Genomic DNA, 287500 nt, shown 5'->3' with positions numbered 1-287500 from the left:
CGGTGGCGAGGAAAAACTCCCTCAGACGACATGAGGAAGAAACCTCGAGAGGAACCAGACTCAAAAGGGAACCCATCCTCATTTGGGCAACAACAGACAGCATGACTATAACATTAACAGTTTTAACATGAAGACAGTTTTGTTGATGTTATAAACTCTTCATTGATGGAAACTTGAGTGCAAAACTGTTCATGACAACTGCAGTCCTAAAGTTAGCAAGTCAACTGCAGGGTCGGGTCGCAGCTCCTTAACACGGATTTTTTTCCACCATCGTCCTTTTCGCAAAAGGGTAGTTCAACAAAGATCTCACCGAGTTTGGTGGAAGCTGCCCCTCAACTGTCGTCGTCGCCATCATCTTTCTGACTGCCTGACTGACCTGAGACCTCAAGTGTATCACTATAGCAATCCAAAACTTTCCCACGTTTTCTGTAGCAGCGCCCCAAAACTATTAAATTCGGTGATGCCGATTGGCCAAGTATTTATTATTTTTTTCCCTAGCAACCCGCTGCACTTCTGGGGCGCTTTGACGAGCGCCCAAGAAGAGAAATGATACGGGTCTGTCGGTGGAAATTCACTGTTGAATATGAGTCAGTTGGTGGAAATGTTATTTTTCCTGTCCACATCTGGGAGGGTGGCACCCTAGCGCCCCCTATGGGCCAGCCGCCACTGAGACACACACAAACAAACGGCCATCACGGGCGAGGTAATAAAGAAGGGTGCTCTTCGCCGGGCATCGCTTCCGTGCTAGAGAGGAACCGATATGTCCCCTCCTGTTGTGGAGCCTGAGTCACCGACCACTAAAGTCAAGAAAACTCACCTTCCCTGCGTCTATATCGAAGGACACTGGGATCGATGCAGTGACCTGCCAAACGCAACGGCTGATTGAGACGTGGGGCGTCTCGGCCAAGGCTGAAGGATGCATAGATCGTATAATATATTAAGTAAATATTAGGGCTATCAGTCAATTAAAATATTTAATCGTGATTAATCACATTATTGTCCACAGTCATACCTGCCAACCTGTACGCATCTTGCATAGCCACTACGAATTTTTACCTCATTGTACGACTGTACGTTTTCACGTTAAAAAGTACACATATCGTCTGAACTCGCATTTCAGTCAAGTTCTCGCTGAAGTTGATACCGCTGATATGTGAGAAAACTCAAAGCCAGAATGGAACGCTTTGCCCAATCCCCCCGACCCTCTTCACCCCCTCCCCTTCCCCCTTCGCGTCTCTGACTTGAGTGCAGCGGTGCAGCCAGAGGTGGCTAGAGAGAGTCGGGGATTGTATTAATCTAATGTGGTGTTATTTATTTTGAAAGAGTGGCTCTGGTTTAATTTCATTTCATTTGCACATGTATTTAATGTTTGTTGTGCTTTTCAAAACGGAAGGAAGTTCCCAAGAGCCATCAATAACAATTTCCCAAAGTCTATCAATAGGAATGTTTTACAAAACTGGACTATGTTCCCAAGGTCAATCAATAAAACTGGACTGAAAGTGTGTTTTTGGTCTGCTGGTTGTGGTCTGTGGGGGCGCATGCGCGCCGGGTTGGGGTGAGGTTGACGTGGGGGGGGGGGGGGGGGGGGGGTACTCATGAAATTGTAAAATTGTACTCATAAAATTTTTTTCAAGGTTGGCAGGTATGCACAGTTAACTCTCAGGCCCACTTTACACGGGGACGGTCTGAAACAAAAACGCAAAAGTCCGTTTTCGTTCTCGCTTTTTTCCGCGTCTACACGACCGTTTTCAAGGAGGAAATCTGCGTCTATACGGTGACGCATAAATGTGTGGAATTCAATTGGATGTGCATGCCAGGCGGCTGGGTGGTGCTGTGAAAGACCTCCGCCATGTCTGCACGCATGCGCAACGTCTTCCGTCTTGTCTGATCTGCGCCGCGAAAACTTTGACTACTCTGGCTATGGTAAGTAAGTAAAAAAAGTAAGAGCATGCTGTACCCGCCTCTGTTCATTAACGGTATGTGTGCAGATTCGGTATAGATGTTCGAAGGACTCCTGGACGTTTATTAAAGCTGCCAGAGCAGCTTGAAGGTCTGTTGGATCGATGGAATCAGACATGCTCTTACTTTTTTACTTACTTTCTTACTTCCCGGGCTGGCATGTACAGCAGGCTTTCGTCTAAACGGGGGAGCAGGGGTGCTGCGCCCTCTTAAGGCCTCTGTATGCTCGTGCGACAAGGCTTTCGCAGATAGCTTTTCGCAGACAGTTGTAATTTATTGTTGAGCGGGGATAATAGGCGTGCGCGATGTTATTCACTGGCACAACGCAAGGGGGCGCGAAGTCGTTAGGAGTAGTTAGTGGGTGTGGTTAGTGGAGTGTTTATCCTCCGGTTACTTATAATGACTAGAACTGGAGTCGTATAGATGTACGTACTTCCTCACTTTCTCGATCAACCGCTCTTCGTGCTGCTCCATCTTCGCTCGTGTTTTTAAAAATGGCGGTCGTGAAAACAAAACAAACCGGGAAAGTAGGGAAGCGGAAGTGCGTGTACAGCGGATGTAGAGTGGACCAATCAGAGCCCTCTTGTCTGCGGCGCTGTCTGCGAGGCTTCTGCGGTGGTCACAATTTTTGGGAGGCGCGCACAGAGCGTCTGCGAAGGTGGAGGGGTTAAGGCCTCTGCATGCTCTTGCGACAAGGCTTTCGCAGATAGCTTTTTGCAGACAGTTGTAATTTCTTGTTGAGCGGGGGAATAGGCGTGCGCGATGTTATTCACCGGCACAACGCAAGGGGGTGCGAAATCGCTAGGAGTAGTTGGTGGGTGTGGTTAGTGGAGTGTTTATCCTCCGGTTACTTAATGACTAGAACTGGAGTTGTATAGATGGCCGTACTTCCTCAATCAACCGCTTTTCGTGCTGCTCCATCTTCGCTCGTGTTTTTAAAAATGCCGGTCGTGAAAACAAAACAAACCGTGAAAGTAGGGAAGTGGAAGTGCGTGTACAGCGGATGTAGAGTGGACCAATCAGAGCCCTCTTGTATGCGATGCTGTCTGCGAGGCTTCTGCGGTGGTCACAATTTTTGGGAGGTGCGCGCAGAGCGTCTGCGAAGGTGGGGGGGGGGGGCTACGCAGACACTGTCTGCGACGCTATCTGCGAGGACTGGGTTGTCAGCATAAATTGGCCTTTACTCTCGGCGTGCGCCCCCTTACCGACTCCGTGAAAACATCCCAGCAACTCCACGTGACAATGTGCCTGATCATCAGATACGTTAGGCCAAAAAAAAAAAAAGTGTGTTTCCGGTAACATGAAATACTAAAATAAGGTCGGTAGGTAGGAAAGGTTTTTTTTTTTTTTTTTTTTTTTTTTTTTTTTTCCCCCCCCTCTTTTTCTCCCCTTAATTTTTGTTTTTTTTTTTTAATTTTGTTCGAAAAAATTAACACGAGTAAACATCTTACAAAATAGTATTTTGGCACAGAATCCTTTATACCACACATCATAATAAAATAAGTGTTTTAAATCTTTAAACGAATAACAAAATATCGCGAGAGTTCGAGTTATGATCTACGGAAGCGATATTTCATGATATTTTCATGTAATAACGTGAAAACACCTTATCAAGAAATAACGTGAAAATAACGTCCTAGGCTAGGCTACTTCCATTAAAAGCAGACGGCCTAGCCGAGCCTACTGTAGAACTTGGGTCGAGCAAAAACATGGCTGAATCCTGAATGACTCCTATTTGTATAAATAGGGGACTACATAGGCGGCAAAATGTAGTGTTTTTCCCTGCCATGGAAGCGCACTTGTATACTGAAAAGGAAGCAATTTGCATTACAGCCTTGAATGAGGATTCAAACTGGCGGCTCGGCTCAGTTTATGCAGGAGGGCTGATAGAAGTGGCGAAACATTTTACTTTTTATCGTTTCTTTCACAACTTGAATGCGTTGAAACAAAAAATTGACAAACCAACGCCGCTTACACTAAAATATCGAGGGAAATTTGTAATAAAAACTTTACGGTCGGCAATTTCGACGCGGAAATTCTCGATCGGTCGGGTTACCGGAAACGCACTTTTTTTTTTTTTTTTTTTTTTTATTTGGCCTTATAATTGCTCCAAAAATATTCCAATCATAGTAGATACACCGCCAGACGGTGCAAAAACAATCCGAATTGGCGTTTTCCAGACTGAGGCGCCATGTTGTTTAGTTGTTTACTTGTCGCGGCTGCTCTCGCGAGATTTGACATGGGTTACATACAAGGTCAGCTGACTTGTAGAGCGAGATTTCTCGAGACTGAATGACCTTTCACCCACCGGCGCGGGAGCTTTTGACAGAAGTAGTTTGCGAGTTGTTTTTGTTGACACTTGGGCATTTAAAGATGTCATCCCATGGCACGAAACGGAAGAAAGCCAAAGACTGTCCGGGGCAGAAGAAGACTACTTCTTTCTTTTTCAATGTTGACAGACAATTTGTTACAATTTCCCTCTCAGATAGCCTCAGAATGTCCCACTGTAGCCTCAATTTTTCAAAGGCTTCGCACGGCAGGGGGACAACCGGCACCATCCCCCCCCCCCCCCCGTTTCGCTCCCTCGCCATGGTGAGCGCCCTCATACTAAATTTTTCCAGAAAAAACCCTGTACAGTATATGACATATGTATGACGTAAACGCGTACCCGACGTGAGCAGATCCGAGCAGAGTTTCGCGTATTGGGTAGTTTAGACGGATATGCAACGGGGGCTGTTTTTAACTTATCCACTCTGGAAGGCGTTTTCAATTTTTTCCGTTTTTCAGCCTCGGAAACGCCGTCCCCGTGTAGACGAAAGGCACTTCTGATAAAATATTTGGTCGTTTTTACCCGACAGCGTCCTCGTGTAAACGGGCCCTCAGTTAATCACACTTTTTTCCTCTCTCTTCTAAATGTACCTTTTTAAAGGAATATTTTTCATGTTTTTGTGAAGTGGGCGTGGACAAATAGACTTGCTTTATGTAAAGGTCTGTGCTCCGGTCAGGAAAGATGAGGCCACACACAGCAAAAATAATTTTGTGAGTATTTTATTCCCCCAAGCAGCGTTAACTTGATAATTTTGAGGGTTTCGCACAATTCAGTGTCAACAAAACAATGCAGATGAGCAGCAATGTTCTTTTTGGAGAGCAGTGGCTTTCTCCTTGCAACCCTGCCATGCACACCATTGTCCTTCAGTGTTCTCCTGATGATGGACTCATGAACATTAACATTAGCCAATGTGAGAGAGGCCTTCAGTTGCTTAGAAGTTACCCTGGGGTCCTTTGTGACTTCGCTGACTATTACACGCCTTGCTCTTGGAGTGATCGTTCTTGGTCGACCACTCCTGGGGAGGGTAACAATGGTCTTGAATTTCCTCCATTTGTACACAATCTGTCTGACTGTGGATTGGTGGAGTCCAAACTCTTTAGAGATGGTTTTGTAACCTTTTCCAGCCTGATGAGCATCAACAACGCTTTTTCTGAGGTCCTCAGAAATCTCCTTTGTTCATGCCATGATACACTTCCACACACATGTGTTGTGAAGATCAGACTTTGATAGATCCCTGTTCTTTAAATAAAACAGGGTGCCCACTCACACCTGATTGTCATCCCATTGATTGAAAACACCCGACTCTAATTTCACCTTCAAATTAACTGCTAATCCTAGAGGTTCACATACTTTTGCCACTCACAGATATGTAATATTGGATCATTTTCCTCAATAAATAAATGACCAAGTGTAATCGTTTTGTCTCATTTGTATGACTGGGTTCTCTTTACTTTTAGGACTTGTGTGAAAATCTGATGTTTTAGGTCATATTTATGCAGAAATATAGAAATTTCTAAAGGGTTCACAAACTTTCAAGCACCACTGTCAGTGGATTTTGTACATCAGTGCACTTTATCACGACTTGCACCAACTTACTACATCGCTCACCTGAGTGTAGTCCTGGGTCTGGCTTTAAACTGCAACCGGTGGGGAGTCTCCGGGAGAGTGGAGTTACCCCTTAATCGCCATGGCTCCCAGGTCTGTTCTGACCCGGAGTGGCAGCACCTGCCTGGGTTCCAGCTATGGGTTAAACAGTACATCACCAATAAGGCGCCGGCAGCAGGGTGCGCTCTGGTGCAGTGTGGGAGATGAACCCAGCAGGGTCAATGGCATGCAGAAGAGCTGCTGAAATGGCCAACGGATGGCATCGCTCACTCAGCAAGTCAATCGTCACTTGGCATCAGGTCTGGAGGTCCAGAAAGACGACACGATTGGGGCACGACATGGTTTGTCTTACCTTACTGTGCAAGGCGCTTCGTTAGGAGAGAATAGTATACGAGAGCTCGTTCCGTGGCGGCTGTTTATGCTGCACATCCTAACGAAGCAGTCCTCACTCACTCACGCTACATCACTTCCTGATTTCCCAATAATGGAGGAGGGGTATAGAACATGCATACGTTAATTGCTTGTCGAAAAAAAAAAAAAAAACTCGTGGTGTTAAAAGGAATGTGTTGTGTTAACTTTTTGACGACCGTGCTGTGTGTGAAGTAATATTTTCAGAAGACCCATGGAAAAGTTTTATCAGAATAGAAAATACTTTTTTTTTTTCTTATTTTATATTTATTAGAGAAAGGAATTAACTATTTTTGTGTTTTCAAAATACTGTAATTTCACTCAGGGCAGCACACAAACTCCATCAGTGGTAGTGATTTCGTAGGAGAATAAACAGCACGGAAACACTTCAGATCAAATCACTTGACCTTTATTGGTTTTAAATATTGCGGCAAAGATGCCGAGTGGTATGTTTAATACTGTAAAACTGCATACTACTGGGAGAACACTAATATTTTTGACATGACTGCTTTCTTGAATAACTTTTTTTTTTTTTAAATCTCGTCTTTCTCAGCCTCTTATCCTGGTGCTGCTGGACATCCCTGCCATGCTGCCCGTGCTGGATGGTGTGGTCATGGAGCTGCAGGATTGCGCGCTCCCACTTCTGAAGGGTAAACCGCACACATCCACGCAAAAAAACAAAAAACAAAAACGCACCCTTCATTAATACACACTGAGGAAGCCAGATCACAAATCTGAAAATAATTTATCACTGCTTAATTTTTTTTTTTTTTATACAAAACAGGGTTCTCCACGGATTGAAAATGTAGGGGGGTGGGGGTCAATCGGATGACCTTGAAACAAATTTGCATACGTTTCCATTAGGCCTGACGGCAAACAATCGATTAATCGTTGGTCGACCAAAAAATTATTAGCCGACCAAAATTCCATTGGTCGATTGGTCGCAGGGAAAAAAGCGGCGTCTTGTCGAAGGGCTTTTAATTTGACGGGCATGATAAAGGAAGTCGTGACACTAATTTACTGTTGGTGATTTTTTTTTTTTTAACACGGGCAGACAGCATGTCTGGAAGGAGCTCTAAAATATGGGATCATTTCGAAAAGAACAAAGATGACCCAAAGAGGGTTACGTGCAGAATTTGCAAAAAAAACATTCGCCTTTCATTCTTCCACGACGAACATGCTTTACCACCTCAACCATGTAAGTAGCCTACTAGCCTAGCTAGCCTACCCCTTGCAACCTGAAGTTTGATTGCAATACGTAGGCCTACTGGTTACTGGCTACTGGTAAAGCTAAATTATCCAGCTCACTGTTTTACAGTCTCTCTACAGGCGCATCCGCTTTATTGCGATGAGCCAGCCTCCTCCACGGCATCCTCATCATGTTCAGAGTTCGTCAGTCTTTCTGATTATTTTTGTGACACATTCAAACATTTTGTTAGTTACACATCCCTGTACGTCCCCTATTTCAGGCAATCAGACAACATAACCATTTTAAAATGCCTGCATGGCTGAAAATTGCATGAAGGTTACCCCCGCCGTTAGTGGTAAATGCGCATTGATACGGCAGCCCGGCATTACAGGTAAAGCCTCACAGATGTGTATCCCGGTAAAAATGGGCAGGGTTTTTTTTGGGGGGGGGGGCGATTAGTCGGAGTGAATGCACGACCACTGGTCGACCAAGAAAATCCTTGGTCGGGGACAGCCCTAATTTCCATATGTCATTTGCGTAAACTACTCTCAAATAGTAATCATTTAGAATAGAGGAATCAATTGGACTGGTACAAAACGCATCATACATCAAACAGGGATGAGAGTTTTCCGCTTTTTGGCGGAATTCCGCTTTTTTTCAGTCAAAATGGCCCTTTTTTATATTGTTGCAAATCCGTTGAGAAAATTTTAGGGAGGTAGAGTATAGGGATGTTAACCGATGACCGTTTGACCGGTGGTTGACCGAATCAACGTCAACCGGTTAAATTTTTTTTTTTTTTTTTTGGTTGTCGGTTAAAAAAAAAATCAATTGTTTTGAAGCTGCCGATTTTGGAGCATGCCATGCGGTGTAAGGACGACAGCTGACGAATCAGAAACACCCATTCAGTCATGTCCCGCCCTCCCGCCCCAGTTAAAGACAGCTAACAAATCAGAAACACCCATTCAGGCCCTGTCTACACGGCAACGGATTCAAGTAAATCCGATACAATTGTTTATCGTTTAGGCCTGGTGTCCACACGGCACCGGCGTTTTGGGTGCCCCAAAACGCAATCTTTTGAGAACGGGTTCCAGAGTGGAAAGATCTGGCAACGTTGCCATTGCGAAGTCGTCTGGATGAGTAGAACGGATTTGTTTACGATGACGTCACAACCACATGACTGTGAGTGCTTCACTCCGGGTAGAAGTGTAACGAACTCGATGCGAGTTGTCAACAAATCCTATAACTTGGTTCATGAAACGCGCTTACAAAATAATTTCACTGTGAATATTTATTGTGTAATGGTGCAAAGTGAGAGAGAGAGAGTTAGGGCAGAGTCAATCCCGCCAGCAAAAATAGGGGAAAAAAGGAGTGATCTCACCTCTTCAGATGTTGGTTTAAGTCCTACAATACATTCCTCAAAAAGGGCGTAAAAGAACAAATTAATCCATCAACGTGTAGCATTCAATTTATTCCGGACCATTAAAGACGCCGCCTTCCGCGTAGAATCGTACGTCATCCTCACCGCCATATTGGATGGGTCAAAGCGGAGAATAAAGATGCCTCATTCACGTGCTGCGTTTAACTGTACCAACAGGTTTACCGTCCAAACGAGATCACATGGGATTCCCTTTCACAGGTGAGACTGGAAAAATACTTTTCATTGTATTTGGTCATTATAATGTAATTTTACGAACAGATTTTTCTGACTTTGTGGCGAATATGAAGTCTCACGCATAATAGTTTATGCGCATGCGTCCTTCTATTGTTCTGGTGTCTCCGAAGGGACCGTCTTACAGTGCCCCTAGAGGTGTGGCATGTGTATTGCATCGTTTTCAGCAAGCGTTGCGTTGCCGTATGGACCTGATATTTTACTGATCGTTGCCCATGTGGACACGATATTTTTTTAAATAACATCTCGTTGCCGTTGTCGTGTGGATGTAGCCTCAGTCATGTCCTGCCCTCCCGCCCCAGTTCAAGACAGCTGACAAATCAGAAACACCCATTCGGTCATGTCCCGCCCCAGTTGAACACAGCTACCACTCGGCGAAAGAAAAAAGTGTAGACACAGGCTTTTGAGCTTACATATTACTATTCTGTTTTTTGTTTTAATTATTATTAGAAGGCACATTGAGTTTAGTCCTGCCTTGGCCAGTGCATTCTGAAAGTATGAGTTAGACAGGGAGCAAAAGAAAGCAAGGCTGGAGCATGTGAAAAATCAAGAGGAGTTAGCTAAAAAGATGGAGAGGACCAACAAGCTTTTAGCTCTTGCTAAAAAGCTCAAAATAAAGAAGAAATAAATTTTCTGCACCATGAAACTGTAAATAGTTGTATATGCAGTATTGTAAATAAACACTTTATAGAACCAAAGGAAAAATGTATTCATAAATCATATAAACCATTATTTAATATAGCAGTGAATGTGCTACCTTAGTTTGGATTTCGAGCAGCAAATTTGAAGTATCATGTTGGTGCTCACCTGGAATGTATATGAAAAATTTATCACAAAAGGCCCATGTCAGTGTTTCCTTTACATAGGTGTACTTGATCTTTCTCAAATGAAAGTTTAAGTAATGTATGTACTTGAAAGAGAGTTCTACTTTTGTATAAGTGTCAATTTCGTAAGCAAACAGGGTATGGTATTTCAACAACATTTGTAAAATTTTGATGATGAAATAAATGGTTTTTAGGGTAAAAAATCTCTAAAATCCATGAGCCCAGACCCCCGGCTAATTTTTCAGATTTTTTCATCACAAGCCACTCTCATCCCTGATCAAACATTACACACTTACACATCATATTCAGACACATTGTTTGAAATGGAACTGGAAAAAATATTTTATTTAGCAAACTACAAAAAAACAGAAAAGTTTTTGTATTAACTATGTTCACACTGCTCCACAAAAGCTGACATTGTTTGAAATGGAAATGTAATTGCAGGCACCACTGGAAAAATTTTTTTATATATATATAAATATAAATTTTTTTTATTTTTTTTATTTTTATTTTTTTTTTAGAGAGTAAAGTACATTGAAAAGATGTTGTTTTAACTATATTCGCACTGCTCCATACACTGCCGACAATAACCATCAGTTATCTCAAACTTGGTATTGATTCACACATGTTATTTATAAAGGCGTGTTATCTCCCGGCGCAAGAACAGTGTGTCAAAAACGCCGAAGTGTGAAACGCTTTTCTTAGACTATAATCGTCAGACTGACTAAACTAATTGCTGGTAAATGAGTTTCACACTCTGGTGTTGTCGGTACTCCAACAGAGAAAGGCTATCTGTCACAAAGAAAACAAAGGGACGTCTCTTCCTTTTGTAAAGGGGCGGCAGAAATTAAACGGGGGTGGGAATCACAGAAAGGGAGGCGGCCCGCACCTCTAAAACGCCTCGTGGAGAACCCTGCAAAAGCATTACTCCTAAATAGTGTTATTCTTTTTACACACACACACACGGTGCACTGTGGATTAGGGTTGGTTCAATGCCAGAATTTTGGGTTTGGTTCAATACGGTACCTGGCATGGTAGAACAGTAATGGTACTAGTTTGGTACAGATAAATAAAGTAAGTTGTGGTGTTTTTTTAAAGTGCGTATCACGGGTAAATTCAGGAGCAAGATCAATGTAATTCTCCTATTTTATATTAAACTTTGGTCAAATATCTGTCACATTTTGTGCAATTTTATTTTTTTTTTAAACCTTGCGCAATACCAGAAAAATTCAGTCGAAATCAAGCCATTTGAGGCGAATTGGTCCGCCTCTGAAAAAACTTGGCATTTGAATTTCCCGGGAAACATTGGTTTTCGTGATGTCACGTGCGGGACGCCTCCTTCTGAATCCTATGCCAGCACTGGTTTGTTTGAGAAAACGACCTGGTGGTTTTCTGCAAAATTTTCAACGTTATGGCGTAATTATTAAAATGGTTAACAGATGTATCGTAGGAGGGTGTAGCAACACCAATCTTGATGGGATTAGTACTCATCGTTTCCCAAAAGACCAGACAACGAGAGAGAAATGGGAGCGCTTTGTGCGAGTCACCCGGAAAAATTGGCTACAGACTACAGCATTATTTGCGGTGCTCACCGAGGACCAAGCAGAGCCGAGAAAAAGACCAAGAAAATCGGCAATTCACAAGTTGACTGTTGCCAGGTTAATAATTCTGACATCTCATTATATTCTTCATCCAAAGGTGAAGTAAACATGTGCTCAGATGACAATTCCATATTTCAATGCAAAATCGCTAGCTGCTAAACTTGGTCTACACAGGCTGTGCACTGAAACCGTGCAAGCTCGCGCAGCCTGCTGGCGCTTCTGCAGGTGACGTCACGAATCTGGCTCCAGACCTCCCTTGGGGTTTTTCCAGACGCGTTTTGCTGTTTTGTTTTGTTTTGTTTCTGCTGTAGATAGATGGCCTTGTGCAAAATTTACCCTTCTGGATGAGTGTGTAAAGGGACATAGTTTCATATTTTAAAAAAAAAAACAAAATTGTTCCAGGATATGCACTTTAAGCATGGAGTTAAACGATTGAAAACGCTGACTTCCTGCTTCTGTCTGTGAGTGACTGGTGCAGAATGAAGGACTTATAAGTAGCTAATTTTCCAAGTGTCTGACTCTGGTTATTTCTACAGTCTTGGGGGGGGGGGGTTCTTTCCTTCTTTCTTTCCAATTCATGAATTTATTAACAAGAGTAGACTGCTAAGTAGGCTAAGGCTCCAGCCACGCTAATAAGTTTTTGTTTTAAAACTAAAATGATCTCCGACCAGAGGAGCCTTTTTAGCTTTGTATCAGAAACCGTCTCCTCCCACACCGACACGCCGGAAAACGCAGCTCACATGACCATTCATGTACACTGGGCATGTGCATACCGGTATAAACACCGGATACTGTTTGTTTTTTCTGCTTGGAAAGGGTCACGTGATGAATCGGGGAAGGACGCGTCGTGACGGACTCTGAAAGGCACGTTTCGGAGTGTAGTGGGGAAAAAGTAGTAAACGCAGTCATGTTAACGACCAAAATTTGTGAAGTGATAATGCCGTGCCGTACCGTTTGATTCGTCAAATTTATGACAACCTTCTGCTCCTCCAGCTGATTGAATCTGCCCTCTAAACACCACTGTGAGTGGCTTCGAAAAGCAGTTACGCTACAAGTAAATGAGCCCAAGTACAACCCAGATTCCAAAAAAGTTGGGACAAAGTACAATTTGTAAATGAAAACGGAATGCAATAATTTACAAATCTCAGAAACTGATATTGTATTCACAATAGAACATAGACAACATATCAAATGTTGAAAGTGAGACATTTTGAAATTTCATGCCAAATATTGGCTCATTTGAAATTTCATGACAGCAACACATCTCAAAAAAGTTGGGACGGGGGCAATAAGAGGCTGGAAAAGTTAAAGGTACAAAAAAGGAACAGCTGGAGGACCAAATTGCAACTCATTAGGTCAATTGGCAATAGGTCATTAACATGACTGGGTATAAAAAGAGCATCTTGGAGTGGCAGCGGCTCTCAGAAGTAAAGATGGGAAGAGGATCACCAATCCCCCTAATTCTGCGCCGACAAATAGTGGAGCAATATCAGAAAGGAGTTCGACAGTGTAAAATTGCAGAGTTTGAACATATCATCATCTACAGTGCATAATATCATCAAAAGATTCAGAGAATCTGGAAGAATCTCTGTGCGTAAGGGTCAAGGTCGGAAAACCATACTGGGTGCCCGTGATCTTCGGGCCCTTAGACGGCACTGCATCACATACAGGCATGCTTCTGTATTGGAAATCACAAAACGGGCTCAGGAATATTTCCAGAGAACATTGTCTGTGAACACAATTCACCGTGCCATCCGCCATTGCCAGCTAAAACTCTATAGTTCAAAGAAGAAGCCGTATCTAAACATGATCCAGAAGCGCAGACGTCTTCTCTGGGCCAAGGCTCATTTAAAATGGACTGTGGCAAAGTGGAAAACTGTTCTGTGGTTAGACGAATCAAAATTTGAAGTTCTTTATGGAAATCAGGGACGCCGTGTCATTCGGACTAAAGAGGAGAAGGACGACCCGAGTTGTTATCGGCGCTCAGTTCAGAAGCCTGCATCTCTGATGGTATGGGGTTGCATTAGTGCGCGTGGCATGGGCAGCTTACACATCTGGAAAGACACCATCAATGCCGAAAGGTATATCCAGGTTCTAGAGCAACATATGCTCCCATCCAGACGACGTCTCTTTCAGGGAAGACCTTGCATTTTCCAACATGACAATGCCAAACCACATACTGCATCAATTACAGCATCATGGCTGCGTAGAAGAAGGGTCCGGGTACTGAACTGGCCAGCCTGCAGTCCAGATCTTTCACCCATAGAAAACATTTGGCGCATCATAAAACGGAAGAGACGACAAAAAAGACCTAAGACAGTTGAGCAACTAGAATCCTACATTAGACAAGAATGGGTTAACATTCCTATCCCTAAACTTGAGCAACTTGTCTCCTCAGTCCCCAGACGTTTACAGACTGTTGTAAAGAGAAAAGCGGATGTCTCACAGTGGTAAACATGGCCTTGTCCCAACTTTTTTGAGATGTGTTGTTGTCATGAAATTTTAAAATCACCTAATTTTTCTCTTTAAATGATACATTTTCTCAGTTTAAACATTTGATATGTCATCTATGTTCTATTCTGAATAAAATATGGAATTTTGAAGCTTCCACGTCATTGCATTCCGTTTTTATTTACAATTTGTACTTTTGTCCCAACTTTTTTGGAATCAGGGTTGTAAAATGACTCAAGGTGCAAACAGTTTGTCTGCTCTGCTGTTGTGAAAGTACAGAAACCACACATCTAACTCCCTGCACCCTCACCTCAAAGTGTTCACGAGCTCAAGCAGACTTCCTGTTATCTGTGCTAATCACAAAAAGACATCATGGTGCTAAAAACAGACTTGTGTCTCCACTTTGAAGATGCTTTCCTGCTCAAACACCATGCCGAGTGTGACTGGAAACAGTGTGTAGAGTAAAAAGTGTAGATCTAAATGGATAATCCACACTCTAGTCAGCTACTCTAAACTGATCAATGATGAGCGAGGTCCTGTTGATCGGACTTGGCGTCTTGCAAAAGTATTCATCGCCCTTGATGTTTTGTCACATTACAAGCTGGCATAGATATCCCCACCCAAAAAGAGTCAATACTTTGTCGAGCCACCTTTTGCTGTAATTCCAGCTGCAAGTCTCTTGGGGTATGTCTTTGTTAGCTTAGCACATCTAGCCACTGGGATATTTGCCAATTCCTCAAGGCAAAACTGCTCCAACTCCAAGTTAGATGGGTTGCATTGGTGGACAGCAATCTTCAAGTTATGCTACAGATTTCTCAATTGGATTGAGGTCTGGGCTTTGATTAGGCCATTCCAAGATATTTTAAATGTTTCCATTTAAAGCACTCCAGTGTAGCTTTAGCGGTATGTTTTGGGTCATTGTCCTGCTGGAACGCGAGCTTTCGTCCCAGTCTCAAACCTCTGGCCGACTCAAACAGGTTTTCCTCCAGAATTGCCCTGTATTTAGTGCCATCCATCTTTCCTTCAGTCCTGACCAGCTTTCCTGTCCCTGCAGATGAAAAATATCCACACAACATAATGCTGCCACCACCATGCTTCACTGTAGGAATGGTGTTCTCAGGGTGTTGGGTTTGACACACATGGCATTTCCCATGATGGCCAGAAAGATCAATTTTGGTCTCATTTGACCAGAGAATCTTCTCCCATGTGTTTGGGGAGTCTGCCACATGCTGTTGGACAAACTCCAAACGTGTTTTCTTTAAGCAATGGCTTTTTTTTTTCGGCCACTCTTCCATAAAGCCCCGCTCTGTGGAGTGTACAGCTTAAAGTGGTCCTATGGACATATCCTCCCGTCTCCGCTGTGGGTCTTTGCAGCTCCTTCAGTGTTTTTGTTGCATCTCTGATTAATGCCCCCCTCGCCCGGTCTGTGAGTTTTGGTGGGTGGCCTTCTCTTGTTAGGTTTGTAGTGGTGCCATATACTTTCCATTTTGCTGTAATTGATTTAATGGCGCTCCCTGGGATATTCAAAATTTGGGGTATTTATTTATTTTTATAACCCAACCCTGATCTATACTTCTCCACAACTTTGTCTCTGACCTGTTTGGAGTGCTCCTTGGTTTTCGTGTTGCAGAGTCCAGGTCCTTCCAGAACACTTTGATTTATACAGACGTCATGTGACAGATCATGTGACACTTTGATTCCACACAGGTGGATCTTAATCAACTAATTATGTGGCTTATGAAGTGAATTGGTTTGACCAGCTCTTATTTAGGGGTTTCATACGAAAGGGGGTGAATACTTACAAGGGCAAATACAGCCCCAGTTACATACCGTATAACGGCGCCCAAATTACAGGCTTGTCAAAAGGCCCAACAAAGAACATACGAAAATTGCCCAAATTAGAAGAAAATATCCTGTTTCATAAGGGTGGAGAACTCAAAATATTTTTAAATTATTGTTAAATGTCATTTTTTGGCATACAGTGGTGCTTGAAAGTTTGTGAACCCTTTAGAATTTTCTATATATCTGCATAAATATGACCTAAAACATCATTAGATTTTCACACAAGTCCTAAAAGTAGATAAAGAGAACCCAGTTAAACAAATGAGACAAAAATATTATACTTGGTCATTTATTTATTGAGGAAAATGATCCAATATTACACATCTGTGAGTGGCAAAAGTATGTGAAACTCTAGGATTAGCAGTTAATTTGAAGGTGAAATTAGAGTCAGGTGTTTTCAATCAATGGGATGACAATCAGGTGTGAGTGGGCACCCTGTTTTATTTAAAGAACAGGGATCTATCAAAGTCTGATCTTCACAACACATGTTTGTGGAAGTGTATCATGGCATGAACAAAGGAGATTTCTGAGGACCTCAGAAAAAGCGTTGTTGATGCTCATCAGGCTGGAAAAGGTTACAAAACCATCTCTAAAGAGTTTGGACACCACCAATCCACAGTCAGACAGATTGTGTACAAATGGAGGAAATTCAAGACTATTGTTACCCTCCCCAGGAGTGGTCGACCAACAAAGATCACTCCAAGAGCAAGGCGTATAATCGTTGGCAAGGTCACAAAGGACCGCAGGGTAACTTTTCTAAGCAACTGAAGGCCTCTCTCACATTGGCTAATGTTCATGAGTCCACCATCAGGAGAACACTGAACAACAATGGTGTGCATGGCAGGGTGTGCAAGGAGAAAGCTACTGCTCTCCAAAAAGAACATTGCTGCTCATCTGCAGTTTGCTAAAGATCACATGGACAATCCAGAAGGCTATTAGAAAAATGTTTTGTGGACGCATGAGACCAAAATAGAACTTTTTGGTTTAAATGAGAAGCTTTATGTTTGGAGAAAGGAAAACACTACATTCCAGCATAAGAACCTTATCCCATCTGTGAAACATGGTGGTGGTAGTATCGTGGTTTGGGCCTGTTTTGCTGCATCTGGGCCAGGACAGCTTGCCATCATTGATGGAACAATGAATTCTGAATTATACCAGCGAATTCTAAAGGAAAATGTCAGGACATTTGTCCATGAACTGAATCTCAAGAGAAGGTGGGTCATGCAGCAGGACAACGACCCTAAGCACACAAGTCGTTCTAGCAAAGAATGGTTAAAGAAGAATAAAGTTAATGTTTTGGAATGGCCAAGTCAAAGTCCTGACCTTAATCCAATCGAAATGTTGTGGAAGGACCCGAAGCGAGCAGCTCATACGAGGAAACCCACCAACATCCCAGAGTTGAAGCTGTTCTGTACGGAGGAATGGGCTAAAATTCCTCCAAGCCGGTGTGCAGGACTGATCAACAGTTACCGCAAACGTTTAGTTGCAGTTATTGCTGCACAAGGGGGTCACACCAGATACTGAAAGCAAAGGTTCACATACTTTTGCCACTTACAGATATGTAATATTGGATCATTTTCCTCAATAAATAAATGACCAAGTATAATATTTTTGTCTCATTTGTTTAACTGGGTTCTCTTTATCTACTTTTAGGACTTGTGTGAAAATCCGATGATGTTTTAGGTCATATTTATGCAGAAATATAGAAAATTCTAAAGGGTTCACAAACTTTCAAGTACCACTGTATATATTTCAATTTGTTGTTCAGTCGCTTCATAACATGAAGTGAACATGAAATGCGTCTAGCGATTACCGTAAACCGTGTCTGAGTCTCTGACGTCTGAATGTCGTAAAATATACTTCCTTTGTTTATGTTGTGAAATTCTCAACGATTCATGATAACACGTGGCTGTCGGTTTGTGATACTGTTGATAGTATAGATTGACAAGTGGTCGTCATGCCGGGTCATGGTAGACCTAAGACAACTGGTAAATCACATAAGAACAGCAGTTGATATATTCATGGAAAACACACAATCGATGGCATTATTAAGTCTCCAGGCGGGGGAATGGGGAGGTTTATCACACGACAGAACAGTCAGAAGACATCAGACGATATTGTTGACAAGGTCGAGGTCGTTGACTTGTCGTCTGCAGCAGCTGCCTTACAGTTGCCGGGTACGCTATGGGTTTTTATTACATATTTTATGTAAGACTTTTATGTAATCTGCTTTGTACCAGCTTATTTTTAAACTTGAGTGAAAATTATTTTTATCCCATTTATGCCCAAATTAATTTGTACCAAATTATATTGGAAGTTGAATTGAAATAGATGTGCGCCCAAATAGATGCTGTGATCATAATTAGGCTTACAAAATATTTTTATCTTTATTTATTCAGAATGTTGGAGAAAACTTTTGACTTTTTAGATACAGCACTACTTTATACTTGCACATGATTATGTAATTTCTATTATTTTTATTGCTTGATATATTTATAACTGGTTAAAAAAATTACGAAAAATGATACGTCAAAATTTTTCGGCACGCTACGCGCGAAAATAGTAAAAAAAAAAAATTTAGGCTCGCTACGGTGCCCAAATTAAAAACCTGTCTTTGCCCCTGACTTATGCACACTCCAGATTTCTATTTTTTCATCTTAATTATTGTTTGTGTCACAATAAAAACAATGTGCAACTTTTAAAGCGGTAAATCAAATGGTGCTAACCCTCCAAAGATCCATTTTAATTCCAGCTTGTAATGCGACAAAACAGGACAAACTCCAAGGGGGATGAATACTTTTTGCAAGGCACTGTATGTCTGGTACTTCAGAGGTGTTTGGAAGCTATGTCTGTAGACATCCTGAGCTCTAACATGTTGTGTGTGTGTGTGTGTGTGTGTGTGTGTGTGTGATGTAGAGGTCATCCCTACAGATAAAGAGGAAGTGGCGTTTAAGGACCTGGATGCTGCCATTCTGGTGGGCTCCATGCCCAGGAAGGAGGGAATGGAGAGGAAAGACCTACTCAAGGCCAACGTGGCCATCTTTAAGTCTCAGGGCGCAGCGCTGGACAAGTACGCCAAGAAGACAGTCAAGGTGATGATCTAGATTTCTGATCTCACGTTCGTTGCGATTAAAGAACATCTAAATGAACTTGGTATGAAGCAGATTTAACCATGAAGGAAAGGAAAATTAGTTTTACTTCCTGTTTTTGGTCCAATTTAAGCTGTGTGTTGAGCACGTTTTATTCATGGTTGTTGCTTTAGACGTCTCGTAAAGTTATACATATGAGTTTTATATAATTATTGTTCAGTCTACACTGCTTGATGCAATAAGCAGGTTCTGAATTCGTAGATTAGAGCGAATGCATATTTAACAATTATTCAATGAAATCGAGTCGTACATGAGCTATAAGCCGCGTACGATGAGAGTGAGTGGAATAACTGTTTTATTCTATCCACATTCACTGGATTTTGAGAAACGGATCTTTTTTTTTTTTTCTTGCAGATTTGATAAACTTTTTATACGAAACGTCCGACAAAATTGTTTCCGCTTCGGCGGACGACTTAACTTATCGATGGCTGCACAAGCTGGTTTTAGTGTTGTTTTTGTAGAAAGTGACGTCTTGCTGTTGTGCCAAGGTACAGAATAGCTTTAGGCTTTTTTTTTTTTTTAATAAATTATTCCTTGGATATTTCAGTTCTGTAATGTTCAAACTTCTTTGAGGTTTTGAACCAGGACAAATGAGCTGATTCCTGATTACTTGGTGTCTCAGATCACGTGACACCGTTCCACAATTATCGACACCTTTGTCCACAGTTCTTGACATCGTTCCACAATTATCGGCACCCAGATGATGATTTATTAAAAATCTACATAGCGGTATTAACTTAACACAGTTTTTATTTAAAATTTGTTTTACATAGACTTATATTTACTACAAAGTGGGTTTGGTTTTGTTTGTTTGTTTTTATATATAAATATATGGATGTCCGTGCTGACGTGAATGAGGAAGTAATTCTAATGTTTGTAAACAAATGAACTGATAACGTTTAACCTGGGTCAGAAGATCTTTTTGGCTACGTTCACACTGCAGGCTGAAGTGACTCAAATCCGATCTTTTCGCCCATATGTGACCTGTATCCGATCTTTTATTGACAATATGAACGACACAGATCCGATTTTTTCAAATCCGACCCAGGCCGTTTGGATATGTGGTGCTAATTCCGATTCCTATCCGCTCTTTTCATATGCGACTTCAGTCTGAACCGCCAGGTCGCATTCATCCGACTTACACGTCATCAACAAGCCACAAACATCACTATTCTGCGCTGAAGTAGGCGGCGGGTCTCTCAAAAAAGTTACAACAACATGGCGCATAATCACGGGCGCAGATAGAGGGTGGGACGGGGGGGACTCGTCCCACCCAGATTTAAATTCACCTCGTTTGGTCCCCCCCACTTATAGGGAGGAAAAAACGTCTATGCTGTCTTTCTTTGCATAAGGCAAACCTCACGGAAAAATCAAAAGACTAATTACCATTCGGTTTATTGAGGTGCACAGCAGTGTATACATAGTTGCAACAACTCACATAAAACAAAACAAAGACTGATATTCGGTTGGTTGAGCTGCGCAGACTGCACAGGTTGTGAGCTCAAACTTGGTTGCTATGGTTACTAACAACAAGTTTGACAGGCATATCGGGGTTGGGGTTGGTTTGCTGGCAGCTTTGTCCCCCCCCAGTTTTTTGTCCCCCCCAGTTCAAAAAACGTATCTGCGCCCCTGCGCATGACATCAGTGCGAGGGACGCTTCGGGCTGTGAAGGTTCTGAATCTTCTCAATGGAAGGACGCAGAGTTTAGGGAGCTGATTTCCATTTGGGGGGATACAGCTATTCAAGCTAGATTGGATGGGTCATACCGCAACCGGGCGGTTTTACTTCCGTAAACACTGGCCATGCTCACTGCGTGTGACGTCGTCGTATCCTGCAATGCGCATGCGGAACACTTTTAGGTCGCTTTTCGTTCATACTGAGGATCACATACAAGTCACATATATTTGTTAATGTGAATGACCTCACAAAAAAATCGGATTTCACAAAAAAATCGGAATCGAGCATTAAGCCTTGCAGTGTGAACGTAGCGTTTGTTCCACTTTTAAGTATTTTCATAGATCACATTTTATTAATCATTCGTCGTTTGAATTAATTTCTAGTTTTGTCGTTTACCAATAAATGTCAACAGGCAATTGATATTGTAACCGTATGAAATTCCAGGTCGAAGGTCGCATGTCAGTCCTCAAATCAAAATATAAAATGTCTACTGATACTGGAATGTGGTAGATATTTACAAAAAAAGGAAAAAAAATTCTGAATGGAACAGAAAAATCTAAATATTTCAAGATTTTTTTTTTTTTTAAATATGTTCGGAATTTAATTCTGTTTATCGCAATCGGGTTCCAAATACTCTATAAACATTCCATTCTGTTATGAATCAGGAAAAAAAACTATTATAAATCGCAGCAGTTTATTTATACACTTCAACAATGTTACACAAAGATGGATCCATAACAGTTGTAAATGTCCCTTAATTCTACAGGGCGCTGATGATGGTGGACGCTGGTGAAAGTGATCACGATTATCGTGACTTCTCAAATGCGCGTTTAGATACAAAATGGCGACTATCAAACGAAAGGGTAAGAAACACAGTAGGTTTGGACGAGGAGGTCATGAAATATCGGTGAATTTGAGGAGTAAAAACATGTCCATGATTTTTCCAACGTGCTTACCTGTGGTGGTGACATCCAGGTTTTCATCAAATTCCTGATCGTGCTCCAAAAAAAAAAATCATCTCTGGTAATGGCACGGTGGTGTAGTGGTTAGCGCTGTCGCCTCACAGCAAGAAGGTCCGGGTTCGAGCCCCGTGGCCGGCGAGGGCCTTTCTGTGCGGAGTTTGCATGTTCTCCCCGTGTCCGCGTGGGTTTCCTCCGGGTGCTCCGGTTTCCCCCACAGTCCAAAGACATGCAGGTTAGGTTAACTGGTGACTCTAAATTGACCGTAGGTGTGAATGTGAGTGTGAATGGTTGTCTGTGTCTATGTGTCAGCCCTGTGATGACCTGGCGACTTGTCCAGGGTGTACCCTGCCTTTCGCCCGTAGTCAGCTGGGATAGGCTCCAGCTTGCCTGCGACCCTGTAGAAGGATAAAGCGGCTAGAGATAATGAGATGAGATCTCGGGTAACAAGCCGTGTCCTCCGACAGCAAGATCAAAGGGTGAGGCGGGGCTTTAGGTTGATTTTATTAACCAATAACTGTTGGAAGTGAAACTCACCTTTTGTAAAAACTAATATATATATATATATGTGTGTGAGAGAGAGATAGATATAATTTTTTTTATTGGTCAATCTGAAAAGGTGTCGATAAATGTTGCTCCTTTTGTTGTTCTGTAGGTTCTTGTGGTGGGAAACCCAGCCAACACCAACTGCTTGATTGCGGCGAAGTCGGCTCCCTCCATTCCCAAAGAGAACTTCTCCTGCCTGACTCGCCTGGATCATAACCGCGCCAGCTCTCAGGTCAGAACAAACGCGCGCACGCACACAAGCATGCGGTTACAGCCATCTTGTTTGGTAAGGGAGGGTTATATACGGAAAGCAGAGAGACCTGAAACTGAATTTATATTTTCAAAGGCTTTATGATGGAGTCTACAGTACCAGTCAAAAGTTTGTACACCCCCACTCTACTCCTTCATAGGGTTTTCTGTTTTTGCAATGTTCTACGTTGTAGAACAAAACTGAAGACATCAAAACTGTAAAACATCTATGGACTTGTGTAGTAAGCACAAATATTTTATACATGTGTTATTTACCAGCTGGGAGGTCCGTATTGTGAAATACCGTGACCGAGGTCAGTATTCAAGGCCGAGGTCACAGTATTTCACCATACAGACCGACCTTAAGCTGGTAAATAACATTTTATTTTTTTTCTTTACCAAATTCTAACAGAAAACGAGAGCGCCCGAAAGGGAAAACTGAGCCGAGCCGCCATTTTGGATCCTCATTCACGGCTGTAATGGAAATTGCTTCCTCCTCGGTATACAAGTGCACTTCCATGGCAGGAAAAAACTACATTTTGCCGCCTATGTAGTCCCCTATTTATACAAATAGGAGTCATTCAGGATTCAGCCATGTTTTAGCATATTTTGCATTAGCAACAGTTACAGATTTTTAGCTTTCTCCTGAAATTTATTTTAATTTTTTTTTCTTCCTCAGGGTAGTAAAACTCGCTTTCACTGTGAACACTGTCGTTATCGCTATCCATGCTGTAAAATTAATGCTGTTCTCCTGAGAAATGCTGGCAAAAATGTACAAGATTTTTGATCATCTTATAAATACATCTAATTTTAAAAAAAGATAAATGTTGACAAATTCTACTGTTTGTTGTTGTGAACGAGCAAGTCGCCAGAGGTCTGTAGCTGGGGTCCGTACCGTAGGATACGGACCCGCTCGCCAGCCAATCAAAGCACAGGATTTGATGGAAACCGCACCGCGAAAAAAATAAATATGTTTTTATTTGAGATTCTTCACAGTATCGAGCGTTTACCAGGGATGAAAGTCTTCCGGAAATCTGGATATTTGACGAAACTCTTGAAAATCTCCGGTTTTCCGAATGGAGAAATTTATTTTTCGCGTTCCTAGACGCGGCATAATGCTTCACATCGTCCTTGCATGGGCGCGGTCCTTAAATAGCCCAAACATAGTTCATTGACTAAAGACAGGTGTTCTTTGTTAATGGCACGCATGCCAGAGCTCGTTAGGCGCGCGTGCCCAAGGCACGCCTTCAGGTGCACGTGCTAAGGCGTGCAGGACTGACACCATTCTGCGCAAGCGCAACACAATCGCACTAGAAAGCATGTTCAAGCTGCCAGTGTAGCTGCAGTCTTTTTAGTTGTGAATTACGAGTATTTCATCTTGTGTTAATAATTGGCCATGTCAAAACAAGCAAAACTTTCCGCCTTCTTTCGATGTGAAGAGAGGTAAGCAATTTATTTATTTATTTATGTATTTATTTATTTTTTCCATCAAAGTTGCATTTTGTGGTTTCGAAGCTAAGTTTTAGTGCCGTTTCTAGAACACAACATCAAGAAAATGTGGAAGAAACAGCAATAATGGAAGAGCCGGTTTCTAAGCTGCCTAAAACTAGCAATGGTAATTTATTTTTTGTTACATAATGCACTCAGGCTGCCAGTCAGTGTGTGACACACACACACACACACACCCTACACCCCTGATTTACATGAGAAATTTGGTATTCGTTGGTGTGGTTTTTTTTTTTTTAAATTTACAGACAATACGAACTAATATAAACAAAATCTGAATTGTAAATGTTTAGTTCACTTTAGCATCTGCAAACGCACAACTCTACTAAAAGATTGATAAACGAGGCTCAGTGTCCCCAACATTGAAACCTGAAAGCTTTAGAAACTCTAATGCCGCTTTTCCACTACAAACGCGGCTGAGTCGGGCTGAGCCGTGCCGTGCTGAGTTGGGCTGAGTCGAGCTGAGCGGGGCTATTGAAGTTGCATTTCGACTACCACCGTGCTGGCTGGAAGTGGGTGGACACATTGGGTGGAGTTAGCGAAAGTGGGTGGACGTCACGTGATGTCGTTAAGCAGCGCAAACAGTGACATCAGTGAGCTTTTAAGCGGTAGTCTCACGACCCGGATAGTAAACAATAAACATGGAGGACATGGAGTCGTTAGTGTTGCTGGTCTTGATGCTGTGGCTTGTTGTCACCGACAACGCCAACAGATACTGGCAAGAGCGTATAGATGAGGCGAGGCGCATAAGGCTTCATAATTCCCGTAATTCGTAATTCTCCTTCTTCTGGGTTTACAGTGTTTACAGATCCCAGCGTGCTCGCGGGGCGTGTGTGGGCATGTGAGGACACTCCTCCTCACCAATCAGTGCACAGGGGAGTGTCTGCTCACGCCCCTAGCCTCACTCGGCTCGCTTTGGCTCGCTTCAGCCCCACTCCAAAACCGTGCGAGTTTTGGGGGCTGAGCAGGGCTGAAGCGAGCCGAGTCGTGCTGTTCTTTGGTAGTCGAAACGCGAGCCGTGTCGGGCTGAAGTGAGCTGAAAAAGGGTAGTGGAAAAGGGCCATAACAGACCTTTACTTTTTAACAGTACTGTTTGGGGATTTTGCTGAGTTTACCTTCAACTGTCTTTTTTTTTTTTTTTTTTTTTTTTTCCCTTCCCAAAGTAATGAACTGTGTCGCCAGGAAAATCACCGTGCTTTCCAAATGCGCTCCTGAAAATTACTCATTAACTAGGGGAATTAAATTTGATATTTTTGACGTTTGCTTAATAGTCAACAAGGCTAACCGGATGCTTGGCTTTCTAAAAAGATCCTGTCCCTTGCTGATGGAAATTCAAGTGAGGAGGACTTTATATTTGTTGCTCATCAAGTCACAGCTCTGTTACGCGTCTGAAGTATGGTCCCCTGCTAGTGTCAACCTTAGAGAGAGTCCAACGACGTGCAACGCGCTGGATACTACAACAGCGTATTGGGGATGCTACTGTACTTAGACAGACTCAGAAGCCTGGACTTGCTTCCTCTGACTTATGATAGGGAGATTAGAGACTTAGTCTTTGTATATAAATGCATTAATGGTCAAACAGATTTGAACATAAACCTCTACGTGTCTTTTGTAACTTATGACCGGTCTAGGGCCCAAAATCCGAAATTAATTTTAAAACCTGCACACTGCAGAACTTCAACTTCTCAGGCCTCATTCTTCAATAGAATTGTTAAACCATGGAACTATGTAGGTAAATATTTTTCCCCAGATAAATTCCGTAGCCTCCCTGTTTTCAGATCATCCCTGTTAGAGCTGTACTTTGAATTACTGACGACCACCTATAATAGGGACTTTTCATGTACTCGGTCTGTGTACCGTGACTGTGGTTGCCACAAATCAATTTAGTCTAATTTTAATTGTATGATTTCTCTCTTTTATACATTCGGGGAAACGCCTTGCATGGGTCGCCCGTTCGCATTCTCCCCTTTGGGCTGACTTACTTTATTTTTATGTTTATTTCTTTTTTTATGTTTATTTTGTAACAGTCCAATAAAGTTGGTAAAATAAAATGTTAATCATTAACGTACATGAAAGAAAAAGGCTTAAAAGTTATAACTTGTTTGGGGGCGTCATGGCTCAGGTGGATAAGGCGCCATACCATAAATCCGGGGACCCGGGTTCGATTCCGGCCCAAGGTCATTTCCCGATCTCTCCCCGTCTCTCTCTCCCGCTCATTTCCTGTCTCTACACTGTCCTATCCAATAAAGGTGAAAAAAGCCTAAAAAAAAATCTTGGAAAAAAAAAAACAAGTTATAACTTGTTTTAGTGAAAATAAGTACAACCCCGATTCCAAAAAAGTTGGGACAAAGTACAAATTGTAAATAAAAATGGAATGCAATAATTTACAAATCTCAAAAACTGATATTGTATTCACAATAGAACATAGACAACATATCAAATGTCGAAAGTGAGACATTTTGAAATTTCATGCCAAATATTGGCTCATTTGAAATTTCATGACAGCAACACATCTCAACAAAGTTGGGACAGGGGCAGTAAGAGGCTGGAAAAGTTAAAGGTACAAAAAAGGAACAGCTGGAGGACCAAATTGCAACTCATTAGGTCAATTGGCAATAGGTCATTAACATGACTGGGTATAAAAAGAGCATCTTGGAGTGGCAGCGGCTCTCAGAAGTAAAGATGGGAAGAGGATCACCAATCCCCCTAATTCTGCGCCGACAAATAGTGGAGCAATATCAGAAAGGAGTTCGACAGTGTAAAATTGCAAAGAGTTTGAACATATCATCATCTACAGTGCATAATATCATCAAAAGATTCAGAGAATCTGGAAGAATCTCTGTGCGTAAGGGTCAAGGCTGGAAAACCATACCGGGTGCCCGTGATCTTCGGGCCCTTAGACGGCACTGCATCACATATAGGCATGCTTCTGTATTGGAAATCACAAAATGGGCTCAGGAATATTTCCAGAGAACATTATCTGTGAACACAATTCACCGTGCCATCCGCCGTTGCCAGCTAAAACTCTATAGTTCAAAGAAGAAGCCGTATCTAAACATGATCCAGAAGCGCAGACGTCTTCTCTGAACCAAGGCTCATTTAAAATGGACTGTGGCAAAGTGGAAAACTGTTCTGTGGTCAGACGAATCAAAATTTGAAGTTCTTTATGGAAATCAGGGACGCCGTGTCATCTGGACTAAAGAGGAGAAGGACGACCCAAGTTGTTATCGGCGCTCAGTTCAGAAGCCTGCATCTCTGATGGTATGGGGTTGCATTAGTGCGTGTGGCATGGGCAGCTTACACATCTGGAAAGACACCATCAATGCTGAAAGGTATATCCAGGTTCTAGAGCAACATATGCTCCCATCCAGACGACGTGTCTTTCAGGGAAGACCTTGCATTTTCCAACATGACAATGCCAAACCACATACTGCATCAATTACAGCATCATGGCTGCGTAGAAGAAGGGTCCGGGTACTGAACTGGCCAGCCTGCAGTCCAGATCTTTCACCCATAGAAAACATTTGGCGCATCATAAAACGGAAGATACGACAAAAAAGACCTAAGACAGTTGAGCAACTAGAATCCTACATTAGACAAGAATGGGTTAACATTCCTCTCCCTAAACTTGAGCAACTTGTCTCCTCAGTCCCCAGACGTTTACAGACTGTTGTAAAGAGAAAAGGGGATGTCTCACAGTGGTAAACATGGCCTTGTCCCAACTTTTTTGAGATGTGTTGTTGTCATGAAATTTAAAATCCCCTAATTTTTCTCTTTAAATGATACGTTTTCTCAGTTTAAACATTTGATATGTCATCTATGTTCTATTCTGAATAAAATATGGAATTTTGAAACTTCCACATCATTGCATTCTGTTTTTATTTACAATTTGTACTTTGTCCCAACTTTTTTGGAATCGGGGTTGTACTAGAATGCAGAGTTTTGTACGGAAGCCACGAGAGGCCCTTCATATTTATTTATTTTTTTTTATTTTTTTTAATTCACCTTATCCCGAGATAACGACATTATTAATTCAGGATCTCGAGAGAACAACACAACTAATTCGAGATCTCGAGAAAACAAAACCGTTATTCCAAGATAACGACATAATTAATTCAGGATGTCGAGAAAACAGCACAACTAATTCAAGATCTCGAGAAAACAAAGCAATTATTCCGTGATCTCGAGAAAACAAGACAATTATTTCATGATCTTGAGAAAACAGCTGAGATTTCTAGCAGAGCTGCACCCCCCTGTGGGTCAGACAACGAAGACTTATAAATTGGTGGACATGTACCTGAATGAACCATTTCTCAGCTGTTTACTCGATCATGAAATAATTTTGTTTTCTCGAGATCATGGAATAATGGTTTTGTTTTCTCGAGATCTCGAATTAGTTGTGTTGTTTTCTCGAGATCCTGAATTAATTGTCGTTATCTCGGGATAACAAGGTGAATAAAAGAAAAAAAGGATTATATGAAGGGCCTCTCTTGGCTTCCGTAGTTTTGCATGTTATGTTAAAATATTTTCGGGGGACGTTGCACCCCCACCAAAAAAAAATCATCTTAACTGAACTTTTGAAAGTCAACCTTTTTTTTTCTTTTTTTTTTCTTCCCCCTTTGCTCCACTTTCATCTCTAGTTTACCTTGATGACCCTTTACACACACTATTGCCATCATCTTAACCAGCTTCATGAGGTAGTCACCTGGAATGCTTTTTTTTTCAGTTAACAGATGTGCCTCGTCAAAAGGTAATTTGTGCAGTTTCTTGCTGGAACACCCCTGCAGCTCAGGAAATGGGAGACGGTGCACTTTATTTAAGTCTAATTTTCAATTATATTTTTGCCCTCTGTGCCTTAGACACGGCGCAGGTTGCTCCGCTTTCACGTCCTCTCTGTGCTGGCTGCTCTGTCTGAAAGAGATGCCCAAATAAATTGCTGGTAATCAATCACACGCAAGTGAAACTCCTCACGTGTTACCTGCCGGTTCTACCTGATCGTCTGTGAAGGTTCTCAGTCATTGTCAACCGTAGGTGCTAAAGAAAGTAACTGGACTTGCTTGAAATCCTTGAAGACGTTTCACCTCTAATCCGAAAGGCTTCTTCAGTTCTGTCTGACTAGTGGGGAGTTGCAGGTATTTATCCTCCAGTGGACCAAAAGCAACCCTAAGGGGAGTCGTTTTGACGCTCTGTCATCCTGTAGGTGTTGGGGTCACTGGAGGCCGGGTGTGAACGGTGTTGGCAGCCTAGAGGGTCATTGGGTCGTTGAAGTCAGCAGAGTCTTGGTGTGGATGTGTGTTCGGTTTTCTGGGAAGTGTGCCAAGGACCGCATTGTATGTGGCTGATGAGCGGTGTCTCGGACCACCTCGTCTGTTCAGTGATGGTTTAAGTTGGTTTCTTTTACTTCTCTTTCAAACCACCAGGCTTCTCTGGCTTGAATGCGTACGTTGCAGTCCTGAAACAAGTGTCCTTTGTTGAGATGAAGATGGACTGCAGAGTCCTGGCCTGAGGAACTAGCTCTCCTGTGTTGAGCCATGCGCTCGTGAAGCGGTTGTTTGTTTCGTTTCCCCTGCAATGTATGCATTCTAGCCAGAGGAGACCGGTGGTTTAAAATGCTAAAAGAAGCCATCTTTGTCAACCTGGAACGACAGTCACTGAACAGACGAGGTGGTCTGAGACCTCGCTCATCAGCCACCTACAATGCAGTCCTCGGTACACTTCACAGAAAACTGAATACACATCCACACCAAGACTCCGCTGACTTCAATGACCCGCATGATGGCCGAGAGAGCCAACGACCCTCTAGGCTTCTAATACCATTCACATCCAGCCTCCAGTGGCCCTACAGGATGACCTGAGGGCGTCCTCTTAGGCTACATCCACACGACAACGGCAACGAGATTTAAAAAAATATATATATATATCGCGTCCACATGGGCAACGGATCAGTAAAATATCAGGTACATATGGCAACACAACGCTTGCTGAAAACGATGCAATACACATGCCACACCTCTAGGGGCGCTGTAAGACGGTCCCTTTGGAGACACCAGAACAATAGAAGTAAGGACGCATGCGCATAAACTATTATGCGTGAGACTTCATATTAGCCACAAAGTCAGAAAAATCTGTTGGTAAAATTAAGTTATAATGACCAAATACAATGAAAAGTATTTTTCCAGTCTCACCTGTGAAAGGTAATCCCATGTGATCTCGTTTGGACAGTAAACCTGTTAGTACAGTTAAACGCAGCACATGAATGAGGCATCTTTATTCTCCGCTTTGACCCATCCAATATGGCGGCGAGGATGACGTATGATTCTACGCGGAAGGCGGCGTCTTTAATGGTCCGGAATAAATTGAATGCTACACGTTGATGGATTAATTTGTTCTTCTATGCCCTTTTTGAGGAATGTATTGTAGGACTTAAACCAACATCTGAAGAGGTGAGATCGCTCCTTTTTTTCCCTATTTTTGCTGGCGGGATTGACTCTGCTCTAAGGGCTATTCTCATTCTCTCTCTCTCTCTCTCTCTCTCTCTCTCTCTCTCTCTCTCTCTCACTTTGCACCATTACACAATAAATATTCACAGAGAAAATATGTTGTAAGCGCGTTTCATGAACCAAGTTATGGGATTTGTTGACAACTCGCATCGAGTTCGTTACACTTCTACCCGGTGTGAAGCACTCAGTCATGTGGTTGTGACATCATCGTAAACAAATCCGTTCTACTCATCCAGACAACTTTGCAACGGCAACGTTGCCAGATCTTTCCACTCTGGAACCCGTTCTCAAAAGATTGCGTTTTGGGGCACCCAAAACGCCGGTGCCGTGTGGACGCCAGGCCGAAACGATAAACAATTGTATCAGATTCACCTGAATCCGTTGCCGTGTGGACAGGGCCTGAGACCTCGCTCATCAGCCACCTACAATGCAGTCCTTGGTACACTTCACAGAAAACTGAATACACATCCACACCAAGACTCCGCTGACTTCGATGACCCGCATGATGGCCAAGAGAGCCAACAACCCTCTAGGCTTCTAATACCATTCACACTCAGCCTCCAGTGACCCTACGGGATGACCTGAGAGCGTCACTGACTCCTCTTAGGGTTGCTTTTGATCCACTGGAGGATGAATACCTGGAACTCTCCATGAGTTGGACAGAACTGATGAGCGGTGAAACGTCTTCAAGGATTTCAAGCAAGTCCAGTTGCCTCCTTTAGCATCTATGGTTCTACTTGATTCCTTTGCCGCTCACAGCCGACGCTCGATCCCACCCCTCTGGCATGAGGGGTAATTCGCTGCCGCCTGTGCCTTCGGCCTGTGGACCGTCTTGAACTTGAAGAGCTGTAGAGACAGATATCAATGAGTGATCCGCACGTTGGCATCCCTCATCCAGTGGGGCTACTGGAGTGGGGCGTGGTCAACTAAGTAAAGAGAAACATGACATGACCTTAATTAGTAAAAATAAAGAAATTTAGTTAGGTGTGTCCTAACTTTTGACTGGTACTGTATATTGATGCAAGGATTCCTTCCAGAAAATGGTTTCAGCTGAATAAAAATCCAATTAAGAAGACCTCCCGAATAGAACAAATATATACAGCTTGTCCATTTCCGAACTTCTCAAGCACATCCTGAAGACGAATAGCAATCGCTCACTCCTACGGTTTCCATGAAGTAACGATCGCTATAAATCTCCGCCATCTACAAACTGTAACGTGTCTCGAAATGTCTTCAGCATCTAGAAGTTAAAGTACACAAAACGTAAATGAAATTTGTTTGCTTTTAATTTTTGAAATCTTTGTTTCAACGTATTTATTTTAATTTCCTTTGTCCTTTTATTTTATGTAAAGCACTTTGAGTCCAAATGAAAAGTGCTACCTAAAGATTTGTTGTTGCGTAGATGGACTGTAGATCAGTAATTGCTGTGCTCTGTATATCTTATTGTTGTAATTAGTCAGTCTCCGATAAGCCCGAGTGCTAATCCGGACTGAGCGTCTCTCTGTAACAGGGTAATAAGATTTTGCGCACGAGCTGATCCCAGATTAACTCGAAGTGGTTTGATGCATGTCAAGTCTTTTTTGCATCATCTGAGAGGAACTTTTAAAGCCACAACATAGTAAAGGAAAACTAGGTTTGACTCGTCTTTTGCTGCAATCGGATCCGTGTACGAAGATTGCAAATAATAGTAGCGTGGGAGAGAAACTGAGGTACTGATTTGTGCGTTTTATAGGCAAATAGTCTAAATACGGGCGGCACGGTGGTGTAGTGGTTAGTGCTGTCGCCTCACAGCAAGAAGGTCCAGGTTCGAGCCCCGTGGCCGGCGAGGGCCTTTCTGTGCGGAGTTTGCATGTTCTCCCCGTGTCCGCGTGGGTTTCCTCCGGGTGCTCCGGTTTCCCCCACAGTCCAAAGACATGCAGGTTAGGTTAACTGGTGACTCTAAATTGAGCGTAGGTGTGAATGTGAGTGTGAATGGTTGTCTATGTGTCAGCCCTGTGATGACCTGGCGACTTGTCCAGGGTGTACTCCGCCTTTCGCACGTAGTCAGCTGGGATAGACTCCAGCTTGCCTGCGACCCTGTAGAACAGGATAAAGCGGCTAGAGATAATGAGATGAGATGAGTCTAAATACGCAGGTGATTGTATAGAGAATCGTACGCACTGACTGGTTGAGAAATTTGGATTATTTCTCGATAATCACGTTGCGTGACTCGGCAAAATGGCGGCCAATCACGTCGTCACTGTACGCGAGGGCAAATTACAAATGATGAAGGAGAATGCTGCTCCTCAAAGCAGTAAAGATGCTCCGGAGTTTGGTCTAAAACCATTCAAAGGGAAGGTAGCGTCGTTGATTTATTTTATTGATTTCAAAACAAAGGATTTTGTGACTCTGCGTAGATAAGTGAGAAATCTGTGCCACGCCTTATCACATTTACATGCCACTTAATTTTTTTTTTTTAAATAATCGCATGTGTACTTGTACTAAAACAATTATCCACCTCCTGCTTGGTGAATATCGACCTCGACTTCATCTCCGTTATTATTCGCGTCACCTTCCGCGACTAATTGTTAAATAATCAACGACAGGGTGTTGTAATTTCCCAGATGGGAAGCAGAGGCACGATTTCCACCCAGATTTTGATTATTTTCCAATAACAGCAAGTCATGAAGTGTGTGTGTGTGTGGGGTGGGGGGGGGGTGTTTAAATTCCTCTTGTACTGTATACCACAGCTGGTTTTATTAAAATGTGTCTCTTTTTAATGAAAAGTATGTTACGGTAGTTATAACAAGTCGCTTCTTCACCGGTCTCTTCCCCTCCATGATGTTAATCAGAAGTTTAGCTTGTCATGTTACCCAGAAACCAAAAAAGATAAAGGCCTATGAAAAATTCCCAGTGTCAGGAAAGGAAAGAAGAAGAAGCTGTTATTTATGTCACATGCACACTCGAGCACAGTAAAATTCGTCCTCTGTATTTAACCCATTTGAAGCGATGAGTACACATACATACCCACCCAGAGCAGTGGGCAGCTATGCTACAGGCTGCCCCATGTTAACCTAAGTGCATGTCTTTGGACTGTGGAGGAAGCCCACACAGAAAGGCTCCCATCAGCCACTGGGCTCGAACCAGAACCTTCTTACTCTGAGATGACCGTTCTAACCACTACGCCACCGTGCTGCCCAAGGAATAGCTGTGAGTCAGTTAACGGTGGCGACAGTGTGTCATGATGGCTATTTACTTTGTAGGAGACTTTATTAATTTTTTTTTTTTTTTAAAGAAACAACTAATAGTAATGAAGTCAGTATTGTGTGTGCGTGCGTGTATGGATATTTAGTTTTCCCAGCGAACATCTTGAACAGCTAAAACTGGATTTGTCTCGGTGTTGAATTATAAATTCTTTTTTATTTTGAGATTGAGAATCCAGCTAATCGAGAAACACTTTTAAATACAATTGCTAGCTCCTGTTCAGTCGTCCTAAGCTGCAGTTCTTGATTTTGTCCTGTAGGTGGCGATGCGCTGTGGTGTTTCAGCCAGCAACGTGAAGAACGTGATTATCTGGGGAAACCACTCGTCCACCCAGTACCCTGATGTCCACCACTGCACGGTCCAAGTCGGGGGGAAAGACGTGGCCGCGTTCGACGCCGTGAAGGACGACAGCTGGCTGAAAGGAGATTTCATCTCTGTGAGTTTATACACAGTATTAACAACCGAGTGCTGAGGTCATCAAATGTACTGAATATCTAATGAGATACACTACATGGGCTGGTCTATTGTGCGTTTAGCAAGTTAGGGGTTTTATTTTAGTAGTTTCCATTGCTGTTGATCACACGTCTCCGTGCGCGATGATACATGATTAGTATCGACTTTATACTGCAGATGTTCATCTCGTACTTGGACACGGGGTTGGTACTAGTAGTCCTAGATTGCTGATTCTGGCTGTTTTATTTGTAAATGTTCAAAAGACTTGGAGTTTAAAAAAATAATAATAATGGGGCAAAGATCATGTATGGTAGAGGATAGAAACATAAAATGGTGTCGATTTCAGGATGATTTTTCTAACCTTGTAATACATTTTGACTTGGATTGTGACGTGGAAGTCCATAACTCAGAAGTCACCAAAAATTTGAGCCCTTTGGGGTCGAGAGCTTCTGCAGAGCGTCGCTGAATGAGTAGTTCATGTATTTAGATAAATATATTCGAGTTATCATACAAGCATGATAAACATAGTGACACACTTTATGCTTTCCTGTGTGCCCACTGCCAAATATTATAGCTTTTAAATGACCTAAATTAGAAGAAACTTAAAACGTTGTCACTTTCCTCGGTCACACCGGACTCGGAGCGCTGAGCGCCCACTTACGCATTCATAAAACTGTTCACGTGGTAATGGCATGATTATCGCTTTTTCGGTTTCTCGTTCACAGTGTAACAGTAAACAGGATTAAAATCTGTCAGACACAGTTTAGGCTATTTGGACGTAAAACTTGTTGAGATGGCACACAGATCACGGATTTGAATGAAAATGAAGAAAATCCAAGACCAAATGTTTTTGTTTACAACCCCAATTCCAAAAAAGTTGAGACAAAGTACAAATTGTAAATAAAAACGGAATGCAATGATGTGGAAGTTTCAGAATTCCATATTTTATTCAGAATAGAACATAGATGACATATCAAATGTTTAAACTGAGAAAATGTATCATTTCAAGAGAAAAATTAGGTGATTTTTACATTTCATGACAACACATCTCAAAAAAGTTGGGACAAGGCCATGTTTCCCACTGTGAGACATCCCCAATTTTCTCTTTACAACAGTCTGTAAACGTCTGGGGACTGAGGAGACAAGTTGCTCAAGTTTAGGGATGGGAATGTTAACCCATTCTTGTCTAATGTAGGATTCTAGTTGCTCAACTGTCTTAGGTCTTTTTTGTCGTATCTTCCGTTTTATGATGCGCCAAATGTTTTCTGTGGGTGAAAGATCTGGACTGCAGGCTGGCCAGTTCAGTACCCAGACCCTTCTTCTACGCAGCCATGATGCTGTAATTGATGCAGTATGTGGTTTGGCATTGTCATGTTGGAAAATGCAAGGTCTTCCCTGAAAGAGACGTCGTCTGGATGGGAGCATATGTTGCTCTAGAACCTGGATATACCTTTCAGCATTGATGGTGTCTTTCCAGATGTGTAAGCTGCCCATGCCACGCGCACTAATGCAACCCCATACCATCAGAGATGCAGGCTTCTGAACTGAGCGCTGATGATAACTCTGGTCGTCCTTCTCCTCTTTAGTCCGAATGACACGGCGTCCCTGATTTCCATAAAGAACTTCAAATTTTGATTCGTCTGACCACAGAACAGTTTTCCACTTTGCCACAGTCCATTTTAAATGAGCCTTGGCCCAGAGAAGACGTCTGCGCTTCTGGATCGTGTTTAGATACGGCTTCTTCTTTGAACTATAGAGTTTTAGCTGGCAACGGCGGATGGCACGGTGAATTGTGTTCACAGATAATGTTCTCTGGAAATATTCCTGAGCCCATTTTGTGATTTCCAATACAGAAGCATGCCTGTATGTGATGCAGTGCCGTCTAAGGGCCCGAAGATCACGGGCACCCAGTATGGTTTTCCGGCCTTGACCCTTACGCACAGAGATTCTTCCAGATTCTCTGAATCTTTTGATGATATTATGCACTGTAGATGATGATATGTTCAAACGCTTTGCAATTTTACACTGTCGAACTCCTTTCTGATATTGCTCCACTATTTGTCGGTGCAGAATTATGGGGATTGGTGATCCTCTTCCCATCTTTACTTCTGAGAGCCGCTGCCACTCCAAGATGCTCTTTTTATACCCAGTCATGTTAATGACCTATTGCCAATTGACCTAATGAGTTGCAGTTTAATCCTCCAGCTGTTCCTTTTTTGTACCTTTAACTTTTCCAGCCTCTTATTGCCCCTGTCCCAACTTTTTTGAGATGTGTTGCTGTCATGAAATTTCAAATGAGCCAATATTTGGCATGAAATTTCAAAACGTCTCACTTTCGACATTTGATATGTTGTCTATGTTCTATTGTGAATACAAGATCAGTTTTTGAGATTTGTAAATTATTGCATTCCGTTTTTATTTACAATTTGTACTTTGTCCCAACTTTTTTGGAATCGGGGTTGTATTTTTTTTTTTTTTTTTTTTTTTTTTGGGCACAAAATGACTAAAGTTCTAGATTGTGGTTATTGGCTATTTAATTCATAAAAGACTCTGAACATTAAAAAAAAGAGCAAATGAGCACAAAAGAGCCCCCACCCCTAGCCTGGGCCCCCCCATCCTAAGTGTGACGCAACACGAGGGCCTGTTGCGAGCTTAGTCTGGCAAGGCAAGCTATCTCCAGCTCTTCCAAGCTCCCGAAAAATCGGGAGCCAATCAACTTTGAGCATCTCCACCGGCCCTGGGTAGAGGCGTGTTCAAGGCAGTGACGTAGTAGAACTGCGACCGGAAGCCATAGGTTGTTTACAGAATCTATGCCGGAAGCGCTTCATTCACTAGAAACATGACGAACATGGAGCAGCGGCAAGCCTTTGACACAGCGGTAGATGCTGTATTGAAAGCATTCAACGGGAAGTTCTCATTGAAAACGGAGCAAAGAGCAGCCCTGGAGGTATTTATCTTCTTCCTGTTACTCAAGCAGTTTCCGTCGCGTCACATACGTCAGAGGAAAGAGTGATGTGATTGGTTTAAGCTTCGTCACAGCCTTTTCTGGCTTCGACCAGTAGCAAACTGAGGCATTTCAGGGAGGCGGGTCAACCACGCCTTTGGGAAACGGTTGGGCTTAATATCTTTGCCAGACCAATGCTCGCAGAGCTTTGAAGTTGCGTTAGCCAGACTACCCCACTCCCTCTTTATAAATTGGTGGTTTGTTTGCAATTTCCATATAATAAATAAGGGGACATGAACTCTTATTTTTGGAACAACATTGTACATCAGACATTTCAATTTGAGTAGCTTCATCCAGGGATCACTTTTTTTTTTTTTTTTTTTTTAATTGAATAAAATCAGCTGTTCTTAAACCTTTGAAGTTGAACTTGACAAATATTGTATGGGAATATTCATATTTTAATATGTATATTGGATATGAATGTCAGTAGTAGACGGCTGTCTTTTTAAATATATGTTATTTACCAGCTGGGAGGTCCGTATCGTGAAATACCGTGACCGAGGTCTTGAAAGTACTGACTGAAGCCCTCTGGGCCGAGGTCAGTATTCAAGGGAAAACCGAGCTGCCATTTTGAATCCTCATTCACGGCTGTAATGCAAATGGCTTCCTCCTCGGGATACAAGTGCACTTCCATGGCAGGAAAAAAAAACTAAATTTTGCCGCCTATGTCGTCCCCGATTTATACAAAATTGAGTCATTCAGGATTCAGCCATGTTTTTGCTTGGCGTTAGCAACAGTTAGAGGTTTTTAGCTTTCTCCTGAAATGTTCTCTTTTATTTCTTCTTCCTCAGGGTAGTAAAACTCGCTTTCGCTGTGAACACTGTCGTTATTGCTATCCATGCTGTAAAATTAATGCTATTCTCCTGAGAAATGCTGGCAAAGATGTATAATATTTTTGATAATCTTATGAATAAATGTTATTTAAAAAAAAAAAGATAAATGTTGACAAATTCTACTATGTTGTGAACAAGTGAGTCGCCAGAGGTCTATAACTGGGGTCCATACCGTAGGATACAGACCCGCTTGCCAGCCAATCAGAGTGCAGGATTTGATGGAAACCGCAACGTGAAAAATGTATTATATTAATCCGTGTAATATTGCAGTCGTAATTGTGTGTAAACAGTGTGAAGTGTGGGGTTTGTTTTTGTTTTTTTAAATATATAAACACCACCACAAGATGGTGCCTCTTGCTTAGCCATGGACTCGTTTCCTAACGGGGGAATATCTGTCAGTCTACCAGCTTCTCATAGCAGATGCTCAGATGATGGATTCTGAGTTCTACCTGCTGCATTACACTACCAGGAAATACAAACCTAAGTGGAATTGGACCAAGGGAAGTCACTGTCAGTCTGAAATGAAGTAATGTGCGCGCAACCCAAAATGGTCCATTTTCCAGGTGGAAATTTCGCCTTCAAAATGTCCATGAGGTTCCAGCTCCGTCTAAAGTGTTTGGGGGTTTTTTTGGACCAGAATGACGCTAGTTTTACTCTGGATTTGCAAACAGCAAAGCTGGAACTGTCGTTGATGCAAGATGGTCAGTCGTAGAATGTGTTTTTATTCTTCTGGACATGGAAACCAGGAGTGAATCAGTCAGTACGTGGACAGTGAGTGGACGCTGTCGAGTGCTGACTCGTTTCCGGTTCTGGACAGTAATTTTAAAACAAGTCTCTGTCTCAAGTCCTCCAGAACCAGCCTCAGTCCAACACGGTCGTGGATGATGTTAAAAGTGGTAAATGTATCCTGGAGGGGCGCTATTGAGGTGACTTGATTGATAGTTACGGGATCAGCCTGCGAAAACGGTGCAAAATATCATGCGCTTTTCAACACCATTCCTACGCATTCTGTAAACCGAGCATCTGGGACAAAAATCCTGTGGCGCAACACCCACAGCATTTTAAGATATTTATGGTCATAGTTCGTGGATGGATGGATTGATTTGATTTAAACTTGATGTATAACCGGGCGGCACGGTGGTGTAGTGGTTAGCACTGTCGCCTCACAGCAAGAAGGTCCGGGTTCGAGCCCCATGGCCGGCGATGGCCTTTCTGTGTGGAGTTTGCATGTTCTCCCCGTGTCCGCGTGGGTTTCCTCCGGGTGCTCCGGTTTCCCCCACAGTCCAAAGACATGCAGGTTAGGTTAACTGGTGACTCTAAATTGGCCGTAGGTGTGAATGTGAGTGTGAATGGTTGTCTGTGTCTATGTGTCAGCCCTGTGATGACCTGGCGACTTGTCCAGGGTGTACCCCGCCTTTCGCCCGTAGTCAGCTGGGATAGGCTCCAGCTTGCCTGCGACCCTGTAGAACAGGATAAAGCGGCTACAGATAATGAGATGAGATGTATAACCCTAAGGGAAGTAATGACTAATCTGTACAGGAAGTAGGACTAATTACCGGACATCAGGGCTTCGGACTGGTCCGAGGAGCACAATAGCCCCCAAGCATAACTAGGTCATCACTTGTTTACCGCAGTGCATTGTGGGGGATAGCCAGGGTCAGTAGTTGAGTGATGTATCACGGATGTCGGATTAATTTTATGCGAGAGGAGCGATTTTTGTCGTGAAAGACGATGAAATTGGTGATTTAAAGAGGTGGGTAACAAGTCGAGGATTTACAGCGGGAAAATCCTAATCCAAATCAAGCTTGGTGAGAAGGTAAGAGTCTAGACCGAGTCTACCACACTGTACTACATCATCAAATCTCAATGTCTTATTTCTGAGGACGTGTATCGCACCAAGTAAACTTTATCGAGAAAACAAATTTGGGTCAATTCACACACCCTCCCCAGTGACACCTCTTCAATTTGCCTGATTATTTATTTTCTTAGTGCCTTATGATGTCAAAAGAAAGAATCCACAATTTTAGCTTCCTAGCTCGAACATTTTTTGAGTTATGGCCCTTCAAAGTTTGGGTGCCACGCCCACTTTTGGGGTCCGGGAATTGCGCACTTAATTTGCAAGCATTTTTGGAGGCCCATGTTTTTAGTTCTAAGGGGGATATAGACCTGTAAATTGCTATATCTATGTATTCTGGCCCTGTCTATCTGATTCTGAACCTAAAAATAGCACAGGTTTACTAACTTCATAGATATTAACCCCTTAAAAGTGAAAATTTTTTTTTTAATGACACAATCACTTTTTTTTTACATTTTGGGGGTCCATATCTTGGAAAGTTTTTATGTTGATGGGGTTTCAACTGATTCATCATCATATTTGGGAACTCTACTGTGTACTTGGAGAGTTTCAGGGCACTCAGAGCTTTGGTGGGGGTACAGGAGGGCCCCAAATATGGCTTCGGGACAAAATTACCATTTGGTACGCCCTACTTCAGGCCATTAGTTGGCCATGTGGGCACATGATGACTGGAATGCGCCTTTAACCCTATCAACAGACACCTTTTCTTTCATTTGACATCATAAGGCACTAAGAAAATAAAAATAAGGCAAATTGAAGAGGTGTCACTGGGGAGGTTTTGTAGCCTGGGCCCGCCCATCCTAAGTGTGACGCAACACGAGGGCCTGTTGCGAGCTTAGTCTGGCAAGGCAAGCTATCTCCAGCTCTTCCAAGCTCCCGAAAAATCGGGAGCCAATCAACTTTGAGCATCTCCAACGGCCCTGGGTAGAGGCGTGTTCAAGGCAGCGACGTAGTAGAACTGCGACCGGAAGCCATAGATTGTTTACAGGATCTATGCCGGAAGCGCTTCATTCACTAGAAACATTACGAACATGGAGCAGCGGCAAGCCTTTGACACAGCGGTAGATGCTGTATTGAAAGCATTCAACGGGAAGTTCTCATTGAAAACGGAGCAAAGAGCAGCCCTGGAGGTATTTACTGTATCTTCTTCCTGTTACTCAAGCAGTTTCCGTCGCGTCACATACGTCAGAGGAAAGAGTGATGTGATTGGTTTAAGCTTCGTCACAGCCTTTTCTGGCTTCGACCAGTAGCAAACTGAGGCATTTCAGGGAGGCGGGTCAACCACGCGCTTTGGGAAACGGTTGGGCTTAATATCTTTGCCAGACCAATGCTCGCAGAGCTTTGAAGTCGCGTTAGCCAGACTCGAGGTTTTGGGCATTTGTGTGAATTGACATGGAATGACCCATCTATCTGAATATCGGGACTCCTATGTAGCTTCTCTGAAATTGGCTGCAGCGCCTATAGCGTTGATGTTCGGCCGTCTGCCAGGTATAGCAAACCTTTATAGGCCTGAACAACACAAATAATTCATATGCTCAATAATTTAATATCTAATTTTGCTAGTCAAATCTTAAATCTAAACTATTTTGTAAGTCGAATTTGTTGAACGCGGATTGAACTTAATTTCTGGTGTGTTTTACAAAGTGAGGGACTTGAAGGTCCCATGGCATGGTGGTTTGTTGATGCTTTAAACGGGCTCGTGGAGGTTTCCGGATGTTATATCCGCAGCCTTTCTTGAAATGAACCCTCGGCACGTAGATATAGCCTCCTGGGAGAAAGCCCCATTTCAGCGCTTTTCCCAGTCCGTCGTTTTGCTAAGGAGAAGCAGGAGGCGGGGAAGGGTAGAGGGTGGGGGCGGGTCTTATCATTAATATTCATGACATGTAAACGTGTTACCTCTGATTGGCTAACAGCACTGTGACGCTACCTCCAGTGGGTCAGAACAAGCGGATGTGGGTGTCTTACTATGGCGTGAGAGAGAAGGAACAAACCGCGAAGGGAAAAATACCGCGCGCTGACGTCATTAAGGTGCGACGCGAGGAAATAAAATAAATTCAACAAATGTTTGGGTTTTTACTGAACAAACAAACAAATAAAATGAACGAGTGACTTAAAAAAAAGAATGTGGGTGTCTTTGTAAAAACTGTTTTGATTGGCTATTATAACAGAGCATGCTGCATGCTTTTTGGTTTTGTAGCGCAGAGTACCTGGCTAACTGCAGGAAGCGGTTAGCTGCACAGCTAATGTAGCCATTGCAAGGCTAACGTGGCACCGATTTTAAAACACGGCAAAACGACTTCACAGTTATACACTTACTTGTTCGGTGTTTGTGGCTGATGCGGCAGGGATGCTTGGTACGGACCCAGGCTTCAGTGACAGCTGATGTGCAAAACCTGCCCTGTACTGTCCCAAGTTGTGGAAACATTCATCAGGAAAATGCTTCCGACAAACATACACCGTTTTAGGTAGACTCGACGGCGTATTATTGGAGTAAATAAAATTAAGCCACTGCGTCTTCAGGGGCTCTCCCGTCGGCAGGAAAAACAGACTCTTTTCTGTGTTGTCACATCCATGTACAACGCAATTTCCATGTTTCGCTCGCTTAGGTGATGCCATGTTGTTGTGTCCTCTATGGTCTCCTCACTACAACTGGGCGGGGCAATCCATACAGTGGGTGGGAATCCAGAGGGGGGGGCGTGGGGATCATCTCCCTTGCTGACGTAGTAAAGGGAAGAGCTTATCAACGCGCCGTTTTGACGCGCCATTCTCAAATGTTGGGCATAGTTTGGTTTACACATTATGAAATTTCTAGCCACTGGGGTGACTTACGAAGGTCAGAGGAACTCATTTTAACGTTAAAAAACCTCAAAGTGAAAATTTCATGCCATGGGACCTTTAATAAACCGTGGATTAAGTCGATACATATGCGACCCAGATGGTGACGCGTTAATTGCTGGGTTTCATGTGCCGTGACGTCACATCCGTGTCATTAATTATTCACAACTTTAGCTGGTGGTCTACCAAAGCTCGCATGAAAAATGCCTTACGCTTGCGTTGTTTGAATCAATCAAACCGTGAAACTGACGTTTCTTCAGGGTTCCACGTGAACTAATAGGAAAAAAAAAGGGGTGAACAAACACAAGATTTCACAAAAACGTCGAGAAAGGTGGCTTTCCAGTGAACCTCTCGCTGAAATCGAAGAGAGCCGAGTCGAAGCATGCTCGAGTTTCACTTGGTGAAAGGTTTGTATCTCCCGCTCAGTTCTGGCGTTAGTGTTTTCCAAGTACTTTTCTTGCTACGTGTCGTTATTTTACGGTACTTTTTTTTTTTTTTAGTCCCGAAGCGCTAAAGTCCCCAGCTGTTTGTTTACGCCTCACAAAGTCCATATGCATGAAGGTTGCGACAAAATTCTTCCCCATTCTTACAGTTACAATGCGCCATGATGACGACGACTTCTCCGTCTTGTTTGACTAAGATCCAGGTCTTTAAAGGGGTTTCTGATGATCTTTGTGAATGATTTACCTGAGAGATAAGAGCCAACACAAGTGAGAATCAAGCCAACTATTTGTTTACACTTGAACTTGCAGCGCTTCGTTGTAAAAACGTGAATGAAAAGCTTTAATAATAATACTTACACAGGCAAAAACAATACAGGATTCATTGGGCAGCGGCTTGATACCGAGGTCCTTTACCCAGCCACATACACAAAAAAAAAAATTGTAAGCCTGCATACTCTTCCACGCTTCATGGATGCAAACAGCGCGCCTTTTGGCGGATGCCGCCTTTTTCACGGCTGTCTGGGGGACTTGTGTGAATCGTGCAGATCCGATGAGGTTTTTTTTGGGGGGGGGTTGGAGTGTCTGATTATAATTTCATCAAAGTAAATTCATCTCATTATCTCTAGCCGCTTTATCCTGTTCTACAGGGTCGCAGGCAAGCTGGAGCCTATCCCAGCTGACTACGGGCGAAAGGCGGGGTACACCCTGGACAAGTCGCCAGGTCATCACAGGGCTGACACATAGACACAGACAACCATTCACACTCACATTCACACCTACGCTCAATTTAGAGTCACCAGTTAACCTAACCTGCATGTCTTTGGACTGTGGGGGAAACCGGAGCACCCGGAGGAAACCCACGTGGACACGGGGAGAACATGCAAACTCCGCACAGAAAGGCCCTCGCCGGCCACGGGGCTCGAACCCGGACCTTCTTGCTGTGAGGCGACAGCGCTAACCACTACACCACCGTGCCGCCCTCAAAGTAAATTCTGTATTTAAAATTACTAAATAAGCAAATGCCGTTACAGTCCATGAAACATACGAAGTGTAAGTATGAGAAGAAAACAGTAAATCAGAAAGCTGCGCACGTAAAGCCAATTGGCTGCGCGCCATTATCTGCTGCTGGCTGCACTTCACTTCACTGCACGCGCAAGGATTTCCATCAGTCCAACGCAAGTTACGTAATTGGCTTTACGTGCGCAGCTTTCTGATTTACTGTTTTCTTCTCATACTTACACTTCGTATGTTTCATGGACTGTAACGGCATTTGCTTATTTAGTCATTTTAATACAGAATTTACTTTGATGAAATTATAATCAGACACGCCAAGCCCCCCCCCCCCCCCCCAAAAAAAAAAAAACAACTCATCGGATCTGCGCTATTCACACAAGTCCCCCAGACAGCCGTGAAAAAGGCGGGATCCGCCAAAAGGCACGCCGCTTGCATCCATGACGTCGCTTTCATCCGTTTTGCAGTGTAGAAGGACGTCTGCAACACCAGATAGTTTGTAAACTCGACTGAAAGGTCGTTTCAGATCGTATGACACATCCTTCTTTCCCAGACCGTTGGGGTCGATTCCATTGCACGTAGTGATCTTTCTTCTGAATACATCTGAAGCGAGCAGTGGCTTCTAGATCACGAGCGTACGCTGATAAGTTATCGCTAGTTGTTTGCGCTACGGCAGCCGTTTTAGACCACCAGCTATTTCACTTCCAGTAAAACCGCTAAGAAAAGTCACGTGACTGAAACCCGGTAATAAACGCCGCTAGTGAGTACACTGGTTTGGGAGTTTTATCGGTCTGACAGGCTGCCGAGTGCTTCAGTACGTCAAGAGGCAAAGGCTGAAGAACGCGTCTTTGTTTTACAGGCTTTTGAATATCGCTAGTTTCAGACAATGAACTGTATCGATTGTTGTCTTCTATAACCGAAGGCAGTTCCGCAGACCGTAGAAATATTGTCGGGTCCCAGTTTAAGTGCGCCTTTTTCCCACCAGAGAAATGTAAACGACAAACACTCGTCCATTTCGAAGGTTATCGTTGCGGATTAAACTTATCCATTTCTTTCTTCTCCTCGACTGGCAGCTCATAAAAGCTCAAATTAGATGTTTTCTTTTGTTGTGGAGACACAGTAAGGCACGCAGCAGTTCACTTTAGGCGGCATGGTTAAAACTGGTTAGATGCAACAATGCGGTGTTTAACAAAGGAGAAGGTAAACAATGCAGCAGAGCTGAGCCCGGGTATCGCCAATAATGCGTTGCGGTAAACAAGCGATGACGTCGTAATGGTGTAGGGTCATATGAAAATGAATGAAATGGTATTTAAGGAACACAACCTGCAAGTGGAAGTGTGTGTGTGAGGGGTTGTGTGGTTTTTTTTTTTTTTTTTTTTTATAAATTGTCCTTACGTCCTCAGGAACATGACTCTGTTGCCATTTCATCAAATATAAATTAAATGTCTTTTAAGCGGAAACCTTAAAAGCGACCTGAACAGAGGAGCAAATTGTTTTCTCGAGGAATCTGGGTGCTCGTTAAGTACTAGAACAGGGCTTTTCAAAGGGTGGGGCGCGCCTCCCCTAGGGGGCGCCAGAGTTCTTCGGGGGGGGCGCAACGTGAGGAAAAATAAACCAGAATAAGTTACTATTGCGGACATTTAGCGAACTTCAGCTAGCCTTTGCCAGAGACAAAATGGATGGATTTTTAGTACCTAAAGCTCCAGTGAGTGAGGAGACAGAGTCTGGGCCAAGCAAAAAAAGAAGGAAGTATGACCACGATTATTTAAAGTTTGGATTTTCATGGACTGGATCTGAAGATGCTCCACTGCCACAGTGTGTTGTCTGCCAAGAGGTGCTAGCTAACGATGCTATGAGATGTTTAAAATGTGTAAAACAAGATGTTTTAAAAAGAAAAGCAAAAATGTTTAAAATGTGTAAAAAGAGGTTTAAAAAGCACAGATGTTTAAAATGTGTAAAAAAAAAAATGTTTTTAAAAAAGCACAGATGTTTAAAATGTGTAAAAAAAAGAGGTTTTCAAAAAAAGCACAGATGTTTAAAATGTGTAAAAAAAAGTTTTAAAAAAGCAGATGTTTAAAATGTGTAAAAAAAAGAGGTTTTAAAAAAAGCACAGATGTTTAAAATGTGTAAAAAAGAGGTTTTAAAAAAAGCACAGATGTTTAAAATGTGTAAAAAAAAAAAATTTTTAAAGCACAGATGTTTAAAATGTGTAAAAAAAAAAGTTTTAAAAAGGCACAGATGTTTAAAATGTGTAAAAAAATGTTTTAAAAAGCAGATGTTTAAAATGTGTAAAAAAGAGGTTTTAAAAAAAGCACAGATGTTTAAAATGTGTAAAAAAAAGATGTTTTAAAAAGGCACAGATGTTTAAAATGTGTAAAAAAAAGTTTTAAAAAAGCAGATGTTTAAAATGTGTAAAAAAGATGTTTTTAAAAAAGCACAGATGTTTAAAATGTGTAAAAAAGAGGTTTTAAAAAAAGCACAGATGTTTAAAATGTGTAAAAAAGAGGTTTTAAAAAAAGCACAGATGTTTAAAATGTGTAAAAAAGAGGTTTTAAAAAAAGCACAGATGTTTAAAATGTGTAAAAGAGGTTTTAAAAAAAGCACAGATGTTTAAAATGTGTAAAAAAAAAGATGTTTTAAAAAGGCACAGATGTTTAAAATGTGTAAAAAAAAAGATGTTTTTAAAAAAGCAGATGTTTAAAATGTGTAAAAAAGAGGTTTTAAAAAAAGCACAGATGTTTAAAATGTGTAAAAGAAAAAAATGTGTACAACAACCATTTTTTTTTTTAAATACGAATGGAACATTAATTATAGCAACAACAAAAATTGTGAGGGGGGGCGCTGTTGTTTATTTGCTCTCTGAGGGGGGGAATGACTCTCCCACACTTGGAAAACCCCCTGGGCTAGAACACTTGCATTGAACGAAAGGGATATTGTTGGGTTTTTTTTAAAGAATCTTCTTTTGTGATCTCTGTATGCAATAAAAAAAAAGGTTGTCATTTGACTTGCCTTCATAGAATTAAAAAGAAGGGGGAAGGAAAGCAGCAGTAAATCCTAACAGCCAAAAAGTGACCTGTGTCACTACTACTACTACTTAATTCCGCTGATCTGGCGGTGTGCCTGTAGATCATGTGCTCGAATCTAATGTACTCTTCCCCTTCTTTCCTCAGACGGTTCAGCAGCGTGGAGCAGCAGTCATTAAAGCACGCAAGCTCTCCAGCGCCATGTCTGCTGCGAAGGCCATCTGTGACCACATGAGGGACCTCTGGAGCGGCACTGCTGAGGTCTGTTCCATCTCACCACAGCCGGGTTTTCACTGACCTGGGGATTGAGCAGACAGATTTATCACTTAACACCTGACCTGACTTTAGCAAAAGTAATGAAACGTCAGAAGCGCTGACTGTCTGGGAACGCCAGAGTCGGCGATTCATCATGGAGAATATCCTGTATAGATTGTAACGCATTCTTTCGTCCTGATGCACCCAGCTGCTCCGCCCTGTCTCGTCTTACTGGAATTTTTGAAACCGTGTTAAGGCACTTCTTCACACGTTAGTTGACGGAGAGAGTGAGATCTTCTGCGTTGTGTAATCTTGTGCTGGTTTCATGAGTTACTCGCTCTGCCGCATTTTTACTGGTATTGTCTTCGCAGGTTTCTTTGTTGTTTTTGATGTCGTTAGGATTGTTTTGCCTATTGTTAACACCACTACTACTATTATTGTTGTCACCACCTATTACTACAAGTGCTGTTATTAACTCATCCGGCTGACGGGTGAGGCGTTTACGCCGTCATGTGTTGTAGACAATGCCAGACATTTCACGAAAATCACTTCTGTCTCAATTCTTCACAGATTTTTTTATTCTTCTACCCAAATTTGTGTAACTGCAATTAATAATGAAGATATGGAGTAATTAATCAATCCCTAATGAGCAGTTTCCCAGGGCTGTGAAAAATCCGCGGAATTCCGCGAATTTGGCCGCCAAAAATATCATTTTAGTAAATCATCTAATTTTGCAATAAAAATTGGGGGGGGGTAGGTTTCTTTTGCGACAATGACAGACCGGTTTACGGCATTTGCGCCATGCTTACAAACCACGGCACGAATCTTGTGCTCTTTAAACACGCTTTCGATATCAACGGTTTTGAAAAGGAGAATTTCGCGGTATGTCCGTGTCACGGAGGGACATCGTTCAGAGGGAGGACGGTGAGACCGACGATGTCAAAAACATTTGCCAAGGAAAACGGCATCAAAAATCCATGGAATTGGCGATGGCTGGAGTTTAAAGTCGGTAGTGAATGAGCACATATGGAAGATAAAAGAACCGGGGAAAGCTTAGTGCATCTTGCGCCATCAGGATGTGAAGTACGGTTCTGGTGGAAGAACGCGTTTGGTTGACCATGTTAAAGGAAAAAAACATGCGGAATTGGTGAAATTGAAGCTGTTGAACTATGGACCCTTTTCACGTGACGTCACGACAAACGCGGCCGCCGTTTTGGACGTGTACTACCAGTAGTTTACCACAGCCAACAAATGAGGAACGGCAGCAAAGAAAGTGTTTATTTTCAGCAAGACTTCCATCATGCCACTATATTGTTGCGCACCTGGATGTAGTAACCATCAACAAACAAGGCAAGGGTTATCATTTTATCGGATCCCGGTAGATGCTGACCGACGGAGAAGATGGATAGCGGCATACCAGCGCTTGTGTAGTGACCACTTTGTTGGAGGTAAGACGAATAAAATTAGCCAGAAAAGGCATTACATTGCTGTTAACATTCTGTGGCGGCGAGTGTGTAACCAAATAGGCTCAAATAACCCATTGTAACCTCTGTTCTTCTGTAGTAGCTATTAGCTAACGACATTAGCTAGCGTTGTGTTCCTTTGCTGTTGGTAGACTGTAGGACAGATCAGAGGCAGTGTCCTACAAACAGCGCTTAATTTGAGGGGAGCAAGCCGGAGCGCGCTCCGGAACCTCGGCCGTTGGCTCCGGCAGCTATTTACACTGGATCCGGTGATCCGACACCTCTTTTGACTATGTAACAAAAAAATAAATAAATAATAATAATTAAATTAAAAAATGCAAGTTTATTTAGTGTTAATGTCTGATTTTGATATCTGTCTTGTTGGTGATTTCTCTCATGAAACGACATCCACAAAATATCTGCAGATGAACTTAATTTGCAGTGTTATTACAAAACATGCCCAGAAGCGCAGCGCTGCGCCCCCCTCCCCTCCCCTCCCCTCTCCTCTTTTTTTCCGCTCCGGAGCCGCTCATCCTCTGCGCTCCGGGACCTCCCACTTTACAAATTAAGCACTGCCTACAATATAAGTGTTCAAAACAAAAGGAACATGTATTTGTCTCTTAAATCCAGGCCGTTCCCTGTAATCTCTAACAACGGTTGGAGAAAGTAATGGCAAATAGTGAGTGCACAAACCGTAGAAGGTAAACTGTACACAGCGCCAGGGCAGTGTGATGGTATGTCTACTTTTAGATTGTGTTAGCTGATCAATGAACACACTCGTCACTCGACGAGTTTCACGTCTTTACGACGGATACTTAAATGTGTGTTAGGTATTATTGTTGCAGTCTAAGCAGTCATTGTAGCAGCTAGAAGAGCGAGAACCGAAAGGGTCTGTGCCATAAACCGTTATTTCTGTACGGCGTTGCTAATGTGTCGTTACTGTTGTTATTTCTCCCTCTGCTCGCCCTGTAAATGCCCTACGTCGCTGGATAGCGAAGGTGTTTTCTGCATCTCGCTCCTTTTTCTTGTATGTTCTCCGTTTGTCGCCTTCCTCGCATTCAAACCAATTCGAGCCGAAGTCCGCTACATGTCCAAAATGGTGGTCGCGTTTATGAAGGTCACGTGACTGAAAAGGGTCTATAGATTACCAGGTAGACCATCTTGTTCACATTTGTATATTCAATTTATTATTATTATTATTATTATAATAAACAGTTCAAATTAAATGGCATGGTTGAGAAAATATTTGCTTTCAGGAGATGCTTCAAATCTATCAATATACACAAAATCTGTTCAGCTTCTGGGGGACTGCTCTCCCCAGACCCCCTGCTAAAATTGTTTCCTCGGATTTTGTCATTTCTATTTCACAGCCCTGGTTTCCACACACATGGTTTCTTCACCGATTTTTTTTTTTTTTATTCGTTCTGGCATGAAGCTAGGGGTACCTAGGGTGCATGGAACTTCTACCCAGATTTGCTTAATTACAATTATTAAAGGAGAACTGAAGGCAATTTTTTTTTTTTTTAAATCAAAATTCTACTTATTTTATTAAATATCGGAATGCATTTTCAATCGCTATTTTTGTCGCTGCTATAGCAAGTTCTGAGTGTTTGAAATATGCTCTAATATATCAGTCCATGTGTCAAAGCGACGGCTGTAAACGAGATTCGTCAAGGCCTGTGCGAGACCTCGTAGGACGGAAGTAAAACGTACAGCAGCATTCAAAGCGACCGACATCTGCGAACATTGTCGAAAGACGCGCGTGGCCTCTTTCAATCGCTGACGTAATCAAGCCGGAAGTTTTGTTTGTTTTGATAGCAATCGGGAAAGTTTGAAAAAAGTAGGCAGTAATCGTCATTTTTAAACTCGTTTTGGAAAACCGTTTTCAAAACGGTGGCGCGGACTCTTCACGTTTCGAAGTCTCGTGACGATGGCTCAGATGACCGACGGCTGCCGTGGACCAAAACTAAATTCAACATGGCTATAGGCCGATAAGTAGGATATTTTAATTGCAATCAGTTGCCAATACGAGTCACGATTATAAGGTTACTAAAACCGAAAACGTAATTGACACGTTAAGAAATAAAGCAAGTTTAAAAATGACTTCAGCTCTCATTTAATGAAGTTATGGACTAATTAAGCCTTAAGTGAGTAGTTCAACAAAAATCACGACTTCTCAGCCAGTTCCTCACTGCTTTTGGATTCTTTCTGGCAAATAGGTCGGTGTTCCTAGAGTGGATGGAGCTTCTGTACAGCACGGATGAGAGTTTTCTGCTTTTTCTGAGTAAAAATCAACCTTTTTATATTATGCCAAATCCGTTGGCGCTTTTTTTTTTCATTTATTGAGGGGGGTTGGGGTATGGGTCAGTCCATGAAATGGGGTTACCAAAATGTGACATAGAGGGAGTCACCTTAAAACAATTTACAACTGAAAACAACTTTTATTTCCATGAAGCATTGACCATATAAGAAAATATAACATAACTCCTGCTCTACAATGTATGATAAAATCCATAAATATTTACCCGGTTGCTAATGTAACAAGGACACGAACAAGCTTTTAAAAATAAAGGAAAAATATTGATAAAATCAATTTTTTGCTTTTATTTGCTTACTTTAAACCAGGGCTTTGAACCAGAATTTTTTTCCTATTGGTTCGTTCCGAACAGAAACGGAATTTTAACGTTTCCGGTTTTGGGTTCCACCATTTAAATAGACGTTCCCGAACCGGTTAGAACAAAAAAATTTCGTTCCCGGAACGGTTAATTACGTTCCCTGTCAGCTGTTGAACAAATGGCTATAAAATTATGTCTCTGTCTCATCCAGCTTAAGCCAAATGTAGGCTAATTCTATTACAACCTTCATTAAATAAGACAAGAAATAATTCAAAACAATTATTATTTCAAATGTTGGCGATTTGGATTCTCAGTATGTCTTCCCATCTACACAAACAGAAAAAGTGCCAAAAATGAAAGAGAATTCGTTTAGTGTGTTACCAAAGGCTAGTCAGGCCCTATACAGGGCTTTCCACAAGCGCGGGCTGCCGGCCATACAGCCGGCACACAATTAAGTCCAGCCGGCTACTTTAATGACTATTATTTTTTGTAGCCCACAGGCTCTAAATATTAATTTTCGATTTTAATAAAATTAAATGTTTATCTAACGGACTGACAATGTCAAACTGAACCGCACTCATTTAAGTTGTGATTCGCGCTGTTTGTACCGATAATAACCACAAATTCCCCGCCGACTTCGCTGATCTGCGGCCCCGACATGTGGTGTGTGCGTGCACGCACTCAGCGGAGTTTTTGTGTTTAACACCCCCCCGGCTGGCTACTTATTTGTCATGGCTGGCTAGTATGAGCCTTAGTGGAAAGCCCTGTATGCACTGATGGGCTAACAGAGGTTAACGTCATTTAATGTTTGCGAGCCTCTCATTAACGTGGACAAATATATTGATATCGTGTTTGAAATTGACGTTTTTGAATAACGATAGACTGCAATATTTACCTCTTATTTAAGATGTGGAGACGTGATAGTAGTCCACCCTCCCGCTCTCTCCATTCAGTCAGCGAACGTCACACAGGAAGTGAACCCCAGCGGGTCATAGAAACTTGCGCAGGAGAAGAATGACTTTTTTATTTGTAGGCTACGGAAACTTTGAGGAACGAAATAGAAACCGGTATTAACCGGTTACCATTATTTTTAATAAGCGTTTCTGTTCCGGAACATAAAAAATAATAAAGTTTCTGGTTTCGTTTCTGTTCCATGTGAAATAGAAAAAGTTCCCGGTTTTCGTTTTCGTTCCTTGAACCGGTTCAAAGCCCTGGTTTAAACATTAACACTGAATAAGAATTCATTAGAAATATTAGTTTAACATCATAAACACTGAAGATATGAAATACCAGTATTTCACAAACTTCGTAAAATCTCTAAGATTTGAACAATAACAACAGTCATTAACAGGAAACAGTTTCATCCTATACGGGGTTAATGAGATTATTGAATTCATTACTTTACTTAGTCACACTTATATCTGCACTTCTCTGGAGCACGTGTTGTGGTGTGTGAGATCCCGCGAGAAGTTCTCTCGCGTCAGTTCAGCTGACCTAGATTGAGTAAATCGGTCTCGCAGGTTGTGAACGAACCAGGAAGTGAGTGGACGCTAAGTTAGGATGTGAGAAAAAACATCGATAATTTCTTTTATTGCCGTTTGTTTAAATTTCTTTCTACCTACATCGTTTTATAGTATATTCTTCTTTATATTAAAAACATCAATCATGATTTCAACTCGTTTTATCATTTTTTATAAGCCTGGTTTCTAACGTAGCACGGTAGAACATCACAATGTTACGTTCACAACCTATTTTTAGTGGATGAATTCGAAGCTAAATAGTTTATAGAACCTTCTTAACTTTATTATGTGAGTGTAAAACTAAATTGCAAGTACCATGAAACTAATTTTATTGAAATTCTCAAAGTAATGAAGGTTTATTTAAGCTCAAAGTCAGCAAATATTCCATGTCACAAAAAACGTGTCATCCGTGTCCAGTCACAGGGGAAGAAAATGTTTCACATTTCTTTATTTCAAAAGAAAACTTCATTTTTTTTCTCGTCTTCTTCCGCTTATCTGGGGCCGGGTCGCGGAGGCAGCAGTCTAAGCATGGAAGCCCAAACTTCCCTTTCCCCAGACACCTCGGCCAGCTCCTCGGGAAGACCACCGAGGCGTTCCCAGGCCAGCCGAGAGACATAGTCCCTCCAGCGTGTCCTGGGTCTTCCCCGGGGCCTCCTCCCGGGGGGACATGCCTGGAACACCTCCCCAGGGAGGCGTCCAGGAGGCATCCGAAAAAGATGCCTGAGCCACCTCAGCTGGTTCCTCTCGATGTGGAGGAGCAGCGGCTCGACTCCGAGCTCCTCCCGAGTGACTGTGCTTCTCACCCTGTCTCTAAGGGAGCGCCCAGCCACCCTGCGAAGGAAACTCATTTCAGCCGCTTGTATTCGCGATCTTGTTCTTTCGGTCATTACCCAAAGCTCATGACCATAGGCGAGAGTCGGAACGTACCTGTAGATCGACCGGTAAATCGAGAGCTTCGCCTTTTGGCTCAGCTCCTTCTTCACCACGACGGACCGGTAAAGCGACCGCATCACTGCGGAGGCCGCACCGATCCGCCTGTCGATCTCGCGCTCCATCCTTCCCTCACTCGTGAACAAGATCCCGAGATACTTAAGCTCCTCCACTCGAGGCAGGACTTCTCCACCAACCTGGAGAGGGCAAGCCACCCTTTTCCGGTCGAGAACCATTGCCTCGGACTTGGAGGTGCTGATTCTCATCCCAGCCGCTTCACACTCGACTGCAAACCGCCCCAGTGCATGCTGAAGGTCATGAAGGTCAAAAAAAAAAAAAACTTCATTTTTTTATTTATTTTATTTCTTCAAACAATATTTATGGATAATCTGCTAAATATTTCTTTAAATCATGGAAATTAAAGATGAAATGATTATGTAAACCCGGACCAATGAAAAGTAACATCATTTCATGGACTGACCCGTATGTTCCTTCGTGATACTCAAGCATAATTCATTCCTACGATGATGTTACATGTTTACATTTTTGCCATCTTTAGTCTCGCTAATGCCGCTTTTCCACTACAAACGCGGCTGAGCCGTGCCGTGCTGAGTTGGGCTGAGTCGGGCTGAGCGGGGCTGTTGGAGTTGCATTTCGACTACAACCGCGCTGAACCGTGCTGGCTGGAAGTGGGTGGACACATTGGGTGGAGTTAGCGAAAGTGGGTGGACGTCAGGTGATGTCGTTAGGCGGCGCAAACAGTGACATCAGTGACCTTTTAAGCGGTAGTCTCACGACCCGGATAGTAAACAATAAACATGGAGGACATGGAGTCGTTAGTGTTGCTGGTCTTGGTGCTGTGGCTTGTTGTCACCGACAACGCCAACAGATACTGGCAAGAGCGTATAGATGAGGCGAGGCGCATAAGGCTCCAGAAATTCTCGTAATTCGTAATTATTCTCCTTCCGGGTTTACGGTGTTTACAGATCCCAGCGCGCTCGCGGGGCGTGTGTGGGCATGTGAGGACACTCCTCCTCACCAATCAGTACATAGGGGAGTGTCTGCTCACGCCCCCAACCTCACTTGGCTCGCTTCAGCCCCACTCCAAAACGGTGCGAGTTTTAGGGGCTAAGCAGGGCTGAAGCGAGCTGAGTCGTGCTGGTTTTTGGTAGTCGAAACGCGAGCCGTGTCGGGCTGAAGTGAGCTGAAGCGAGCTGAAAAAGGGTAGTGGAAAAGGGCCATAAGTCTCGCAGTAGAATACGTGTTATCTACAATGTAATTGGCCAAAACATCGCTGGCGAGAGCATGATAGCCAGTCATAACACTTCTTACAAGAGTGTGGGAGAGAACAAAAGCCAATCATAACAGTTCTTACAAAAGTACCCGCATCGTTCTATTTTATCGAAACTTGCACATGTTCATCGTCGCTGCGCTTCAAAAATACGTTTCTCTTTCGTATCGGATTTTTTACTCAAAATGCCGAATACAACTGACAAGCGAGACAAAGTGAAGGTACGTGAAATCGATGCTGGTATAAAAAACAGAGAGAGGACTGACAAGCTTTTGTCTTTGGCCAAAAGGCTGAAGAAGTCGTCGAAATGATGAAATGAAAATGAGAAGTGACTGTGGACTATAAATAATTGTATAAAGTGTACATAGACATTATCCCATCAACTTAGCATTCGTTTGATTTAGTACATTGAACATGTATATGACGGTCAGTAAATCTGAATTACTGCTGACAGTTTTGAAAACTTAAATATTTCAAAAGACTTTTTTTGAAGAAATCATATGCAACTAATGAGGACATACGGAGAAAAGGTCAGTCACCCTAAAATTTAATTTAATATATGAACATTTTGATAATTAATAAAACTTAAGTTTAATGTGAATTTAGTTTGTCGTTTTTGTTGATCATGAATTATAACCATACCCTTGAATGTAGAATGTGATTTTATCTTGAATTCAAACAATACTCCTATTGATTTGAAACATTTTCATGTAAATATATAAAAAAAGACAACATATGAGTGATTCCGGGCGGCACGGTGGTGTAGTGGTTAGCGCTGTCGCCTCACAGCAAGAAGGTCCTGGGTTTGAGCCCCATGGCCGGCGAGGGCCTTTCTGTGTGGAGTTTGCATGTTCTCCCCGTGTCCGCGTGGGTTTCCTCCGGGTGCTCCGGTTTCCCCCACAGTCCAAAGACATGCAGGTTAGGTTAACTGGTGACTCTAAATTGAGCGTAGGTGTGAATGTGAGTGTGAATGGTTGTCTGTGTCAGCCCTGTGATGACCTGGCGACTTGTCCAGGGTGTACCCCGCCTTTCGCCCGTAGTCAGCTGGGATAGGCTCCAGCTTGCCTGCAACCCTGTAGAACAGGATAAAGCGGCTACAGATAATGAGATGAGATGAGATGAGTGATTCCACGCTTATGGGTACTGAAATGGGGACATGAACTTATTCACCTAAAACCATTTCTTTTTTTACCATCAGGTCACAAAACATGTAATCTTTAATGAATGATATGTTAAAAGATAATTTTAATTTTCTGAGATGTAATAACATATTTATATGCCAAAGTCAAGCCTATGAGTTCCAAAATGTCTGTTACATTACTTCTGTTACGATTGTCCATCTCGCGTCTGTTGCAAATTAATTACAATCTAGCTATATACCATGTTAATCTTATTGGAAGAATGTGTATGTTTATTCTACTGCACATGTTTATTAATTATATTTGCTAAAACATCACCTTCCTATGTTTCAAAAAGTAATTCTACATTGTTAAAATTGAGAATATATATGTCCACAACACTTCTGTTACGTTCTGACTTTGGCATATAAATATGTTTTTTTTTTTTTTTTACATCTCAGAAAATTAAAGTTATCTTTTAACATATCATTCATTAAAGATTACATGTTTTGTGACCTGATAGTAAAAAAAAGAAATGGTTTTAGGTGAATTTTTAAAAATAAGTTCATGTCCCCATTTCAGTACCCATAAGCGTGGAATCACTCGTATATAATTTTTTTTTTTTTTTAAATCTACTACAGCTCAGATTGCAGGACAAGTGGTTTGTAAGGCCTTATTTTTCAAAATTTTCCGGGGGGGGCATCTTGAACCCCCTCCTGTTGGCTTCGGGCGCCATCTTGTTTTCTGCCTTTTTTGATGACCACCCACTCTCATCCCTGATACAGTGTATAGAGCTTGCTACGTCTATTGCGTACTTTAGATCGGTCCTTCTGGACTAGACGAGGCCGGCGTGAGCTACGCTGTCGTTGACGGTCTCGTTGTTCTCTACTGGTGCAAGTCCTACTATTATACTCCCTGCAAACAAAGTTCAGGCGGGTATATACGATAGGAATCGCCGTCCATCTGTCTGCCACCCTACTAGTTTTATTACTGCTGCTGCTAAAACCGCTTCTCTTTAACCCTTTGATGCAAAACATGGGTCAAAAGTGACCCGGCTGAGTTTTTTTATCTTCTATATCTTTGCAATAAATTAATTCCATCATTCAGTCTTCAAGGTATTCCTCAATTAACTTGTTTTTGATCATCATACATCCTTATTTTATTTTTTTTCCTTTCTTACTTTTTGAATAAAAACCCTTTTTGTATCACTACCCTTCTAATGCACAACATGGGTCAAAAACGACCTGCATTCATTTTCCAGGTTATTTCATGTACGGCTGAGTGTTTCTGTGATCTACTTTTGAAATAAATTCATTTTGTCATTTACTTTTCCAAACATGCAGTAAATACAGTGGGGCAAAAAAGTATTTAGTCAGTCACCAATTGTGCAAGTTCTCCCACTTAAAAAGATGAGAGAGGCCTGTAATTTTCATCATAGGTACACTTCAACTATGAGAGACAGAATGGGGGGAAAGAATCCAGGAAATCACACTGTCTGATTTTTAAAGAATTTATTTGCAAATTATGGTGGAAAATAAGTATTTGTTCAATAACAAAAGTTCATCTCAATACTTTGTTATATACCCTTTGTTGACAATGACAACAGGTCAAACGTTTTCTGTAAGTCTTCACAAGGTTTTCACACACTGTTGCTGGTATTTTGGCCCATTCCTCCATGCAGATCTCCTCTAGAGCAGTGATGTTTTGGGGCTGTCGCTGGGCTACACGGACTTTCAACTCCCTCCAAAGATTTTCTATGGGGTTGAGATCTGGAGACTGGCTAGGCCACTCCAGGACCTTGAAATGCTTCTTACGAAGCCACTCCTTCGTTGCCCGGGCGGTGTGTTTGGGATCGTTGTCATGCTGAAAGACCCAGCCACGTTTCATCTTCAATGCCCTTGCTGATGGAAGGAGGTTTTCACTCAAAATCTCACGATACATGGCCCCATTCATTCTTTCCTTTACACGGATCAGTCGTCCTGGTCCCTTTGCAGAAAAACAGCCCCAAAGCATGATGTTTCCACCCCCATGCTTCACAGTAGGTATGGTGTTCTTTGGATGCAACTCGGCATTCTTTCTCCAAACACAAGTTGAGTTTTTACCAAAAAGTTCTATTTTGGTTTCATCTGACCATATGACATTCTCCCAATCCTCTTCTGGCTCATCCAAATGCTCTCTAGCAAACTTCAGACGGGCCTGGACATGTACTGGCTTAAGCAGGGGGACACGTCTGGCACTGCAGGATTTGAGTCCCTGGCGGCGTAGTGCATTACTGATGGTAGCCTTTGCTACTTTGGTCCCAGCTCTCTGCAGGTCATTCACTAGGTCCCCCCGTGTGGTTCTGGGATTTTTGCTCACCGTTCTTGTGATCATTTTGACCCCACGGGGTGAGATCTTGCGTGGAGCCCCAGATCGAGGGAGATTGTCAGTGGTCTTGTATGTCTTCCATTTTCTAATAATTGCTCCCACAGTTGATTTCTTCACACCAAGCTGCTTACCTATTGCAGATTCAGTCTTCCCAGCCTGGTGCAGGTCTACAATTTTGTTTCTGGTGTCCTTTGACAGCTCTTTGGTCTTGGCCATAGTGGAGTTTGGAGTGTGACTGTTTGAGGTTGTGGACAGGTGTCTTTTTTTTTTTTTTTTTTTATACCGATAATGAGTTCAAACAAGTGCCATTAATGCAGGTAACGAGTGGAGGACAGAGGAGCTTCTTAGGGTGTATTCAGACCAGGATAGTTCGATAGTTCACTTGCTTTGGTCAGAACCAAATGGTTTTTGTTTTTTGTTTTTTTTTCATTTTGGTGTGGTTCGCTTTCACACTGTACATTTTAGTAAGCGGACCAAAACCTGTCAACAAAGCCACGCGCCCTGAGGTCGTTCAGCTATTGGTCAGAGACGACACGCGCACAAAGCGTTAAGTTCAAAAGTAGTCATGGAGGCTTTCCGTGCTGTTATTCTTTTTAATGTCATCAAAGCTATATGTTTTTTCCACTTTTTACTGTTTTCACAATCGTGCGATTACTATGCTGTTGTACAAGTAATTTATCAACGACGACGACAAAGGGCAAGGCGGCTACGGAGGATAGCGCTGATGAGCGCACATCATGTTGTGACAGTTCTGGCTCTTCACGCAATAGATGAATTTCTTTTTTGCGTCACTAGTACCGCCACTTTTTGAAAGAATGTCCCTGATTTTAATGTAGGTCTGACGGAGTTTCTTCACTTTTAGCCGACATTGTTCTGGGGAGCGCGTGAACCCCTTCTCCTTCATTTTCTCACTGAATACAGCAAACACGTCGGCATTTTTGTGTGTTCTCTCCAAAAGCTCAGATACGTGGACATCTGCCCATATATCCACAAGGGTACGCGTTTCTTCCTCGGCCCACGTTTGCCCCCTACTCATTTTTTGTACTCGCCTACCACTGGTGACTGAACGACCCTTGACAACCGAAACAGTGTTTGCACATTGCGGTGGAGTGTCAAGACTCTGTTTCCCATAATGCTCGACAAACGACGGAAGCTCCCGAGGTACAAAAAAGCAAAACTGTCGGATTAGGTCCGGTCTGTTTTCACACCTCCAAAAGATCCGCACCAGGGTTCCTTTGGTCCGGACCGAGTCCGACCTTGCAGCTCGGTCTCGGTCCGCTTGTTTGGTCCGGACCAGAGTTCGGTGGTTTGTATTCAGACCAACCCAAAAGGTCCGGACCAAGGGAAATTTGGTTCGTTTGGTCCGGACCAAACAACATGGGTGTGAATACGCCCTTAAAGAAGTTGTTACAGGTCTGTGAGAGCCAGAAATCTTGCTGGTTTGTAGGTGACCAAATACTTATTTTACCGAGGAATTTACCAATTAATTCATTAAAAATCCTACAATGTGATTTCCTGGATTCTTTCCCCCCATTTTGTCTCTCATAGTTGAAGTGTACCTATGATGAAAATTACAGGCCTCTCTCATCTTTTTAAGTGGGAGAACTTGCACAATTGATGGCTGACTAAATACTTTTTTTGCCCCACTGTATCTTGTTTTTGTTTAGCACAAATCATCATTTTTATTTTTCCTTTAAGTTATGAACAAGCAAAGCTTTTGTAATTCTACATCAAGTTTACACACATGGGTCAGAACCGACCCGCATGCATTTACTCCAGCGTTTGGTGGGAGCTGTGAATTGTGCTTGTGTCAGACATTTCACAGCTCAGCACAGTGCCCTTTGCCCATCTAATACATGCAAGGAATGTTTTTCAATTGTTCTAACGTTACCTTAGAAAAAAATGGATGATGTTTAGGTTCCCTTGAGAGTGAGTAGATTACTCGTCAGAAAGTTACAAGTAATTACTATTAGCTACCGAGCTGTTGACATATTCTACTTTAGTTAGCTAATTTTATTGTAGTTGGCTTAGCTAACGACATAGTTAATAAATAAATAACTGGCCCCATTCACTGCTAAAGTAATTACTTGGAACAAATTATTATTATTATAGTATTAAGACATTTAATTTTCAATCACACTTGGATGACCCATGTGTAGTAATATAAAAAGTATTTTTGTTCATAAAGTAGGAAAGAAAAAATTAAATTAATGACTTGTGGTAATTAAAAACAAGATATTTAAAGAATACTTGGAATATTCCATCATAAAATAAATTGATTTCAAAAAATAGAGCAAAGAAAAACTCGTTCAGCATGACATAACCTGGAAAATGAATGTGGGTCATTTTTGATCCATGAAGGGCTGTGCATATGATTTGCATCAAAGGGTTAATACTGTACTGCGACTCCTTTTTATTTATTTTTAAAGATTTTTGGGGGGCATCTTTCACCTTTATTGGATAGGACAGTGTAGAGACAGGAAATAAGCAGGAGACAGGGAGGGATTGGGAAATGACCCCGGGTCCCCGGATTTATGGTGTGGCGCCTTATCCACCTGAGCCCCGACGCCCCCGACTCCTTTTATTATTAATACTAATACTATTACTGCACCTGCTACTGTTCTATCGACAACCCCTGGCAAACAGTATGGAATCTCTACTCTTGGATGTTCATTCAGATTTATTTATTTTTTTAACTTGTAGCAAAATATAATCCACAGATACGACGCAAAACTATTTTTCTTTAATAGCTGAACGTTCTGGTTTTGTAAAACATGCCTCAAGTTAAATAATTCAGAGCCTAATCTAGGGCGCGTAATATGCGATAATACGCGTTTTTTTTATCTGTCTGTCGCACATCCACTTTTTGGGCGCGAGAGTGATATCGCATATCTATTCATTTTGTCGTGCATTTATAAGTAGAGAGCGTGTAGTCGCGTTTTACTGAATCTTGTGCGTATCAATTTGTCAGCACCCGCTAGCAAGCACTGCGGTAAATATAGCGTTGTTTACACACCAATCGGAAAATATCGGAAAGGACCGAAGTATTCCGAATGGTTTATTTAGCGGGTAAAACAGTTTTGTGAACTATTATATCATTGGTCACCAAACATAACATTCAGAGCCTCCAGGATTTCGCGATTTGCAACATCAACGCAAATTCAACCAATCCCCGCGAATTCAGGGCGGTGTTGCAATTCTATCCAATCACCGCGACTTTCCCGCAAATTTGACCAATCGTTGGCGTCGTCTTGCGGTGACGTCGACAAACTACCTTCCGCCTTACTTCCGTGTATACGTTCAAGAGAAGCAGCATGTGCGCAGTGTTGCCAGATTGGGCGGTTTTAAGTGCATTTTGGCGGGTTTTGAACATATTTTGGACTGGAAAACGTCAGCAGTATCTGGCAACACTGCATGATGTGCGAGTCAGTGTTTATATAGGCTTAAATTCTGTTACTGAAAGTGTGTTATGTTTACAGTGAAGGACTGTGTGCACTTTATTTTTTTTACTTAATACAAGAAATTAATGGATGCCAACATTTTTGCCAAAATGGTATTTTATTTTCCATTGTTTAGGCAGCTTCAGCATCATACTGTGAGATTCTGTTCAAATTGTTTTTTTTTCTTCTATGAAGCCTGAGCCATTTATTTTATTAGTTTATAATTATTGTTTAATTTAGTCTTCAGGAGAGACTGCCTGCACACAGTACTAGTATTAATATATATATTTTTTTTTTCTTACATGAAAGCTGAGGCATTTATATTATATTTTAAGGTCACTTCATGTTGTGCTGTGAGGTTCTATGCACTTTTAACTTTTGAACCAACAGGTGCATTTGGATAAGTAAAGCCTATTTTTCTGCATTTTTGCAGTCCTGGTAATCTTACACATTCTACATGATTGCTAATTTTTTGTTTTTTTTTGAGTATTTTGTTTAATTTTTCTTGTTGAAAGTTCAATTTAGTATTATGTTAATAATATTCTAAAAGTAAAGATTAATAAAACTGTTCTGTTTATAGATGTACTCTTGAAAATATCTACCAATGTATTACTTATTTTTCTGTCCCCACTAACCGGAACAAATGAGGGATATTTTTACCCATGTTAATATTTTCTGTCCCCTGTTTCTACAACTAGTGAGGGATCTGTCCCCTATTTTCAAATTCCTAGATTAGGCTCTGTAATTGTAATTAATGGCAAAAAAAATATGACCGTTCTCGACCAAAATGAGTTCTTTGTTGCACGTCCTCGGGCTTTTATGACGACTTGAATTATTTGAGGCGTGGACTTGACTAATGGAAAATGATATTCTTCGTCAATCAGGTTCCAACTTTCTCGCGTAGTGGTTAATGGAGCCGCGTCATGGACCTTTTTTCCACATTTCCACCATAAACTTTCAATCGGATTGCGCTCCGGACTGTTTGCTGGCCATGTCGTTGAGTCGATCTGCCTTTCCTGGAGAAGCTTTAATGCTCTTGGCTCGGAGGTAAGCCGCATCATCAGCCTGAAAAATGACTTCGTCTCCAATCCTGTTTTCTGTCAATGGAATAAGAGAAGCGTCCGAAATTTCAACGTACGCCTGTGGGTTTACTGGAGCAGTAACGGCCGCCGTCTCCCCTGGTCCTTTACCTGATGTCCAACCCAATGTTATCAGTCATTACAGAAATTTCCTTCTTTTAATTGGAACGGCGCCAGATGAAAGCTCCAGCATCATCTCCTCCTCGACCAATGCAGATTCCAGATTCATCACATTTTCGTTCAGTCCTCCACAGTTCATGATCGCGTCTCTTCAGCTCACTGGAACCTCGCTTTCTTCTGTTTAGGTCTTCGTGATGGTTTTTGTTTGGCTTTTCTGTACCGAAATCCCGTTTCCTTACAGTTCAGTCACATTGTCTCTGACTGTGTTTTGTTTTTTTTTTTGTCGTGCATTTTCTATTTTTAAGGCAGTGCCTTGCGTTTTTCTGTCCCGATGCTTTGACTCGTGGTCTACCTGTACGTTTTCCTTTTACGACCTCCTTGTTTTGTTTACTTACTCCAAATCTTAGACACAGCTGACTAGGAACAACCAAGATCTTTTACCAAACGCCGTGTCGAATTACCTTCGTGAAGGAGTTTAATAATCCTTTTCTGTTTGTTTCAACTGACCGCGCTCTCGTCAGGGCCGTGTGTCCTTTCAGTCGGTCAGGTGGAACGGCTCGTTCAGGTTCGTTAAGCACCTGCTTAACTGCAGGCTGATTTGCATATTTGGACTTGTGCAGGTATTTGGTGTAGAAATGTAAATTCCAAGGTGATTCCATAATATATCATCTCCCCCCCCCCCCCCCCGATCAGGAAAAAAATGCCATTAATTACAGTAATCTGTTTGATGGTGGGAGCCTTTTTTTTTTTGGCAAGGGGTTGTAGTAATGGTGGCATGGTGATGTAGTGGTTAGCGCTGTCGCCTCACAGCAAGAAGGTCCTGGGTTCGAGCCCCGTGGCTGGCGAGGGCTTTTCTGTGTGGAGTTTGCATGTTCTCCCCGTGTCCGCGTGGGTTTCCTCTGGGTGCTCCGGTTTCCCCCACAGTCCAAAGACATGCAGGTTAGGTTAACTGGTGACTCTAAATTGACCGTAGGTGTGAATGAGAGTGTGAATGGTTGTCTGTGTCTATGTGTCAGCCCTGCGATGACCTGGCGACTTGTCCAGGGTGTACCCCGCCTTTCGCCCGTAGTCAGCTGGGATAGGCTCCAGCTTGCCTGCGACCCAGTACAGGTAGTCGTCGACTTGCGACCGATCGACTTTACAACCATCTGGTTATGACTGGCAAGTGTTTCCTAGCTGAGCGTACGACAGTTTCCGCCCCAGCTCCTGGCAGCGCCCAGCATCCAGCCAGTGTTGCCAGATACTGCTGACGGTTTCCAGCCCAAAATATGTTCAAAACCCGCCCAATCTGGCAACACTGCATCCAGCCTCTTCTCTTATGTGTGCAGTGTTTCGCTGGACAAACAACAAGCGAGCTACAGCGCACGTACGGCTTAACCAGATCTTGTGCTATAACGTGCGCAGCTAGTAATCAAAGTAACTTTCACTTTTCTGTTCTATTACACTGTTCTGTGTCCAAAATGAAAAATTAGTTTTCAACTGTTCAGCTAAAAAAAAAAAACAAAGTAATTAAAACGTGGCTCAAAATAATATACCGGCAAGAAATAAGTTACTTTCACCCGAGTACGCAGTGTTTGACTTTAAACCAAATAATGAGCCAAGGTAATGAAATAAGAAAACGTTGATAAAATAAGACTTTAAGATGATTACAATATCATTACACATCACAATATACTTACGTTCATTTAACGTAGGCCGACTTACGACCAGATCGGTTTACGACCGGTCAGTCGTAACCAAACGCAGTCGTAAGTCGATGACTACCTGTACAGGATAAGTCAGTCGGTCAGACAGTCCTTCCTTTTTCCCTCCTCCTTCAACAAATCGGGGTAGTTGTCATGAAGGGCATCCAGCATAAAACTCGTGCCAAATCAGCTAAGTGGATGATGAAGAGGACTGGAAGGTGATGGTATTATTACTGCATCGACTGCTGCTACTTATAGTTCTCATAATAGGAGAAGCAGTCATGTTTTCAGTCTTTATTTTATTATTATTTGATTTTGTCTTGTCTGTTTAAACCTTCCAGCTAAATCTGAGCCGGTCAGTGTTTTTGGTAAGGGGGGATGAGGAGAGGACCAGGAAGTCGGACAACTTTGCACCGATCCTTTCTAAAAAGAAGGAAATCGATCAAAAAGCATAAACGAGCATTAAAACTCAACATAAGCCGAGCTCAGTGCGGCCGTGTGCGGTCTCTCCTGTCCTCCTTTAGCGTTTGGTTTGGCTCATGTTTCCAGATGAACCTGAATGTCGTTGTTTTTTGCACATTCTGAAAATTTCTTTTGTTTCCTGCAGGGCGAGTTCGTCTCCATGGGCGTGTACTCGACTGGAAACTCGTATGGCGTTCCTGATGACCTCATTTATTCATTCCCTGTCAATATCAAGGTGAGTAAAAAGCTGCAGTGGCTATTCCTGGCCTCGAGGCGTGTCCAAAGGCAGGACCGATGAGAAAAGTAAACAAGTGTTGGCATGAGTAATGAGTTTTTGTGTTTTGTCTGTTTGTTCTGCTGTCACAGTTGCCATATCCTGATTCTGGCTTGTCGAGCATTCGTCCATGCGAATAAAAATATTTCCGACCAACAGTCTGACCATGTCATCACCGCGTAGTTCAAAGTTCCTTCAAATCCCACTCGGGACGTTATTGAGTTTATTTCCAATCTCTTTATTAGTTACCCTTTTAAGGTTTGACTGGAAGAAAGTCGTAGCAAGTCTTCCTGTGTGGGTTTTTTTTTTTTTTTTCCTTAAATTTTATTTATTTTGGCATTTCTCTTGCAGGATAAATCCTGGAAGATCGCCAGCGGTCTGGCCATCAACGACTTCTCCCGAGCCAAGATGGACGCCACCGCAGCCGAGCTGGTGGAGGAGAGAGACACCGCCCTCTCCTTCCTGAGCGCCTGACTAAATCAAACACCGAAAACACACCTCCACCCAGACGCACGTCTGTGAAACGACCCAAAAAGCACTCCGTTGACCATCATCTTCTGTCTCTCCCCCCAAATAAACACAGCAGTGTGTGAATGTGTTGCAGTGTAATAGGTCATATATACAGTATATACGCTCAATAAGCTGTGTGTTACTGTCAAGCCTTTTAAAAGGAAACCTTGAGTCGGTGCATCACCAGTTAGTATAAATCCGTGTTTCAGTTCAACTGATCTTCATGTCCATGATCCACTAGTTGTCAAATTACTGTATCGGACTTCTTCAATAAATGAAAGTGAAACTGGCAACATGGACTGAAATGGTTTGGTTTTTATCCCCCGCTGGACAAAAGTCCCAAAGGGGGATTATGTCATGGCAATGTCCGTCTATCCGTCCGTCCCGGGAACGGCGCTCACCTTCTGAAATCAACTCCTCTTACAATTTTTGGAGGAATTTCATGAAGCTTGGCAGGATTCTTTGTTATATGTCAGTAATACACACATTGCAATTTCGTTCAGTTGGGTCACATTTTACCGGAGTTACAGCCCTTGATTAACAAAATGATACTTTGACAATTTAATGACTATTTTTTTCCTTTGAAATCAACTCCCCTCTCAATTTTTGGAGGAATTTCACAAAACTCGGCAAAAGGCCTTTGTTGTATGTCGGTAGTACGCATATTGTTTTGTTCAATTTGGTCGCATTTTACCAGAGTTCCAGCCCTTGATTTAACAACCTTGTACTTTGACAATTTCATGAAGGTGTGCTCGCCTTCTGACATCGACGACTCCGCAATTTTTGGACAAATTTCTCGAAGCTTGGTAAAAGGTCTTGTTATATGGCGATAATGTGCAGATTGCGATTTTAATTTAGTTTGGGAAAATTTTCCCACAGTTTTGACCCTTGATTTTAAATAACTTTGACAATTTCATGAGGGTGTACGTTCTTCTGAAATCAACTCCTCTCACAATTTTTGGAGGAATTTCATGAAGCTTGGCAGGATTCTTTGTTATATGTCAGTAATACACACATTGCAATTTCGTTCAGTTGGGTCACATTTTACCGGAGTTACAGCTCTTGATTAACAAAATGATACTTTGACAATTTCATGAGTGTTTTTTTCCTTTGAAATCAACTCCTCTCAATTTTTGGAGGAATTTCACAAAACTCGGCAAAAGGCCTTTGTTGTATGTCGGTAGTACGCATATTGTTTTGTTCAATTGGGTCGCATTTTACCAGAGTTCCAGCCCTTGATTAACAACCTTGTACTTTGACAATTTCATGAAGCTGTGCTCGCCTTCGGACATCGACTCCTCTCACAATTTTTGGATGAATTTCTCGAAGCTTGGTAAAAGGTCTTGTTATATGACGATAATACGCAGATTGCGATTTTAATTTAGTTTGGGAAAATTTTCCCAGAGTTTTGACCCTTGATTTTAAATAACTTTGACAATTTCATGAGGGTGTACGTTCTTCTGAAATCAACTCCTCCCACAATTTTTGGAGGAATTTCATGAAGCTTGGCAGGATTCTTTGTTATATGTCAGTAATACACACATTGCAATTTCGTTCAGTTGGGTCACATTTTACCGGAGTTACAGCCCTTGATTAACAAAATGATACTTTGACAATTTCATGAGGTGGGTTTTGTTTTTGTTTTTTTTTTCCCTTTGAAATCAACTCCCCTCTCAATTTTTGGAGGAATTTCACAAAACTCGGCAAAAGGCCTTTGTTGTATGTCGGTAGTACGCATATTGTTTTGTTCAATTGGGTCGCATTTTACCAGAGTTCCAGCCCTTGATTTAACAACCTTGTACTTTGACAATTTCATGAAGGTGTGCTCGCCTTCTGACATCGACGACTCCGCAATTTTTGGACGAATTTCTCGAAGCTTGGTAAAGGGTCTTGTTATATGGCGATAATACGCAGCTTGCGATTTTAATTTAGTTTGGGAAAATTTTCCCACAGTTTTGACCCTTGATTTTAAATAACTTTGACAATTTCATGAGGGTGTACGTTCTTCTGAAATCAACCTCTCTCACAATTCGTGGAGGAATTTCACCAAACTTGGCAAAAGGCTTTGTTATATGACAGTTATACGCATATTGAAATTTCGTTTAATTTGGGCAAATTTTCCCAGAGTTATATGCTTGATTATTAAAAAACTTTGTACTTTTGGCAATTTCGTCAAAGTGAGCTTGCTTTCTGAAATCAACTTCCCTTTAGAATTTTTATCCCCCGCTGGCCGAAAGGCCCGAAGGGGGATTATAGCATAGCGATGCCCGTCTGTCCGTCATTGGGTGCTCGGCTTCTGAAATCAACTCCTCTCTCAATTTTTGGAGGAATTTCATGAAACTTGACAGAGTTCTTTGTTATATGTTGGTAATACGCATAATGCAGTTCAGTCACATTTTACCAGAGTTATGGCCGAGTTCCCAGCGGAGGATATTGTGCTCTCGGAGCGCTCTTGTCTCACTGTGCTGGTATATTTTGCAAAAATGTAGTTTAGAAAATGTATTTCCTGCCATTCTAAAAATATTTGAAAATTCATGAATGCTTTATATAAAATAAATAATATTGGCTGGCGTTAAATGGTATATCCGCTATATTCTATTCAGCTAGCATGAGATTGAAAAAGTCGAGGATGAGTTCAAGATCATGCTAGCTGAAGGGAATATATTTGAAATACCATGGAAAAAAGCCATTATTATCCTTACGCGCTCCTTTCGGGTGTTCAACGCGTCTTTCTCTTTCAAAATTCTCTCAAAATCTTCTGTATTTCATGAAGCAAATCTGGCGGCCATGTTTGTTTACAAATTGTCAGTCACTTGCTAGCGTGGAAGTTTTACGTCTCCGATGTGTGACGTCACATTGTCTTGACAACCATGTAATATCGTAAACCGTATTCAACGCTCATTCTCCACTGGGTAGAGTGACGTAATACATGTAAGATAAGCGATTATGCTAACAATATTGCATGATATCAAAACAAATGAATGAAACCCGCTAGAAGGGAATAGAACATTGTGGTTTTATTCCATCGAAAAAGTGTACGTATAATAATGCCGCCGTCGCCTCTTCATACTCCCTCTCTCTTTACTCAACACCCTAGCGTGAACATGAACGAAATCTCAGTACACAAGTAGTGTTTCCTGTTGTGATGTGATGTTCAGGATTACTAACCATTTCTGAGCTGAATGATGACTTATTAAATCAAGAAACGTTGACTCATCTCTCGTACCATTTGTCCACTTCTTTTATCATCTGACTGGTTCTCATTGTCTCAGCTGCTCTCAACTTACTTTGATCCATCTTCATGCCCTACTTCTTCTGGCTGGAATCTCATCTCATCACGTCGCTCCTGTAGAGGACGGCCTCGTATGGACACTCGGAAGACAGCTCTGGAGACTTATAGTAATCGTTGTACTTTTATGGCCGAAGATGACAGTGAGCTTGCAAACTTTTGGACTGCGGTTGTCATGAACAGTTTTGCGGTCAAGTTTCCATCAATGAACAGTTGATGATAACTTCAACAAAACAGACTTCATGTTAAGACTAGAATGAGTTTCCTGGTTACACAGTTATACTCTGTGACTACTGTACATCGGACACAGTTATAGAAGTGAGTTATTTATGATCATGCTATCTGTTTTCACCCAGATGAGGATGGGTTCCCTTTGGAGTCTGGTTTCTTCATGTCGTCTGAGGGAGATTTTCCTCGCCACCGTCGCCTCAGGGCTTGCTCAGCAGGGATAAAATTAGCTCTTTTTTAAAGTATCTAATTTTCTCTAAAGCTGCTTTGCGACAATGTCTGATGTTAAACGCATTATACAAATCAACTGACTTGACTTATTTCCTGAGGCTTCCCAGAAAACCGACGGCTGTCGCTGCCACCCTTACTCTTGCTCACGATGACGTTTTCTGTGAATGAAAGCTGATAGTGTTGGTTATCGTAAGTACAGAATATGCTGTATGAATATGCAATAAACGAAAGCTGCTCCTGTCAACATGAATGTGACCTTTGACTCGGCCTTTGTTAGCTTTCTGACAAATACAGTGTCTTGTAAAAGTATTCATCCCCCTTGGTGTTTTGTCGCATTACAAGCTGGAATTAAAATGGATTTTTGGAGGGTTAGCACTGTTTCATTTACACAACATGCCTACTGCTTTCAAGGTGCACAATGCTGTTTTATTGTGACACAAACAATCATTAAAAAAAAAAAAAATCGTGTGCATAAGTATTCATCCCCTTTCGTATGAAACCCCTAAATCAGAGCTGGTCCAACCAATTCACTTCCTACGTCACATAATTAGTTGAGTAAGATCCACTTGTGTCACGTGATCTGTCACATGATGTCTGTATAAATCAACCTGTTCTGGAAGGACCCTGACTCTGCAACACTACTAAGCAAGCACCATGAAAACCAAGGAGCTTCCAAACAGGTCAGAGACAAAGTTGTGGAGAAATATAGATCAGGGTTGGGTTATAAAAAAATATCCCAAACTTTGAATATCCCACAGAGCACCATTAAATCCATTATAGCAAAATGGAAAGAATATGGCACCATTACAAACCTGACAAGAGAACGCCGGCCACCCAAACTCTCAGACCGGGCAAGGAGGGCATTAATCAGAGATGCAACAAAGACACCAAAGATAACACTGAGGGAGCTGCAAAGATCCACAGCGGAGATGGGAGGATCTGTCTATAGGACTGCCTTAAGCTGTACACTCCACAGAGTGGGGCTTTATGGAAGAGTGGCCAGAAAAAGTCATTGCTTAAGAAAACACGTTTGGAGTTTGCCCAGCAGCATGTGGCAGACTCCCCAAACACATGGAAGAAGATTCTCTGGTCAAATGAGAGTAAAATTGATCTTTTTGGCCATTATGGGAAATGCCATGTGTGGCGCAAACCCAACACCCTGAGAACACCATTCCAACAGTGAAGCATGGTGGTGGCAGCATCATGCTGTGGGGATGTTTTTCATGTGCAGGGACAGGAAAGCTGGTCAGGACTGAAGGAAAGATGGATGGCACTAAATACAGGGCAATTCTGGAGGAAAACCTGTTTGAATCAGCCAGAGGTTTGAGACTGGGATGAAGGTTCATGCGCCAGTGGTTCAATGGCCCTAAATATACTGCTAAAGCTACACTGGAGTGATTTAAAGGGAAACATTTAAATGTCTTGGAATGGCCTAATCAAAGCCCAGACCTCAATCCAATTGAGAATCTGTGGAATAACTTGAAGATTGCTGAACACCAACGCAACCCGTCTATCTTGAAGGAGTTGGAGCAGTTTTGCCCTGAGGAATGGGCAAACATCTCGGTGACTAGATCTCATCTCATTTCTCATCTCATTATCTCTAGCCGCTTTATCCTTCTACAGGGTCGCAGGCAAGCTGGAGCCTATCCCAGCTGACTATGGGCGAAAGGCGGGGTACACCCTGGACAAGTCGCCAGGTCATCACAGGGCTGACACATAGACACAGACAACCATTCACACTCACATTCACACCTACGGTCAATTTAGAGTCACCAGTTAACCTAACCTGCATGTCTTTGGACTGTGGGGGAAACCGGAGCACCCGGAGGAAACCCACGCGGACACGGGGAGAACATGCAAACTCCACACAGAAAGGCCCTCGCCGGCCCCGGGGCTCGAACCCAGGACCTTCTTGCTGTGAGGCGACAGCGCTAACCACTACACCACCGTGCCGCCCACATCTCGGTGTCTAGATGTGCTCATCTAATAGAGACACACCCCAAGAGACATTCAGCTGTAACTGCAGAAAAAGGGGGGTGAATACCTATGCACACTCTAGATTTCTGGGTTTTTTTTCCATCTTAATTATTGTTTGTGTTCTGATCAAACAACAATTTGTACCTTTAAAGTGGTAGGCATGTTGTGTAAATCAAATGGTGCTAACCCCTCAAAAATCCATTTTAATTCCAGCTTGTAATGCAACAAAACAGGACAAACACAAAGGGGGATGAATATTTTTGCAAGACACTGTATACAGCACAATAAAGAACTTTCCATGTAACTTAGTTATGATGGCTAACATTAGTGATGATTGATTAGTGCTCAAATCAGCCCGTTTTCACCAAAAAGATTTCTACTCCATGGAGTTACTGACACTTTTTTTTTTGACAGCAAAATATGGCGTATTGTTGTTAACGTTATTTGAATATCTCCCTGAGCAATGCCATCGTTCCAGTGTGCTTCAAGGCCGCCACTACTGTCCTGTCGTACTCGCACCCGTCATCATCAAGAGGAACTTCACGACCCTCGACCCTCTGCAAGTCGTGTATCATCACAATCATTGTTAGATGAAATTTTATTAACTTTTGAACTTACCATATCCGATCCATGAACACCAGTAACTAGCTCTGAAACTAGAAAAGGATGTTTCTATGAAAAAGAATAGCTAACAGAAATTTTAATTATACGTTTTCTTAAATGAAGTTTAGTCCATAGTGTTTTACTGGACCGGTGTGTTCTGAAGTTATGTGACATTACAGGCATTTAGCAGACGCTCTTATCCAGAGCAACGTACAACATACCCTCGGGAGCAGTTGGGGGTTAGGTGCCTTGCTCAAGGGCGCTGAAGCCATTCCTGCTGGTCCAGGGAATCAAACCGGTGACCTTTTGGTCCCAAAGCTGCTTCTCGATCCAGGTGGTCGAAGTGCTGATCTACCAACAGATAAGCCAAGTCAAGTTTATTTGTATAGCGCTTTTAACAATAGACATTGTCGCAAAGCAGCTTTACAGAAAATTAAAGACTTTAAACATGAGCTAATTTTATCCCTAATCTATCCCCAATGAGCAAACCTGTGGCGATGGTGGCGAGGAAAAAAACCTTCAGACGACATGAGGAAGAAACCTCGAGAGGAACCAGACTCAAAAAGGCGGGGTACACCCTGGACTAGTCGCCAGGTCATCACAGGGCTGACACATAGTCAATGAGCAAACCTGTGGTGACGGTGGCGAGGAAAAAAACCTTCAGATGACATGAGGAAGAAACCTCGAGAGGAACCAGACTCAAAAAGGCGGGGTACACCCTGGACTAGTCGCCAGGTCATCACAGGGCTGACACATAGTCCTCCATTACCGGTGTGTGACGAGGTGTTGATCTCATCATAGTTAACAATCTCAAGCATCCTCATTTGGGTGATGACAGATAGCGTGATTATAAATAACTCGCTTCTATAACTGTGTTCTATAGAGTCACAGAGTACAGGGGGCGCGGTGTTGTAGTGGTGAGCACGGTCGCCTCACAGCAAGAAGGTTCCAGGTTCGAACCCAGTGGCCGGCGAGGGCCTTTCTGTGTGGAGTTTGCATGTTCTCCCCGTGTCTGTGTGGGTTTCCTCCGGGTGCTCCGGTTTCCCCCACAACCCAAAGACATGCATTTAAGTTGATGTGGGGCGGCCTTGGGCTGAGGTGCCCTTGAGCAAGGTACTGAACCCCTGACTGCTCCCCGGGTGCTCTGGGCTGCCCACTGCTCTGAGTGTGTGCGTGTGTTCACTGCTTCAGATGGGTTAAATGCAGAGGATGAATTTCACTGTTCTTGAAGTGTGCATGTGACGAATAAAGGTTTCTAACTGTGTAACCAGGAAATCCATTATAATTTTAACATGAAGTCTGTTTTGTTGAAGTTATAAACTGTTCATTGATAGAAACTTGAGTGCAAAACTGTTCATGACAACCGCAGTCCTAAAGTTAGCAGGTTAACTGTAGTCCTTAGCCATAAAAGCATTACTGTAAGAGTCCAGAGCGTTTTCCAAGTGCGACTTTTGACTGTCTGTACGGGGCCGTCTTCTACAGGAGCGATGTGATGAGACTCCAGCCAGATGTCGGGCATCAGGATGGATCAGGCAGGTCCGAGGAGCAGAAGAGGTCAGCATGTCAATCTCCAGATCGACATGTAACTCAGAGGGACAGACAGAGAAAGAGAGAGAGAGAAAACACAGGTTGTTAGGTATTCCCAATGTCACCTGATAAGTAAGAACGGCAAAACTAACTATGACAGCATAACTAAAAGGGGAGAGCCAGGAAGTAACACAGGCATGAGGGTGCCCCGGGACATAAAGCAGGAGCCATTACACCATCAACAAACCCGAAGACTGTCAAGGCCAAAATGGAGCCACCTAAGGCAGGACAGCACCTCCACTGGCTCATACCGGTGTGTGACGAGGTGTTGATCTCATCATAGTTAACAATCTCAAGGCCGAAGAAAAGCGACCTGAAGCAGAACAGCTACTGGATAGTTAGGAAGGTAAATAGGTGGGTAGGTCGAAGGAAGGAAGGAATGACGGGAGGAAGGAAGAGAGGAAGGAAGAGCTGTCCGACTGACCAACTTATCCTGTGCAGGGTCGTGGGCAAGCTGGAGCCAGCTACTGGGTAGTTAGGAAGGTAAATAGGTGGGTAGGTCGAAGGAATGACGGAAGGAAGGGAGGAAGGAAGAGCAATCCGACTGACCAACTTATCCTGTGCAGGGTCGTGGGCAAGCTGGAGCCAGCTACTGGGTAGTTAGGAAGGTAAATAGGTGGGTAGGTCGAAGGAATGACGGAAGGAAGGGAGGAAGGAAGAGCTGTCCGACTGACCAACTTATCCTGTGCAGGGTCGTGGGCAAGCTGGAGCCAGCTACTGGGTAGTTAGGAAGGTAACTAGGTGGGTAGGTCGAAGGAAGGAAGGAATGATGGAAGGAAGGGAGGAAGGAAGAGCTGTCCGACTGACCAACTTATCCTGTGCAGGGTCGTGGGCAAGCTGGAGCCAGCTACTGGGTAGTTAGGAAGGTAAATAAGTGGGTAGGTCGACCTCCGTTTTACCACAAATACAAAATGTCAGAACTTAGAAGTTGACAAAAGTTGAACTCGGGTTAAAATCTGTTCTTTTTAATAACAATTTAATACATTTTTATTCATAAGTTTGGAGTCTCTGATTTTCTTTCAGATTATACAGGGGGCTGCAAAACTAGGTATACAGTAAGGATTATTCCAGTATTATAATAGTGGTGCTAGGTTTCATTTAATACTAACATTTTGTGCAAACATTTTGTTTTTCCTTACTGTATACCTACTTTTGCAGCCCCCTATATAAGATCACACTACAATTACATACAAGGTTAAGCATTCATTCATTTTAATACCAAAATACCTCATTTTCCTTCTACTGAACAAATTGTTTGTGGCAGAGGAATGAAAACCAGCTTATAAAATACAAATGAAAAAAAAGGTTAAATTGATCCTTATAAATCATTTTAGATGTTGCGGTCAAATTTTAATTCTTTAGAATATCATATTTGAATGCAAACAACTACAAACAAACCACCTTCTTTTTCTTTTGGCTGTTCCCGTTAGGGGTCACCACAGCGGATAATGTCCCTCCATCTCCTCCCGTCCTCCGTATCCTCTTCCATCACACCAACCGTCCTCATGTCCTACTTTGGATACAGGTCATTTCGTCCAACGACCATTTCGTCCGATGCCATTTCGTCCAATAGTTAAGACGTTTCGTCCAAATCCTTTTTCATACGCACTATCAATTATTTTATATTTCAGGTATTTGTTTGTTTGAAAAAAGGAGGAATTCTCAATGGAATTTGAGTGAAGCAAACCACATTTTTTCAAAAATGAAAACGAAACTGGAAATGATGGGAATCAGCGAGTGTCAACTTCGGGCGCATTCGGCTGGGGCCGCTTGTGGGGTGAGATCGTTGTTATTAGAGCAAATTGCAGAGGAAATCTATACTCACACTTGCCAGGTATCTTTGGCAAGTATGAGATATGATATCCAGATATGAGAAAACATGCATTTTCTCAGTCTTTATACAGGCACGCTGATGTCTCCTGATCATGTGCAGGTGAGCCTCATTAATAGAGGGTACGCTCTGTACTGCGCGCACTGAGCGGACTCTCACACGCACGCTGTTAATGAGGCTCACCTGCACATGATCAAGAGGCATCAGCATGCCTGTATAAAGACTGAGAAAACATATGTTCGGTGCGAAGTATTACACCACGTCAGCACACATTACCAAGCCTTATTGTCCTGTGTAGATTCCCTGGGTTTCTGATCCTGTTTCTTGTTCTTAGTTTCTGTTTTTGTCTTTGCCTGATTTAGCCTGTTTGTGCCTCGCCCGACCTTTTGCTAGTTTCACGTTTACGAGATTGCCTGCCGTTTTGGATTGTTTGCCTGTGTGTTTTCACAATTGTTAATAAACATTACTTCTGCACTTGCATCCGTCTCCTACTGCTCTCTGACAGTGGGAGGTACATATAGGTTATTAGGTATATAAATCGCAGGAGACGCAGTCATAAACCTGCTTAATGCACTCCCTTAAATGAATAAAATACTATTTAAATAAAATATTTATTGAACCATTTTACTAATTAAAGCTGTGTTGGCCTTATTAAGACTGGCTATATGATGAATTAAACGGCTTCACTGGACTCAAAGCTCAGAGAGCAGCCTGTAATGGTAAGGGTCTACGAATACTTGTTTACACCCCTTACACCGCTCTCTTGTGTCAAAGCACTCATACTACGGCATTTATTCATCTCATCTCATTATCTCTAGCCACTTTATCCTTCTACAGGGTCGCAGGCAAGCTGGAGCCTATCCCAGCTGACTATGGGCGAAAGGCGGGGTACACCCTGGACAAGTCACCAAGTCATCACAGGGCTGACACATACACACAGACAACCATTCACACTCACACCTACGGTCAATTTAGAGTCACCAGTTAACCTAACCTGCATGTCTTTGGACTGTGGGGGAAACCGGAGCACCCGGAGGAAACCCACACAGACACGGGGAGAACATGCAAACTCCGCACAGAAAGGCCCTCGCCGGTCACGGGGCTCGAACCCAGACCTTCTTGCTGTGAGGCGACAGCGCTAACCACTACACCACCGTGCCGCCGGCATTTATTTGCTTCACAAAAATTGTTTATTTCCATTTATTACGAGGAGACAGTCATAAACCTGCTTAATGCACTCCCTTAAATGAATTATGGTTTCTCAATCTTGTCACACATACAGTATAAAATAATTGATAGTGCGTATTGTAGCAAAGCAAGAGAACAGTCACCTTATCCTGCCTTGAACCCAGGTCTTCAGGATACCTAACCTGCACCCTGAACACAACACCAAAGAGCCAAGTTCGTTGGTATGGCAGTCAGAGCACATACTCAACTGTAGTGACAGGCACTCCGTCACACTGCCCTCCCTTTCGGGAGGCGCACCTGTGCACTTCACATACACAGGCATCCCTCACACATCCCCCAGCCGTACTTCTCCCATACCAGGGTGCCCCACACACTCATGCTTCACCCATCTCTGGGGTCCCTTGCACAGGGGTCACCCATACAGCTCATACACAGGGCACACCTCCAGTGGCCTCACATCCCAATTCTTTTTTTTAAGATTTTTTTTGGGCTTTTTTCACCTTTATTATTGGATAGGACAGTGTAGTGACAGGAAATGAGCAGGAGAGAGAGACGGGGAGGGATCGAACCTGGGTCCCCAGATTTATGGTATGGCGCCTTATCCACCTGAGCCACGATGCCCCAGCATCCCAATTCTGACACCATCTGTAACGAAACAAGAGAACAGTCACCTTATCCTGCCTTGAACCCAGGTCTACAGGATGCCAAACCTGCACCCTGACCACAACACCAAAAAGCCAGGATCATTGGCATGGCAGTCAGAGCACATACTCAACTGTAGTGACAGGCACTCCATCACACTGCCCTCCCCTTCGGGGGGGAGGGCAGGGGCACACCCACACACTTCACATACACAGGCGTCCCTTCTGCATCCCCCAGCCGTACTTCTCCTATACCAGGGTGCCCCACACACTCACGCTTCACCCATCTCCAGGGTCCCCTCATACAGCTCACACCTCCAGTGGCCTCACAGTAAGCCATCCCACTTCTGACACCATCTATAGTGAAGCAAGAGAACAGTCACCTTATCCTGCCTTGAACCCAGGTCTACAGGATGCCAAACCTGCACCCTGACCACAACACCAAAGAGCCAGGCTCATTGATATGGCAGTCAGAGCACATACTCAACCGTAATGATGGGCACCCCGTCACACATATGAAGAAGGGTTTGGACGAAATGTCCTGATCCTCCTCCTTCACCACATCCATAAATCTCATCTCTTGCTCTTCTTCTTTTCCTTCTACCTGCCAGCTCCATCTCCAGCATTCTTTTCCTCTGTACGTGTACAAACCGTCTCAGTCTCACCTCTCTCACCATGTCCTGTCCATCTAATATTCTCGTTTCTAATCCTGTCCAACTTTCTCACTCCCTCCAGTTCAGCCTTCTGTCTTTTTGTCAGTGCCACTGTCTCCAAACCGTACAACATCTCATCTCATTATCTCTAGCTGCTTTATCCTGTTCTACAGGGTCGCAGGCAAGCTGGAGCCTATCCCAGCTGACTACGGGCGAAAGGCGGGGTACACCCTGGACAAGTCGCCAGGTCATCACAGGGCTGACACATAGACACAGACAACCATTCACACTCACATTCACACCTACGGTCAATTTAGAGTCACCAGTTAGCCTAACCTGCATGTCTTTGGACTGTGGGGGAAACCGGAGCACCCGGAGGAAACCCACGCGGACATGGGGAGAACATGCAAACTCTGCACAGAAAGGCCCTCGCCGGCCACGGGGCTCGAACCCAGACCTTCTTGTTGTGAGGCGACAGCGCTAACCACTACACCACCGTACCGCCCCACCGTACAACATATTTTAAACAAAACAAACAAACAAGCCAATAATTCTAACGAGTCAACATGTTTATATTGCCGCAGATGGATAAATCTACAACTCGTACAAGCCAGAAAGTTTTCTGAGATCTTATCAGGACCACAAACCATATAAGCTGCTTTGGATATACTGTAGTATCCGACGATACATTTGAAATAAATGTAAATACATTCATGCAATCTGCTATTTCATATCATTACATACAGACACTCTCAGGCCACTTATTAGGAACACCCATCCACCTGTTGTTCTGTTTGATGCAGTTCTTTAATTAGCCGATCCCTTGATGCATAAAATCACGCAGATACAAATCAAGAGCTTCAGTTAATTCACGTTCACTTTATTCAAACATCAGAATGGGAAAAATTGTGATCTCAGAGTGTGACTTTCTTTCACTGTGGCATCATGGGTGTTGGTTTGACCCAAATGGACTGGTTTGAGTATTTGGAAAAACTGCTGATCTCTTGGGGTTTTCACACACAACAGTCTCTAGAGTTTACACAGCTAGAATGGTGCAAAAAACAAAAAAACATCATTGAGTGATCAACAGTTCTGTGGGTGGAAACGAACGCCTTGTTGATAAGAGAGGTCAGAGGAAAACGGCCGGATTGAGCAGTTCGAGCTACCAGGAAGGATATAGTAACTCATCTAATCATGCTTTACAACCGTGGTGAGCAGAAAAGCATCTCAGCATGCAACAGCAGACAGAACACATTGGGTTCCACTCCTGTGAAGAACAGGAATCTTAGAATCAAGAACAAGTTCCTATTAAAGTGTACATGTGGTGAGAAGTTGAGGAAAATTCTATTGTAGTTGTATTTACTTTGATTAAATATTTAATTTCCTCAGAGGCAGTTGAGCAGCATTTCTGTTTATATTTCACACAGAGCTACAAGGCAAATGCAGTTGTGGTCAGAAGTTTACAGACAGTGACATGAACGTCATCTTGGATATGAATGTCATGGCAATATTTAGGCTTTCAGTAATTTCTTTGAACTGTTCTTTTTCTGTGGCAGAATGATTGTACAGCAAACATCTTTAATTAAAAAACAACACTAGAATTTGGTGCACAAGTTTTAATTTTCTTTGGGTTTTCTGGAATCAACACAGGGCCAAAATTATACATACAGCACACCTAACATTTGGATAAAACATCTCTTCACAAGATCCACCTTGACCAAACATTTTTGTTTACCATGAACAAGCTTCTGGCAGAATTCTGGTTGGATATTTCACAACTCTTCATGGTAGAATTGGTAGAGTTCTATTACATTTTTTTTTTCTTGGCATGGACTCGACTTATAAGCACGGTCCATATATTTTCAATAGGGTTGAAGTCAGGACTTGTTTTAAGCTTAATGTTCGCCTGCTTTATCCTCTACAATCAGCTCTGATGCATGTTTGGGTTCATTGTCCTGTTGTAAGTCCCAAGTCGTGTTCAAGTTTTTGATGGTTTATGCTGAAGAATTCTGAGATCGTCGTCCTCCTTCATTATTCCATCCACTTTGTGCAATGAATCAGTTCCACTGGCAGCAAAACAGCCCCAGAGCATGATGATCCTACCACCACCACCACCAGCTGGTACAGTGTCCTTCTGTACATGGTGGTCATTGTGGCCAAACAACTCAATCTTTGTCTCATCTGACCATATAGCTATCCTCTAGAAGGCTTTTTCTTTGTCCATGTGGTCAGCTTCGAACTTTACTTAAGCTTGAAGGTGTCAATTTTGGAGCAGGGGGTTATTTCTTGGACAGCAGCTTCCATGTCCGTGGTGATCTGAACTGTAGACAGTGATCCATCAGCTTCCAGTTCATGGCAGGGCTGCGCCATGGTGGTTCCCAGGTTGTCCCGTGCTGTCCCGTCCCATCCCATCCCATCCCATCCCATCCCATCCTCTCTAGCCGCTTTATCCTGTTCTACAGGGTCGCAGGCAAGCTGGAGCCTATCCCAGCTGACTACGGGCGAAACGCGGGGTACACCCTGGACAAGTCGCCAGGTCATCACAGGGCTGACACATAGATACAGACAACCATTCACATTCACACCTACGGTCAATTTAGAGTCACCAGTTAACCTAACCTGCATGTCTTTGGACTGTGGGGGAAACCGGAGCACCTGGAGGAAACCCACGCGGACACGGGGAGAACATGCAAACTCCGCACAGAAAGGCCCTCGCCGGCCACGGGGCTCGAACCCGGACCTTCTTGCTGTGAGGTGACAGCGCTAACCACTACACCACTGTGCCGCCCTACACCGAAAACATGGCCACCAAATTTCAGTGCATGTTTTTGGCCACTCACGAAGTTGGACACGACAAAAAACAACTCGGGGGGAATATCCACCGATTAGCGGCGACGCGACCGATTTTTCATCGCCAAGCATTTGCAAACTCATGGTGAGCTGTACAGTCATGTGACTAGGGCCAAAGGCTGGAGTTTTCCTCTTTAAAAACAAACTGCACCACAAATATATCAGCATCAGTATATCTCATCTCATTATCTGTAGCCGCTTTATCCTGTTCTACAGGGTCGCAGGCAAGCTGGAGCCTATCCCAGCTGACTACGGGCGAAAGGCGGGGTACACCCTGGACAAGTCGCCAGGTCATCACAGGGCTGACACATAGACACAGACAACCATTCACACTCACATTCACACCTACGCTCAATTTAGAGTCACCAGTTAACCTAACCTGCATGTCTTTGGACTGTGGGGGAAACCGGAGGAAATCCACGCGGACACGGGGAGAACATGCAAACTCTGCACAGAAAGGCCCTCGCCGGCCACGGGGCTCGAACCCGGACCTTCTTGCTGTGAGGTGACAGCGCTAACCACTACACCACTGTGCCGCCCTACGCCGAAAACATGGCCACCAAATTTCAATGCATGTTTTTGGCCACTCACGAAGTAGGACACGACAAAAAACAACTCGGGGGGAATATTCACCGATTAGTGGCGATGCGACCAATTTTTCATCGCCAAGCATTCGCAAACTCATGGCGAGCTGTACAGTCATGTGACCAGGGCCAAAGGCTGGAGTTTTCCTCTTTAAAAACAAACTGCACCACAAATATATCAGCATCAATATATATATATATATATATATATATATATATATATATATATATATTTTGTGTGTGTGTGTGTGTGTGTAAAAACACTGTCATCTTGACAGATGTGCTGTGAATTTCGAAATTCTCGGTTTTATGATTTATTGGTGAGCTCTGCAGGAATGACAAGCACTCTATGTAGTGCACTTGTGAGGGAAGACACTCGGAAGTCATTTAGGATTTGGCCACAACTACTTCCGCGGTCATCATCAGCATCTGGAGGATGAGAGCGACGTGATTAGCATTAGCACCGCTGGCACTTTCCGGATCTGTGTGTTCAAATCAGCAGCATCACAACTTTAAGAGTAAGCACATGCCACTTATTCTTGCTTTTTGGTGCCATGATGATGATTAACGCGATTCTGCTTCAGGCCTGAGTGATGGTTATGTTTATGTTATGCTATGTGACGTGATTGGTTGTCATTTCGGTGTCGTAATGACAGAAATTCCCGGTGAAAATCTTCCACTCGAAATAGGAACCTGATAAAAGAGCCGAGATAACAAACACAATCTCACTGATGTGCCGAAATTATGATCTCTGTTTGAGATACGTGTCATTTTTCAATGACTGATGGAAATGTAGGCGTGGCTAAACCGAATACGGAAGTGAAAAACGCTAAACGATTGGCTGTTCCGACATGACGCGGGTTGGATGCCAAAAGGCTACGTGTTGGATCTGTAGTGCACTATGGCGGCGCTTCGAAGCCGCACTATATAGTGCGCACACACAGGGTGGATGGTAGTGATTTGGGACCGAGCCGGTGTGTGGAAGCTGAAAGCATCACAAGTAGTAGTTTCAGCTGGCAGTGTGCCGCAGCTTATGTGTACACACACACACACATAGTAAAGTTGAGACCTGAAGTTATGCACCTTTTATCTTCCGGAGGTTTATTATTATTTTTTTAGTGTGTGTGTGTCATAGTGGGCGGAGAAGGAAAGAGGCATGTGTTTCAGGTTATAAAGCTAAAGTTATGAGCGTCGCCTGATCCACTGAAGCTGTCAGTAATGAGACTGAAAAACAACCAGGAAATAAACCACGGAATTATTAATTAAAGCAGATTTATTCCAAACAGAGACTTGGGCAAAACAAGAATGTCTTATAAATATCCAGGAAATATGTCTCTTTACGTAGGTGAGTGGCGCTTTTGGTATTTAATTAATTCCTGAGTTAATTTGCACAAAGTTATACATATTCATGAGTAATTATACTTGCTAATATTAATATTCATGCAATCTAACAGTCTGAGTGGAGAGGATCAAGCACTCTGACTTGGTATGTTCCACTGTAGGGGTGTCCCAAACGCTCTGATTTGCTTTCTGGAAAAAAAAAAAAAAGAAAAACACACAGTTACTTTTTAATTTGTTGTTGTTTATAATCATTAAACACCGAAGCTTTTTTTTTTTAATTTTATTTATTTTCTTTGGTGTGGTTAAAATCTTGTTAATTTAACCCCCCTTCCCTTCCCTCCCCTGTCCTGTGCTCATGAGTGGACTGGTCTGTGTATTAGCTCCAAGTGTCATTGATTTTTTTTTTTTTTAATTATATATTGTAGTTTATCTTTTTCAGTAAACGAGCTCCATTCTTCTCCTGTGTTGGCTGCACCTCAGTGTATTGTGTGTGTGTGTGTGAGAGAGGGAGAGAGAAGCAGCTGAAAGGACTCGATCGACTCCTTATCTTGCCTGTGCTGGAGATCTGATCTCACATTTACACACTACAGCGGGCATTTAAGGGTTAAATCCGTGGCACTGCTCAACCCTCAGCTTTTATGACCAAGTGAAAGAGTATCGTGTAAGATAAGCAAGTTCACAGGACTTTTATGATGTACTTCGTACCGTATGCGTGTGATCCTGTCAAAAGTACAGTGAGGCAATTAATGGAAAATAATCTCTTCTTAGATTCTGTCTTGAATTTCCAACCAATCCACAAAATATCATATTGCAAAGTGTCTGAACTCGAGACATTCGAGCTGTGTGTGTGTGTGGGGTGCATAACTTGTCATGCTTCACTGAAGATCATTTTGTTTGATGTGGGAGGTTTTTTTTTTTTGTTTGTTTGTTTTAATCAACAAATTGAAAAGTTCAGAAGCTCTTTTCTTTCTTTGTCCGAGGAAAATGTTCAACATATGGGGAAGGAATGAGAGGGACGTCGTCAAACACACACTAGTGTGAATAATAATGAAGTAAGGACTTGATGTACGAAACGTGCTGTGTAATCTACGATTAATGATGAACTGATTTTAGAGCAGTGTTATTATTTTACAAAGAGAAGTCTATAATCATTGATATGGTGAAAATATAATATATTTTTTATTTTATTTTTATCTTTTTGGTGAGGAGATGTTTGTTTAATGCTCATGGAAGGAGTCTCCAGTGTCGGCACTGAGAGAGCAAGGGGGAATACAGGGAGAGAGAAGGAGATACAGACAGACAGGGAGCCAGTGTGTTAGACAGATACACACACAGGGAGACAGACATGGTGGGGGGGGGAGAGAGAGAGACGGACAGACACGGGGAGGGAGAGACGGGGAGACAGATACAGGGAAAGAGAGAGAGCACGAGACAGACAGGAGAGAAGGAGAGAGACACACAGATACAGGGAAAGAGAGAGAGACAGACAGACATGGGGGAGAGACAGAGAGACAGACGGGAGAGAGATTGATTCAGGGAAAGAGAGAGACAGAGGCTGGCGAGAGAATGACTGTTTAGAGCTGCTACAACGAGTAAAAGCAGGAATGAAGTAGTTTTGTGGACATTTTGCAACATTAAAAATAGACAGAACTGTACATGATGATGATAATGTAAAATTTAAAAGGATAGTTTGGGATTTTTGACATGAATCTGTATGGCATCCCCATCAACAGTGTCGTGCAAACACACTGACTTACCCCTGACAGCATCCTGTGAGTCCAGTTCTTGTCCAGTTTTGGTCCAGACGAAAGTAGTCCGGCAAGTTTGTTGGGGTCACGAAAGTAAAACGTTTTTCGTCTCAAAACAGTATGCGTTCAAAAGAGTGATATATTTGCATCACAAAACCGTTGCCAAATAAAAAGTCAGACCTCGAAATCGCTTGGCACTATTTTCTCTCCCTCGGTATCACTGCGCGCTGCCGCCAGGTGACAGCCACGGCTGTTTCATTCATTGTTTTAGTGATGGGAATTTCGGCTCTTTTGGCTCTTCTTACTATAAGGAGCCGGCTCTTTCGGCTCCCAAACGGCTCCTGAGATTTTATTTTTGATTTAATTGCTGCAATTAACTAGTTAATTAATTACATTATTATTTATATTTTATCAATAGGATGTTTTCCATTTTATTTTTTAGTTTTTGTAGCCTTTGTAAAGTATAGCAGTGTAACAATGTTCTAGCTATAGAAATAAAACTGACTTACCAATTAATAAATTATTTTCTCACAAGCATAATGCAAAACTGTGTTATATTACCAATATAAAATACACAGAAGACATCAACTGTTTATCCTTTATGGCTTTATTTCACACTCGACCTTGAACAAAATGCCACAAAATAAATTAAGTATAAATCAGGCCTAAGAAACTATGAAGCAAAGTTGGAAATTATTTTAACAAACACAGAACAATGTGCAACAAAACATGTGGCACCTTGAGCGCATGGAAAAAGAGAAAAAAGTGCCGCACTCTGCTCCACCAGTAATGAGAAGCCGCTGGAACAGCAAATATGCTCCGGTTATAATGACTGCTGTCTCGTTGTATACCGCAGATTAATCTGGCCATGCCAAGGCGGTTGCCGACCGAACCTGTCAATTTATGAGCGACAATTTATATCATGAGCTTTAGGAATTCACGGCAACAAAACAATGATCATGGTTGTCAAATAGACAATCATCCTTCAGCTGAGCTGAACTCTCTCTCTCTCTCTGAGGCACCTAAGGACAAAAAACTAATTCGGCTCCCACCGAAGAGCCGGCTCCCGTCGTTCACTTCAAAGAGCCGACTCTTTGAACCAGATCGTTCGCGACCGACACATCACTACATTGTTTACTGCTAGCAAAGTTAGCGACAACATGTCTGACTACGACGGTGAAATGTGTGCGGAGATTCAGCCACATCTTTGTTGCTACAGCCTGGATAGTCGCAAGTGCGCACCATTTTCACAAATATATTATTGTATAGGTTATAGAAGGTGATAAATTTAGTTAGGTTTTTTTGTTTCTTTTTTATCAGACATCTAGTTTTTGGGTTTGTTTACCTGACATGTTTCGACGTACGACTGTCGTCTTCCTCAGAGTGTCACCGGATGTTAATTGGTGACGCATCTTTTATCAGCTGATGTTTCTGAAGGCGTGGCCTTCCTGTCTGGATTGACAGGTCGGTCACGCCTTCTACTGTCTGTTTGTCCCCTGCAAGATGGCACTCCAGGTGTGGGAGAGCATGTATGCTCCCTCATCCCGGTTGATGGTCCTCGGGCTTCGCTTACGGATCTCCATGGCCTCCCTGATCCAGCGCTGATGTTTATTATCTTGCAGGGGACAAACAGACAGTAGAAGGCGTGACTGACCTGTCAATCCAGACAGGAAGGCCACGCCTTCAGAAACATCAGCTGATAAAAGATGCGTCACCAATTAACATCCGGTGACACTCTGAGGAAGATGACAGTCGTACGTCGAAACATGTCAGGTAAACAAACCCAAAAACTAGATGTCTGATAAAAAAGAAAAAAAAACCTAACTATATTTAATATAAGACATAATGAACGTAATCGAAATAGGTGTTAAATTTGTCGCTGTTCTTGCTCTCAAATTAGCTTGTTAGCGCCGCTGATCTGAACTCCTAATCACTGCCAAACAATGGGAAAGGTGTTGATTCCTGCGCAGATGTCAACATGACAGCGCGCAGTGATACCGAGGGAGAGAAAATAGTGCCAAGCGATTTCGAGGTCTGACTCTTTATTTGGCAACAGTTTTGTGATGCAAATATATCACTCAGGGCTCGAAATTAACTTTTTTTCTGTGTCCCCCCCAGTGGTCCCGAATTCTGTGTTGTATTGTCCCGAATGGAAGCAATAGTGTCCCCATTTTTTTCCCCTCTGAAATAACCAGTGGTTAATATTATCATATGAAGTTACTATTATATTTGTAACTATGCGATTTTGAACCCTTTATATCATTTTTACAATAAGTCACAAGACACAAGCGACACATGTCCTATACATCATGTACTTCAAAATTACAGTTATTGCATTTTCAGTTTATTAAACTTTGGCGATCTCACTGTATGAATAGATACCCGTTTATTTAAAGGGGCCAACTAGCTCATTCAGAAAATGTTTCAACTCCCTACATCTGCAGTACACTTTAGTTGAAAATAAGACCCCTTTTATGTTCATTTCATCTACTTATACCTTGAATATCTGTTGGCACTTATAAGGCCAACTTATAATTTTCACCATTACCGTTATCCATTTTTATGAACTTTCCGTTATCCATTACCGTTATCCATTTTTATGAACTTTCCGTTATCCATTTTATGAACTTTCCGTTATCCATTTTATGAACTTTCGCTGCCGGGTGCAAATGTTAGCAACATCAGCGTAGTGCCAGGTCCGAGCCTAGTTGTGCTGCTGACTGACTAAACTTTCTGAACTAGAAAGACACCAAGAAAACTCACTTATTCTGTTGAACGGTATCTTCCGTCAATATCATCCACATCATTCCTGTTGTATTTTATAACGTGTCTAACAGTGTTCATTCAGTTCATTCAGTTGCTAGCGTTGCCTGCAGACCAGGCGATGACACTTTGGATCCTGAAGGTCCCGGAGACGTTATGTCTGGGCTTTCAGTTTCTTCCCCGCGGTCGGTCCGCTTCAACCACTTCAGCATTTTTGTTCTGGCAAGAGTCGGCGCAGCGTGTGCGGTAGCAATTCCATTCCAAGTCCATATAATGCGGACTCCGGCCGAAGATTCTAGAACAGAATGCGCTGCTCTGTAGCCTACGGATGCAGGTGCATCGAAAGTGTAGCTACTATGTATTTTTCGCTGTTAACGTTTTAAAATTAAAATTGACAAATTAGGTGAATGTCTACGCATGTGTTACGGCTTTGTAAATAATATTAATGTAGAACATTTTTTCTAGATCTATTTTTTCCCATTGTCCCGGGATTGTCCCAGATATGATAATTTTGTGTCCCGATGACATTTTTTATGGTCCCCGGGACGTCGGGACACCGTTAGTTTCGAGCGCTGATATCACTCTTTTGAACACATACTGTTTTGAGACGAAAAACGTTTTACTTTCGTGACCCCAACAAACTTGCCGAACTACTTTCGTCTGGACCAAAACTGGACAAGAACTGGACTCACAGGATGCTGTCAGGGGTAAGTCAGTGTGTTTGCACGACACTACTGATGGGGATGCCATACAGATTCATGTCAAAAATCCCAAACTATCCCTTTAAATTGTTGATGAATTCCTGTGGTATAAGAGGAATAAAACACTTCAGAGCATGCCGTTAATGGAAAATAATCAGCTTCAGGGTGGTAAGCATGAATCCACACTGTCAGGTGGCATCACACCACTCTGATTATTTAACAATTCTTTATCAGAGTCGAGGTGGTTATTCACCGATATTCACCGATCCTGAGGTGGATAATTGTTTTAATGTGTAACAGGTAATTATTTAAAAAAAAAATTTTCAAACTTCAAAAGCAGCGTGTGAATGTAATAATGGCGCAGTGCAGACTTGTCACTTATCAACACCGACTCACACAAAATCCTTTGTTTTGAAACCGATAAAATAAATCGCAACTCCACCTTCCCTTTGAATAGTTTTAGACCAAACTTCGGAGCATCTTTAGTGCTTTTAGGAGCAGCATTTTCTTTCATCGTTGGTAATTCTTCTTCACTTACGGTGACGAAGCGATTGGCCGCCGAGTCGCTCGAGGTGATTATCGAGAAATAGTCCGAATTTCTCGACCAATCAGAGTGCGCGATTTCCTATAATCAAGGCAAGTTTATTTATATAGCACATTTCATACACAATGGTAGTTCAATGTGCTTTACAGAAGTAAAAACAGTAAACAATAGAGAAATAAAATTACATAAAATAATTTTATTTTTATTCTAAAACAATTAATTAAAAGAATTAAATTAAAAGAAAATAATAAGAATTAAACAATACTAAAAATAAAATAATAAAATGAAGTAGTAGTTCAAATAGGATGAGAAAAAAAATATAGAATAAAGAATAAAATAGAATAAAGTTAAAGTAAATTTAAAACATGCAGAGAAAGTTGTCAGACTTTCAACTGTTTTAATCAGTTGTCTGTTTATACCAATGATAAATAACATCAACCCGCAAATAATTTTAATCCTTAGTAAATAATTTTGTGAGTAATTTTCAGGTAGCGCGATATGCTAATAGCCTGGAACAGATGAGTTCCTGTGTGTTTGAGATTTAAACGTTATTCTAAGGATTTTAAACACAAGGCGGGTGAGGAGAGTAAAATACAGCAGTGTAATCGTGACCTAGCAGTCGGTTGGTGTGTGTGTGTGTGTGTGTGTGACGGCTCTGTTTATTAATACAGTCTGAATAAATGTACAGTGTCCAGCCACTGCAGCACTGAGACCTGTAATGGAGACAGACAGAGGGTTCTTTATGGTGCGTGTGTGTCCGTCATGACTTTTTACATGGCGCTGCTTTTACTGGAAACGGCAAAGAGTAGAAAACTTAAATGAGAATTTATTTTATTTTCATACAGTTCATTCATTTGCTATTAATGAAAAAAAATTTAATTCATTCGCAAGCTTCAGCAGTTGTACATCTAAACCGTCTGTTTGTATTTATTTATTGGTTTTAAGTCTGATTTTGTGTAGTAGTCAGCTGGGGTGTGACGATTTGGATCGGTGCACCAGTATAAAAGGCGACAAAATCTAAAGTGATTATGATCAAAAGTGTCTACGTGAGCAAAGTGCCCTGATACTTAAAATAGTTTTTTTTTTTTCTTTTTTCCTTCTGAATCACTGTTTCTCAACCAGTGGGCTGCGACATTTTTTCAAGTTTGAAGCTAAATACTAAATAGTTCAGGATGTTGTAGTGTCCCAAATCCGGTAGCTGGTTTGCCGTACACCTTTCAAGTGGAATAAATACGTTTGTGGGTAAATTAAGAAGAACAAGTCTTTATGATTGTCACATTCCTCCTTTGCACACAGAGCGAGCGCGCACAGTGGACAGAATAAATAAATCCATTTGTGGGTAAATTCTATGGATCTGTGATGCCTGCTGAAAGAGAAGAGCAGAGAGGGTTGAGAATCAAGTGGCTGTGGTTTGTTTACACCCGATACTAAAACTTCGAGTCTTAGCGACTGTCACAAAGACGCGTCCAAAGCCCAGAAATACTTTATTTACCCGGGCAAAAACGATCCAGGATTTATCTTGTAGTGTCCTGATCCTCAGGATTTCGTCTGTGTAGAACGATGTCTGCCGCACCAGGTAGTTTGAGATGTCGGGGAACTCAACGGATGGATAATTTTCCTTTAGCTCCAAGGAAAAATCCTTCTTTGTTAGCGTGTAAGGGTCTAATCCCATTGAGTGGTTTCTACAGTAGATCCACTTCTTGGTTTTAATAACTCGCTTGTTTGCTGAACACAAACACGGCAATAAGTTCTTGCGTTAATGGACCGGACTCCACTTTTGGATCATTAATCCCTTTTGAGTGAGAGTGCCCTGCGTGCACAATGAGGCTTCTGGTACAGCCGTACAGTTTTTTAAAGGTCCCATGGCATGAAATTTTCACTTTCTGAGGTTTTTTAATGTTAAAATGAGTTCCTCTGACCTTCTTAAGTCACCCCAGTGGCTAGAAATTTCATAATGTGTAAACCAAACTATGCCCAACATTTGAGAATGGCGCGTTGATAAGCTCTTCCCTTTACTACGTCAGCAAGGGAGATGATCCCCACGCCCCCCCCTCTGGATTCCCACCCACTGTATGGATTGCCCGCCCAGTTGTAGTGAGGAGACCATAGAGGACACAACAACATGGCATCACCTAAGCGAGCGAAACATGGAAATTGCGCTGTACATGGATGTGACAACACAGAAAAGAGTCTGTTTTTACTGCCGACGGGAGAGCCCCTGAAGACGCAGTGGCTTAATTTTATTTACTTCAATAATACGCCGTCGAGTCTACCTAAGACGGTGTATGTTTGTCGGAAGCATTTTCCTGAGGAATGTTTCCACAACTTGGGACAGTACAGGGCAGGTTTTGCACATCAACTGTCACTGAAGCCTGGGTCCGTACCAAGCATCCCTGCCGCATCAGCCACAAACACCGAACAAGTAAGTGTATAACTGTTAAGTCGTTTTGCCGTGTTTTAAAATCGGTGCGTTAGCCTAGCAATGGCTACATTAGCTGTGCAGCTAACCGCTTCCTGCAGTTAGCCAGGTAATCCGCGCTACAAAACTAAAGAGCATGCAGCATGCTCTGTTAAACTGAGTTTAGTCTGGAAATTGACTGTAACTTATGAGCTTATGTTTGACTATTGCTCCGCAATGCATGTCTTCTGTTGGATAAGCGATATGTTGCTGTAGTTGCTGCTTCTATCCTCTTTGGTTATGGAGTGCGTGTTCAAGCCTAGGGTATTATACGTTCGTAAACTACCACTCCGAACACTCTCGCTCTCTGTTCTCTGTGTCACGTTGAGTTTACGAAAGGAGTCCGAGGGAGAACGGGGTTTTGTCTTAGCAGCGTGGCTACAGGCGCTGATAGCAGCGAGTATGTGTGCGCGCAGCTTGGTCAAGCCCCTCCCCCTCCCCCCATGGCCCACCCCCACCCTCTACCCTTCCCTGCCTCCTGCTTCTCATTAGCAAAACGACGCACTGGGAAAAGGGCTGAAATGGGGCTTTCTCCCAGGAGGCTATATTTACGTGCCGAGGGTTCGTTTCGAGAAAGGCTGCGGATATAACATCCGGAATCCTCCACGAGCCCGTTTAAAGCATCAACAAACCACCATGCCATGGGACCTTTAAATATAAAACGGTTTGTGCTTTTATTGAATTAATTCCTGGGCTCTGTCTGTAACGGAGTGATGTCGCATCCCATTAATACACTTTACAGTATAGATTATTCGATTCTAATAGAATACACGAGCAAAAATAATCAGGGGTCTTTGTTAATGGGCTCCGAATCGGTACAAGTATGAATAGGTGGGCTTTAAAGCAGAAAAGGTTGCGAGCCCCTGCTCTCCATCATCATTGATGAATTCACAGTAAAATGAACCTAAACAGTTGTTCTCCTGTCCAATCAGAGGCTCCGAAAGCGTATTGTATCGTGAATATCTTCACTCTATTGAAATTAAACTCCAGAACCTTCAGCCTCATTTCGAATCTGCTACATTTACTTTAATTTTATTCTATTTTATTCCGCTGGTTTCTTTTTCTCCTTTTTTCTTTTTGGCATTTTATTATTTTAGTTCTACTGTTGTTTAATTCTTATTTTCTTTTCATTCTTTTAATTAATTGTTTTAGATTAAAAATAAAATTATTTTATGTAATTTTATTTCTCTATTGTTTACTGTTTTTGTTTTTGCTTCTGTAAAGCACATTGAACTGCCATTGTGTATGAAATGTGCTATATAAATAAACTTGCCTTGCCTTACATGTGCGGGTCACGTGTCTGTACAGTAACTGTTCCTCTGGGACGAAAACCCGCTCTCTTTGATACTAAACCCGCGTATAAACGTGTGCGAGTGGCATCGCATCAGAAATTCTGTCCATCACAGCAGCAGGTAAATTATTCCTCGAGTCGGTCTCTCTCGCTGTCTGTATCACTCTTTTTCTCTCTGTATCTCTTTCTCTTTGTCGCTCTCTTTCTTTCTGTTGCTCTTTTTGTCTCTTTCTCTCTTGCTTTCTCTTTGTCTCTCTTTTTCAGTCTCTCTCTCGCTCTGTCTCTCTCTTTCTATGCCTCCGCCACCGTAAGGTGCAGGAGGCATTATGTTTTCGGGTTGTCCGTCCGTCCCGAAACTTTGTGTACGCGATATCTCAAAGGCTAATGAAAGGAATTTCACCAAACTTTCAACATTTGTGCGCTTTTGGGACAAACATGAACTGATTAGAGTTTGAGATCAAAAGGTCTAAGGTCAAGGTCACTGTGAGGTCAAATGTGTGTCCGAAAACCTTGTGAACACAATGTCTCCAAGGCTGATACAAGTAATTTCACCAGGTCACGATTACTGTGAGGTCACATGTCCATCCCCAAATCACAACTTAATAAGGCGTGTAGTCTACCGGGCGGAGGCATCGCCATCGACGCCGTTGGCGGCGAGTTCTATCTAGTTCTTTCTGTTGCACTCTTTCTTTGTTGCGCTCTCTTTCTGTCGCTCTTTCTTTTTTTCTCTCTCTTGCTCGCTCTCTTTCTTTGTGTCTGTCTCTCTCTGTCTGTCTTTCTTTGTCTCTCCCTCTCTTTCTGTCTCTCTCTCTGTCTCTGTCTCTCGCTTTGTCTCTTTTTCTTTCTGTCTCTCTCGGTTGCACTCTTTGTTGCGCTTTCTGTCGCTCTTTTTCTCTTGCTCTCTTTCTGTTGCTCTTTTTTTCTGTCTCTGTCTCTCTTGCTTTCTTTCTCTCTTTGTGTCTCTGTCTCTTTTTGTCTCTCCCTCTCTTTCTGTCTCTCTGTCTTTGTCTCTCGCCCTGTCTCTTTCTTTCTGTCTCTCTTGGTTGCACTCTGTGTGTGTGTCTCTCTCTCTCTCGGTTGCTTTTTCTGTTGCTCTTTTTTTTTCTCTGTCTCTTTTTCTCTTGTCTCTCCCTCTCTGTCTCTCTTTCTTTGTCTCTGTCGCGCTCTTTCTTTGTTGCTCTCTCTCTGTCTTTGTCTCTCTCTTGTTTTCTTTCTTGCTCACTTTGTCTCGCTCGCTTTTTCTTTCTTTCTCTCTCTGAACCCAGAATGATGAACCCAGAATAGTTTCCCCGTGGAGGAACATTTCAGCGGAGTCCAAATCATTGGTCAATAATTAATTTTTCTTTCTTTGGATTTCATTGTTTAATAAGAATAAAAGATGGTTAAAACTGAAACCAGTGTTTATACAGAATCTGTCATTTTATTTTTTATGATTTTTTTTTTTTTTTTTTGTGGGTTGGAGTGTGTGTTTTTTTTTTTTTTTTCCTTCTTCCACCACAATGGACGTGGCAGAGAACCAATATTGCGCAAGTTTTCGATCACGAAAACAGCTTCACTATAAACGTCTCTTGAAGTTGTCAAGAAACGACTGGACTCTTCTTGTAAATCGTCTAATTTCCGAGACCTTTGGCTGTAATTGTAGATGAGTCGGCGGATCCTGGCCGTTGTTCTGTTGTGTAAATCGTGTGTTCGGAGGGTTAACGCTGAAGGACTCGGAATTCTTGGAGTCTTTAAACCCACAAGCTCTGAGCCACTAGTTCCAGGAAATGAATCGCTGAACCACCACAGGCCTGTGGCTTTATTTATTTATTTTATTTATTTATTTTAAAAAGAGAAATTCTTTTCAGTTATGTCAGCGAACATTTTGACTGCAGCCTGAAGAGCAGGATTTTACTATTGGAGTAAATTCCATGCACCAGGAAGTTTCTGCCATTCATGCACTTTATACCCAGACTACACACACCACACGGGAACCGTCGGGGCCTTCTGGGGCTTCAGAGAAGCCCGAACATCTCAGCATTTCATAGGTTATATTTAACTTTTCATAATTTCATGATAATTATTCTCGAATTCGGCCTCATTTTCTATCACATTCGCTTCAGAAATGAAAGGGTTACTGTCCTGAAGACGTTAAAATCGAGTTCTCCAATATGAGTATTTTTGTTTGTTGTCTCCAGGCTGAGAAGAGTCCATATGTTTTACAGGTTTTTTTTTTTTTTAAAGAGGTTTTTACCTCCGTTTTCGAACACAACCAAAATGCCTTCAAACGTCTATATCCCCACACATGCAAAAACGATTCAGAGAAGCTCGCATGAGCACTCGACGACAGTTCAGAAGCCATAACACATCATAAACCTTGACGCGAAACGTCTCAAGAACGTTCCAAAGTTAAGAGCTGGGTTTGAGACAAAATACAGGAAGGGAAAAACACCAACAGTTCGAAAACAAAAAATAAGAAAACGTGAGGAATTGTACGTGCGGACTGATGAGGTTATATCTGAGTACGAAGTGCTTGTCCGAGTACGCATGTAACGATAAACCGTGATACAAATTTATGAAGATTTGAATCGATGAAATGGAAAAAAAAAAGAATCATGATGATAATCATCAGGCTGTGTTGTTTAGACAGCAACATAAAAGTACAATAGCAGGAATGCATGCGACTTCTTCAAAGGCGGAAGTAACACAGATCTAAAATGTCCGAGAGCTGTGGTGTGATTGACTGACTGGAAATAGATTTAACAAGAAATCGGCACGTTCTTTTTACAGACTGCTGAAAGATAAAGAAAGGCGAAGCAGAAGGAGGGAGTACAAATCTAAGCTTATTAAGAAAAGATGTCTGTGATTAACGCTCTCGTTTTTAATAAAAGGAATATTTTTCGTTAATAAGCGATTTATATTTCGCGCCAACCTTTACATGTGGGTAAATTATTGTTGGTTATAAAGAACATGCAACAAAAGGGTTTTTTTTAAAATTAAAAAAAATATATTTAAGTTGATAATCAATAGGAAAATACTTTTTTGGTGGTAATTTTTCTTAATTTAACTTTTTTCAGGAATGTGAAAATCAAATCATGAACCGAGGAAGACGCCTTCACGTGATGGTGTGAGAATAAACAAAGAGAACGTGATAAACATTTATTAAAGCTAGACGGCCTTTCGATTTCATAAAATCGGTGAAATTTGGTCGTTGTGATAGATGCTTATTTCTGTAATATCTCACAAAATATCGGGCCGTTCTGTGACTTGGAAGTTATTTAATTTGAGCAGATTCCCGAGCAAATAATGCGCATGGTGGTCCTACGTTTCCTTTCCTTCGTATAGAACAGCGATACTCACTATTTTTTTCACAAGAGCCACATTGGCAGAGCAAAATCAAGGGAAGAGCCAGTTTTACGACAACATACCAAGTCATTTCTACATATAAATCGGACTAGAGGTCTGCGCGGGTCAGATTTTTCAGTCGCGCCCGCATTGTGAAGTCCCGCTCCCGCCCGCGCCCGCAAAGAATTATGATTTTCAGTCCCGCTCCCGCCCGCTCCTGCCGTATTTTGTCCCGCTCCCGCCCGCAAATCCCGCATGATGCAGACGTTCGCGTTATTTCTCAGGAAAGTTCTTGTCTTGACACAGCGTGATGGTGCCCCGCCCCCTACTTTGAGTGGATTTGAGCATAAATATCTACAGCTCACGTTCACGTTTGTTATTATTTACCTTGTTTCTGAATTCGGAATGTTGAAATGGCAACATGTAGACCTAATAATAATAATAATAATTATTTAAGTAGGCTAATCATTTAAGTATGCGCTGTCCCGTGGTGCGTCTCCTATGAATAATTAGTGTGAAAGGAGAGATGGATCGCACTCTTGAACTTATTCTTTTAGTTACATTTCTTTTCAGTTGTTTTTGGCAGCAGAAGGAGACAAACGTTTCGGCTGTTGCCTTCGTCAGTGTCTCTAATAATAATAATAATAAACAATAAAAAAAAAGACAGGCGAGCACGTAATTCCAAGTGGAAATTTGGTATATTTATTGTTCAGCCATACAAAACATTAGGCTAACCCAGTTTACATTTGTAAAGCGTTTTCTAACTAAAATGTCCGATTTCAGGACTCTTGACTTTTTAACGGTAAATGTACCTCTTTTTAAAGCAGCACTTACTTTTGAAGCACTGTGAGCTTCGGTAAAGGAGCTCTGCTCTTCTGCCATGATCGGAGATCTCAAACACGGAAGAGGAAAGGAATCGGAAACGTACGAGAGTTATTTATCCTCTCCTGGATCAGAATCAGAATTCTGATGACCAGCTCATCTAAGGCCCTGTTTACATTATTTCGAATCAGCGGATCATCAGATTAACGTTTTTAAAACGATTCGCGTACACACAGCAACGCCAATACACGATTCACGTGCACACAACAACGCCAATACACGGATACGCTAATCACATGACTAATTAGACGGCACGTCACATGATCCCAGTGCATATCGGGCATGCGCAAGTCACTCACCACTTGCAAGTGGAAGGATGGCAAGCGAACACCTTCTCCAGCAGATAAACACACCTGGCTGTGATGTTCATGTTCTCACTGAGTTTAAGCGCCTGAAGAAGGTTGAAATGTGTAAATAAACGTCAGTGCGGCTCAGCGCTTCCTCCTGCGCTCCAAATCACTCCGCCCTGAACAGCGAGTGCCCTCTGGAGGGTGCGCACTCCGGCCCTGCGCAGCTCACAGAGCGCGCGAGTGAAGCGCACGAGCAGTGATTCGGGACTGAGCCGCTGTGTGTCGTTTCCTGTAGTCTGCGCCGTTTTTCAGCAGTCGCGTCACATGACCAACGTGGCATGACCAACGCCAGCGAATCAGGAAGGTGGATGTCACAGTGACGTTGTCCAATGACGACGTCAGCTAGAGCTCAGCACTGCGTTTCCTCGCTCCTCAATGTTTACACAGCACCGGATCAGATACAAACTGGGTTGAATACGTGGGCCCTGGCGGATTCAAGTTGTTCCGCCTGTGGAGTCGTTTCCCGGCGTTTTAATGTGCACGGACAGTGCATCCGTGACGAAAACGAGACGGATATGGTCTAATGTAAACACCACCTGACTCTCTCTGCAAATTTAGGCATCTTAAAATGTTTTTATTAATGCCAAATAAAATATCCAGCACAAATTATGTATGATGGACATAAATTCATAATTTATAAATTTTATTTTAAACACGTTTTTAGTTAGCGGGACTGCAGCTTATCACCGCTCCCGCCCGCGCCCGCATATGTGCACTCCCGCCCGCGCCCGCATATGTGCACTCGCGCCCGCAGTGAGCTTTCAAAATTTGTCCCGCGCCGCACTGCTTTGCGGCGGGTCCCGCGGGACCCCCGCGGGAGTGCAGGGCTCTAAATCGGACATCCCACAAAAAAAGAAACAACACAGCCAATACATTTTCAATTAAGACCATATTTACCTGAATACTGGGATGAGCAGAAGCTGGCATGCATGTCCTTGACTTTCTTCATGTTGTATTTGTAGTTTGTTGTTGCGATCACAGTGAGGCGTTCAAGATGAGCATGGGTCGGTCGGTTTCTCGGGTTCCTCTTGATCGTGTTCATGGTTGAAACTGTTGACTCACAGGTGTATGTGCTCATGAAGAAAGACCTCACTTTCTGTGCAAGTGGTTTCAAACTGGGAAAGTCTGCTTCAGAGATCAAACTCCAGAAGTAGTGGAGCAGGTTAAGGCAGATTTTGCTCCAAATCGTGCACTTTGTGATATAAGCATGAAACTTGGCACGATTGTTGCTGATAGGTCACTTTTTCAGAAAAAAGTGCTAGCCACGAAAAAAATTCAATATGGCGGCCATTTTTTTAAAGATGGCCGCCAGACGTGTCCCTGTTTTGTGGTTTTGCTAAAAAAAAAAATTTCAATATGGCAGCAACTGTTGTGATATTTTGCCTGTTTTCCTATGAGTGGCTTCTATACCATCTCCTTCATCCAGCCTTGATGGGTTAATCGCTATCGGCATATCATTGATGACATGAAACAATGGTACATTTCTCGCAATATTACTATACCCAGCATAATCTTGGGTTCTTTGGAAGGAACCTAAAGGAGATATGAGAGATTCATTCTTTTTTTTCCTCCTGGCAAAGGCAGCATTTACTCCAGTCAGTTCTACATGTAGGTATGGAATTGGCATCCATCATTTGACAGTTAAGGCCGAGGGTTTACCCTTTTACCGCCTTTTGCTCACTTTGATGTATGGGATACAACTAGGGTCATGCAACTGCCCTACACCTAGCCCGATCGTTCATCCAATGTCATTTAAATCCCGTGCAATCTGTACACCATCCGGATAACTTAAAAGCCCCTGTTATCCTTGGCTCGGCTCTTCCGCGTTGGCACAACCTGTCGATTCAGGTACGTCTATCTAATATTTCAGGGGCGTATTAGATAGCATTTGGGATACTAACTCAATGTTTAGCTGACATTGAACACCATGCTGAGTTTCACAGCAGTGTCTGTCACCAGTGTGCCCTGGTAGTGAGCGACATGCACTCTCTTCTTACGCCCTATGAACTGCCAGATGATGTGCCATTACTCGGCGTCCTCATAGTCCTGTTCCAGTAAGTGCCATTACTCATCCTCCTCATCCCCTTCCAGTTAGTGCCATGACTCAGTTTCTTCTGCCAAGAGCAACTGGTTTTGAGGCGCCAGATACCCGCCTTTCGCACCACCTCTATCTGCAAAATCACCCCTGCCGGCTCTGGAAGGCTAGGGTGGACACTTAGCTGCCAGAGGCTGTGTGGTTCGCAAGCCATTTGGGATATTTTTAGCAATGAGAGCTCATTGCCATCCCGGCAATAGCAGTCCATTTTAGGGGCACACATGAGCACAACCACACAACGGGGATGTGCGTCTGGCAGCCATCTTGGAAAAATGGCTGCCATATTGAATGTTTTGGTCTATTAGCACTTTCAACTGAAAACATGACCTACACAGAACATTATTGCCAAATTTCAGGTTCATATGACAATATGCACTGTGGCTTTTTAACAAAGCCACAAAATGGGTACGCGTCTGGCGGCCATCTTGAAAAATGGCCGCCATATTGAATTTTCTGGAGGGCTAGCACTTTTAACTGATAACATGACCTACACAGACCATTATTGCCAAATTTCATGTTTATATAACAATTTGCTCTGTGTTTTCTTAAAAACATGAAACGAGGATGCGTCTGGCGGCCATCTTGAAAAATGGCCGCCATGTTGAATTTTTTCGTGGCTAGCACTTTTTTCTGAAAAAGTGACCTATAAGCAACAATCATGCCAAATTTCATGCTTATATCACAAAGTGCATGATGGTTTGCTTAACCTGCTCTGCTAAAGTGGCCAACACCTGCTCGGAGTTCAACTTGGAGAATGGTGTTTGTTTGCAGCTCTATTATTTCACTCTCCAGAGCGGCACGATTACCAGGGCAGAGCTGTGTGATGGTTGGAGCGAGAGAGGATACGTCCACATGGAAGGGGTTTTCAATAAAATTGAAAATCTCCTTATGTTCAGTCACATCACTGAATCTGGACTCAAACTCACCCTTCAGTTCCTCCAAAACTTCAACAAGTCCTCTGGAGCTGAAGTGCTGCTGCAGAGACGGGTCACTTGTGGTTGTTGCTCTGAGTTTTGGGAAGTGGATGAGTTCTCGGTCAGGTATCCACAGAGCAGTTATTTTGTTTTGGAATGCTCTGACTGCCACTTGGAAGCTTGTCTCTCCGTTGGAGCTGCAAGTTAAGAGCGTTCAGGTGACAGGTAACGTCAGGAAGGAGGGCCAGCTGTATGATCCAGTGTGGGTCTTTCAACTCTGGTTGGCGTTTCCCCTTGCTGTCCAAGAAAGTGTTGATTTCAGGAAGGAGGCTCAGGAACCGCTCCAGCACCTTTCTACGGGACAACCATCTCGCTTCACTGTGTAACACTAAATCACTAGCCTGGCTAACACGACTTCAAAGCTCTCCGAGCTATTGGTCTGGCCAAGATATTAAGCCCAACCGTTTCCCAGAGCCCGTGGTTGACCCGCCTTCCTGAAATGCCTCAGTTTGCTACTGGTCGAAGCCAGAAAAGGCTGTGACGAAGCTTAAACCAATCACATCACTCTTTCCTCTGACGTATGCGACGCGACGGGGCTAACTGGTAGATTAAACTCTTACCGAAGCCGGTCGGGAGCAAGGCGAAAACGTCCTTCCTTTCAATAAATACCTCCAGGGCTGCTCTTTCCTCCGTTTTCAATGAGAACTTCCCGTTGAATGCTTTCAATACAGCATGATTCTGTAAACAATCTATGGCTTCCGGTCGCAGTTCTACTACGTCAGTGCCTTGAACACGCCTCTACCCAGGGCCGTTGGAGACGCTCAAAGTTGATTGGTTCCCGATTTTTCAGGAGCTTGGAAGAGCTGTAGATAGCTTGCCTGGCCAGACTAAGCTCGCAACAGGCCCTCGTGTTGCGTCACGCTTAGGATGGGCGGGCCCAGGCTACTAAATCATGGAAAACGGGTGGAAATTGGGGTCAGAAACGGAATCTACGGAGCCCCTCTGGTAACATGGGTGAAAAAAAAAAAAAATTCCGTGGCGACGAGTTAATAACGCATGGGAACGAGATCCTATTCCGTGGCCACGACTTGCTTAATGCGTGGGAACGAGATGATTATTGGGCGGCCACGAATTAATAACGTACGGCCACGAGATGATTCAAGTTCCAGCCTGATGGGATGACGTCCGGTTTTTGAGCGGCCGTCAACTGTGCAATAAATACAGGATTTATCCTGTATGATGAAATCTATAACTTCCCCGAGGTCAACATATTGTCTCCGTTTGACCCCGTGCTTTTTGAGCAGCGGAATTAAGTGTCTCGCTCAGAATTACTCCATGTCTAACTGCAAGTGATTTAAGGATATCATTATAATTCATTCCTAGATTAAAATAAAACGAAATCAGATCAAACTTGTCCATGTTTCCGGCTGAAGCTACTAATGCCAGAAAGTCAACGGTCTCAGTGATGAAATGACCAACACTTCTCGTGGCCACGCGTTATTAATTCGTGGCCACCTACGGTAATAATCATCTCGTTCCCACGCATTAAACAAATCATGGCCATGGAATAGGATCTCGTTCCCACGCGTTATTAACGCATGGCCGCGGAATATTTTCAAGCACAAAGGAACTCCTAATGCTGGATTACTGTATAATGGTGATCTTGAAGGCAGATTTTGAACAGTCAGATTTCCATTAGTAGTTTGCACCAAGGCTTTTCAGTTTAACGCTATATAATAGCAACTGATTAGTTTCATGATTTAATGGTTTATGTTCTTAAAGAAGTTGTGTTCCGAAGAATGATTTTCTATATAAAGAGTTTGAAGACTTGTGCATTATTAAATGAATAATTTACAGGCAAAATGTAAATTAAACTAATAATAGTTAACTGTTTTATTTAAACGTACATGTATAAAGGGTAAGGATAACCATAAAAGTATTTAATATACAACCCTGATTCCAAAAGAGTTGGGACAAAGTACAAATTGTAAATAAAAACGGAATGCAATGATGTGGAAGTTTCAAAATTCCATATTTTATTCAGAATAGAACATAGATGACATATCAAATGTTTAAACTGAGAAAATGTATCATTTAAAGAGAAAAATTAGGTGATTTTTAAATTTCATGACAACACATCTCAAAAAAGTTGGGACAAGGCCATGTTTACCACTGTGAGACATCCCCTTTTCTCTTTACAACAGTCTGTAAACGTCTGGGGACTGAGGAGACAAGTTGCTCAAGTTTAGGGATAGGAATGTTAACCCATTCTTGTCTAATGTAGGATTCTAGTTGCTCAACTGTCTTAGGGCTTTTTTGTCGTATCTTCCGTTTTATGATGCGCCAAATGTTTTCTATGGGTGAAAGATCTGGACTGCAGGCTGGCCAGTTCAGTACCCGGACCCTTCTTCTACGCAGCCATGATGCTGTAATTGATGCAGTATGTGGTTTGGCATTGTTTGCCCATGTTGGAAAATGCAAGGTCTTCCCTGAAAGAGACGTCGTCTGGATGGGAGCATATGTTGCTCTAGAACCTGGATATACCTTTCAGCATTGATGGTGTCTTTCCAGATGTGTAAGCTGCCCATGCCACACGCACTAATGCAACCCCATACCATCAGAGATGCAGGCTTCTGAACTGAGCGCTGATGACAACTTGGGTCGTCCTTCTCCTCTTTAGTCCGAATGACACGGCGTCCCTGATTTCCATAAAGAACTTCACATTTTGATTCGTCTGACCACAGAACAGTTTTCCACTTTGCCACAGTCCATTTTAAATGAGCCTTGGCCCAGAGAAGACGTCTGTGCTTCTGGATCATGTTTAGATACGGCTTCTTCTTTGAACTATAGAGTTTTTAGCTGGCAACGGCGGATGGCACGGTGAATTGTGTTCACAGATAATGTTCTCTGGAAATATTCCTGAGCCCATTTTGTGATTTCCAATACAGAAGCATGCCTGTATGTGATGCAGTGCCATCTAAGGGCCCGAAGATCACAGGCACCCAGTATGGTTTTCCGGCCTTGACCCTTACGCACAGAGATTCTTTTGATGATATTATGCACTGTAGATGATATGTTCAAACTCTCTGCAATTTTACACTGTCGAACTCCTTTCTGATATTGCTCCACTATTTGTCGGTGCAGAATTAGGGGGATTGGTGATCCTCTTCCCATCTTTACTTCTGAGAGCCGCTGCCACTCCAAGATGCTCTTTTTATCCCCAGTCATGTTAATGACCTATTGCCAATTGACCTAATGAGTTGCAATTTGGTCCTCCAGCTGTTCCTTTTTTGTACTTTTCCAGCCTCTTATTGCCCCTGTCCCAACTTTTTTGAGATGTGTTGCTGTCATGAAATTTCAAATGAGGCAATATTTGGCATGAAATTTCAAAAGGTCTCACTTTCGACGTTTGATATGTTGTCTATGTTCTATTGTGAATACAATATCAGTTTTTGAGATTTGTAAATTATTGCATTCTGTTTTTATTTACAATTTGTACTTTGTCCCAACTTTTTTGGAACCGGGGTTGTACAATATAAAGTTTTAAAGAAAATAGCAGGAGCCAGTCAACAATCAAGTTAACAGCGCTAATTAACTCCAGTCTTAAATAAATGAAACACCTTTTCAGTGAAAATTTAGTGTTGATTCGAAGGTGCATTAAGATATTCGACTGTGTACAGAAAGTTTAAAGCTTTATATGAAGTTGTACTCCAGCAGGCCAGTAAAGCAGGATTACAAGGATGGATGCACAAGGACGACAAACATGCAGATGCCTCCCGACACCAGTTACCTGAAACATAAAATTCATGCATTTATTACATGTACTTAAGAATTCTGATTCTGAATTGGTGCCTTGCAAAAGTATTCATACCCCTTGAACCTTTTTCACATTTTTCCACCTTACAACCACGAACTTGTTTTTTTTTTTTTTTTTTTAATTGAGATTTTATGTGATCGACCAACACAGAGTAGCACATAATTGTGAAGTGAAACGAAAATGATAAATGGTCTTCGAAATTTTAAACAAATAAAAATCTGAAAAATGTGGTGTGCATTAGTATTCAGCCCCCTGTCCTCTGATACCTCTAAATACAATCCAGTGCAATCAATTGCCTTCAGAAGCCATCTAATTAGTTAATAGAGTCCTACTGTGTGTAATTTACTCTCAGCATAAATACACTTGCTCTGTGAAGGCCTCAGTGGTTTGTTAGAGAACACTGAAGAACAAACAGCATCATGAAGACCAAAGAACTCACCAGACAGGTCAGGGATAAAGTTCTGGAGAAGTTTAAAGCAGGGTTAGGTTATAAAAAAAATATCCCAAGCTCTGAACATCTCAAGAAGCACTGTTCAATCCATCATTCAAAAATGGAAAAAGTGTGGCACAACTGCAAACCTACCAAGACATGGCCGTCCACCTAAACTGACAGAGCGAGCAAGGAGAGCACTGGTCAGAGAAGCAGCCGAGAGGCCCATGATCACTCTGGAGGAGCTGCAGAAATCCACAGCTCAGGTGGGAGAATCTGTGCACAGGACAACTATAAGTCGTACACTCCACAAATCTGGCCTTTTTGGAAGAGTGGCAAGAAGAAAGCCATTGTTGAAAGACAGGCATAAGAAGCAAACATGTGGAAGAAGGTGCTTTGGTCAGATGAGACCAAAGTTGAACTTTTTGGCCTAAATGCAAAGCGCTATGTGTGGCGGAAAACTAACGCTGCTCATCACCCTGCACACACCATCCCCACTGTGAAACATGGTGGTGGCAGCATCATGCTATGGGGATGCTTTTCTTCAGCAGGGACAGGGAAGCTGGTCAGAGTTGATGGGAAGATGGATGGAGCTAAATACAGGGCAATCCTGGAAGAAAACCTGTTGGAGGCTGCAAAAGACTTGAGACTGGGAAGGAGATTCACCTTCCAGCAAGACAATGACCCTAAACATACAGCCAGAGCTACAATGGAATGGTTTAGATCAAAGAATATTCATGTGTTCGAATGGCCCAGTCAAAGTCCAGACCTAAATCCCATTGAGCATCTGTGGCAAGACTTGAAAATTGCTGTTCACAGACGCTCTCCATCCAATCTGGCTGAGCTTGAGCTATTTTGCAAAGAAGAATGGGCAAAAATTTCAGTGTCTAGATGTGCAAAGCTGGTCGAGACATGCTACCACAAAAGACTTGCAGCTGTAATTGCAGCAAAAGGTGGCTCTACAAAAGTATTGACACAGGGGGGCTGAATACTAATGCACACCACATTTTTATTTGTTTAAAACTTGGAAGACCATTTATCATTTTCGTTTCACTTCACAATTATGTGCTACTCTGTGTTGGTCTATCACAGTGGTTCCCAAACTTTTTCTCTGCTGGGCCCCCCTTTGGTAGATAAGAACATGGTAGATAGTTCGGTTTAGATAGTAGATAGTTTGGTAGATAGTTCCTCTTCCCATTTTATTTTAATGCCATCCATAGAGACCTTGTGTTTTGTTTTTTTTTAAATATTTTTTTTGGGGCTTTTTGCACCTTTATTGGATAGGACAGTGTAGAGACAGGAAATGAGCGGGAGAGAGAGACGGGGAGGGATCGGGAAATGACCTCGGGTCGGAATCGAACCCGGGTCCCCGGATTTATGGTATGGGGCAATTCCATGTAAATGTCAACCTCACCATGCAAAAATAAAGCAACATGTAATACATCAAAACCACTCCCAGAGATCTCACCTAGGCCTGTATTTTACAGATGTGAATAAGTTGAACCAATTTGTAACCAACCTAATATGTCACTGTCAGTCTTTCTTTCTTATAATGTAAAACCCAAGCTAAAATCAACTTTGATCATGTACAATTCTATATTATTGCCACAAGCCACAGAAATGTATGCAAAAATCCACAAAACAGCAAAACAATAGCCATCCTAAATATTATTTAAGAACTTTGATAGTTTTAGCTGATATTTAGAGAGTTTTTCAAAGGGTTATGGTGGTTAAATTGCTGATTTTCTAAACACATGCCATGTCTATTTCAGACGCGTCACATCCATAACGGAATTTCGTCACATCCATAACGCTGACTTTTCCTTCCGAAACTCTGCATGAAATACAAAATATTTTAAACAAAGATTTTTTAATATTCACCTTGGACCCCTCTATCAAACGGATATCTCCATTTCGACATTAGATTTACAATTTCACAGAGTTTGATAAAAATGTACAGTCACCCAAGAAAAGCGATACTTTTTCTGTCACATCCATAACGCATCTTTTATTGGCATTTTCTGGCATGCCCTAGCTGTACTATGGGAATTGTTCTTGTTCTATCACTTCTCCAGTATGGTACAGCCTTAAAATATGCAACACCTGTTTAAATACTGGGAGACAATAAAACATGCACTGGGTCATTTGTTGCCATTTTGAGTTCAAGTGTCACGTCCATAACGCTGGAATTGCTCTATGGCGCCTTAGCCACCTGAGCCACGATGCCCCCCATAGAGACCTTGTTAACTGCCATAATCAAATTATAAATTTTTGAAATTTGACCTCCAAAAATTAGAGGAATTACCAAATACCGGTATATCCTCTACATGTGAGGGCGTTGGCAATTGAGGAAATGATGGGAAATGGGTTTGAATGAAATGACGTATCTGGAGATACCTGAAAAAGCTAGTTCTTGGAAATTGAAATTTGTTTACCAGCTCAGTGAAGCTTAGGAAAACCCCCTTTATGAAGAAATCTTTGCGAGTCTTAAGGCCCATGTGTTCCCATTGTTTGAAAGTGCTATCCAGTCTGGAAGCTGGGAAAAGAGGGTTATCACAAATAGGGCACAAGCTAGCACTTTAAGACAGACAACACACTGCGGTCTCTCCTCGTTACCCACCGTTGTACAGGTGAAGCCAAAGACGAGATATGCGTCGTCATATTTTCTTGTCTTTGCCTTGGAATGAACTTGCTTTGGAAGCACATTTGGCGATGCTTCATCCTCTGATTTGCGTTTTATGTGGGAGCCCCGCGCCCCCTGCCAAAAACTTCTCCATGTTATGTTAGCAGTGTAATTCATACATTCCATCTGCGCCCCCCCTGCCCGCAATGGCTCTGCGCCCCCCACTTTGGGAACCACTGGTCGATCACACAAAATCTCAAACTTTTAAGTTTGTGGTGGTTAGGTGGAAAAATGTGAAAAAGTTCAAGGGGTATGAATACTTTTGCAAGGCACTGTATGTATTTTATATGTTGAAAATCTAAAAATGCCAATTTAGTTGTCATTTGAGCATATGACTGAAACAAATTCTCTGAAACGGAAAATAGGAGGCTGTACTCTGTGTCAGTCTTGAATTAACTGTCTGTGGTTCAGTGCTCTTGAAGCAGTGTAATTGGCCGCATGCACAACCCTTTGAATTCATTGTTTCTGAGCTTTGATACCAGATGGATGATGCAGTGGAAGCCGATGAAACCACCGCGATGCTGAAACAAGGTGTGGCGCGCTAGTCATGCGCGTCCTTTCTGATGTCTTCCATCCACCTCATTGTTGAATCAGACAATCTCATATCTCATTATCTCTAGCCGCTTTATCCTTCTACAGGGTCGCAGGCAAGCTGGAGCCTATCCCAGCTGACTACGGGCGAAAGGCGGGGTACACCCTGGACAAGTCGCCAGGTCATCACAGGGCTGACACATAGACACAGACAACCATTCACACTCCCGTTCACACCTACGGTCAATTTAGAGTCACCAGTTAACCTAACCTGCATGTCTTTGGACTGTGGGGGAAACCGGAGCACCCGGAGGAAACCCACGCGGACACGGGGAGAACATGCAAACTCCGCACAGAAAGGCCCTCGCCGGGCACGGGGCTCGAACCCGGACCTTCTTGCTGTGAGGCGACAGCGCTAACCACTACACCACCGTGCCGCCACAACAGACAACCTGTAATCCTTTTATTTGTTTAAGGATCGCGTCCTTGTTAAAGTCTGTGAACAGTATTTCTGCTGAAGCCCAAAGGCAGTCTTTTACTATTTGAGTCTGAGAACGGTTTTTTGGCCCGCGCCAAAATCCAAGCCGTCTCAAAAGACGCCTCTGTTAAACGCTCTGCAGTGGAGGTTGTCCTGTGGATAAGATTTTGCTGCTCACAGTGAAGCAGTGAGCTGCGCTGTTTTAACCTCCGCCAAGGAGGTTATGTTTTCGGTAGCGTTGGTTTGTTTGTTGGTTTGTCTGTTAGCAACATTATGGAAAAAGTTATGAACGGATTGCTCTGAAATTTTTTCCAGAGGTGTGACTGGGCCCAAGTAACAATCCATTAAATTTTGGCGGTGATCCGGATCACCTTCTGGATCCCGGAATTTTTTAAAGGATTCTTGGCGGAGGTCTGCGCTCTCCGAGTGCTTTTCTAGTTTGTTTGGTTGGTTTGTCTGTTAGCAACATTACGGAAAAAGTTATGAACGGATTGCTCTGAAATTTTTTCCAGAGGTGTGACTGGGCACAAGTAAAGCCTCGGTCACAACCGGACGTACGATTTTTTTTTGGCCGTGCGATTTTTGGCGTTTCCCAAATCACTGCGGGTTTTTTTTTTTGTTCGTGGAGAAAGATGCACGTTGGCCGCAAGTTTGTTTTGCAACCTTGAAAAAAATGTAAGCGCCCGTAGAGTTTATTTGACATGACAAAAAATCTCTGCGGCCAGTCTACGGCTCGAAAATCAGCACGTTACACGCGTGCCCTCCGTGCGTTTTTTGCACGTAGACCGGCCGTAGGAGCACGTACGGCCGGTTGTGACCGAGGCTTAACAATCCATTAAATCTTGGCAGTGATCCGGATCACCTTCTGGATCCTGGATTTTTTTTTAAAGGGTTCTTGGCGGAGGTCTGCGCTCTCAGAGTGCTTTTCTAGTTCGTTTGTTTGGTTTGTCTGTTAACAACATTACGGAAAAAGTTACGAACAGATTGCTCTGAAATTTTTTCCAGGGGGTGTGACTGGGCCCAAGTAACAATCCGTTAAATGTTGGCGGTGATCCGGATCACCTTCTGGATCCCGGATTTTTTTTTTAAAGGATTCTTGGCGGAGGTCTGCGCTCTCCGAGTGCTTTTCTAGTCCTCTTTCTTATTTCACATTAAGCCAGGCAGATAACTTGGATTGAAATTTGGATGCGCAGTTTTGAAATGGCGCTCCAAGTTGCTTCGTTTGAAACAGGCGTGGGTTTGTTTGCATATTAAGCACAGGGGTCATGCCATGAAGAATAAATAAGAATTCGTCTGTCCACTTTCCTGTGCTCATCTTGTATGCTTCGTACCTTTCGTTTTTTACTGGGTACACCTGACGTTTGCCTGCTCGTCCCCTCTCCGGCGTCTTCATGCTGATTTTCGTTTGGTTTTTGCCCTTTTTTTTAAAATTAAAAACCGATCCATTGTGCCTGCATCTCACGCTGGCTAGCGGAGCAAGCGTGCACTGCGGCCAGGTTTAACACCATTAAGCCTTAATTCTTAATAAAAATACTTAATACTACAAAAACGCAAACAACTGCATTAAGTATAATGCAGATGTTTGCGTTTTTGTAGTGCAGTGTTGACTGTTTATGGAGCACATTTGAAAAAATGTATTGGCTGTGTTTTAAGCTACTATAAGCTACTATGCGAGTGCGAGCCACCAATTAAAGCTTGACGAGCCGCGCAATGAGTGTCTCTGGTATAGAACATCGCAGCTTTTCTTCTTGCTTTCCGTTACCGTAGTCGGTCTTTCACGTTTCATTTGCACACTCGCGCCCTCCATTTTCCTCTCCTGTTTAAATTTGTATCCCACAATGCCTTGCGTGAACGGGGAAAGCCCACTACATCATGCATGATGTAGGATCTTGTATTGGGTCATGGTGAAGCAGGAAAAAATAGCGGAGAATTTAGGGCCACGTGGCCTTAGTCATTAATTGTTCTGTTTTTTAAAAAAAATCGGAGGCTTGTGATTCGAATTCAGTAGCTTTCGGTCCACTAAACAAAAATAATTGGGTGTCCGGGGGGGGGGCGCAATGTACGACATACCCGGAGCAGTTGGGGGTTGGGTTTCTTGCTCAAGGGCACTTCAGCCATTCCAGCTGCTCCAGGGAATCGAACCAGTGACCTTTTGGTTCTAAAGCTGCTTCTCTAGCCGTTCAGCCGTGGCTTTTCCTATTTTTTTTTTTTTGGACCTAAAATGTGTCCCTTTTTTTTTTTTTTTTGTGGGGACTGGAGGTCAGGAAAGTCTTTAAAATCTCTCTCTACACAAGTGGATGAAAATTGATAATCCGTTTAGTTTAATCTTTTTTTTTGAGTTATGTACAAGAAACAGCATCATTAACCTGGTGTAATCGAACGCTCTTGTATATTGTAATATTTCAAGCGATTTTACATCTTTAACTACAAATGTGTGAAATGCATGCAAAAGATTTAATATAAAATTTAGATTTCAACAAGTGTCGCCAGGCAAAACAAACCTCGCCCGGCAGCACCTATTTTATACCTATATTGCCGCTTTTCCACTACCAACGCGAGCTGAGTTGGGCTGAGCCGTGTCGGGCTGAGTCGAGCTGATCGGGGCTGTTGGAGTTGCATTTCGACTACAACCGCACTGAACCTTGCTGGCTGGAAGTGGGTGGACACATTGGGTGGAGTTAGCGAAAGTGGGTGGATGTCACGTGATGTCGTTAGGCGGCGCAAACAGTGACATCAGTGACCTTTTAAGCGGTAGTCTCACGACCCGGATAGTAAACAATAAACATGGAGGACATGGAGTCGTTAGTGTTGCTGGTCTTGGTGCTGTGGCTTGTTGTCACCGACAACGCCAACAGATACTGGCAAGAGCGTATAGATGAGGCGAGGCGCATAAGGCTTCAGAAATTCTCGTAATTTGTAATTCTTCTTCTTCCGGGTTTACGGTGTTTACAGATCCCAGCGTGCTCGCGGGGCGTGTGTGGGCATGTGAGGACACTCCTCCTCACCAATCAGTGCACAGGGGAGTGTCTCCTCACGCCCCTAGCCCTACTCGGCTCGGTTTGGCTCGCTTCAGCCCCACTCCAAAACCGTGCGAGTTTTGGGTGCTGAGTAGGGCTTAAGCGAGCTGAGTCGTGCTGCTCTGAGGTAGTCGAACCGCGAGCCGTGTCGGGCTGAAGTGAGCTGAAAAAGGGTAGTGGAAAAGGTCCAAAAGTGACTAAACCCGCATGTGCAGGCGCACAGTAACTCCGTGTTTTGAAAGTATTGCAGTGTTCCTGAAAAACTTTCCTTAACATCAGTCATATTGTCTGACGTTGGGCAGATCTATAGGGGTGTTCACACGGCACATATTTGCATCGATGCTGCACTGATATATTTTGTTGCGATATATCTTACACCGGTGTAAGTTTTGTGGAGCGTTCACACGTCACAACCCTGCTTACTAGAGAGAAGCGTGTTAGCACCGGTGCAGCCCCACTGGTGTTCACACGGCAGTTTTTGCGACCGTGCTATACGATAGTAATAATGCGGAAATGAAATATGCGCATGCGTGAAAATGTACTTCCTTTTCCCGGTTGTCATGGCATCACCAAGCGCCAGGAAAACAACGTGGATGAAACACCAGTGTTGCCAGATACTGCTGACGTTTTCCAGCCCAAAATATGTTCAAATCCGCCAAAATGCACTTAAAACCGCCCAATCTGGCAACACTGGAAGACACGCAGTTCTGTTGTTGATATTCGCCATTTTGGAAGCGCAAAATACCAGGATGCAAATTATGCAATGCCCGTATGTAATCAACTCTCCTCATGCGTAGCGAGTCTACCCCTGTAGCGTTCAGACGTCCCATTTTATATCGGTGCTGCCCCGCAAACTAGCATTTACTCCGGAGTAAATTTCTTAAACCACCTCCCGAGCAGGGTTAGATTTGCACCGGTTTAAGCAGCTTTCAGGGGCGACACCGGTATAACTTTGTACCGTGTGAACGCTCTACCGGGGCAGCCCCGGTGCTACACCGGAGTAAAAGTTGCCGTGTGAACACCCCTCATGTCAGACATTTTCAGACCTTGTCAGACAATCTTAGCTTTGTGTAAAATGAATGAAAACAAGCAAGAAAATCAAGGACTATTATTTATTCGACCACATCCTTTCCAGCCCATTGAAACGGTCCGTTACTGATATTTTTTGTATCAGTTTATCGTTGAACACATCCAAGCTCATTTCTGAATTTCTCAAGCAGACGGTTGTTTGTTAGTTTCCTCATCCTGCTCATCAAAGCTCTCGTAGCCTGCATCAAGATCAGAATCCTGCTCATAACACTCCTCCGTCTGAGGAACAGGTTCTTCAACATCTCCATCAGAACCAGCCACAGCTTCACTTTCAACATCAACAATACAAAACACATCTGAACATCTTGCTGCTGGTTCCTGCAAGTCTTGACAGCACGATCAGTAGTCACAAAGCATGAGTTTTTTACCGTAATCGTAACGAAGCCAAGGCTTCCCAACTCGCCATGCTTCTTGAAAACGACGACATGGCTGCTTCCCCCATTCGGAATTGACAGATGTTTTCCTTTTGAAAGCAACTTGTGGTTTGACGGTGTCCGATTTTGCATTTTTTCCAAAAAAACAATGGATATTTTGACAGCGAGCAACCAAAAGAGGTAGTAAGGCAACTTTTGATTGGATAAAGGGAGAGGCCTCAATAGACAGACAGGCCCGTTTCAAGCTATTTGGGGGCCCTAGGCAAAGGGGGATCTGGGGCCCATAATTATCCCCCCCTCAACGAAAGGCCTTATGGCCGCCTACCCACTGAAGACTTAATAAATAAACTAGTGCTGTCAAAAATGTCGCGTTATTAACGCGTTAACTTGACTCAATTTTAACGGTGATCATTTTTTTATCGCGAGATTAACGCTCTGTGACATGATGCCACGCCCCGCACAGCCAGAGTCCTCTGCCCTCCCCCGAAGAGCCACAGTGCTCGGCTTAGGTTTCGTTTTCCCATCGGCGGCTCCAGCCCCACTTTACAGTGGCTGTGACAAGACGTGCTATGCTCTGTAATAAAAAAAAAAAAAAAACATTGGTACAACCAGTCTTCGAACTATGCCGATATTTTCAGGGGGGTCCCTTATTTTCCCTTGGGGGGGTGCTTGCGCTTGTCTCAGAGCGCGGCTCTCCATCGCGCACTCACTTCGGATATGCAAATGCTTCCCGTTACACACGATTGCTATGTCAATAAACATCATTTTGCCAATATTTTCGAGACCCCCCAACATTTCCCAAATCATGTTTTCAAGGGATCTCATGTCTGTTTCAGGGGATCTCGGATCCCCCGAGTACCCCCGTAGTTCGAACGGTGAGCAAGCCCATTCACTTTTTTATGCTGATAAGAGAATTACAATGGCTTTTCATGTGACAAAAATGTGCGATTAAATTGCGATTAATCGCGAGTTAACTATGACAGTCGCGACATTAATCGCGATTAAATATTTTAATCGCTTGACAGCACTAAAATAAACATCACACATTGTAATCATTCTTACGATTTTTACTTAATAAATGAACTCTTTACATTATTATAAATAATTATCAAACCCAATTAAACACAAGAATAGACAAAATATACACACATATATATATATATATATATATATATGAAAATAAGACAAAGTAATATAAAATGTGCAAATAACATACTAAATATTTACAGTATATACACAAGTAGAAATGACTTCAAATGGTGATTAAATGATTACAAACATGAATAAGAATCTTAATAAGAACCAGCACACACAAAAAAGTGCAAAAGGTATAGAAAACCACATAAAAATTTAAGAATACACAACTAGAATCATGGGCAAAATGTCTAAAACTGCTGCTTGCAGGCTTTGGCTTCAGCAAAGGCAGCCACAATACCCTCCATGTCCAAAGACCTGCGGACATCACATTCAATCGAATGTTTCCTTGCAGAAAGTTCGGGTTTCTTAGCTGAATTACTGCATTAATATCCGACCAAGGTCACAAACGTAGCCTGTTTGTCAAAAAGAGCTTTCTCGTGAGCCGTGCTACTCCATTCATGCTCACGACACACTAGCAACTTCTGATGAAAGCCATGCAGCTCGCTGAAACTAACTCTATGACATTTTGATAAACACAATAAGTTAATCTGGGACAAGTTAACAGTCTTTCACCTATTTGTGTGGCACATATTAGAATTTTTAGCCAGTCCTTGCAAGTTTGTAAGCCTGTTGTGCATGACAACGTTTACATCACTGTTATAAACACTGTCTACAAGATAACTACCATTAACGTAAGCTAGCTACCAAATTTGCTTGTCGACCCGCTTGGTATTAATGAGTGTGTACATTCTCACTTACCAGTGTCTTGTTTTTTTCTGTCTTCCGCTTCCCTTTTCTTCTTTCTCTTCTGGCTCCCTGAGGGGTAATTTCGCTTCATATTTGTTTTTTTGTTTTTTGCCGCGGAGCTCTGCAACCACTTGACTGGACGGAGATGGGCATTGAGGGGTTGACAACAGACTGTCATTGCATTTTTCGGCCAAGCATGTAGGGGGGCGCTGTTGTGCATTAGGGGGCCCCCCTTGGAACTAGGGTATTTCAACAAGTGTCATTAGGCGCTGCGCTGCCGCGCTCAAAAAGTTGTCATTGCTATTGAATACATAACCAGTCGTTCGGCAGCGGGGGCCCTTCGAGGGCTGGGGCCCTAGGCAATTGCCAAGTCTGCCTACCTTGTTGCAACAGGTCTGTAGACAGACCAATCAGAGCCATCCATACAGTGACACCAAGGTAAACAAATACGGCGCGAATGCATTCGGACAGCATATCGATCGATAACGTATCTTCTCAATGAACTACGTAGGTAGCTGCGAGAAAACTCTGTGCACCATTGACGTGTATTTAAGGTATGCGAAACCGCGTAGAGACATCGATGCATGGAGTATTAAGCCCTATTCGTACGGGATAAGTATTACCTGTGGACCTCTGGTAGTTCGGAATAATTACAGAGAATGTCTGATTTTTTTTTTTTTTGGGGGGGGGCTTTTTTCACCTTTATTGGATAGGACAGTGTAGAGACAGGACAGGAAATGAGCGGTAGAGAGAGACGGGGAGGGATCGGGAAATGACCTCGGGTCGGAATCGAACCCGGGTCCCCGGATTTATGGTATGGCGCCTTAGCCACCTGAGCCACGACACCCCTGAGAATGTCTGAGTTCTTAGTCCCGTGCGAATGCGCCATGTCCGTAATTTCCCAAGTAATAATTCCGCCGTGAATTACCTACTGTGTTTCGGCAAAACACAGACGTCCAGTGGTAATCCAAGTCCCGTGTGAATGCGCATGTCTGTGTTTGTAATTATTAGTGCTGTCAAGCGATTAAAATATTTAATCGCGATTAATGTCGCGACTGTCATAGTTAACTCGCGATGAATCGCAATTTAATCGCACATTTTTGTCACATGAAAAACCATTGTAATTCTCTTATCAGCATAAAGTGAATGGGCTTGCTCACCGTTGGAACTACGGGGGTACTCGGGGGATCCGAGATCCCCTGAAACAGACATGAGATCCCTTGAAAACATGATTTGGGAAATGTTGGGGGGTCTCTAAAATATTGGCAAAATGATGTTTATTGACATAGCAATCGTGTGTAACGGGAAGCATTTGCATATCCGAAGTGAGCGCGCGATGGAGAGCCGCGCTCCGAGACCAGCGCAAGCCCCCCCAAGGGAAAAAAGGGACCCCCCGAAAATATCGGCATAGTTCGAACACTGGTTGTACCAATTTTTTTTTTTTTATTGCAGAGCATAACACGTCTTGTCACAGCCACTGCAAAGTGGGGCTGGAGCCGCCGATGGGAAAACGAAACCTAAGCCGAGCACCGTGGCTCTTCGGGGGAGGGCAGAGGACTCTGGCTGTGCGGGGCGTGGCATCATGTCACAGAGCGTTAATCTCGCGATAAAAAAATAATTATCGCCGTTAAAATTGAGTCAAGTTAACGCGTTAATAACGCGACATTTTTGACAGCACTAGTAATTATTAAACGCGCGTCTCTTGTACTTTTCTGGAGTGAATAATGGAGGATACGGGCGAAATTTTGATAAACAGCATTTCAGGGGCAAGTGGTAGTAGGCCTATCCCGTATTTGAACCAGATAAGCGTTTTGAACTCCTGTCTACTAGTGTTGTGACGTTCGCGAACGAACCGATTCTTTTGAACGGCTCCTAGGCATGAACGATGAGAACCGAGTCTCGAGCTGGGGGAGCCGTTCTTCCTGTCGTTCTTTTTCTGTACCGGGTTTCAGATGAAAAAGCTTTTGCCCGAGGACAAGTAGGCTAAACAGCATTTGCCTTTTATTTATTCAAGTTTTATCTGTTTGCCTAATAGTTCAAATTGTTTTGTATATAGTTTATAATGTTGTTGTGTGATATTAATGATATTATGGGAAAACTACTTTGCACGGACGTTCATTTAATTTATTCTATCGTCATTTTGTTTGTTCTATTTTTGTGTATTTTATTTATTTATCTGTTTGTCTAGTTGTATTTTTCTAAATATATTTTTTGCATTAATAGTTTGTTTTTTCCTATTAAAATAATCTTGTGTTCTTGTTATAACTTTATCTATTTATCTGACTGTTTAGTTGTATCTATTTTTGTTACAATTTCAATATTTTTAATATAGAAAGTTTGTTTTTTTCTATTAAAATGTTCTTGTGTGATAACTAGTTCTTGTGTTATATTTATTGTAGTGCTGTCAAAAATGTTGCGTTATTAACGCGTTAACTTGACTCAATTTTAACGGCGATTAATTTTTTTATCGCGAGATTAACGCTCTGTGACATGATGTAGGTTTTTCATGATGTAGGGCGCGCTAGTAGAGATGGGATTTATGGCTCTTTGATGGGATCCGCATCTTTGTGATCCGTTCTTTGAAAAGAGCCGTTCAAAAGACTGGCTAATTTGGCTCTTTTTAAATATTTATTCAGTTTTAAGAAGACAGCGTCTAAAGAAGCCAGATCCCTCTGAACTGTAAACTCAATGCTATCCCAGAAATCCGTCCTGTAATATGCAAATTTGGCCGCCTCTGATTGGACAGCACGACGCATCAACAGGCAGAAAGTGTAAAAGTACAAAATGTGTTAAGTGAGCTGAAACAGTAAAGATCAGATTCAATGCAATATTTATCAACGAACAACTTAAACTTAATATAATAGTGTACTTTATATTATAATCAAGCATGTCAAGCCTACCATCACTGTGTAACCTGTCTCTCTGATTAGAGACCAACTCAAGCAGTAGATCATTTCACTCATGGTTCTTTTGCTAGCCCTGCTCCGGTGCTCGGCTTAGGTTTCACTTTGCAGTGGCTGTGTCAAGACTTGTTATGCTTTGCAATAAAAAAAAAAAAATCGGTACAAAGCAAGCCCATTCACTTTTTTATGCTGATAAGAAAATGACTGGTTTTTTATGTGACAAAAATGTGCGATTAAATTGCGATTAATCGCGAGTTAACTATGACTGTCGCGACATTAATCGCGATTAAATATTTTAATCGCTTGACAGCACTAATTTATTGTAGTTGTATCTATTTTGTATCTCAGACTTAAATATTTTTGTAAAACAAGTGTTTTTCTATAAAATATTCTTGCGTTCTTGATAACTATGTTCTTGAGTGGGTTTTTTTTTTTTTTTTTTACAGAAAAGCCGTTCTGCATGGACATTCATTGAAGCCCTCACTGTTTGTTTTTTAATGGTTATTTATGAGCGTTTAGGGGTTACAATAATGCAAGTCTAGGTTGCTTTATATAAAAGGTATGTCCAGAAATATTGATGTCACTGTCTAAGCAGAGGGATCTGGCTTCTTTAGACGCTGTCTTCTTAAAACTGAATAAATATTTAAAAAGAGCCAAATGAGCCAGTCTTTTGAACAGCTCTTTTCAAAGAACGGATCACAAAGATGCGGATCCCATCCAAGAGCCATAAATTCCATCTCTACAAGACGAAACAGGATGCTGTGAACTTACGACACATCCGGTCACAATGTCTGTAAATTCAGTGAATTACAGACTTTTGCTTATCCCGTCCGAATGCGCCACACAATAACGCAGAGGTGCGGGGGTAATTGCGAATTACCAGAGGTCCATAGGTAATACTTATCCCGTGCGAATCGTACTTTAGAATTTTGTTTATTAAGTTGCGATAAATACGATATTTTGTGAGGTGTGTTTTTCTCACGTTAAATTGAGGCATGTTTATATTATTAATTACAATAGCTATCGGTCAGGTTTACTGACGTTTATGTTAATCACGTAGGACAACTGAATTTTTCGTCTGTCATGACCGGTGTCCGATATTTCAGGAACACTGGTATTGTATCTGTGTCATATGAAAATTCATTGTTATGCCAAAAACATGATACAAAACAAAAGACAAACCGGTCGGACAAGTGTGTGTGAATCGCGAGCCTCCTTCCCACTCGCCTTTTGTGGTTTCACTCTGGAATGCCAAGCATGTTCTGTGGTTAAATCTAGGAACGTCGGTCACGTTCTCTCAAGACGACGAGACGATAAATTAGCGTCTCGTGTCTCGTCAGGAGGATTCCTCTGCCTTCACTTCTGGTTCTCTCCGAAACATCAGCCAGATCAGCTGCATGTGATTTGTTAATTAAAGAAGAACTGAAGGCAAATTTATCATCAAAATTCTATTTCTCTCATTTTATTAAATATCGGAATGCGTTTTCGATGGCTATTTTGTCACTGCGATAGCAAGTTGAGTGTTTGTAATAGATCAGTCCATACGTCAAAGCAATGGCTGTAAACGAGATTATCGTCGAGACCTGTACGAGAGGAAATAAAACGTACAGCGGAAATCAAAGTGACCAACATCTGCCAACGCTGTCAAAAGACGCGCGCGCACTCCTTCGAACGCTGACGTAATCAAGCCGGAAGTTTTCCCTGTGTCCGAAATCGCTCCGTACTCACTATATAGCGTGGACGCCGTTTTTGTCGCGCTGTCCAAAACCTTAGTGAGGATTATGTAGGAAATGTGCTCGGTATAATAATATATGGATTTATTACAAAAATACATGCATGCGTTTTTATTATTTTGAAAACCCACCAGCCGCCTGATCTGGCACGTTTTAATCGTGCGACAGTAATGACGTAAACACCAGCGTGACGGACTCGTCCTTATCCTGTCGTCTTTCCAACTCTTCTCTACTCCACGTTGGTTTGAAGTCATATGGAATAATCTCCATCACTGATGAAGCTGGCAAATCTCGAAATTGGAATGATATGGCGATCTGGCTGCTGCGTAAACAGTTTTCAAAATGGCGGCGCCGACCCTTCACGTGTCTGGTGAAGATCACGCGGATAAGCAACGCCTGCCGTGGACCAAACGAACTACATTCAACGTGGCTAAAAACCGAAAAGGCCGATAAGTGTAACGTAATATAATATGCCGATACGAGTCACGATCTAAAGGCCCGGTCCCACTGCACTTACGGATGCAAAGAGGATGTAAAACGTAAAAAAATCTTTGCCATCCGTTGGAAAACGCTATGCATCCGTTGTGTACTCATTGCATACGTGCTTCATACGCTCTATCCATCGAGCATCCGTCCACTGTGATTTCATCCGCGCAAAAAGTTTTGAGCTGCACAAAACTTTTAGAACGGATGAACTTTCCGCCGTGTACGATGTAAATCCGCGACATATACGAGCAACAAACGTTCTATGTCCGTTATCATCCGTTAAACGTCTGCTGTATCCTCTCTGCATCCTCTGGGCATCCTCGCAACTCACATCCACTGCAGCTGAAAACGGAAAGAGGGAGGAAAGATAAGGTACATGAAACGTCTATTCATCGTTAGTAGCACGGAAATAGAAAGGATGTAAGCGTATGCATCTCGTATACAAAGTATTCAAAACGGACAAAGCGTTTATATCTGGGATGTATCTCGTATATTTAGGATGTCTGGAGTATGTCTAGAGTATGTAGAAGGACACCTAGCGGACAATCGATATTTTGTATGAAAAGGGGGAGAAAATCATCTAGTAGTAGAGATGTATTGATGTAGCCGCCAGCACGTCTTTCCGCTTTATGCTGACGGCGTGCGTGCTGCATCCCTTTATATCCGCGGAGCAGACGCAATTCATACCCCCCGCATGCGCAGTGAACGGTCTGCATCCGATATACATCCGTGCAACATGCCCTTTGTTTCCGTTAGGCGTACGTGATGCATCCCCTTCATCCGCTATGCATCCGCTCTTTCTGCTATGCGTCCGCTTCTCAGTTATCACCGGTAACCCCTTCGGAGCTGTCATCCACTTCCATCCGCTTTCATCCGCTAGGCTTCCTATGAACATGCGTTTAACATCCCCGCTATATACTACCCACGTCCATTCTTTTCCGTTCTGTTTTTGCAAATTTTCGCCAATTTTGTCCATTTCTGGAGCGGATGAAAACGGATAGCGCCACCCCCGAAATTTTGTTCGTCTGCTGTGTCCTTTTTGCATACGTTTTGTGTCCATCAGCCAGTGGGACCGGGCCTTAAGGTTAATAAAACCGAAAACGTAATTGAATAACACGTTAAAGTTTAAAAATGACTTTCCCCGTTAATTATTCCACAGCATGTTTAAATTCTCTATTCTGATTGGTCAGAAGTTTTTTTTTTTTTTTTGTATAACAGCAGATCCGACCGCAACACGAATCTCAGGTTTATTTTAACCTCGTAGTTCGAATACGTTACCATTTCTATAGCAACTGCGCCCAAGAACTGGCTTGTTTTGTTGATGTAACTATAAACTGATAAAAATCGGTACCCTTTGGGTACATGTAGCTACTGCTTATAAAAAAAATAGCTTTCTGATCCCGTGTCCATACAGTAAATATATATAATATCAAGACATTAGCCAGAGCCACCTTCATCAGACACGTCAACTAAAGCGTTCACACGGCGTAATAAGTCTTCGAGCAACGTTCCCGCTGCGTAATTTTCATTTATACGGCATACATGTGACGTATCGAAGCTGCAACGGATTTTTAAGCGCGGACTTAAAAATACGCCGCGCCCTGGCGTACAAGGAGATCGTGTTGCGCGTCCTCGAGTATTAGCTACGTAAACTGGCGATGCTGTGACGTTCCTTTCGTACCGCCGCGTATCCTGATACGCCGTACATGCGCAAGGCTGAAACGCCAACGTGTCAGCCAAGCAAAAACGAAAATTGAAAAAATGAACGCGAATAACAAAAGTTTGACCAATTATACTTTTATTCTTAGTTTTCACGAAGGAGACGATTCATTCCCGCGTTGTAATCGCAAACCGGGCGGATCGCTGAAAAGATTCCGTTGTCTTCGCTGCCTTCTCGAGTTCTTGTCGAACGGCTGGAATTTGTGGCATAAATATCACCTGACAAAAAAGTGTGACGCAACCTTTCAGACGGACCAAACAAAAGCCGTGATAATAAATCGAAAGGTGAATTTTCTTAAAATAAACACCGCTTACCTGACATCGAATCGGTAGCCTTGGCGAACCACGAGGTGAATTTCATTTATCTGCCGATTTATCTTCCGATACTGCGAAGTTATAACGAGGTTTCTCTTATTTCGTTTCTGGTTGTGATTGGTTCCGAGGTTTATCAAGGAGTAGAACGGGTCATCAAGTGCTGATTGGTTACGAAGTTTCGCTATCGTTACACTCATTCTTACAACACGATGACGTAGCGGCTCCGCCTCTATGAGGCAGTCGACACAAAAACTATATGTTGGCGATATAACCGCTGGCAAAATGCTGTTATATAAGAGGAGGAAAACACTTCGAGACGTGCTCAAAGTTACTGGAAAATAATCGTCAGGGTGGGAACAAGACCTCCACGCCACACCGGCCCAACATTGATTATCGTACTAAAACAGCATGCCTCGGAGTGTTTAGTTCTGTCCTCACTGGCTTTCCAAGTTGCACAGAAAATGCAAGATTTACAACGTACATCAGTCCTTGGTGCAAGGAAACGAATATTTTAAATGTTCATCTTATACGGTGGTATGCAAAAGTTTGGGCACCCCTGGTCAAAATTGCTGTTACTGTGAACAGTTAAGCAAGTTGAAGATGAAATGATCTCCAAAAGGCATAAAGTTAAAGATGACTCATTCCCTTTATATTTAAAGCAAAAACAATTTTTCTTCTTTTACATTTTCAAAATGACAAAAAAGGAAAAGGGCCCGAAGCAAAAGTTTGTGCACCCTGCATGGTGAGTACCTATGTAGTAACACCCCCTTTGGCAAGTATCACAGCTTGGAAACACTTTGTAGCCAGCTAATAATCTTTCAGTTCTTATCTGGGGGATTTTCACACATCCGTCCTTGCAAAAGGCTTCCAATTCTACAAGTTTCTTGGGCTGTCTTGCATGCACTGCTCTTTTGAGATCTATCCACAGATTTTCAATGATGTTTAGGTCGGGGGACTGTGAGGGCCAGGGCAAAACCTTCAGCTTGCGTCTCTTGAGGGATTCCATTGTAGATTTTGAGGTGTGTTTTGGATCGTCGTCTTATTGTAGGACCCGTCCTCTTTTTAACTTCAACTTTTTTACAGATGGTGTGATGTTTGTTTCCAGAGTTTGCTGGTATTTATTCGAATCCATGCTTCCCTCGACCAATGAAATGTGCCCTGTGCCACTGGCTGCAACACAACCCCAAAGCATGATCGATCCACACCCATGCTTCAGAGTTGGAGAGGTGTTCTTTTCCTGGAATTTGGCACCCTTTTTTCTCCAAACATACCTTTGCACATTGTGGCCAAAAAGTTCTATTTTGATTTCATCAGTCCACAGGACTTGTTTCCAAAATGCATCAGGCTTATTTAGATGTTCGTTTGCAAACTTCAGACGCTGAATTTTGTGGCTAGGACGCAGGAAAGGTTTTCTTCTGATGACTCTTCCATGAAGGTCATATTTGTTCAGGTGTCGCTGCATAGTAGAACCGTGCACCACCACTCCAGGGTCTGCTAAATCTTTCTGAAGGTCTTTTGCAATCAAACAGGGGTTTTTATTTGCCTTTCTAGCAATCCAACGAGCAGTTCTTTCAGAAAGTTTTCTTCATCTTCCAGACCTCACCTTGATCTCCACTGTTTCTGTTAACTGCCATTTCTTAATAACATGAGGAACGCTCACATAACATATACTATGTTATGTTAGTGTGTGTCGCTCGCGTCTCTCTCCCCCGTCTCGCTCGCGTCTCTCTCCCCTGTCTTGCTCTCTCGTGTCTCGCTCGCCGCTCTCTCGTGTCTCGCTCGCCGCTCTCTCGTGTCTCGCTCGCCGCTCTCTCGTGTCTCGCTCGCCGCTCTCTCGTGTCTCGCTCGCCGCTCTCTCGTGTCTCGCTCGCCGCTCTCTCGTGTCTCGCTCGCCGCTCTCTCGTGTCTCGCTCGCCGCTCTCTCGTGTCTCGCTCGCCGCTCTCTCGTGTCTCGCTCGCCGCTCTCTCGTGTCTCGCTCGCCGCTCTCTCGTGTCTCGCTCGCCGCTCTCTCGCTCCCGTGTGTGTCTCTCTCGTGTGTCTCTTTGGATTACAAAATTTCTCACAATATATCTCTATATCACACTATATCTCACAATAACATTACAGTCTGAGGAAACGGCTACTTGAAAACACTTTGCTACGTTCTTGTAGCCTTCTCCTGCTTTGTGAGCATCAATTATTTTATTATTCAGAATGTGAGGGAGTTGCTTCGAGGAGCCCATGGCTGTTGATTTTAGGGACAAGTTTGAGGAGTCAGAGAATTTATACAGCTTTGAAATCTGTATCGTCTTCAACGAAGAATTTGAACAAGCCACAGCTCAATAAGCTAATTAAGGTCTGGAAGCTTGGTAAAAGTTACCTGAGAACTCAAATGTATTGGGGTGCCCAAACTTTCACATGGCGTTCCTTTTTCTTTTTTCACTCTCCAATTGTACAAAACAAAAAATAATACACACATCTTGCAGAAAACGCTGAAAAGAAATGTCGTCTTTACTGTACCTTTATGCCTTTTGGTGCTCAGTTCATCTTCTGCTCACTTAACTATTCACAGTAACAGACATTTTCAGTCAGGGTGCCCAGACTTTTGCATGCTACTGTGTTTAGATATTTGTATTTACAAACCCGTTTAGACTAGGTACTTTTTTTTAAACTTATTTAGCTAAAATTTGAATAAACTTGATGTATGAGATAAACGCCACGGTGTGATGTGATTGCAGGTGTGAGCACGTTGGTGCTGCCGGAGAGCTCCATGGCTCAGTTTCAGGAAGTGATGCGTCAGCAGCTGGAGAGCTCCATGCACACCGAGCTGGAGAAGCTGTCGAATACGGCGAAAGGAGCCGACGCTGAGGTGAGCATCACCGCCCGGATGATCCTAGTTGTACTAATCATTCCAAAGGAGAAAGAAAAACGCTAGCTCGGCTAATTTCTCTTCAACTCGGCAACAAATACACCCATCCGTCCACCTGTTGCTCTGTTTGACGCGGTTCTCTAATCAGCACAACGCATCAAATCGCGCGGATAGAAGCCAAGAGCTTCAGCTCACTTTACTCAAACATCAGAACGGGGAACATTGTGATCTCGCAGCGAAGTGTGACTTTGTTTCACCGTAGCATGGATGTTGGGTTGAGCCCAATGGACTGGTTCGAGTATTTCAGAAACGGCTGATCTCCTGGGGTCTTCTCACACAAACAAGAGTCTCTAGAGTTTACACAGACCGAGTGGTGCGAAAAACAAAAAACATCGAGTGAGCAAGCAAGAGTTCTGTGGGTGGAAACAAACGCCTTGTTGATAAGAGAGGTCAGAGGAAAATGGACAGATTTGTGGGTTGAACTTTTTTTTTTTTGACAGGAAGGATATCGTAGCAACTCTTTACAACCGTGGTGAGCAGAAAAGCATCTCAGCATTCAACAGCAGACAGAACGCCTTGGGTTCCAGTCCTGTGAAGAACAGGAGTACTAGAATCAAGAACAAGTTCCTTTTAGAGAGATCGTTTTGATTTTGGAGTTGGAACTCAAAATGATTCGATGACGCATCCAGTTAAAAACTCCCACTAAGGGGGCGTGTCTTGCTCTACAGAAGCGTCTCTTTCACAGCGACCGTGAATGCTTCGATGCGCTTCCGTTTTGGAGGAAATGATGTCGTCGTGCACTGCAGTTTGATTTAAGCATTAGGGAATGACGAGATGGTTCTTGGTAGAACCCTTTGAGGAAGCAAAGGAAGCATCAACTGTCCAACGATCCCTGAAGGAATCCTTTTTTCCAGCAGGGTCGGCCAAGTTGTTAGCTCATAAATCGCTACTCCTTCGACAGGATTGATCGGTTTTCGAGAAAACTCGCATATTACGTTCCCCAGGTTGGTATACATAAAAGTTGTCAAGACGGTGGCGCCGCATGCCATGTTTACCATTTTATGGGCGTCTGAAAATTTTCACGTTAAACGCTACTCTTCGTAAACTGCTGGGACGTTTTCATTGAAACTCGCCCACCCAGAAGACTCTAAAGACGTATTCCGACGAGAATTGTTCACCAGGTGGCGCCACCTGCAATGGATGAGGCTACACAGAGGTCACGTGCGATTTCACGGAAATTGCTACTCCTTCTACAGGAGCGATCGGATTTTGATCAAACTCGTACGGAACGTTTCGCAGGTTGGCGCGTATAAAAGTTGTCAAGACGGTGGCGCCACCTGTCGTATTTAATTTTATAGGCGTTTGAAAATTTTGGGCGACTCGTCAGACCAAACACTACTGGTTGTAAACTGATAGGACGTTTTCATTGAAACTCACCCACCCAGAAGACTCTAAAGACGTATTCTGAGAAGAATTGCTCACCAGGTGGTGCCAACTGCAATGGACGCAGCTTCATGTGCAATTTCATGAAAATCGCTACTCCTCCGACAGGATCGATCACGTTTCAAACTCGCACGCAACAACAGTGGCCGGTATGAGCTACAGCCTCACTGAGGTTTTTTAGCGCGTGTGTGTATGTTGGATTAAATGGACCTGCAGCTACAGTACGCTTCACAGATCCGCTGGTGGTTCCTGGACTCCTTTTTGAGAAGTGTGGTTTTACACAACTGCTCCAGAAGGGTTATAAAAAATGGACACTTTACCAAAAAAAAGTGAAGAACAGCAGTTCTTCGGCTACAGTTCAATTTAGCTGCAATGGGAATGGTGCTAGGACAGCTCTGGGGTTATGGCTGGTGTTGGCATCGCTTCTGTAACTCGCGTGCGGATGTAGGAAGGTTTCCAGGCTTTTTTGGGAGTCGTTCATCTTCAGTAAGTGCTCTATCCTGATCCATGGATCCCGTGCCTATGATGGGAAAACTAGGCATGAGGTTGGAAAACACTGGATGGAATACCAGGCCATCACCGAGTACCACACATCTAGTAGCAAACTAGCATCTCGCTACTGGCAGGTTTTTTGAGAGATGGCAGATATTTCTGGAGTTCTCAAGCTGACAGTGACACGGAAAAGCAGTGACCTGGGAAAGTCCGCACAGAAAGTAACTCGAGCTCAGGATCGAACTGGGAACCCTGGAGCTGTGAGATGGCTGAAAAATGAGTCGTAGACAATAGTACCTTTTGGTAACCGTGCCAACAATCAAATAGCTATGAGCTTGGGGTGGAGGGTGTAATGTTTGTACGTGTACTGGGTTTGGGGTTGTATTACCGTAGCAAAAGGCACAGGAGCACATGCAATGACTCGTGCGTAGTAAACACCGGCTCGGACCTGTGTTTAGACCAGAGAGGAACCGTCAGGGCCTTCTGAAAACGTGAAAATCGAGTTATCCAATGAGATTTTCTTTGTTGTCTCTAGGCTGAGAAGAGTTTAGAGCTGCTCGCTCGCTGGTTCAGACTTCATTGCCAGGACGGAAGGCCATGGCAGTGTATGTTTATGTAGGAAGTGACCGATGAATTAATTAACCAATCAGATTTTGATTTCTAGTGAGAGAGAGCCAAAATTTATCACCTTCTCAAAGGCCAACATGAGCTTAACCACGAATCGATGCAGCAGTGAAGTCACCTTCCAGCCGGTGTAGCGTTCATCAGTAGTGTTAGCGAATGCTAATAAAGCGGTCAAGCCAGTGCCAGGCTTGTAGTACTCGAGTCTGGCTCGTGCCCTAATTTTTCGGAATCGTAAATTGGAGACGAGGGCTCGGATTTTTTCTTAAATTTTTGTAACCTGCTATAATAATTTGGCCTAAGAAATTTACATTTATTGTGTACTAATTAAGTGCAAGAGTGTCACACTTGCACGCCTTGGCGCGTGCATCAGACAAACTCTCGGGTGCACTCCGGACAGCGCGCGCACGCCAAGCGGACTTTCACGCATGCGCGCCGTGAATGACTTGGACCTGCACAGGATTAAGGCACAATTGAGTTGCGTTGCTGATAAATTACCGAGCCTCATTTCCTTGTTTGGTTCCCTGATTTCCTGTTTCTCGTCTTTGATTGTGCCGAGTCTACGATAGCCTGTTTGTCCTATCGTTTGTTTCACCGTTTTACGACTTTGCCTGCCGTTCTGGATTGTTTGTCTTCACTTGTATTAATAAACGCACCTTCTGCACTTCCAACTAGAGCCCTGCACTCCCGCGGGACCCGACGCAAAGCAGTGCGGCACGGGACAAATTTTGAAAGCTCATTGCGGGCACAGGCGGGAGGGGGAGTGCACAATGCGGGAGTGGGCGGGAGAGGTGATAAGCTGCAGTCCCACTAACTAAAAACGTGTTTAAAATAAAATTTATAAATTATTAATTTGTCTATCATATATAATGTGTGCTGGATATTTTATTTGGCATTAATAAAAACATAAAGATGCCTAAATGATGCGGATGTGGTCTAATCTCGCGTATGTTTCCGATTCCTTTCCGCTCTTCCGTGTTTGAGATCTCCGATCATGGCAGAAGAGCAGACTAGATATTTATGCTCAAGTCCACTCAAAGTAGGGGGCAGGGCACCATCACGCTGTGTCTTTTTAAATTAAAATAAATATTTTATAGGCCTACTTGTATTTCCTAGAATGTAAATGTGAGGAGTGACATATAAGCTATGTGCAATGTACAATATTCTTAATATCCACTGTAGATTTTGGTAGGTGTGTTGGGTATTATCTCTGTAAAGCCTCAGCTGCGCATGCCGCCTGGCAACGCGCACCCTCGCTAGGTGAAGGATCGGTCAGTGGAGAGCTCAGCTAAGCTCAGCATGTTAAATTCCCCAAGCCAATGACAAGAACTTTCGTGAGAAATAACCTGAATGTCTGCATCATGCGGGATTTGTGGGCGGGAGCGGGACAAAATATGGCAGGCGGGAGCGGGACTGAAAATCATAATTCTTTGCGGAAGCGGGACTGCACAATGCGGGAGCGGGCGGGAGCGGGACTGAATTCTGTCCCGCGCAGACCTCTACTTCCAACCGTCTCTGACAGAATACTTCGCACTCCCTGATACAGAAAAGCACGTTCACCTGTTCATACGTCACGTTCAGGAACAAACTAATGTTAATGGCACTGAAACAGCCGCCGTCAAATGGTGCGGTTGGAATCTTGTTCTCAGACTCGACTCGATTTTTTTTGTAATGACTCGGACTCTAAGTTTAGTGACTCGACCCCAACGCTGGCCAGTGCTATCTATCAAGAGCAAGTAGCACAGGCTAACAACTGAGAAACTAAGATTTCTGTCTCCAGACTCTTCTGCCACGCAGCTCGCTATGGTATTTTTCACTCAGACCGAAGTATTCATCTCAGTTTTGGCGGAGCTCGAGTCCCAGCTCTAATAGTTAGTGTGCGCGCGCGTGTCTGTCTCACACATGCACACACTTCTGCGTTAATGTATTGAGACTGCAGTACACAGTTCACACCCTGCTAACCCAAACACCATCTGGGAGAAGAACCGACACAGTGCATCACGTGTGGAGAGATCATTCCAAATATGTACAACCCCGATTCCAAAAAAGTTGGGACAAAGTACAAATTGTAAATAAAAATGGAATGCAATGATGTGGAAGTTTCAAAGTTCCATATTTTATTCAGAATAGAACATAGATGACATATCAAATGTTTAAACTGAGAAAATGTATCATTTAAAGAGAAAAATTAGGTGATTTTAAATTTCATGACAACAACACATCTCAAAGTTGGGACAAGGCCATGTTTCCCACTGTGAGACATCCCCTTTTCTCTTTACAACAGTCTGTAAACGTCTGGGGACTGAGGAGACAAGTTGCTCAAGTTTAGGGATAGGAATGTTAACCCATTCTTGTCTAATGTAGGATTCTAGTTGCTCAACTGTCTTAGGTCTTTTTTGTCGTATCTTCCGTTTTATGATGCGCCAAATGTTTTCTATGGGTGAAAGATCTGGACTGCAGGCTGGCCAGTTCAGTACCCGGACCCTTCTTCTACGCAGCCATGATGCTGTAATTGATGCAGTATGTGGTTTGGCATTGTCATGTTGGAAAATGCAAGGTCTTCCTTGAAAGAGACGTCTTCTGGATGGGAGCATATGTTGCTCTAGAACCTGGATATACCTTTCAGCATTGATGGTGTCTTTCCAGATGTGTAAGCTGCCCATGCCACACGCACTAATGCAACCCCATACCATCAGAGATGCAGGCTTCTGAACTGAGCGCCGATAACAACTCGGGTCGTCCTTCTCCTCTTTAGTCCGAATGACACGGCGTCCCTGATTTCCATAAAAAACTTCACATTTTGATTCGTCTGACCACAGAACAGTTTTCCACTTTGCCACAGTCCATTTTAAATGAGCCTTGGCCCACAGAAGACGTGTGCGCTTCTGGATCGTGTTTAGATACGGCTTCTTTGAACTATCGAGTTTTAGCTGAAATGGCGGATGGCACGGTGAATTGTCTTCACAGATAATGTTCTCTGGAAATATTCCTGAGCCCATTTTGTGATTTCCAATACAGAAGCATGCCTGTATGTGATGCAGTGCCGTCTAAGGGCCCGAAGATCACGGGCACCCAGTATGGTTTTCCGGCCTTGACCCTTACGCACAGAGATTTTTCCAGATTCTCTGAATCTTTTGATGATATTATGCACTGTAGATGATGATATGTTCAAACTCTTTGCAATTTTACACTGTCGAACTCCTTTCTGATATTGCTCCACTATTTGTCGGCGCAGAATTAGGGGGATTGGTGATCCTCTTCCCATCTTTACTTCTGAGAGCCGCAGCCACTCCAAGATGCTCTTTTTATACCCAGTCATGTTAATGACCTATTGCCAATTGACCTAATGAGTTGCAATTTGGTCCTCCAGCTGTTCCTTTTTTGTACCTTTAACTTTTCCAGCCTCTTATTGCCCCCGTCCCAACTTTTTTGAGATGTGTTGCTGTCATGAAATTTCAAATGAGCCAATATTTGGCATGAAATTTCAAAACGTCTCACTTTTGACATTTGATATGTTGTCTATGTTCTATTGTGAATACAAGATCAGTTTTTGAGATTTGTAAATTATTGCATTCCGTTTTTATTTACAATTTGTACTTTGTCCCAACTTTTTTGGAATCGGGGTTGTAAACTTTGGTCAAATATCTGTCACATTCTGCATTTTGTGCAATTTTTTTACCTTGTGCAATACCAGAAAAATTCAGTTGAAATCAAGCCATTTGAGGCGAATTGGTCCGCCTCTGAAAAAACTTTGCATTTGGATTTCCTGGGAAACGTTGATTTTCGTGACGTCGCGTGTGGGACGCCACCTTCTGAATCCTACGTCAGCGCTGGTTTGTTTATGAGAAAACGACCTGGTGGTTTTCTGCAAATTTCTTCAATGTTATCGTGTAATTATTAAAATGGTGAACAGATGTATCGTAGGAGGGTGTAGCAACACCAATCTTGATGGGATTAGTACTCATCGTTTCCCAAAAGACCGGACAATGAGAGAGAAAAGGGAGCGCTTGGTCTACACAGGCTGTGCACTGAAACTGCGCAAGCTCGTGCAGCCTGTTGGCACTTCCGCAGGTAACGTCAAGAATCTGGCTCCAGACTCCCTTGGGATTTTTCCAGACGGGTTTTATTTTATTTTTTTTCTGCTGTAGACAGATAGCCTTGTGCAAAATTACCCTTCTGGGCGAGTGTGTAAAGGGACATACTTTCGTATAAAAAAAATGAAACGAAATTGGTCCAGAATATGCCCTTTAAGTTCATTAACAGTATGCGTAACTACCGTCTTTGCATTTAGTTTCGGCTACAATATGATCAAAGTTTATTCTACTAATGTCAAATTTAGCGAGTAAATTTTTCTTTCCTAGGAAAAATCCTTCTTTGTTCGCGTGTAAGGATCTAATCCCGTTGAGTGGTTTCTGTATCAACTTCTTGCTTGTTTGCTGAACACAAACACAGCAATAAGTTCTTGCGTTAATGGACCGGATTCCACTTTTGGATCATTAATCCCTTTTGAGTGAGAGTGCCCTGCATGCATGATGAGGCTTCTGGTACAGCTGTACAGTTTTAAATTCAACACCTACAATTAACAGTTTGTGTTTTTATTGAATTAATTCCTGGGCTCCTGTCTGTAACGGAGTGATGTCGCATCCCATTAATACACTTTACAGTATAGATTATTCGATTCTAATAGAATAGATGAGCAAAAATAATCGGGGGTCTTTGTTAATGGGCCCCGAATCGGTACAAGTATGAATAGGTGGGCTTTAAAGCAGGGTTGAGAACCCTGAGTATAGATCATGATGGGAATAACGGCGTTAGAAATAACGGCGTTACTAACGGCGTTACTTTTTTTAGTAACGAGTAATCTAACTAATTACTTTTTACATCGTTATAACGCCGTTCCCGTTACTTACAATAAAATACTATGCGTTACTTTATTAAAGCTGTTCTCATCTGGCACGCTGCTCGTTCAGCCTTTCTTTACTCTGCTTTCGTGTGGGGCGGGGAGACACGAGACAACGGCACAGTAAGCCAATCAGAGTAGATTTGGACAACAGACGTAGGTAGGCCACGCCTACTGCACTACTGCGCGATCTTTCAATCGGAAGACCCAGCGATGGCGAGCGGTCAGACCAGCACTGCGCTTTCACACTGGAAATACAGCCAGGACTTTTCATTACTTGAAATAAAAGGCAAGAGTGTTTACGTGCAATGCACATTATGTCGAGGAACAAAGCGTTTGTCCTCGTCAGTGGCCAGTAATTAGTAACATAATTTTAATAACTACAAAAATATATTACATTTGATAGATGTCTTATCTCGCATTGTCCCACAAAAATATTAATATAGTGTAGATAATGTTACTAACTGGTTCTGTTAAGTGTCCATTTCAGTCATTAAACACATTTAACATTCACTTTTATTATGATTACACTAATTGAATTTGATTTTTTTTGAGGGGGAACAAAATGTAACGGAATAATTACTTTCCCTGGTAATTAGTTACTTTTATGACAAAGTAACTCCGTTACTAACTCAGTTACTTTTTGGGAAAAGTAACTATAACTAATTACTTTTTGAAAGTAACGTGCCCAACACTGATCATGACTTTAGCAATAGCTGGCGAACCGAATCAACTAGGCCATCATCTCTGGTAAAGTATTTCAGGGTGTGTTGGCAATGTCCTGCATAATTATCATCAAAAATATACACGTTTGAGTAGCTCGTGCGACTAGGTGATTTTTGGCTAAGTAAAAAGATCTGGCCCGAGAATCGGTCACGAACACATTTCGTAACAATTGTACATAACCACTGCCCAGCGTAGTCTCAATCCTACGTACTCTGTTAGCATTCAACAGGGGACCATTTCGACCAAACTTAGTATTGCAGTTTTGATCAACTTCGCTTGGGTTTGCTCGAAGTTGGCCAACAAGGATTTTGTCATGTTGAGTGTATACCTTGTACGGTACGGGTACCGGTCTGCGGTCATCGCTGTATTCCATATACAGGTGTGATCAGAAGTTTACATCCAGTGACATGAATGTCATGGCAATATTTGGGCTTTCAGTCATTCTTTGTACAGCAGACATCTTTAATTAAAAAAAAAAACACTAGAATTTGGTGCACAAGTTTTAATTTTATTCGGGTTTTCTGAAATCAACACGGGGTCCGAATTATACATACAGCCCACCTGATATTTGCGTAAAATGTCTCTTCGCAAGATTCCCATTTTTGTTTACCATGAACAAGCTTCCGGTAGAATTCTGGTTGGATATTTCACGGCTCTTCGTGGTAGAATTGGTGGAGTTCAATTAAACTTGCTTGTTTTTTCTTGGCATGGACTCGACTTATAAGCACGGTCCGTATATTTTCAACAGGGTTGAAGTCGGGACTTGTTTTAAGCGTCATGTTAGCCCGCTTTATCCTCTACAACCAGCTCTGATGTGTGTTTGGGTTCATCGTCCTGTTGTAACTCCCAAGTCGTGTTCAAGTTTCTGATGAAGAATTCTGAGGTCGTCGTCCTTCGTTATTCCATCCATTTTGTGCAATGAACCAGTTCCACTGGCAGCAAAACAGCCCCAGAGCATGATGATCCTACCACCACCACCAGCTGGTACAGTGTCCTTCTGTACATGGTGGTCATTGTGGCCAAACAACCCAATCCTTGTCTCATCTGACCATACAGCTTTCCTCCAGAAGGCTTTTTCTTTGTCTGTATGATCAGCTTCGAACTTAAAGCTTGAAGGTGTCAATTTTGGAGCAGGGGGTTAGCTATTTCTTGGAGAGCAGCCTCTTGATCCATGGTGATCTGAACTGTAGACGGTGATCGGAATCGAGCATCCACTGGAAGAAACGTAAATCGGCGCCTATGCTTCTCGGCTCGACTGGTTTCGACGACTACTTCCAAGCGGCTCGTGCTCCTTTTCTAGAGAAATCTTCTTCTGTAATTGTACAATTATCTTCTTCTCGAAAGTTTGGTGAAGGATGGCTGATTTTTTTTTTTCTGTTGCGTGTGTGGATGGAGATGTAACGTAACAGTTCTTTATGTTCAAACCATACACGCAGTCCATCCAGAGCTCATTTGCTGGTTTGAGTTTTAATCCTGTTTGATGATGATCTGATACCGAGTGTCCGTGGAGGGGTAATTATAAAGCAAAGCCTCTTTCATAACCATCTTAATGATGAAAGGATTAAGTGGGATTAGTTCATGTACCGGATGAATAAAGTTCATACAAAGCACAAATGCCACATCTGATTAAAATGCAAAACTTCAAAGAAAGACAGTAGACTTAAAAAAAAAAAAAAAAAAAAGACTGCAAGTGAATCAGTCCATCCGATCCAGGTTGTGGTCTACAGCAAAGTGATGATGATGATGATGATGATTTTAGCCTTACTCACCTTAAACCCCATCATATAATGTATCACTGCTTTCAAAGCCATCTAAAGTCACCATGTCTGTCTCTCTCTCTCTCCTCCTTTTTCCACAGATCTGTAAGAAGAACTTTGAGGGCTTTAAGAAGCTCTTCCACAGGTTCCTGCAGGTGAAAGGACCTTCAGTGGAATGGGCCAAAATCAACAGGCCTCCAGAGGACTCGGTAAGAGACACCTTTCACCACTCCGTATAATTCACAGTATAATATCGATATAGTCATACAGTGCTGAGCGTAAATGAGTGCACCCCCTTTTTGAAAAGTAACATTTTAAACAATATCTCAATGAACACAAACAATTTCCACAAAGTTTATTATAACATCTGTTTAACTTATAACGGGAAAGTAAGGTTAATAATATAAACTTGGATTACACATTTTTCAGTTTTACTCAAATTAGGGTGGTGCAAAAATGAGTACACCCCACAACAAAAACTACTACATCTAGTACTTTGTCTGGCCTCCATGATTTTTAATGACGGCACCAAGTCTTCTAGGCATGGAATGAACAAGTTGGCGACATTTTGCAACATCGATCTTTTTCCATTCTTCAACAACGAGCTCTTTTAGTGACCGGATGGAGAGTGATGCTCAACTGGTCTCTTCAGAATTCCCCATAGGTGTTCGATTGGGTTCAGATCAGGAGACGTACTTGGCCACTGAATCACTTTCACCCTGTTCTTCTTCAGAAATCCAACAGTGGCCTTAGATGTGTGTTTAGTAGTGTTGGAAAAGTGCACGACGACCAAGGTCACGGAGTGATGGTAGCATCTTCTCTTTCAGTCTAGAGCAATACGTCTGTGAATTCATGATGCCGTCAATGAAATGCAGCTCCCTGACACCAGCAGCACTCATGCAGCCCCACATAAGGACACTGCCACCACCATGTTTCACTGTAGGCACCAGGCATTTTTCTTTGCATTCCTCACCTTTGCGATGCCATACAGTTTTGAAGCCATCAGTTCCAAAAACATTTATCTTGGTCTCATCACTCCAGAGTATAGAGTCCCAGTAGTCTTCATCTTTGTCAGCATGGGTGCTGGCAAACTCTAGGCAGGCTTTTTTGTGCCTGGGCTTCTTTCGTGGACGGCATCCATGCGTCCCATTCCTCTGCAGTGCACGCCGTATTGTGTCACAGGAAATAATCAGCCCAGTTTTGCTTTCTACTTCTTTAGATAACTGCAGTGAACTTGCATGCTGATTTTCTTCAACCCTTCTTGCCAGAAGACGCTCCTGTCGAGGTGTTAACTTCTGTGGACGACCTGGACGTCTCTGTGAGATGGTTGCAATTCCATCTGTCTTAAATTTTTGCTACAGTATTCTGACTGATAAGTAAAGCTTTGCTGATCTTCTTGTAGCCTTCACCTTTGTGGTGGAGAGAAATGATTTTCTTTGGGGAATTCTGAAGAGACAAGTTGAGCATCGCTCTCCATCCAGTCACAAAAAGGTCATTGTTGAAGAATGGAAAAAGATCGATGTTGCAAAATGTCGCCAACTTGTTCATTCCATGCCTAGAAGACTTGGTGCCGTCATTAAAAATCATGGAGGCCATACAAAGTACTAGATGTAGTAGTTTTTGTTGTAGGGTGTACTCATTTTTGCACCACCCTAATTTGAGTAAAACTGAAAACGGTCAGTACTGTACTGTACATGCTGTCATGATTTTTTTTTTTTTTTTTCTTCCCTGAGACATGGATATCATGGTCACATGTCGAGAGAAATCCTCCATAATTAATTTTACATAAGTAAAAGGATAAAAGTTGTTGTTTTTTTTTTTTTTAAATCTCAAAACTACAATTTTGTCGGAACTTTGTTAGCTAATTTTGTTTGTCGTAAATGTTTTTGCGTATTTTTAAGCGAGAACATCGGCGTTTGCGCTGATGTTAAAGTACGACGTTCCTATACAAAACGTGAAAATGTAAGCAGGTCTGTTAATACAGTAAGACCTGAAAACCAACATTCTGCAATGATATTGTTTTTATTTCGGTCTCTCAGGGTCTCAGTACACACCCCCATCCTTCTCCATTCTCATGTTTGGCAGGGTTTTGTTTCTTTTGTTTTAAAGTGCCATTCCACCATTGGATGTATTCTTTGGCATAAAATACAATATATTTTGACAACATGTATAATCGGTATCACTAGATAGAGAAGTCTTTTAGCTTCAAAATGATATATCAAACATAATTTTTTGACAACGACAAGTATATTAATTTTGCGACCAAAGTCACCTACCCTTTTAATTTCCGCGCGTGATGTCATCGGCAGGTTCCCCTTCTTGTGTACCGCGTGACGTGGCACATATTATCAGCAATGGTGGATAGAACGCGATAAAAATAATACCAATAAATCTAGCTAATACCAATAAATCTAGCTAACTGAGAGATTAACTCAAAATTTTTCGCAATTTTTTTGGCCCCCATATACGAGGAGAAATGACTCTCTCACTTTGGGGGTTTCCTGGTCTAAAAATAGACCGACACGTGGTACACAAGAAGGGGAACCTGCCGATGACATCACGTTTCACTACCGCGCGGAAATTAAAAGGGTAGGTGACTTTGGTCGCAAAATTAATATACTTGTCGTTGTCAAAAAATTGTTTGATATATCATTTTGAAGCTAAAAGATTTCTCTGTCTAGTCATGTTGTCATAAAATATATTGTATTTTATGCCAAAGAATACATCCAATGGTGGAATGGCACTTTAAAGCAGGAGGTAATGCTGTGGAGAGAGCACGAGAGCTGCAGCATGTAGGGTGCGGACTCTGCCACGCTTCGTTTTCCAAGCCCGTGTGTTATTATGACCCGCAGTGATGTCACTGGGATCGGTGGTGATATTAAACGTCACAGCCTTGACACGCTGTGACTGTAGGAGGACTGAGATTAAAACCAAGCAGCAGCACCCACTTTCCGGAGTGGAAATTTTGCAGCAGTGCCAGGAGGGGTGACACGGGGAGAGAGATTGCACAAACATAGTGGACTCGGCTCTCCTGCCAGCGGAAAGGAAAAGCAAAGCCTGTCGAGTGAGCGCGACTGCAAGATAGAGCAAGCTTAGATGACGTATCGTTGTTTTCGGACGGCTAACTAAATCATTCTAGCTAGTGCTTAGCAGTGTTGGGCAAGTTACTTCAAAACTGTTTTGCATTATTTATTACTTGTTACTGTCATTTTAAAGTAATTAGTTACGTTACAATATTACTGTATTTAAAATGTAAGGCATTACATTACTATTGCATTACTTTTAAGTTACTCTCACCAAAATAACTGGAAGTATGGATTTGGCGATCTAAATGTAGCTCAAGACGCTCAATTAGCTCCTCACACATCCAGTGGAAGGTGATGTGGTATCTGACCGAGCTAGGCTTATGGTTAAAAACACTGGAATATAATAGCCACAGTGACGGCTCATGGCACAATACGAGGAACAATCATCGCAAGAACAGACAAAAGGTAGCCTGGCAAGCCAGACTAAATGTGAATATTTAGTCTGGCCTCGCTCGTAGACATTTCCGAAGGGTGTGGGAGGAACAACCCGCTGTCTTTCAAACTGTCTCTGTGCGTATAGGCCAACGCTCTGACCAATCAGCGCAACAGTGACTGTGACGTAGTCAGAGCGACAGAAAGCAGTGGGGGCGACCTTGAAATAAATAATTTTTCAAAATGCGTATTAATTAATAAACAGGTTCTAGATATTAAGAAGTTTGGAGATAATGACCACAAGTTTGGAGTCTGTACCACATACTTAACATTTTTTTTTTCCCAAGGGTTTGGTTAAACTGTTTTTGAGAGTTTTTATTTAGTGGTGTTTGGTGAAATAATTTCCCTTAAATTTAAAATAACGGGAAAATAAGAAACAATCAAAAAGTAATGTTTCAAAGCTGTTTATTAATTCTTCGTACTGCACAAACTAGCCCCATCCTTTTGGCTACGAGCGGAGCCAGCTGGTAGATCAGACTTTTGCCATAGCCGGTCGGCAAAACAGCGAAAACGTCCTTCTTGAAAAGGAATGAGCGGAGAGCCTCTTCCTGCTCATGTTTCAACGAAAACTCCAAGTCTAATTCTTCTAAAACTGATTCCAAAGCGGAGTCAAACGCGCGCTGTTCACTAGCCGTAGCCATCTTTTCTGCTGTGCTTTCTCCAGCGTCGCGCAGCTTTGTCGTCACTCCTGCAAAAGCCCGCCCAAAGAATCCAAACAAAAACCTTGCGTTGTGATTGGCGGGCACGATTTGATGCCCGGGGTGTTTTGTTGATATGGTGCGAGACTAGACCCACTCGTAGGCAAAAATATTTTTGGCCGCTAGGCGGGTGGGTCTAGTTTACTAGGCTAGACAAAAGGTGAAAGTCTGGCAAATTGTGATAGAAATAGTCAGTGCGTTTACATGCACATAGAGAAAATCGAATTTCTGCCGTAGCTCGACTGAAATCGAAGTTCTAAATGCCATGGAAACACCTTAGCTCGGCTGAAATCGAGGCGAACTGGATTTCTCGTAATCGAGCTATGCGACCTAGATTATGCGATTGTAGCCGAGCTACTTAGTGCATGTAACCCTGTCGAACTACTTACTTCAGCACTGCCCCTTCCGGAAGTGACGAGACCACAAGCGGGAAACACAACAGCCTCAGTCGGCATGACAACAGTAGTAGTGCATTTGTGTGTGTCCAACATCTGAAGAATGTCAATAAAAACAAAACAATTGAACTTTGCGTGTTTATTAAGAGACAAGTTAAATTGTAAGCAAAAAAACCGGAACTGATAACTTTGTTTATACTCTTGAATAGCTCTTCATGACGACAGCCGGAAGTGTACCAACACGATGGGGCGTGTAGCGCCACCTGTGGCTCGGGTGCACAATGTACCTCACACAATAGCTCGATTTCCTTGTGTGCATGTAGGATTGGATTTCTCTGGCACCCCTGCTGGGACCCGTAGCTCGATTTGGATGTGCATGTAAACGCACTGAGTGTAACTTTAGGCCTATTCATATTAACATTAATTGAACTGTATTGTAATGTCTAAAGATATAACAGGATACAAAATTAGCATTTCTATGCCGTTATTGTTTTCAAGTTTACAGCATTAAGCATAGTTTATGCTTCATAAAAAAAAAAAGATTAGCCCTAAGGGATATGACTTCATTTCAGAAATTTAACAAAAATGAACACATTATGGCAAATCGTAGCCTACAATAAAACTGGCCTGAAAAAAAAAACCCACAAGCCTTTTAAATCACGGCTAGACAGTGACTATTAGCTATATGAGGCTACCCAGTCACATTTCGAAAAACGGAATTAGAAATAACTAGTGCTGTCAGGCGATTAAAATATTTAATCGCGATTAATGTCGCGACTGTCATAGTTAACTCGCGATTAATCGCACATTTTTGTCACATGAAAAACCATTGTAATTCTCTTATCAGCATAAAAAAGTGAATGGGCTTGCTTTGTACCAATGGGTTTTTTTTTATTGCAGAGCATAACACGTCTTGTCACAGCCACTGACATCCATAACTTCCATGTTAGATGAGAAAACCAAGGGATGAAAAATAAAGTGCATATCACTGTGAAAATAAAAAAATTTTATTTTACTCTTCATTAGTTTCTTTTGAAGAGAAGAATTTGCCATAAAAAGGAAAAAAAAAAGATAAAAATAAAAACATTTATCATACGTTCAAAAACGTTCATCATAGTGTGGCACTGTATTCTGTAATTCTCACTGCTTATAACTCTACACCCCCCCGGTGGAGATGAGCTGGGAAACTGAAGACTGAAGGAACAGAATTGAAAAGTATTTTTCCAGTCTCACCTGTGAAAGGTAATCCCATGTGATCTCGTTTGGACGGTAAACCTGTTGGTACAGTTAAACGCAGCACATGAATGAGGCATCTTTATTCTCGGCTACTGTCTAGACGCTATACCAGAGACGGGTGAAGAATCTCCACTTTGCCACATCCAATATGGCGGCAAGGATGTTTATATGTCTATGCCTTTCTCCATCACTCACACGTACTCCAGGGATGTGATTTTTCCGCGAATTCGCGGAATTCCGCTTTTTTCACCTCAAAACTTGAAGAAAATTTTTTTCCGATTTTTCCCTCATCCACATTCGTATCCTATTCGTTCCGACTTTGTTTGAAAGATGGCAGCCTCGGATTTGCATCTTTACGCCTCGATCACGGAGGCTGCCGTCTTTCAACTTTTTGTTTGAAGCGAGCGCATTCATTGGTTGTTACAGAGCGATGAGCCAATCACGTACCTCGTTTCATCTCAATGACGTAATTATGTCAATGAGATGAAACGAGGTACGTGATTGGCTCATCGCTCTGTAACAACCAATGAACGCGCTTGTTAGATAGCTGTACGTAAGCTCACTTCAAACAAAGAGTTGAAAGATGGCAGCCTCCGTGATCGAGTGTAAAGATGCAAATCGAGTTAAAGAAATCGACAGAATAGTGAAAAAAAAGTTCCGCTGGGAATGGTTGGAGAAAAACCGCGGCTCGCCTCGGGGCGAATTACGTCACAAGGCGCGGGGCTAGCGGGCCCTGCTCGCGCTGGTTCTTTGGGGGGGTGAGAGAGTGTGTGTGAGTGAGCGTGTGTGAGCGAGAGTGAGTGTGTGTGTGTGTGAGCGAGCGAGTGTGTCAGAGTTGCATGTTGACCATTAAATTGGCTTGAATTTGTTAATCATGACAAGTTTTTTTCTTGTGTGTTTGCTTGCCATTTTAGTACAATTTTTAAGTCAGAAAACCCCAGAACCCAGGAGCTTCGGGGGGCTTCCCCCCCTTGTCCCCCCACCAGGCCGCTGCCCTGGACCAGCTGGGGGCCTATGGCCCCCAGCCCCCCGGCTAAAATTTTCAGATAATTTCACCAGCCCCAAATCACATCCCTGGTACTCTTATTGAAGCAGCACGCGACAAGCCTCAACAGGAACTACGGGTGACTCGCAGGGCCAAATTAGAATTTGCGTTAACGGCACTATTTTTTTTTTAATCGCGATAAATTGAGATCGCGTTAACTTTGACAGCACTAGAAATAACAAAATCAAAGTGCTTTTAATGATATTGAAGTGCTTAGGCATATTCGCCCTCGAAGGAAAGGCAGCTCAGTCACTTTAGTCTGACTTCCGACCAGAAAAAAACTGTTATACAGGACAAAAACGTAAACAAACTGTCAGCATATCTTCAACAACATACTCCGCCACAAGTCTCCTCACCTCTTGAGGCTGAAGGAGCATCTCAGAGCGGCAGAACGTTAATTTTGGCTGCTTTGTGATTTTATCGCCACGCTCATCCTCCGCTTGCTTCCTTGCTAACTTCATGTTACTATGGCACCTCTGTAAATGTTTAGTTAAATTACTGGTGCTATTTCGGGAAGTGGACAGTTCTTTCGGTTTAGCACACAAAGTGCATTTGACTACGATGTTCTTCACATCCTTAAAGTAATGGGCGTGTGCCCATCTGGAGAATGTGCTATCCGACGTTAGATCAGCTGCAGGTTCACTCATCTCTCTCTCCTGTCTGACTAGCCTAAAGGAAAAGGAAGTGAAACGGTTTGCGCAGACGTTTCACCTCTGCTGATCTCGTGGTGATTTTGACGAATTTGTATGAAGGAAAAAAAGCCCACCACTTCATTCCAGGTTAAAAATGCATTGTAACGCACGTTACTGACATTTGTACCGAGTAAAATATTGCCAAATTTTTTTCTGTAATGCCTTACATTACCGCGTTACTCCAAAAAGCAATGCATTACAGTAATTCGTTACTTTTGTAACGCGTTACTCCCAACACTGGTGTTTAGCTATCTAATGGCCCTTTTCCACTACCCTTTTTCAGCTCGCTTCAGCCCGACACGGCTCACGTTTCGACTACCTCAGAGCAGCACGACTCGGCTCGCTTCAGCCCTGCTTAGCACCCAAAACTCGCACCGTTTTGGAGTGGGACTGAAGCGAGCCAAACCGAGCCGAGTGGGGCTCGGGGCGTGAGGAGACACTCCCATGTGCACTGATTGGTGAGGAGGCGTGTCCTCACATGCCCACACGCCCCGCGAGCACGCTGGGATCTGTAAACACCGTAAACCCAGAAGAAGAATAATTACGAGAATTTCTCAAGCCTTATGCGTCTCGCCTCATCTATACGCTCTTGCCAGTATCTGTTGGCGTTGTCGGTGACAACAAGCCACAGCACCAAGACCAGCAACACTAACGACTCCATGTTTATTGCTTACTATGCGGGTCGTGAGACTACTGCTTAAAAGATCACTGATGTCACTGTTTGCGCCGCCTAACGACATCACGTGACGTCCACCCACTTTCGCTAATTCCACCCAATGTGTCCACCCACTTCCAGCCAGCACGGTTCAGCGCGGTTGTAGTCGAAATGCAACTCCAACAGCCCCGCTCAGCACGGCACGGTTCAGCCCAACTCAGCCGCGTTTGTAGTGGAAAAGCGGCATTAGAATCTATCGTAGAACCCATGGGCTGGACTCCACGGTAGAGAGTGTGGAGTGATGCACCTCATGTTTTTTGATCTTACAGAGAAACAAACAACACAAAAGCAGGAACAGAGAAAAAAAACATATTCGTCTTCTGTCTCACGGATCTATTCGCCACAAATTACATCCCTGCGACTCAAAACTCTCCGATGTCGATGCGGAATTTTCCACATGTCGCCATCTTGGTGTGACCCAGTTCCATAGTTGCGCTAATTAGTTAAAGCTCTTTGCGTTCGGCTGTTTGCGGTTTCCTGTTTCCGTAGCGCCATACCGTTTACCTCAAGGGGTAGAAAAACGGTCCCAAAACGGAGAAAAGTGACCCTCGGCGCATGCATCAAAATATCACATCTCGTCCACACGCTGCTGTTCTTGCGAGACGGAGGAAAATGCCACGCACAATTTAAAAAAAAATTTATTTATTTTTTTAAATTTCAGGTGACTTTACAGACAGCACCTTTAAACTGGTAGTTATAGAGTAAAATAAATAAACCGAAAGGAATACAAGCACTACGATGAACTGATGGGGACGAGGATAACAAATGTACCAAAGGGGTGGAACAGATGGAAACTCATGGGCGAGTGGTGTTTGTGACTTGTTACCTTGCCCGGGACAGAGTCCACCAGGGGGCGAGGTATTGTTTTCTGTGGGGTGGGTTTGTTTATGATGTTACGGGAAAACGGTTGGACCAATCTTCAGGAAACTTTCAGGATAGATGGGCGATGGTCTCAAATAGAGCCTCCAACATTTTGGGGGTCATCTGGTCAAAGTTTTTGTGGCTACTGCTTAATATAGAGGCGGTCCCCACTATGTCATCGTGCTGTAAGAGTGTAACAATCGTACAGTACGGTGTGTTCCGATTGGCTGAGAGGTCAAAATCAAGGTCACCAGAAAGGTCAAAATCGTTTTTTCACGATATCTTCCTTCATAGTCATCATAAGTGCTACCGGGTGAGGTTTGTTTTGCCTGGCAACACTTGTTTGTTTTTTAAAATCCATTTTCTCCCTAATTTGGTCTTTGCCCACCGCGAGTTGGCTTAGTGGTTAGCGTGTCCGCCTCTCGATCGGGTCATATCAAAGACCATCATAAAAATGGTACCTACTGCCGTCGGGCAAGGCACGCTGCAATACAGATGCGAATGAGTCGCGGTTACCAGAGGACTAGCCCCCCACTGTAACCCTAGCTGCATAATCGGCGAGAGGCCGAGGGCGAATGAAACGGAGATCGGCGCCACCCTATGCGCCACATGGCGTAGGAAGGACTTTGATAATTTTTTTTGGTCTTGGCCCATTCCTAACCACCTCAGATCCCAACCAGCGTCCTACAGGCCAGTGTAAAACACACTGAGGAAAGTGCTATCTACCCTCTTCCACATACACGGCGTCTACTACGCCAACACCTTGCGATCTACTGCTCTGGCGTTATGCTACTCTACAGCAGAATACTGCTCTCCGGTATGGGAAAGGTCATGCCATGCTGGAAAAGTGGATAAGTGCCGTATCATAACAAGAGTGCTGAAACCTACAAGTATTGCACCACCTTCCATCCGACGAGAAGCTCACTCCAGAACCCAGAAGGTTTTACAAGAGCAAGACCCAAGACATCCTCTACACCATTACCAAGATATAAGAAGACGACTCAAGTCCAGAAAGAGCTTCATGGTTGTACAGAATCTAAACCCTAAGGTCGCTGCCAAATACCGACTAGACCGTTGGAAAGCTTCCGACACTCTACCACCAAATGAAGCTCTTCAGAGTCCTTGCGAGTCCCTACCTACCTCATGGTACTCACCTGCCCAGAAGGGAATGGGTTGCCTTGAACAGAGCCAGGAGCGGAGTAGGTAGAACTAAAGACAACCTACTGAAACGGGGACGGGTGAACTCGGCCAAGTGTCGATGTGGTCATCCTAACCAAACTATGGGACGCATTCTCCGTGAGTGCGAACTGGGTCCAAATGTCACCAATCAAGACCTATACGAAGCTCACCAAGAAGCCCCGAACTGGCTGCAGTACTTGACAAGATATGATGATGAGCGCACGGATGCCCACGATTGGCTAGCGTTGCTGTGATTGACAGGGGAGAGAGAGAGCGTGTGCCAGCCCTAAGTGTGTTCTCTCCAAACTGTAGTTAAAAATGAATCCAGTGTTGGTTAATGAGCGACTTGAGCAGCATAACGTTCAGAATATTGATGCCGTCGTCAAATCATGCATTTCTCCAGAAGACCTTCTAGCTGTCCTTTCACCTGATGAAGTGCGTTATTTTGTGTGTGGTTATGAAATCTGTCATGCTGCAAGTTTGAGCCTGTTCGTTTGTGTGCGTTTTACTTACCGTTACCATATAATGTGCCAAAATCTTAACCCCTGAAGCAGAATTCATACTGATGTTGTTAAATTTAATCCTAAAATGATTATGATTATTTGGATTAGGCGGCACGGTGGTGTAGTGGTTAGCGCTGTCGCCTCACAGCAAGAAGGTCCGGGTTCGAGCCCCGTGGCCGACGAGACGAGGGCCTTTCTGTGTGGAGTTTGCATGTTCTCCCCGTGTCCACGTGGGTTTCCTCCGGGTGCTCCGGTTTCCCCCACAGTCCAAAGACATGCAGGTTAGGTTAACTGGTGACTCTAAATTGACCGTAGGTGTGAATGAGAGTGTGAATGGTTGTCTGTGTCTATGTGTCAGCCCTGTGATGACCTGGCGACTTGTCCAGGGTGTACCCCGCCTTTCGCCCGTAGTCAGCTGGGATAGGCTCCAGCTCGCCTGCGACCCTGTAGAACAGGATAAAGCGGCTAGAGATAATGAGATGAGATTATTTGGATTAAACACAGGGTTCGTCCCTGGATAAATAGCTTCCAGTCAAGTCTCATCCTCAGACCTTAGACTTCTCAGACCTTCCTAATCGGATCAAATGTGCTGATCCGAGGAGAGCCGACTTGTGCGTTGTTGTACCCCTGGTCCAAAGCGGGAGGGAAGGGGTTCCCAAATTTATCAAAATCAAATTTGTCATCGATTTCCTCATGAGTGATTGATTTATAGAGATGTTTCTCATGGTTTTGGTTCTCCATGTCCCAGACGGAGCTTGTATAGAAAAATACGAGTGGTGTATTTCCTAGTAGAACACTCGTATACGTATTTTATATAAATGGACACACCCCATGGACAAGAATTTCATTCTCCTGGAATGTTCTTTAACCCTGTTGTTTTCTCTACTGTCGAGAGTAATGTTTCACAGCTGTTTTTTTTTTTTTTTTTAAATTAATTATTTATTGCCAACCATCTCAGCTCTCACAACGTTCTCGATAGCGTCATCAAGCCTCCGCCCGAGTTCTGACGAAAGCACGCGGTTTAGAGTGACACATGAAACACAAAACGCAGTGAGTGAGTGTAATTTGAAACCTGAAATCCTTGTTCCCTGGAGATTTTATTCTGTAATAACAGGTGCTTAGTTTGAGGAACGTTTAATTAAAACTGTTTTCCTTCGAACGTGAACGTAAAACAGATTTGAATGAAGGTAAAGCTTTCTAACTGCTTATTTTTATGAATTTTAAGCCACAATTGGTTTGACGTTTTGCGTTTCTAACATTCAGAACCTGGATCGCTGTCAAATCTAAAGGAACCTTCTCAACAAAGGAAATAAAACGGTGCTATTACTTGGAAGTGGAATTTAGTTCCGTATCCTTATTTCCACTTGCGCCTTGTTTAAGGAAGTAAGCATAAAAATTCGATGGAACTCAAATAGTTTCTTTCTCTGGAAAGTACCTACTTAGTTATGACTCCTTCAAGATGTTACACACACACACACACACTTTCTTTCATGGCCCCGTTTAGCTTGAAATGTAGGAGTGTGGAAAAAGACCAAGCCTGAATTACTTTTCAATAATTAAACTCAACCCAACACTTTTTTAATAGCTATTCAGAACTCGTCAAAGAATTGTCATGCTAACGCCGAATTCTCTTTTACCTCCAGAACCCAAATCTTGAAGGAAAGTGTGGGTTTTTTTTCCTCCTTTTTCCTGCATTAGCTTTGCTGTGAGCTTGAACCAGTCTTCCCATTCTCCTCTTGACCTTCTCTTCAATAATCATTTCCACAATTTTTTTTTTTTTCTGCGTATGAGCCGTCATTTCTGAGTTGCTGACATCACGTTTCTGTCAGTCCTCGTGTTCGGTGTGAACGTTAACTGAAGCTCATGACCTTTAGGTGCATGAATTTATGCCACATGATTTGCTGACTGGATGATTTCATGAAAAAGCAGGAGTATGGGTGGTGTTAATAAAGTAGATTTGTAAAGTAGTGCACCGTATGACCAAAAGTATGTGGACGCGTATTGTGTTCCTTCTCCAAACTGTTGCCACAAAGTTGGAAGCACACATTACATTTACTGGCGTTTAGCAGACACTCGTATCCTGGGGAGCGGTTGGGGGTTAGGTGCCTTTGCTCAGCCATTCCTGCTGGTCCAGGGAATCGAACCAGCAACCTTTTGGTCCCAAAGCTGCTTTTCTAACCATTCAGCCATGGTTTTCCCCACAGTTTATAGAACGTCTCTGTATGCTATAGCTTTACAATTTCCCTTCAATGAGTCCCAAACCTGATCCAGCACGACAATGCTTCATGGAGACGTGGTTTTTATCAAGGTTGCAGTAAAAGGACTCAAGTGTCCTGAACAGAGCCCTGATCTCAACCCCACTGGACAGCTTTACACTAACTGAACCCAACATCGGTACCTGATCTCACTAATGCTCTTGTAGCTGAATGAACACACAGCCATGCCCCAAAATCTAGCAGAAAGCCTTCCCTGAAGAGCGGAGCTTATTATAAGTGTTAATGCCGAGGGTTTCACACTGTGTCTCGTTCGGTGTCCACATACTTTTGGCCAGGTAGTGTACTTGGATTAAGTCAGATTTTACATGACGTTAATGGTATTTAGCCGACGCTCTTATCCAGAGCGACGTACATCATACCCAGAACAGCACAGGGAGCAGTTGGGGATAGGTTCAAGGGAACTTCAGCCATTACTGCTGGTCCAGGGAATCGAACCAGCGACCTTTAAGCCCCAAAGCTGCTTCTTTAACTATTAAGCCATGGCTTTAGAGTAGAGGTCTGCGTGGGACAGAATTTTCAGTCCCGCTCCCGCAAAGAATTATGATTTTCAGTCCCGCTCCTGCCCGCGAATCCCACATGATGCAGACGTTCGCGTTCTTTCTCATGAAAGTTCTTGTCATTGGCTTGGGGAATTAAACATGCTGAGCTTAGCTGAGCTCTCCACTGACCGATCCTTCACCTAGCGCACGTAGCGATGGTGCGCGGCATGCGCAGCTGAGGCTTTACATGTACATCTGTCTGTCTGTATCTCTGTCTGTCTGTATGTGTCTCTCTCTCTCTCTCTCTCTCTCTCTCTCTCTCTCTCTCTCTCTCAATCTTTCTCTATCTGTCCGCATGGTGTGTGTGTGTGTGTGTGAAACAAATCCAAAGGTGAGAATTAGTCTTGGGGCAAAACCCTGACAGCGTTTGGCCAGAGTGTCATATTACACTGAGGCAATTCTCTCTCTCTCTCTCACACACACACAGGAAATGAAGAAAATAAAAAGGAATAAGAAAAAATAAATAGAAAGAAAGGAGTTTGAAAGTGAAAAAGAAGAAAGCGAGACTGACATTGAGGAAGAAAGAAGAGAAAAAACAACAAATGAAAGAACAAATAAAATGAGTGCGTGAGAGAGTGTCAGTGTATGAACAAAATAAAAAAATAAGACTTTACACACGTGCACGCACACATACATATGAGGGGCCGCATAAGACTTTATCTATTCTGACCCTGTCACATGCATACATTCTCCTCTCGCATACATACATTGCCCTCTCGCATACGTATATTGCCCTCTCGCATACGTATATTCTCCTCTCGCATGCGTATATTCTCACTCTCACATACATACATTCTACTCTCACATACGTTCACTCTCACATACGTATATTCTCCTCTCATACGTATATTCTCCTCTCATACGTACATTCTCCTCTCACATGCGTACATTCTCCTCTCACATGCGTATATTCTCCTCTCACATGCGTATATTCTCCTCTCACATGCGTATATTCTCCTCTCACATGCGTATATTCTCACTCTCACGTATATTCTCCTCTCGCATACGTATATTCTCACTCTCATGCATACATTCTCCTCTCGCATACGTACATTCTCCTCTCGCGTGCGTATATTCTCCTCTCGCGTGCGTATATTCTCCTCTCACGTGCGTATATTCTCCTCTCGCGTACATACATTCTCCTCTCGCGTGCGTATATTCTCCTCTCACGTGCGTATATTCTCCTCTCACGTGCGTATATTCTCCTCTCGCGTACATACATTCTCCTCTCGCGTACATACATTCTCCTCTCGCGTACATACATTCTCCTCTCGCGTACATACATTCTCCTCTCACATACGTATATTCTCCTCTCACATACGTACATTCTCCTCTCACATATGTACATTCTCACTCTCACATATGTACATTCTCCTCTCACATACGTATATTCTCCTCTCACATAGGTACATTCTCCTCTCACATATGTACATTCTCCTCTCACATGCGTATATTCTCCTCTCACATACGTATATTCTCCTCTCACACGTATATTCTCCTCTCGCGTACGTATATTCTCCTCTCGCGTACATACATTCTCCTCTCGCATACGTATATTCTCCTCTCGCATACGTATATTCTCCTCTCACATACATACATACATTCTCACTCTCATACGCATATTCTCACTCTCACATACGCATATTCTCACTCTCACATACGTATATTCTCCTCTCACATACGTATATTCTCACTCTCACATACGTACTCCTCTCAGATGCATATATTCTCACTCTCATACGTATATTCTCCTCTCACATATGAATATTCTCCTCTCGCATACGTATATTCTCCTCTCACATACATACATACATTCTCCTCTCACATACATACATACATTCTCCTCTCGCATACGTATATTCTCACTCTCACATACGCATATTCTCACTCTCACATACGCATATTCTCACTCTCACATACGTATATTCTCCTCTCACATACGTATATTCTCACTCTCACATACGTATATTCTCACTCTCACATACGTACTCCTCTCAGATGCATATATTCTCACTCTCATACGTATATTCTCCTCTCACATATGAATATTCTCCTCTCACATACGAATATTCTCCTCTCTCATGCGTACATTCTCCTTTCACATGCGTACATTCTCTGTGTATATTCTCCTTTCACATGCGTATATTCTCCTTTCACATGTGTAAATTCTCCTCTCATACATACATTCTCCTCTCACATACATATATTCTCCTCTTACATACGTATATTCTCCTCTCATCTACATCTATTGTCCTCTACGTAGATTCTGCATACATTCTCAACTGGACTGACTGATGCCAAAGTCTAAAGCCAAGCCTTGCACATTTACAGTGGTGCCTCACCCCATGTTCCTTTGTATTGTTTATCACTAGGCATTTGCATTTGTTTATTCTGAAGACAGTCCACCTGTCTGCATTGGAGACTGAGCAGCTTTTAATCTCAGGCTAAAGTCAGCTGTATTGCTATATCCCTATTTCTCCTCCCTCCTTTTCCCTTTCCTTCATTTCTTTCAGGCAAAGCGCCTCTTTATCTCTCTCTGTATTGTAGTGTTGCACAGCTATTCTGAACAGGGAAGTCTGTCAATAAGTTTCACATTGTGCACTAATGTACAGTATGGTAAGCGTGCTAATTATCGGTTAAGCTAGGCTAGTTTAATACCAGCCTCACTGTGTGTTTTGCCTAATCAAATGAGAACATCATGAAGCAGCATAGCTATAGCCTTCAGAAGTTGTTGGAACAGTTTCTAAGGTAGCATTGTAGGCCAATTTAGGCCAGGTTAATAAACAGAGGACTGGCATGACTTTTTGTAATACAATGATGCGGCACCTCTTTCTAGACAACAACAATAACAGAGGGTGACTGACTCCAGGTTGGAGTCTGGCCTGGGACATTTCCCGACCCTACACTATCTCTCTCTCCCTGTCATCTCCCTGTAGGCTACCCTATCTCACTGTCCCTTTTCTGTCCTCCTGTCATGACCTCTGGTGAAAATCTTTAGATTTTTTTCAATAATAGTAATTTAGTCAAAATATAGCCTATTTACATTTTATTTTTATTTATAGTTATTAGGCCTATCAAGTACAAAAATTCAAGCCAAACCAACAATAGGGTTCCCTAAAATTATATAGGCCTATGGAGCACTTGCATGTGATGTCACAGCCGATCCAGATTGTGACAGACGCCATCTTGTCGGTCAAACGCCATATTTCCGCCTTCTACTTCTACTTCTGCCTTTTCTTCTGGAAAACCCTACTATATACAATTCTACTACAACGGCTGCGGCTACAAGCTCTCCCTACCTGTGCACGTTTGTTATGTTTTTTGTGTGTATTTTTGCGTGTTGTTCGTCTGTACCGGACTTCAGTATCCACTACAACCGTATGGACTTACTGGACATTGGTTTCCAGCAGAAAATGACGGTTTATAGCGATTTCCATCGCATGCACAACATTCCGGACGAGATAGCGAGACCAGCGGGGTCTCTGTGGATTGTTATCGGAAGCAAAGCGAAGGAGGCGGCGCCGGGAGCGGAAGCAAAAGCGAGGCTGCAGAGCCGACCTGTTGACTAAGCTCAGAAAACAGCCACTCAAACCTCCACTGCTAAGCCTCTACCTCTCCAACGCCAGATCCATGGTAAACAACACGGACGATTTGGAATTACAGCTGGAATTACCTTATATTCTATTCTATAATCGGCTGGCCAGTGCTATACTCAATACTTAAGTGACTTACCCATCCAATGAGGATTCTTGTTTACAAGATGCCACATCTGAGTCGCTGACAAATCCTGAATTTCTGTAAAGATAACTGTCCAGAGATTTATAAGCACGCAGTGCTGTACCACTGAACAGCGAGGGAAAGTTAATGAGGTAATTATACACGTCCGGGTATTCCGCTGGCAGTTCAAAATCCGGTCGTGAAAACTCCGTCCGGTAAGCCATAAGGGTCACTAATCTGTAGATCGTTTATTTTAGACATGCATCTAGTTATCTGTTCATTAGAAAAATGAGCCGTGTAGTCTGTCGGTTGAAATTGATCCATTCTGTACACGAGTGCAGCAGTATTCAGTGGTGTTTTTTACCGACAAGATGGCGGCTGTGTACTTTCTGGTCACGTGACTGCAAGATCTCTATATATCTATATACCTATATATTGAGGGTTTGGAGCCAGAGGGAAGTAAGTGGCATTTTTGGCGAAAATGAGTTCTATATATCAAATGAAAGGTCTTGATGAGCTCTATCTAACTGTACCGAAAAGACACATCAGAAATCAACCTATATTGAACAAAACAACAAAGACCTTACTCAGAAGTGGGCATCGGTGTTGGAGCCAAAAGGGCGTATGTCCCATTTACACCTATGGCTTCGATAGGCTTAGAAGGCCTAGCTTAAGTGAAGTCATAAGATAACTGAACAAGATAACTGAAATTGAACTGCTTGAAAGTACAGTAGATGTTAAACTGTTCAAGTGTTTGAAATGAAAGACATAAATGTGAAGTCATAAATGAGATTCGGAGCAAAGGGATGCGAAAAGGGGGATGAGAATTGAATTGTGTACTTGTATAGGAAGGAAATGGCCAGGCTACATTGCAATTAAACTAAATAGAGAAGTGGAGAGACCAACACATCAGAATGTGTTTGTTGTATACAGTATTTGAAATAAAATGAAAAAAAAATTACGTGTTAATCACATTGTTTTTAACCAAGGATTTTCCTTTCAAAACATTAGAAATGCTTGGTGCCCAAAAGGCGTATCCTATCTTTTTTGCCATATTGTTAAGATTTTACAAGATTTTTGAATATGTTAATATCATATTTTTATTTAATGACTACCTCATTTAAGTATGTTTATGCCTATAATGTTGTGGTTAAAGGTAAATAAATTTTGTTGATTAAAGGGTGGTCAAAATTTTGTTTTGGCTGTCCTGTAAAGTTGGTCAAATGTGACTTACGCCCCTCTGGCTCCAAACCCTCGATATAATTATGTAATTTTATATGTACGTATGTGACAGGAGAATATGCCTATGCGAGAGGAGAATGTACGTACGCATGCGAGAGGAGAATGTACGTACGCATGCGAGAGGAGAATGTACGTACGCATGCGAGAGGAGAATGTACGTACGCATGCGAGAGGAGAATGTACGTACGCATGCGAGAGGAGAATGAACGTACGCATGCGAGAGGAGAATGAACGTACGCATGCGAGAGGAGAATGAACGTACGCATGCGAGAGGAGAATGAACGTACCTATGCGAGAGGAGAATGTACGTACGTACGTACGTACGCATGCGAGAGGAGAATGTACGTACGTACGTATGTGACAGGAGAATATGCCTATGTGAGAGGAGAACGTACGTATGCAAGAGGAGAATGTACGTACGCATGCGAGAGGAGAATGAACGTACGCATGCGAGAGGAGAATGAACGTACGCATGCGAGAGGAGAATGAACGTACGCATGCGAGAGGAGAATGAACGTACGCATGCGAGAGGAGAATTTACGTACGCATGCGAGAGGAGAATTTACGTACGCATGCGAGAGGAGAATTTACGTACGTACGTACGCATGCGAGAGGAGAATGTACGTACGTACGCATGCGAGAGGAGAATGTACGTACGTACGCATGCGAGAGGAGAATGTACGTACGTACGCATGCGAGAGGAGAATGTACGTACGTACGCATGCGAGAGGAGAATGTACGTACGTACGCATGCGAGAGGAGAATGTACGTACGTACGCATGCGAGAGGAGAATACGTACGTACGTACGCATGCGAGAGGAGAATACGTACGTACGTACGCATGCGAGAGGAGAATACGTACGTACGTACGCATGCGAGAGGAGAGAACGTACGTACGCACGCATGCGAGAGGAGAACGTACGTACGCACGCATGCGAGAGGAGAACGTACGTACGCACGCATGCGAGAGGAGAACGTACGTACGCACGCATGCGAGAGGAGAACGTACGTACGCACGCATGCGAGAGGAGAACGTACGTACGTACGCACGCATGCGAGAGGAGAACGTACGTACGTACGCACGCATGCGAGAGGAGAACGTACGTACGCACGCATGCGAGAGTATATATGTATGTAAAAGGGCCAGTATGGATAATGTCTTGTATGGCCCCTCATACATACACACTTATGCACACGCATACACACGCACTTATGTACGCGCACACACTCAGACACACACAGGCAAAAATATTAAAGTTGCACATTGGCAGTAGTGCATTACCATTGTGTGTGTGTTGTCCCCTCTGAAAAAACATGTGCGGAAAGGAAACCGGAAACGTACGCGAGATTAGACCACGTCCACAAATTTAGGCATCTTAAAATGTTTTTATTAATGCCAAATAAAATATCCAGCACAAATTATATATGATAGACATAAATTAATAAATTTTATTTTAAACACGTTTTTAGTTAGCGGGACTGCAGCTTATCACCTCTCCCGCCCGCTCCCGCATTGTGCACTCCCCGCCCACAATGAGCTTTCAAAATTTGTCCCGCGCCGCACTGCTTTGCGTCGGGTCCCGCGGGAGTGCAGGGCTCTACTTTAGAGTTTCACTTCATACTGTACATGACTGGAAAACTCCAATCTGTTTACACACCATGGACTTTCATCCATGTGGGGTTTTTTTTGTTTTGTTTAATTAATTTGCACTAGCAGCACTGGTGCAAATTATGACTCTCACTCAGGATCTTTCTACTTTTATTCTACTTGCGTTTTTTAGGCCGCTATTTCTCTCTCAGTTTTCAACCAATCACCAAATTTCAAATGAAGAATACATCTGGGCTGAATTACATTGCGATGACTTTTGGTGCTGATCTGGATCACTGAACCAGAATGATCCATGAAAAACGGGATTTTTTTTTTTCCAATCAGTTGTTTATTTTGTTCAGGGCGGCAGGGTGCAACTTTTCCTTGACCATCAATCGACAAAGGTCAGCTAGCGCAAATTACTGTAACTTTTAGTCACAGTCTCTGTCTAGTTTTTATTATCCACCTCTGACCGAAAGGTCCGAAGGGGGATTATGTCGTGGCGATGTCCGTCCATCTCGGGAAGCGTCCTCACCTTCTGAAATCAACTCCTCTCTCAATTTTTGGAGGAATTTCATGAAACTTGACAGGATTCTTTGTTGTATGTCGGTAATGCACATTGCAATTTCGCTAAATTGGGTCGCATTTTACCAGAGTTCCAGCCCTTGATTAACAACCTTGTACTCTGACAATTTCATGAAGGTGTGCTCGCCTTCTGACATCAACTCCTCTCACAATTTTTGGACGAATTTCTCGAAGCTTGGTAAAAGCCCTTGTTATATGATGGTAATATGCAGATTGCGATTTAATTTCATTTGTGAAATTTTTCCCAGAGTTTTGACCCTTGATTAAATAACTTTGACAATTTCATGAGGGTGTACGTTCTTCTGAAATCAACTCCTCTCACAATTTGCGGTGGAATTTCACCAAACTTGGCAAAAGGCTTTGTTATATGACGGTTATACGCATATTGAAATTTCGTTTAATTTGGGCAAATTTTCCCAAAGTTATTCCCTTGATTATTAATAAACTTGCTTGCTTTCTGAAATCAACTTCCCTCACGGTTTTTATCCCCCGCTGGCCGAAAGGCCCGAAGGGAGATTGTCGTAGCGATGTCCGTCCGTCCGTCCGTCCCAGGAAGAGTGCTCACCTTCTGAAATCAACTCCCCTCACAATTTTGGGACGAATTTCATGAAACTTGACAGAATTCTTTGTTGTATGTCGGCAATACGCATACTGCAATTTCGTTCAATTCAGTCGCATTTACCCGAGTTCTGGCCGAGTTGCTAGTGGGGGACATCGTGCTCTGAGCGCGCTCGTTTTTCTTTCTCCTCGTCGCTCCTGTTCATGTTTAACACATGATTTAAAATGTTAGTATTCCATTAGTGTTTCTTCACGTTATTCGTTCAACCGAAACCGTCCTTTCGAAGCTGCTCATCTCACCTCATCTCATTATCTGTAGCCACTTTATCCTGTTCTACAGGGTCGCAGGCAAGCTGGAGCCTATCCCAGCTGACTACGGGCGAAAGGCGGGGTACACCCTGGACAAGTCGCCAGGTCATCACAGGGCTGACACATAGACACAGGCAACCATTCACACTCACATTCACACCTACGGTCAATTTAGAGTCACCAGTTAACCTAACCTGCATGTCTTTGGACTGTGGGGGAAACCGGAGCACCCGGAGAACATGCAAACTCCACACAGAAAGGCCCTCGCTGGCCCCGGGGCTCGAACCCAGGACCTTCTTGCTGTGAGGCGACAGCGCTAACCACTACACCACCGTGCCGCCCCTTTCGAAGCTGCTTCCAGAGGTAATTCAGCATTTGATCTTCTGTGCATCAAGAAGACTTCGTGCCTCCTCATCACTGCGAACCCTGATGATAAATTCATCCAATCGTGTTCATCTGTGAACTCGGGACCAGCGTGTTTTCAAAACGGCTTTCACACTCGACTTCAGGATGGTCGTTTGAACAAATCTCTCACACACCAGAAGTGTGTAATGCTTGTTTAAAGTGTGCACACCCTGGAGTGTAGCGTACGTAATACATACAGGAATGCTCTGACATCATGGAAGTCTTTTGTCATTCCTTTAAACCCCATCTTTCTGTCTCACGGGTTCTCCCATCGCTTCCTGTTTGTTTTGGTGCGAGTACGGCACTGCACCCCGTCTCAACGGGAGTGTCTTGCGTCCTCTCTCTGATTCAGCTCGGTCACATCTGGAGGATATTTAACCTCATGGCATGCAGACTTCTGGGAAACTGAGGGAGAGGACCAACGCAGAGAACTCGCTCGCTCTTTGCATTTCTTTTTTTTAATGGCTAGTGTGTTATGTTTGTAAGCTGATCGTGTAGGTTGGAAGGCAGCATCACACATTTCATCCAGTCTCCATCAGCCTCATATGCAAACCTAGTGTCGGGTGCTGTATGATGGATGCGATATGATATTTTTTTTTTTTAGAAGTATAATTTGCAATGTCGATGCATGCTGTATAATACACACAACACACTTTGCGCTCCATGACTGTAGTTTGTTCCTGATGTGGGTGGAATACTGAAGTGTGGACAGGCAGGAAATGATGTCAACACCAGACTCTACACACACACGTGCGCTCTGGTCAGGAGAGACCTCGCCTCTTTGCTCTCTCCTTCCGTCATCACTGCAACGCACACACACTGATGACAGGTGTAATGACCACGCCCACACTGCCACAACGACGTACACTATAATAAGGCTTTTGACACGGGGGGGGGAGAAACCATGCAATAGATGTTAGTCACCGTTTTTCCATCGTGTGACGTAGAGAGAGCACACTCCAACAAAAAGCAAAATCATCTTACCTTGTGTTTGAGGGAACTTCCAAAAGTTCTCGGCCTCACCCGGAAACAAGATGCGTACTATAAATCCTTATCTCACTGTTTGTTGTATAAAAACTCAACTGACGGAAGCAATCAAAGAAAAAAAAAGGAGAGGAAAGATGCCTTCAAGCTGGTGTGATGTTGCTCCGGGACAATACACCCGTCCACACAGCACAGGGGCAGAAGCAGCCGAATGTGGCTTTGATCTGTTGCCCCATGCACCTTGCTCACCCGGCCTGGCACTGCGTGGCTTTCTATCAGTTCCCCAAACTGAAATCCCACTTGCATTCGCCATTTTTAGAGTCAAGCGCTACGTTCACACTGCAAGGCTTAATGCTCAATTCCGATTTTTTTGTGAAATCCGATTTTTTTGTGAGGTCGTTCACATTAACAAATATATGCGACTTGTATGTGATCCTCAGTATGAACGAAAAGCGACCTAAAAGTGTTCCGCATGCGCATTGCAGGATACGACGACGTCACACGCAGTGAGCATGGCCAGTGTTTACGGAAGTAAAACCGCCCAGTTGCGGTATGACCCATCCAATCTAGCTTGAATAGCTGCATCCCCCCAAATGGAAATCAGCTCCCTAACCTCTGCGTCCTTCCATTGAGAAGATTCAGAACCTTCACAGCCCGAAGCGTCCCTCGCATTGATGTCATGCGCAGGGGCGCAGATACGTTTTTTGAACTGGGAGGGACAAAAAACTGGGGGGACAAAGCTGCCAGCAAACCAACCCCAACCCCGATATGCCTGTCAAACTTGTTGTGGGTTACCATAGCAACCAAGCTCGAGCTCGCAACCTGTGCAGTCTGCGCAGCTCAACCAACCGAATATCAGTCTTTGTTTTGTTTTATGTGAGTTGTTGCAACTATGTATACACTGCCGTGCACCTCAGTAAACCGAATGGTAATTAGTCTTTTGATTTTTCCGTGAGGTTTGCCTTATGCAAAGAAAGACAGCATAGACGTTTTTTCCTCCCTATAAGTGGGGGGGACCGAACGAGGTGAATTTAAATCTGGGTGGGACGAGTCCCCCCCTCTATCTGCGCCCATGATTATGCGCCATGTTGTTGTAACTTTTTTGAGAGACCCGCCGCCTACTTCAGCGCAGAATAGTGACGTTTGTGGCTTGTTGATGACGTGTAAGTCAGATGAATGCGACCTGGCGGTTCAGACTGAAGTCGCATATGAAAAGAGCGGATAGGAATCGGAATTAGGACCACATATCCAAACGGCCTGGGTCGGATTTGAAAAAATCGGATCTGTCTCGTTCATATTGTCAATAAAAGATCGGATACAGGTCACATATGGGCGAAAAGATCGGATTTGAGTCACTTCAGCCTGCAGTGTGAACGTAGCCAAGTTGATTTGATTTGTATAGCGCGTTTAACAACAGACCTTGTCGCGAAGCAGCTTTGCAGAAATTTAAAGACTTGAACTAATTTTATCCCTAATCCGTCCCCGATGAGCAAACCTGTGGCAATGGTGGCCAAGAAAAACTCCCTCAGAAGACACCAGACTAAAAAGGGAACCCATCCTCACAGGGCTCGACGTTAACTTTTAAAACCACTTGCCCTGGGGGTCAATTTCCACTATTTTGCGAGTACTACTTTTTTTTAATTTAATTTATGAAAACCATCTAGTTGTGAATTGCAACATAAAATGAAGATCACACATTAATTTTGGTGATTGGTTAGGGGTCATCCATAATTATCATCATTATCATGAGTCTACAAAGAGTAGACTTTTGAGCAACCCCCCCCCCAAAAAAAAAGTGTACATTAGCGGACAAAAAAATTATGGATCTACGTGGAATAGGAATTCAAAATAAAACCATGTCTTGTATTACTTTTTTATTAAAATCGAATGACAGGACAATACAATTCTGAAATGGAAGAAAAGAAGACTGACTGTATAAAATTCAACTGAATGCTGATGCAAGTACAAAATACCCATATGATAACCTACGTACCGTTTTACGAGAGAAATAATCCCGAATTGTAAAAGTCGACTTCCCATCCGGACGATCGCTTGCCGGCACAGCTCAGCTTGCCTTGAAACGTTCGTTTTTGATTCTTTCCAAGCAGCCTGTCCTGCCCTAACTGCCTCCTGCCGCTTCTCAGATGAATGCAGGAAACAATAAACGTTTAAAAACTGCTCGTACTCGTTTGAAGGAGTCTCGTGAATAGCGGTATTTCTGCTATTCACAAATTTGTAAATGCGGTCAAAATCTGGGTCAGCCATTGTTATTGTATTGAAGAAAGAAAGCGTGTAGAGCTCGCTGGCAAAACCGATGTGGCACGAAATTTTTAACATGGCGGCCGCCGATTCTCACATTGACGGATCATCATTTTTTCATTTTTAAAAAGTGTACGCCTGGTCATTAACCCCCTCCCCCCCCGCGTACGGTTTGTACGCTCATGATAATGATGAAAATTATGGATGACCCCTTACTGGGAACCAACAATTTTATCCAAAACAGTCTTTCCTGCCTTTGTCGATTTTTATTTCCATTTCACATGCATGCAGCTGTTGTAAAGTTCAGTGCGTTTGTGTAGAACACTCTCAGACTGTAGGTTCATTACTCGATAATGTAGAAATCATAAAATAGAAATCTAGAACAAAGTTTGTATGAAGAAAACAAGGTGCCAAGACTTTTGAACAGTACTCATACATGTCAACCTATACAGAATGTCCGTATTTTATACGGATTTGATTCAATAAACGTAGTATACGGGCGTATAAATAGTTATACGGATTATTTAAAAAAATTCAATATTTATTTAGATCTATAATCAATTCCCACGATGATAAAAGAGCGCATAACATTTACAAACGTACTGTACACCACAGACAGCCAGTAAAGAGTCTTATGAAATCGCGCGTTATCTTGTGGTAGCGAGACTTCGTTCCACTTTTGATCATGCGCACACCGCATTGCGAGAATCCCGCCAACCGTGAAGTCATAGACATATAAACATAGACGCCGCCTTCTGCGTAGAATCATACGTCATCCTCGCCGCCATATTGGATGGGGCAAAGTGGAGATTCTTCACCCGTCTCTGGTATAGCGTCTAGACAGTAGCCGAGAATAAAGATGTGTGCTGCGTTTAACTGTACCAACAGGTTTACCGTCCAAACGAGATCACATGGGATTACCTTTCACAGGCGAGACTGGAAAAATACTTTTCATTGTATTTGGTCATTATAACGTAATTTTACGAACAGATTTTCCTGACTTTGTGGCTAATATGAAGTCTCGCGCATAATAGCCGCTCGGTGAAACCTGTCTCCAAACAACGAAGTATTTCCTTCGTAACTACGCTGATAACACTTTGTGTTTTTGTCGAACATTGGAGCTTTGTATTCATTCTGAAGGTTTATTGTTATTAATATTGAATAAAAAGTAACTGGGATACATCATTGTTAATTATCATTCAAATTTTAGGTAAATTATTTTATTTTAATTTGCATCTTATATGGATTTTATAAGGGAAATACGGATTTTGGAGGTTGGTTATACAGGTTTGATTGACCAAAGGTTGATATGTATGCAGTACTGTTTGAGAATATTTTATATATTGTTTTTTTTTTCTTTTTGGTATCATCCATCTCTAGGTTTAAAAAAAAAAAAACCTGCGCTGCGTCATGACCGACAGGATAATATTTTGAGTTTAAAATTTTTTAGTGTTTTGGTTGTGGGTGTTTTATACCGACCTGGCAACCTGTAACTGAATCCGTGCAGCTGGTCTGTCATGACGCAGTGCTGGTTTTTTTTTTTTTACACACAAACCTAGAGGTGGATGATATAAAAAATAAAAAAAAAAGATATATAAATATTTTGCACAGGACTGTGTTCCTCTGATAACAGAAACAAAGCTCCAGCTCTCTCTGCTCTGAATCTGTTCTGTTCTTTCGGGATTTATCGCACATGTCGCTCCTTGTTGAGTTTTTTATGTCCGAGTTGTTTGAAACCAATCTGGGTTTTCTGTGTTGAATAAGGAAGCGGCTTCACCTGTAAGAAAATCAAACACTTTCGTGAAGGAGCTAACTCGAATGCGAGGAAAAAAACAAATAAAACGAGATTCTTAAGCACAATCGTGAATTTCTCTGGAGTTTTCAGACTGAGCTTCTCTCGTCGTATTCTTTAACCGCTCGTTTCCTCCTATTTGTTAACGTTTTTCTTGATAGCGGGGAGACGGTAATGCCGTTTCTCTCTTTGAACAAGCAAAAACGGCGCAAAACCATATTAACCATATTGAAGACAGATTAAGCCTTGCTTGCATGAAAGACGGCGTCTGTCTGTCTGACCCCAGCTGTGATTATCACGTGATGCGTGATGTTATGCGCAAGGGGTCTATAAACAGTACGCGTACCATACTACAACAGCGGGGGGGGGGATATAAAACAACTTGCAAAGCAGTAAATGAAACCGAGATGAAGAAAACAGCCGAGACAGAATGGCAGACGCGTAGTGAAGGACGCTTTTCAGAACTGAAATAAAAGGTCAAAAAGCCTCATTTTTGTGGTGCTCGTTCATAATAAATGCTCATTCCAACTTGCCCGGTCAGGCATGTCGGGGACATGTTTCACTTGCCTGCCCCGGGAAGTCCTTAATGTCGAGCCCTGCCTCATCTAGGTGATGACAGACAGCGTGATTTTATAAATAATTTGCTTCGAAAACAGTGTCCTGTAGAGTCAAAGTATAACCGTGTAACCAGGAAATTCATTATAGTCTTAACATGAAAGTTCGTTTTGTTGACGTTATCAACTGATCCTTGATGGAAACTTGAGTGCAAAACTGTTCATGACAACCGCAGTCCTAAAGTTAGCAAGGTAACTGTAGTCCTCAGACATAAAAGCATTACTGTAAGAGTCTTTCAAGAGCGACTTTCGATGGTCCATATGGGGCCGTCCGCTACAGGAGCGATGTGATGAGACTCCAGCCAGATGTAGGGCATCAGGATGGATCAGGCAGGTCTGAAGAGCAGAAGAGGTCAGGATCGAACTCTGAGGGACAGACGGGGGGAACACAGGTTGTTAGGTTTGCCCAATGTCCCTTGATGAGTAAGAACAGTATACATTTTTCACTGAGTGCAAGCAGGAACTCCGGTAAAACTAACTCCGACAGCATAACTAAAAGGGGAGAGCCAGGAGGTAATGCAGGCATGAGGGAGCCCCGGGACATAATACAGCAGCCACTACACCGTCAACAAACCCAAGCGAGTGGGGGGCCGACAGCATCCATACGTCCCAGTTTACCGAACACGCTAACTATACCTGAGGATCCTCTAGATCTACTCCTTTACCTAAGGCTGCTGGGCCATAGAAGGTTCACGCTGCACGCTGCATGCTGCACGCTACACGCTACACGTTCACGTGAAGAACCGGACCCTGGGCCATTAAACTTCATGCTTGGATGTTCACGTGTTGCGTCTGTTCTACTTTGACCGAGTAACCAACAATACGGACTCTTCGGATGACGACGATTGCCTCATCCTGCTTTTACTGAGACAGAGGAAGAGAAAAAGGAACAGAATTTGGAGCCGAGAACACTTCCTTCTGAGAGAAACCCGTGGTGAATTTCACCGAACATTCTATAATCTGCTTGACAATCCCGATGAAGAACTATTTTTCAATTATACCATTCAATTATATTTTTTCTGAAGTTTTCCCCTGAAAGCATAGCGTTATCTCCCTAGACCCGTTCTGATTGGCTGGCGCAGCGGTGACCGCATGCATTGACTGGAATTTCCATCTTCACGCCTAGAAAAAAGTGTGCATGTTCATTTCACGCTTCACGCGTGAAGTGTGCAGCGTGTAACGTGAACGCCGTTCTATGGCCCAGAGCAAGTCATGCTACGTTTGTCCACTTTTCTTTACACGCGTGTAGCGTGTGGTGTGCAGCATGCAGCGTGCAGCGTGAACCTTCTATGGCCCAGCTGCCTAATAAAACACTAACAAAAGGCTTGACTAAAGATATGTTTTCAGCCTCGACTTAAACACCGAGTCTGCGTCTGAGTCCCGAACACTACTTGGAAGGCTGCTCCATCACTGTGGGGCTTTGTAAGAAAAGGCTCTGCCCCCTGCACCTTGTGATCGAAGTAGGCGTGGCGGGTCATAAAGGACCAGAAGTTCACTCCGGTACTGTGGCGCGAGACCATTCAGTGCTTTAAAGGTCCAGTAGTATTTGATTGATGAAGTCATCCATGCTGTCGGAGGATCTGGAGCCTCGCTGTGACCACCTTCTGCGAAAGGATAGCGAAACATAAACGTCGCTGGACCAAGCGCATTGAAGTTAACCCTTTGATGCAAAACATGCACAACATGACCCGCATTCATTTTCCAGGTTATTTCATGCTGACTGAGTTTTTCTTTGCTCTATCTTTTGAAATCAATTTATTTTATGATGGAATATTCCAAGCATTCTTTAAATATCTTGTTTTTAATTACCGCAAGTCATTAATTTAATTTTTTCTTTCCTACTTTATGAACAAAAAGACTTTTTATATTACTACACATGGGTCATCCAAGTGTGATTTAAAATTACACTACCGTTCAAAAGTTTGGGGTCACCCAGACAATTTTGTGTTTTCCATGAAAAGTCACACTTTTATTTCCCACCATAAGTTGTAAAATGAATAGAAAATATAGTCGAGACATTTTTCTGGCCATTTTGAGCATTTAATCGACCCCACAAATGTGATGCTCCAGAAACTCAATCTGCTCAAAGGAAGGTCAGTTTTATAGCTTCTCTAAAGAGCTCAACTGTTTTCAGCTGTGCTAACATGATTGTACAAGGGTTTTCTAATCCTCCATTAGCCTCCTGAGGCAATGAGCAAACACATTGTACCATTAGAACACTGGAGTGAGAGTTGCTGGAAATGGGCCTCTATACACCTATGGAGATATTGCACCAAAAACCACACATTTGCAGCTAGAATAGTCATTTAGCACATTAGCAATGTATAGAGTGGATTTCTGATTAGTTTAAAGTGATCTTCATTGATAAGAACAGTGCTTTTCTTTCAAAAATAAGGACGTTTCAAAGTGACCCCAAACTTTTGAACGGTAGTGTAAATGTCTTGATACTATAATAATAATAATTTGTTTCAAGTAATTACTTTAGTATGGAAGCCGAGAGAGGCCCTTCATATAATCTTTTTTTTATTCACCTTGTTATCCCGAGATAACGACATAATTAATTCAGGATCTCGAGAAAACAACACAACTATTTCGACATCTCGAGAAAACAAAACCGTTAGTCCGTGATCTCGAGAAAACAAAACAATTATTTCATCATGTCAGCTGGATCACTGTATCTCCGTCGGTAGAGACGAAGCCGGGCCAGTCTTCTGCAGAGGTGCCGCGGACTAATTTTGAAATTATCCCTTATTACTCCCATGGCATGAAATTTTCACTTTGAGGTTTTTTTTTTAAGATATTTTTTTGGGCTTTTTGCACCTTTATTGGATAGGACAGTGTAGAGACAGGAAATGAGCGGGAGAGAGAGACGGGAAGGGATCGGGAAATGACCTCGGGCCGGAATCGAACCCGGGTCGCCCGCATTCATGGTATGGCGCCTTAACCACCTGAGCCATGACGCCCCCACTTTGAGGTTTTTTAACGTTAAAATGAGTTCCTCTGACCTTCTTAAGTCGCCACAGTGGCTAGAAATTTCATAATGTGTAAACCAAACTATGCCCAGCATTTGAGAATGGCGCGTCAAAACGGCGCGTTGATAAACTCTTCCCTTGCCTACGTCAGCAAGGGAGATGATCCCCACGCCCCCCCCTCTGGATTCCCACCCACTGTATGGATTGCCCCGCCCAGCTCAAAAGTTGCCACCAAACATGGAAGTTGCGCTGTACATGGATGTGACAACACAGAAAAGAGTCTGTTTTTCCTGCCGACAGGAGAGCCCCTGAAGACGCAGTGGCTTAATTTTATTTACTCCAATAATACGCCGTCGAGTCTACCTAAGACGGTGTATGTTTGTCGGAAGCATTTTCCTGATGAATGTTTCCACAACTTGGGACAGTACAGGGCAGGTTTTGCACATCAACTGTCACTGAAGCCTGGGTCCGTACCAAGCATCCCTGCCGCATCAGCCACAAACAGCGAACAAGTAAGTGTATAACTGTTAAGTCGTTTTGCCGTGTTTTAAAATCGGTGCCACGTTAGCCTTGCAATGGCTACATTAGCTGTGCAGCTAACCGCTTCCTGCAGTTAGCCAGGTACTCTGCGCTACAAAACCAAAAAGCATGCAGCATGCTCTGTTATAATAGCCAATCAAAACAGTTTTTACAAAGACACCCACATTCTTTTTAAGTCACTCGTTCATTTTATTTGTTTGTTTGTTCAGTAAAAACCCAAACATTTGTTGAATTTATTTTATTTCCTCGCGTCGCACCTTAATGACGTCAGCGTGCGGTATTTTTCCCTTCGCGGTTTGTTCCTTCTCTCTCGCCATAGTAAGACACCCACATCCGCTTGTTCTGACCCACTGGAGGTAGCGTCACAGTGCTGTTAGCCAATCAGAGGTAAAACGTTTACATGTCATAAATATTAATAAGACCCGCCCCCACCCTCTACCCTTCCCCGCCTCCTGCTTCTCATTAGCAAAACAACGCACTGGGAAAAGCGCTGAAATGGGGCTTTCTCCCAGGAGGCTATATCTACGTGCCGAGGGTTCATTTCGAGAAAGGCTGCGGATATAACAAGCGGGAAACCTCCACGAGCCCGTTTAAAGCATCAACAAACCACCATGCCATGGGTCCTTTAATGCAATCTCTCCCTGTGTCAACCCCTGATCAAAATATTGCCTTATTAGGTGATCGATTATTCCAGACATTCTAATGACCAAAGTTGCGTCTATACAGAATGAGAAATAGCCCCAAAGTCAGCATATCACAAGTCTCTTGGCGCACCTGAATGAACCATTTCTCAGCTGTTTACTCGAGATCATGAAATAATTTTGTTTTCTCGAGATCTTGAATTAATTATGTCGTTATCTCGGGAGAACAAGGTGAATAAAAAAAAGGATTATATGAAGGGCCTCTCTCGGCTTCCGTACTTTTAGCAGTGAATGGGGCCAGTTATTTATTTATTAACTATGTCGTTAGCTAAGCCAACTACAATAAAATTAGCTAACTAAAGTAGAATATGTCAACAGCTCGGTAGCTAATAGTAATTACTTGTAACTTTCTGATGAGTAATCTACTCACTCTCAAGGGAACCTAAACATAATCAATTTTTCTCTAAGGTAATGTTAGAACAATTGAAAAACATTCCTTGCATGTATTAGATGGGCAAAGGGCGCTGTGCTGAGCTGTGAAATGTCTGACACAAGCACAATTCACAGTTCCCACCAAACGCTGGAGTAAATGCATGCGGGTCGGTTCTGACCCATGTGTGTAAACTTGATGTAGAATTACAAAAGCTGTGCTTGTTCATAACTTAAGAAAGGAAAAATAAAAATGATGATTTGTGCTAAACAAAAACAAGATATTTACTGCATATTTGGAAAAGTAAATGACAAAATGAATTTATTTCAAAAGTATATCACAGAAACACTCAGCCATACATGAAATAACCTGGAAAATGAATGCAGGTCGTTTTTGACCCATGTTGTGCATTAGAAGGGTAGTGATCCAAAAAGGGTTTTTATTCAAAAAGTAAGAAAGGAAAAAATAAAATAAGGATGCATGATGATTAGTGCTGTCAAAAATGTCGCGTTATTAACGCGTTAACTTGACTCAATTTTAATGGCGATAATTTTTTTATCGCGAGATTAACGCTCTGTGACCTGATGTAGGTTTTTCATAAGCTTTTGAAACTGCCAGGAACTTGGAACAGAGACTTTGCTTAGAAAAACGATAGCGGTTAGACTGTAATGCCACACCCCGCACAGCCAGAGTCCTCTGCCCTCCCCCGAAGAGTAACGGTGCTCGGCTTAGGTTTCGTTTTCCCATCCGTGGTTCCAGCCCGACTTTGCAGTGGCTGTGACAAGACGTGTTATGCTCTGCAATTAAAAAAAAAAAAACATTGGTACAACCAGTGTTCGAACTATGCCGATATTTTCGGGGGGTCCCTTTTTTTCCCTTGGGGGTGCTTGCGCTTGTCTCAGAGCGCGGATCTCCATCGCGCGCTCACTTCGGATATGCAAATGCTTCCCGTTACACACGATTGCTATGTCAATAAACATCATTTTGCCAATATTTTAGAGACCCCCTAACATTTCCCAAATCATGTTTTCAAGGGATCTCATGTCTGTTTCAGGGGATCTTGGATCCCCCGTGTACCCCCGTAGTTCGAACGGTGAGCAAGCCCATTCACTTTTTTATGCTGATAAGAGAATTACAATGGTTTTTCATGTGACAAAAATGTGCGATTCAATTGTGATTAATCACGAGTTAACTATGACAGTCGCGACATTATCTCATCTCATTATCTCTAGCCGCTTTATCCTGTTCTACAGGGTCGCAGGCAAGCTGGAGCCTATCCCAGCTGACTACGGGCGAAAGGCGGGGTACACCCTGGACAAGTCGCCAGGTCATCACAGGGCTGACACATAGACACAGACAACCAGTCACACTCACATTCACACCTACGGTCAATTTAGAGTCACCAGTTAACCTAACCTGCATGTCTTTGGACTGTGGGGGAAACCGGAGCACCCGGAGGAAACCCACGCGGACACGGGGAGAACATGCAAACTCCGCACAGAAAGGCCCTCGCCGGCCCCGGGGCTCGAACCCAGGACCTTCTTGCTGTGAGGCGACAGCGCTAACCACTACACCACTGTGCCACCCAGTCACGACATTAATCGCGATTAAATATTTCAATCGCTTGACAGCACTAATGATGATCAAAAACAAGTTAATCGAGGAATACCTTGAATACCGAATGACGGAATTAATTTATTGCAAAGATATAGAAGATAAAAACTCAGCCGGGTCACTTTTGACCCATGTAAGAACAATCTTTCTCCTGTGACGTTTTGTGGATGAAGGAGGCTGAGAACTTTTTGAAGTAGCCTCGTATATGTCCGACGTACAGAATGGCAAAATTGCTGTTAAAGGGCTGATGACACGAACATGACACTATGCAATTTCTTAAATAAACTATACAACATGGCAAACATGTTAGATTTCTTTTATAATTACGTGAAAAGAAGCTGTTACGCGAATATCCAACTTTTAATTGCACAGCGCAAGAAAACTGGGTCCGTGTCTCGCGGCCATGTTGTGACGTCAGCGGAAGAACACGCTGCGGTTCACTGGCTGTTCTACTCAATGGAAATGGCGCATGAAAACGCCGGTGAACTCTCTAGTGCTAGCTCTTCAACAACCAAATACTGGTACTTTAAGCAGTGATCATGATGGCATGATTTTATCTGATTTTAAATAAATGAGATTGATGATAATAATGTGAATGTTCACAACTAGTACATACAAACTCTGCAGCTTCTGATTCAGCAGCTGCGTCATACTCCGCAAAAACATCAGCAAGGACCTACAATATAAATGGAAATGCAATACACTAAGCTCAAATGACTTTTGGAAAGTATAATTTCTAAATTTTTTCTACATATTCTTGAAGTCGGTCATCAATGATGTTACTTGCTGCCGTTCCCTAACAACGCATGGCAAAGGGTAAAGTGTAGTGTTGCTACGAGTACTTGCTAAAGCCTCCGGTGGAAGATCCTCGATGTGCTGATAAGACGTACAGTTCTATACAACACACAAGTGTCACGATAATCACAAACCAGATGCAAATTGTTAAAATACCTAATTTTTAAGCAATCATGTATTGATCTCTTCCGAATAGAATCTATGATAGCCTACCCTCTTTACCCTTTGCCTCTCGTTGCTAGGCGGCAGTTACATGAAAGCCGCAAGCTTTCACAAGCAAATACATGACTGATATCACACCGACTTTATGATTATCATGAATGTGTACTCCATGAGCGCTCTGGAGCGAGTGACTTCCAAGATGGCCGCGCAGACCGCATGGTTACTATTTTTAGCATCATGTCGGAGCGCTCTATAGCTCTACGTACCTTTTTATCTTATGTCGTTTCTCAACACATGTTCTGACAGTTGGACTGTCATTGGAGGAGTCGGCTTGTCCCAGGCGACTGCTGGATCCGGCATAGCTACTAGTAGACCCCCTCCGGAATACTGTAGGCACTGCTGATGGTAGCAACACACGTTTGTGCTGAACTGAACACCCAAGAGATTCTTTTAAGCTGGGAAGGGTGTCAAAACAATCCAAATCGAAGTGTTCAGAGCACAGGACGGATGTTGGTGAGGGCTCCCACTTGTCACGAGTGCGCCTGACTTGCTTCACCCACTTCGCATGCAGCTCGGGATCTCTGGGAAACTTGAATAAACTTACTCCATCCTTGTGGGTTTTGGAGCAAAAGCCGGCAACACAACACGAAGGCATAATAACTGTATAATAATACTAATAATGACAAACTGAACACCTGCCGCATCAACAACAAACTGGTAAGTTAGGAGGAAGGTTCTTTCGCTGACGTCGTATAGCTCCTCCTCCTCTTTCGTCTCCTGGGTGCTGCAGCCCCGTCAAATTTGCCCAGATAGCCGCGTTTTTTATCATAACTTGTAAAATAGGCGCCTTCGTAAATTAATATATGGATCATCGGGAATTACTTTTTATGTTATAAAACATCGCCAAAGATGCCAAAAACGTGTCATCAGCACTTTAAAGAATATCTCACTGGTCATTAATTTAAGCCCTGCATGAAAGCAAGTCACGTCCCATAACCTCAGGCCTCGAGTGCTTTTCTAAGTAAGTAAGTGGTCATGCTGTTCTAAGGAGCGCTGCCTTCTGCACCAGTTGACCTTTATGGTTCACCTTGGTGGACTCCGATGTTTCGGCAGGTTTCCTGTAACCATACCGAGCGCTCCGATCACCACTGGTGCAACAGCTGTCTTGATGTCCCACAACGTTGCTAGTTCTCTTCTCGGATCTTGGTCTTGAGCATCCTTTTTTTTTTTTTTTTTCTACAAACTTTTAGATTTCTATTTTATGACGTTTACATTATCGAGTCAGTACAAAAACATTTTAGAGTTCCAACCGTTCGTTCGTTATCCAGCATAAAATTAAATATTGCGGTGGGGGGGGAGTTTGTATCTGAGCAACATATTACATAAGAGAGCACTTTTCAGATGAAGAAAGAAACCATAATGAAGGCGACTGCAAAAGTTTTGGTGCAAAACGAAGAAGCGAGTGTGACAGTGTCCAGAAGAACTGTGGCTGGTTCTGTAAGATGCTCAGAAAAACCTACAGCTCGTTTCCGCATAAAACCGCACTCACTGGATCTGAGACGACTTTTTTTTTTTTTTTTTTTTTATTTAAGCAAAGGGTCGTCTCACGCCAAATATTGACTTTGTTTCATTTATTATGGCTTCCTGATTATGGTTTTCGTTTTTTTTTTTAAATGTTGAAACATTCCATTTTTGGTCTACGGTATTTCTTTACACGTGCCTAGGACTTTTGCACAGCACTGTATATTTTGGCACTGCTGACAAGTAGAGCTCCTGAAGAGTGTAAAATGTTTTTTTTTTTTTAAATATAAAAGCAAATTTAAAAGCGAGTGCCGGATGAAAACCCATCTATCTTTGATACAAATTTTGTTGTCCAGTGTTTTGAGATGCATTGCCTTGCACTGGCAATCAAGTTCCCTGTGGTGCTACACGGATGTCGTTTGTACGTAGGTACGAATATCCTACGGTCGCAAAAATCAAGTGTTTTTTTTTTTTTTTTTAAACTAACTACTGTTTTTTCTTTTCTTTTCAGATCCAGCCGTATGAGAAAATCAAAGAGAAGGGTTTACCCGAGAGCGTAGCCGACAGCTTGAACAAGCTGGTGGTGGTGAAGCTGAATGGAGGTCTGGGCACCAGTATGGGCTGCAAAGGGCCAAAAAGTCTCATCAGCGTCCGAAACGAAAACACGTTCCTGGACCTGACTGTACAGCAAATTGAGGTAAGACCCCAAGGGTGTAGTGGGTGTGAATCTCGATGCGCATTCACAGTTCGGAAGTTCAGATAAATTTGAGTTCTCCACCACAGTCAGTCTTCAAGACGGAGGATTTTGTCCTTTTATGATTTCTCAGGAAAGACGAGCAACATTTGTGACCCCTCACCGAATCCAGGGACACATGTCGGCGGAAACGAATCAGAGATAATCGCAAAAGAAGCATTTTTTTTTTTTTCGAAATTTGTGATTTTTGTTTTTTTCCATCATGTGCAAGTTGAGATCTTGAAGAATGCAATCAGTATTTCAGATAATAGATTGTTTTGTTGGAAAAGCATACATTTTTTTGCTGCAAATTGTCTCGTTTTTGTCAGGACTGTAGCCTGCTGGGGGGTGTTGGTAAATTACCATATGGGCCATTCACATGATGATTTAAGTCTTTTTTTTTCCGTGAATCAGCTGTATGATACGAGCTGAGCTCGTGGCTACTTAAGCTGCATACAGGCGTGTAATTTCATTATGGAATGAGCGAGCTAAACAGAGCGCAGAGGAGCTGAAACACCGCGAAGCAAACAGACGCACGGTATTTACATCGGAGATAACCATTTCTAGCAAAAAAAAAACGCAACCTCGTTTTCCAGATTGAATGGAATACTTGAATGATCGGATGATGCACAGACCGTTCTAGGATTACATTCCATCGGAGGCATTGGTGTGTGCAAGGCGCCGTTTCTCTTTCTGATGGGCTAAGTTTATTAATCTAAGGCTGTGTGGTTATTTTTGCATGTAACGGAGAGTGTTGTGGTTTGGTTAAGCCTAGGTCACAACCGGACATACGATTTTTTGGCCGTGCGATTTTTGGTGTTTCCCAAATCGCTGCGTGTTTTTTTTTTTTTTTTTTGTTCACGGAGAAAGACGCACGTTGGCCGTAAGTTTGTCTTGCAACCTGAAAAAAAAGTAAGCGCCTGTAGAGTTTGTTTGACATGACAACGAATCTCTGCGGCCGGTCTACGGCTCGAAAATCAGCACGCCACACGCGCGCCCTCCGTGCGTTTTTTGTATGTAGACCGGCCGTAGGAGCGCGTACTGTACGGCCGGTTGTGACCGAGGCTTTACATGAAACTAGCGTTGTGTTAGTTGTGTCATCATCGTGCTATCTTTTTCTTACGGTGTGAGTAATTTTTCAACCACAGAACGTTAAAGTATACTTTAGGACTTATTTTTGTACTTTGTAATTGTTTTGGGCATACTTTTCATGGAAGGAAAATTGACGTGGTGATCTTTGTTTACATGAAAGTGGCATCGTGCTAGCTAGTAGGGGGTAGGGCTTTCCTTAATGTCATGCAAATGAGCACCATTATGTGCTCGCCCTACACCCAGAGTAGCTGAGATGGAAAACTTTGAGGGCGATTTTCTCCCTTTTCTGTTTTAAGAAGTATACACTTTCAAAAGGCCACACATTCTTCAAATATTATCAGATCTCCACATGGAAGGCATTATTGGAAAGCTTAGAAACTGTACTTTCTGAATCTGTCAATAACTCAAAATGCCCCCGGGCCGACATGTGTCCCTGGATTCCGTTATCGGACACATTTATTTATTTATTTTTTGGTCATGTTCACTTGTGGGCGGCACGGTGGTGTAGTGGTTAGCGCTGTCGCCTCACAGCAAGAAGGTCCGGGTTCGAGCCCCGTGGCCGGCGAGGGCCTTTCTGTGTGGAGTTTGCATGTTCTCCCCGTGTCCGCGTGGGTTTCCTCCGGGTGCTCCGGTTTCCCCCACAGTCCAAAGACATGCAGGTTAGGTTAACTGGTGACTCTAAATTGAGCGTAGGTGTGAATGTGAGTGTGAATGGTTGTCTGTGTCTATGTGTCAGCCCTGTGATGACCTGGCGACTTGTCCAGGGTGTACCCCGCCTTTCGCCCGTAGTCAGCTGGGATAGGCTCCAGCTTGCCTGCGACCCTGTAGAAGGATAAAGCGGCTAGAGATAATGAGATGTTCACTTGAAGAGCGTGTCTGATGACGGAATGACTGCTTGTAGCTGAAACAGTAGCTTTGAAAGAAGTTTGAGCTTTCTTGCGAACATGATGGCAGTGCCTGGTTTTTTTTTTTTTTTTTAAATTTAAAAACAAATCTTGGCTTGTAAGTTGATGCGGCTGTGTCGTAAGTTGTTGGACTGATTTTTCCAATTGGAATCAATTTTCCTTCACACTCCTCCTAACAGTTGAGAATAGCTCCGTGCTCGTCCTGAGTTCACCTGCGAACGCACGCTGGATTCAGTTCGGGCTTGGAGTACTCGAGTCCGACTCGTGCCCTAATTTTAAGGACTCCGATTTTTTTTTCTTTGTAACATGCCATAATAATTTGGCATAAGATACTTATATCTACATTAATTTTGTGCAAGAGAATGCACGTTCGTCATGTTGAGGAACAAACTAATGTTAATAGCGCTAAAATGCCTAGAGAGAAGCCCCTAGGATTGTCCGCTTTGCTTATACAGACTTGTCGTGCAGTGGGAAAACGATGCACTGCCGTGTGTCCCGTATGTAGAGAACTATCGAGGAGACGACGGAGACAACCTCGAACTTCAATAGTCATTTGGCAAAACTCCACCCAGAGAAGGAAGTGACATGCTATGTTCATTGCTCTGTTGATAGCGTGGCTTGCTAAGCGATGAAGTAGCTAGTGTTAACCCTCTGTCATGTTATTTGCCCTGTTGATAGTGGGCGGGGCTTGCTGAGCGACGAACAAGCTTTTTATCTGTAGCCTGTTAACTAATACAGGGCAGTCGAGCAGGAACGTCAGTCCAACACAGTTGCTTTTACATAAAGGTAGCGACAGCCTTGGTGTGGGTGGAGTCTTGTTCTCAGACTCGACTCGACGCTGATTCAGTTCATCCTTCGTTCCCTGACACAACCTTTTCTGTTTTAATGACCTCCTCCTGCTCTTCTGGGAAGGGTTTCCACTAGGTTATGGGGCGTGGCTGTGCGTTCACGAGCATTAATGAGATCAGGTACTGATGGTAGGTGAGGAGTGATGTCTGGGGTTCTGTGCAGGACACTCGAGCTCTTCCACACCATGTCTTCATGGAGCACTCTCTCGTCCTGCTGGAACAGATTTGGGCCTCTCGGTTCTGCTGAAGGGAAATTTTACAATCCTACAGTATCCAAAGACGCCCTGTGCTTCCAACTTTTTGTGGCAGAGGGAACCAGAACCACATGGTAGTGATGGCCAGGGGTCCACGAAGCTTTAAGCCAGAGTGTTGGTTAATCATAAACACACAACTCTTCTCGACAGAATGAATTCAGCTCTTGATGCTGTGTGCACGCTGTTTTGTTGCCATGACCAGAACGCTGATGCTAATCATCACGCCAGTGATCCTCACAGGACACGTTAATTTCCTCCACAGTCACGCCAGTGTGTGATTTTCCATCATGATAGAGTCTCGACGTAGGATTAGGAATCGCTGGGTCCAGGCTGAGTGTGTGAGATCGGCAGTAGTGAGAATATTCCATGAGGTGTGCTGGGGTAGGAAAATAATCAACAGATGTGAAACCGAGTTACTCCGAAGTTAGTTGATTATTTTCCAAGAACGGCATTTTTCCCCTCCCCCCTCGTCTGATCAATCAGAGTTGGGGATTCAGTAGTGCTGTGGTATAATATTAAATAAATTACTGTTTTAAGGATAACTAGGAACGCGGCAAATCATGTGCGGATCAGTTAATACAATACTGCTGGGTTCTGAAAAATATTCTCCAATTTTTTTTTTCTTGAGTTACCGACTTATCACAGTGGACTTAATACAGGTTTACACCAACCAAACTGGCACGATTCAAATATTTGTACAGATACAGTGAGGCCTCTCTATTACATCTAAAATTTAGGCTCCACTCCAGCCTCTGATAAGAGACTTGATTTTGGGCTCCCTGTGCATCATCAAGTTAAAAGTTTAAGCGTACTGAAGGTTATTTGAGCATGAAGTTATTCAAAAGAGGTATTAGGATTCGCTTTATCCTTCACTTCAACACACAACTTCATTTACAATTGAACAGAGGCGAGAGGAGTCTGGAAACAAACACCAGTGAAGGAATTCGAATTTTCCCATTGATTTATGGACCAAACATAGAATGACAGCGTGGTTTTCATTATACATTCACACACTGTGCAACGTGCTCGGGGACGGTCGTGGCTCCGAGTGCGTTTTACCGACCCCCGTGTTACCGACGCTGTGCGACGTGCTCAGGGACGGTCGGGGCTCCGAGAGCGTTTTACCGACCCCCGTGTTACCGACGCTGTGCGACGTGCTCGGGGACGGTCGTGGCTCCGAGCACGTTTTACCGACCCCGTGTTACCGACGCTGTGCGACGTGCTCAGGGACGGTCGGGGCTCCGAGAGCGTTTTACCGACCCCCGTGTTACCGACGCTGTGCGACGTGCTCGGGGACGGTCGTGGCTCCGAGTGCGTTTTATCGACCCCCGTGTTACCTACGCTGTGCGACGTGCTCAGGGACGGTCGGGGCTCCGAGAGCGTTTTACCGACCCCCGTGTTACCGACGCTGTGCGACGTGCTCGGGGACGGTCGTGGCTCCGAGCGCGTTTTACCGACCCCGTGTTACCGACGCTGTGCGACGTGCTCGGGGACGGTCGGGGCTCCGAGCGTGTTTTACCGACGCTGTGCGACGTGCTCGGGGACGGTCGTGGCTCCGAGCGCGTTTTACCGACCCCGTGTTACCGACGCTGTGCGACGTGCTCGGGGACGGTCGGGGCTCTGAGCGTGTTTTACCAACGCTGTGCGACGTGCTCGGGGACGGTCGGGGCTCCGAGCGCGTTTTACCGACGCTGTGCGACGTGCTCGGGGACGGTCGGGGCTCCGAGAGCGTTTTACCGACCCCCGTGTTACCGACACTGTGCGACGTGCTCGGGGACGGTCGGGGCTCCGAGTGCGTTTTACCGACGCTGTGCGACGTGCTCGGGGACGGTCGGGGCTCCGAGTGCGTTTTACCGACGCTGTGCGACGTGCTCGGGGATGGTCGGGGCTCCGAGCGCGTTTTACCGACCCCCATGTTACCGACACTGCCCGGGGACAGTCGGGGCTCCGAGCGCGTTTTGCCGACCCCCATTTTGCCGACGCTGCCCGGGGACGGTCGGGGCTCCGAGTGTGTTTTGCCGACCCCCGTTTTGCCGACGCTGTGCGACGTGCTCGGGGACGGTCGGGGCTCCGAGTGTGTGTTGCCGACGCTGTGCGACGTGCTTGGGGACGGTCGGGGCTCTGACTGTGTTTTGCCGACCCCCGTGTTGCCGACGCTGTGCGACGTGCTCGGGGACGGTCGGGGCTCCGAGTGCATTTTGCCGACCCCCGTTTGGCCAACGCTGTGCGACGTGCTCGGGGACGGTCGGGGCTCTGAGTGTGTTTTGCCGACGCTGTGCGACGTGCTCGGGGACGGTCGGGGCTCCGAGTGCGTTTTGCCGACCCCTGTGTTGCCGACGCTGTGCGACGTGCTCGGGGACGGTCGGGGCTCTGAGTGTGTTTTGCCGACGCTGTGCGACGTGCTCGGGGACGGTCGGGGCTCCGAGTGCGTTTTGCCGACCCCTGTGTTGCCGACGCTGTGCGACGTGCTCGGGGACGGTCGGGGCTCCGAGTGCGTTTTGCCGACCCCTGTGTTGCCGACGCTGTGCGACGTGCTCGGGGACGGTCGGGGCTCCGAGTGCGTTTTGCCGACCCCTGTGTTGCCGACGCTGTGCGACGTGCTCGGGGACGGTCGGGGCTCCGAGTGCGTTTTGCCGACCCCCGTCACAACATGCTTTTATGGAATAATAATAATACACACTCCTATAAGAGATAAAATGTCTAAGTGAATTAAACGGCACTGAGTTTACAAAGCTGACTCGTGTTTGTAAATTGACCTCGTATTAGAGAAGTGCAAAGCTGTGGTTTTGTAAAGTTCCTGAACAGTGCTGCTGTCCTTGAATGTAGCACAGAACTCTAAATCATCATCTCTCTCTCTCTCACACACACACACACACACACACACACACACACACGCGCCTCGGTCACCCCAGTCTCAGCACATTATGTGCATGGAAATGAGAGAGTGCTTTCAGTGCAGAAACGTAACATTTGCCTTAAAGGAGAGAGAATCAGGTGTGTGTGTGTGTGTGTGCGCGCGCTCTGATGTCAGTGAAAATCTGTTTTTCCAGACTAATGTAGTCTAAAACAGTCCATCAGTGACGGATCCTCGAACAGAGCCATACGGACTAAATACTGAGCTGCACCCACAAGCCCGGTGTTTGAGATCAGCTCTGTTTCTCTCCTCCTCCTCCTGCTGGAGCAGTGAGAGATTCAGCACGAGAACATTATTATATTCAGGGAGAAACATCAGCCAAGAGTTCGAGGAACACAGGGGTATTTGAGAGTAAGCACAGCCAAAGGTCGACAGAAACTGGGCTGGGGAGAGAGAGAGAGAGAGAGAGAGGCAGAAAGAGCAGTGTAGAGAGGGACAGATAGGTGTCGAGGAAGGAGAGATGGAGGTGTGTGTGTGAGAGAGAGAGAGAGACAGAAAGGGCAGTGTTGAGAGAGACGCTAGAGGAAAGGGAGACGGATAGAACACAGCCTGCTCTGTTCCTCACTGTAAGTGAGCGGTAGAAAGAGGAGGATATTCATTTCTGAGGTCCAGCTACACACCTGGAACACTCAACTCCCTGTGTCACAGCTCTCTCTCTCTCGTGCCTTTGCTCTCTCTCTCTCTCGTGCCTTTGCTCTCTCTCTCTCTCGTGCCTTTGCTCTCTCTCTCTCTCTCGTGCCTTTGCTCTCTCTCTCTCTCGTGCCTTTGCTCTCTCTCGTGCCTTTGCTCGCTCTCTCTCTCGTGCCTTTGCTCTGTCTCTCTCTCGTGCCTTTGCTCTCTCTCTCTCTCGTGCCTTTGCTCTCTCTCTCTCTCTCGTGCCTTTGCTCTCTCTCTCTCTCTCGTGCCTTTGCTCTCTCTCTCTCTCGTGCCTTTGCTCTCTCTCTCTCTCTCGTGCCTTTGCTCTCTCTCTCTCTCTCGTGCCTTTGCTCTCTCTCTCTCTCTCGTGCCTTTGCTCTCTCTCTCTCGTGCCTTTGCTCTCTCTCTCTCTCGTGCCTTTGCTCTCTCTCTCTCTCGTGCCTTTGCTCTCTCTCTCTCTCGTGCCTTTGCTCTCTCTCTCTCTCGTGCCTTTGCTCTCTCTCTCTCTCGTGCCTTTGCTCTCTCTCTCTCTCGTGCCTTTGCTCTCTCTCTCTCTCGTGCCTTTGCTCTCTCTCTCTCTCGTGCCTTTGCTCTCTCTCTCTCTCGTGCCTTTGCTCTCTCTCGTGCCTTTGTCTGTCTCTCTCGTGCCTTTGCTCTGTCTCTCTCGTGCCTTTGCTCTGTCTCTCTCGTGCCTTTGCTCTCTCTCTCTCTCGTGCCTTTGCTCTCTCTCTCTCTCGTGCCTTTGCTCTCTCTCTCTCTCGTGCCTTTGCGCTCTCTCTCTCTCGTGCCTTTGCTCTCTCTCTCGCGCCTTTGCTCTCTCTCTCGCGCCTTTGTCTGTCTCTCTCGCGCCTTTGTCTGTCTCTCTCGCGCCTTTGTCTGTCTCTCTCGCGCCTTTGTCTGTCTCTCTCTCGCGCCTTTGTCTGTCTCTCTCTCGCGCCTTTGTCTGTCTCTCTCTCTCGCGCCTTTGTCTGTCTCTCTCTCGCGCCTTTGTCTGTCTCTCTCTCGCGCGCCTTTGTCTGTCTCTCTCTCGCGCGCCTTTGTCTGTCTCTCTCTCGCGCGCCTTTGTCTGTCTCTCTCTCGCGCGCCTTTGTCTGTCTCTCTCTCGCGCGCCTTTGTCTGTCTCTCTCTCTCGCGCCTTTGTCTCTCTCTCTCTCTCGCGCCTTTGTCTCTCTCTCTCTCTCGCGCCTTTGTCTCTCTCTCTCTTGTGCCTTTGTGTGTCTCTCTCTCGTGCCTTTGTGTCTCTCTCTCTCTCTCGTGTGCCTTTGCTCTGTGTGTCCATCTGCTCTCTTGTGGTCTCTTTTGTTGTATGTCTCTTGCTCTGTCTGTCTCTCGTGCCTTTGCTCTGTCTGTCCATCTGCTCTCTTACGGTCTCTCTTTTGTTATGTCTCTTGCTCTGTCTGTCTCTCTCTTGTGCCTTTGCTCTGTCTGTCTGTCTCTCTCTCGTGCCTTTGCTCTGTCTGTCTGTCTCTCTCTCGTGCCTTTGTCTCTCTCTCTCGTGCCTTTGCTCTGTCTGTCTCTCTCTCTCTCTCTCTCGCCTTTGCTCTGTCTGTCTGTCTCTCTCTCGTGCCTTTGCTCTGTCTGTCTTTCTCTCTCTCGTGCCTTTGTCTCTCTCTCTCGTGCCTTTGCTCTGTTTGTCTTTCTCTCTCTCGTGCCTTTGCTCTGTCTGTCATGCGTTTGTCTCTCTCGTGCCTTTGTCTCTCTCTCGTGCCTTTGCTCTGTCTGTCTTTCTCTCTCTCGTGCCTTTGTCTCTCTCTCTCTCTCGTGCCTTTTCTCTGTCTGTCTCTCTCTCTCTCGTGCCTTTGCTCTGTCTGTCGTGCCTTTGCTCTGTCTCTCTCTCTCTCTCTCGTGCCTTTGCTCTGTCTGTCCATCTGCTCTCTTGCGGTCTCTCTTTTGTTGTCTGTCTCTTTTGCTCTGCCTGTCTCCTCCTCCTGTCTCTTGTTGTCTGTGTCTCTCTTTTGCTCTCGCTCTCATATGAGCCGTTACTGTTTACCAATACTGACCTGATTCCGCTCTACAGCTCCAGTCTGAGATGCTCTGTGTGTCTGTGTCTCTCTCTCACCTACTCTGAGCTTGTGACATTTAGAGTTCTGATATTTAAACTGGCAGAAATCTGAAGTACTGAACTTTTTTAAATTTATATCTCATGAAGCTTCCTGAACAAATGTACATTAGTGACGCTTTGTGACATTAATATTGGCCAATAAAATCTGCCTTAATGAGCTGCTTCTGTCTGATTGGTTTCTTATTAACAGATCTCTTAATCTCATAAAATAATTAGGACGCAGTAATAACCTCAGCAGAGACGGACATTTTGAGCAGATTAAGTCCACGTTGTAAATCACATTGGCTTTTCAATAAGTTTATTTATTTATTTTTAATTAAAAGAGAGAATCCTATAAATCTAAGCTTATCTGTGAGTTTGGAGATTCATTCTTTCAAATAAATCCCCTGGGAACATCTCAAGGGGGGGAAAAAACCCCGAATATGAAAATACACATTTCTGGTTTATAAATATTCATGCATAGTGTAACTAGGGAGGAGTGTTGAGATTTAGGAATGCAGCGTTAGAACCTCATCAGTCAGAAGCCATTTTTAAAATAAAAAGTCCTTGAGGTGCATACTGTACAAATTTACATAAATATATATACATATCCAGTACTCTGTGGTGATTTACGCATGGGTCGTAATGATCTAAAATTTCCTTCATGAATCTAAAACAACTTCTTTCCTCTATTGTATGCTGTAAACATTTCCAGCAGAGAATCAGAAAGCTCTGTGGACATGTCCAATCATCCTCTGGCAGATATTTAAACCTCAAACCATTTTCAGAATTACTACTCACAAAGCCAAATCCGTGTGGGTGTTTGTTTTTTTTTTTCTCCCCTTCTCCTTAAATGCCTCTTTTGTAATCCAGTAAATAAATTGATTTGTTCTGGTGGGCAAAAGCTTTCAATTTATAGGCTGGGTTTTTGTTCTTGCGTTCTTCCAGAGATAAAACACACATCCTCATTCTCTGTGTTGTGTATCTCAGTACAAATTTATGATTTGAATCGATGAAGAAATCATATAATTGTGTTTTTATTTTTTTATCAGGCTCGGTAATCTTAGTTTTTCTGAGCTGTAATTGTGCTGTTTAGACAGCGGAATGCATATGACTTTGCCAGAGGCAGAAGTAACCCAGCTCTAATTGGCTGAATCATTATATTCTTCATGGTTTTGGATCAGTACTTGATGTTGGCCAGTTCATGAAATATTATTAAGATATTTAAAATGCTCTTGTATTAGGCAAGATTTCTTATATTTTATTCAACAAAAACACACATGCTACAAAAAAAAAATTCTTCGCTTCCAAAAGTTTGATAAGGAACTAAATGACGGTGTATAGGTATTATTTAAAGTGTGACATTTTGAAGCGGTTCCGTTTCATATCTTCGTTGCGCCTCACGTTAACACTCTTGATTAGTGCTACAGACTCCGAACAGATCAGACATTTGTTTCCAGTTGTTAGTTTCTAATCCTACAGAAGCAGAGCTGTTAAACTAGTCGCTGAATTATGAAGGTTTTTTATTTCTTTCTTCCCTTGATGAGATCTGTTACTGTGTTTCTGATTCATATCTAGACTGTGGTGCATCTGTTTTTATTGAACATGATGCATATTTGATCAGAAATAAAAACAGCTAGTCATCAGTAATGCAGAAAATATCTATAATGACGCAAATTGTGACATCATGTATAATAATAATAATAATAATAATAATAAGGTGGACGACTCAGTTATTTCTTAACAGAGTGACGAGACTGTTTAAAAAAAAAAAAATCAACTGGTGAATTTCTTAATAGTTCTACAAAATCATGCCTTCAGGAAGGGAAGTATATTTGTTTGTTTGCAGAGAGCGTGTTCACGTGTTGTTTAGCTGCCGTGGCTGGTCATGCGATAACAGGAACACGGCTGTGATGTGCGATATTCGTATGCATTAACCTCCAAAATGTGTGAATTTTTTTTAATTTTTTTTTTTTTTTTTTTTACCTCTAGCACCTGAACAAGACGTACAACACGGACGTCCCGTTGGTCCTAATGAACTCATTCAACACTGACGAGGACACCAGGAAGATCCTGCAGAAATACACACACCACCGGGTCAAGATACACACCTTCAATCAGAGCAGGTACACACACACACCTCATGATCACAAACAAAGAACCAGTTACGCCCGAGGGCGCCACTTTGTCACCATGACAACGGGTCAGGTTTAGGTTCTTTCCATTTCCATTACTGATATAGACTGACATCTGACACCTCAGCTTGAAGAGACCAAATGTTTTCACAAATACGATGCAGAAAGTTGCTTTAAAAAAAAAAAATGCTATCCATCAAGTCTCATGGTTTACCCAGATGACTTACAGGGTTTGTTTGGCAAAACGCTGGCGCGTTGCAGAAACCCTGGGCTCGGTAACCCGTTTATCTCCACCCAGCGTAACTGGCCCGGTCTTCCCGCTGACTTAAAGGTGGGGTATGAGATTTTGGAATAACGGTTCCCGCAAGCCATATTTTGAAAAGAAACACGCCCGCCCTCGCCATGCTTCACCCCCCGCGTCTCCACCCCTCCTCCCCCTTATAAAGCCTGAGAAAATCAGCCTTTATAATGGGTGTCTATTGCGTTACACACCAGTGGAGAGTGTAGAGAGCTTGGAAAAATAGCTCAAACTTTCTCATTTAAACTGTGTTTTCAGCCCCAATTTTCACTCCACACACACAATTTTCTCAAAAGTAGTAGCCACACTTGTCCTGATTCACACAATGTGTCTACCTACACGATAGGACTTGCAGTTTTTGAATGAGAAGCCTGAAAGTGAAGAGAGCACAGCCGCCCAGCCACATAGACTGCCATTATAAACTTGGCAGAAAAGTCACTCGTTTTTAACTCGCTCTAGTGACCTCATTTTTTACACTACAGACAAAAAAAATTACATCAGTGTGTTCAGGAGATCCTTGTGGCACTCACTGTGAAAGAATTTTGTGAATATCTCCTTCCGTTTTCGTGTAAATCCCCGTTGTTTGGAGGGAGCGCACTGAGAAAATCCTGCGCTCTGTATGACACTCTGCTCGCGGGCTTCAGTCTGATTGACGTGTCAGTATCCAATCATTTTGAGGTGGTACCTCGATATGATTGGATGGCGTTTTTCCTTTATTTTACACTGGAGACTGGATTAAAATATTTCGTTTTTGGGTCAAACCTTCTATTGTACTGCTTGCAACATGGGTGTGAGGAGCTTTTCAAGCAATATGGTAAAAAATACTCCTGAAAAAAATCTCATACCCCACCTTTAAAGACACCATTGAATCTCTAACAACGGATGCTGATAAGCAACCAGCGGCTAAACAGCCCAGATCCACGAGCACGTTCCCTCCTGAAAGCAGCACTCCGGAGGTTTGACTGCATAAAGAATCAAAACTAAGGGAGCGCTATGCATTTTGTAGCAGTACAAAGCACAGTACTCCGGAATAAATCCCCGGAAGCCTAAAGGAAGCAGCTTTGGGACCAGAAGGTTGCTAGTTTGATTCCCTGACCCAGCAGGAATGGCTGAAGTGCCCTTGAGCAAGGTATCGAACCCCCAACTGCTCCCCAGGCTGCTCTGCGCATGTTGTACGTCGCTCTGGATAAGAGCGTCTGCCTGTAATGTAAATCGCACATCCAGCTTTCTGTGTTTGTTCAGATCATCATCTGATGCTTTAAATCATTGATGCGCGCTAATCTCTGGCTATACTCGAGTTTTAAATATTCTCCCCGACAAATTTTGCACTCTGAAAATGGAACGTCCTGAAAATAAACATGCAATGAGGTCAGACACACAAATAACCGTGTCCATGCCTTTCCAGTGCTGACTTTGCACCGAGCATCTTGAGTAAATCCCGACAGTCGCTTTTCAACGCCAAAAGTGCATTTGCACATGCCACAGTCTGGCCCCGAGTGTGGTTTCCTGACACAGCGAATGTCACAAGGTACCGGCTGACGAAATGTCTGTGCAGACTTTCTTCCCCCCCTTCCCTTGTAGTTGAGATCCATACCAAAGTCAAAATGCCACCATGTGATAGATTTTCCCAAACCACGACACACTCTTATCCAGAGCAATGTACAATATACCCAGAGCAGCCTAGGGAACAGTTGGGGGCGGTTAGGTGCCTTGCTCAAGGGCACTTCAGCCATTCCTGCTGGTCCAGGGAATTGAACCAGTGACCTTTTGGTCCCAAAGCTGCTTTGCTAACCATTAGCTTCTCCCCTTCAACAGTAACAACCACAACACAGTGAACACCATAAAAACGGTTCTTTTACAAACTAAAAGGGCACTCGGTAGAGTTCATACCTCCACCAAGCCACACAAACATCAACTTCTTCAAAATCGGTTCACTTGAACTGAGGATAATACTGAAGCTGTCCACCAAATTCCATCCGAATCCGTTCACTACGTTTTGAGTGACTTTGGGACAAGAGGAGAAGAAAAATCCTGGATCCACATACAGTGGTGCTTAAAAGTTTGTGAACCCTTTAGAATTTTCTATATTTCTGCATAAATATGACCTAAAACATCATCAGATTTTCACACAAGTCCTAAAAGTAGATAAAGAGAACCCAGTAAAACAAATGAGACAAAAATATTATACTTACTCATTTATTTATTGAGGAAAATTATCCAGTGTTACATATCTGTGAGTGGCAAAAGTATGTGAACCTCTAGGATTAGCAGTTAATTTGAAGGTGAAATTAGAGTCAGGTGTTTTCAATCGATGGGATGACAATCAGGTGTGAGTGGGCACCCTGTTTTATTTAAAGAACAGGGATCTATCAAAGTCTGATCTTCACAACACATGGTTGTGGAAGTGTATCATGGCACGAACAAAGGAGATTTGTGAGGACCTCAGAAAAAGCGTTGTTGATGCTCATCAGGCTGGAAAAGGTTACAAAACCATCTCTAAAGAGTTTGGACTCCAACAATCCACAGTCAGACAGATTGTGTACAAATGGAGGAAATTCAAGACCATTGTTACCCTCCCCAGGAGTGGTCGACCAACAAAGATCACTCCAAGAGCAAGGTGTGTAATAGTCGGCGAGGTCACAAAGGACCCCAGGGTAACTTCTAAGCAACTGAAGGCCTCTCTGACATTGGCTAATGTTCATGAGTCCACCATCAGGAGAACACTTAACAACAATGGTGTGCATGGCAGGGTTGCAAGGAGGAAGCCACTGCTCTCCAAAAACAACATTGCTGCTCGTCTGCAGTTTGCTAAAGATCACGTGGACAAGCCAGAAGGCTATTGGAAAAATGTTTTGTGGACGGATGAGACAAAAATAGAACTTTATGGTTTAAATGAGAAGCATTCTGTTTGGAGAAAGGAAAACATGGCATTCCAGCATAAGAACCTTATCCCATCTGTGAAACATGGTGGTGGTAGTGTCATGGTTTGGGCCTGTTTTGCTGCATCTGGACCAGGATGGCTTGCCATCATTGATGGAACAATGAATTCTGAAATATACCAGCAAATTCCAAAGGAAAATGTCAGGACGTCTGTCCATGAACTGAATCTCAAGAGAAGGTGGGTCATGCAGCAAGACGACGACCCTAAGCACACAAATCATTCTACCAAAGAGTGGTTAAAGAAGAATAAAGTTAATGTTTTGGAATGGCCAAGTCAAAGTCCTGACCTTAGTCCAATCGGAATGTTGTGGAAGGACCTGAAGTGAGCAGTTCATGTGAGGAAACCCACCAACATCCCAGAGTTGAAGCTGTTCTGTACGGAGGAACGGGCTAAAATTCCTCCAAGCCGGTGTGCAGGACTGATCAACAGTTACCGCAAACGTTTAGTTGCAGTTATTGCTGCACAAGGGGGTCACACCAGATACTGAAAGCAAAGGTTCACATACTTTTGCCACTCAAAGATATGTAATATTGGATCATTTTCCTCAATAAATAAATTGCCAAATTTAATATTTTTGTCTCATTTGTTTAACTGGGTTCCCTTTATCTATTTTGAGGACGTGTGAAAATCTGATGTTTTAGGTCATATTTATGCAGAAATATAGAAAATTCTAAAGGGTTCACAAAATTTCAAGCACCACTGTACATATCCGGATCTGCATCGAAATCTAATCAATTGCCCCTGGCTCACCTTTCCTCAACATTTCATCAAAATCCATTCATGACTTTTTGGGTTACGTTGGGAACAGGCAAACAAACGGAGCCGAAAACGTAACCACCTCCAACACGGTCGGTGCAGGTAATTAATATACCTGCGAGCAGCAATTAAAGGGGCCAAGCACTTCCTGTTCGCATCCTTGGAGACAGAAGAAAAGCAGAAGCCATGAGGACCAGCACTTGATCCCAAGGAGATGTACTAAATTTGAAGGTAAAACGTCAAGCTGTTGCTGAGACCGCTGTCTGTCCTGGTTCCTCTGTTGGTGGAATGACCTTCCCAATGAGGTCAGAAATGTTGACTCGCTGAAGACTCCCCTGCGTCCCTGCCCACTGTGTAATCGCATCGTGGTCTTGACCAACCCAGGCTGTGGACTGTCTACTCTGGTCATGATGACTTGGTGTTAGCAGTTGGTTTTATTTTTCTCTTTTTAGTTGTACTTTGTCGGCTCATGTGTATATGTTTGAATTTTGTTTTCCTTGGCTGATTGCTGTTACTTCAACAGAATATTACACTGTTGTTCAGTTGGCACTGGAACTTTCTTGTCTAGACGTTCAGCACTTGTTGTACGTCACTCTGGAGAAGAGTGTCTGCTAAATGCTACGGAATAATACCGCTTCGCGTATTCCTGTTTTCGGTAGCCCCTCCCAAATTAAGTCAAATTTTGTTTCTTAACTTTAGATCACGTTGCTATATGCAGGCTTGTAGTACTCGTGTCCGACTCGTGACTTGACTTGGACTTGAGCAGTGATGACTCTGACAATTTGCCACAAGATATTTATATCTACATCAATCGTTGTACTAATTTCGTGCAAGAGTGTCATGCTCTTAGACTCACGGCTGCGCACTTACTTTGCGAAGTATTGAAACAAGTGAAAACACACTTGCTTTGCGAAGTATTGAGTTGCGTTGCTGACACATTACCGAGCCTTATTTGGTTTCCTGTTTCTCGTCTTTGATTCTGCCTCGCTCGACCTCTTGCCTGCCGTTCTGGATTGTTTACCGTCTTCACTTGTATTAATAAATGCACCTTCTGCACTTGCATCAGTCTCCCAACCATCTCTGACAGAATACTTCGCACTCCCTGATAAAGAGAAGCACGTTCAGGAACAAACTAATGGCGCTGAAACAGCCGCCGTCAAATTGCGCGGTTAGAGTCTTGTTCTCGGACTCGAGGTTTAGTGACTCGACTCCCAACACTGGCTACAAATCGGAAGTTTGATGTCCATCAAATTCATTTGCAGGTAATGGAGGAAGCATCACGTGTATTGAAAAACTCAAAATGGAAAACCAGTATGATGGAATTCTTCATCATCATGGAGTCTGTTAAACTCTGCTTCAACAACCATAGGAAAGCAGAATCGTGTTACCACGATTCCATTGAGTTATTGTAAGGGCCCGGTCCCACAACACTGATAACGGACTATCCCTATGCCTGAATTTAGTTCCAATCTGGAGCAGAAACACCACAACTATAATCCCGCTTGGTCCTGCCACTCGGGTAAATAAACGCATGCAACTTAGGAAGAGTCATGGAAGTTTTTTTTCCAAGTAGTCGCACATTATTCCGGGTCATACTGTACAGCTTGGACTTCAAAACAATTCATGTACACACTCCAGTGGTTGATATAATATGGATAGGTCACGGACTACGGAAATATAATTTAAAAAAAAAAGTATACAAAATACAGAGTGGTTACGGATCTGTAAAGAGTCAGTGCTTTGTATTACTTTTTTATTGTCCCTTGAATCTGTATTCCATGAGTTCAGGATGCAACAAGGATGCCCGGGAAAAATGGCACGTGCTCAGGCAACGTGTCCGATGTTTTATCGGATCAGGTCCAAGCCTGGAAAAATGGCTCCAGAAGCAATCTCAGCGATACGAATAAACCCTGGGCTATAGGGATCGTTATTGGTCTGGTGTGAGCACCAACCACATGAACTGCAGGGGACTGATTTACAGTGCCCTCCACAATTATTGGCACCCCTGGTTAAGACGTGTTAAAAGCCTTAAAATAAATTTTTTATTGCAGAAGCATAATCTCGCACTGAAAATTGTAGAAAAATGTAACCCTTAACTCAAGTGAATTTAAAAAAAAATCCTTGACTAAGAAATAATTTCATAAAGTCACCTGTTCCACAATTATTGGCACCCATAATTCCTAGAAAATAAATGTAATTGAAGCATTTCTGCCATTTCTACTGTAGTTTATAAAGTTGATCAGAGTATCTAGGAACCTTTTAATTAGTAATTCATCACATCCTGTTTCCCTGGGGTATAAATATGATGCGACACAGAGGCCTATTTCTCTTGTCCACTCTTCAACATGGGAAAGACAAGAGAACACACCATTCAAGTAAGGCAGATATGTGTCGACCTTCATAAGTCAGGCAACGGCTACAAGAAAATAGCTGCTCGCCTACACCGGCCCGTATCTACAGTCAGAGGAATCATCAAGAAGTTTAAAACAACTGGAACAGTGGCAAACAAGCCTGGACGAGGATGCAAGTTTATCTTGCCACCACGCACAGTGAGGAGGATGGCAAGAGAAATAAAAAGTTCTCCAAAGCTCACTGTTAGAGAATTGCATCAAAGAGGAGCATCTTGGGGTCACAAAGTCTCCATAACAACCATCAGGTGCTATCTACATGCCAACAAGCTGTTTGGAAGGCATGCACGGAAAAAGCCTTTTCTCACTTACAAGCATAAACGTAAACATCTGGAGTTCGCTAAGCGGTACTGGGACCGTGTGTTTTGGTCAGATGAGACCAAGATAGAGCTTTTTGGCAACAAACACACTAATACATCACAAAAGAGGAGTATGCGGAAAAGCACCTCATGCCTACTGTGAAGTATGGGGGAGGATCGGTGATGCTGTGGGCCTGTTTCTCTTCCAAAGGCCCCGGGAACCTTGTTAGGGTGCACGGCATCATGAACTCTTTGAAACACCAGGACATTTTAAATCAAAATCTGGTGGCCTCTGCCCGAAAGCTGAAGATGAGCCGTCACTGGGTCTTTCAGCAAGATAATGACCCTAAACATGTGGTCAAATCGACACAAAAATGGTTCACCAGACCTCAACCCAATTGAAAACCTGTGGGGTGAGCTGAAGAGGAGAGGACCCGGGACGATTTAGAGAGGTTGTGCAAAGAGGAATGGTCGAAGATCCCTCTCTCTGTATTCTCATATCTTGTGAAATGTTATAGGAGAAGATTAAGTGCTGTCTTGTTGGCAAAAGGGAGTTGTACAAAGTATTAACATCAGGGGTGCCGATAATTGTGGCACACATTATTTCTTAATGTGGGATTTTTTTTTTCCCCACTGAATAAATGCACTTGAATTAAAGGTTGGATTTTTCTGTCTTTGCATTGTTGTCCTATATTATTTTAAAAAAATGTATTAGAAGCCGAAGAACATATCTTAACGAGGGGAGCCAATAATTGTGGAGGGCGCTGTATTTATAGTTATCAGTATTGTGGGACCGGGCCTTAAACATGTGTCCAAATTTGCTTTATTGGTAGCACTTAGTCTGCTCAGAGTGACCTCTAGCACTGGCAGTTTTCTTATTAGTGGTGGTATTATACTTTTTAAAGGGGTACCAAATATAATATATACAGTTGCTGATGTGACAAAGTAACGTATTCTTAAGTATTCTATCAAATTTATATACTAGAAAACAACGAAATATCTTGGTAATTGTAAATATAATAGTCGGTACGCTAAACGGCACAAGAGTCGCCATTTTTAAAAGACCGTGACGTCAGCCCTACCCACTGCACTAGGAGAGAAGCGTGTAATCATGGCGTCGGGCGCATCAAGTGAAAGCGACAGCTCTGTCGAATCATACGAAGAGATCCCGCAAGACACACTGCAAGCAGGCTATGGCTTAGAAGGGTACCAGTTTGAACCTAGGAGAGGTACTCTCGACTCCGGTGATGACGAAAGAAGAGAAGAAAGCTCGGATGACGGCGAGGATGAGACTGATGCTGACCATGGGCATGGCGAGCGTGGGGCAGAGCGTCTGCGTGCAGGTGACACGGCGTGGTGCTCGTGCGGAAAATGTAACGTGGAGTTGCTCACGAGTCCAGCAGAATTTATTTGCTGCAATGAGATAGGCGCCACCCGTGGACTTGCGAAATCGTCGCAAGAGGCAGAAACAGGTATTTCACACGTGCTATTCCCAACCGCAATGAGCCAACACAACTGGGCACGTACATACGTCATGAGTGTTACGCAGAGAAAATGAACGTGCATTCTGATTGGATAAAATTAATATCATGGCGGGCTGTTCAAACTGCGGAAATAGTTTGCTCGAGCTACTTTCAAAACACTATAACTTTCCAACCTTAGAACAAAAAACTTTTGTAAGTCTTGAATAAGGTTCATCAATGTGTGTTTTATTGTTATATTTACTCTATATATTGCCCTCTGTTCCCCTTTAAGAAGAAAACCTACATTTCCAATAGAGTTCCTGTGCACCTTAGGTGCTTGGCCCCCGAATTACACAGCAGCTCATTTTGTCTAATGACATTCGAAAAAGCGAGACCGTGAACCACTCCACGGATTAAAATTCGCAGTCAGCATTGGTTCTGAGATGAACACCCATTAAATGCCACTTTGTAGGTATCCCAGGGTCAATAAGGAGTCTCTGCTGCCTGTGGCGAAAGACGTGGGCATGATCGGAGAGAGCGCTGAGGGCTGGTACCCACCCGGACACGGAGACATCTACGCCAGCTTCTATAACTCTGGCCTGCTGGAGCAGCTCATCGCTGAGGGGAAGGAGTACATCTTCGTGTCCAACATCGACAACCTGGGTGCCACCGTGGACCTGCACATCCTCAACCATCTGGTGAGCCAACCCAACGGCAAGCGCTGCGAGTTCATCATGGAGGTCACGGACAAGACCAGGGCCGACGTCAAGGTCAGAGAAAAAAAAAAAATCGATCATTTAAAGATTTAAGTAATGCTTAGTTGATTTTTTTTTTTTTTTCCTACATCAGCACAGCCAAGTTGTTACTACAGCAATAACGTATTCAAAGCTACTATTATAGTAAACACCTTCCGACCAATCAGAATCCGGTTTCCATGTTGATTTAAAGGATATGGGACATGAAACATAAATGCACGCTATATCAGTTTCTTTCCCTTAAAAATATGAATTAATTGCATCAACAAATACAAAATCATCTATTAAATTCAGCAAAATCGTTATATTCGTGATGATTATATGGCATTTCTGCTCGACTTCCGATATGCGTTTTTTGCAACCGGAAGAGCCGCTGTCACGTGATCATGCGTCACAAAAACTTTCGGGCACAGCACAAGCGGGTAGATGAATGGAGAAGTGGATGACAAGAAAATTGTTTTTATGGTCTTTAAAGTACATTGGACATCATGGTGTATTGTGCTGCTTATGGTTGCAATAATTCCAATGGGAAATGCCCTGGAGTAAGTTTTTTTGCGTTCCCCAAGGACCCGAAGCTGAGGAAAGTGTGGGCTCACCTGCGCATGCGCAGTAGGCTTCGCGCATGCACAGTAGGCTTGGTAGGACAAATCCAAGAGGTAGGATAACTTTACAGAACACCTGTTGAAAAAACTTTGCACCTACTGTTTCCCACAAACTGTGTTCGGACCATTTCACTGAGGATTCTTTCAACATTAATACTCAGGTACTGAGCGATGTTTATTAATTCATGAAACAGGAAGTATAAGGATGAGAGAAAAAAAAAAAAACAGTTTAAATCGGGAAGCTGCACACATTTGCGCCAGGCTGCACAAATGTGCGCAGCTTCCTGATTTAAACTGTTTTTTTCTCATCCTTATACTTCATGTTTCATGAATTAATATCGCTTTTTTAAAAAAATCGGATCTGCGCGATTCAGCCGTGAAAAAGGCGGCATCCGCCAAAAGGCGCGCTGTTTGCATCCCTGCACGGAGGCCAGGAATATTTTTGTTGATATGAGTGATCTGGTGCGATTTCGCGCCCCCCCCCCGTTGAAGACCTCTGGGCTAAGCGACTGAAAGCCGAGGTAAGGATTAGTATTATAATTTTGGGTGTATCAATTATTGATTGTCATAATTCTGACTCGTTTCGCCATTTTGAATGTTTTCATCTCGGACTCTGGAAGCATTGTATCTCAATCAATCTCGAAAAATATCAGCAAAAAAAAAACTAGCTTGCAATGGACTTTAGCTAGATCTATGATGAACTTTCAATGTATGATACAAAAATAATACTTCTTTCAACAGATCATTAGCCTTTGAGCAGAATTGTTTTTAACTTACCAGGAAGTGTTATCGAGCCGACCGCTTTCAGTTTCATGAGGGCTGAATGAACTCTCACTCTCAGAATCATCTGACCCGTCAGAGTAAAGACAAGATCCATGTTCATGTGAATTTCCAGCTATCGGTTCGAATTGATAGGGTCTAACTTCACATCTCTGTGAAACATCGGGAATGTCACTGTCGATGGTGTCCATTTCGGTAACCTGTTTACATTAGATACCCAAGCGCTGGCTCCTTGGAAAGTTTTTGTGACGTCACGGGTCACGTGACCACCTAGCTCATTAACGAATCCTTGTTTTACGCTGATGTATAGAAAAACTTGAATAATGTGGTGATTTTCACATTTTTGACGCCCTGCAGTGATTTAGATGGCATTTCTTATGTCCTTTATACATAATTATACCCAGGTAAAAATCCATGTCCCATGTCCTTTAAACTATAACGTTTTCACTTTTCTAATCCAGACGACTCTGTAGGTGCGTATCTAAAGTGTGGGTTTTCTCTCCAGGGAGGGACTCTGATTCAGTACGACGGGAAGCTGAGGTTACTCGAGATCGCACAGGTTCCCAAAGCTCACGTGGACGAGTTCAAATCCGTCTCCAAGTTCAAGATCTTCAACACCAACAACCTGTGGATCTCGCTGGCCGCCATCAAGAGACTGCAGCAGCAGAACGCCATGGACATGGAAATCATCGTGAATCCAAAGGTTACACAGAATAAACATACCTCACTGCGCACGCACACGCTCAATTTGTTAATATTCGAAGGTCTTTAATTTATTCATTGTCACTTTGGGGATTAAAAAGTTCAAATCTTTTATTATATACACTTGTGTACTACTGCTTTAAATTGTCGTGTTTTTTTTTTTTTAAATAAACTAATTCCCGCCCACTTTCAGAGCTCCGCCCCCAGAATAGACAGTGGGCCCATAGTGTAGTGTCTATACACTGCGAACAAGCGTTCCAGACTAAAAATCAGCTTTCCAAATGGATTTTCTCAGCCACATGCTACAATACTTTTGTATTCCGAAAAGTTATGGTTTAAAGCATTTTGTGATCACATTCTAGATATTTGTACAAGTAAAAAAAAAAAACTAGTGTACTTTTTTTTATTTTTGCTTAACGGTGACAGCACTTTGAGTTGGGGGAAGCCATGGCCTAATGGTTAGAGAAGCAGCTTTGGGACGAGAATGTTGCTGGTTTGATTCTCTTGCCCTTGAGCAAGGCACCGAACCCCTAAGGGCCTCTGCATGCTCTTGCGACAAGGCTTTCGCAGATAGCTTTTCGCAGACAGTTGTAATTTATCGTTGAGCGGGGAGTAATAGGCGTGCGCGATGTTATTCACCGCCACAACACAAGGGGGCATGAAGTCGCAAAATCGCTAGGAGTAGTTGGTGGGTGTGGTTAGTGGAGTGTTTATCCTCCAGTTACTTATAATGACGAGAACTGGAGTCGTATAGATGTCCGTACTTCCTCACTTGCTCTTCGTGCTGCTCCATCTTCGCTCGTGTTTTTAAAAATGGCGGTCGTGAAAACAAAACAAACTGGGAAAGTAGGGAAGCGGAAGTGCGTGTACAGCAGATGTAGAGTGGACCCTCTTGTCTGCGAGGCTGTCTGCGGTGGTCACAATTTTTGGGAGGTGTGCGCAGAGCGTCTGCGAAGGAGGGGGGGCTACGCAGACGCCATCTGCGACACCATCTGCGAGGACTGGGTTGTCAGCATAAATTGGCCTTAACTGCTCTGGATCAGGGCGTCTGCTCAATGCCCTTAACATAAAAGAAAGCGCTGTGAGAAAATTCACCTGCTGCCTTAAAAACGCGTGTGAACTCAACTCGAGAAATGAAGTTAGAGAATGATGGCGTAGCTCGCTCCGGCCCGGTCTCGTCCAGAAGGAACGATCTAAAGTGGGCCACCTTGCGCAACAAATGTCGCAAGCTATATAGAAGCGATATCCACCCAAGGAATACCGACCTATTCGCCAGAAAGAATCCAAAACAACAACAACGAGGAAGCAATTTTTGTTGAACTGCTCATTAAGGCTTAATTAGTCCATAACTTCATTAATAATTGTAATCAAGCAAACCTGGGTAGAAGTTATATGCACCCTAGGTACCCCTACTTTCATGCCAGAAAGAATCAAAATCGGTGAAGAAGCGATTTGTGTGGAAACTGCTCGTTAGGGATTGATTGATTACGCCATATCTTCATTATTAATTACAGTTATGCAAATTTGGGTAGAAGCTATATATATATATATATATATATATATATATAAAATATGCACCCCAGGCAGACCTACCTTCCTGCTAAAAAGAATAAAATAAAATTAGGTGAAGAATTAAAACGGAAGAAGTGATTTTCGTCAAATGTGGACGACGTTGAACGGACAACACAGTATGGTATAAACTCGTCACCTTTCGGCGGGACGAGCTAACGAGTGATCATTTACTTGTTAGAGTTAAAACAACCTGCTATGCTACATTATCCATTTAAGAAAAGTTCAATGATGCGCGTATCGACTGCCATGTTTAATTTCAGAGCACTAATGTTTTTAAATTCTCATCTTGACTAATAATTGAAAGTTCCTTAAACCTCACGCTTCCGAATCACGGCAACTTCTCTGGATTCCCCCTCCTCTTCCTCCTTCGGTAATCATTGACAACACAGACAAAAACTTGCAAGTAATCAAGACAATGGATTACTTTTGAAAACTTATGACGATTGGTGTTAAAAAGAAAACACACATTCACACAGTTTAATGGGTTTATCATATAAAAAGTGCATTATGTCTTTACTCCTGCAGTTAAAAGGCTTTGCGTATCCGGTTTTCTCTCCCCAGACCCTGAACGGCGGCCTGAACGTGATCCAGCTGGAGACGGCTGTAGGCGCCGCTATCAAGTGCTTCGAAAACGCTCTGGGCATCAACGTTCCTCGTAGCCGCTTCTTGCCAGTCAAAACCACCTCTGATCTGCTATTGGTTATGTCCAACCTGTATAGCCTGGAGGCGGGGTCTCTCACCATGAGCGAGAAGAGAGAGTTCCCCACGACGCCACACGTCAAACTGGGCAGCTCCTTCACCAAGGTAAGAGGGGTAAAAGACACTTGTGGTTCTAGAGGGCTACCGCATGACGTCACCGCGCCGCGAGATTTTGTTAGGCGCCATATTGGAAGACCAAGTACATGCACTCACAATATAAAACAAAGTACGAGCGAGAGTAAAGTGACACGATGGCTGATAATTCTGGTTATGTGAGTACCTTACCAGCTGCAGAAAGGGCACGGTATGTGGAGAAACTGGCTGTGATTGATGGGTTTGACCCATATGATAAGACTCGTGGCAAGGGAGAATGGAAACATAAGGAGGACCGGACACCAATTCTGCCATCTGTTTGCTACCCAGACATTGTAAACTATTTGTTGTTTACACCCAGTGCCTACACTCAGTGTTCGAACTATGCCGATATTTTCGGGGGGTCCCTTTTTTTCCCTTGGGGGGGCGCTTGTGCTTGTCTCGGAGCGCGGATCTCCAAACACATGAGAAGCCTATCACGCGGACTCCACACGCATCGCGTCTGAAGTCATAACTCATCAGGGGAAATCGTGTCCGCATTAGCATGTTCAAAAAACAACCTCGCGTCAACAATGATACCATACGCAAGAAAAAATAAAACAGTCAGGCTACTCAACAACCAACCTGGCAGCAGCAGTCGTTGTCATATCGGTTTATTTTATCTTTGATGTAAACACAACACTTCGGATATGCAAATGCTTCCCGTTACACACGATTGCTATGTCAATAAACATCATTTTGCCAATATTTTAGAGACCCCCCAACATTTCCCAAATCATGTTTTCAAGGGATCTCATGTCTGTTTCAGGGGATCTCGGATCCCCCGTGTACCCCCGTAGTTCGAACACTGCTTACACTGCTGATGACTTGAAAGCCTCCAAAGGGCTACAGGCTTACAATTATGTTGTTAGTGGTTTGGTTCGTGATATTACAGCTGTTATTAAGAATAACCTACACATAGTTATGGCCAAGGTAATCTTGTTGATATTTATCTTTTAATAATATAGCTTTTGGCGGCACGGTGGTGTAGTGGTTAGCGCTGTCGCCTCACAGCAAGAAGGTCCGGGTTCGAGCCCTGGGGCTGGCGAGGGCCTTTCTGTGCGGAGTTTGCATGTTCTCGCCGTGTCCGTGTGGGTTTCCTCCGGGTGCTCCGGTTTCCCCCACAGTCCAAAGACATGCAGGTTAGGTTAACTGGTGACTCTAAATTGAGCGTAGGTGTGAATGTGAGTGTGAATGGTTGTCTGTGTCTATGTGTCAGCCCTGTGATGACCTGGCGACTTGTCCAGGGTGTACCCCGCCTTTCGCCCGTAGTCAGCTGGGATAGGCTCCAGCTTGCCTGCGACCCTGTAGAAGGATAAAGCGGCTAGAGATAATGAGATGAGATGAATATATCTTTTCAGTTGAAAAATTAATACTTTTTGTTACTATTAAGGTATCCATAATTTAGGTTAATTTATCCAAATTATACATATGTATTTATGATATATGCCTACACAACAACTATGCTTTATTTATATAATAGGAGGGAGAGTAAGCCCCAAACCATCCTAAATTATTATTATTATTATTATTATTAATAAATTGTAGAAGTCTGGGAGGCTTGCTCCTCATACAGTTATCAACTTGGGGCCAATTTAGCATGTTTTAAATCTGAATTTCTTGCGTTTGCTTACCTCGAAGTGTCCGCAGATCATGCACAGACTTATCCATTATATCCACAGTTTTTTGCCAAGTCTCACACAGGTTTCTTTCAAGTCTACTGTTGGGCCAATAAATCATAAACAAACACATCTGAGCTGTTTTATTTAAGTCGTTTGCTACTCCACTTTATTCTCGTGGGTTCACATACCGCTGCCGTTATTTCCCCCTAATCACGAGTTTGTTGGTCTTCCAAAATGGCGCAGGGTCTGTTTACTTCCTGTTTCGGGTGATGTCAGTGAAAGGGGTCTATATAGAAGGGACACAGTATATACAAACGTTTTATTTACATCCACAGGTATATCTGCGATGAGGTCCATCTGGACGGCATTAATTTTACACCCCGGAGGTCGCCTCTTATGTTGGAAAACGTATTTTATCCTGCAAGCTTAACACCTCTAGTTTGGTATAAATTAATTATACAACTGAGCACAAGTGAAACCGTGAATCTGATTGGTTGGAAGGTGTGTTGTATTCACGCACTCAATCTAATGTTGTGCTCCGATTGTCCACTCACGATTATCTCGGTCACATAAACACCAGAATTTTTAAGTCCATGTTGTAATTGACAGATGGCACCTTCCACCATTATTGGCACTCCTTGTAAAGATCAGTAAAAAGGGTTTAAAAAAAAAAAAAATCCAGCCTTGAATTGAAATAAATTTATTCAGAGAAAAACAAAAACATGTGTAGCACTATTATGGTGATTTAATACTTTGTACACCTTCCCTTTGGCAGTAAAACAGCACAGAGTCTCTCCGATAACATTTTATAAGGCTGGAGATACAGAGCAGGACATCGGAGCCCATTCCTCTTTCCACAATCTCTCCAGATCATCCAGGGTCCTCGACCCTCTCTTGTGCCCTTTCCTTTTCAGCTCAGGGGACTGAGATGGCCAGGGCAGAAGCTTGAACCATTTTAGCATTGATTTGGACCATTGTCCTTCTGGAAGATCCAATGACGACCCAGTTTTAGTTTCCTAAAATGCAGAGGAGCCAGATTTAGAATTAAAATGTCCTGGGATTTCATGATGCCATGGACTCTAACAAGGTTTCAGGGCCTTTTGAAGGAAAAAGAGCCCCAAAACAATCCTCTCACAACCTCCGCTATATTTTCCAGTTGGGATTGAGTTCATTTCATTATAACCTCCGGCTTTTTACACCAAACCCACCGCAAGTGTTTATTACCAAAAAGCTCCATTTTTGTTCCATCGGACCAGAGTACACGGTTCCAGTCAAAGTTGGAGCAGCGTTTTGCAAACTTCAGGCGCTAATGTTTGTGGTTAACTGACAGAAAAGGCTTTTTTCTGGAACCTTCTAAATAATCTGTTGGCATGGAGATTTGGAAACGCCAAGATTTTACTTTTTTCTGTCTCTCTTACCCTCTTCCAGGCGAGTTTGTACCAGTTGGGGTCCACTTTTTTATTATTGCCCTAACAGAACATTGGAAATGGACATTTTTGGCTGAGTAGCTATTTTTAATAACCATTCCCTGACTTATGAAACTCAACACACTTCTCCCTCATTTAGTTTGTCTCTCTCTTTTTTTCTTTCCCACGTTGATGTTGAGGGAATTTGGCCTCTGTGTCGCCTCATGTTTGTTCCCCAGTTAATCAAGCAGTCATGGATTAGTGTGAAAGTTCCTACAATTTAAATGGGAAACATGTTTCAGCTCCTGTATAGTGTGTTCACCAGTATTTCCAGAGGTGCCAATTACTGTACAGTGACGAGCCTTTTTGTTGATGAGGGATTTTTTTTTTAAACAAGTTTTTCCAATGTGAGATGAAGCAACTTCTTCAAAAGGTGGATCCACCCCCCCACTAATCTTTACAAGGAGTCCCAATAATTGTGGAGGGAAATGTAGTTGACTATACAGTGGGTCCTCTGAACGCAGCAGAAGGTATAATAATAATGGAAAATTTTTTTTTTTAACGTTAACAGTGAAAGGTAATGATACTCGAGCATTATTTTTGTACAACCGCACGCATGATCAATCTTGTGGAGATCTGCATGGCCTATCTGGTGTCTGCTGCTTCACAGCAGTATGTAGGTCAGGCTCATTAAAGCTGCAGTATGCTGCTTTTCTGGTCTACAGGGACGGAGCTCCAGGTCAGGACAGGGCTGCATTATACAGCCCACATTCACTGCTTATATTATTTCGGAGGATGAAAAATGGTGCAGCACTTTTTTTTCTTTTTTTTGCTGTAGTCAGGAGAATTAAATGAACTCTTAACCTTTCTTCAGCTCTGTATAAAATAACCACTGCGTCTCGGCTTTTCAAAACCTGTCAACGTGTTTGTCCTGTTCAGTGATCGACCAGGGCAACATTGTAAAGTCTGTTTTATAGTCATCATTATTACAGGAAGAGGCGTCATACCTGGAAGGTTTACGCACACATGGGAATGTAAACGAGAGCGCTTTGACGTCTGGAACTTTATTATATTGGTTTGATTTCACGAACCCTAAAGAAAACACCAGGGAGCCTGTAGAGCTGATAACATAGCTGTAAAACTCTTTCACTCAGATGTACAACCCCAATTCCAAAAAAGTTGGGACGCTGTGTGTAAACTGGAAATAAAAACAGAATGTGAAGATTTGCAAATCATGGAAACCCTGTATTTAATTGAAAATAGTGCAAAGACAATATCCAATGTTGAAACTGAGTTTTTTTTTGTTTTGTTTTTTTAATAGATTTTGAATTTGAGATCAGCAACACTTTTCAGAAAAGTTGGGACGGGGCGTGTTTACCACTGTGTTGCATCACCTCTACTTTTAACAACACACTGCAAACGTTTGGGAACTGAGGAGACCAATTGCTGTAGTTCTGAAAGAGAAATGTCGTCCCATTCTTGCCTGATATAATTTTAGTTGCTTAACAGTGCAGGGTCTCCTTTGTTGTGCTTCATAATGCATCAAATATTTTAAATGAGACAGATCTGGACTGCAGGCAGGCCAGTTTAACACCTGGACTCAGTACAGAGCCATGCAGTTTTAATATTAACCTAATTTTTATTATTTTTTAAAGCATTACACACCCTTTTCATTCTTTGGTACCCCTGTTCCAACATTTGATATGTTGTCTTTGTACTATTTCAGATGAAATATAGGATTGCTGTGACTTACAAATCTTCATCCTGTTTATTTACATTTTACACAGTGTCCCAACTTTTTTGGAATTGGGGTTGTATTTTATTTTCTCTGCGCATTCATCAGTCCATGGCGTTTCATCTAGATTTTCAACCAAACTGATATCATACGAATGATAGAAAGACTCTGTAATATACAGTGGTGCTTGAAAGTTTGTGAACCCTTTAGAATTTTCTATATTTCTGCATAAATATGACCTAAAACATGAGATTTTCACACAATTCCTAAAAGTAGATAAAGAGAACCCAGTTAAATAAATGAGACAAAAATATTATACTTGGTCATTTATTTATTGAGGAAAATGATCCAATATTACATATCTGTGAGTGGCAAAAGTATGTGAACCTCTAGGATTAGTAGTTAATTTGAAAATGAAATTAGAGTCAGGTGTTTTTAATCAATGGGATGACAATTGTTTTATTTAAAGAACAGGGATCTATCAAAGTCTGATCTTCACAACACGTTTGTGGAAGTGTATCATGGCACGAACAAAGGAGATTTGTGAGGACCTCAGAAAAAGCGTTGTTGATGCTCATCAGGCTGGAAAAGGTTACAAAACCATCTCTAAAGAGTTTGGACTCCACCAATCCACAGTCAGACAGATTGTGTACAAATGGAGGAAATTCAAGACCATTGTTACCCTCCCCAGGAGTGGCCGACCAACAAAGATCACTCCAAGAGCAAGGTGTGTAATAGTTGGCGAGGTCACAAAGGACCCCAGGGTAACTTCTAAGCAACTGAAGGCCTCTCTCATATTGGCTAACGTTAATGTTCATGAGTCCACCATCAGGAGAACACTGAACAACAATGGTGTGCATGGCAGGGTTGCAAGGAGAAAGCCACTGCTCTCCAAAAAGAACATTGCTGCTCATCGTGGATGGATGAGATCAAAATAGAACTTTTTGGTTTAAATGAGAAGTGTTATGTCTGGCGAAAGGAAAACACGGCATTCTAGCATAAGAACCTTATCCCATCTGTGAAACATGGTGGTTTCATGGTTTGGGCCTGTTTTGCTGCATCTGGGCCAGGACGGCTTGCCATCATTGATGGAACAATGAATTCTGAATTATACCAGCGCATTCTAAAGGAAAATGTCAGGACATCTGTCCATGAACTAAATCTCAAGAGAAGGTGGGTCATGCAGCAAGACAACGACCTGAAGCACACAAGTCGTTCTACCAAAGAAGAATAAAGATAATGTTTTGGAATGGCCAAGTCAAAGTCCTGCCCTTAATCCAATGGAAATGTTGTGGAAGGACCTGAAGCAAGCAGTAAACGTCAGGAAACCCACCAACATCCCAGAGTTGAAGCTGTTCTGTATGGAGGAACGGGCTAAAATTCCTCCAAGCCGGTGTGCAGGACTGATCAACAGTTACCGCAAACGTTTAGTTGCAGTTATTGCTGCACAAGGGGGTCACACCAGATACTGAAAGCAAAGGTTCACATACTTTTGCCACTCAAAGATATGTAATATTGGATCATTTTCCTCAATAAATAAATGACCAAGCATCATATTTTTGTCTCGATTTGTTTAACTGGGTTCTCTTTATCTACTTGTAGGACTTGTGTGAAAATCTGATGATGTTTTTGGTCATATTTATGCAGAAATATAGAAAATTCTAAAGGGTTCAAACACCACTGTAAATATAATTTCTATTGAGACTGAGCAAATCATTGAACGCATTTTGTGTCACGCAGCACTCTGACTGAACATGCCTGTTTCCTTATGTGCAGGTACAGGAATATCTGACACGCTTCGAGAGTATTCCTGACATGCTGGAGCTGGATCACCTCACCGTATCCGGAGATGTGACATTTGGAAAAAACGTTTCTCTGAAGGTAAACATCATGTTCCTATCTTTGCTTTAATCTGATGCTTCACAGCTCTGAAGACATGTACAACTGATAACATGCTTTTCTGGTCGAACAGTGGCGTGTTTTATTTTAACGGTGCTTATAAGGAGTTTTAAGCCTTGATTTAAATCCCGTACCTTAGAGCACAGTGAAACACTCTGCAGTTAACCCTTCGGAGGATGGGAGCCTTGCTCAAGGGCACGTCAGATATTCCTGGGAATTGAACTGCTAACCTCTGTGTGTGTGTATATATATAATTATTTATATATAAAAAGACAAGTTGTGGAGTTAAGAATGGAAATTTAACTCGGCCAGTATCCGTTCCATAAATACACCACCAAATCTTCCCCTTCCTGTGAATGAGATCCAGCGCTAAAACAAAAGCAGTGATGTAAACAGCTGGTCAGTCGTCATTTCGGTTTCTTTTTCACCACTTGTGAGCTCAGGGGCGCGACTCACTCGCCTCATTCGTTATGTACTGAATATAAAATTCCGTACATAATCTTGAACACTTACTTGAGACAAATTTGTTCATTTTCACAAAAAGCAGGCGGTTTAAATCCCACAGCTTTAGCGCGTCGTTTCTCCACCTTGTATCATTCTTCGATCTGCATTCATGCGCTCTGATTGATTAGCTACTCGACTAACTAGGCTATCAGTTCATGTTTGTACATTGTTTGCCTCTCCTTTTTTTTTTTTTAAGACATTGCACAGTAGGCGGCGTAGTGGTTAGCGCTGTCGCCTCACAGCAGGAAGGTCTGGGTTCGAGCCCCGTGGCTGGCGAGGGCCTTTCTGTGCGGAGTTTGCATGTTCTCCGCGTGGGTTTCCTCCGGGTGCTCCGGTTTCCCCCACAGTCCAAAGACATGCAGGTTAGGTTAACTGGTGACTCTAAATTGACCGTAGGTGTGAATGTGAGTGTGAATGGTTGTCTGTGTCTATGTGTCAGCCCTGTGATGACCTGGCGACTTGTCCAGGGTGTACCCCGCCTTTCACCCGTAGTCAGCTGGGATAGGCTCCAGCGACCCTGTAGAACAGGATAAAGCGGCTAGAGATAATGAGATTGCACAATATATCTACCTCTATGTTTGCCTCCTTTTTTTTATGTTATCTTCATTTTTCACTCTACCTTTATATTTTGCATTCCATATGCACTTTTATTTATATATATATATATTTCTTTTTATATTGGTTGGGCAGTTGTGTATATGACAAATAAAAATCTTGAATATGCCATGAGTAGAGAACAGCACCGGACTCTGCCGTTTTGTTTAACCAACCACAGACGGAATAGTAGGAACATTTTTGTTTGAAAATGACAACTGAAATGTCCAAAGCTATTCTATACGATAGTAAGACGGCACTTTCTACAAAAAAAAAAATTGTGCAGCCATCGATAGGTTTTTAAGAAGTCTGCCAAAGAGGAAATGATTGTCAGTAAAGTTCTCATCTCTCATTATCTCTAGCCGCTTTATCCTGTTCTACAGGGTCACAGGCAAGCTGGAGCCTATCCCAGCTGACTACGGTAGGGGCGAAAGGCGGGGTACACCCTGGACAAGTCGCCAGGTCATCACAGGGCTGACACATAGACACAGACAACCATTCACACTCACATTCACACCTACGCTCAATTTAGAGTCACCAGTTAACCTAACCTGCATGTCTTTGGACTGTGGGGGAAACCGGAGCACCCGGAGGAAACCCACGCGGACACGGGGAGAACATGCAAACTCCGCACAGAAAGGCCCTCGCCAGCCACGGGGCTCGAACCCAGGACCTTCTTGCTGTGAGGCGACAGCGCTAACCACTACACCACCGTGCCGCCCTGTCAGTAAAATTGTTTATCGAATTTCCAAAAAATGCTCCGTTTCTCAAAATCCAGTGAATGTGGCTAGAATAAAAGCTCGTCCATCAGCTCATGTACGACTCGATACTGCTGTGACTAATCATATTACTGCATTAGACATTCCTGGGTTGATCAAATACATTTGAAACAGAAATGTAATTTAAAACATGCCCTTGTTTGTGAGAGACTGATCCTTCATGAAATGTTTGTATCTGGCAGTACTGAATTATTTCTGACCTTTTGCTGCTGTGCACAGGGAACGGTGATCATCATCGCCAATCACGGGGACAGGATCGACATCCCAGCCGGCTCCATGCTGGAAAATAAAATAGTCTCCGGAAACCTGCGCATCCTGGATCACTGACGGCTCTAGTCACATGACCTCACTTCACCTGTCTGTCCCGCCTCACGACAGAGAGACAGTGCCTCGGACACGTCCTCTCAGACTTATTTTTGTATCATTCTGTATCAAGTTACTGTACAAAATACAACTCTTCTTCATCCACTGCTTTTGTTTTTCTATTCAGAGAGATCAGTATTTTCTCTTTGTGCACTTTGTGGCATTGTAGACTGTCCTAAATCTCACCTGTTTAAAAAAAAAAAGTGAAAGCAATAAGCTTTTGATCACAGTGAACAGTTCTGGAACAAAATAAAGTGCAATATGGAACAAAATGTGTGTGTGTCAGTGAACTCAGTTGTAAAATGTTCAGGGATGGTATGATTGAAAAAAAAAAAGGGCAAATGAAAAGAAATACTGAGAGAGCATTAAAGGGCAGGTTGATGAAGAGTGAGAGAAAAAGAGACAGACATAGTCAGTCAATGGGTAAATGAAATACTCCGGGAACATTAACTTCATGTTCATTTACTCATATGACCAAAAAAGTTAATTAACCGATTATTAATTACAATAATGTAATCTAACATTCCAGCCAGTGGCGCATTATTGAAGGGAAAGGAGAAGAGAAACTTCATTCTGATGCACCATGAGCTCAAGGTCGCCCACAGTTCCCTGAGGCCGGACGTGATTATGAGCCTATAATGTAAAGGCAGTCGAGCGTTAAACTCCCTGACGAGGTTATGTCCTGAACACATTCCCACAAGCGGCCTTTAATGCCTGCAGGTCACACAAGCTGTAGCTCTCACTGTTCCCTGCAAATGCATTTCATTGCAAAGCTTGTAGAACTACATTCCTGTCACACGCTCGCGTGTCCTAATTGACATGTAATTTTTATTTCGAAATGAAACCCAAACTAGGCATGGCTTCTCAGTCATTGATGGACTGAGTTGCTAGTATGTATGTTTAAAACTTAAACTCAACCTAAAAATTGAGTGAAACAGTTAAAATGTACCGTTTTGCCCAATTTCCGAAGGTTTGTTTGCATCTCACTTATGCACACTTTTACCACCAGGGGACCGTCGTCGTGACGTCATTCAAGCCAAACAGCCTGGGAGCAGCTCAGTGTTTACTTGTGAACCGAGCACACGTGTACGGACTTTGGTCGTGAGAGGTTGTGTAAAATGTCTGATAACGATTTTGAAGTAGGAACTCTCCAAATTGAATATCGAGAGGTGAAACCATATATGTATGAACCTATGGCCGTTGCGAAGCAATCTGTGAATGTGGCTCACTGGTGTGACCGTGCGGCCTCGGAATCGGACAGCGACTCGGTCGACTCTGATCGCGGTGACCCCGGACCTCAACAAGACTCGCGCCCAAACGATTTATCCTGGTAGTTATGATAAATTCTTACTTTCGTCGTAATACTAAAGAGCCCTTTTGAAGAATAATTAAACCGCCCTCCCTAGTGGATATAGGGAACGATTACTTGACAGTGCGCCAGTAGGCCACATTAGCCTCTCATCCACGGCATTATACTATTTATAGCCGACTCCAAGTGAGGAAATATCCCTTTGTCTCATTTCCACAATGATCGTACAGGATCCCTCAGGATTCTTGACTTATCAATTGCAACCAAAAGTAAAAATGTTTACCTCCAATCTTCTCCTTTTCGCTTGAGCGTTGCTGCTCCATTTCTTCTTTGACTGCTTGATTTTGTTTCACGCGCACAATCCACGCTCTCTGCCTCATCTCCTCTTTCGGAAAAAAAACAACCCTCTAGCTTCATGCACACAATCCACTCTCTCCGCCTCGTCTCCTCTTTCGGAAAAAGGTAAAAACTTCTTCCTGAACCGGTCCCGTTGTTGCAGTTCACTGCACAACAATAAGGCATGGTTTTTCTTTGAAATTCCTGAATGCACGTCTGCACTCAAGCCGAATGGCAATGCAAGTAAACGGAAGTGGACTCAACTCAAGTGGTTTGTTTGTCTTAAATGACGTCACGTGCCGAGCGGTCACGAAAATAGCCGAACAGAAATTCGCCACGATCCGCACTAACTTATTTTAATTATTACTAAACAATACTTCTTGGGAACAGAAGAAAATTACAGAAGGTTTAACATATAAAGTTTCAAATGTGCATAAAACCATTGCCTATGAGCTTTAAGTGAGTCTGACTAGAAACCAGAATGTCAAGGCCATAGTCACTCGTCTGGCCTGCCAGTAAAACCACCATGACGACCAAAACAGCAAACAGAACTGAAATGTGACGATGTGAGAGAGGACCAACCTCCATGACTAACTGTTTACAACAGGAAAATCAACAAAGGACTAAATTTTGTTCCCTGACGGAAGATCGACCCAAAACATCGATCAGAACTGAAATTGCATGATAAATGAAATACAATTCTAGTCAGAAGAAAATGTGGCAAGTTGAACTAATTTGTTAGCAAAACATTTGACAATACAATGACCAAGTGTTGTACAGAAGGTCGAGTTCTTTCAAACAAAACAATCAGAACTGAAATCCATTGAGAACCGAGAGAGGGAGGAGATAATATTTCCACCAATATTTGTTCCTCAAGGGAAGATCGACCCAAAACTGGAATCAGATGAGAAATCAGAGAGGAGATACAATTCTAGTGAGAGGCTTGGGAAATTTCTTAATTTGGCTTAATTACTAACTCGTTAGCAAAAAAATTGACAAAACAATCGGAACGGAAAGCCGTGGAGATTTGACGGAGGAGATACGATTTAACTGAATTGTGGATGACGGACGGATGGACCAACCGATGCCATGACCGCTTCATTAGGATGCACAGAAACACAAATGGGCCACGAGGCCCGCACTAAACTTATTCTCCTCTCTTAACAAAGCGCCTTGCACAGTAAGGTAAGACAAACCATGTCGTGCCCCCATCATGTTGTCTCTCTGGACCTCCAGACCTGATACCAAGTGGTGCACAAAAGTGCCACAGACCTGACGGGCATGGAAGTTGCCCCGCAGTGACGACTGACTTCCCAAGTGATGCCATCCGTTGGCCATTTGAATGGCTCTTCCACATGGCATCTGATGGTGCACCATTGACCCTTTTGGGTTCATCTGCCACACTGCACCAGAGCGCACCCTGCTGCCAGCACCTTATTGGTAATGTACTGTTTAACCCATAGCTGGAACCCAGGCAGGTGCTACCACCCCGGGTCAGAGCAGACCTGGGAGCAATGGTGATCAAGGGGTAACTCCAGTTTACCCAATACTCAAGTCCTCCTGGACGGATGTACAGACGCCATGGCCGTCAGCTGTCCATTGCTAGCCAAGTCAAGTTTATTTGTATAGCGCTTTCAACAATAAACATTGTCAAAAAGCAGCTTTACAGAATTTGAACGAGTTAAAACATGAGCTAATTTTATCCCTAATCTATCCCCAATGAGCAAGCCTGTGGCAACAGTGGCAAGAAAAAACTCCCTTAGACGACATGAGGAAGAAACCTCGAGAGGAACCAGACTCAAAAAGGAACCCATCCTCATTTGAGCAACAACAGACAACATGACTATAACGTTAACAGTTTTAACATGAAGACAGTTTCGTTGATGTTATAAACTCTTCATTGATGGAAACTTGAGTGCAAAACTGTTCATGACAACTGCAGTCCTAAAGTTAGCAAGTCAACTGAAGTCCTCAGCCATAAAAGCATTACTGTAAGAGTCCAGAGTGTCCTCCAGGTGTGACTTTCAACTATACACATGGGGCCGTCCTCCACAGAAGCAATGCGGTGAGACTCCAACCAGACACAGGGCACCAGGATGGATCAGGCAGGTCTGAGGAGCAGAAGAGGTCAGGATCTCGATCCCAGGACCGACATGTAACTCAGAGCGACAGATTTTTTTTGGGGGGGGGGAGGAAACAGGTTGTTAGGTATGCCCAATGTCACCTGAATAAGTACTGTAGGAACAGTATACATATTGCACTGAGTACAAGCAGGGACTCCGGCAACTAACTATGACAGCATAACTAAAAGGGGAGAGCCAGAAGGTAACACGGGCATGAAGGCGCCCCGGGACATAAAGCAGCAGCCACTACACCGTTAACAAACTCGAGTGAACAAGTGAGTGGGGGACTGACAGCATCCATACATCCCAGTTTACCAAAACACTCTGTCTGAAGACTCTCCACATCTACACCTTTACCTCAAACACCATTAACACAAGGCTTGACTAAACAGATATGTTTTCAGCCTGGACTTAAACGCTGAGACTGTGTCCGATTCCCGAACATTACTTGGAAGGCTGTTCCATAACTGTGGGGCTTTGTAAGAAAAGGCTCTGCCCCCTGATGTAGCCTTCACTATACGAGGTACCAGCAGATAGCCTGCACCTTTTGATCTAAGTAGGCATGGTGGGTCATAAAGGACTAGAAGTTCCCTCAGGTACTGTGGAGCAAGACCATTCAGTGCTTTAAAGGTCAATAGTAGTATTTTATAATCAATACGAAATTTGATTGGGAGCCAATGCAGTGTGGACAAGACAGGGGTGATGTGGTCATATTTTCTAGTTCTAGTAAGGACTCTTGCTGCTGCATTTTGAACTAACTGGAGCTTGTTTATGCACTTATTGGAACATCCAGACAGTAAGGCATTACAGTAATCCAACCCGGAGGTAACGAAAGCATGAACTAGTTTTTCCACGGCATGTAGTGACATTAAATTTCTTATCTTGGTAATATTTCTGAGATGAAAGAATGCTATCCGGGTGATGTTATCAATGTGAGTTTCAAATGAAAGACTGGGGTCAGTGATCACTCCGAGGTCTTTTACTGCTGCACGTGAAGAAAAAGGCCATCCAGAGTTACTGTGTAATCAGAAAACTTGCTTCTAGTTGCATGTGGTCCTGGTACAAGTACTTCAGTCTTGTCAGAGTTAAGCAGAAGGAAGTTAATAAACATCCAGTGTCTAATGTCCTTCACACATTCCTCAATTCTATTAAGCTGGTGTCTCTCATCTGGTTTTGCAGGAACATACAACTGTGTGTCATCAGCATAACAGTGGAAACTAATACAATGTTTACGAATAACATCAGCGATGATGACTGCTTCATTGGGATGCGCAGAAACGCAGATGGGCCACGAGGCCTGCACCAGACTTATTCTCCTCTCTTAACGAAGCGCCTTGCACAGTAAGGTGCAATAAGGTACATCACCTTATTGGTGATGTACTGTTTAACCCATAGCTTGAACCCAGGCAGACGCTACCACTCCGGGTCAGAACGGACCTGGGAGCAATGGTGATTAAGGGGTATCTCCACTTTTCCCCATACTCAAGTCCTCCCGGACCTGAGACTCGCCACCGGTTGCAGTTTAAAGTCATACCCAGGACTAGACACCATGGCAAGAGATCATTGGCCTTATGGTCAGATGAGCAAGTTGCTAAAAACGGTAAATACAAATATACGTAATCCGTTTGCTTGGAAAGCAGTCTAATATTAAAGATCATTCTTCAGAACCAGTCCAGGCCATCCTAGTTCGCCAACTGCGTTGCAAATCTCCACGTTTGCCAAATCCACACTGATTCCTGGTTTGATAGATCTGTAGCCTTGGATATAGTGAACCGCTGATCGAGCAAGCTAGAAAGACACTTTGGTTCTCAGCCAATGGACTAAGACTCATTTCAAGACCACTTAGTCTTGAAGAAAGCTCCATTAGAAAACGCTCTGTTTCTCTCCCACTTCCTCCATACAGTGTAAAAACCAAAGGGCTGAACGAGCCATGTTTGATTTCAATGACGCGTCAGTTACAATGCCGTTTCTTCTCGTTGGAAGTAAAGACAGATTGTAGTTCCTGGTTTAGCTGGCTCTTTGCGAAAGGATTAAAGATCCTTATGTAACATCAGTGAATGCACGCTGTCCTCTTGGCCAAAAACCACGAGCACTTCTGTCCAAACGGGCTTCATCAGATTGAAACAGCATTGGCGCCGTTTTCCACTGCTTCACCTGTGAGCGGCTGAAGGAAGACAAGGTTCCACCTGGACCTCATGACAAACATCATTCAGCAGGTTGGCAAAGAGATCACGGATGTCACTGTGTCTCTGATATACAAAACCACCCTTCATACATGACACGGCATGGTCAACGATGAAGGGTTTCCTACACGCACAAATACTTCAGTGGCCATCGGTCTTTGAGGCAGATATCTGGGTCCGAACCTGCATCCTACACACACTAGAAGTCACTGACACTAGAGACTCCTTCCAGAAAATATCACATCAGAAATGTTTATTTTATCCATTTCTATGTGTCGTTACTACAGAAACGGTAACAAACCAGAAGGAGTGCATTAGTATAAACCTGGCAACTGGAGAGGAAACTAATCAACGCCTTCTGACCAATCAGAATTGAGAATTCAGGAAAGGATTCAGTAAGATTAATGCACACCTTTCGTGCTTAACCCGAGTTAAGATCAACTCTCTCTTCAGCCTTTAATAAAGTGTAATGGTTATAGAATTAGAGTCACTTTCTAGAATTGTCTCATCTCATCTCATTATCTGTAGCTGCTTTATCCTGTTCTACAGGGTCGCAGGCAAGCTGGAGCCTATCCCAGCTGACTACGGGCGAAAGGCAGGGTACACCCTGGACAAGTCGCCAGGTCATCACAGGGCTGACACATAGACACAGACAACCATTCACACTCATATTCACACCTACGCTCAATTTAGAGTCACCAGTTAACCTAACCTGCATGTCTTTGGACTGTGGGGGAAACCGGAGCACCCGGAGGAAACCCACACGGACACGGGGAGAACATGCAAACTCCACACAGAAAGGCCCTCGCCGGCCACGGGACTCAAACCCGGACCTTCTTGCTGTGAAGCGACAGCGCTAACCACTACACCACCGTGCCGCCCTTTCTAGAATTGTGCAGTTTGAAATGTTAAGTTTTTCGTTACAGTTCCAGATCTGTTCTCCTCGCTCAATATGACATCACAGGAGATAAAATATGAAAGGGTTAATGTTCTGATGGACGCTTTAAGGGACGCACGGTGGCTTTCTGACCTCCGACTCACAGAGACAGTGTGAATCTAAACAACTCCAGATTCAGCACAACTCACTGCTCAGACAGGCACGCCGAGTCACCCTGCTCACTATTACACATCTCTTCTTTTCTTTTCTCTCTCTCAAATCACGCACACACACTCTCTCACACTTGCATTCTCTCTTTCACTCTCACCCCCCCCACACACACTCTCACCCACCCACCCACCCACACTCACTCACTCTCACCCACACCCACCATCTCTCTCACCCACCCACACCCTCTCTCTCACCCACCCACACACACCACCTTATCAGCAGTATAAAAGAATATACTGAGCTAAACATTTTTCACAGGAAAAGGTTTGAGATTTTATACGTACAGTTGTGTTCAAAATAATAGCAGTGTGTTTAAAAACGTGAGTAAAGCTCAAAATCCTTATAATAGTTTTTATTTCCATGCATTGGGAACACTGCACATTATATTCTACATCAAAACATGAAGAAAAATGCATGAATATTTTAATTACTTTACAGAAAATGAAGAAAAATGAACATTGGGCTGTTCAAAAAAATAGCAGTGTCTGCATTTTTCATTACAAACTCCAAATATTTACTGTATAAACTGAAAAAATCTTAAGGATTTAGTATTCCTGTGAATCACTAAACTAATATTTAGTTGTATAACCACGGTTTCTGAGAACTTCTGGCACCTGTGAACAGGTATTCCAGCCCAGGATGATTTGACAACATTCCACAATTCCTCTGCATTTCTTGGTTTTGACTCAGAAACAGCATTTTTGATGTCGCCCCACGAGTTTTCTATCGGATTAAGGTCCGGGGATTGGGCTGGCCACTCCATAACTTTCATTTTGTTGGTCTTGAACCCTGATGCTGCTCGCTTACTGGTGTGTTTGGGGTCGTTGTCTTGTTGAAACACCCATTTCAAGGGCATTTCCTCTTCAGCATAAGGCAACATGACCTCTTCAAGTATTTTGATATATGCAAACTGATCCATGATCCCTGGTATCCGATAAATGGGCCCAACATCATAGTAAGAGAAACATCCCCATATCATGATGCTTGCACCACCATGCTTCACTGTCTTCAGAGTGTACTGTGGCTTGAATTTTGGGGGTCGTCTGAAAAACTGTCTGCGGCCCTTGGACCCCAAAAGAACAATTTTACTTTCATCAGTCCACAAAATGTTTCTCCATTTCTCTTTAGGCCAGTCGATGTGTTCTTTGGCAAACTGTATCCTCTTCAGCACGTCTTTTTTTTTTTTAACAGTGGAACTTTGCGGGAGCTTCTTGCCGATAGATTAGCTTCACACAGGCGTCTTCTAATTGTCACAGTACTCACAGGTAACTTCAGACCGTCTTTGATCACCCTGGAGCTGATCATTGGCTGAGTCTTTGCCATTCTGGCTATTCTTCGATCCATTCGAATGGTAGTCTTCTGTTTTCTTCCACGTCTCTCTGGCTTTGCTGTCCATTTTAAAGCACTGGAGATCATTTTAGCCGAGCAGCCCATCATTTTCTGCACTTCTTTACAGTATACGTTTTACCTCTCCAATCAACGTTTTAATCAAAGCACGCTGTTCTTCTGAACAATGTCTGGAACGACCCATGTTTCTCAGGTTTTCAGAGAGAAATGGATGTACAACATGTGCCGGCTTCATCCTTAAATTAGGGCCACCTGACTGACATCTGTTTTTTCACAGAATGAATGACCTCACTAATTAAACTCCACACTGCTATTATTTTGAACCCGTCCCTTTCACTTAATTATTCGATTACACAGACTCCGGAGCATGCATATCATGAATGTTGGGTCTGTTGGTTTTCTATGACTCTACTACACCTACTGGTAAATTATTTGCCATGTAGTAATATAATTTCCACCAAAACCAGTGATTGATCTGGTTAGTCGTGTTGGACTGCTATTATTTTGAACACAAGTGTACATCCTATTAGATTAAGCAAAGGATGTCATTCTTCTCTCTCTCACACACACACAGTTTAATAAAGAGGATCTTGTTACACATATCATGACTCTCCTGCTCTTGCTTATTACTGCACCTGTTTAAGCTTTTCACTAACCATTTACATTCACATCTATTCACATCCTTCTCCTGAAAATGACTTACAAGAGAAGAATCATCCAGTCTGAAGTTCTCTGGAGAGGAAAACAGAGGCACTCCAACATCTGCGTTCCCCTGCAACACAATGGCTTCAAACAAACAAACAGTCATGGAATACAAGAACAAGTAACTTAATAATGAACCGATGGGGAGCAAAAACATTCCAGTTCGACATCATTTTAGACGTAGTCTTAAAGCTTAAAGAGAGAACTTTGGACGTGGTGCAGATGATGCAGTTCCACTTTGAGCTAACAACCTCTGCTTGACCCTTCATGTGGTCAAATCTGATCATTTTCTACTTTAATTCAATATTTATGTGGAATGTTTCTCTTTTGTATAAATCACATTTTAAATTCTGAAAGCTTTCATTCCAGTTACACTGAAAGATGCTTGGCCTGCCTTTATAGGGGAGGGCGGGGAGAGTTAGGACAGTTTGTACTCCCATAAATTAAATTCAACCAATCAGATTCTAGATGACATCAGAAGTTAGTTGTTGCCCCGTAGAGTAACCGACTTCCTTTGGAGCCATGAAGCTGGACACTGCAGTAAGGTTTGTGCAGTGAAATATTTCCGTCAACCAAAACTTAAAAATTAGTGCTGTCAAGCGATTAAAATATTTAATCGCGATTAATGTCGCGACCGTCATAGTTAACTCGCGATTAATCGCAATTTAATCGCACATTTTTGTCACATGAAAAACCATTGTAATTCTATTATCAGCATAAAAAAGTGAATGGGCTTGCTCACCGTTCGAACTACGGGGGTACTCGGGGGATCCGAGATCCCCTGAAACAGACATGAGAACATGATTTGGGAAATGTTGGGGGGTCTCTAAAATATTTGCAAAATGATGTTTATTGACATAGCAATCGTGTGTAACGGGAAGCACTTGCATATCCGAAGTGAGCGTGCGATGGAGAGCCGCGCTCTGAGACAAGCGCAAGCACCCCCCCCAAGGGAAAAAAAAAGGGACCCCCCGAAAATATCGGCATAGTTCGAACACTGGTTGTACCAATGTTTTTTTTTTATTGCAGAGCATAACACGTCTTGTCACAGCCACTGCAAAGTGGGGCTGGATGGGAAAACAAAACCTAAGCCGAGCACCGTGGCTCTTCAGGGGAGGGCAGAGGACTCTGGCTGTGTGGGGCGTGGCATCATGTCACAGAGCGTTAATCTCGCGATAAAAAAATTATCGCCGTTAAAATTGAGTCAAGTTAACGCATTAATAACGCGACATTTTTGACAGCACTATTAAAAATATTTTCTACTTCGCCTCCACCGCCACTCCATGGTATAATTAATGTACACTGGTGAATTGGGGATTTGTTAGGAATTAAAGTACATAGCCGAGAGTTACCAGATATAGTATTATTTATTAAACTTAAGCTAGACAGCCTGTCGATTTCATAAAATCGGTGAAATTTAGTTCGCTCTGAAATTTGGTTGTTGTGATGCAAGTTTATTTCTGTAATATCTCACAAAATACCAGGCTGTTCTGTGGCTGGGAAGTTATTTAATTTGAGGGGATTAAAGCAAATAATGTGCATGAAATCACTCGCTTCGCGTAGTCAAGCAGACAGAGGAAGTCCGTGTGTGCATGCACTGACAGTTCCATCATTCTGTCGCTAAACGAACAGCTGGTCACACCGAGGTGCTCGCTGAGCGCCGATATTTATTAGTTTGGTCCTGCGTTTCCTTCCCTTCGTATAGAACATAATGGCTTTTCTTCTCGCTTTCTTTCCGTTACTGTAGTCGGTCTTTCACGTTTCATTCGCACACTCACGCCCTCCATTTTTCTCTCCTGTTTCAAATTTGTATCCCACAATGCCTTGCACGAACAGGGAAAGCCCACCATGTCATGCATGACATAGTATCTTGTATTGGGTCATGGTGAAGCAGGAAAAAATAGCGGAGAATTTAGGGCCACATGGAGATAAATTCATTAATTGTTCCATTTTTAAAAAACGAATAAAATTGGAAGTCTGTCATTCGAATTCAGGAGACTTCGGTCCACTAAACAAAAACAATTAGGTGTCAGGAAAATTATTTTGATGATCTACACTCGAAAAATCTAAAAAGCAGTCTACCTTTAAATTCTGGGGGAAAACATTGAAGGATTTTTTTTCCAAAATGCCCAGATGTGGAGAGTTGGGACAGTAAACATAAAATAGTTTTTAAAAAATTGTATTTAAAAAATGTGGGCGTGTCCCTGCATGAGGATTAATCTTATTTCATTCCTTCTTGAGAATGGGACTGGTTTGTCTCGTCAGGTTTTGGGTAAACTGACATTTTCTATCGCTGTACCAGCATTGTGTGTTCAGACAGTTCATATGGTACAAGTTTTGATAATAAATAAAAATTAAAACATGTAGGATTAGGCTAGGTATTTTATTTTTGTTCCATGTCTCCTCATTATATCCCAAGACTCCCAACATAATGTCCCATATCTCCCCTCAATGTCTCATGCCTCCCTGCAAAAAATACTGACAGAAAAAGTGAAGCCTGAAAGCCAGTATATGTGACAAGCTGAGAAACTAATGTTGTGGTAAGAGGGTATCGTAAATACTCTCTAATGCAATATGAATGTGACGTGACCTGCAAAGAATTTCACACAATCTACAAAAAGTCGAAAACTCGTCCCAAATCTGCCAGGCTTTAAAAATTCATAACTCACCCACCAAATGGCCTCGCCTCGCCAAACATTCCAACACTTTCACTGCAGTTGTCTGTACGGAGTTTGTAAGCGCTCTTCTCTGATTTCATAATGACATTTTCATAGCGTTGGATTAGAAACTAAACTAATTCACCTTGATGTCTGTTTCACTACAGGGTCTTACTATCTGAAGATACGATCGACCAATGGGAAGGATTTCGTAGACGTCTTTATCTGACCCGTTACACAACATATCCTTTACAGGCAGACACCAAGGTCAGGGGATAAACTAACCTCAACAAATTCATCTCCATGTCATTTTGGTCAAATATAAATATATATATATATATATATATATATATATATATATATATATATATATATATATATATATATATATATATTTCATTGAAGATTTTTAAGTAATGTCAACCCACAGTACTGTGCAAAAATCTTAGGCACATGCAAAGAAATGGTGTAGAGCAAAGACGCCTTCAAAAATAATGAAATTAAATATTTCTATATGAAAAAAATACAATAAATAGCAGTAAACTAATAAATGAATCAAGCAGCCGCCTTCATTATGATTTTTTTTTTTTTGGTCTGGAAAGTGAAAAGTGGTCTCTTTAATAGTTATTCCACGAAGTCAAGTCGTACATGAGCTGATCGCCGATGAGCCACGTAGCACAGAGTTGTCTATAAGCCATGTATGATGAGATTGAGTGGAATAACGGCTTTATTCTATCCACATTCACTGGATTTTGAGAAACAGAGCAGATTTTTTTTGCAAATTTGATGAATAAAAACTTTATATAAAACGTCTGACAATCATTTCCGCTTAGAATGTAAACAAACTGGCGAAATGACAGGAGCAATTTGTGAAAAATGCAATAATAATAATAATAATAATAAGTGAGCAGAAAATGAACTGATCACCAAAAGGCATAAAGGTAAAGACGACACATTTCTTTTCAGCGTTTTATGCAGGATGTGTATTATTTTTGTTTTGTACAGTTGGAGAGTGAAAAAAGAAAAGGAACGCCATGTGAAAGTTTGGGCACCCCAATACATTTGAGTTCTCAGGTAACTTTTACCAAGGTTCCAGACCTTAATTAGCTTATTGAGCTGTGGTTTGTTCAAATTCTTCGTTAGGAAAGGTCAGATGATGCAGATTTCAAAGCTGTATAAATTCTCCGACTCCTCAAACTTGCCCCTAAAATCAACAGCCATGGGCTCCTCTAAGCAACTCCCTCGCATTCTGAATAATAAAATAATTGATGCTCACAAAGCAGGAGAAGGCTACAAGAACGTAGCAAAGTGTTTTCAGGTAGCCGTTTCCTCAGACTGTAATGTTATTAAGAAATGGCAGTTAACAGAAACAGTGGAGATCAAGGTGAGGTCTGGAAGATGAAGAAAACTTTCTGAAAGAACTGCTCGTTGGATTGCTAGAAAGGCAAATAAAAACCCATTTGATTGCAAAAGACCTTCAGAAAGATTGAGCAGACCCTGGAGTGGTGGTGCATGGTTCTACTATGCAGCGACACCTGAACAAATATGACTTTCATGGGAGAGTCATCAGAAGAAAACCTTTCCTGCTTCTGAGCCACAAAATTCAGCGTCTGAAGTTTGCAAATGAAAATACAATAAATAGCAGTAAACTAATAAATGAATCAAGCAGCCGCCTTCATTATGATTTTTTTTTTTTTGGTCTGGAAAGTGAAAAGTGGTCTCTTTAATAGTTATTCCACGAAATCAAGTCGTACATGAGCTGATCGCCTGACAAAAGCCTGATGCATTTCAGTTGTACAAAAGCCTGATGCATTTTGGAAACAAGTCCTGTGGACTGATGAAATCAAAATAGAACTTTTTGGCCACAATGTGCAAAGGTATGTTTGGAGAAAAAAGGGTGCCAAATTCCAGGAAAAGAACACCTCTCCAACTCTGAAGCATGGGTGTGGATCGATCATGCTTTGGTGTTGTGTTGCAGCCAGTGGCACAGGGCACATTTCGTTGGTCGAGGGAAGCATGGATTCGAATAAATACCAGCAAACTCTGGAAGCAAACATCACACCATCTGCAAAAAAGTTGAAGTTAAAAAGAGGATGGGTCCTACAATAAAACGATGACACACCTCAAAATCTACAATGGAATCCCTCAAGAGGCACAAGCTGAAGGTTTTGCCCTGGCCCTCACAGTCCCCTGACCTAAACATCATTGAAAATCTGTAGATAGATTTCAAAAGAGCAGTGCATGCAAGACAGCCCAAGAAACTCGTAGAACTGGCGGCCTGTTGCAAGGACAAATGCGTGAAAATCCCCCAGGTAAGAACTGAAAGATTATTAGCTGGCTACAAAAAGTGTTTCCAAGCTGTGATACTTGCCAAAGGGGGTGTTACTAACCATGCAGGGTGCACAAACTTTTGCTTCAGGCCCTTTTCCTTTGTCATTTTGAAAATGCAAAAGATGAAAATAAAAAAATGTTTTTGCTTAAAATATAAAGGGAATGAGTCATCTTTAACTTTATGCCTTTTGGAGATCATTTCATCTTCAACTTGCTTAACTGTTCACAGTAACAGCAATTTTGACCAGGGGTGCCCAAACTTTTGCATACCACTGTAATGCTTGAAGAATAAAGATACGCTCTTACCATCAAATACTTTCATTCCATATTTTACTGCTTTTTTGGGGTTTTGTTTTTGAGTAGAGGTTTTTTTTTCGTCCTTGGTTGGTTCAGCAACATGCTCCGCCATTTTGTTTTTCTCGACTCACAGTACAACTTAGTAGTAGCCAATCAGAGCGTGCGATTGCGATTCATATCCAGTGAATGTGGATAGAATATGAAATATCCTGCTTTCTTTACTGAGGTACAAATATTTTTCTGTAACATTTCATTTTGAGCCGGAAAGCTAAAATGTTTTGTACCGAACTGATAATGTAGAAGCCATAAAATAAAAATTTAACAGTTTGTACTCAAGAAAAATAGAATGCATACCTACCAACTTTGAGGTTTGAAAAAAAGGGATATTTCCCAGATTTTCAACTCAAAATAAGGGAAAATTTCGGAAAGTCATACCCTTCACCAAAAGTGGGTGTGTAGTTGAATGGGGGGCAATTTTCTATCTAGTATTTGTGATTTCCTGTACTCTGGTGCATGTTGGTGATAGCCAAGACCCAAACTCAATATGCTTATGGTTTATAGAGTGCATTTGTGAATAAACTATACATTTATTTTTATTTGCTTTCAGTGGTACCAGTTATTTCCCAAATTAAGGGCTAAAATACGTATCTTATGTTAAAATAAGAAAGGTCATTATATAACCAATCAATAAATTCAATTCCATTGCAATTTATTATGGTTTTACCATAATCATGGCCTCGGAACACTAGATAGATAGATAGATAGATAGATAGATAGATAGATAGAGTAATAAAGAGATAAAGAGTAATATAAGATATTAAACCAAGAGTGATTTAAAATGGGTAAGTTTCAGATAGAAAATAAAATAGACAATGAGTGGATAAAACAGTTAATACACCAATTAGTTTACACCAGGCTATTTATGAGGTCTTAGCCAGGACATACTTAATGTAAACATGTGTAGCTTACCTTGATTATTTGGGAGGCTTTCGTTTTCCCCATGGAAAATTTCTTTGCGATGGAAGAGTCTGGGAACATTCCAGCCACGCACTTGTTGAAATCATCAAAGAAAGAGAGGCTAATGTTTTTCTTAGCTATTAGCATCGCCATCTTCACCTCAGACCTAATCAGTGTTGCCAGATACTGCTGACGTTTTCCAGCCCAAAATATGTTCAAAACCCGCCAAAATACACTTGAAACCGCCCAACTTGGGCAGGAAACCTCCCAATCTGGCAACACTGGACCTAATCACTTGTTCAGCCTCGCCTCCGGACGTAGTTCTGTAATTACTGATGCCTGAGAGGGCGGGGCCGTGAATTCATGGCCCGACTTCCTGCTGTAAACTCCTGTCAGAGGCGCGTCATGAATTCTGGACCTACCGACTTTTTTATATTGTGAAAATACGGGATATTTTCGGGAAAATAAAAAAACGGGAAGACAGAGGGAAATAAGTCAAAATAAGGAATTTCCCGGGAAAAACGGGAGGGTTGACAGGTATGATAGAATGCAATAGACTGTTATACAGTACTGTACATTATTGTCAGAAGAAAAAAAAAACCCAGATGGTTTTTTGTCGTTTTTGGTTGTAGTGATCTCATCTCATCTTGTTATCTCTAGCCGCTTTATCCTGTTCTACAGGGTCACAGGCAAGCTGGAGCCTATCCCAGCTGACTACGGGCGAAAGGCGGGGTACACCCTGGACAAGTCGCCAGGTCATCACAGGGCTGACACATAGACACAGACAACCATTCACACTCACATTCACACCTACGCTCAATTTAGAGTCACAGTTAACCTAACCTGCATGTCTTTGGACTGTGGGGGAAACCGGAGCACCCGGAGGAAACCCACGCGGACACTGGGAGAACATGCAAACTCCACACAGAAAGGCCCTCGCCGGCCACGGGGCTTGAACCTGGACCTTCTTGCTGTGAGGCTACAGCTCTAACCACTGAAATGAGGTAAATTTTGTAAATTGTTGGATTTTATGAGTGAACTGGATATTCTCCACTCTGCAGTATTTTCCAGTCCAACACTAACACGCCTTGTTCCTTGATGTGGGACAGAAATGTGGATCACATGACAAACATCTCTTTCGCTAATTAAAGTCAGCCAAGAGTATGTACTTTTTCTTGTCCAGTGATAAATGAGAAAATCTCATCCAGGGTTTAGACACTTTACCTTGACTGACTTCATTCGTTCCGATCTCAGGTCGAATACAGTGCTCTGTTCATTCACCTGCTCGTCACACGAGAACCCTTTGGACGGCGTCACATGTGGCCATTTGGCAGAAAGCCCAGTGCTGCATTACTCTATGAAAGACACATTATTATACAAGACACACACACACACAGCCCTCTTAATCCGTACCCAAGATGGCTGCTGTTCACTCCTGGAAATAAATCAACCTGTCAGGTTTAAACACATCAAGTCAAAAAGGATGTTTCTCGAAAAAAAGCAAGCTGTCCTTCAAGTGTAGCTATGAATACAGTCGTGTTAGAGTAAATCGATTTATTCTTTGGAATGAGATCACTTTTAGGAGGCAAACTTTAAGCCAGAAAAAGACTGAACATCGATGTCAAGGCATTGGGTTAACATGCTGAAATCAGAGACGTAGCATTTCTTTAAACTAAAAGATTTCTCCAAGTCCTCACCTTAGAATCTAAGGTGAGGACTTGGAGAAATCTTTTTCTCCAAGTGCTCTCAAACATACAAATGATTTTCATCTAAGGCTTAGATGAAAATCATTTTTATGTTTGCTTTTTTTAAGGTGAACCCCCCCCCAGCTGTTTAAGAGTTATTCCACGAAATCGAGTCGTACATGAGCTGATAGCTGATGAGGCACGTAGCACCGAGTTGTCTATAATCCATGTATGACAAGCAGGGGTGTCGGAAGCATTTTTAATGTGGGGAGGGACAGAATGGCGGGGGGTCTGGGGGTCCTCTCCCAGAACATTTTTAATTCATTAGATGCCATTTCCTGCATTCTGGTGTATTTTTAACAGGTTGTTAAACACCTAATTTTACCTACAAAAGTCACTTAATTCAATGACTCTTTTAGAGACTCAACAATAAGTCCTCATTCAACTAGTCCATATATTCATCAGCCTGTTTTTAAACCCACCGCTACGCCTAAGATAATGAGATAAATGTGACACAATTTATCACCAACAATGACTTTATGGGCGCGTTTTACTTTCTTTTTTTTTTAGTTTTAGATGTAACAACATGCCACTGTGCCAAGCAATAGTGACACTCAACTGTCCGTTTAAAAATAAGAATATTCATAATTTCACACAATGAACAGTAGGGCTGTGTACCGGTACTGTACCGTGAAAATCGATTCGGTACAGGTCCAAAATACCGGATCATGAAGTACCGGTACTGTACGGATATAAATTTACACCAAGTATCTGCTTATTTTGTGACTGAAGATGCGTAAATCCTACCACAAAGACGAAAATTTAGCACTGGAAAAGACGTAAAATGCCGCGCTGAAACTTGGAATCAGAGCCATCTTTGATTTGAGATCCTCTCGCCACAGTCTCACGAGACATTGCGAGAGCTTGGCTGAGCCAGCGTTCTGATTGGTCAAAAAGACTCAAAAGCAGGTCAGCCATTTTTCCTTTGCTGGCATTGGCAGCCTTTGTTGCTTTGTGCAATTTTGCCGCGCGAGTTAAAGGCCGCGGACTGCGCGTAGTCTGTAGTACTCTAGTGTAGTCACTTCTCACTGTGAGACAACTTATGACTTTTTGTCCCAAGTCAACTATAGGGTGACTGAGAAGTGAGGTAGGAAACCTAGTTATGTTCGGTTTTCTTTGAATAAAGATACTGACAAGTTGTCAACAGTTTATTAATGTTTCTGTCATTATTGAAGAAGTTCAGAAGAATTTGTCAAATTGTTCAGGTACAGGTCCGGACCTGTACCTAAACCTCTGTACCGGTACCTGTACCTGATGTTACGTTTAGGTACGCAGCCCTAATGAACAGGCATGACATGGCATCATGCAAACTTCATAATACAAAATCACACAATGGTGACACATAAAAAATAACTTCACACAATGAACAAGTGCAGTTTTGCCAACCGACATGCAATGGTGGTACTACAGTAACATTTACAGATTAGTAGATTTATAGATGGAATTCCTTACATTGGTGCCACCACAATTTCTACCACTTCATAACTTTTATCCCCCTGGAATAACATCCATCTCTCTCCATTGCTTTCCTTTCTACTATTCCTTCCCCAGACACTGATTTCCCATGTTACTTTCCAGAAAACTGGCAAAGACCAGACAAAAAAAGTTCTTCAAATCACAACAGGGAATCAATAAATATCATCAGAGCAGACTTGACCTCATTCTTGGCATTACAGTAAGGTCGGCCTACTGGGTTTGAATTAAATGATAGCTAACGTTAAGCTAGCTGATACATCTCCGAACATTGACTAGCCAGCTAACTGCACTAACATTTCCATTGGGACAAAAAAACCCTGTCCCGTGGGGAAATTTTGACTTAATTTCCGCTTCTTTGTAAAGAATTTCCTTACGTCCATTGTGTCTGGGGAGCGAGCAAATACTGCAAACAATTCATCATCAACCAAGAATACCCCATTAGGCTAAGCTTATTTCATTGTTTAGTTGAACGTTAATTTAACATGGCCTTGGGTTAATTTTGAGGGCATATAACAAAAGAATAAGGTTTTAGCAAAAGCTAGACATTGTGAGGGGGTGATGGGGCTGACGTCGTCACCTCCACCAACGTGTCTCTGCTTGCACTGAGATTCACTTCACTTGCGCGCGGTGAGTTGTTGTAGGTAACGTCCGGAAAACCCGGAGTGGATTTTCAGTGGTATGGGTATTCTCTTATCGATCAAGTGGAATGGATTCTTTCACATTCAATGGTGGCGATGCCCATGATGACGAGATTGAGTGGAATAACTTTTATTCTATCCACATTCACTGGATTTTGAGAAACAGAGCATTTTTATTTTTAGCAAAATCATTTCCGCTTGACAGTATCAATGTGAAAAAGTGCTAGAATCATAATTCTTGGGGGGGAAAAAATTTTCTTACCATCAAACACTTTCATGCCATATTTCGTTGCTTTTTTTTTTGAGTAGAGTTTTTATTTCATCCTCGGCTGGTTCAGCAACACACTCCACCATTGTGTTTTTCTCTACTCATGATATATGAGCTGATATCCTAGTAGTAGAGTAGCCAATCAGAGCATGTGATTGCTCATATCCAGTGAATGTGGATAGAATAAAATTTGTTAAACTACAAAAGTTCTTTCTCCCAGTAGTCACTCTGCCTGAAAGAATTAAAACAAGCTCAGAATATGAATTTAACTTAATTACAAAAAAACCCCAAAGATATAATTAATTGATTTAACATATGACCATAAAAGTAAAATCATACAAACAAATATGTATATATTTGCAGGACATTATTGTTTTTCCCCATTAAACCATGGCCTAAAGGTGAGAGAAGCAGCTTTGGGACCAAAAGGTCACTGGTTTGATTCCCTTGAGCAAGGCACCAAACCCCCCAACTGCTCCCCAGGCTGCTCTGAATATCTTGTACCTCGCTCTTGATAAGAGCGTCTGCTAAATGCCTGTAATGTACTGTAACCTGTTAAGTGCCTCCAACGATCTGTCCACTACACACTTTGTTACCTCTGAGACACAATACGCTCGATTTCCAAAAAATAGTGCACCGTGCAAGTGTACACGATGTGGATTTGGACCCGGCCAGAGATGGCACACTTTCTAGCTATAAACCCTTAAATCTCTCTGAAGCTCTAGAAGCCTATGTGCAGGGGTTAAGCAGAGCCTGTTTGCTGTGTGAATAGGATATGATTACTGAAAAAGACTGCCACCATGTGGACAAACACACAGGTGTTTTGAGTGGAAGTGAAAACCGGGAAGGTGGAAACAGAGATGATGACCAGTGGATTCCTCTTGGTCATAACAGAGATTGAATTTTTTTGTTTTAATGAGGTGGGCTTCAATATCATAATCCGTAAAGGATCTGTTACTAATATTTTACTAAGAGAGTACAGCCACATACATTTACAACATCCTCACAGGAGATAAATCACTGTGACTCATACAGTGCCTTGCAAAAGTATTCATCCCCCTTGGTGTTTGTCCTGTTTTGTTGCGTTACAAGCTGGAATTAAAATGGATTTTTGGAGGGTTAGCACCATTTAATTTACACAGCATGCCTACCACATTTAAGGTGCACATTGTTATTTTATTGTGACAAACAATAATTAAGATGAATCTGGAGTGTGGACAAGTATTCACCCCTTTCGTATGACACCCCTAAATAAGAGCTGGTCCAACCAATTCACTTCATAAGTCACAATTAGTTGATTAAGATCCACCTGTGTGCAAAGTGTCACATGATCTGTCACATGATGTCTGTATAAATCAACCTGTTCTGGAAGGACCCTGACTCTGCAACACGAGAACCAAGGAGCCTCCAAACAGGTCAGAGATAAAGTTGTGGAGAAGTATAGATCAGGGTTGGGTTATCCTAAACTTTGAATATCCCACAGAGCTCCATTAAATCCATTATAGCAAAATGGAAAGAATATGGCACCACTACAAGCCTGACAAGAGAAGGTCGCCCACCAAAACACTCAGACTGGGCAAGGAGGGCGTTAATCAGAGATGCAACAAAGACACCAAAGATAACACGGAAGGAGCTGCAAAGATCCACAGCGGAGATGGGAGGATCTGTCCCTAGGACCACTTTAAGCCGTACACTCCACAGAGCGGGGCTTTATGGAAGAGTGGCCAGAAAAAAGCCATTGCTTAAGCAAACACGTTTGGAGTTTGCCCAGCAGCATGTGGCAGACTCCCCAAACACATGGAAGAAGATTCTCTGGTCAAATGAGACTAAAATTGATCTTTTTGGCCATAATGGGAAATGCCATGTGTGACACAAACCCAACACCCGGAGAACACCATTCCAACAGTGAAGCATGGTGGTGGAAGCATCATGCTGTAGGGATATTTTTCACTTGCAGGGACAGGAAAGCTGGTCAGGACTGAAGGAAAGATGGATGGCACTAAATCCAGGTCAATTCTGGAGGAAAACCTGTTTGAATCAGCCAGAGGTTTGAGACTGGGATGAAGGTTCACGTTCCAGCAGGAAAATGACCCTAAACATACAGGTAAAGCTACACTGGAGTGATTTAGAGGGAAACATTTAAATGTCTTGGAATGGCCTAATCAAAGCCTAGACCGCAATCCAATTGAGAATCTGTGGCGTAACTTGAAGATTGCTGGCCACCAACGCAACCCATCTAACTTGAAGGAGTTGGAGTTTTCCTCAAGTTTTGCCTTGAGGAATGGGCAAAACCCCCAGTGGCTAGACGTGCTAAACTAATAGAGACATACCCCAAGAGATTTGCAGCTGTAATTGCAGCAAAAGGTGGCTCTACAAAGTATTGACTTTTTAAGTGGTAGGCATGTCGTGTAAATCAAATAGTGCGAACCCCCCAAAAATCCATTTTAATTCCAGCTTGTACAGTGGCAAAACAGGACAAACACCAAGGGGGATGAATACTTTTGCAAGACACTACATGTACCTTTTTGCTATAAGAAGGTACACATTGTTACCTCGAGGTCCAACAATGAGCTCTAGGAGGTACACTAGTGCAAACTGTACCTTGGAGGACAGAAATGGACTCCTACTGTACCCCTATTTCTGATGGTGTATAAGAGGAATAAAAAACAGTTCAGGTCATGTGGTTATGAGAAAATAATAAACTTCCAGGTCTGAATAGTGAATCCACTTCAAACTGGGTTACATCACACCAACCCACCTCTTTAATAATGGGGGTTAGGCGTCTTGCTCAATTGAACCAGCGATCTTTTGGTCCCAAATCTTTACGTAATACTCACAATTAAAAACAAGTTTAGTTCAGGCTCCCACCCAAACTGATAATCACATCAGCAGTTTTTCTCTGGCTAATCAGACACAAGGTACACCACCACTCTTGCCAGAGCAGTTGGGGGTTAGGTGCCTTGCTCAAGGGCACTTCAGCCAGTCCTGCTGGTCCAGGGAATCAAACCAGCAACCTTTTGGTCCCAAAGCTGTTTCTCTAACCATGAGGCCATGGATTCTTCATAAAATTACAAACAAGCAAAAATAAACACGCCCAATTTTTTTTTTCAAATTTATTTTATTGTTTCAAGTTGGTACAAAAGCCATCAGATCGGTAACCTTGTCAGCTTTCGAAGTGAAGCACAGGAATTCTCTCCAAAATGATGCTCTTAACGACAGAGACCATGCACACGAACGAACGAACAAACAAACAACAAAAAGAAACAAACAAACACAAACAAACGAGACAAACCAAATGAGGTGGGGGGGGGGGGGGGGAAAGACAAGCCCTTTCTGCACTACAAAGAGAATCAGGGAGGAGAATACAGATCAAGGATTAAGGACAGAGTGATGGTCAAAAAGAGGTTCACATCAACGAGGTATCCTCAGGCCTTGGCTGCAGCGAGCATTGTTTAGAAATGCTGAATGTGTGTAAAGGGCTTCAGTAAGAATCAGGATGGGTAGAGCCTAAAAAGAGGGCTTATTTATCAAACGCTGCTTCCGAAAAGAGGGGAAGTTCTCCCTGAGCTGAAGGAATCTGCACTCAGGACAGTAGGACAGAGAGCCACCACTGCGGAGGTTGAAATTAACAGCGTTTCCCTCCTTATCATGAGGAATATCAAAACGAGTAGGGTAGAGGAGGGGTGTGTACATGGGGAAACGAAGCTTCTGGAAGCATCTATCCAACAGCTGGGAAGGCTCACCAGGGCAGGATTCTCAAAGTTCGTTATAAAAAACACAAGCATTTACAATACGGAGGTTGAAGTGTGGCGAATCGAGCCTCTGCATAACATTTGTGTAACAAATCACTGTGTGCTACGTGGATGAATGCCACAAAACAGTAAAATAAACAACGGACTATCGTTTGTCATTTGACGGAAATGAAGACACCAGTCACAGTCTCTGATGACGCAAGTGACAGCACCGAGGTAGCTATTATGTTAGCATTAACGTCAGTCTGTTTGCTAGCAAGTCTACCATGTACTCGATGATGGACAACAGTCTAAACACTTGTTCTGTTGTAGTGTGATGTAGTCTGGTCGACGCAGAAAAGGTTGGTGTTCTGTCAGAGTCGGCAGGAGAGTCATGTAGCAGTCTCATAGGAGATATCAGGATCCTTAGGGGGGAAAAAAAAAGTTATTTCAAAAAAATTCATTTGAAGCTCTGCTGTTCAATCTCTCTCACACTCATATCTGGACAAGATGCTCAGAGGTCTACATCTTGGTTGTATGTGTCCTAGAACTCTCTTGCAAAGAGTTCTTGAACAATAAAAGCCCAAATTCAGTGAGGAAATGATCAAGCCAGGATGGGAGCAGTAGAGTTGCAGTGGACTGGACAAATATTGACTTCAATATTGAGCTCCGTGAGTTTAAAAAAAAAAAAAAATCCTGTGAAAATCCTGTTCTGGTTGCCTGGCTAAAAAGCGGTAGCTAAAGTATCTACAGTCAAATGCATCAATTACCTCAGCCAAGGAGGTTATGCTTTCGGTGTGGTTTGGTTATCTGTCTGTATGCAGGATTGTGCAAAACCTACTGACCCAAAACTTGGTGAAAAGTTGCAGCATGGGCCAAGGAAGACGCTAGAACATTTTGGAGTGGATCCGAGTCACGGTGTGGATCCACGAATTGAGTTTCTCTTTCACTCACGTTCCAAGATTAGTCAGTCAATCATTTGGTCTTGCTGGAAGTCTGCGCTCAACACTGCCATACATCTTAAAATCCCGTAGATGGCAGTTAAAGGAGAACTGAAGTCATTTTTAAACTTGCTTTATTTCTAAATTTAATGTTATTCAATTACGTTTTCGGTTTTAGTAACCTTCTTTCATGACTCATACTGGCAACTAATTGCAATTAAATATTATACTTATCGGCCTGGGTGGTACGGTGGTGTAGTGGTTAGCGCTGTCGCCTCACAGCAAGAAGGTCTGGGTTCGAGCCCCGGGGCCGGCGAGGGCCTTTCTGTGCGGAGTTTGCATGTTCTCCCCGTGTCCGCGTGGGTTTCCTCCGGGTGCTCCGGTTTCCCCCACAGTCCAAAGACATGCAGGTTAGGTTAACTGGTGACTCTAAATTGACCGTAGGTGTGAATGTGAGTGTGAATGGTTGTCTGTGTCTATGTGTCAGCCCTGTGATGACCTGGCGACTTGTCCAGGGTGTACCCCGCCTTTCGCCCGTAGTCAGCTGGGATAGGCTCCAGCTTGCCTGCGACCCTGTAGAACAGGATAAAGCGGCTAGAGATAATGAGATGAGACTTATCGGCCTATTCGGTTTTTAGCCGTGTTGAATTTAGTTCGTTTGGTCCACGGCAGGCGTCGCTTATCTGTGCGATCTTCACGAGACATGTGTAAGACTTCGAAACATGAAGTGTCAGCGCTGCCATTTTGAAAACTGTTTTCCAAATGAAATATTGCAAAAAACGAGTTTAAATGACGATTACTGCCTACTTTTTTCAAACTTTCCTGATCGCTATCAAAACAAACAAAACTTCCGGCCTGATTACATCAGCATTCGAAAAACGGCGGGCGCGTCTTTTGACAATGCTGGCAGATGTCGGTCACTTTGATTTCCGCTGTACGTTTTACTTCCGTCCTACGATGTCTCGCACAGGTCTCAGCAAATCTCGTTTACGCCCATCGCTTTGACATATGGACTGATATATTACGTAGCATATTTCAAACACTCATAACTTTCTATAGCAGTGACAAAATAGCGATCAAAAATGCATTCCGATATTTAATAAAATGAGAAATTGAATTTTGATAAAATTTGCCTTCAGTTCTCCTTTAAGTTCAGTAGTGACAAAACATAACCAATGTAGAAATACGACTTGTCTATACATCCAGACAAAGTGGTTGGAGGTACAGATTTGTGCATCACAGAAGAGTCGACGATTGTCCTTAGTGGAGGTCTCCGCTCTCCGAGTGTCTTCTAGTTGATTAATGAAAATAAGCGAGTACTTGAACTGCTACTAAATCCACCACCAGACGTTGGGTCACTGGTCTCACCTCCTAAAGCTTCAGAAGCAGCTTTCCTGCACAGAAATTATGAGGAACGACTTCTGGGATGACTTCCTTTGATTCTACCGAGATGGCAGCTTACTGAAATATGGAGGTCAAAGTCAGTCAAATTATGCAGCATTGAAAGCAATTGCAATTAATGCACATTTTCTGATGTTATGTGTTACATATCTAAGCGAAAAAGGCTCGGTGTTTTCATGCAGTGACAGCTGGGGAAGTGAAATTATCCGATATTAATGATAATTCCCCCCCCCTGCTTGCTTGTGCATGGTGACAGTCGGGCAAAAGCAGCTGCAGTCTGACTGAACACTGAATTAATTCTGTCTTTTAAATGACTAACGACTATGAAATCAGAAATCAGGCACAATATAATCAGTGATACAAATTAACATGATAAAATCAGGGAGTTTCTCTTTAATAAATTATGAATTTAAAACTAATTAATACTTGTATATTAAATGGTCATGAGAGGTGCGCTTTCCCTTCACATAAAAATGGTTACATCGTAAGCCATAAGGATAGAACTCTTATGGGAATCCACTTAAAACAATTATTTTCATATGCTGGAACTCTGAAGGCTTGACTGTCAGAGTTAGTACGCTGCTGTACGAACAGACAGAGATCTTTTGATTTATATGGAGGCTTTCTGAAGAGAAAGTGTTTCTATTTTTATGCCCACACCAAAACGATGGGTCCAGTCTTTGCTACGTATGTCCCAATATTACCTTTTCACATCATGGGAAGCAGCATGCTAAACAAAACGATGTTCTGACAGATGATTAGCCTGCTAACAGACACCGGATGCCATGCTATGCCACATTAGCTTGCTAAATTTAGCTATCGGAAAAATTTCTGATCATTTTCCAATACAAAGTTAGCTTCGATATATATACAGGATTCTCAAAGTACCATCCGAGTGAACATGAATCGTGGGATTTGCTTTTGCCAGGGTTACACGTTCCTCAGCGCATTAGTGGCACAACGGTTAAGGCTCTGGGTTCCTGATCAGAAGGTCATGGGTTCAAGGCCCAGCACTGCCAAGCTGCCACTGTTGGACCCTTAATGCTAAGGTCACACATAGCTGGTTGATCTGTGAGAACTGTAGCTGGGGCCTATTGTGGCCAGTCTGGCAGGTCTCTGAGGTGATCCGCCAAAAAATTTGGGCGGAGTTAATAAGCAAATTACAACGCTGGTAAAACCGATGGCGGCAGGGATATGTGGCCTTACATCAATGACAGTAGTGTGTATGGTTTTCACGACAAGAAGAAATAAGCCACGCCCCCTACGCAAACATTTTCAGTTCAATGGTTGTGACGGAATGCTACGGGGTAACCCCCTCAAGGACGCTCACGTATGCCTTCATGGTTGACCCACGGCAATTTTCAACACAAAACTTTCCATGGATGGAAGCCACGCCCTCCTGGTTGTCAAGGTATCTCCCCAGCTCTCACGTGTTCCAATGGAAGGGCCTGGAATGCACGTCGGTTGATCCCCATTCTTGGGTTTCACGTGACATCACATCCACCTCATTAGTTATTCAAAAAACTTTATCTGGTGGTCTACCAAAGCTCAGCTGACTAAGCGTTTGTACGGAGAAGGTGCATCGCTTGCATAAAAAATGCCTAACGCTTGCCTTGTTCGAATCGATCAAACCGTGAAACTGATAAAAGTTTCTTCAGGGTTCCCCATGAACTAATAAAGGATAAACGAACACAGGATTTCAGAAAAAGACGTCGAGAAAGGTGGCTTTTGAACCTCTCAGTGAAATCGAAGGGAACCGAGTCGAAGCGTGCTCGAGTTTCCAGTGATCATTGAGTGAAAGGTTTGTATTTCCCTCTCAGCTACGTCCTTAGTGTTTTCCAAGTACTTTTCTTACGTGTCGTTATTTTACAGTACTTTTTTTTTTTAAGCCACGAAGTGCTGAAGTCCCCAGCTGTTTCTTTGTTTACGCCTCACAAAATCCATATGCATGAAGGTCGCGACAAAATTCGTACCCGGCCGTACAGTTACAATGCGCCGTGATGACGACTTCTCCGTCTTGTTTGACTAAGGCCCTGTTTACATTATTTCGAATCAGCGGATCATCAGATTAACGTTTTTAAAACGATTCGCGTACACACACAAAATTTCTGTGCCCGCAACAAAACCGTTCCCCGTGCACACAGCAACGCCAATACACGGATATGCTAATCACATGACTAATTAGACGGCACGTCACATGATCCCAGTGCATATCGGGCATGCGCAAGTCACTCACCACTTGCAAGCACAAAGTGTGTGAGAGATTGAGTGAGCGAGTGAGAGAGAGAGGAGAGAGAAAGAGAGAGAGCAAGCGAGCGAGAGAGAGCGAGAGCATAAGAATCAAAATTTGAAGTTCTTTATGGAAATCAGGGACGCCGTGTCATTGGGACTAAAGAGGAGAAGGTTTTTCAGCAGTCGCGTCACATGACCAACGTGGCATGACCAACGCCAGCGAATCAGGAAGGTGGATGTCATGGTGACGTTGTCCAATGACGACGTCAGCTAGAGCTCAGCACAGCGTATCCTCGTTCCTCACTGTTTACACAGCACCGGATCAGATACGTACTGGGTTGAATACGTGGGCCCTGGCGGATTCAAGTTGTTCCGCCTGTGGAGTCGTTTCCCGGCGTTTTAATGTGCACGGACAGTGCATCCGCAACGACAACGATACGGATACGGTCTAATGTAAACACCACCTAAGATCCAGGTCTTTAAAGGGGTTTCTGATGATCTTTGTGAATAAGTTACCTGAGAGATAAGAGCCAACACAAGTAAGAATCAAGCCAACTGTTTGTTTACACTTCAACTTGCAGCGCTTCGTTGTAAAAACGCAAACGAATGCTTTTAAAGAAAAAAAAAATACTTACACGGGCAAAAAAAACAAAACAGGATTCATTGGGCAGCGACTTGATACCGAGGTCCTTTACCCAGCCACATACAAAAAAAAAAAAAAAAAAAAAAGGTGTAAGCCTGCATACTCTTCCACGCCTTCATCGGTTTTGCGGTGTAGAAGGACGTCTGCAACATCAGATAGTTCGAGAACTCGACTACTAAAGGGTAGGTTTTCGAGATTGTATGACAAATCCTTCTTTCCCAGACTGTCGGGGTCGATTCCACTGCACATAGCGATCTTCTGAATATATCTAAAGTGAGCAGTGGCTTCTAGATGACAAGCATACGCTGATAAGTTATCGCTAGTTATTTGCGCTACGGCAGCCGTTTGGGTTTGCTTGACCACCAGCTGTATTACCGGAAGTGAAACCGCTAAAGCCTAGGTCACAACCAGACGTACGATTTTTTGGCGTTTCCCAAATCGCTGCGTTTTTTTTGTTCATGGAGAAAGACGCACGTTGGCCGCAAGTTTGTCTTGCAACCTGAAAAAAACGTAAGCGCCCGTAGAGTTTGTTTGACATGACAAAGAACCTCTGCGGCCAGTCTATGGCTCGAAAATCAGCACGTCACACGCGTGCCCTCCGTGCGTTTCTTGCACGTAGACCGGCCGTAGGAGCACGTACGGCCGGTTGTGACCGAGGCTTAAGTCATGTGACTGAAACCCAAGAATCAGGCTCAAAATCGTGTACCGTGAAGCAATTCCAGCTACGCGAGACCTTAGCGTAACGGTCTCAGCTTCCTGACCTCAGCTTTGTGACAAATAAAAGCTTCTTCTGGCACCCTGGTGGTAGAATGAACATCCCCTCACTCCACCAAAGCGCATTAAGGTTAAGATTATGATGGAGACTCTGAGAATGCCTTCAAATTTGAACAAACGGTACCTTAGAAGACACTGAATGAGAATGCCGCCCACGATTCCTATCGATCCAGAGAGCTGCCTTTCGAATAGAACAACGGATAGTTTGTTATTTTGAAACGCTTAATTTGCTACCAACAGAAAAACTGTGGGCCAGCGTTGAGTCTAGTGTGTAAGATATTGTTGCAAGACATTCAAACATGGCAGGCAATCAAGCAGGCAGGCAGCCAGACATAAACACACCCTCACACAGCTTCTTAAAGGATCGTTAGGGGGTGTAGTTTTGATTCGTGATTAAACGGACAGATCTGTGTATGTGTGGGTTTTTTCCCCCCTTTTCCATGTGTACACATATCTAGAGCGTCGAGTTACAGGTGTAGATTTCCCAAACACCATTTCCATTTACCCCAACCTCAAATTAAGCATCACTGCTATCTTCCTACGAGTCTCAAACTACGGTTTCTCAATAGATAGTTTTCACTGACGTCACGGCATTCCGGGGAACGCCCTCCAGCTGCCATCTTGTGGGGCAAACAAAACGGACCATCGCCATTACCGGCTACGTTATCTCGGACGAATTTATGAAGTTATATAGTCAGTTTTCTAAAATAAAGATCAATGTCAGCAAAATCAAGCAAACAGAAGTATACAGATACATTAGACGACATCTCACGACAACGGTATGCAGCCAAACTGGCCTTGATTGGGGGAATTGACCCCTACGAAGTGGACAAAGATGCATTTTCAAGTGACTATGCAGGGCTGCCAAAGCCTGAAACTGCCAAAGCCTGCTCCAAAGCCTGAAACTGACTTCATCAAACTTTAAAGGCTGTCTGATATATACAACTTTATATATTCACAGCGCGCCTTTTGGCGGATGCCGCCTTTTTCACGGCTGAATCGCGCAGATCCGATTTTTTTTTTTTGGGGGGGGCGTTGGAGTGTCTGATTAGAATTTCAAAGTAAATTCTGTATTAAAATTACTAAATAAGCAAATCCGTTACAGTCCATGAAACAGGAAGTATAAGGATGAGGAAAAAAAACAGTTTAAATCGGAAAGCTGCGCACATTTGCGCAGCCCGAGTGGTGTGCAGGACTGCACAAATGTGTACAGCTTTCCGATTTAAACTGTTTTTTTCTCATCCTTATACTTCCTGTTTCATGGTTGATTTGTGTTTGCATCCCAAACACAAATCAAATCATACAGAATAGACCTAAAATGTTTTTCAAAAATGACCCTTGCGTGAGTGAAGTGACAAGTTTCAAATAGAAACGTGACAAACGAGCGATATTAAGTGTACATTACAATGTAAACGTACACTCAGCGGTTCCAGTTAGGCATTCTCCAGAGATTGTTCACATGATGCTTTGGTTTCCAAAAACAAACTTAAACACAATTGATTGTTTATTTAAACAACTTACCACTTATAAAATGATCGGAGCAGACTTTGCTGTGTTTGGAAGGCTGATAATCCTTGCGGATGATTCTCGCAAGCCATAGATTTCTCCTTTGTATGCTGAGTTTCTTTGTTTGCTCGCCTTCGTGCTCCCGTACAGTGGGAATTCCATAAAAGCTCCGCTTGACGTCATCATCTGACCTATTACGACAGCCGTGAATACAACAGGTGTGCACCATTGCTAGCTTTAAATAGCCTGCTTGGGTTCTTTTGAAGACTCGCGCGTTACAATGTGTGCTCAGTCACCCGTACGGTAAGCTTGACCCGCAAGATGGCCGCCACTGGGGAATCCCCGACTCTGTGACGTCATGTGAAAACTATCTATAGTGTCATCACTATTCAAACCGCCAACCTACAATTTAACGCTTCTATTCCGAGCTCTGATATCCAGTTCACTTCCTGCATCTGAAGCCCTCGGACTACTGCTTTGAGGTGGAAGTGCTCTCTCTCTCTCTCTCTCTCTCTCTCTCTCAGACACACTCACAGTGTTGGCTACATAAACACTGAACACACACAGCCAAGGCTATACATGGGATGAAAAAAAAAAAAAGCAAGAAACAACAACAACGAGAAAAACAAGGCAGATACACAGAGTGGAACTCCAAAAAAGTACACACCAATAATTTTACACTTGATTAACATTGATACTATGCATAAATAAAAACGGTAAGTATTTTTTAAGTTAGGCATATTTGATTTACATGAAAAAAAAAAAACATCTCTAAAATCTAAATGCATTTCCTTTGTTTGCAGCAGTGATGGTGATGAACTGACTTGTAAGTGTTAAGTTTGAGCTATAAATCACAGACACTCTGGTGTAAAGGATGATTATTGCATCACTAAAATTGAGTAAAATGTTTGTTTTTTTTTCCCCATTAGCATAATAGCAAAGAAACACTGTAATATATTACTGTAGCCCCTCGAATCCTCCCAGTTCACTCCCCGAGATCACCCGGGCACTTCCTGTGGCAGCTCACATTTCTTCCATTTGTATTCGAAAGCCCCGTTTTCTTTTGTCTTTTTTTTTTTTTTGCCTTGTTCAGGTACTATTTTAGTTTTGCTTGAAAATATATATTTCTCTGTTTGTCTTCTGGATTAAGAAAAATTCACTACAAAAAGGTCACTTAGAAAGCAGAGGAAATAAAAAAAAAAAAAAAAAAACAGTCCAAGAGTCGAGAACACCCACATACTACCCTTGCTAAATTCTGCTCCACACCCAAACAGTGCACTTAGGCTAATCGTCACACGCGTACCGTTTTGACGCAGTATTTAGCACAGAAGTATGCGGTTTTGTAGAGGGACAGAGAAATATCAGTTAAAGATCAGTTTGAGGAGGAAAAAAAAAAATAAAAAAGGACCGAGGAGTGCACAGGATAAGCCCAGAGGCCCTTTCTGGAAGGTCAAAGGTCAGTCGACGGGTCCTTGGAAGATGAGTCGCACGTGGCTGTGGCCGGTGCTGAGCTGCTGGGCACAGAAGGGGCATGCGGCGTGGAAGGTGTGTGTGCCGTGTGGAAGTGGGATTTGGCTCCAGAACGCAGCCGTCTTCTCCGAGCACACGTGGCCGCACGGGCTGAAGGCGTGCGTGGGCGGAGCTGCGTCGACATAAAGCCCTGCTTCGCAGCCAAGCCACAGTGGTACGTAGGGCCCACGGGCGCGGCACATCGGGCACTCGCGCTCAGTCCCGCCCCCGGCCCCGCCACGCTCGCCCCAGTCGTGGTAGCCGTGCACATGGCCGCACTGCAGGTACGCCCACGGCTGCTTCTCGGCCACGGCGCCCTGGCACCGGCGCATGCTCGGGAACGCCAGCGTGTTCAGGCCCACGGGACACTGTGGCCGTGCGGCGTTCAGCTCCTGCCGCAGCGCCTCCAGGTGTTTCAGAGTGGGCGCACGCCGAAGACCCTCGGCAGTGCGCCACAGCAGCGTAGCGCCACACAGGTCAATCAGAGCACCGTCCGACAGCTCCTGCGTCTCGCTCTCCACCTGAGGGAAGAAAGGATTCAGGAAAATAAGTATCTGTACCTGGAGACATTGTGGAATCTGGTATTTTAATATCAAAGGATCAGACCGCAGGGGTGATAGCGTTCCGGCGCCGTGCCGGATTTCCGGCGTACCGTGGCTGGGGGGGGAAAAAAAAAAAAATCTAGTTCGTGCACATTGTCCTGTGTCATTCTGAGATGCGCAGATAGACAGTAAAGGGAATTCCGAATTCCCTTTACTGTCTATCTGCGCATCTCAGAATGACACAGGACAATGGGCGAACTAGATTTTTTTTTTTTCCCCAGCCACGGTACGCCGGAAATCCGGCGCGGCGCCGGAACGCTATCACCCCTGAGACCGTCCTCGTGACTGGTTTTGGTTTGCTGTGGCACTTTCCACTTTTACTTCCAATTGTGGCACGTTACCACTTTTAAGCAACCCATCTCTATTTATTCACCTTGTTCAACAAGCCGTGTCGTCACCTCACTCATCAGACCATAAAGAGTTATTAAAAACAAACAAACAAACAAAAAAGCTATGAAAGTCTGTGAACATGTACTTATTGACCGAGTGTGAGGGCTGGACGGGAAAATATTTGACTCGAGGCCATGCCGTATGGACCGAGCGTAACGAGGTCCATACAAATGAATGAGAGCCAAATATTTTCCCGTCCGGCCCGACCCGACCCGAGTCAGTCAATAAGCATTTTATCAGATGGCCTTTTTTAAACATACGCACACAGCGGAAAACAATGAACAACGGTGTGCGAAAAATTAACCAATCTATTTTTATTTGATTGACCGCAAACCACTGATCTGCTGAATCACCTTTGCACAAGTTTGAAATAACACCGAGTTCTACGGTATAAAATACAACTGACTTTACTGTTCTCTTGGAATGAAAACGATTTTAAGAGAGAACATCGTGAGCAAAAGTCACTTCGAACTCGGGTCAGCTCACGGAGACATCAATACAAGCCTATTCAGTCGACACAAAAGAACTTTGATTTGAAAACAAAAGAGCATCGTCGAGTCATGAGGTCTGCGTCTGATAAATCATCTGGAGAATAAAAGGTCACTTTCACTGTGCTCAGTTGTCTCGCTCAATTTTAAAGTGACAATTCTGAGCAAAATGAAACAGGTCCGGGGCTGCATACGGCTTTTTCCGGACCGGATTCAACAATCCGTATCTGCCCAGTCACGTGACTTTTCCCAATGGTTTTATTAAGAGCGTCCATACGGGTCACATGATAAAACATTATATTATATACAAAATTTTATTTTTATTTAACACAGCCATCCATTCCGCTCACCAGATCACAATTTGGTTGTCGACTGCTCTTTAGAAATGAAAACAGCCAGAGCAAAACTTCAGCATATGCAAAAATACACAGAGCTTCCGTAACAGATTTCCCCAACTCTTAAAAATAAAGCTGCAGTGCTCAAGAACTTAAATCATGTAACCACACTCACATGACACTGTATTATTAGTAGTACCAATAACACTTGATCTGGGTATCATCAGCGTACAAGAGGATCAGCAGAAGTGAGGAAATTCAGCCACCAGAGGGCACTATACTCCAGCTCTTAGTGCTGTTTCGCATAAACGTATAACACAGCAACACTGACGGCTTCTGGATGAGATCCTCAAGTACACGCATCAGGGTTTATTTAGCCAAGAGAGTCAAAACAGCCTCACATCCAATTAGTGCTGATAGGTCAAGTACGCACGCACGCACGCACACACTTCATGTGTAGACCACGTGCAAAACAGACGTCCATTTGACTTCATGCTGGATGTAAGCACGCGTGTGATTCTTTGTTGAAGTGCCTTATTGCTTTTACAGAAATAATGCCATAAATTACAAGCACCGCCTTTTTCCTCTCTCTCTCTCTCTCTCACAAATATAATGAACGAATACACACAGCATGGGTTCTCTTAAAACAGCAGAATTGAAATACAAATACGATTAAACTGTAACTACAGTGCAAACTCACTGGATTACAGTCAATCACTGGTAAAGAGTTTATGGTGCAAATACCGTAATGAGGGTTAGTGATTTATTGCTCGTCCGTCTGTTGGTAAGCTATCCATAAAGTTTGGGCATAAGAATAAAAATAAAGGGGGGGGGGGAGACACACAGACGACAGAAACAAACACACATACACACACAAATGTACATGAACATGAACATAAAAAGCCCCTAAGGATTTACATACACCGTTCCAAAGGTGATCAGGAACTTGATCGATGACATGAGACTATAAAATAACTAGGGCTGTAACGATACACCCAACTCACGATTCGATTCATATTGCGATTTTTGACCCATGATTCGATACACCCACGATTTTTTTAAAATGTTTTTTTAAAGTAGTAAATTTGACTTATTAACATTTACTTACTTACATTAACTATTTAATAACAAATAATTCAGACCACTGCAGAGAATGAGTAATATGTATGCAAAAATGAACAAATGTATATCCAAAGATTGTTTTATTTCTCAAAATAATACTGTTGAGCCGGAAGCTCTGTTTTTTTTCGGTTCTGAAAAAGTCATTTTTCCAAATCGTGTAAATCCACGGGGTATAGGGGTGGCTCTCTCACTGTCTCACTCTCATAGGGCCAATGATTTTCTGTGATCGCGGAAAACGGATGGAAATTACGGAATTTTTATAGTGAAACATTGCTCGCGTGTCAAAATGTAACTGCCGCAGAAGGCTTCCGCCCAAGCAGATGCTCAGTGTTGCCAGATACTGTAACGTTTTCCACCCCAAAATATGTTCAAAACCAGCCAAAAAGCACCTAAAACCACCCAATCTGGCAACACTGCATGCCTTTCTGGTCAAGTGATTGTGATTGGCTTGTGGCACACCTAGCCAGCCAATGAGCTGCTTGTTTACAGATTCGCTCCCCGCGTCGCAACCAGAATGGCGGCCGCTTAAAAGAAACGAATGCTCTGCCAGTGGCGAGTGTGGACATTGCGTGACTCGCAGAAGATTGTCACAGGTTGGTGAAAAAACGACTTACTAATATATATAAAAAATAAAAGTAATTTAAGTAAGTTTAAAATGTAATTTAAATAAAAAGTAAAGTATTCATAAATTGAAGTTTGGAAGCACCTCTGTTTTTGGGCTGAGGAGAAGTTTGAAAGGGTGTACCGCGATTCTGCCTTCTTGTATCGCGACACAGATCGTGGCTCTGCGTATCGCGATTTCGATACGCATATTGTTACAGCCCTAAAAATAACAGTTAAATTACACAACAGTCTCTTGAGAACCTCAGCTCAATAACTTGGAGCTCAGATGACATGGCATTTAGTCAAAGTTCAGCCAGCGTTGGGCTTCCATTACAGCCAGGCCACTGCATTCAGTTACCACAGCACTGGGTCTCCATTACACACACACACACACCCAGGGTGGCATAACCCACTGTGGGTTCTACCAACCAGTTCAAAAAGAGACTGAAAGGGTTCTTGGAGTAACGCTGGTCTGCATCTAACTGGGTTCAAGACAACATCTGGGTAGTGGCTTAAAGCTTAAAGGCTTCCTGCAGAGATGCTATCAAACAGAGATGAGCCAGCACCGGGCTCTCATTAAAGACTGTTTTGATCTCAACAGTTCATAAAGCTGAAAGGGTTTCTGTCGTCTAATTCGGTCTTTGGTTTGTCTAATGTGGCCAGACGTTTGGCCTCCGTTAACACACTTCTCAAGCAGGGCGGTGCAGGTCGCTTCAGGGAGGGCGTTTTGCTGATTTCACCGTCCACACCTACTCATCTCATCTCATCATCTCTAGCCGCTTTATCCTGTTCTACAGGGTCGCAGGCAAGCTGGAGCCTATCCCAGCTGACTACGGGCGAAAGGCGGGGTACACCCTGGACAAGTCGCCAGGTCATCACAGGGCTGACACATAGACACAGACAACCATTCACACTCACATTCACACCTACGCTCAATTTAGAGTCACCAGTTAACCTAACCTGCATGTCTTTGGACTGTGGGGGAAACCGGAGCACCCGGAGGAAACCCACGCAGACACGGAGAGAACATGCAAACTCCGCACAGAAAGGCCCTCGCCGGCCACGGGGCTCGAACCCGGACCTTCTTGCTGTGAGGCGACAGCGCTAACCACTACACCACCGTACTCCACACCTACTCAACCTGCCAATTACCTCACGAGTTGAAATAGAGGTCTGTATGTAGAGAAATCACTAAAACGTTTTACGCTTCAGCTCAATTGTCACAAAGCAGCTTTGCAGAAACGTGAACAGAGATTCAAACTGATCCCTAATCACCAAACCAGCGCAAGAAAAAAAAAAACCTCCCATGAGGAAGAAACCAGACTCAAAGGGAACCCATCCTCATCTAGGACACAGCGGATAGTGCGATTAGACATCATTTCTCTTCTATAGCTGTTGGTTAAACATGTATCGAGTCGAGCAGTGTGAAGTGTACCGAGTATGAAGATCACAGCCATTTCTGACTAAAGGTGATGACGCACACGGCAACTTTTTGAACGGGTGCAATTCCGCTTCGACAGCATAATTTCTATCCGAACAATTTTGATCGTTTTGGGCAACTTTTTAAGATCATCCAATCAGAGTGCTAGCAGCAAATCACATGACCACCTGAGCGCTTCTGAGATTTTAAACAAAGATGGTGGCGTCTCAACAGCAGTGGAGCGAAGAAAAAGAGACACGACTTGCATCTTTTTATGCCGGCAAGTTGTCATGTGTGGTGAATTTACCTCATCAAATGCTTTTTATGCTCAGGTTGGAATTAAAGGTGTCATTGCATCATTTTTTTCATTAATTGTGCGGTGGTCTCTAGTATGAATGAATGCCGTGAGCCGGTTTTGGTGAAAAAAAAAATGCTGTGGTTCTCCTGTTTCAGGCTGTTCTAGTTTGGTGGAGGAGTGGGTGGCGGGAGAACGACAGGATTTCAGCTCTGACTCATTAATATTCATGACATGTAAACATATCGCTTCTGATTGGCTAACAGCACTGTGACGCTCCCTCCAGTGGGTTATGAGCGAGGCCATGACTACTAACTTTCGAAGTGATGCAAGTTCGTAGGGCTTTGTCTGATTCGCTCGTTTTTCCGTCTATTTTCTTCATAGGCTAATACAGGGAATGGGGGTAGAAGAACATTTTCACGTGCAGCATGCATATCGTCGCTGTCAGGTCAAAATGTGACATTTTTCCTTTTTTACAGGAGACGTAAAAAACTGAATAAAACTCTGAAATAAGCTGAGAAGCCAGTAAAAGTTTACTTGTTCTATTATTAGCTTTTCTAATTAGCATAAATGGAAGCGCGAAGTCAAAATTGACCAATCAGCATAGAGAACCCAATTTGACCTAAATTGTCACATAGCAGGTTTTGAACTGACAGCGACAATATGCAACTCGGAGTGACCTATGGTATTTCAAAAAGAGCAAGTATTAAACGGTTTGTTGTGGAATGACGCTTTTAAGACAGATTTTTTTTTTTCAGCTAAGTGTAAACTAACACTGTTAGCTAACCACCGCTCCATAAAAGACTGAACGGGATTTAGGCCCTGTCCACACGGCACCGGCGTTTTGGGTGCCCCAAAACGAAATCTTTTGAGAACGGGTTCCAGAGTGGAAAGATCTGGCAACGGAGCCGTTGCGAAGTCGTCTGGATGAGTAGAACGGATTTGTTTACGATGACATCACAACCACATGTGCTTCACGCCGGGTAGAAGTGTAACGAACTCGATGCGAGTTGTCAACAAATCCTATAACTTGGTTCATGAAACGCGTTTACAAAATATTTTCACTGTGAATATTTATTGTGTAATGGTGCAAAGTGAGAGACAGAGTGAGAGTCAATCCCGCCAGCAAAAATAGGGAAAAAAAAGGAGCGATCTCACCTCTTCAGATGTTAGTTTAAGTCCTACAATACCGTACATTCCTCAAAAAGGGCGTAGAAGAACAAATTAATCCATCAACGTGTAGCATTCAATTTATTCCGGACCATTAAAGACGCCGCCTTCCGCGTAGAATCATACGTCATCCTCGCCGCCATATTGGATGGGTCAAAGCGGAGAATAAAGATGCCTCATTCATGTGCTGCGTTTAACTGTACCAACAGGTTTACCGTCCAAACGAGATCTCATGGGATTACCTTTCACAGGTGAGACTGGAAAAATACTTTTCATCGTATTTGGTCATTATAATGTAATTTTACGAACAGATTTTTCTGACTTTGTGGCGAATATGAAGTCTCACGCATAATAGTTTATGCGCATGCGTCCTTACTTCTTTTATTGTTGTGGTGTCTCCGATGGGACTGTCTTACAGCGCACCTAGAGGTGTGGCATGTGTATTGCATCGTTTTCAGCAAGCGTTGCGTTGCCATACGTACCTGATATTTTACTGATCCGTTGCCCATGTGGACGCGATACATTTTTTTTAAAATCTCGTTGCCGTTGTCGTGTGGATGTAGCCTTAGTTAACTAGCGGTGGTTTTTGCTAACATACTTAGCTGAAAGTTATGGCTAGCTACGTAGCGCTAACGTTAGCTCTCTTGCGTCAAGTTAAGAGTGATGGGCAGGTCATGATTTTTTTTTTTTTGTGAGTTGTAATATAGATTGTCTAACTTAAAAAAGTGAGTATTAAACACAATAATGAGGTTATTTTTGACTTAATGTTAAAATCATGGCAAATTATCTTTTGACCAGAGGATCTATTCAGTTTTGTTCCAGAAGTGATACTTAACTGAAATAAAGGCTGAAGTCAAGACAAAAGTGACAGCTGCAAATGTTTGCGTCCATCTTTGTGGTGCGTGTCCCTGGCAATCGCCCAAAAAGTTGCCCCGTGTATCGTCACCTTAAGAGTTTTACCTTTAAGTCTATGGTATCAAAGTGAAGTTATCATAAATCTCTAAACCACTTCTCTAATAGCTTAGATTATCTCTCCCCATATGTCAAGTCCCACGCCAGGAACTTGGGTGTCATCCTTGACTCTGAGCTCCGCCTTGATAAACAAATCAGCTCTGTCGTCAAAAACAGTTACTATCAGTTAAGAATCATTGCCCAAATTCTTTCTGTCCTATCATGATTTGGAGAAAGTCATTCACGCCTTCATCACATCACGCTTAGACGACTGCAATTCCTTATACCTTGGCCTCCCTCAGTCTTTTCTATCACGTCTTCAATTAGTCCAAAATGCAGCTGCAAGACTGTTGACAGGCACTCGGAAGCGGGAGCATATTACTCCAACTCTTGCCTCCTTGCATTGGCTCCCCATTCAATTCAGGGTAAAATTTAAGCTTTTACTGCTTGTTTTTAAGCCTCATCCACACACAATCCACATCCAGATCTCTGATACCCCTTTTCCACCAAATCAGTTCCAGGGCTGGTTCGGGGCCAGTGCTGGTTCACAACTCGTTCAACTTGCGAGCCAGCTGAGAACCAGTTTGCTTTTCCATAGCTCACGGTGCTAAGGGAAGCCACGTCATTACGTCGCTGTATACGTCAGTTACGTCGCTATGTTTGCATAAACCTTGGCGTGAATATCGAAGCAAAAACAACACGGAAGAAGCAGCAGCAGCAACAACAATAATAATGGATGACTTCGCGTTTGTACAGCTGCTGCTTCTCGGCGCTTAAAAATGGCGATCTTTTGCGGTCTTGTTATTGTTGTTGGTCTTAACAACTCCGCCCCCCTGCTGACGTAAGCGGTTCTTTCCTCTGGCCCAGTAGAGAGTTGGTGCTAGCCTGGAACCGTTTTTTCTGGCCCCAGAGCCAGTTCTTTGTCAGTGGAAACAGAAAACCCGGTTCCAAACTAAGCACTGGAACTGCTTTGGTGGAAAAGGGGCATTAGATCTGCAAATAAAGACTTAATTGTGCCCAAAACACGCATGAAAATGAAAGGTGACAGGGCTGTCTCTGTTGCCGCTCCATGTCTACGGAACCAATTACCTTCTAATGTTACAAGTGCCTCTTCCATTTTAATTTTCAAATCCCGACTTAAAACTTACCTTTATACTCTGGCTTTTCCTTTGTCTTAACCCCCTTTTCCTGCTCTATTTCTCAAAACTCCTGTGTACTTATATTTGTGGTTTTGTTTATAATTGCGTGTGTTATCCCTTTTCTGTGATTATCTTTCCTTCTTGTTTTATTAACTCTGTACAGCACTTTGGTCAGTTTAAAACTGTTTTTAAATGTGCTTTATAAATAAATATTACTTACTTATCAACTATTCAGTGACGGACACTTGAGTGCAAACTGTTTACAGCAAGTACAGCCTTAAGGCTGTTTAAGGAAGAACATCCACAGCCATCTTTAGTGTTTGTGGTACCATCCACATCAATCTCATGATGATCTTTAGGCTATCCATGTAGGTCCAGCCATCTGAAGGCTTCATGCAGAGATCTACCACACATGGTAGACACAATTCTGGCTTGGAAGCCTTGATCTATTCAGAAGCCTCTAAGGTGGGGTTTACATTAGACCGTATCAGCGGATCATCAGATTAACGTTTTTAAAACGATTCGCGTGCACACAGCAACGCCAATACACGATTCGCGTGCACACAGCAACGCCAATACATGGATACGCTAATCACATGACTAATTAGACGGCACGCAAGTTGAAATGTGTAGTGCGGCTCAGCACTTCCTCCTCAGCGGCTCGGCTTCGTACAGGCATCCTGCACTCCAAATCACTCCGCCCTGAACAGCAAGTGCCCTCTGGAGGGTGCGCACTCCGGCCCTGCGCAGCTCACAGAGCGCGCGAGTGAAGCGCACGAGCAGTGATTCGGGACTGAGCCGCTGTGTGTGTGATCCCAGTGCATATCGGGCATGCGCGTCACTTACCACTTGCAAGTGGAAGGATGGCAAGCCTAAAGACAATCATAACTACACAATGGGCAGTATTTGCATCTTACCATGAACAACATTAAGAATGACAAAGCAAAGAATTATATTCATACTTTTATACTCTTTAATGAAGTGAAGTCCGCGCCGTTTTTCAGCAGTCGCGTCACATGACCAACGTGGCATGACCAACGCCAGCGAATCAGGAAGGTGGATGTCACAGTGACGTTGTCCAATGACGACGTCAGCTAGAGCTCAGCACTGCGTTTCCTTGTATCTCAATGTTTACACAGCACCGGATCAGATACGAACTGGGTTGAATACGTGGGCCCTGACGGATTCAAGTTGTTCCGCCTGTGGAGTCGTTTCCCGGCGTTTTAATGTGAACGGACAGTGCATCCGCGACGAAAACGAGACGGATACGGTCTAATGTAAACACCACCCAAGTGAGAAAAGGGTCAAATGAAGCATTTTTCCGTTTCTGTCTTGCCTTGTTTTATCAAAGACTTCCCTATTTTTCCACCGGGAACCAGTCAATCCTGTAAGATGGAGTGTGCTGCCGCTGACATGTTCATGACACGTCTTTAAATTGAACAAACGTACTATATTACTACGTGAACACAAGCAGAGAGACGCTGTCTGATGATCCACTACATCTGCAGAGAGCGTTATCTGTATAGTCTCTCTCATCAAATCAATCGCTGATCGATGCTCGGCAGCCATTTTGTGTGTTAAATCTGAGGACAGGTCACCTGACAATGGTGCAATGCATCAGAGTTACAGTGATGCAGAAAACAAATTTTATACCCAAAAATACCGACACCAGAAAGCGCTGAGACTCCTTTGCAATGTAGTAGGGATGAGAATCTCTAATGCTAAGGTCACACTTAGCCGGTTGATCCATGAGAAGTGTCACTGGGGCTACCGTGGCCATTCCGTCAAATTTTTTAGGTGGTCCGTCGCATAAATTTGGGCGGAGTAAATATGCAAATGCAGCCAAGGTGGTCATGATAGAAGACGCTGGTAAAACCAATGGTGGCAGTGATGTATAGCGACGTATGGTTTTATGATAACGTGTACGGTTTCCACGACTGCAGTACGGCATAAGCCACACCCCCAGGCAAACTTTTCACTTTCCACAGAATGTTGTTCTGTGAATATTTTAAGTTGCGATGAAATGTTACGGTAACCCTCAGTAGCCCACGTAAGTCTCATATATGCCTCAAGGATGCTCAAACATGCCTTCATGGCTGCAACGGACGAATTTATCTGGCGTTTGACCCACGGCAATTTTCAACACGACGAAACTTTCCAGGGATGGAAGCTAGAGCCCTGCACTCCCGCGGGACCCGCCGCAAAGCAGTGCGGCGCGGGACAAATTTTGAAAGCTCATTGCGGGCGCGGGTGGGACCGGAAGTGCACATATGTGCGCGCGGGCGGGAGCGCACATATGCGGCGCGGGCGGGAGCGGTGATAAGCTGCAGTCCCGCTAACTAAAAACGGGTTTGAAATAAAATTTATAAATTATTTATGTCTATCATATATAATTTGTGCTGGATATTTTATTTGGCATTAATAAAAACATTTTAAGATGCCTAAATTTGCAGAGAGAGTCAGATTGCCAGATTGAGTGAGGAATGGCATCTTAAATTTGCCATTGATCACCCTAATGAGAAATCCTTTGATCACTCTAATGACTCGCAGTTCACACCCAGCTAGCAAGAGAACCATGAGTGAAGTGATTTACTGCTTGCATTAGTCTACAACTCTAATCAGAGAGACAGGTTACACAGTGACAGTAGGCTTGACTCAATGCTATCCCAGAAATCCTTCCTGTAATATGCAAATTTGTCTGTCCAATCAGAGGCGGCCAAATTTGCATATTACAGGAAGGATTTCTGGGATAGCATTGAGTCAAGCCTTCCGTCACTGTGTAACCTGTCTCTCTGATTAGAGTTGTAGACTAACTCAAGCAGTAAATCAATTCACTTCTCTTACTAGCTCTGCTTTGCAATAAAAAAAAAAAAAAAAAAAAACACCATTGGTACAAAGCAAGCCCATTCACTTTTTTATGCTGATCAGAGAATTACAATGGTTTCTCATGTGATAAAAATGTGCGATTCGCGATTAAATATTTTAATTGCTTGACAGCACTAATTATTATTATTATTATTATTAGAGACACTACATGCTGAATTCAGAAACAAGGTAAATAATAACAAACGTGAACGTGAGCTGTAGATATTTATGCTCAAATCCACTCAAAGTAGGGGGCGGGGCACCATCACGCTGTGTCAAGACAAGAACTTTCCTGAGAAATAACGCGAACGTCTGCATCATGCAGGATTTGCGGGCAGGAGCGGGACAAAATATGGCAGGCGCGGGTGGGAGCGGGACTGAAAATCAATTTTTTTGTGGGCGCGAGCGGGACTGAAAGTCATAATTCTTTGCGGGCGCGGGCGGGACTGCACAATGCGGGCGGGACTGAAAAATCCGACCCGCGCAGACCTCTAATGGAAGCCACGCCCTCTAGTGGCTCCTTAGCTCTCACGGATTCTGACAGAAGGGCCCGGAACACGTGCCATTTGACCCCCGGAAGGCTCAAAAATCATCTACCGTGACGTGATTCCGGCTGCGAGACCTCAGCTTAACCTCCTCATGATTTAATTTGATTGAGGAAGTCACAAAACAATTTTATGCACTTTAATACATGACCATTTCTCAATCCTATAACCTCCATCTGGTTGTGATGTTTCATGCACAGATGCAGAAGCTTCACAGGCTGCTTGTTCTTAAACAATATTTCATCTTAAGTGATTCTTAAAAGGATTCCCGTTCTCTCTGGGACGTCTTTGGCACTAGTTACCCCAAATGACGGGTATTACACTGAACATAATCTTCTCTCTTCCTAAACATACCATCACAAGATTTATTTCGTAAACACTCAGGAAGGCTCATCGTATTCCTCTGTTGCATGAAACAGGACGGCTTCCGATGATGTCCTTCAGTGTTCAAACCACTTAATGTTCTATCTGAGAAGGGATTCAACATTTTTATAAAGCTCAAAGTGTCGTTAAAACGCATTCTTACTAGCTTTAAGCCAACATGTGGCTAATGTTCAGCCTACTCAGGCACGAGATCTGAGAGAGTGCTGCTCTGAAGCTAGTAAGACTGATTAGCATGGTGCCTTTTGAGCTGAGGAACTGATTAATCTGTGTGATTAAAGTAGTAATGCCAGCAGCGCTTGCCGTGCGGGATCCGTTTACATAGTAAGTTGCAAATTTTCAAATCACCAATGTAAAGAAGTATGTTCAAGCTTTACAAAAGCTTGGTATTTTATTAGCCTGGGAAATCCCATGCTGCTTTGCACAATCGTTCCGATCTGAAAAGACAGCATGGAAACTATGGTCTAAAGGCTCGCCTGAGTTAGGGAGCCAATCAGAGAGTGGGGAGGGGTGGAAAGACGGTGACGCGTACTACTCGACAAACGGAAGCTTGTAGTTTATTTGGGACTGTTTACGGATCACATTTAACATGGCGGCGAGCGATACGAACCAAACTTTCGATCAAGCTTTAGACACTGTTCTGAATAGTTTAGAGCGAAAGTTTGTTTTAAAACGGCAGTAATCATTCGGTGCCATTGTTTTCCTATTTTTGTTTTGCCTTCTCTTTCCTTCTCTTCTTCGTCGTTCTAATGGCCCTTTTCCACTACCCTTTTTCAGCTCACTTCAGCCCGACACGGCTCGCGTTTCGACTATCTAAGAACAGCACAACTCAGCTCGCTTCAGCCCTGCTCAGCCCCCAAAACTCGCACGGTTTTGGAGTGGGGCTGAAGCGAGCCAAACCGAGCTGAGTGAGGCTAGGGGCGTGAGGAGACACTCCCCTGTGCACTGATTGGTGAGGAGGAGTGTCCTCACATGCCCACACACGCCCCGCGAGCATGCTGGGATCTGTAAACACCGTAAACCCGGAAGAAGGATAATTACGAGAATTATGAAGCCTTATGCGCCTCGCCTCATCTATACGCTCTTGCCAGTATCTGTTGGCGTTGTCGGCGACAACAAGCCACAGCACCAAGACCAGCAACACTAACGACTCCATGTCCTCCATGTTTATTGTTTACTATCCGGGTCGTGAGACTACCGCTTAAAAGGTCACTGATGTCACTGTTTGCGCCGCCTAACGACATCACCTGACGTCCACCCACTTTCGCTAACTCCATCCAATGTGTCCACCCACTTCCAGTCAGCACGGTTCAGCACGGTTGTAGTCGAAATGCAACTCCAACAGCCCCGCTCAGCTCGACTCAGCACGGCATGGCTCAGTCCAACTCAGCCACGTTAGTAGTGGAAAAGCGGCATAACTATGTCACCGGGTACAACTGCCATGATTGGCCATGGGCCATGATTGGCCATACGCCAAATGATAGACATTCGCAACGTCCAATAAACGGCCGTTGACAATCGTAAACCACACCTCCCCTACGAGAAATTCAATAGGCGAATTCCAGACCATATTTCACTTGTGATATGGTCTGGTGTTAACCAGACTAGTATTTTATAGGGAAAAAACCCCTGAATTTTCAGAAGATGCACTCAGATTTGCACGATACTGATTACTTTTGACATGCCAATCTTTTCTGAATGTTGACTGTGAAACTGCCGGGCGTGGCCATGTTGGATTTTGGTCGAAAGCCGATGGCGTGCTACCCCTGTGATGTTAGACTCTAGCTTGCTTTCTACTGGTCGACACCGGCCGAAATCCATACCAGAGGTTGGGAACAATCATGACCCCTGGTGGGCCTTTTCGTGTTAATTTTGCTCAAACCGGAAGCTGGCCAGAGACAGCGGAAGTCCTAGTCACGGTCAATAGATGTATATCCTTCCATGGAAAACAATAAAAATATTGGATTCTGTAGGATAGAGGGAGGAAAAAAAAAAAAGACGGTTCAGGGATATTAATCATATTGTTTTAAAGAAGTCAAATTTGATTAGAAATATGTAATACATGTGAAAAGTAACGTGTGGACCTGTGCTGCCACCTTTTGCCTTGTTGCGCCATCACATGCAATAAGAGGCGTTTGTATGCCAATTAGATGAGTTGTAGAGAAGAGAATACAGTCAGAGAGGACTGATTTAACACTTTAATAGCAATCTACGTAGATTGTTATAATCCTTAACGATCTTTAGTTGGGTTTGAATGATTCGGTACGATGGCCAGCAAAGTAACTACAATCAACAGTTCTGGTCGTGCCATTGCTCAGGTGTTGAAATTGATTTGAGTAGTTTACGCCGTCTCACTATGCAAATAATGGAATTACATTTCAAAATAAATAAAAAAAATACTGGAGCAAAAGGTTATTTTTAAACTCTGAGCAATTGACAGATGTTTTGGGCACAAGAATTGCTCCTGAAGGTGCTTTACTTTACTTTCTCGAGATGGTCGTATACTGCTGGATGTGGCCAAATAAGGTTTAAAAACAAATAAATTCAAAAACCCGAAAATTTCAAAACAGCTGTAACTTTTGTTCTTTTTACCCTCGTGGGGAAAATAAAACCGGTTCTGAATTCAGAACTTCATACTCTCTCTTTTGATATGCCACACTCCTTGATCACAACTAGATTTAAAAATGGCCCGTCATTGCTAATTAAAGTGCGTGTGTGTGAGAGAGAGTGTAACCCTCTCTCTCTTTCTCCTTTTACCACAAACTTTTAGTCTGACTCAAATAACACCACAACTAAGTGTTCGTTTTTCTCCAGAAAGGCTGAAGTGAAGATATTCATCCTACACAGCAACAGAAAGCAGAAAACAAACAGATGGATAAACAGATAGCTTGAGAGAAAACCCAGACTGGTTGTTCTTTCTGACGCACTTAGCAGATCAGCTGTTGATCATCTTACAGCATCACGTTACACAGACACAGAGCTGTGCTGAGAAAGAGACATACCAACAATGTCGTGTGTGCACGGTTACTACAGTAACAGCGTCCCACAGTAACCAGGGCAGGAGCTAGACAGACACAAGGACTGCTGATGGGCCAAAAGGGGTGTGAGGTGAGAGCCAAACACAAACTGTTAAACACTTCCATCACTCGGGCCAAATTTCCACTTGGTACAGGATACGACGGCAGACCGAGTCAGGCCTTCTGATGAGCTCCATCGTGGGCTGGAGCATGCCATTCTGCCACTACTGGCAAAACCTCTAGATTTCCAACTTTAGATTCTCAACTGTCTAAGCACTCAACCAACTAGAATGGTAAGCCTAAATAACGAGGTAAAATTGGCAAAGAAAGAAATACGGAAAAAAAAAAATCCTGTTTTTAACTCCTATAGCTGTAGCTGGTAAAGTGTTAACTATAAACTGTTTATTCATCAATGAAGTACCCTATACAATTTAATGTTCTTATGAGGCATGTAATGATGCATCACGATACAAATTTCTGACGATTCCAACTGAAATGAAATGTATTGTGATTATCAAGCAGCTGTGTAATCGTAGTTTTAGCTGTAATTGCATTGTTTAGACAGCGGAGGGCCCAATAACACACAACTGTGGGATTGCACGTGACTTCACCTTAGGCAGAAGTCACACAGCTCTAACGAGTTGTGTGATTGAACAAATAAATTCAAGAAATTAGAACTTTAAAGAGGGCGGCACGGTGGTGTAGTGGTTAGCGCTGTCGCCTCACAGCAAGAAGGTCCTGGGTTCGAGCCCCGGGGCCGGCGAGGGCCTTTCTGTGTGGAGTTTGCATGTTCTCCCCGTGTCCGCGTGGGTTTCCTCCGGGTGCTCCGGTTTCCCCCACAGTCCAAAGACATGCAGGTTAGGTTAACTGGTGACTCTAAATTGACCGTAGGTGTGAATGTGAGTGTGAATGGTTGTCTGTGTCTGTGTGTCAGCCCTGTGATGACCTGGCGACTTGTCCAGGGTGTACCCCGCCTTTTGCCCGTAGTCAGCTGGGATAGGCTCCAGCTTGCCTGCGACCCTATAGAAGGATAAAGCGGCTAGAGATAATGAGATGAGAACTTTAAAGAAATTAGAAATTAATTCAAGAAATTAAAAAAAAATCTTTTACAGGTGGCTGAAAACTAAAGCAAAGAGAAGCAAATGAAGGAAATACAAATGTTCATAAAGTTTAAGAAAAAGACTTATTCATTATTAACTTTTTCATTTTAATAAAAGGAATATTTCAGTAGCCCTGTGATGACCTGGCGACTTGTCCAGGGTGTACCCCACCTTTCGCCCATAGTCAGCTGGGATAGGCTCCAGCTTGCCTGCGACCCTGCAGAACAGGATAAAGCGGCTAGAGATAATGAGATGAGAATATTTCAGTTAACGGGCCATTATATTTCACTCCAACCTTTACAAATGTCGGTAAATAATTATCGTTGGTTATCAAGAACATGAAACAAAAGGGGTTGTTTTATTTAACAAAAAGAATATTTAAGTTGATAAAGAAAAGGAAAATAAAAAATGATCCATGTTTTTGGAATAAAATTTTCTTCATTTTAATTTTTTTTTTCCTCTCCCAAAGATATTGTGGGAAAACTGAATCATGAACCCAATACCGTGAATCGAATTGAACGGATCATTACGTGCCAAATTTCTTATATCTTTTTAATTCATTATATTATGTTGGCTTACTTTTGTGTCACCTGATTGGGAGGCACTTTTTCCTTTTAATTGTTTCTTCGAGTGTTTAGGGACAACGTTTTTTTTTTTTTCTGGCAGTTACTAGATTCTAGGCCCGGGGGGTGGGGATGGAATGTGTCAGCCCTGCGATGACCTGGCGACTTGTCCAGGGTGTACCCCGCCTCTCGCATATAGTCAGCTGGGATAGGCTCCAGCTTGCCTGTGACCCTGTAGTACAGGATAAGCAAGGCAAGGCAAAATTTATTTATATAGCGCATTTCTTACTTAGAAAGCAATTCAATGTGCTTAACAGAATAAAAAGAATTAAAATAACAAAAAAAGTAAACCTAAAATTAGAAGGTCTCATCTCATTATCTGTAGCCGCTTTATCCTGTTCTACAGGGTTGCAGGCAAGCTGGAGCCTATCCCGGCTGACTACGGGCGAAAGGCGGGGTACACCCTGGACAAGTCGCCAGGTCATCACAGGGCTGACACATAGACACAGACAACCATTCACACTCACATTCACACCTACGGTCAATTTAGAGTCACCAGTTAACCTAACCTGCATGTCTTTGGACTGTGGGGGAAACCGGAGCACCCGGAGGAAACCCACGCGGACACGGGGAGAACATGCAAACTCCGCACAGAAAGGCCCTCGCCGGCCACGGGGCTCGAACCCGGACCTTCTTGCTGTGAGGCGACAGCGCTAACCACTACACCACCGTGCCGCCCAGCAAAAAGCATCTGAAAACAATTTTGTCTTCAGTTTGGTTTTAAAACTAGAAACAGTTTGGGCTTTCTTAATATCCAGTGGGAGCTTGTTCCAGAGTCTAGCCACATAGCAGCTAAAAGCTGCTTCACCACTACCAGAGTTCACAAAAAGGTTGGGCTAAATTAAAATTTTCCTGTGACCTAAGGGCTCTAGATTGAGTATGGATTTGACACGTCTGCTAAATAGCTTGGTCCCAACTCATTTAGCGCTTTAAAAACCAACAGCAGAACCTTAAAATCAATTCTATCAAGATACAGGAAGCCAGTGGAGGGACCTCAGGATGGGCGTAATGTGGTCATATTTTCTTCTTTTTGTTAGGACTCCGGCTGCAGTGTTTTGTATCAGTTGAAGACACTTAATGATTTTTTTCCGCAAGGCCTGTTAAGAGGTCGTTGCAGTAGTCAATTCTGTTTGACACAAAAGCGTGCACCAGCTTTTCAAGGTCATTTACTGACATGAAATCCCTTAATTTAGCAACATTTTTCAAGTGATAAAATGCTGACTTGGTAACCGCTTTTATGTGCTTATTAAAATTAAGGTCGTTGTCAAGAATGACACCAAGATTTTCTCCATAATCTCGTGCTTTAAGTCCCTTTTGCTCTAGCAGTGCAGCTATCCTGAGTCTCTGATCTTTTTTCCCCAAATATGATCACTTCAGTCTCATCTGTGTTTAGCTTTAGGAAGTTGTGTGACATCCATTCGTTAATTTGGTCAAGACAGAGGTGAAGGGACTCAAGGGGGGGTGTCATCATTAGGTGATAGGGCCAGATAGAGTTGCGCATCATCGGCATAACTATGGTAACAAAAAAAAAAAAAGTCATCCTTAATGATTTGACCAAGTGGAAGCATGTAGAGGTTGAATAAAAGTGGACCAAGGATCGATCCTTGGGGGACTCCACATGTCAGGGACCTTAATGTGGAGACATAGTTGCCGATGGCAACATGGAAACATCTATCCTGTAGGTAGGATCTCAGTCAACTGAGGACCATGCCGGAGAAACCAACCCAGTGCTCTAGGCGATGCAGTAATATGCCATGATCAACAGTATAAAATGCTGCGCTGAGGTCAAGTAGCACCAGAACAGAGGTTTTACCTGCGTCAGTGTTTAGGCGGATGTCATTAACAACTTTAATAAGAGCTGTTTCTGTGCTATGATTCGCTCTGAAGCCAGACTGGAACTTGTCGAAGCAGTTATTTGATGTTAAAAATGTAGTCAATGGATTAAAAACTATTTTCTCAATAATCTTCCCGATAAAAGGTAGATTGGAGATGGGTCTATAATTGTTTAGAGCTGAGACATCTAAAATACTCTTCTTAAGTCGTGGCTTTACAACTGCTGTTTTGAGACACTGGGGGAAAATACCTGTTTGCAGTGATGTATTAACAACCTGCAATACATCAGGTATAATAAGGTGAAGCACAGATTTTAGAAAGCTAGTAGGCATAATGTCAAGTTCAGATGTGGAGGAACTAAGATTAAGTATAGTCTTATCGAGAGTTCCCTTATCATCTCATCTCATCTCATTATCTCAAGCCGCTTTATCCTTCTACAGGGTCGCAGGCAAGCTGGAGCCTATCCCAGCTGACTACGGGCGAAAGGCGGGGTACACCCTGGACAAGTCGCCAGGTCATCACAGGGCTGACACATAGACACAGACAACCATTCACACTCACGGTCAATTTAGAGTCACCAGTTAACCTAACCTGCATGTCTTTGGACTGTGGGGGAAACCGGAGCACCCGGAGGAAACCCACGCGGACACGGGGAGAACATGCAAACTCCGTTCCCTTATCAATAAGGCTAAAATTTGACATTATAGACACCTCTCTTAGGAGGTGATATGTGGACATATTACTTGCAACTGAACCGTTATGTGCTTGCTTATTGTGGCTACAGATAGTGGCTGGATGGGCGGATTGGATGGATGGAAGGATGGGATGGATGGAATGATGGGATGGGATGGATGGACAGGTGGATGGATGGATGGATGGATGGATGGATGGATGGAATTATGGGATGGGACAGATGGATGGATGGATGGATGGATGGATGGATGGATGGGATGGGATGGATGGACAGATAGACAGATGATGGATGGAAGGATGTGATTGGATGGATGGATGAATAGATGGATGGATTTAAAAAAATTAAATAAATTTTTTTTTAAAAAGGAAAGAATGATAGCTTTTTGGAAGTTTTTTTTTAATTTTGAATTTACACTCGTAGAATAAATTTACAGTTTGTATTTTCCCCCATTTAAAAAAAAAAAGCTTCAGTTAAAAATAATTTTAAGGCTTCGAAAAAACTGTACGGATATTAATATTGGCCGATTCAAAGGGTTTCGATAACAGTATTGACAAAGAAAAAGTGGCATTGTGCCATCCATTATGTAGCTTGTAGTGTAGTTCGCTTTCGACAGCTTTAATATAGTTGAACTACATTTTCTGTAGAGCGGCCAAACTTATAGCTCAACTGAGTACATGTGAAACGCCCTTGGCCAATTCTGCTGAGACAGCGTCCGAGCGACATGTCCTACCTGTTCTAGATATTCATTTCAGACAATGAGCAGAGCACAATCCAGGCTTAAAAAAGGGAATATGAATGGAATGAGGCCTGGTGCCAGTAAACAGCATTCAGGGAAGGGGGAAAAAAAACCCAATGAAAACATATTTAATATGAGCACAGGATGTGAACAAGCTCACGAGCCCATTTAAGATGCCATATCTCAAAATGAAGCTGCTGCTGTTGGAAGCCTTTAATAAACATTGACAATTGATAACATTTGGATTTATAATCTTTATAATCTTAATAAGAGCTGAGTAATAACACTTTTTTTTCACGGTGCGGTTTCCATCAAATCCTGCGCTCTGATTGGCTGGCGAGTGGGTCTGTATCCTACGATACAGACCCCAGTTATGGACCTCTGGCGACTCGCTCGTTCACAAGAAGAAACATAGTAGAATTTTTTTTGTCAACATTTATCTTTTTTTAATAAGATTTATTTATAAGATTATCAAAAATCTTATAAATTTTTGCCAGCATTTCTCAGGAGAATAGCATTAATTTTACAGCATGGATAGCGATAACGAGTGTTCACAGCGAAAGCGAGTTTTACTCCCCTGAGGAAGAAGAAATAAAAGAGAACATTTCAGGAGAAAGCTAAAAACCTCTAACTGTTGCTAACGCCGAGCAAAAACATGGCTGAATCCTGAATGACTCCTATTTGTATAAATAGGGGACTACATAGGCGGCAAAATGTAGTTTTTTTCCTACCATGGAAGTGCACTTGTATACCGAGGAGGAAGCCATTTGCATTACAGCCGTGAATGAGGATTCAAAATGGCGGCTCGGTTTTCCCTTTCGGGCGCTCTCGTTTTCTGTTAGAATTTGGTAAAGAAAAAATATATTATTTACCAGCTTAAGGTCGGTCCGTATGGTGAAATACCGTGACCTCGGCCTTGAATACTGACCTCGGCCCAGAGGGCCTCGCTCAGTACTTTCAAGACCTCGGTCACGATATTTCACGATACGGACCTCCCAGCTGGGAAATAACATTATATATGTACCGTATTTTTCGGACTATAAGTCGCACTTTTTTTCATGGTTCGGCTGGCCATGCGACTTATACTCCGGTGCGACGTATATATATATATATGTTGCATTTTTAAAAATAACTCTCCTTCCAAGATGAACTTTATTCTTCGTCTCTGATGTTATGGTGTTAATGGTCTGAATAACGTTTAATGTTTTTACCTGATATGACGTTAACTGGCAGGCGCACTTTCTGCCTGTTTTTTTCTCTGAGCGGTTGTTGTTTTTTTTCACTAGACGGTTGTTTTTACTACTGTACCTGTCTTTGGAGATGATATACCTATAGCCTACTTGGCCTCTGATTTGATTAAATAAAATTCGACAAAAATGAAGAATGACACTCCTCGATGATGACTACAGCTTTAATAACAAAGATGAAAGAGCCATGGGGCGATAATAAGCCCTACCGGTAAAAATATTCTAAAAGCAAACTGATTAATGCATCAGTAATAGCCTACTAATATTAGTTATAATAATAATCTAGGCTATTAGTAATAACGATAGTGATAGTATTAAAGATAGTAGTAGATATTTAAAATAATCAGACTAGGCTACTTACAGGGCAAAGGGCGTGTTATCACTGCTCAGCTGTTCGTTTATTAAATAAACAATGCAGTCGGGCAGTAACCACGCGCCGCTTATCAGATAGAATCACAGATTCTATGGATAGAATAACCCTTCAAAAAAGTGCGACTTGTAGTCCGGTGCAACGTATATATTTTTTTCGTCTTCAAAACGCATTTTTTGGCTGACGCGACTTAAACTCCGGAGCGACGTATAGTCTGGAAAATACAGTATGTAGTTAGGATTCGGTCATGTGATTGATGCAAGACAGTTAACTGTTAACAGCAGACAGCGATATATGAGCCCTGCGTGTTGCGTGCATGCCTGTGTGTGTACTGACATGCGTATATTTGAGTACGTGTGCATCAGTCGACTTATACAGTTTTAGAGATGATCTGTTTATACACAAGCCTGCTTGGTTATGAAAGTGTATCTTTTTATATACATGTTTCTACAGAGACCGTGTGTGTGTGTGTGTGTGTGTGTGTGTGTGTGTGTGTGTGTGTGTAATATGTTACAGTTTACTGCAGGGGTCTTCAATCCCATCCACAAAGGGCCAGTGTGGCTGCAGGCTTTCATTCCAACCAAGCAGGAGCTACACCTGATTTCACTTGTTTAATCATTTCACCCTCGTCTCCAGTCAACAATCAAGTGAGCCTCCAATTTGGCTGTAATGAAAGCCTGCAGCTACACCGGCCCTTTGCGGATAGGATTGAAGACCCCTGGTTTACTGTAACAGACACACTGCTTTACATGAATTTGCACTGAAGTGTGTGTGAAATCTCACCATTTTGCCCCGCTGCTGTGAGGATCGTGTTTCCCGGAGCGTGAAGACGTTACCACACACTGAGATCTCCCTCCACACGCCGGGTTTGGAGTCCTCGGTGAAGCCATTACGTGGGTGCATCACTAATACACCGTTCGTCGTCAGGCCGTCCATCTGTCCGTCTGACGTTCTCCATTTTGCTGCTTTCTCCTGGAAGACGAGAAGTGGTGTAGCTAAAAATGGGAATCCTAAAGTCACACCACAGTAAACCCACAGTGACAGGCAGCAACAAACACAGCATATAAACCACACTCCTCGGGGTGTTGGTTTTTGTTACCTCGCCCATGACGGAGTAGGGGTAGTATCTCACTTGGCTGCGACAGCCAGCAACTAGTTGGAGACACAACAACTGCGATAAAATATGCAAATTAGCAACAATTTTTCACTTGGAATCACACTGAATTGACATTTGCATACATTTTACCGCAATTGTTGTGTCTCCAACTAGTCGCAGGCCGTCGCAGCCCGGCTTTCCCTCGGCAGGCAGGGAGGTAGAGGAAGCCTCACGGAAACTGACTTGAGAAGGGTTCGCGACGGCTTTGCGACACCAGCGACGCATTTGCGGGTATTTTGAGAGAAATTTTGTCGCACAAATTTTTTGAACATGTTCAAAATTTCAGCGACGAAGGAGCGACACTTTGCGACTCATGCGAGGAAACTGAGAAGCCCCGCGAATGACGTTTGCAATTTGTCGCAGCCCAGTGAGATACTGGCTTAAGCGGGGTGAGGTACTGTAATCAGTGCAGTTTGTTTGTGTGTATGTGTGTCTGTTAACAATCTAGCGTCTAGACGGTTGCACTGACTGACTTCAAATTTTCAGTGTAGATGGGCAATGGTCTGTAAATCACCTGATTAAATTTTGGGGGTAATCGGGTCAAGGTCACCGGAAAGGTCAACCTTTCGGTCAAAATAACATTTTCCAGTATAACTCAAAAACGGTTGCCGATAGACAGATGTTTACTATAATGAGCAGACAGGAACTCCCATATGGCCTTTCATTTGGCACCATGATCTGTGACCTTGAAAGGTCAAACTCAAGGTCACGGATTTTCAAAGGCCTGTAACTTGAAATCGGTTGATGGTAGACAGATATTTACCCTTATCAACTTACAGGAAGTGCCATACGGGCTTTCATTTGGCACCTTTGACCTTGAGTGACCCTGAAAGGTCAAACTGAAGGTCATGGGTTTTCAAAGGGCTATAACTTTAAAATGGTTCATGATAGTCAGATGTTTACCATTATCAACGTATAAGAAGTCCCATATGGGCTTTCAGTTGCTGCCGTGACCTTTGACCTTGAATGACTTTGAAATGTCAAACTCAAGGTCATGGATTTTCATCGCACTAGAACCTGACAGCTGCTGATTGAGAAACATTAACAACATATAGGTATGAAATAAGTGCTGCCGGGCAAGGTTTATGTTGCCTGGCAACACCTTTTTTTTTTTTTTTAATATCTAATCTTTCCCAAGTGACAGACTTCAAGACGCACACCACTCTACCGGTACGTAATCTCACTCTGCAGAAGCAACGTCATTAGATCCCCCTTGGAAAAAGCCTGCCTCCTGCTGTGTTTAGGAATGGGACCTACTGTTATCTCCTCATGTTACAATAAAAGCCACAGCAGCAAGCAATACTGGGCACAGCACGGCGTTTTTAAAATCAGGACAAGCACTCGACTCTATACAGTAGGCCTGCGCGATAACGGAGAATCATTTCCAATTATGGTATTTTGCTCAATATTGAAACTCAGTCAACCTAGAAACATAACATTTTAAATTTAAAAAAAAAAAAACAGCCTTCTCTATTATATTACACGACAGACTGTACTGTTATAAGAAAATAACGATGCACAGCGAAATCCATTATTATTATTTATTTTTTATATAACCACATGGTCTGGACTGTGTTATTCCACGCACACCACAGCGATTTGCCAAAGATTACAGCATTTCATTTATTACTGAATGACACCCAGTATATTTTAAAGGTTTAAAGTTAGGTCCAGAGCTTTTTTTAAATTTTATTTTCTTTCTTTTTCTATTTTCATTTATTTATTTATTTTTTTCCTGTGTGTTTGTGTAGTTTGATGTTTGTTTGAGGGTTTTGTCCGCCGGTTGTAGTGTAGCTCCAGACCCAGTTTTGGGCGTCGGTTCCCTCCAGACCTTGGTTCGCTGTGGGCGATGCCTGCGCTCCCAGCTGTGGACTGCAGTGAGCCTGTTGCTCATTTTACATCGTGGTTGTCCAGCGCTCTGTGCTTTAACGCTTGGCGTGATGTTCCGAGCGATGTTGCTCGGTGGCGTCGCAGCGGCTGTGCAGACGGTTTGGGACACACCAGCGCTCTGCGTGGTGGAGCTTCTGTGCTCGCTTTGTGGATCCATGGCGTGGTGTTTGAGCGATGTTGCTGGCGGCGTGATGGCGGCGGTGCTGGAGATGTGGGACTCGTTTTCGTGCGCCTTTTGGTGGGACTGTGGCTGCTACACCACGGGAATTACATCCTGACCCCTACTCGGTGGACTTTTTACTTTTTATATATTTTTTTTATTATTATTATTTATTATTATTTTTATTTATTTTTTTCTTTGTCTATAATTGTAAAGCGTCCTTGGGTTTCTTGAAAGGCGCTATATAAATTTAACATTATTATTATTATTATAGATTTAACGCTGTGGAAAGTCCAAGAGACAAGTTAGCTCGTATTCTCACCTACATTATAGCCGCAATTATTCTATCCACAGTCACTGGATATGAGCAATCGTGTGCTCTGATTGGCTACTCTACTACTAGGATATCAACTCGTATACCGTGAGTAGAGAAAAACAAAACGGCAGACTGCGTTTCTGAACGAAATAACAAGTCTAGTCGAAAACAAAGCCCCAAAAAATAAAAAGCAACAAAACATGGAATGAAAGTGTTTGATGGTAAGAATGTATTTTTTCTTGCCAAGAATTATTGCATTTTTCACAAATTGCTCCTGTCGTTTCGCCAGTTTGCTTACATCTTAAGCGGAAATTATTTTGTCGGATGTTTTGTATAAAAGTTATTTATTGAATTTGCAAAAAATAAAAATGCTCCGTTTACCAAAAATAAAAAAAAATATCTAAAAAATTTAAAATTAAAATAAAACAAAAACGCTCTGTTTATCAAATTAGAGGTGGCACGGCGGTGTAGTGGTTAGCACTGTCGCCTCACAACAAGAAGGTTCTGGGTTCGAGCCCAGCAGCTGACGAGGGCCTTTCTGTGTGGAGTTTGCATGTTCTCCCCGTGTCTGTGTGGGTTTCCTCCGCAGTCCAAAGACATGTGGTTAGGTTAACCTGGGGCAGCCTTGGGCTGAAGTGCCCGTGAGCGAGAGACCTGACCCCCAACGGCTCCCTGGGTGCTGTAGCGTAGCTGCCCATTGCTCTGGGTGTGTGTGTGTGCACTCATTGCTCGTGTGTGTGTTCACTGCTTCAGATGGGTTAAATGCAGAGAGGAATTTCACTGTGATTAAGTGTACGCTGTTGTTCTAAAATCCAGTGAATGTGGATAGAATAAAACAGTTATTCTACTCAACCTCGTCGTACACGGCTATCAGCTCACATACGACTCGATTTCGTGGAATAACTTAATTATAAACGGCCTTTTATTATTAGAGTCTTTGTGATACAAGTCCTTGTGTATGAGCTGTTACTAAGGCTGCAACGATACATTAGGCCACAATACGATACGTATCACGATATTAGGGTCACGATACGATACGTATCGCGATACACAATGATACACGACAAACTGGTGTGAAAATGTCAAAAATGACATTTTTAATATGAATCAACAATAACACCATACATTTATGCAGACATTACAGTGTATGAGAAATGATGAGCGATCAGCCGACAAACAGATAATAACACATCCTTCATCTGTTTACATAAAAGGGTGACTTCTTACCATGCTTACAGTTCTTACTAAATACCAATATATCAGCAATGCATGCACATTACATGCAGTGTGTGGAATAATCCACTGTACATATGCAGAGATTGGACTCACCAACTGACTTAGCTGGACTAAAACAGACTAGTTGATTAAAGCACCATTTGCACAACAGCATCTGTCTTTCAAAAACAAACTAATAACGAAGCTACCTCGTGTATTAGCAACACGTGCCAACGTCAATGTTACCAAACGATCTGATTGGCTACGGACAGAACCGAATGCACACGGAAGCGCACGATCTACTGCGCAAGCGCGAATACCTCGGACACGGTATTGAAACTGCCCCGCACGTAAAAGTTGATCACTCTGAACTTAGTAGCTTATCATCGTTAGCATATTGACTACGGTCACACACGGACTGGCCATTGGGAGTAGCGGGAGTTTTCCCGGTGGGCCGGTGGTTCAGCGTGGGCCGGTGGAGAAAAAAACAAAACAAAACAGAAACTGTTAACATTGCTTATCATATTAAAGGCCAGCGCGCAACTGTTTTTTTTTTTTCCGCTGGCCCACACTGAACCACCGGCCCACCGGGAAAACTCCCGCTACTCCCGATGGCCAGTCCGTGTGTGAGTACGGTGTATGATAAATTGATTGCAGGACTTAATTGTTACCGTGTTCGAAATGACGAGAGCGGCATATGTCAATTTCCCAAATGTTTCCAAATAAATACCCACCTTTCGTGTCATTTCGACGATCACGCCCGACTATAATTGTTTTGAGTATAATATAGTCTCTACATGCGGAAAATGAGTTAGTATCGTCATGTATCACGATTCGTTTTGGCCGGCGATACATATCGTATCGTGGCGAAAGTATCGCGATGCATTGGTGAATCGTTGCACCCCTAGCTGTTACTGTAGAAACAATAGCATTTAGCACAAGTGCATTAATAGAAACCCATTGTTAATCTTTTACAGCCAGGAATTACCGGTGCTGTTCTGTTAAAACAAGATGAACTGTGAGCTACTGCTCATTTACGTATCCCTCGCTCTCGCTTATATCAGAACGCAAGCAATCGAAGGAATAGGACACTTATTATGAATGCTGACTTCGACAAATAATTAACCCTGAAACAAGTAAGTAAAGAGCAGTGTTCTCCCCAGGGATTTCAAATAGCATCCTGGTAAACTGTCATTTTGCTTCTTGAAACAGCATCAAAATCCACCCTATTCAGTCGGTAAACAGGAAGTCGATGTGCAACAGACCTGAAAACGGTATACACGGTATAGAACCCCAGGCTGAAGCTCGGTACCAAATATCAAGCAGTTGTGATTTGTAGTTGCTGAGAAAAGTGTTACGAAAATTTTGTAAATCCAAGCTATATATTTCGTAAATACATTCAATCGGTAAACAGGAAGTCGACGTGCGACAAACCTGAAAACGGTAGACACGGTATAGAACTCCAGGCTGAAGCTCGCTACCAAATATCAAGCAGTTGTGATTTGTAGTTGCTGAGAAAAGTGCTACGAAAATTTTGTAAATCCACGCTATATGTTTCGTAAATACATTCAGTCGGTAAACAGGAAGTCGACGTGCGACAAACCTGAAAACGGTGTACACGGTATAGAAACCCAGGATGAAGCTCGGTGCCAAATATCAAGCAGTTGTGATTTGTAGTTGCTGAGAAAAGTGTTACGAAAATTTTGTAAAATCCACGCTACAGGTTTCGTAAATACATTCAGTCGGTAAACAGGAAGTCGACATGCAACAGACCTGAAAACGGTATACACAGTATAGAAACCCAGGGTGAAGCTCGGTACCAAATATCAAGCAGTTGTGATTTATAGTTGCTGAGAAAAGTGTTACGAAAATTTTGTAAATCCACGCTATATGTTTCGTAAATACATTCAGTCGGTAAACAGGAAGTCGACGTGCGACAGACCTGAAAACGGTATACATGATATAGAACCCCAGGCTGAAGCTCGCTACCAAATATCAAGCAGTTGTGATTTGTAGTTGCTGAGAAAAGTGTTAGGAAAATTTTGTAAATCCACGCTACAGGTTTCGTAAATACATTCAGTCGGTAAACAGGAAGTCGACATGCGACAGACCTGAAAACGGTGTATATACGGTATAAGCTGAAGTTTGGTACCAAGTGGCTATGATTTGTGGTTGCTGAGAAAAAGGGTGTTTCTGTCGGACAGAGGTAAACCAGTATACCCCACCCACCCCACCCCCTTTTGGAGCGTGGGTATAATACACATCTTCTGACCAGTCAGATTGGAGAATTCAGCTGTGCTGTGGAATAAAAAGCCTCTATTCATTCAAAAGGACAAATCAGATTACGATTGCTGCTGGATGTGTTTTCATGAATATAAACATCTTTACCCAGGCAGCTGAAAGGAGAGCTTGTGTTGTAAATGCACCAGAGTCGGAGAACTTCGAAACTCAGCAATATTGGAGCCAATTATGTTGAACTGACTGAGGGAGTATGATGATGATGATGATAGAAACAGCCATACTATACCGTGATTATCCTGCTTTGTGTCACAATACACTTTAAAATATTTAATGCGCAGACGGTTCGGCTCCTGGTTCAGAAGTTTATTTATACGGGTAGCCAAGAGTCTATAGCGCTCCAGTGTCCTTGACTACGCCCATTATCCTAAAGTGCACACTTTCCACCACCCCATTCCTCTGTTCCATCCAGGGCAAAATGAGAAAACTGTCACATCTGGTGAGTGAGGAATAACACCGAGACCCTGAGCTCAATCCAGCTCGGACTCGATTAGAAAGTACGTGCACTTTTAAAGGGCCCAGGAGACACTTCCCTTAAAACAGCTTCTCCTGCACTGCACATTTAATGTACATATTTAATGACGAAGGCTGTCTTTTCTGCTCGTGTGTCAGTTTCGGTGTCTCCTTACCCCGAGGAAGATGTTTTTGGAGGAGTCGAAGCCAGCGGCATAGATGCGGGCCGTGTAGGGCGGGGTTCGCTGGCACATGATGCGGCAGGCGAAGCGTGAGATGGTGCTCTGGACGGTCTGCGTGTCCGAGTTACTCTGGCTGCCAGGGACGGTGTCCGTCACCACGAAATCTATTGGACTTTCTGTGGAACGACCGATCTGAGGACAAAGAGAACCAGACAGGTTTTGATGTCGCACACTGCAATTTACTACACTTTTTTAGATTTACTTTCCAAAAAGAAATGCATTCTTTTCTATAATGGACAGGAATTACGCTTCACACCCTGCCCTTCCTATCTTGTGTGTGCCCCTACAGATGACTCGCCTTGTTCGTCTTATTTTAAACCCAAAGTAAACACTTCCACAGTCGCACACGGTTCTCCACCCAGTAACACACTGGGACTTTGAAACAACGGTCTTGATTACAGTTAGAAAGAAACCATGTAGTGGAATCTTCCTGGTTTAAACCAGATGAAGAAAGCAGGGCCAGTTTCGAGATATTCCATTGCTCGTGCAGTCGTGTGCAAATCTGTATCAAACCCCTACGGTGCAGTGGAACACTCAGGAAGCAGTAACACACAAGGCATTATATGAATTCTGGTACTGGGAGCTTTGTTTCATCACAACCTTCATTTTCAACATTAATGCAATTCATTCATCATCCCTGCTGGGTATGTAAAGATGTGTGCGTGTGTACCTGGAACATGTCTGTATTGCTGTCGTGATTGTACTCTACCACCACAGTCTGAGCTCGGGAAAGCGTGTAGGAGATACTGTGCTGGTCCTTGTTACTTATGGCCTGAAAGAGAGAGAGCGAGATAGAGAGAGAGTGAATATATGTGTGTGTGTGTGTGTGTGTGTGTGTGTGTGTGTGTGTGTGTGTGTGTGTGAGAGAGAGAGATTGTGTGAGAGTGTGTTTTTGAGAGTGCGGTCGAGAGCGCAAGAGAGAGAACGTGTGTGAGAAAGCAAGAGAGAAAGAGTGAATGTGTGAGAAAGCAAGAGAGAGACAGATAGAGTGAATGTGTGAGAGAGAGAATGTGTGAGAAAGCGAGAGAGAGAGAGAGAATGTGTGTGAGAAAGCAAGAGAGAGACAGAGCGAATGTGTGAGAGAGAATATGTGAGAAAGCGAGAGACACAGATAGAGCGAATGTGTGAGAGAGACAGAGAGAATGTGTGTGAGAAAGCAAGAGAGACACAGAGTGAATGTGTGAGAGAGAGACAGAGAATGTGTGAGAAAGCGAGAGAGATGGAATGAATGTGAGAAAGCGAGAGACACAGATAGAGCGAATGTGTGAGAGAGACAGAGAATGTGTGTGAGAAAGCAAGAGAGAGACAGAGAATGTGTGTGAGAAAGCGAGAGAGAGACATGGAGTGAATGTGTGTGAGAAAGCGAGAGAGAGACACAGATGGAGCAAATGTGTGAGAAAGCGAGAGAGAGAGACAGAGAATGTGTGAGAAAGCGAATATGTGAGAAAGCAAGGTAGAGTGAATGTGTGTGAGTGTTTGAGAGTGCGTGAGTGTGAGAGTGTGTGAGAGCAAGAGAGACCATGTGAGAGAGAGAGAGACAGAGTGAATGTGTGTGAGAAAGTGAGAGAGAGAGAGAGAGAGAGAGAGAGAGAGAGAGAGAGAGAGTGAACATGTGTGAGAAAGCGAGAGAGTGAATGTGTGTGAGAAAGCGAGAGAGAGACAGAGTGAATGTGTGAGAAAGCGAGAGAGAGACAGAGAGAGAGTGAATGTGTGAGAAAGCAAGGTAGAGTGAATGTGTGTGAGAGTGTTTGAGAGCACGTGAGAGTATGAGAGAAAGTGTGAGAGCAAGAGAGACCATGTGAGAGTGAATGTGTGACAGAGTGAGAGAGAACGTGTGTGAGAGACAGCGAGAGAGAGAGGGACGAACGAGCAGAAGAATGACAATGACACAGCAGGTGGGAGAGAGAAAGAAAATCAAAATAATGACAATGAATATGAAAAATAACATCAGAAGAGAAAGAATGAAAGTAAGATAACGTGAGGAGAGAAATGGTCAATTAGAGAGAGAGAGAGATAAAAGAAGTATACCCTTTAAAAACTAACAAATCAAAAGCATCTGAACAGTGCTGGCTCTGTTTCACAGAGAATGAAGTCCACACTAATACCATATTTATTACTTTCTAAAAACAGAACACGCATGAATGAAATACGCAGCTGTCAAACGTAGCACCTCTATCACGCCGAGCGATCAAACTACGCCACTCCGAACCTGCTCCAAGTGATAAAGCTACACTGCTCTTCGAAACAGAAAATTAATGAAATTAACGAGTGCTGTTTTTCTTACTTGCTCACCTTGGGCTTAAAGAACAGCTTGGGCAGAATGTTTCACCTGGTTAGAATATTCCAACTACATTCCCTAACCGTATTCACTTAGCCATGGCATGTTTGGAGTGTGAAATAATTAAGCATTTTAATTCAGAATATAATTATATCGCAAATAATTGTTTCAATTTTTAAATCTTTTTATTTTACTCTTGTATGAAACAGTGATGTGCGAGTCTAACCTGGACCCTAGATGCGTCCTTTATTTGCTAGCTTTGTACCTCCAGTGTTAAAAAAAAAAAAAAACAAGAAAAAAAAAAGAAAGAAAAAAAAGAGAACCAACAGCAAACATGTCTTGGCCGAGTCGGAGAACCTGCCATTATTTTCATTTAAGCAGGACTAACACTTCATCTAACAGCACCATTTACTAATGGCTTACAGGTGAAACTCGATCCAAAACAGCTTGCTTCTTTGAACACGCGCGCTAGATGTTCGCAATGTACGTTCATTAGTTTGGGGAAACAAGAATGCACATGTGCCCGGTGCCTGATTGTTGCATATGGTGCAGTTTCAGAGCCAAGGCAGAGAAGCACACAAGTTGTTTACTAGCTCAAGCGCATCCAGATGTGTGAGGCAACAAAGATATGAGAGCCTACATCCTGTGCTAGTGTGTGAATGCATGCGTGCGAGGACGACTGATCGATCGATAGATAGATAGATCTAACCATGAATACTTTTAAAATGTCCTCCTTTTAGGGGTCTGTTGTAGATTTATTGCACAGCTCGCAAACTTAAAGTGCTGATGACACGTTTTTGACATCTTTGACGATGTTTTAGAACATAAAAAGTAATTCCCGATGATCCATATATTAATTCACGAAGGCGCCTATTTTACAAGTTATGATAAAAAACGCGGCTATTTGGGCAAATTTGACAGGGCTTCAGCACCCAGGAGACGGAGGAGGAGGAGGAGCTATATGACATCAGCGAAAGAACCTTCCTCCTAACTTACCAGTTTGTTGTTGATGCGACAGGTGTTCAGTTTGTCATTATTAGTATTATTATTATACATTATTATATACATTAGTTATTATGCCTTCGCATTGTGTTGCCGGCTTTTGCTCCAAAACCTACAAGGATGGGGTAAGTTTATTCAAGTTTCCCAGAGATCCCGAGCTGCATGCGAAGTGGGTGAAGCAAGTCAGGCGCACTCGTGACAAGTAGGAGCCCTCACCAACATCCGTCCTGTGCTCTGAACACTTCGATTTGGATTGTTTTGACACCCTTCCCAGCTTAAAAGAATCTCTTGGGTGTTCAGTTCAGCACAAACGTGTGTTACGACCATCAGCAGTGCCTACACAGTGTTGCCAGATTGGGAGGTTTCCCGCCCAGTTGAGCGGTTTCAAGTGCATTTTGGTGGGTTTTGAACATATTTTGGGCTGGAAAATGTCAGCAGTATCTGTTTCCCAGCCCAAAATATGTTCAAAACCCACCAAAATGCATTTGAAACCGCCCAACTGGGCGGGATTCCTCCCAATCTGGCAACACTGCCAGTATTCCGGAGGGGGTCTACTAGCAGCTATGCCGGATCCAAAGACAGTCCTCCTGTCAGAACATGTGTTGTGAAACGACATAAGATAAAGGTACGTAGAGCTATAGATTCTACATGATAATCATAAATGTAATCATAAAGTCGGCGTGATATCAGTCACGTATTTGCTTGTGAAAGCTTGCGGCTTTCATGTAACTGCCGCCTAGCAACGAGAGGCAAAGGGTAAAGAGGGTAGGCTATTATAGATTCTATTCGGAAGAGATCAACACAATTCTAGACTCCCAGAAGAGGAAGAGCTAGCACTAGAGAGTTCACCGGCGTTTTCATGCGCCATTTCCATTGAGTAGAACCAGAGTAGAACAGCCAGTGAACCGCAGCGTGTTCTCCCACTGACGTCACAACATGGCCGCGAGCCATGGACCCAGTTTTCTTGCGCTGTGCAATTAAAAGTTGGATATCTGCGTAACAACAGCTTCTTTTCACGTAATTATAACAGAAATCTAACATGTCTGCCATCAGCCCTTTAAATGGTAATCAGTTGGGCATATTTAATACCCTGTCCACACTAGGGATTTTGTACCGATACGAAACTACTTTCGTACCGCAACACCTGTCCACACTAGCAACTATACCGGTACTGTAGCGGTATAACTGTATCGGTACGAAACCCACAAATGTATGGGTTTCGTACCGGTACAGTATCGGTACTGTAGCGCTTCGCGTAGTGTGGACAGATGAAGCGGTTCTGTATCGATACAAATATAATGCACATGCGCAAAGTCACACACCTCAATCGATGTCTTCGCTGAATAAAATAGTGAAGAACGGAGATTCGTTTGTTTCTTTCTCAACTGCCTCGCGTGTTTTATACGATTCGACTGAATAAATGACCACCAGAAATACAGACTGTACACTGACAACAAAAAGCACACACACGTTGTTTCATCCGTACGGAAGCCGAGAGAGGCCCTTCATATAATCCTTTTTTTTTTATTCACCTTGTTATCCCGAGATAACGACATAATTAATTCAAGATCTCGAGAAAACAACACAACTAATTCGAGATCTCGAGAAAACAAAACCGTTATTCCGTGATCTCGAGTAAACAGCTGAGAAATGGTTCATTCAGGTGCGCCAAGAGACTTGTGATATGCTGACTTTGGGGCTATTTCTCATTCTGTATAGACGCAACTTTGGTCATTAGAATGTCTGGAATAATCGATCACCTAATAAGGCAATATTTTGATCAGGGGTTGACACAGGGAGAGATTGCATTAAGTCTTTTAATAAGGGATCATTTCAAAATTAGTCCGCGGCACCTCTGCAGAAGACTGGCCCGGCTTCGTCTCTACCGACGGAGATACAGTGATCCAGCTGACATCATGAAATAATTGTTTTGTTTTCTTGAGATCTCGAAATAACGGATGCCATATATTCTCGGAAGGAAGTTACTCGGTAACCACGGAAACATTTCGCGCACGCACATTTCAACTACCGTGAAAGAAAACCGCAAACATTTCTCGCTAGTGTGGACAGATGCACTAAACTGTACCGGTATACTTTGTATCGATACAGTTACACCACTTTCGTACCGGTATAAGTGTGAACACAGCATAACAGTTATTCCACAAAATCGAGTCGTATATGAGCTGATAGGGCTGTAAGCCGTGTACAACGAGATTGAGTGGAATAACTGCTTTATTCTCTCCACATTCACTGGATTTTGAGAAACAGAGCATTTTTATTTTTTGCAAATGCGATCAATAAAGACTTCATGCAAAACGTCCGACAAAATCGTTTCCGTTTAGAATGTCAACAAACCGTCGAAATGACAGGAGCAAATTTGTGAAAACTGCTATAATTATTCTTGGGAAAAAAAAAAAAGGATATGTTCTTCCAATCAAATACTTTCATTCCATATTTTGTTGCACTTTATTTTTTGGGGTTTTCTTTCCAAGTAGAGTTTTTATTTCGTCCTTGGTTAGTTCGGCAACACGCTCCGCCATTTTGTTTTTCTTCTTTCGGGTTTTTTGGTGGTTGGCAAACCAACTTAAAAGGTGCGTTACTGCCACTGACTGGGCTGGAGTATGGAACAGGAGATATTTGGGGGACGACGACGATATTCTTTTAGCTGTTTCCATACATGTCAACCTATACGGAATGTCCGTATTTTATACGGAATTGATTCAATAAACGTAGTATACGGGCGTATAAATAAAGTTATACGGATTCTTAAAAAAAAAAAACTTCAATATTTATTTAGAGCTATAATCAATTCCCACGATGATAAAAGAGCGCATAACATTTACAAACGTACTGTACACCACAGACAGCCAGTAAAGAGTCTTATGAAATCGCGCGTTATCTTGTGGTAGCGAGACTTCGTTCCACTTTTGATCATGCGCACACCGCATTGCGAGAATCCCGCCAACCGGGAAGTCATAGACATATAAACATAGACGCCGCCTTCTGCGTAGAATCATACGTCATCCTCGCCGCCATATTGGATGGGGCAAAGTGGAGATTCTTCACCCGTCTCTGGTATAGCGTCTAGACAGTAGCCGAGAATAAAGATGTGTGCTGCGTTTAACTGTTCCAACAGGTTTACCGTCCAAACGAGATCACATGGGATTACCTTTCACAGGCGAGACTGGAAAAATACTTTTCATTGTATTTGGTCATTATAACGTAATTTTACGAACAGATTTTCCTGACTTTGTGGCTAATATGAAGTCTCGCGCATAATAGCCGCTCGGTGAAACCTGTCTTCAAACAACGAAGCATTTCCTTCATAACTACGCTGATAACACTGTGTTTTTGTCAAACATTGGATCTTTGTATTCATTCTGAAGGTTTATTGTTATTAATATTGAATAAAAAGTAACTGGGATATATCATTGTTAATTATCATTCAAATTTTAGGTAAATTATTTTAATTTGCATCCTATACGGATTTTATAAGGGAAATACGGATTTTGGAGGTTGGTTATACAGATTTGATTGACCAAAGGTTGACATGTATGTGTTTCCATTTCTTTTAAATCCTTGATCACAAAGTGATATCTGTCTTGATGCACTCTGCCATTTTGTTTTTCTCTACTGGTGGTATATGAGCTGATATCCTAGTCGTAGAGTAGCCAATCAGAGCGTGTGATTGCTCATATCCAGTGAACGTGGACAGAATAAAATGCATTACAAAAGGTTCTACAACACCTCTGATATACCCTTTATAGGGAGCGCATACAAATTTTTTTTTTTTTAATGCAAATGTGCGTTGGAGGAAATGATTTTTATCTGGATCCCAGATAAGAGCCCACATGTACAGTGCTGTGTGTGTGTGTGTGTGTACCTTGGCTGCTTGTGGAGTGCAGGCTATATGGACAGTGCTGGGTTTGACTCCGTTTGCTTTGGGGCGCTTGAAGAGAGAAAATCGGCTCTTCCTCCTTCCGCGGTCTCCGTTCGGGAGAGAGCCATTGTACCTGCAATACGTTAAAAAAAAAGCGCACACATTAAAAAGCATAGTTTATTTATGTACTATTAACACTGCACAGATGTAATGATGCAGACGTAGAGCTCGTCTGGCTCGCTGGGACACGAGCGCTGAAGAAGCTTTAACGCAAACAGGATGGGACAGTTTGGAGATAAATGTACAGGATATGATTAACGGAATTAGTCTTCAAATGCATAAAAGCTTAAACTGCTACAGAATTCAAGGATTTATTTGCACAGAGGAATTCAGGCCGTGAAAGTAGAAGAAATGGAGACAATTCTTCCAAGTCCAGAAACGAACTATACGAGGAACTCCATACGATCCAGAGGAGCAACAGCGTGGAACAGTCTATTCAACAAGGAATCAACGGCCAATAACTTAAACTAAACTAATTTAAGCATTCACTCGCTAAATTTGACATTAGCAGAATAAACTCTGATCCTGTTGTAGCCGTAACTAAAACACAACAGTTATGAATACTATTAATTTAATGTAACGATAATTACGATTTAAAAAAAAAAACCTGTATACATTTTTAGTTCCATGTCCCAACAGCCAGCCGCTGTGTCCGGGGATCAGGTCGTCGAGGCCCCTGCCTTCGACTGCCACCCAATCCACACTGCACCAGTCCCCTACTGCTACCTCTGTGGGTGGTGAACCCACAGGAGGTCGGGCCCACGTCACCTCTTCGGGCTGAGCCCGGCCGGGCCCCATGGGCAAAGGCCCGGCCACCAAGCGCTCGCATACGAGCCCCAACCCTGGGCCTGGCTCCAGGGTGGGGCCCCGGCTGCGTCATACCGGGCGACGTCACGGTCCTCGGTTTTTTTCTCCATAGGGGTTTTGGTGAACTGCTCTTGGTCTGGCCTGTCACCTAGGACCTGTCTGCCTTGGGAAACCCTGACAGGGGCATAATGCCCCGACAACATAGCTCCTAGGATCATTCAAGCACACAAACCCCTCCACCACAATAAGGTGGCAGTTCTAGTTCTATGGTCATGAGCTTTGGGTAATGACCGAAAGAACAAGATCGCGGATACAAGCGGCCGAAATGAGTTTCCTTCGCAGGGCGGCTGGGCGCTCCCTTAGAGACAGGGTGAGAAGCACAGTCACTCGGGAGGAGCTCGGAGTCGAGCCGCTGCTCCTCCACATCGAGAAGAATCAGCTGAGGTGGCTCGGGCATCTTTTTTGGATGCCTCCTGGACACCTCCCTGGGGAGGTGTTCCAGGCATGTCCCCCCGGGAGGAAGCCCCGGGGAAGACCCAGGACACGCTGGAGGGACTATGTCTCTCGGCTGGCCTGGGAACGCCTTGGTGTTCTTCCCGAGGAGCTGGCCGAGGTGTCTGGGGAAAGGGAAGTTTGGGCTTCCCTGCTTAGACTGCTGCCTCCGCGACCCGGCCCCGGATAAAGCGGAAGACGACGAGACATTTTTAGTTTTTTGTATTTGTATCTGTACATACACGACCGCACCAGCTCTGCTGATAAACTTCTCGTTTTTAAATAAAGTTACGGGCAATTTTTCATGAAGTTATGAAATTATTAAGATTGCCTTGACTTGTCAGCTCAGCGATATTGCTAAAGTATGGTATCCAAGGCAAAATGTACCAACTCGAGACCTGTGCAGGTCTGAGCTCAGCCTTTGACGTCGAAGCCAGGATTCGAACCGACGTTACAAAATCTGTTCCTTTCCTGAACAGCGTTCTAGATCACTCCGCCACAGAGGATTACGAGGTTATGTAAAGTGGCGCTTTTGTGGTCAGTATGCAGTGGCGCCACACCGCGACTATGGAATCGCTACCTGAGGCTGGCTCGCCAATTACATTCTCAAACACGCTCGAACTTGGTGAAACACACATCCAGACAGGTGCCTCTATAGGCTTCAGCCAAAAACCATATTTAAAAATCACCACCCTGATTATACTGTAGCAATGTCGCTTCAGAGAAACCTTGGTTTGAATTTTAAGAAACAGAAATTCACGTTTTCTCTGACGCAATTCAGAGACTTTCCTTTCCTCAAAGATTTTGCATTCAGAGCTAAACACAGCCAATTTTTTTAAAACTACTTTTTTTTTTAGGGTCAAAAGATATCCCGATACAGTGTGAAATTTTTGTCTCATACCATTATCCTGAGTACGAGCCTAGTAAACTAGACCCACCCGCCTAGCGGCCAAAAATATTTTTGCCTACGAGTGGGTCTAGCCTCGCACCATATAAACAAAAACACCCCGGGCATCAAATCGTGCCCGCCAATCACAACGCAAGGTTTTTGTTTGGATTCTTTGGGCGGGCTTTTGCAGGAGTGACGACAAAGCTGCGCGACGCTGGAGAAAGCACAGCAGGGAAGATGGCTACGGCTAGTGAACAGCGCGCGTTTGACTCCGCTTTGGAATCAGTTTTAGAAGAATTAGACTTGGGGTTTTCGTTGAAACGTGAGCAGGAAGAGGCTCTCCGCTCATTCCTTTTCAAGAAGGACGTTTTCGCTGTTTTGCCGACCGGCTATGGCAAAAGTCTGATCTACCAGCTGGCTCCGCTCGTAGCCAAAAGGATGGGCTAGTTTGTGCAGTACGAAGAATTAATAAACAGCTTTGAAACATTACTTTTTGATTGTTTCTTATTTTCCCGTTATTTTAAATTTAAGGGAAATTATTTCACCAAACACCACTAAATAAAAACTCTCAAAAACAGTTTAAGCAAACCCTTGAAAAACACTTGGAAAAAAAAAAAAAAAAAGTGTATGTGGTACAGACTCCAAACTTGTGGTCATTATCTCCAAACTTCTTAATATCTAGAACCTGTTTATTAATTAATACGCATTTTGAAAAATTATTTATTTCAAGGTCTCCCCCACTGCTTTCTGTCGCTCTGACTACGTCACAGTCACTGTTGCGCTGATTGGTCAGAGCGTTGGCCTATACGCACAGAGACAGTTTGAAAGACAGCGGTTTGTTCCTCCTACCCCCTTCGGAAATGTCTACGGATCGAGGCCAGACTAAATATTCACATTTAGTCTGGCTTGCCAGGCTACTGCAACTAAAAAAAAAAAAATTACCACATTTTACTGTGAATGTAATTCTGTTACCGAAGAGCTACCTTATACGTTCATTCTCGGCACACAACAATGTCTCTTGCTGACTTTTTGGAAATTTGTTTATAACTTCAAGCACGGCCTTCCGAAAGCAGAGTTTGCCCTTAAGCCTAGGTCACAACCGGACGTACGATTTTTTGGCCGTGCAATTTTTGGAGTTTCCCCAAATCGCTGCATTTTTTTTGTTCGTGGAGAAAGACGCACGTTGGCTGTAAGTTTGTCTTGCAACCTGAAAAAAACGTAAGCGCCCGTAGAGTTTGTTTGACATGACAAAGAACCTCTACGGCCGGTCTACGGCTCGAAAATCAGCACGTCACACGTGCGCCCTCCGTGCGTTTCTTGCACGTAGACCAGCTGTAGGAGCACGTATGGCCGGTTGAGACCGAGGCTTAACCTTCTTCCCTGAGACTAAAATCAATAAAAATAAAAAATAAAAAGGAGATGCTCCAGGCCTTGACCACTGAGTGTTGGATAACAGGGTAATAAATCGATCCTAAGGGTCAGAGATTTACTGCATTTAAAGAGCTCCCCAGACATGTGCCAGAGCAGAGAACACCTAACACACACACACACACACACAGACAGACTAACACACACTTCGCTCCTTTAATAACTGCTGTGTGTGTGTTGTGTGGCCCACAAACAAACTCCAGAGCAATCAGGGTTACTGTCTGCACAGAAATCTCTAACTAAACAAAAACTAATGCTCTTAAACTGCCGAGCCGCTCCCGAGAGCTTCGGCCAAACAAGCGCATCTGTGCGTGCGTGTGCGGTCCTGGAACGAAAACACCTTCAGCACACTGGGGATAAAGTACATCGCTTCTTACGCTCTACTTGAATTTGTTTCGAACTCGTTCACTCCTGAGCTTCTGATGGATGTCCTCCGAATCAAAATCAATGCCTCCATTCAACGCACCGCTGAGCTAAATCAATGCGTCAGTGAAAAGACTCCAGAGTATATATATATGTGTGTGTGTGTGAGCTGCTAAAGGGCGATTCTATAGCACATGCTCTTCTACTGACATGTTTAAAGGAACAGTCCACCGTACTTCCATAATGAAATATGCTCTTATCTGAATTGAGACGAGCTGCTCCGTACCTCTCCGAGCTTTGCGCGACCTCCCAGTCAGTCAGACGCGCTGTCACTCCTGTTAGCAATGTAGCTAGGCTCAGTATGGCCAATGGTATTTTTTGGGGCTGTAGTTAGATGCGACCAAACTCTTCCACGTTTTTCCTGTTTACATAGGTTTATATGACCAGTGACATGAAACAAGTTCAGTTACACAAATTGAAACGTGGCGATTTTCTACACTATGGAAAGTCCGCACTATAATGACAGGCGTACTAACACCTTCTGCGCGCTTTGACATATCAATGCGCTGCCGAAGCGCGCAGAAGGTGTTAGTACGCCTGTCATTATAGTGCGGACTTTCCATAGCATAGAAAATCGCTACGTTTCAATTTGTGTAACTGAACTTGTTTCATGTCACTGGTCATATAAACCTATGTAAACAGGAAAAACGCGGAAGAGTTTGGTCGCATCTAACTACAGCCCCAAAAAATACCATTGGCCATGCTGAGCCTAGCTACATTGCTAACAGGAGTGACAGCGCGTCTGACTGCGTCTGACTGACTGGGAGGTCGCGTAAAGCTCGGACAGGTACGGAGCAGCTCATCTCAATTCAGATAAGAGCATATTTCATTATGGAAGTACGGTGGACTGTTCCTTTAACAGATACTGCAAATCTGTGCCGATCTTCATTAGACATGCACCGTTTTTCAGGTATATGATCCATCTGCGCTGTATACACTGCAAAAAATCAAAATCTTAGGAAGTTTATTTGTCTATTTTCAAGTCAAAACATCTAGCCCCCCTTATTATAAGACATAATTGCCCAACAAGCAAAACCTCATTTAGCTAGAAAGGCTAGTTTTTAGACAGTCCATCTTGAAAATCTTGTATAGACAAAATGTCTTGAAAAAGTCTTATTTGGAGCACCTTTGAAAATAAAACAAGTTTTTTTTTTTTTAAAACAAGTACGTACATTTTGGACATTTGTCAAATGCGGTTCATCTTGTTTCAAGAAAAAAAAGTATGCTTGTTTTGGGAATAAATGAACTTTACTGAAATCTTTGAATCTTTCGTTACAATTCAACTCCACCTTACAGATCCTAAGTTTACTGCGGCTGTTTTCTCAGTCATTCAGAGCGAGCTCCTTCTAGACCAGGGGTGGGCAATTATTTTTTCCATGGGGCCACATGAGAAACAGAAAATTTTGTGGAGGGCCGGACCAAAAGGCTGAACTAAATTCTGCATAATATTAATTGCATTTCTTTATATAAAGCAATAAATATCATTGTTTTTCCAAGCTGCTAAGACTGGTAAGAGTATGGAAAAAACGAGGTTGCCTTACAAAAAATGTCATTTATTCAATCAAATTTCCCAAAACAATGGTTAACAAAATGTGAACGTTTGTACCATTTTTTTTCAGTCACATTCACCCCAAAACACAATAAAGACATCACAATATTGTCTTTCTACTCCAAATATCAAACAAGATACATCATATTATAATAATGATGCCCACATTTGTAGTCTAATCACCTCATTTGGTGTTTATTTGTTCAGTGAGAGAAATCTAGGGCGTATTCACACCTACGTTGTTTGGTCCGGACCAAACGACTAAATGAACCAAATTTCCCTTGGTCCGGACCTTTTGGGTTGGTCTGAATACAAACCACCGAACTCTGGTCCGGATCAAACAAGCGGACCGAGACCGAGCTGTAAGGTCGGACTCGGTCCGGACCAAAGGAACCCTGGTGCGGATCTTTTGGAGGTGTGAAAGCAGACCGGACCTAATCCGACAGTTTTGCTTTTTTGTACCTCGGGAGCTTCCGTCGTTTGTCGAGCATTATGGGAAATAGAGTCTTGACACTCCACCGCAAAGTGCAAACACTGTTTCGGTTGTCAAGCGAACCTTATAACAGTCGTTCAGTCATTCAGACCAGTGGTAGGCTAGACTACAGAGTACAAAAAATGAGTAGGGGGCAAACGTGGACCGAGGAAGAAACGCGTACCCTTGTGGATATATGGGCAGATGTCCACATATCTGAGCTTTTGGAGAGAACACACAAAAATGCCGACGTGTTTGCTGTATTCAGTGAGAAAATGAAGGAGAAGGGGTTCACGCGCTCCCCAGAACAATGTCGGCTAAAAGTGAAGAAACTCCGTCAGACCTACATTAAAATCAGGGACATTCTTTCAAAAAGTGGCGGTACTAGCGACGCAAAAAAGACATTCATCTATTACGATGGATAAGGCGAATATCCCGACACATACCTCCTCCGTCTTGCGTGAAGAGCCAGAACTGTCACAACATGATGTGCGCTCATCAGCGCTATCCTCCGTAGCCGCCTTGCCCTTTGAAGTCGTCGTTGATAAATTACTTGTACAACAGCATAGTAATCGCACAATTGTGAAAACAGTAAAAACTGGAAAAAACATATAGCTTTGATGACATTAAAAAGAATAAGAGCACGGAAAGCCTCCATGACTACTTTTGAACTTAACGCTTTGCGCGCGTGTCGTCTCTGACCAATAGCTGAACGACCTCAGGGCGCGTGGCTTTGTTGACAGATTTTGGTCCGCTTACTAAAATGTACAGTGTGAAAGCGAACCGCACCAAAATGAAAAAATAAAAAAAACATTTGGTTCGGACCAAAGCAAGTGAACTATCGAACTATCCTGGTCTGAATACACCCCTAGTCTCTGTTGGTCTTTAACGAGTGCATCAGAGTCAGGTTAAATGTCTGAGGTGGAGATGCGAAGCACAGCTGACAGATGATCATCAGTCCATTCGGTGTCGGTATCAGATCTACAGATCGGCTCGGGCTCCGGCGCCTGCTGGTGACGTCACACTATGTGATTGGCTGGACCGTTTGAAGGATGACGTACAAGTTTGTGGTTGGTCTGGACAAATTACGGAAGTAGTTATCGCGGGATTAGGTTTCGTGGGATTTCATATCATGTTCATGTCGTGCGCATTGCGTTTTTGTTGAACACAACTTCAAAATAAAAGCAATGCACATTCAGTCCATGCATGAGGTAAAATTAGAAAATACGTTTATTTTGTAATTTCTAATTAACCTTACGCGGGCCGGTCAGAATGAACCAAAGGGCCGGATGTGGCCCGCGGGCCGGAAAATGCCCAGGTCTGGTCTAGATGCTGTACACACTCTAGACTAGCCTGGGAAATCCCATGCTGCTTTGCACAATCGTTCCGATCTGAAAAGACAGCATGGAAACTATGGTCTAAAGGCTCGCCTGAGTTAGGGAGCCAATCAGAGAGTGGGGAGGGGTGGAAAGACGGTGACGCGTACTACTCGACAAACGGAAGCTTGTAGTTTATTTGGGACTGTTTACGGATCACATTTAACATGGCGGCGAGCGATACGAACCAAACTTTCTATCAAGCTTTAGACACTGTTCTGAATAGTTTAGAGCGAAAGTTTGTTTTAAAAAAAACAGCGTTTGGCGTTTCAGTCTTTCTTCGCCTCTTCGTCGCTCTAACTACGTCACCGGGTACAACTGCCATGATTGGCCATGGGCTACGTATACACCAAATGATAGACATTTGCAACGTCCAATAAACGGCCGTTGACAATCGTAAACCACACCTCCCCTACGAGAAATTCAATAGGCGGATTCCAGACCATATTTCACTTGTGATATGGTCTGGTGTTAACCAGACAAGTGCCTTCAAAAAGGCTATGAGTGAGCGGAGGGCGTTTTAGTGAGGTCTTTTTGGAATGCTGTGAGTTAAGTTCAGTGGTTTTTTTTTTGCGCCTGCTCTTGTAAACCCCTCGTACACATGAATAGTCAGTGCCCCCAAAATGCACTGTTGCTTTGGCGTTGTGTAAGCACTGCAAGTCAAAATGCGTAGACGTTTATTTATTTAGGTGCCTGAGGTCCTGGGGAAGTGGAATCTTAAGAGATATGTTTTAATGTTTGAATGTTAAAATGGGAAAAAAAATAAACTTGTTGCAATGCTACACGTGTCGTCAACTTGATTCAAGATAGTCTCTGGTCTCGTATCTAGAGTATTTTACTAATTACAGGTCACAAAAGGAGAATCTTTTAAGCTAGCAATGCTTAGTTGTAGAATTTAACAATCCTAATATTAGTATATTTATCTTAAATTCAGTTTTTACTGCTAAGACTTTGTCATGAATTTAAGTGAAATACCCTTAAAATGAAATAAATAAAAATGACTTGAATGGCTAAATGTAAGAAGTACGATCTTGTTATAAGAACTATTTTGATTATTGTGAGTTAATCAGATCTCGCATAATAAGTTCCCCAATCTTATTTTGGAATTATTTCATCTAAAAACAGGTTCGATTTTTCATCTTACTTTAAAAAATCTTACCAAGTCAAATTTGACTAGTTCCATTGGCAGATTTTTTTCACCTGATTCAAGCAAATATGCTTTGTTTTAATCTTTTATTTCTTATTTTTGAAAGGCCATTTTTTGCAGTGTATAATCACTTCTCCTGATGGACAGCGGTGTTGGACGGCATTTGCACAATGACAACTGTCCCATTCAGAAGGGCCTTCAAGGTCGTGGTTCTTCAAGTTATTAAAAGACTATTATTATCATCTGGCACGAGCTACTTCCAGTAAAATCGTACGCGCCGATTGGTTCCTTGGTGGGCAGAATTTTCCCATAATGCCCGTCGGCGATTATGGACCTTCTTTCCAAGGTGCTGGCTTTCAATGTTGCGCCAAAAAAAAAAAAAAAAGCCTCAATGAGGCTGTAACTCATACCGGCCACTACTGTTGTGAGCGAGTTTGAAATCCGATCAGTCCTGTAGGAGGAGTAACGATTTTTGTGAAATCGCATTTGACCCCGTGTAGCTGCAATCCATGGCAGGTGGCGCCACCTGGTGAACAATTCTTCTTGGAATACGTCTGGGCGAATTTCAGTGAAAACATCATCAGTTAATGAACAGTAGCATCTGGTGTGACGAGTCACCCAAAATTTTCAAAACGCCCATAAAATTAAAATATGACACGTGGTGCCACCGTCTTGACAACTTTTATCCACACCAACCTGCGGAACATTCCGTACGAGTTTGATGAAAATCTGACCACTCCTGTAGGAGGAGTAGCAATTTTCATGAAACTGCACGTGACCCCTGTGGAGCCTCAGCCATAGTAGGTGGCGCCACCTGGTGAACAATTCTTGCTGGAATACGTCTTTAGAGTCTTCTGGGTGAGTTTCAGTGAAAATGTCCCAGCAGTTTGTAAAAAGTAGCGTTTAATGTGATGAGTCACCCAAAAATTTCAGACGCCCATAAAATTGTAAATATATGACAGGTGGCACCACCATCTTAGCAACTTTTATGCACGCCCACCTGGGGAACATCATATGCGAGTTTGATCGAAATCAGATCAATCCTGTAGGAGGAGTAGTGATTTTTGTAAATTGTGGATGGATGATGGACGGACGGACGATGCGTGATTGCATATGCTCATCCGGCCTGACCTACGGCCGGATGAACTAAAAAAAACAAACAAACAAAAACGATTAACTGGAAATCAAAAAATGAAAAACAGCCAAAACACAAAACAGGCACAGAGTTATTCAAGAAATGAGCAACGAAGCGCATTCGGAAACCGCTAACAAATTCAGTTTTGAAACCGCTAGCCGTTTATTCTGCGTGCGTGACTCAACTACGTTACAAATATGACGCGACTGAAAGCAGCGTCACGCCTCATTATAATGACCATCTGTTTTAATCTTAGAAATTAAAAAAAAGCCATATAATAAACTATTAACCTCGCTTGCTCAATCTTTACAGAAAATACTGTCAAGACCTTAGTCTGATATTTTCCCGTAAAGACCAAGCAAGCGACGTTAATATGTGGTTATTAACAACTACTTTCATGATTGTTCTATAGCATGATCGATTTAATTTCAAGGGTTTTAATAATAATAAAAAATAGCTACACTACATTTCCTAATCTCACCTGAACCCCTAATTTACAATTTAACCCCTAATAATTTTACTGCACTTAAAACGTATTTGTCTCAGTTTTCAATCATGGATTCTGTTAGGATTTAAAAAAACAGGGATGCAAACGGCGCGCCTTTTGGCGGATGCTGCCTTTTTCACGGCTGTCTGGGGGACTTGTGTGAATCACGCACATCCAATGAGGGTTTTTTTGGGGGGGGGGGGGGTCGTTGGAGTGCGCATGTAAAGCCAATTGGCTGCGCGCCATTATCTGCTGCTGGCTGCACTTCACTGCACGCGCAAGTTACGTAATTGGCTTTACGTGCGCAGCTTTCTGATTTACTGTTTTCTTCTCATACTTATACTTCCTATGTTTCATGGACTGTAACGGCATTTGCTTATTTAGTAATTTTAATACAGAATTTACTTTGATGAAATTATTATCAGACACTCCAACGCCCCCCCCCCAAAAAAAAAAAACCCTCATCGGATCTGCGCGATTCACACAAGTCCCCCAGACAGCCGTGAAAAAGGCGGCATCCGCCAAAAGGCGTGCCGTTTGCATCCATGAAAAAAAACAAAACAAAAACCCCCCACCACTTTGGGGTGTGCTGTGATAGGAAAATAATCAGCGATACTGTGTGATGCAGCAACACCACTGTTCCCACCCCAAAGTTCAATATTTTCCATGGATTTTATTCCTCATATACCACTGGAAAACTGCCGCCATTAGACTTATCCATGAGTTAATGAATAACCCATCATACTTCTTATCTGTTCATAGTTTCTTAATGTTGTGGAACGTCCACAAAATAAGTGCGTTCCTGTTATCGTTTACATTATAAACAGTCCTATAAAAGTCTGTCGGGTTAATGAGAAACCAGAAAGTGCAAAGTCCTCAGTCCTGAAAACTTTCCCAGGCCCGAAATCCTCCTGGTTGTTAAAGGACCGACACACAAGACTCTTTCCGTAAATATTAAGTAAACCACTCCTTCCAGAAAGCTTCACCATGTCAACAATTACACAGCATGTCTTCTAAACAGTTTATTGTTATACGAGCGTCCACCGTACAAGTCCCTACACCTGCACTACTGTCAGAGCTGCTGTTATAGAAAAATAAAATCGACAGAATTGAGAATTCAACATAGTTTAAATTAGCAACGTACAGTGGTGCTTGAAAGTTTGTGAACCCTTTAGAATTTTCTATATTTCTGCATAAATATGACCTAAAGCATCATCAGATTTTCACACAAGTCCTAAGAGTAGATAAAGTGAACCCAGTTAAACAAATGAGAAAAATATTATACTGTCATTTATTTATTGAAGAAAATGATCCAATATTACATATCTGTGAGTGGCAAAAGTATGTGAACCTTTGCTTTCAGTATCTGGTGTGACCCCCTTGTGCAGCAATAACTGCATATAAACGTTTGCGGTAACTGTTGATCAGTCCTGCACACCGGCTTGGAGGAATTTTAGCCCGTTCCTCCGTACAGAACAGCTTCAGCTCTGGGATGTTGGTGGGTTTCCTCACATGAACTGCTCGCTTCAGGTCCTTCCACAACATTTCGATTGGATTAAGGTCAGGACTTTGACTTGGCCATTCCAAAACATTCACTTTATTCTTCTTTAGCCATTCTTTGGTAGAACGACTTGTGTGCTTAGGGTCGTTGTCTTGCTGCATGACCCACTTTCTCTTGAGATTCAGTTCATGGACAGATGTCCTGACATTTTCCTTTAGAATTCGCTGGTATAATTCAGAATTCATTGCTCCATCAATGATGGCAAGCCGTCCTGGCCTAGATGCAGCAAAACAAACCCAAACCATGATATTACCACCACCATGTTTCACAGATAGGATAAGGTTCTTATGCTGGAATGCAGTGCTTTCCTTTCTCCAAACATAACGCTTCTCATTTAAACCAAAAAATTCTAGTTTGGTCTCATCCGTCCACAAAACATTTTTCCAATAGCCTTCTGGCTTGTCCACGTGATCTTTAGCAAACTGCAGACGAGCAGCAATGTTCTTTTTGGAGAGCAGTGGCTTTCTCCTTGCAACCCTGCCATGCACACCATTGTTGTTCAGTGTTCTCCTGATGGTGGACTCATGAACATTAACGTTAGCCAATGTGAGAGAGGCCTTCAGTTGTTTAGAAGTTACCCTGGGGTCCTTTGTGACCTCGCTGACTATTCCAAGCCTTGCTCTTGGAGTGATCGTTGTTGGTCGACCACTCCTGTGGAGGGTAACAACGGTCTTGAATTTCCTCCATTTGTACACAGTCTGTCTGACTGTGGATTGGTGGAGTCCAAACTCTTTAGAGATGGCTTTATAACCTTTTCCAGCCTGATCAGCATCAACAGTGCTTTTTCTGAGGTCCTCAGAAATCTCCTTTGTTCGTGCCATGATACACTTCCACAAACGTGTTGTGAAGATCAGACTTTGATAGATCCCTGTTCTTTAAATAAAACAGGGTGCCCACTCACACCTGATTGTCATCCCATTGATTGACTGGAAACACCTGACTAATTTCACCTTCAAATTCACTGCTAATCCTAGAGGTTCGCATACTTTTGCCACTCACATATGTAATATTGGATCATTTTCCTCAATAAACAAATGACCAAGTATAATATTTTTGTCTCATTTGTTTAACTGGGTTCTCTTTATCTACTTTTAGGACTTGTGTGCAAATCTGATGATGTTTTAGGTCATATTTATGCAGAAATATAGAAAATTCTAAAGGGTTCACAAACTTTCAAGCACCACTGTATAAGCACAAAAATGTGATGGAATAAAGCCATTATATAGAAAAATGTTTTCGCGGTCCAGTTTCCATCAAATCATGCGCTCTGATTGGCTCACGAGCGGTCCGGAATCCTACGATACGGACCCCGGTTACGGACCCTTTGGCGACTCGCTCGTTCACAATGACAAACGTAGCTGCAATTTTTGTCAACATTTTTTTTTCGCATTTCTCAGTAGAATAGCATTAATTTTACAGCATGGATGACGATAATGACAGTGTTCACAGCGAAAGCAAGTTTTATTTCGTCTTCATCAGGGTAGTAAAAGAAAACATTTCAGGAGAAAGCCGAAAACCTGTAACTGTTGCTAATGCCGAGCAAATCCAGCAGTTTATTGAGGAGCAAAGGGCAGAAGAGACAACAAAAAAGACGACCTCAATGTCTTTGGGAAGTTCTGTCGAAACCTAAATGAAGGTCGAAAGGTGGAAGACATACCTGGCAAAGAACTAAACATGTTGCTGTGCAACTTTTCATGTCCGCAACAAAGAAAAATGGCGATGTGTACGAGCCGTCCTCACTCACGGCTTTTCAGAGGAAGATCCAGCGCTATCTGGATCA

General features: G+C 43.0%; 3 protein-coding genes across 8 annotated transcripts in view; 2 read left to right on the top strand and 1 right to left on the bottom strand.

The window, feature by feature from the left end:
• Window positions 1-66585, top strand: part of mdh1ab (malate dehydrogenase 1Ab, NAD (soluble)) — a 70760-nt gene extending 4175 nt beyond the window's left edge. Inside the window, exons 3-9 of the mRNA XM_060933428.1 lie at window positions 6855-6951; window positions 18794-18969; window positions 22318-22440; window positions 33966-34142; window positions 47311-47424; window positions 65654-65743; window positions 66134-66585. Coding sequence (XP_060789411.1) covers window positions 6855-6951; window positions 18794-18969; window positions 22318-22440; window positions 33966-34142; window positions 47311-47424; window positions 65654-65743; window positions 66134-66256 — 900 coding nt within the window. The 3' untranslated portion in view covers window positions 66257-66585. The remainder of the gene's footprint in view (window positions 1-6854; window positions 6952-18793; window positions 18970-22317; window positions 22441-33965; window positions 34143-47310; window positions 47425-65653; window positions 65744-66133) is intronic.
• Window positions 66586-82361: 15776 nt separating this feature from the next.
• On the top strand, window positions 82362-205136 carry ugp2b (UDP-glucose pyrophosphorylase 2b). Of its 3 annotated transcripts, none has more exons than XM_060933426.1 (10): window positions 82362-82472; window positions 124543-124673; window positions 134714-134821; window positions 171509-171694; window positions 182413-182546; window positions 191193-191490; window positions 193363-193560; window positions 195693-195935; window positions 202502-202606; window positions 204721-205136. In XM_060933426.1, the coding sequence occupies exons 2-10, from the start codon at window positions 124575-124577 to the stop codon at window positions 204826-204828; spliced, it is 1479 nt and encodes a 492-aa protein (XP_060789409.1). In that variant the 5' UTR covers window positions 82362-82472; window positions 124543-124574; the 3' UTR covers window positions 204829-205136. The 3 variants fall into 3 exon arrangements, with proteins under 3 accessions (XP_060789409.1, XP_060789408.1, XP_060789410.1); XM_060933425.1 differs by lacking the exon at window positions 82362-82472 and adding an exon at window positions 82985-83299; XM_060933427.1 differs by lacking the exon at window positions 82362-82472 and adding an exon at window positions 94632-94827.
• A 24404-nt stretch (window positions 205137-229540) lies between these two features.
• peli1b (pellino E3 ubiquitin protein ligase 1b) overlaps window positions 229541-287500 on the bottom strand; it is a 159088-nt gene continuing 101128 nt past the window's right edge. For all 4 annotated transcript variants that reach the window (XM_060933422.1, XM_060933423.1, XM_060933420.1 and 1 more), the window contains 5 exons: window positions 273898-274027; window positions 267405-267506; window positions 266669-266866; window positions 259788-259976; window positions 229541-237599 (listed from right to left, as the gene is read on the bottom strand). In XM_060933422.1, coding sequence (XP_060789405.1) covers window positions 237027-237599; window positions 259788-259976; window positions 266669-266866; window positions 267405-267506; window positions 273898-274027 — 1192 coding nt within the window. In that variant the 3' untranslated portion in view covers window positions 229541-237026. The remainder of the gene's footprint in view (window positions 237600-259787; window positions 259977-266668; window positions 266867-267404; window positions 267507-273897; window positions 274028-287500) is intronic.

This window comes from Neoarius graeffei, chromosome 11 (assembly GCF_027579695.1).
Source record: "Neoarius graeffei isolate fNeoGra1 chromosome 11, fNeoGra1.pri, whole genome shotgun sequence".
NCBI classification, from domain to species: Eukaryota; Metazoa; Chordata; class Actinopteri; order Siluriformes; family Ariidae; genus Neoarius; species Neoarius graeffei.
This window is presented reverse-complemented; position numbering and strand designations above follow the sequence as displayed.

Excerpts from the sequence above, each read along its gene's own strand:
- ugp2b (XM_060933425.1), top strand. The coding sequence starts at position 83,260 with ATGTCTTATAAATATCCAGGAAATATGTCTCTTTACGTAG. Across the intron at positions 171,695-182,412 it reads TGACTGTACAGCAAATTGAG|CACCTGAACAAGACGTACAA; the intron begins GTAAGACCCCAA and ends TTTTACCTCTAG. Across the intron at positions 193,561-195,692 it reads AAATCATCGTGAATCCAAAG|ACCCTGAACGGCGGCCTGAA; the intron begins GTTACACAGAAT and ends TTCTCTCCCCAG.